Here is a 288,358-nt window from a genome sequence, read left to right as displayed (position 1 = left end):
GCTGAAGGGAATGAACTTCAACCCTACCTCACGGTTTTTTAAGTTTAGGGTATGGATTATGCTATAAATAGTAAAAACCTTTCTTGAAAACATGAAGAGAACTGAGTCCTAGAACACATTCTGTGAAAAAAATAATGATAATTCAATGTTAGGGAAGTTGTTTATGTCTAAAACATGCAAACCAGAATGAAAACTTGGAGATCCCAGAGCTCAGTGGAGACCATGGTGCTAATTGATGAAGTTCACTGACCATCTGACAAGACCTATTCCATCCTCTGCCTCTTCAGATCTGCATGTCCCTGGCTAGGCTGAAGGAACTGTCTCTTCCTCCATGATTTCCTGTAATCAAGGAAGATAGCGCTTGCTCATAAGGGCCACGTTGTAGTGCAGGTGCCAAGAGCAATATTAACCACCAGATGAACACAGTGTCGATGTCTGTCCTGCACTGTGAGGATCACGGCGTGCTGTGTCACAGTCCCCATGCACCGTGACATGCAGGCACATTTGACAGGATCTTGTGTTTAGCGTCATGTGTCTGATGGCCATCTGGGGTTGAGTGGCATACCACCCCATGGAAGTCTGACTGAGGAAAGATACCCTTCTCAGATCTCTTAGGTTTGTGTAAATTTATTTCCCTCAGGTCACAGGACCGTGGTTCCCGTTTCTCTCCTGGTGTCATGCGGGGCTGGTCTCCATCTCCAGAGGCCACAGAAAGTTCCCTGTGCTGTGCTTTCCTTCAGAGGCCATTCACAACACATCTGCTTCTTTTTCAAGACAACCTCTCCCTCCAGTCTTCAAAGACGTATAATGTACAATACAATGTCCTCCTGGTGGTGCGGATGTCGCCTAGTCACCATTTCTGCCAATCATGGATTCTGATTGTATTTAAAGGAAAGGGACTATATAAAAGTGGAGTTTATTGGGTTCACCTAAGCTGTGTGAACTACAATGACCAACCACATCACGGCCAGACCACCCTGAACACGCCCAATCATGTCTGATCTCGGAAGCTAAGCAGGGTCGGGCCTGGTTAGTACTTGGATGGGAGACGAATGCCTAAGCATTCCATCCTGAGGTTATTTCCTTCACCCCTTCTACAATAAAAGCCCCATGTTTGGGTGTAATTATTATCCTAAAGCTAGTCCTTATCCAACAAATCATGAACCAGCATGATAAACTTTCATACAACCACCAACATTTATAGCTATACCAGAAAGACTTCGCACGAAATATCTCTACGAAAAACATACTTATTGCCAAAAGGTGGTTTGAGAATGTACATATTTGGAATATACTCATGTATTCATTCAGATAGTATATGTTATGATATAATATAAATAAGACAAAATAATTATATATTAAAGTATTATATATGATATATTTGGTGTTATATGTATTATACTATATATTATATACTAAAAGCACATGTTTATATAGAAATATATGTTCACATTAAAATACATGCATAATTACATAAAATATAGATATTAAAAGGATACATATAAAATACATATTTTATAATTCTACATATTACAATAGGATTTATATTATAATCATATATATTATAAATATGGATTATGTTTATAATGAGTAATATTTTAAATAATATTTATAATATTTATAATATTTATAGATTATATGTTAAACATGTATATGTTTATATTCATATTTAATATAGCATTTATAAATATAATAGATATTACATGTTTACATATTATATTATTTATGTCTAAAATATGCAATATTTTATATTAAACATAAATATATAAGTATATGTATACATATTATTTATAAGTGAATATATATTTATAATATAAATACATTATACATGTATTATATATAGATTTATGTATAATATATTATAAATATATAAGTGTATGTGATGTATATTATTGTATATAAAAATGATATCATATACACCATGTAATAATTATATAATACATTATGTATTATATTAATAGAAATAATAAATCATATTCATTTGGAATATATATTTATTAAAAATGATATAATAAGTACAGATAATATTCTCTAAAGCTTCAAGTTCAATAGTTTTATAAGTGAACTCCAAACTTTTGTGAAGGCTTAATTGCTAACACACATATTTCCAAAATATTTAGGAAATGTTTCAAAGTAATACGTAAATTTTAAGACATGTGATTAAGGTCTCTAAATGTCTTTCTGCGGGAGACTTGTTAAAGTGCCCATTAAAATATTTGTAAGGGTAGCCAGCCTGTGGCAGAGTGGGTCAAGTCAGTGATTGCGCCACCAACCTCCTGAGTTATAGCACCAGGTCAGCTCTCTATCCTCTCCATTTTATTTCTTCTTAGCCAGCTCCTTGCTAATTTACCTCTCAAATAAAGTCTTTAAAAGTTAAAAAATATTTATGAAAAAAAGCCTCATGAGCAGTTATTTTTTTAGCAACTGAAAATACAAAGAGAACACAAACTGTCACTTATTAAGAATTAAATTTTTTAAAGTAGCCTGATATTGGCACAGAAATAAACCAATGGGTAAAGTGAAATCTCAAATTAAATATGATTAATTGATGAGTAGCAATGCTAAAAAAAAGCTGAGAAGAATGTATAATGAGAATAAAATTCTTGAAAACTAATTTAAATCATTCAAGTGTATAAAGATCAAGTCCAAAGGAAACAAAGTTCTAAGTATAGGGGAAAAAAAAAACTCTCAGAGAGACAATGGCAAGGAGGCATTCAAAAATAATTGTGATACTGAAGGTTATGGAGAAAACATAAAAATATATCAAAGGCCTACACAATTCGAGGGCAAAAACGGACACGTGAGATAATAATGGACAAAATCAGCTGGGTGAAAGACACGCTCTACAAACTGAAGACCAAAAAATATGGAGAAGATAGTGTGTTTAAAATCTTGATGACGGTATCTAGACTACAAAGGCCGTAATCCTAAAAGAAATGTGAACAAAGAAATGAACAGGTAGAAGAACAGGACAAGAGAACAGGTAAAAAAGAAGTGGTCGAATTCACCAGCAAGTGAAGAATTGCAAATAGTAATAAATTCACATCCATAAGAGAAGCAAAACAGTTCCATACTGAGGAAGATGTATATTCTCTCCTGCAATGACAAGGCATTGTCCAAAAGATATCCAGGCTCTCCTGCCACCATAACCAGGACCAAGTAAGGAGATAATCCGAGATAGGAGATAAACTAGCAGAAATCCATTTAGCTTACAGCTTTCAACATCAGAAGGTCCCGCATGATCCGATATGGTGTTCGGAATGTGCTTGCCAGCCCCAGCTTCCTGCAAAAGAGGGCTGTGCAAGCCATCCAGAAAACCCAGACCTGGGTGGGCTTTCAGAAGTTTAGAGTACTTGGAGCACCCCAGCCTCCAAGTTTCTGAGTTCCTCTACCCACTGCCACCCAAATTGGCTTCTTCCTCTGAGGTTTCACTGCCTGAAAGTCAGTCCTCAGTGGGATTTCTCTTGCTGGATCATAAACATCTCACTCCAGGTTATCTGCCTACTTCATTTATTGGAGTTGGGAAGTCACTCGCTAACAGTTTCTGAGTAAACACCACATGATGGCCTGGCCTATGGGAGGTTGTCGGGTACTGAGATGGGAACCTGCTCATGTAACACAGTGGTCGGGAAAGCCGGATTGTTGAAGCAGCTCAGCAATACCCCCTCTCGAGTGCTTTTCCAGTTCATCAATCATCATGGAGCAGTTTGTCCACTTGCATCAGTCTCACCTGCTGATGGGCTCCCGCTAAGATGCCCTTCCTTTTGACCAGGTATTCATACCACTCACAAGCACCCAACTAAATTTGAATCTCAGAGAAAGAACCAGTTTTTAGCATAAATATACCCCAGATATTGCATAGGAGTAGTTGACCACAATGTGCGTCCTCATGCCGCCTCAGCCTGACCTTAAGCAACTGGCTGCTGATATTTAGTGCTCATCCTTCCACTCACTGCTACCTGAACTCAGTCCCCTCCTTCTGGTACTTTTTCTCATTGCTCATAGAATCTAGTCTGCTGCCGTGACAAAGGAAAGAAATGTTTTTTTCTTACTTCTAACAAAATTGTAAAAATAGATATTATCCCCAATTAACAGAGGGTAAAATGGAGAATCTCTTTTCAGAACTATATTTGACATCACATCAATGAGCAGATAGAGTCAGTTAGAATCCGAGGGACCTTGAATCCATAGCAACTCCCTTTCCACTTCACTACACAGGGCAAGGTGATGGGAGACAAACACTTGTGATGAGTGACGAGACCATATGAACAATACATGACTTCAAGGAATGTCGGGTGCCAATTCTGGGGTCCTTGAGCTCCCCCAGCAATCCATGTTGGTACCTGGATTCTTGATCTGCATCTCTGAGCTCACTGGGCATTATCTGAGAGGTCAGTTTTTGGGAATCAAAAGTTAAAGGGCCACTCACAGGAGTGCATGGAGAAGAATAACCCAAAACAATGACTTGGAATTCTTCCCCCAGGAAACTAATAGGTCATCTCCAGTCATCTTTCCCGACCATGTTGAGAACTAATGAAACTGATTTATTAAGACAGAGCATCCATTAACAAAGCCAAGTTCTCTCCCTACACTGCTTCCTTGAGAAGACAGGGGGCACTAACCCTTTGGAAAAATCACCTTAATTATATGAACTAATTATTCATGTTGGTTCTCTCTTCCCCTCCTAAATTATGGCCACCTTTAAAAAAATTCGATTTCTTTCTTGCTTTTTTTTTATTAAACAAAAGACTGAACTATCTATTTGAATGTAAAAGAATGTGCTAATTGCAGTTCAAATCAAGTGAAAGGACACAGGTTAAATTTATACTTTTGCAAGCAAATTATCCTGACATTCCCATCTCCCTAGATTCAAAACAAGCAGAATGACCCCAAATCACCTTGAATCCGTTCATCCTTGTAACCTGACAATGATTGCTTTTTTTTTGTTTTGTTTTGTTTTCACTCTTTCAACTAGAAGTAACTGCTCTTAACTGAGATTATGCAGCTCTGTTTAGAAAGCTTTTGTAAGTCCCTCTGGTATAATCATTTTCCTTTAGAGAGCATATAATTTTAGGTTCTTGCATAACAGCATAGATTTTTATGGTATTACTAAAGTTTGTAATTTTATTTCCCTCTGACAATTAAGTGCACATTGATGTTATAGAATATTTTTTTTCTTCCCTTCACAGTTGGTTGGAATTGGAAAGGTGGGCTGCACCAGTCAGGACTATTCCTGTCTGGAAGTGTAAAGGCTTTTTTTTTTTAATTTCTTTGTTGAGGATCCATTTCACACATAGGCAAATTCATCACATGATTTGTTTGCTTTCAGTTACAAGCAAGCTGCAACCAAAAACATACAAGACACCAACCAAAAACAATCAGTGTGCCATTTATGCACTTCCTTTGTTTAGAAAGTAGTTCAACAGTTTACAGTACATTAACTTAGATGCTTAAGCTAACCTTTCGCAGAAAGCAAACATCTTTGAAATCAAGGCACTTCTCTCCTAGAATTCATCATTTCTCATCACTAGCCACATCTCTTTCTTGTCTGCTGCACCCAGACTAGGCAATAACACCAGGCTTCCCACAGACTCTTTACTGTGTAAATGAGACATCATTTTTCCTAGTCCAGGCATCAGAATGCAGACAAATGCTTGGGTTTGTGAACCAGACAACCCCACTTGGACATACATGATTCACTCCGTCCCTTGGACGCAAGGTGAAGGCATCTTCATTCAATGCAATAAAAAAAGAAATCTGGTTCTTGGAATTGTAACTTCGAAGATGGGTGTTCAGTAACTATTAGGAACATGACAATCTGCCTTTGACTTCTTCTAAATTGAATTTTGTAATTTACTCAAGAATCTCCAAGACTGATAATGCCCTCTTTTAATCTTCATCTGTTGCATTTAATCTATTCCCCGATGATTAGTTTTGCAGGCTTGCTAGGGTGTAATGTTGCTTCTCCCAGCAAGGCTTATTTGATCAATAATGTGATCCCAAGACAGAGGGGGATAGAAACTCTGAAATCCAGGCTGCTCATCCTGAGCTCTGTGGTCAGGTACAGCCTTTCCCCGTCAAAACAACTTTGTATATTTGGTGGATTTTGTGTCCTTCTACACCATCGCTCGGCTTTGTGAAACTAAGGCAATGAGCCATGTGTCTGACTTTCAGTCCGTTGAAGAATACTATCCGAAAATGTAGTCATCATACAGGCATTCTTCAAAATGTTCACAGAGAATGAAGTTACAAGTGTATGAGGCCAGCATGTTGGAGAAGCAGCTTGGGCCACCCCCTGCCATCCTTGCATCTCAGATCAGAATGCCAGTTGGGGTCCTAACTGCTCTTTCCAAACTAGCTCCCTGCTAATGTTCCTGGGAAAACAGCAAAAGATGGCCAGAGTACCTAGACCACTATCACGCACAAGGCAGACAAGGCTAACACTCCTGGCTTCACCTGGCCCAGGTCCCCTGTGATGCAGATGGAAAAAATTGCATCTTGACTCTGTGTGTCACTCTGTCTTTCAAATACATTTTTGGAGAAGATTAACTTATGTGTAACAAAAATTTGAAAACAATGCATAGTTTTCCCAGAACACATATTTCATGAACTTTCTCAAGAACCCTTACACATGTGATATAGAACAATCTCTTCCCATTCTGTGAAACATGGATATATCCTGTTACACACTCGGTATTTGAAGCCTTCTCCAAAATCCACATATGGAAAACCACCTGCAGGATGATGTATTTGGAAAGAGGCCCCTCGAGAAATACGTAAAGTTACATCAAGTTATCGGGGTGGAACCCTGATGTGATAAGGTTGATGTCACTGTTAACAGGTGTTAGCAGGTAAACTGCAGGCCATGAGAGGACACAGGTAAAAGGCAGCCACTGCCAGCAAGGAAAAGAATCCTCACTAGAAACTGACTGTAATGATACTGCATTTCACTTTTCCAGATTTCAGAGCTATCAGGAAATACTTATTTGTTTCTTAGGTCATCCATTCTATGGTGTTTCGTAACCATAACAGACTAACCAAAACAGACTAACACAGACTTATACAAGTTATCCCACTCATATTGCCATCAACTTTTGCCGAACAAGCTGCAGATTATTCTAGAATAATATTGCACACACAAAACCCCATCTTCAAAAATCATGCAAATGGAAAATGAACACATATCAATGTGTGGTCATGAATATAGTGAGCACCTACAAACCCTTTTGCTTACATCACCTAATAATCCTTGAAGATTTTTTTCTGTGAACTATCCTAAAAACACAGACTAACCTAAAGAGAGGGACAGCCAGATCCTCCTTGTCGTTGTGCGACATGGCCCATGAGATGCTGCCACGGAACAAAACACCTGTTCATCTCGAGCTACCTGTACACTTGAAAAACAGATCAAATGCATCAATTGCCCACGACCTTTCCAAGAGGCCTTTCCAAATTCAGGGAGTTTTCAGCAGTATGTTAATTACACAGCAGAGATCAGTGAGTGTGACTGCTTCACAGGGTGAACACACAGAACCACGGACCCTGATGATGACCAGTGCATGACTGCCCTGTCCACAGGCGCTCAATGATTCTTCAGCAAAACTGACCCATACAGAGCTCATCAATAATTTCATCCAGTCCAATAAAATGACACAAAAGCTTATCTAACATTGCATTGTTGACCCAGTATTTTTAGGGATATGTGTGTGAGGTTGGTGTGCACATGTATTTTATGTGGGCTAAGAGACTTTCATTTAAATTAGTACTCTTTAAGGATGCATTAAACAACCAAGATGCTGAAAACATGGAGATTCTAAGACCCAGAAGAGTCTTAGATCAATCATCCAGACATCAGGTGTTAGGCACTATTGGATTTTTTCTTCTTATTCCAGCTGTCGCTCCTTACCCTCATATCCAGGACTTTCCTTTACATCTCTGGAGTGTTCCCATAACTGTTTATTTCAATAGAGAATCCCCGATGGGAAATAGGCTTGGAGGAAGGGGTGGACTTAACTTCCCCCTGGCCTGAGACTCCTGGCCTGGGCTCCTGGTCTATCTTGGTGATCCCAACAACCAGACAACGGAGTCATTTGCCTCATGATTTGTGTTTCTTCCTCTCAGTCCTGACCATTGTGATCAGTGTGTCTCTTCTGACTAAGCTTGATAAGATCACCAATCCACACCCTTCCCTGGGAGTGGACACGGGGACCTCATCTCCCACTGCTGTGTGGCTGTGGCTTCCCACTGGATAGGGCTAAGAGGGCAGCCTGTGTGTAAGCTGGCCAAGTTCAAAGCAGGATTTATAGATATTGAACTGAATTTTCATGTTGTCTATGCCACCGTGAAATTATTTGCAGATTCCGCTTAGTAAGCGAGGCAGTGGCTTGAAGCTGGCTGTTCCCAAGCCCAGCAGGCGATGCAGAGTGGTAGCAGAGAGAGAGCAGGTTCACAGGACATCTGTCCTGGGATCGTGCTTGTCCCACCCAGCCTTGTCCTTCCAGAGCTTAAGTGGGAGGCAACTGAAGAAAGGCATGTTTGCCCACTGTTTCTCCACTCATTTATGCACAGCATACATTATTCAAAATAAGCAATTATCCAAAAGAAAACAAAGCTATTTGCATTTCCCAGGAGAGAATTTGCCCCTCTGAGAGAGTTGGTGTCAGGGAAAGGAAAAAACCACCAACTGGAGCAGAAATGGCATCGTGATACCTCCACAGGACAAAATCCAATGCTTCCAGCTGGCACGGCCAACCCTCTGCGCATGACACCTCAGCTCGCTCTCATCTACTTTCCACAAATGAGCCGGACAGACTTTCTCAAAATATAGACCAATGCTTCAAACAGCAATATTGAAAAATTGTGAGAAAAACTTCAAAATGAAAAAACAAACAGTTATATGGATGTTGTTCTAGTTGTTTTTCTGCAGTGTTATTTACTGGCTTTGTGACGTTTCTTGGTGATGCATTATGGCGTGGGAATGATTCATCTGCACGCATCGTTCCCAAGCCGTCCTATCAGCAATGAGTCTTTCAAATACTTCTAGAAGAGTGGTTTCCAGATTTTCATAAGCCACGACACTTTTTCAGGGTTTGTAGAAACAGAGTTTGATGGGTCCCAAGACCAGCCTCTTGTCCAATAGGTCTGATTCAGCCACCAAAGGGGTTCTAGCAGAAGTTAAAAATATAATCTTAGATAATACAGACTGGGAGTGGAAGGGAAATGAAGGAATGGGGAAGGGCTGATTGATGGGTATGATAGCAAAATACTACCAGGTAGCCCATAAACACATATACTTAGATACCTAATTTTTTTAATTAAAAAGCAAGCAATAATAATTTGCCTTTTTAAAAAATGACAAATTATGACAATCCTGCCGATCCAGGGACTGTCTTTGAAAAGCACTGTTTTTATGGTTAGCATGGAGTCACATATACCTTACTAGGTGGGACACAGAGATTAATTGCTCCTCACTGGGGTATTGAAGATTTCTTTGCACAGCCCTCCTAAAACTGTTCTGCATCTCAACTGTTGACATATGCCTTGTTAGAGTTATAAGCCAGTTTGGACTATCCTAAAATCTGCCAAGTTCAGCAAAAGTATGCTTCAACACTATAAATGGCTAAATACTAAAATGAAAATAGACACAAGACAGCTGAATAGTGCCCAATAGCCATGTTAAGGTGTATAGAAGCTGGTTGCATATAAACTAAAATTGAAATGTCAATGAAGCAGTCACAGGATGTGGTTAAGAACTTGCATTTTTTAACATATTGGTTACTCAATATCATGTCAATTAATTCCATAATGTAAATTGTTGTTGATGTTGTGTTGGGGCTTCTAATTGATCGGGATGATATTCTGCCAGCTCTGCCTTCAGAACAGAGATGGTCTCCCCAAGATACCGTTGAATTTATCTGGACAACAAGATGCTGGACTCTATGCTTGGTATATGTTTGCAAAAAAAGAATCTTGACTGAATTTAAAGTGTAATACCGCAACAAGGTGGAGGAATCTATCATGGGGGGAGGGTACGGGGAGGGGTTGGGGGAATCCTAGAGCCTATGAAACTGTGTCACATAATGCAACATAATTAATTAAAAAAAACACTGTTTTTAGGTTGTGTCATACAATGAATAGGATACTAACCACATGGCTGTTGTAAACCAGAAATGTAGCTGGGCCATATTTAGAATTACTACAAGATATGGATTGGGTTTTTAAAGTTCTGTAAAATAGAAAGCAAAATATAATATTAAAAATTTTATACGATGGCATATTGAGATATTTTCGGATATTTTAATTAAGTAAGCTATATGGCCTAACTCTCCTCAACTTTATTTTTTCCTTTTAATATGCTTATTAGTAAGATTGATATGATATAAATGATCCAAATCACATTAAATTTCCAGCAGACAAGAAACAATATAGTGGAACATTGTCGATCAAAGATCAGCTATTGCCAGCATGCAATCTTGGAACAAAACCAGATTCAAAGTATGGAACCACATGTGACTGTTTCAGCAAAGATGGATTGTTCCAGGACCCTATATATCAGAACCATGTGACAGATGGCGTATGTGAAGAAGCAGTTCACAGGGAAGGGAAGAAGGCTCAAGGGACAGAAAACTAATGAATGACACCCAAGCCAATGTCATTTCGTAGAATCTGGTCTAATTTAGAGAATCAAGATGTGTATGGTTTTTAGTTTGCCCAGAGCTCTCGATATGTCAACAGAATTCTATCCACTAAATCTTTATCTATCTATGTAAGCATATAGTTATTCTCTAGGAAGGTGTGGCTTCCTTTCTCTGCAGATGCCAGTTTTCTTCTTGATTACTGCCTACGTTGTTTTTGGCATGGTTCTGTGCAGGCACACGACACAGCTGCTTCCCTTTGGGAGGGAATATGTAGTCAGATACAGGCATTGTTTGTATTTCTTTATTTTGTTAACCTGCATTGTTATTCCGCACGCCTAGGCAGAGAGACTTCTCTGCTTATGTGGAACCTGAATGCCTTATTCTTGCAAAGTCATTTAGCAAAGAGGCTCAGGACGGGTCAAGAAGCAGTCTCCACCAGATTCATGCATTGGAGAATCCAGCTCACGCTCAATCACTTTACCTTAATTTCATAAATATTCATTTCATCGAGAGGAATTTCTCCAAGTCAAACTATGTTACTCCTGTAACTGACACATGGGACAGAGTAAATGAGCTGGGCTGGCTTCCTCAAATCCCAGGGTTGCTACCCTGTCAAGTGACAGTGTGACATTTCATTGATGTCATTTTTCCTTTCTAGAATATATGGTGGGTAGCTGGGAGAAACCAATTCGCTTAACATAAAATATTAACATTCATCATTTTTTCCCTAACACTGCGTGTGATTAAAAGCACCATGGAAGCAAATGCAGTTCCTTAAATGAAGTGTGACCATGCCAGCCCCGAGAAAAACCCTAGGCATTGAAACAGAGGGGAGAGAAAGCCAAGTAGAAATGGAAAATTTCTCTTGTTACTTTACTATAAGAATCTTAATTAGTCCCAAAGGTTTTTCTCACTCATTTCGAAGCAAAATAGGCTAGATCAGACTTTGAAATGTATGTCAGTCATTCAGTGCAGAACGGGCCGACTGTGACCGCCCTGCCTACAGGACATGACCTTCCACACTTGGACCTGTGACTTGGCTAGGTTTTTGCTCCATTCAAAATTGCAGGTATGTAAGTGGAATTGTGCCGGTAAATGAGCTTTTCTAATTGAGTTCATCCTTGTAAATTAATAAAAATTCCTGCCAATCAAACATGTGCATGTTTTCAGGAATATTATCAGTAGGTAATGGAGATAATTAATACTTCATGACATCAAGGTTTGAAATTAAAATCAAATCTGAGACTTAACTGCGATTATTAAATCTGAGGAAAATTATCTTTCAGATGACAAGTGTCACAACCTGCAGCACCTGAATTAATAACAGGGAGCAAGCCTCCAAAACACAGGGCACACTCTGTCTTTCCCCTATGTTGCAATAATTACTGCTTTATGGCATCAGGACCTGTGCCTGGCTCAAGACAATATTGCAGATCAGGAAAGTATTATTGCAGCAGAAAAATCAAATTTCAGACAACTAGCATAGTAGCAAAAATATAATTAAAGGAGCACAAGACTGAGAAATGTGTCTCATATATGCTCCTGAATCTTAGGAAACTTTGTATTTTCCTATATCACTGAGTCCAAACAATTCATTTCCTTTATCTGAACCTAAGTTATTTGATGTTATTAAATACTGTTGGTTTCTGTTCATAAGACTCATGGAACGATCATATGAGCACCTTTTAAGTAATTTAATTAATTCATTTATTCCCTAATATGTATTGAGTGTTAATCATTATGTAGAGTATTTCAATCACAGACTCCAAAAAATAATTTTTAAAAAATGGCACAGTCTCTGCTTTCAAAAAACTTCACACCCCAGTGAGAGAGAATTATCTAGAAAATGTACCAAGGCTACGATGAGTGTGGAGCCAACAGGAGTCATGAGCGATGAGGTAGGAGATAGATTATAAGTAGAGACACTTCTGAAAGTAGATGATACTGGGGGATAATCTTGGAGGACAAGTATCTTTTAGTAGATAAAGAAACACTCAACAGAACAAGGAAAGTGTTCATCAACATTTTTTTCCACCGTAACTAGATTGAAGTGGGTGATTCCCAGGAATTCATTATTAATACGTGACTATCCTGAGTACATAATGAAATACTACTTCCCAAACCACAACTGCATTCTATGTGCCTTATAATTTGTTTAATAGTTACATAAGTCTTTTTTTTTTTTGTAAATGCCAACTTGCCCAAGAATAACGAAAAATCTATAATACAGAATAATCATCCCACCTAGCAGACAACTGACACCTGTCTGAGGCCCCGGCTCAGGGGCAGCACAGTCTGGTGTAGGCCAGCCACATTCTGAGGGCCCTTCATCCAGCAACAATTCCAAAACCCGTCACATGGGATGTGCTTAATATTTAAAATATTTAATTTTAAACATTACCCTATATATATAAAAGAAAAATGAAATCCCCATTTGTCTTCAATGTTCCCGACGATGGAACAAGATTCTTGAAACTGTACATTTTAAATTACATTACATCTATGTGTCTTTTACATTTCTGGAGGCTGGGAAGTCCAGAACCAAGGCTAGCAGTGGCTTTCTTTCCATCTACCTGGTGGTGCTTTCTGGATCTGACTTCACAGATAGAATAAGCACTGTGTGCTCAAAGAATGGACGAGGAACAAAGGGCATTAAAGATCTAGTTGGGGCCCGGCGCGGTGGCGCAAGTGGTTAAGTCCTCGCCTTGCACGCCCGGGATCCCATATGGGCGCCGGTTCTAATCCCGGCAGCCCCGCTTCCCTTCCAGCTCCCTGCCTGTGGCCTGGGAAAGCAGTTGAGGACGGCCCAAAGCTTTGGGACCCTGCACCCGCGTGGGAGACCCGGAAGAGGCTCCTGGCTTCGGATCGGCATAGTATCGGCCCGTTGCGGCTCACTTGGGGAGTGAATCATCGGATGGAAGATCTTCCTCTCTCTCTCTCCTCTCTGTATATCCGCCTTTCCAATAAAAAATAATAAAAATAAATCTTTAAAAAAAAAAAAGATCTAGTTGATTCACTCACCATTTTGATAAGGTGACTAATGCCATTCACAGAGAATCTGCTCTTATGATTTAATTATATCCTAAAGGCCAGCAATTCCTATCATTGTGACATTGATATTAATTCATTTTGGAGGGACCTGGAGCCAGCGATATGGCATTAGCAGATAAAGCTCCCGCCACTGATGCTAGCAACCCATGTGAGTGCCAAATTCACACTCAGCTGCTTCACCTTCAATCCAGGTCTCTGCTAATAGTCTGAGAAAAGCAGCAAAGGATGGACCAAGAACTGAGGCTTGCTGCCCACCTGGGAAACCCAGATGAAACTGCTGACTCCTGTCTTTCACCTGGTCTAGCCATGGATGTAGACTGGTGGGTGGAAGACTCTCTCTCTCTCTCTCTCTCTCTGTCTCTCATACTGATGTTTGAAACAATGAATCTTTAAAACGAATTTCTTGGAGGGTCCTAAACATTAACCCATAATAAGTGTGCCTTGGGGAACACAATTCCCTTGCCCTGGGACATAAACACATGGCCTCTCCTTTCAAACCAGATGTAACTGATGGGAAATTGTTGAACCAAATTCTTCAAGCTCAGTGACATCATAGCCCATGCTGTTTCCCACAGTGCAGGACTATTTCTTTGTGTTGTCTCAGATGAGAATCCTCTCTAAGTTACCTTATACTTCAGATAGGGAGTGTCACATCACGTTAAGGGAAGTGCCTGTTAACTTGAAGTTTCCTTTTCACCATCCATCACAGCTTTTCACCTGGTATCTCACTCCTTCTATTCTATCAGATGCCAGAAGTACAATGTGGGACAGATCTGAGAGCTCCTGGGGATTATTCAGTTCATGATGAAGCACTGTGGTCATTCAGAAAGACTCTTTAACTCTTACACAGTTACTTAATAGATTGGTGACCTTTTTTTTTTTTTTTTTGGCTGGTTCCATACTTTCTAAAATTTATTTTTTAAAAATAATTGTTACATGGTTGATCAGGGTGGGAAAGATCAAGGTTTAGGAGAAATTGGATGAATTTGTTTCTTCCAAATCTGCTATTTCTTGTTGTTCCTGGGGGAAGAGGAAAAACAAAGGAGGCAACCACTCATGACTTTCCATACATCCCAGGACCCAGGGATGAGGAATTGCCACTTCATATCAACCCAGAGTCTCAGTGTGTACATATCCCGAGGGTTCTGTCCAGGTGGCTCGGATAGTTCTGGAATGCTGCCGATTTCACCGATCCAAGGATGACGTCACCCTCCCAGTGTCCATTGGCTCCATTCACTGAAATTATTTCCTGTCTTTGTTTGCTTGGGGTTGTTGTCCAGTTAGTTCCATTCTGCTACAGCACCAAATGCGCTGCCTTAATCTCTTTTTACATTAGGATCTGTGTACACTGCTCCACCTTTTTCATTAAGTAGGGCATGTTCTTGCAGGTGAGTCCAAGGAGCTGGGCCAGGTGTCCCAAACATTGCCGGATCCTCCACCCCTGGGGTTCACAAACCTGACACCCACCTATTATGTTGACCCTGAGACCCAGACCAGGAGACCCAGGCCCTGCCAGATTCCCTACCCTGGAGTTCACAAAACCAACATCCACCGAGAAGGTGGGTCCCAGGATCTGGGCCAAGTGACCCACAAGTTCCCCCTGTCTCTGGGGCTCAGGAACCCATCTCCCACCATACATGTGGACCCAATGACCTGAACCAATCTACCCAACCCATATAAAATCCCCTGTCCTTGGGATTCATGTCCCTGACCACCATTTGGCCCAGGCTGCCATGATCTGCATCACCTGAGCTTCTGCATTCTTATTGCGCCACCTGGCCTAATCTAGTCTGTCCCCTATTCCAGCTCCTGCTGGTGGGTGCTGCAGCCTATCCCAGCCAAGCCTGACGGCTGTCCCAGTCCTAATGTAAACTGGCTGGTGTTGAGGCCTGATCTGGCTCCTCCTGCCCCCTACACTGGTTATCATATCCGTCAGTGGGTATTATGTGCTGGCCCAGACTGGTCTGTCCCCAGTTCATTGTCTTTAACTTTCAATTTCTTGAACTGCATAATAGGAACATTAGGATTGTCTAATACATAAGGTTGCTATACGAGTTAAATGTGATAACGTACATTAGATCTATGTAAACTTTATATATATATATAAAATAGATGCTTTAGGCAGATATTGGGCTTAGCAGTTATAATGCTCCTTGCAATGCCCGCACTGCAAGTTCAAGCCTCAGTCCCTCTACTACTTACATAGCTTTCTGGGAAGCAGATCATAACAGAATTAGTTGGATACCTACCACCCACATGGAAGACCTGGAATTCGTTTTGAGCTTCAGCCTGGCTCCATCCAGGCTGCTGCAGACAATTGAAGAATGAAGGAACAGAAGGAAAATAGTTCTGTCCCTCTCCTTTTTCCTTTCACAGTCCATCCCTCCCTCACTAATAAAATGAAAACAAATGAAAATATATGCTTAATGTTAGTTGTTATCAATATTTATCATCATCATTGCTTTCTTCTTCTGTTCCTTATTCTCAATAAATATCAGTGTGGATCCTGGAGGCTCAGATACAAAGTTGTGAAATACCCTGGGCCACACTAATCAGAGTACCATCAGCTGGACAGGTAATAAGCAACAGAAACTTCTTTATCAAAGCTCTGAAAGCTACAAAGGTGAAGAAGAAGGCATCAGTAGGTTTGATGTCCTGTAAGATCCTTCCTTCTCATCAGAGATCAGTAGAAGGGATGAGGCTTCTGACATCCAGGAGGGCTCACTCACTAAATGAATCAACACTCAAAAGTCTCACCTGATAATGCCATCTATCTTCTAGGTTATAATTGCACCACACATATTTTAGAGGAACCATATACATTCAGACCATTGCAAAAGGGAATGTCAGAAATAGGGTGAGGATAGTAATGAAGTGCTACAGAAAGGGGTATTTACACTGTAGTCAGCCAATTATTATCAAGTCTAAGCTCTGGGTTTCATGAGAGCCTTACAGAGTAGATTTGGAATGTACTTGCAGAGGGGTAAACATAAGCTCGAGGTGAAAGGTAGATGAATTTCTAGATCATACGCAGTCTTTTGGGGTTTTGCTGTGTATTAGCATAACTACAAAAAAAAAAACACATTCTTTTAAGCAACCCTCCAAAGACTAGAGTTGTGGTGGAGCCCGGTTAGCTCAGGAAGCTTCGGTAAATTGCCTGTTCCCTGTGTGTGCTCCAGAGAGAGGCAGCATTAGAAGCCACCCTCCCTTAAGAACAATGTTTATTCCCTGACCTATCCTCCAAGAGAATGCATATGTTTCTTCGATTTGTTGTTTGCAGCAAGGTGCAGCTTCGAGGGGAGTTTGGATGTGCTTGTGTTTGCCATGAAATTAAATAAGAGCAGTGATACATAGCCCATGTGCACCCATAAATTTCAAGAAAGAAAATTCCAATGTGGCACAAGGCTAGAAGTAGCTGATATATTAGCAGGGAAAGGCACTGAATCTTGTGCAAAACGAGAGAAATATAATTTCCCTGCATTATCTTGTCCCTTTCTTAATTGCCTACCCAGATGCATCCATCAGCTAGCTTTCAGAGCCCCAAGTTTTCGACTTGCATACATTTTTATATAAAACTGCCTTGTGGTTTAAGTATAAAACACAGTGCTTGTGCTATCACACCAGACACATCAAATGGATAAAAATCTTGACTTGTCACTTTCTAGATACAACATACTTTGCATTTTAAGGCTGGGAAACAGGCTGTAAATGCAGAGCAAGGGATGATAAATGGGGGGGTTGCGAGCACTCACCAACTTGCATATGCTGCTGAGCAGGCTTGTGTGCACCCAGGGCTTGGTGCAGCTTTAGGAGCGGTAGCAGGAAGAAAGGATGGCGAGTTATCGCGATGATCCCCATTCCTTTGAGAAGCTCAGCTCCCTCAAGGCACATTTTATTGCTGACTCCAGTTCCTCTCACTCATGATCTAGAAGGAAAGCAGATTGAGACATTATTGCTCGTGAGTCAGATGCTTGATGAAAAAGAGGGCATGAAGGTTATGCAAGGGGATCAGACATTTAACCCGGCCTTTAATACACCAGACCCTGTATCTGGGTGCTTAGGATCGATTGCTGGCACCGACCCCTGACTCTAGCTTCCTGCCAATATGGATGCAGAGAGACAGCTGGTGAGAGACCTGGAATTATTGTGTACCTAGCTCTCACCTCTTACCCTCACCCAGTCTAAACTATCGCAGTTTGTCTCAGCCTCTCCCAGCCTTCCTTCATGACAAATAAAACCTGTTCTGAGTAGGAAACAACTGCATAAAAAGGCACACAGGAGCACCATGTTATCTCTTCCAGGCAACAGGGCTCTTTGGCACTTAACTCAGAAGAGGAGGAACACAGAGGATAATAGCTCCCAAACTTGTACACCCGACACGCAGCAGATGGCTAATTGACCACAAAAACAATGATACTTATGCTTGTGCTTTAAAACAACTTATTCCTTATTTAAGTAGCCTGTCTTGCCAGGAAGATGCTATACTTTGAGAGCTTGGTACATAAGTCTGAAACTATAAGAGTAATTCCTGGTTATATTACTCTATAATTTTAAAGTTTGATTTATTTATTGGCAAGTCAGATACAAAGAGAGGAGCAGAGGCAGAGAGGAAGATCTTCCGTCCACTGGTTCACTCCATAGGCGGCTACAATGGTCAAAGTTGAGCCAATCTGAAGCCAGAAGCCAGGTTCAGGGTCTCAAGGCTATGGCCCTTCTTCCACTGCTTTCCCAGGCCACAAGCAGGGAGCTGGATGGGAAGCAGGGCCACCAGGACATGAACTGGTGCCCATATCGGATCCCAAGTGCACAAGATGAGGACTTTAGCTGCAGTAGCCTAACTGAGCCTGACCCACTGCATACTTTTTTTTTTAAGATTTATTTATTTATTGGAAAGTCAGATATACAGAAAGGAGGAGAGACAGAGAAGATCTTCCCTCTGATGATTCACTCCCCAAGTGAGCGCAACAGCCAATGCTATGCCAATCTGAAGCCAGGATCCAGGACCCTCTTCTGGGTCTCCCACACAGGTGCAGGGTCCCAAGGCTTTGGGCCATCCTCAACTGCTCTCCCAGGCCACAAGTAGGGAGCTGGATGGGAAGTGGAGCAGCTAGGATTAGAACGGGTGCCCATATGGGATCCTGGTGCATTCAATGCGAGGACTTTAGCCACTAGGCCACGCCGCCAGGTCCATACTTTTTTTGAATATATTACATAATCTCACTTAGCCTCAATTACGTATTATGTGGTTTCGAGGTAATAACCATATCAGCTGAATAGAGTTTTGTGATTATTGAATTAGATGTTGCCAATTAGAGATCGCATCCTAAATTTGGTATTGCACATTAGTGGAGAACTGGCCATAAAAGTGACCAATAAATGCTAACTGTCATGATCAGCTTGTTCTAATGTATGTTAGCAGTTGTATATTTGTGATCAGTTTAGGTTTTTGAGGTCAGGGAAGAGGCAGTGAGTCTTCAAAATGACCCACATAGTTCTTATCTTCTTTGGTTTGTGTCATAATTTTATAGATTTCAGTATATCAGTTCATCACATATTTTGTTATATACATACATATTTTATGTTTCTCTGTAATTGTATTATTTTAAAAATTTGAATTCCAACAGTTGATTGTTAACAACCAAAAATAGAATTTGTTTTTTGGCTTCTTCTTGTACATGTATCATGCAAAATTCACATTGGATCTAGGTGGTTTCTGATTCCCTGGGACTTTCTGACTTTTATTTATTTTTCTTTCTCTATTACACTGGCTAGGACTGCAAACACAGTGATAAATGACAAGATAATGGAAATCCTTGATGGGATCCTGATGTTAGTGGGAGAAGCACTTATTATTTTATACTGTATAATGACAGCTATAGTACATGGAAGGAGATGCATTTTTGTCAAAAAAATTCTATGTGCATGAGTCTTTAAAGTCTTATCATGTATGAGTGTTGAATGTTTTCAAGCATACTACTTGTTTCTTTTAAGATTATGACTTTTCTCTATTTTTTCCTTTTGCTAAGAAAAATTATACCGTCTGCTTCTTAGAAGATAACTTAAAAATAAAATTAGAAAAAAATGTAACACTAGTGGAATGCTTCTCTTCCAGAGACACACATTCTGATTTAGAACAATTTAGTAGCAAAACTACAGAATAGCTGCTGTAATCAATGCTGAGTTTATTCAGTGGGCACCTTCTGCAGGGCCACAGGAAAGGACGCCTTGTGAAGTCACAGTATATTCTGGGCTTGTCCAAAGCGATGCACATCAAACAGCCCCACACTGTTGTTCCTTCAGAACAAACTCAAAGGCCACTTTTCCCTAACCTGGACATCACAGGCTGAGTAATCTTATCCGAGAGCTGAGCCGTGCGCTAATGGACAGCAGAGGATGCCCAGGCAGTAAGTCAGGGCTGTCAGAACCGAGGGGTAGGCAAGCACAGAGGTGACATGTACAAACACGAACAGGGCACAGGGATTTTTATGTCACCTGCTGTAAGATTCTGAGGCAGAGGAAGTGGAGAGGAAACACAAAGGGAGCTAAAATTAATCCATACAGAGTCATCTCAGAGCTTTTCAGTCACCAGGGGAAATGTGACACATGCGCCTTAATAGTAAAGTGCTGTTTCTTTTGGGCCCAGTTTTTATAAAGGAATTTCCTCCTCGTCTCCTAAAATGTTCACTGTTATCACCTAAATAATCTGTATTTGTGTCATCCATGTCCTCACACACTCACACTTCATCTTCCTTGGCCTTCATGATGTCCTTTTGGGGCTGCTGTCCTTGGTTCTTCAGTCCAATTCACATTACGCTAGTAATATCTATCCCACGAAATGAAATTTTTTTAAAAGCAACGTTTAAATTATTTTAGAAAACAAGAGTGAGCACAATATCTTTCTCCATTTAATTTCCTGCCTTGCAGTGTGGTAGAGAGAGGAATATTCACAGCCCAGGTCGGCAGCTGACTTTCCGGTTCTCATGTTCCATATGAAGGAAGTCATGTGTTAAATTGGGATGAGCGCTGGAATTCCATCACAGAAAGGGAGCGTGGGCTTGAAATGAAGGATCAGCTCATGTGGGTAGGAGCTCATGGCTGGGATCACCAACTGCTGCTCCTGGGCAAAGGACCGAATTATTAAAACCATTGTTTATGGTCCTTATCATTCATAAACAGGTGAACATAGAAAAAGGACTTTCAATTTCCCTAAATTAATTTTTAGTGGAGGGTTCTCTTGTGTTAAAAAGATAAGAAACTTGTTTAGAATTAGAGTACAAGAAGTTTACAGCTGTCTAAAGAACCTGCAAGTCTAAAGTTCTGCAGCAAATATGGATTAAATAAAATCTGTCAGAAGGACTGTTCTTTATGACATACTCAAGAAACTGAAAGGGCTTCAGGACAAACAATGCCCAGATTAATGATCCCATCTCCTAGGCAAGTCTGGTGAATATGGCTTTAGGATGTTAATTATTTGTTAAACGAGGTAATTCAGATGTTTGGATCCCGGTTAGGTCACATTGAGTGTCATTATTGTGCTTTAGTATCCACAAGCTTCTCTCAAAAACCAATACTACTGAGTAAAATTTTCTTTCTTTAACATTTAACTTAGAGAGGAGGCATTGCTAGCTGTCGTCTGATATTATCGCCCATAATCCCACTTTTATATTCACCTGTAATTCCATACTACCCTGTTTATACACATCTTCCTCCAACTCTACATTTACATTCTGTATGATAATTATGGTGTTAATATTATGATAATAACTGGTATTATATATTGTGTGTTTATAAAGCCAAGCACATTTTATACATTAGCCCATTTGCACTGGACAAAAGTTCACCTAATATGTAAAATAACCACAGCAGTTCTACCAACTACTAAATCTGGGAAACTTTCACGTACTCTCACCAATAGAACAAAGGCCCCCAAATACAACTTTGTGATTCGAGATTCCACACATTGAACTAGACCGTTCTATGATCCAATACATTAACCCACTCAGCAGCTATTTATAGAGTAACTGTACACCAAGTACTTTGTCAAATGATTTCCTAAATACTTGCATACGTGGCCCCATACACAGCCCTTGCCCTCCTCAGAGGATACCATAGTCACACAGAGTCTATGAGTCTATGAGTCCCACTTGTGGATATCAGTAACACTGGAGTAAGCCTTTTATAAAAAAAAAAAATTTTATCTATATCCTAGTCCTTGGGTTTTGTTATTTAAAGCAGTATTTATTTATCTATTTGCAACTATGCCACAGAAATTATTCCAAGACAAATCAATTCTTACCTCAGTAGGGTTTACCTCTACTATCCAAATGTAAGAAATTCCTTAGTTTGAGATGTTTCTATTTCACAAGCATCATGCCTTTTTCCCATGCCAAATGGTAACAATGCATAAAATAAGCCTTCATGCATACACACACACACACACACACAAATCCCAACTACTGGTCCACTCTGCAAAGCCTGCATTGACAAGGACTGAGCCAAATTGAGATGGAAAGTTGTCAAGTCAATTGGTCTCCTACATGGGTGACAAGAACCCAATGACCTCACTGCTACTCAGGGTCTGTATTAGCAGAAAATTGGGAGCAGAAGCCAGAGTTGGGCATGACAACCAGTTGTTTCAATAAGGAATCAAGGCATCGTACCTGGAGTTTTAACCCTGTACCAAACATCAAAGGTACTAAATTGAAGCTTGGTGAATTCCTGCTAAATGATCAATCAGGTGATCAGAAAGAACCAAGATTACATTTTAAAACAACAATGAAGACAACTGCAAATAAAGAAAGCAAGTTTTTCAAGCCTTTTGAGAGAATAGTATGGCACACTGGAGCCAATGGAAGAATTCCAGTATGAACCTAGACAATCATAAGTTTGCAGGAGAGAATATCAATACATTCACTTTTACATGAAGAAAACATCCTTAAGCAGGCAAGGAGGAAATGCCACTGAGTCCTTAGCACACAAAATGAAGTGAAACAATTCTGGTCCATGTCTGTTTCTCTGAGTTCCTAGTTGTCTAGAAGATTCCTGGAGACCACACGTAAGTCTCTAAGTCTCAAAGAATGGGTGCCCTTAGAACAGTTCAGGGACAGCGCTGTCTGGAAGCTGTGTTTGGGATCCTTTTTATACAGGACACATAATAGACATTCATTAAATACTTTCAGCAATTTTCCTCTCACTATGCACAACAAGGACTTAGGTTAGCAGGGATTAAAAAAGAATTATTCTCATGCAAGAAACTTTAGCTTCAAGGCATAAAAATAGAGCGAAACTGATGGGGCGGGGGGGAACAATGTAGGATTAGATTATGAACTTGTTCACTGAACAGTTACATGGCAATTTACGAAGGTAATTATTACCATTAATTCGAGAGCCAATAATTAACATAGCAATCCTATGATTTCATCTCTCATTCTCACTTCATGCTCATTCTCCTGGTGAAGCTCTTTTTTGAATTATTATTGTTTTGGATTTTTTTAAGGTACAAGGTTTACATGAGTGGTCTGAATCCCTCTTTTGTAATAAGTTTTATATTATTAGGCACTTTGATGATATCAGCAAACTTTTCAGGTCACTGTCTTCTGTTGAGCAAAAACAGAGCCTAAAGATTCAAGGGTTCATCTGTCTTGGTCACCCTTCCTTGTGAGCAGTCCAGCCTAGAGGTTAATAGAAAAAAGAAAAAAAGAGGCAGTGGCCACCATCTTGGATGTCATTGCGTTTCAATTTTCTGGTTGCAAACACCGTACAACATTTTCTAGCCAAGAGGGGCAAACAGGAGCGTATAATTCTCCCCTTGACACCTTTCCCTCAGGCTCTTCAGTCTTCAGAGTGCCGGACTTAGTGCTAGCTTAATTGAACTGCTGCGCTTCACTTCGTCTCTGAAAGAGCAAGATATATAGTCCCTCTGGTGACTTGTTGCAACAGATTTCAAACTCAGCTGGATTTAATTCCGTGAATTAATAATCCTGCTTGCGAATGGAAACCCAGTGAAAAGAGCCACTTCCTAAAGTGGCAGGTAAGCAAGCCCTTTCTAGAGGCAGCATGGGCACTGTAGCTTCACTCCCACACGACCTACACAAAATCACCCAGCAAAAATTCTCTTTGCTACACCTGGCTGAGGCTTGGAGGACCAGAGCGTATCTTCCTAGACCATGTAATAAGTGTGTCCCTGAGGCAATAAGATAGCAAAATCTTTGGCTCAACCAGGCACCAGCTTCGTAGCCTTGAAAGAAAACAATGACCTAAACAAAGTCTTCTGTATGACAGGTCAACATGAGCATGCCATCACTATAATGACGGTAGGAGTGAGCAGCTAGAGATAAAAGCTCTCCAAATCTGCAGCTATGTAATTCCACAAAGACAAGGTAGTTACTGGCTTAGATTAAGACACAGAGGCTCTCAGAGTTAAGTGGCTGTCCAGCTGCTTGTTTGTCAGGGAAGAGGAAACCAATATCCAAAAGCTTTTACATCTTCCATGCGCAAAGCCTGCACTCCCCCATCCCTGGCCTCAAGGCCTCAGGGGAAGTTTAGCAGCTTATTTTCCATTCATATTACAAATGAAAAAGTAGCATTAGATAGGGTTTCAGAACTTCCTATTGGGATGGAATGTAAGTTTACACCAGAAATAACAAATCCCAGCAAAGAAACACTCATGTGTCCCTTCCCATATGTGATTTCAAAGTCCAGGCTTTCCTGCTTATGTTGGGTTAATGACGGATCCATGAAGACTTGAATGGGCCACAGAACCTAAAGGACTCATGGATTTGTATCAGACAGATGGCAAGAGGATACCCCACATATAAGAGGAGCAGAGCTATCCAGGAACCAGGGAGAGCAGGTGTAGAGAAGAGCTTCATTGATTCGGGTGAGAAAAGCTATTAACTGGATCTCATTCTTAGTGTCCTTTTCTACCTAAGGACTGGTGTAGAGACACTTTGAGGCAGAATCTTCTTTTTCTTTTTTAAGGTTTTTTTTTTTTTTAACTGAAAAGCAGATCAGATTTAGAGAGAAAGAGAGAATGAGAAAAAGATCTTCAATCCACTGTTTCATTGCCCAAATGGCCACAGCCAGAGCTGAGCCAATCAAGAGCCAGGAGCCTTTTCTGGGTCTCCATCACAGGTGCAGGATCCCCTATAGCTTCTCTAGGCAATAAACAAAGAGTTAGACAGGAAGTGGGGCAGCCAGTATATAAACTGACACCCGTATGGGATTTTGATGCTTGCAAGGCAAGGATTTAGTCATCGAGCCATCGCACTGGGCCCTCAAGGTAGAATCTTAATATGATTTTTTTACCCTAGCTAGGTCATAGCAATGGAATTTAGTCACCTGTTGCACCTCCAAACGTGTGCCACACTGTGGTATTAGTAGTAGATGTACAGAAATGAATGGGCCTCATTCTCTTTCCCTGCAATAAAACCTCCCAGATAATGGAGTGGAGAGGTCCTAGCTCTCTCTGGCAGTACATGGTAGGAAACAAAGCTCAACTACCATCAGAAGAGGTCAAGTGGTCCTGATCATCTCTTTAGTCTGAGTTTAGTTTGTGCTCCATGAACTAGTGGCAAGGTGATATGGTCCTTTCCCCCCACAAAATCTATACCTCTTGTACAATGAAGGAATTATTGTAAAAGCCATTTATGTCCTGTTCTCATGGGTTGGAAGTCCATATAACTGGGGGAAAAGTGGGCATTACCCATCTGGTACATTGTTCACGTTCTTAGATCATGTTCAAATACAGGCACATTGTCTACAAAGGAAGATCTCAATTTGATAGACATTTCCTGCTGTCATGTGCTGTTGCTCTAGTTTCTCCTGGGCTTTTTCTTGGCCCATAATCCAGCCTCGGAACGATGAGTCATTGTAGGTTAAGATCATTCCTGTGTGAAGTTACAAATGACAAGCAAACCTTAATTCCACTTTTTGAACCAGGGAGACTGACTCACGCTTTGGTTCTTAGATTCTTCCTCTGAACCCATAGGAGGGTATGGCAGATGAAGTGAAATTCCTTTGAGAAAGCTATAAAGAAAGATTGGTGCAAAGGCAGCATCTATAGGATTATAAAATAGTAAGGAATCAGTCCAACATCTGAGCTGCACAATGGGCAGAAGGAAGAAAAAAGAGACCGTGAACAGGCTGTGTGTCTTCACAGTCAAGTAGAGGAGATGAGAGAAAGGCTTAGTGTGTGTCCTGTGCTTGGGGTGCACTTACACAGAAAATCATCACCATTCCCCTACTCTAAGTCTCCAAACAGAATAAATAAATGTAAGTTAATGTAAGTCTGCAAAACAGAAAGAATACCCGATCCAGGAAGTACATATCCTCATGCAAAAAGTTGTTGGCTCAGAATGCACCTGCTGTCTGACATTTCTGGTCTGATGCTGCAGGGATCCCAGTAGCTGGTTAGATCCAACATGGCTAACAAACCTAGATAATCCATTTGTTTTTCCCATTGAAACCCTCTGGCATGTCCACATTTGGGGGCCCACACTGTGGGCTCAGAAGTACCAATACGACCCTTATATTTGATCGTGGGCATCTTTCACACACAAAGAAACAGAAAACATAATGTCCAGTGTCTCAACCATGGGTTTACTCAGCATCCTTCCCAGAAACTCTGCAATACGTGTTACTATTCATGTAATGATAGCCACACAGGCCCGATGACAATGCAGGTTGCACCTTGGCAGAATCCTTCCTGCCACCCTTCTCACACCCGTTTGTTCAGCAAGGACTTTGCCCCACTACCTTCCTGCGCTTCTCTCCCTTTTCCTCACCATCTCTTCCTACCACTCCCTGCCAAACATCGCCTCCTTCCAGTTCCCTCATTTTGTTCACACGGCTCCATCTGCAATGTTGCACTTAATCTTACCCTTTATCAAAAAATCATTCCTCTCCGAATTGTTTCTTGCTACTCTCAGTCAAGCATAATTTCCCTTATGCTCTCAAACTGGAACTCCAGTTCGTGTGTCTGTTCCTAATTCTACATATAGTGAAGCAACACTGGAGTTTTGAAATAGCAATGAGGGCAGGGCTACACTATTTACGTTGTGAACATTAGCAAACACTGCAAATCAGAGCTTGTTTTTACCTCTAGCCTGGTGGAAAAAAATTATGCACAAGAAAGTATATGTAGCTTATTGAATACATTTTCAAAGCCCAAGTGCATTTCACTTTTGATTTCCCCTGCATACAAATTTTTTGTTTACTTCTATGTTTTTCATTTATTTAAAAAACAAAACATTAAGCCCTTTGATCAAAGATCCTGATAAAATAATAAAGTGATCACTAGTTCCTTAGTCTGAAGTATATAATTTAGGTGGTAGCAACATGACAGTATAAATATGTTCATCAATTATAACAAAGGTGCCACCCTGACAGGAGATGTTGAAAGACATTTTTCAAGCTATTTCCATTTCAGGAAATAAAAATGGAAAGTATGAGGTTTAAGGAGGTGGATTTGTTTACAAACATAATACACAATTTTCAATAGGGACCAAAATACTATTGCCCTCTGCAAAGCTAGCATGTTTCTTGTTTTGCAGCCAACAGATATGTCTCTTCTGCCAAGAATAGACTTAAAACTGTTGGCACAGTTACAAAATAACTGTGGCTCTTGCTCTTTGCTTAATTTTTTCCCAGAATAAGCCTGACCTTTAAAGAACTATTTGATGCAAGTTACCCAGTTTCTTAACTATGAACTATGGACTTCTTTATGATGAGCAAAGCTCTGCAGAGTTGGGAAGAGGAATGGTTTAGACCCAATCCAGAAGGCACGGAGTATGTTTCCCACAAACTAGCCATGGATCATTAGCTCCTCAAAGTATAAGAAGGAGTGACTGGATCATTCATTTTTTGGTTCTAAATACCTCAGTCTCTTATTAAGAAAGCCAAGTTAGAAAGTGTTTAGACATGCAAGTGTATAAACAGTGCCCAGCTCATTTCTGTAGTAAAGGTTATAGGATTTTTCATGAACTGCTTAACATTTTTTGAGAATCAAACTCAGAAAAGAGGGGATAGAGCAAAGGTGACGCCAGTGACAACTCAGATGACAACTGTGCTGTCCTGTGGATCATTTCTCAGCTGCCTCTGGAGATTTCTGTGGCTTCTTCCAAATTTAGTCCTTGACCATGAGGTTAACTGAGCCTGAGTCACATGTTCCTGCTCGGTCTATTAAATGGGCTTCTTCAGCTTGAATAGGACACAGTCAGTATCTCATAGTAAAGGTCCCATTTTAGGGAATGCACTGATCTGCTTGCGCTTCCATAAGAAAACATATCACATGTGTGTACTACACAGCAGAAATGTATTTTTACATAATTTGGAAGTGGAGTGTTCAAGATAAAAGAGCCAGAAAATTTGGTTTCTGGTGTAGGACTTCTCCCACATTATGAACAATGCCATTTTTTGCTATGCCCCATATGGTCTTTCCTTAGTGTCTGTAAAGAGAGAGAAAAAGACAGAAAGAGACAGTGAGGAAGAAAGATCAAGAAACAGAAAGAAAGAATTGTGTATTTATGATGTCTCTTCCTATGGGGACAGAAATCCCATCATATCAAGGCCCCTTTGATGTCTTTCGTCAACGTTAGTGGATTAGAGATCCAATTCCAAATACAGCCACACTGGAGGTTAATATGATTAATATGATTCTTAATACGTCAGTATATGAATCAAAGTGGTACATCACTCAGTCCACAAAAGACAAAGATTTTGAACAAGAAGGGTCTTGAAATCCTGTGTAATTAAATGGGGGAAATGCACAGAGATGCCAAAAGGCAACAGGGAGAAACAAGAGGGAAACTCATTGATCTGACTGTTGATTTGTATTCATAGGTTAAAAAAATGATGAACATCAGAAACAGTTCAAAAGCTGCATTAAATTAGATATGGAAGGCACCTTTTAACCAATACTAACTTAACTTTATAAATAATGTTTTCTACTCAGTTACATGTATTAGGCAAATAAAGTATGTGATCTGGCATTTGTTTACAAAAAAAATGGTAAAATACACTTTACCAAATAAAATGATTCCCTTCTCAAACTTGTAAAATGTGCTTTTGGCATTCTGAAAAGCACTAGAATTGCTCTGTTGCTTGCCCCTTGTTATTTTCTGTGGTTTTTGTCTCTACACAAAGCATGTGCCATAGCCACAAAGCCTAGTCATGGTTATCCCTGTTCCTTTTCAGGACTGGTCCTGGAGTTGGTTTAGGACGTGATGCCAGTAAGTAAGATTTGAAGACAAGGCTCTGAAGCCTTTGTGGAAGATACAGAAAGAAAAAAGGTACACTCATGCCCTTATAACATCATTGGGACCAGATGTGATTCCTGAAATTCCCACAACTGTACAAATTTCCAAGCTTGAGGTTAGAACTTAGGGAAATTACCAAGTACTGCAGAGATCCAGAACCAAGTAACACAGCATGCACGCAGGCTAATCCACTTCAAGATCATCTGCATTTGATACGCAATGAAAAACTCAGATTAAACGTAATTTTCTGTCTTGTGCCCTCAAATGTGTTCTGAGACACCTGCAAAGGTGAAGGGGCAAACCAATAGGATGGGAGAAAATATTACTAAATCGTGCAACTGATAGAGATTAACATCCAGGTCTATTGAGAGAGACAAGGAATCCAACAGCAAAACAAACAATGCATTTAAGAAAGGAAATGACGTGAACAGGTCATCTTCAAAGGAAGAACTGCAAATGGCCAACAGACACATGAAGAGATGCTCAGGACCACTAGACATAAGGGAAATGCAAATAAAAACTATAGCCTACTTAGAATGGCTGTCATCTAAACACCAAGAAATGCTAAATTCAGCAAGGGTGTGGAAAAAGGTACACCACTCCACTGTTGTTGGGAATGTAAGCTACTGCAACCAGTATGGAAATCCCTTAGAGATATGAAAATAGATCACATGACCGAGTCATCCCACTCCTGGGAATTTATCCAAATGAAATTTACCACGTTCTCTTCAATCTCTATCATAAAATATGTGAAATTTGTTCACTTTATATCAGTAATTTAAAATAGAAAACAACATAATTATAATATGAATTTTTCAATGCTTTATGTTTTATGACACAGGTAATTTCTGTGTGTATATGTGCATGTGTAAAGATATTTATGCAGGTATGCAGGTTTCTAGCATGTTCAAAATATTGAAATATCTTTATGGTACATACTGAAAACTGAATTTTGCAAAAAAAAAAGGTGTTATATTCATCTTTTAACAAAAATAAATGCAAATTTATATCATTAGGAAAAAAGAAAAATGTCTGAATTCTTTGCAGAGACAAAAAAAAATTTCTTTATGAACAACTTATGTTTCATGGGCAATCCAATGCAGTGGCACAGAGACCAGTGTATAATCTTGCTTTTAGAAAAATAAATATTAGGAGCTGGTGCGGCAACGTAGTCAGTTAAGACTCTGCCTGTAGTGCCAGCATCTCAAATGGGAGCAAGTTCAAGCCCTGACTGCTCCATTTCTGACCTAGCTTCCTGCTAACATGCCTCGGAAAGTAGTGGAAAATAACACAAAAGCTTGGGCCCCTGCACCCATATGGGAGATCCCCAAAGAAACTACTGCTTCCTGGCTTTGAAAAGGCCCAGCTGTGACCCTTGTGGCCATTTGGTGTGTGACTCAGTGGTCCCTCTCTCTCTCTCTAATGTCCATTTGTCTGTCTCCCTCATTCCCTGCCTCTCCAATAAATTAAATATTTTTTTTCTTTTTTTAAAAAGAACAAAATATAAATATGAACAATCCTCATTGCTTAGGGATAAAAGCTGGAAAAGGCTCTTCTATTTAGGGCACATGCCTCAGAAGAAGCAAAAATAATGTATCATCATTTAGCTGATCAAATAGGAATCATGCTTCCTTGGGAAATGTTTAAGGCAATATAAATACCATGACTATCTGCTAACCACATGTCTTATCTGCTTCATAAGATATCTGAAGCTTATAATCTTTAAATATCACGACTTAGATTTCATTAGGCCTGTTTCTAATGTTTAAATGTTATTTTCCATGATACAGTTTTGTAGCTATAGAGCCCCCACACCTCTTTTCCCTCCCCATTTTCACCTCCCACCAACCCCCCATATTATTACAGTAGTCCTTCAGTAACCATTACAAATATAACATTCTGCTTTCTAAGTGGGTCATGCCATTGTAGAGATAGGCAAAGGTAGAAAATCGAGTATATACTGTGAAGGTATATTTAACTGTTTCACTGGAAATCCTCTTGTTTTGGTTGACCCTTGATGACACTTCCTCTGCTGCACTGGGCATGTTTTCCAACACCAAGACTCAGGTTTCTCAGGGGGTCATCATTGTTCATCCATACATTCACTATGTCCACGTAGAGGCAGTGGCCTGTCACTGTGTGGGGACGCTGCTCTTCCAAGACTGCTTCTTTCCGTATCCTTGGGAGTACCTTATTCACAAGAACATTTTCCCCCTTGGGAAGAACGCAGTGTGTGAGTAAAACATGTGCTTGGCTTCTAGTGTATTAAGGTGCTGCATGGGGTAATATTATTTCTATGTTAATGATTCTCCTGGGGGTAGGAAGGTAATTTATTACACTTCACACCTGATACTCTGATACTTGGAAATTAAGAAGAAGAAGAAGAAGAAAAACTTTTATCAAGGTAACCTTCTCTTACCCCCTGACAATGGTCCTCATTTGTCTTCCTTCTACTCAAATAGCTCTAACTACTGTTGGGTGAGTTCAAATGTAGGTTTTTCAATAGGAGGAGATGATACTATACTTAATAAGCCATGAAGCATCTGTGCTTTCATGAAACTCTTGTAACAAACATCAGTCCGTTCAAACCAGCGTGTAAGAACACCTTCGGACCAGCTGCCCTGTTTCTGCTCTCATGGCACCAACAGGCAGAGGTGACTCATGAGTTTCATAAAAGTCAAAATTGCATGAAGTGATGGTTTCTGTATCGTCTCAAGACTGTTACGTTTCTGGGTTGCTCATCAGTGTGGGATGTGCACTTAAAGCAGAGGAGCAGGCTAGGAATATTCAAACACACAAATATACAGATCATATATGAATAAGAAAATTCCCAAAGATTCCCTAGATTGATCCAATTCAAATTCTTCTTAGCACAACTTAAGAGGAAGCATTCTACAGAGTCAGGGACAAAAATGTTTTCTCACAGAAGTTACACTCTGCTGTAAACTATAAAACTGCAGTGGGTGGCTGACACAACACTGGATGTGGTTGACGCTGATGGCAGATGAGGTTTACAAGCACCGTGTCATTTCACCTGGGAACCTCTGTTGGGGTATAGTGGGTTAAGTCACTGCCTGCAAGGCAGGAGTTCCACATGAGTGCTGGTTCAAATCCCATCTTCTCCTCTTTCCATCCAGCTCTGTGCTAAGGTGCCTGGGGAAGCAGAAGGGGATGTCTGAAGTCTTTGGGCACCTGTAATCCGCGTGGGAGAGCTGGATGGAGTTCCTGGCTCCTTGCTCTGGCCTGACTCAGCCCCAGCTCTTGCAGCCCTTTAGGGTGAATGGAAGATCTCTCTCTCTCTCTCTCTCTCTCACTAACTCTGCCTTTCAAATAAATGAAGTATTAGGTTATAAAAGTGAAGATCTGGCATTCATGAGTGAATGAAGAATCAGGAGAAGCTCCTTAAATAACATGCTTTTTTTTAAAAAAAAAAAAAACTGTGCCTGGATAAATATATAAAAATATACAATGAGTTCTTACATAAAGATGAAGAGAAAAAAATATTGGAATGAAGCAAAAGCAGGCTCTCATGGGCTCTGTCCACACAGGGATACCACAACAGTGACAGAGAAAAACGCATTCCATCCTGGATCTACCACTACCTAACATTGTGGCTGAATTCCAAGACTTAATTTTTCCTATGGAAAAGGTTACAAACAAATCAACCTTAATTGATGTGTTTCAAGTCCTAAACGATGGGGTATATGAAGTATTTTTCAATGAACACCTCATTTCTTCTGCAGTCGCCTCCACTTTTCTCTGCATAACAAACCGCTTTCAAACCACCTCTACTGAGACCATCAGATGACATGAATTTATCCTATACACTGTTATGAAGTATGTGCCACGGCAGTTACTCTCTTCTCCTAATGGCTACAACTCTACCTTTCATTATAGCAGTTACCCAGTTACCCAGTTCTGAGCATGACCGAGGTCATGGCTTAGATCTTCCTGGTGACCTACAGCTGAGACAGATACTAGTGACTGTCAAGTGCAAATGGAAGAATCAAGACAGGGAGCCTCCAGTGAGATGAGCAGGACTCTCCTGCTTAGCATGTCAGGGCTAGAAGATTCCTGACTTAACCAGCTCTGAGCTAATGTAGACAACAGACCCTGGCTGTGGAATTTAATTTCCCATTTTTTACTTGTCACTTAAAAATGCTGGCGGAATCCAGGGCTGGTTCCAGGAAGAACACACCTTGGCACAGTGTGAGAGTGTCATCAGGTGCTGGCAGCTCGGTGAGGCTATTTGGAACAGAAGGAAGAATATAAATAAAGGAAACCAAGAGCATTAGCAGCTCACATCCTCCCATATGTTAACATTATCGCAGCTTCCTCTCTCTCCCACATGGTCTTCAGACTCTGCGTTGGAACATCTCACCATTTTGTGTTTATTTTTGTTTGTTTGCTTGTGCAGAGAAAGGAACTGATAGAGCTCTTTCCAGAACACGAAGCAAAGAAAACCCCTTGAAAGGTGCAGAAAGTCAGAGGAAGAACTCTTGGGGAATTTCCTTTTTCCCTTATATGCATTAGAGGCACGGCCTGAGCTTACTCCACTAGATCAGTTGCGTCTTGGAACTAACACTGGAAATGCATACACACAGCTCATCATAAATGCCATTTCACTTTCATATCTATGGGGCAAACCCTTAGAAATGAAAAAGTGCAAATTTCACAATATCTTGGGGAGGAGAAAGTCACATTTCTCCCCACTGCAGATTCAGAGAGGAGCCTGCAGTACGGACCATTGGACTGGAGTCCACTGACAGAAGACCAACAATGTCTTTACCATGTGGCCATTCTCTTTGCCTGCAGGCCTTCCGAGAGGTCACTGCGAACGCTAACTAACTGCTCTGGTCTCAAAAGTAAATGGATAACTATCAAACCACAATCACTGGCTTAGGCAGACTCATCTCTCTGCTCCTCCTTCCCGGTGTTGCCCATTTAAGTCACTTGGGTGACATATGTAAAAGAAAAAACGATTTCAAACTCATTTATTTGTCTTATCTTCTATGTCTTCTGAACTGATCCATTGTAGCTTTATGGGTATGAGAAATATTTTCTTTGAAAGTCCAAACATTGTCAAAGAAGAAAGAACAGCCGGTACAAATATAAGTCATCAGATCGTTTCCCACATAACTCTTAAAAAGCACCCTGTGGACAGAAATTCTGAATGGTTGAAGGAAAGGCTATTGCAGTGCCTAATTTATGTTGGAGGGTTTTTTTTTCTGTTTTTTTTTTTTTTAACTCAAATGTAACATTGGAGTCTAGGATTTTAGCCAGGAAGCAAGGCAAATCAGGGGAGCTAGTACGTTGTTAGTGAAAAACAAAAGTCAGTCCGTGGAGACTGAACAGAAAAGAATGCGCGAGGTACCCAGAGCCAACTTTTCAGTCTTTCAGATGCTAGATATTCAACACTGGAAAAACATTTCCTAAGGGTGGCAGTATTCTAATCACCATGTTTCCTTTGGATGCTGCTGTTTATTATTAACAAAGCTAGTGTCTGGAAACACTTCCTAGCTAAGTAGATTCTTGGCGAGGAAAGCCTCATCCAGATTTATTGTTTGATTTTTAAAAATTATTTGTGTATGATAAAGACAGGGAGAGAAAGCTCCCATCAACTGATTTGCCTCCAAATGCTGCTGAGTCCAGAAGCTAGGAATCAATAATTTAATCTGGGTCTCCCACATTGGTGGTAGGAATCTAATCACTAGGACCATCAACTGCAGCCTCCCAGGGAATGCGTTAGCAGGAGCCTGGAGTCAGGAACCCCAAACAGGTGCCTAAGCATCGTTTTATTTTTTATTATATTTCATTTTATAACAACATTTCATAGGCTCTGATATTCCCCCATCCCCTCCCCGTGCCCTTCCCCCGTGGTGAATTGCTCCACCTTATTGCAGTATTACAGTTCAAATCTAGTCTTGTTTGTTTCACTGCAAGTCCAGTATCTTATTGCTCAGCTGAATTCAACAGTTTCTTGGGGAGACCAACTCTGAAGACATAGCTGGCAGAATTTCGTTCCAACCAATTAAAAGCCATAACATAACATCAACAACATTATGGGGTTAATTAACATTGTATTGAGTGACTGATATGTTAGACAATGCGTGTTCTTAACCACATCCTGTGACTACCTCATTAACATTTCAATTATAGTTTGTATACAACTGGTTAAATTGGCTATAGGATACTATTCAACTGTCTTATGTCTATGCATCTTAAGTGCCAAGCCAAACACCTGTACTTGAACTTTCAGTGGTTCTTATATTTTGTTTTGTCATTGTTGCTGATTGTACTTGGTTTCAAAGCCTTTTTTTTTTTCTTTTTACCACAAGGAATATTACCAGAGTTTCCTTTCTCAAAATTTTGCTCATTAGAATTGGGATACAGTTTGGTAAAAGCTGCCATCCACCCACAATGCAGTCATGTATTCTAGGTCTGAATTGTGTTTGGTATGTTCTGTCTTGCTGTTTCCCCCGAATTAACTTGAAGTTCATATATCCTTTCATTTCTGGAATGATGTGATTCTGCATATCCTTGGTAAATAAAGATTTGACAAGTTGCAGGCTTTTCTTTCCCATGTTATTGCACTCAGTGAGTTTTTTCTCCTGCTCCTTTTCCCAGTGAAATGCTTTAGACTGCAAGTTAATCCCTTCTTGTTAGATGCTTTTAGCAAGAACATCCTGATTCTGGAAGATTCATCTCTCTTTGGTTATTTTTAGTGCTCAATTGATTCAAACATCTTCCAAATTCTGAGGGAAAAAAATCACTTCAACCAAGAGATCCTATCAATCACAGCGTGGTTTGCATGCTTATTTAGCTGGTTAGTAATTAAAGGCAGCTAAAAATACCAGGCATGCATGAATGGTGTGATTTTTATATCTTAGCTCCTTTCCAAAGAAGACGCAAGACCCATCAATCAACCAGTTGGTAGCTGAAATCATTATCACTGAAATTAAGGCAATTATATACAAATGAATATTAATGATGTATCTAGACAAAATTAGGGTCAGTTCTTAGCACTTAAAATGGAATTGTAGGGAATCTAGGTTCAGTGTTAATCCATTGTAAAGTAAGTTAAAGACACACCTTCCATATTAAACTGCCTCTACAGTAACAGGGGCTCATCATACTTCTATTTCTTATTGCAGAAAGAAATAGTTTTACTTCTGTATTATACCTTTACTTCAAGATTTCAAAATTGCCCATAAACCTACATTTAATATAATGACACAATATCCCAGTGAGAAAAGGGCATATTGGTCCCAGACATTGTGATTTTACAACGAAAAAAAAAAAGTGATATTCATTGCAAGTTATAAAAAGTCTTTATTTGTAAAGTAAGGAGAATATGCCAGACAATCTCCAAGGTTTTTTTAGTCTTTGCACTCTATTGTTACAAGATTCTAACTTGGAATGTGAATATATCACTTTCAGTTCTTTGGAAAGGCAAGGGGTAGTGTATATGGTTGGCTATTTGACCCTTTTAAAAAAGCTATGAATAGGAAAAATATGAGAATGCAAGGTATATGAATTGTCTAGACATTCTTGGAGAAAATTAATAGCTCGTAGAAAGTGCTACAACAGATGTTGAAAATGGTGAACTCCATAGCGCAAGGGGAGCCATTCATGACATGGACTATATGAATGCACTCTTGGGGATGGGCAATGGGCAGCTGGCACAGGGACAGATGTTGGCTTTAATAGAGAATGGACTGAATTAATTATCACTATACAATGTTGCCCATTTTGATTACAAAATGAGAGAGAAGAAGGGGGAATTGAAGGCAAGGAAGTGAGGAGGAGAAAAGAGAGAGGTGAGGAGGGGAGAATAGGAGAAAAAGAGGGAGAGAGGTAGGTGAGAAGACAGAGGAGAGACAGGAGGGAATGGAAAGACGAGCGGGGAGGAGCGGGTAGAGGAGGCTGGGAGAGAAGGGAGGGAAAGAGGGGAGGATAGAGAGGAGGGAAAGAGGAAAGACAGAAGCAGGGAGGGGACAGGAGAAGGATAGAGGAAGCAGGGGAGGTGAAAACTCAGAAGGGGAACATTATACTTTAAGTATTGGAAGTGGAACTGCTCTGGCACCACTGAGCTTTCCTTGGGTCAACACAACCGTAGCAAGCAAACACTCTGGCCTTTCTGCTGGCCGCCACCAAGAGCAAAACCCCAGGGGCTACTCTTGCTTCAAAACATGCAGGCTTATGTCAGCCAGAAAACAGATAGGAGAACGAGGGGAACCCAGAGTGACTGCCAGAAGGATTTCAAAAGGATGATTTCATGGAACACAGACAAAGTGAAAATTATAGGGCGGCTGGTGTAAAGGCAGAACAAAAGGGAAGGCACCTGGGCTCCCTAAGGTTGTGTGGGAAGCTGTAAGATTTCTGGCGGAATCCCATGGTTTCATTCTTCAGGGTCTTGGTATTCTCTGCACAGTCCCAGCAGCATGAGAGAGACAGATTCAAGGTAGAATTGTAAGGACTAAAAGAAAAGTCACTGTCCTGGGGCTGTTGGAAAACTTGTCTCACTTAGAAGCAAGAATATGAAGTAGATGCTCTCTTATTCCCCAGGACCCTGTGCACTGCTACAGCATGATTCACAGTCTGTGAAGCAGCCTCCAATATAGCAGAAAATATGATGGTTCAGCTTGTTAAAATCACACACACACACACACACACACACACACACGCATGCGCATATTCAGTGTAACTGAAGTCAGCCTTCATTGGTCCCACATATTTCAGCACAGATTAACAACTCCTGCCAGTTCTTACTTGCTTCCTACAGCAATACATTAATTTTCTCCATTCTGGTTGAGTTTTCGATTATTCTAGGAAGGAGGAATACCGCACATTTAGTAAATTATATGGGAAGTCCCATTCCCACTCTTTTCCCTAGGTCATTATCCTAGCCCATCTTCTCACTTCCTCCTAATATCGTTCCTGATTCTTTCTCTCACTTTCTGTCCTTCCTTTGTCTCTTATACCATCTCCTTTCTTATCTTTAAATGCTTGACATGAACTGGGCATCCCTTCCTTAGAGCACCAACAGCTGTGTCTGTGGAGACTGACAATGTGCTGATGCAGAGTCATTCTCAAGGACCCCGGCCTGAATGTCTTCCCTGGAGTTGTGGGACCCGGCAGCCATGTGCAGAGGACTTCTATCAGCTTTTACTTGTCTGAGACTATGCACACTGCACAAATATACACAGACTTCTCCGAGTTTCTCAGCTCACCCTTAGGGTTGAAAACTCTCTTGAATACATGTGACTATAACATACACACTAAACTCCAGGTCCATGTTTCTTTTATTTTTTTTTTTGAACTTCAACGTGGCTTTTATTTTAATTTCCCTGATAGCTAGAGATCCTGAGCATTTTTTCATGTCTATTAGCCATTTAAATTTGTTCTTTTGAAAAATGACTGCTCATTTCATTTGTTCATTTCCTAACTCGTTTGTTTTGTTGTGTTTCTGAAGCTTTTTGTAAATCCTGGATACTAGTTCCCTATTGTCATGTAATGTGCAAAGGTTTTCTCCGATTCTACTGGTTTCCTCTTGGCTTTGTGGACAGTTTCCTTTGCCGTACAAACACTTCTTAGTTCGATGTAGTCCCATTTGTTCGTTTTGGCTTTGACTGCCTGTGCTTTTGGTGACTTTTCTAAGAAGTCTTTACCAATGCCTATTTCTTGTAGAGTGCTTCCTATGTTTTCCTCTAGTAGTCTGGTGGTTTCTGTCTACAGATTTAGGTACTGGATCCATTTAGAGCTGATTTGCTGTTGTTGTTACAGTGACAGAGGGATTTTGACTTCTTACTTCTGCAGGTGACTATCTAAGTTTCCCAAAAGCATTTGTTAAAGAGACCAATCTTTTCCTTGGATTATTTTCTATTTTCTTCTGGAAGATTAGTTGGTTGAACATGTGTGGGCTCCCTTTTGGGGTTTCTGCTCTGTGTTATTGATCTTTTCTGTTTCTGTACCAGTACTCTATAAGGGGAAGAGGTTGAGTCCCAGCTGCTCTAGCTGTGTTCTGTGTCCCTGCTAATAGCTTGGGAAAGCAGAAGAGGTTCGACTAGGGCCTTAGTCCCAGCTCATGTGGGAGACCAGGAAGAAGCTCCTGGCTTCTGCCGTGGGACCAGTCCAGCTTTGGCTGTTGTAGCTATTTGGGAGGTGAAGCAACGGAGAGAAGATCTCTTTCTCTCTCTCACACTCTCTCCTCTCTTGGTAACTCAAGTAAAATGAACAAACCTTTTAAAAACTTAAATGTAATAGTATCTTACATTGTTAGTTCTTTTTCTTTTAAATTTTTGCTCAAACTCTTAGCATAGTGTCTTTTCCTTTTCACATGTAATTTTAATACATAAAATTGACTGTGAGTGTCCATGTGTTTCTTTTGGATTCTGTATCATGTTTGTGGTTCTCACTAAACCATGATTTTTCATTTTATATCACCTCAGCTTCCTCTTTTCATTTTATATTTTCTTTAGTCTTTGTTCTCTTCTACTAACTTAAAAACTGTATGAGTATAATCATTAGTCTTTCTTTCCTGTTGTGTAGCAGGCATGCCTATCAAAATGTAAAGTTAATCACATCATTATTACCCCCTCCAAGGGAGCACAGATCTCAAGATGCTCCATCTCTGATCAAGCTCCTTCCAACTTACTTACAATCATTTGCCAGTAATGTAATTCCACTTAATTATTATATCAAAGTAAGTTAGTTTGAAACTTATTTTAAACTGTAAATACAAACGCATCAGCCGCATGTTCTCTGAATGTTCACTAATTCAGTTGCTCGTTTCTTCTTTTACTTGCATTCTACTTCATTCACCTATCTTTCAAAACTGCTCTTCTGGAATTCATTTTATTTGTCACTATTTTCATGAAAGATTGTATTTATCTGAAAACATATCCTAGTCCATATTAACCCCATCTTTATTTGTTGCAATTTATTCTGATTTTATGCATGCTGTATCCTCTTGTATCTCCTTCAAGACATTCATACTAGCACATCTTTTATTTCCTCTTTACCACTTTGTTTCCTCCAACTTACCTGTTTATCTTAATGCTATTGCTCATTGTTGCTGCAATTGCTCAATGTTATCTAATAGTAGAAAATGTAGAGAACTAAAAAATTAATCAGAAGCACAAGTCCTGGGGGACATGATGTTAATTCCGAATTCACACATATTGGTCTGAGTCATCACTCGTTAGGAATTAGCCCTGCGTCTGACCCCATGCTGTCGCCATGCCTTTCTTCCTGGGTAAGGCAGTGGATAGCCTCTTCACCCTCTAAACTTCAGGAAGCCAGTGCTGATGTAAGCCCTGAATACTCAAATTCAACATTAAGTGGGTATAAGACTCTTCTCATCCCACAACTCTTCTTCATTCCCGCATTTCAGAGGCCATTCCTTTTATTTTCCTATGGAATAAAGTATCTCATTTGGGGGGAGTTGTACATGGTTTAGTTGCCCAATGTCACGGGATAAAAGAGGGCATCTACATCCTCAGATATTTTTGTGTCTTATATAGCAGCAAAACATATTTTGAAAATGAATTTTTTTAAAAAAAATTGCTATATTTTGACAATCGTTACATAGTTGAATAGGGTGATAATGGTCAAGGGCTACAACAAAGTGGGTAAGACTATTTTTTCCACACTATTGCTTTTTTTTTCTGTATCTGGGGTAAAGGGGGAAAGCCCCACCCAGCCTGCCATCCATCACAGGTCTCCAATGTGGGGCATGCTCTGAGGGTTCTGCTCAAGTGGTTTTGATAATTCAACAGTTCTGAATTACTGTGAATCTTGCCATTCCAAGCACAATGAAATCTCTCCAGAATCCACTGGTTGACATAGCCCACATTAGAGTCTCGACCTTAGAGTCTCCGTTTACCCCGATCTTTACTGCCAACACATGACTGGGGTGGTTGATTGATTTGTTTTGTCCCCTGTCCTCTGTTGTGGTACCAGGTGTTCTCTGCAGGTTTTGATGGACTGCCATATCCTCCATGTGCACCTGGATATGCTGTCCACTGCTTGGTCTGAGCCTCTGAGGAGGTTCAGCTTTTACACTTGCACTCCACAGTCAGACCATGTAACCTGCACGTCTCTTCATGTTGGGGTTCTGAGTCCAGCAGTTCAATTGGGAAGATCCCCAAAAACTTCATCTAAGGTGATCCCAGACCAGATTCTTGTGTGTGTTTGTCAATACAGCATCTGGCACAGTCCATCGCTCCAATCAGCTGGTGGTTGCAACTGCTGGGTCAGTTTTGTTTCCATCCCTGTCTTCCACTTCAACCAATGGGTGTTGCAGTCCAGCCTGATTCTGCCCAGCACACACTTGGCCCTCACACAAACCAGTAGGAACTACAGCCTAGTCAGAGTGACACACAATAACCCCTACCAGGCCTGCCCCCTGCCCTGGTTCCCGTGCTTGCCAGTATCATCCTCAGATTTTTACTACATCTTCATTTTCTTAGCTTCTCATCATTCACTTCCAATTCCAGAAGTGTGTGATACTTCTCTTTTTTCTTATCCAGGTCCTGTTGATTCACTTTTCTATATTTTGGAGGCATGATAAGGAGATAAAGGAAAAGAAGAACAAGCCCCCATCTGCTGCCTCACTTCCCAACTGTCCTCAAGAACTAGGTCTGGGCCAGTCTGAAGCCAGGAGCCAGGGAGCCCACATGAGTCTCCAAGATGGGTGGCAGAGCACCAAGAACTTGGGTCATCACCTGCTGTATCCCAGTACTTGTTAGCAGAAATCTAGAGTAGTGGCAATGTGGGCACATGATCTTGATCCCAGGCATCCTGATTTGGAAGGCCACAAACATGCACTCAGTTCAATTTATTTTTATGCCTTTTTATAAAGAGTGAAACCAATAAGAGTCGCTGGGTCTGCAAAAGGACTTAATATAAACTTCCTATTTCATGACGATCCTGGACTTTCCATCAGGTGCTTCCAAACCAAATACCTGCCCTCACCTTCATAGGTGACAATTCCATTCCTTGACTTGAATGGTTAACCCATCGGCTATCTGTTCAATTCTCCTTACTTGTATTTCATCTTTGCTTCTGGATGGAATTATCAGCCATTTATTTTCTAAACATTCACCTCTGTACTAAACATTCCAAGAGCACTCTGGTTACATTTTATGCAGTTTTTCAGAATGTTTGATATCTTTCACAGACAGCTTGTCTATCATCTTCCAAAAGCAGTATCTCTCTATTCACCTAATACATTGGCAACCATGTAACGGGTGATAGTCGTGGGCCAGGAGCCCTTCCTCATTCTATTCTTACTGTTGAGGCTCTCCTGTTGAAATCTAGCAGATAGGAAGACAGAGATAACATGTTACTCTGAAGAACTGTGAAGAGTTGGGGATTGGAAACCAGTGGTGGCCATCTTCAAATCCATTCACAGTAAAACAAGCAACACCTTATGTTTATCAATGAAACATACAAAGAGACAAGGGAAGAACCAGCTGCCTAAAAGGACATGGAGGATGAGGTGAGGCAGATACCTCACCAAAAGTAAATGTGTGTGTGAATTGGTAAGTTTCCAAGAGAAACCACCGTATGTATAATATTGTACTTTTGTTGATGAATCACCATCGATAACGCTCATCTATAAGCCTTCCAAAGGCTAAAGCATCATCTCAAGTGTGTTTCTTGTATTCTAAGTATTTATTATGGTAGCTGAAATTAATTCACATTTATTGACCTGTAATGGTTGCTCAATGTATAACCATGAAACCATGCTAATATTGTATTCTGCATATTTTATCACATTGCCAAGTGAGTGGTGATGTCTCAGGAAATTTTTCTTCATCAGTGATCCCAAATCATCATAGACTTCAACTCTTAAAAGATCCAAGGGTTCTTTTTTCTGCTTATGTGGAATCTTCAAGGTCATGGCCTGTGCTCAGGTTCTGCCTCGTAAACCTTGGATACATTGATCAACATGCCAGTGCAGTGACTTGTGCACAGTAGGTCCACAGTATGTACATCATTAGCGGTAAGGATCGTTGTCTCTTTGGAAAACAGCATTCACACTCAGTTACAAATCTCTTGCTGTGAGCAGCTGGCCTGGCAGATGGGAAGGAAGACAGAGCCACACAGCCAGATCTCAGGAAACCCTGCAAGAATCAACCTTATATGGCCCCTCCCCAAGCTCAAGAAAGGGAAGAGAAGGAACACTCAAGACAAATACACTTCGTATTACTGCTCATTTGTCCTGTCTCAGATCAACAACACCTGCTCAGAGAAGCCAACCCTGGCAATTCTGAAAACAGCCCCAGTTTCCCCACCCACCCACCCACCCATCCACCTGCTTAGCACTTACAATACTTTATAATTGTTTTATTCTAATTAGCTTCCCATTTGGTTTCTTTCATTCTAGACTGTAAGCATCGTGAGTTTGGGGAACAAATCTTTTCTAAATAGAGCCTCAGTGTTTACTTAACGACTATGTAATCCAGTGAAATCATTATTTTTCCTTCCTGTTCTTTAACCCAGAAATGAGAATAGTTATCAAGTTGCCACAACTTCATTTCCATGCTTAACACAGGCTTCCTGGGCTGCACACCAAGGGAATCATGTTTCCGAGAGTTGAGTCTCTGTACCATTGAAACATGCTTTCCCCGTCAAAGCCTCCGGTGCGCTCTCCACTGCTCAGCAGCAGCTGAGACGCAAGCCACTTGTGCAAACTCTGAAAGACTATTGATAAAAGGCAAAGGATGACATTTGCTGCTGGCAGTTTTACTCAAAGGTGTGTGCTGTAAAGTCAGAGGAAGGAGAGATCTCTGAAGAGAATGTGGGAGGGTATTCAAGGGTAGAAATGTTATTCCACTGTGCTCGGCAAAAGAGAGCTGCTCAAAGACTGAAAGTGGAGGCAATGAGACTTGGCAGGGAGGTCAGGAGAGCCTGAAGCCAACTGACTCTCCTCGCTCAAGGGCCACGACCTTGAACTTGACTGGAACTTCAGCGTGTGTTCCAGCCCAGCAGTGAGCAGAACGAAGATGCAGGCATCAGTCACTTGTGACACTGGCATAAGAAAGAGTTAAACAAGATGTGGACAGATAAATCTCATCAGGCACATATCTAGTTTGACAAGAGACATAGAGAAATGGATAAATAAAATATTTCTAAGGGGGATATTATTTGGAGGAAGAGAAGAAAATTGCCCTAAATTTTGTTATATTTAAGCTGAGAGTTCGCAGAAAAATTCCCCTGAGAAATTAGCTGACTCCCAATCAGTGTTCTAATATGGCCATTTATAGTACTTCACACTCCTTCATTGCCCAGGTAATTACTTTTCATCAACCTAAAACTCTCCAGTACTTTCAGCTGGAAAAGCTAGTCTCCATTTCCCTGTTAGATGTCAGATGTGAAACGTCGTTGACCCAGTTCTGCCGTCATCTTCCACTTGAGAGCAGGTGCATGTGTGAGAGAGTCCTGCGGATGATTACAGTTGCTTTCATGGGTATTTAAAAAATGGTACTTAGTCATACACATGGATAAAGAGATGAATGGTTAGATAGGCGGATGTATCATAAGTGAGTAAGTAAATAAATGAGTGTTGTGCACCAAGAATAACAGCATTTATCACACTCATTCATTCATTCAACAAACATTAAAAGTAAAACACTTTTCTTTTATAAATTTTTATATGGACAATTTATCAGTTAGAGTTCAATTATAGAACTGGAACCTCTTGCAGTGATGTCGATTAAAGGATTGAGTATAACAAGTTAAAATCTGGTTAAACAATGTGTATAACTGTTGCTTTGCATAGAATTCTACATCCTGAAATACACATGGAAGTAAAGCCATACTGAAAGCTGAAGAGAAATGGAAAAGCAGGCACAGTGAGATGTGCTGGTACCTGAGTCAATGAATAGGATCTTGGGACAATTTTTCACTGCATCTAACACCTTCAACTTTGATGGTGTGGTGACTTACAGAAAATGTCGGCACTCTTTGTGCCACTGCACATACACTTGATTCAAGGGGTGGTGACACCCGAAAGAAAGGAATGTAGTGGCTGCTGGGCCAGCTGCTGGTCTGACTACTGCCTCTTGATGACAAAGTGAGCCAGTGGACCTAGACTGTGTTAACTCCAAACCACTTCAAACTATCTGCCTTCTGAGCATTAAAAAAAATGGCTTGTGGAATTTCTGCAGGTGGATAAACCTAAATACAGGACCAGAAACCAAAGATCCCGGCAAGTGAAATGGTGGCATCTACAAGAAACTTGGGAAAAAAAGAGGTGGTGGCAGGGGGCCTGGGAAGTAACTCCTGAAAGCTTTGAGTGCTTGATTCCTGATCAGCCCTGCCAGGAACATCTTTTTCATATTAATGGGGCCAACAAATCTCTGTGTATGGTTAAGCTAGCTCAGTGTGATTTCATCTACCGGTAACTGAAAGAGACCTGATCAATACAGTGGGGTTCCTAGGTTATGGATACAGAATGGAGGAAGGTAATTCATTTAGAAAAGCAGTAAGAAGCATCTGATATATTTATAATACCAAAATCGTGAATCAATAAATGAATGAATGAGCAATTAAAAATGAGAACCATCATGCTATCTATGTGCAGAAAGTACAAAGTGATCCATATTGACTTTTCCTCACAAATTGCATTTGCATTAAAAATGCTTCCAAATGGGTTGTACTTCATTGTGCCTCCAAACCAGACTCTATGGACCGATTGCCTGTCCCTTCTTATCATTACAGTAATGACACAACTTTCCAGTTGTCCCAAATACAAAGCTTCTGTGTCCGTGCAATGCTTTTGTTTTCAACACTCAGCAAAGTGCCTAACCTGCTTGTGGGCTGGTAATTATAACAAAGTCAGATGAAAATAATCGAATTAAATACTTCAGTACTTAACACTGATTCCCCTGGTGTTATTGGTTCTGGCATCAAAGATTAGTGATGCAAAGCAGAAAAAAGGAAGTCCTGGAGAGTACTGAGCTCCCATATTCATTTGTTTTCTTGAATTTAATTTCTCCAAGCCTATATTCTAGAGTTTAGCGAGGACTGCCTGTGTTCCATAACGAAAGACCAACTCCCCAGCTAACTCTGACCATTTATGCTTCACGCTGTTGATTCATTGAGAAAAAGAGAGACCCCTCATTGTATCCTGCTGAATGATTAAAAGGCAGAATCTTTCTATCTCACAGCAATTACTCCCAGTTTCAGTTTCTAGTTTGCTACTGCATGTAGTTGGAAATACAGAGAGACAAAAGACTTTGCAGTCAAGGCTTGTCTCGTGGAGATCCAGAGGTGCTGCCCTGCAGCTCAGGGAGCCCAGGGATGACACAGCTCTTCTACCTGCTCCACCTGTCTCGCTCTTCATCATGATTGAACCAGCGTGCTCAGTTAATTTTCCATGACGTATCCATCCATTAGCCACACATACTGAAGATGTGACTTAGGGGGCTTTACCAAAGAAAAGCCTATTTCCCTCACCCTTCTATTGGAAGTGTGCAGGCCAGGGACTTCTGGTGTTTACCTAGAAGCACATTTCTAGTCCTGATCTCCTGTGCTTTCGCTGGCGTCTGTCTTACATGAAGGCTTCGGGATGGCCACTGTTACTCAGAATCCAAGGCCATGTCAGGGTACATGTGGGCATGAAGAAACTATGCCAACTGCATTCATCTCCCCAGAACATCCAGAAGACTTTAACTCCATGCTGATGCAATGATGATGTCACACGGTTACACGTACGACAAGGGCTAAGGGCTATTTCTAAAAGAAATGGGTAATGAACAACCAGACTTCGGTTCTATTTTCAGAAATGGTTGTCGAGAAGCTTGGGACAGGGATTAAGTTAGCGATTTCTTTCACATCTTCTCACTTAAAATGGCTTTGCTATCCTCATTTGCTTTGCCTGGTCATAATTGGGAGAGAATTAGCCCATGACATATGATGATTCATTTAAACTAAAGATGAATCAGCGTAAGACATAAAGGTCCTCTCTCATGATGACTTGATGTTTAAAATGACAGGCAGATGAGCACGGGCTTTGCTCCATGTAAGAGCATGTGGGTAAGATGGAAATGAATGCAAGAAAGGAAGGGGGAAGGTACCCACACCTATGCAACATTGGTGAAATTATATTACAAGGACAAAAGAAAATCTCTTGATATAAATAGTTTTAAAGACTAGGGAAAAGCAAAAGATTTATCAGGGATTAAGGCAATGCCCCATAAATATGCTTTGTCTTAACACCAGCAAATATAAAATCGTAAGCTCACAAATGGAGACTTGAAACATAAAAGAAGTTACTACTACTAACAGAGCATGCCATTTTCATGAGGCAAGAGAAAAATAATAATAAAAAAAGTTTAAAAAGATAAAGGAAACTTCTTTCAAGAAACAGCAAACAAAACATCGGTTCAATTTGGACTTCCAATTTCAGTTAATTTTTCTGTCAAGAGCAACAGAAAACAAGGGACAACATACAAGAAACATCACTAGCATTAAAATATGTGGTCTGGTGCAGTAGTCTAGCAGCTAAAGTCCTCCTCTTGTACATGCTGGGATTCTATATGGGCACCGGTTCGTATTCCAGCAACCCTGCTTTCCATCCAGCTCCCTGCTTGTGGCCTGGGAAAGCACTAGAGGACGGCCCAAAGCCTTGGGACCCTGTGCCTGCATGAGAGACCATGGAGTTGAGTTTCAGTACCGAGGAGTAAACATCAAAGCTGAGGGCCTGCCTGGAGGAGGCACGCCAAAGAGCTTCCCAATGTCTCTGAGCCGGGTCCTGCAGAGACTGCACCTGGGAGCTTTCTACAGAAGGAACCCCTCAACACAGCCACACCAGCCGTCTGATGGGAACAAAGCAAGAGGACACATTCCAGTTCATTCCTAGGATAAGAATATATTAAACTGTATCTGAAAAACACATCTCTCCTCCTTGCTCCTCTGTATGTCTGAACGAGCTTCTATACATCTGCATCTATACGAATATGTATGAATGCCTCTATGCTGTGACCTTGGGCACAGCAGCGTTAATACAGTGTTATTGACTGTAACTCCGACTGGAAACAACTCAAATGTGTCCCACTGAAACCACACACTGGCTACTTGCAATACTTCCGATGAACTTATGCAAAACAGAAGAATTGAGACATAATTGATACATTATAAAATTGATATGTTTTAGAAAATACTTCACACCAAAGAACTCACTCGAACGTGGCTGCGTTAGGTAACGCCTCTTAACCTGGCTGTTAGCCACGTGCCATTCGTCCATTCTGAAACAGGTCAGCGAGACTTTCAGGATTTGTACAGTCTGCCAGAGAGTGTTTGTTGGCAGTTTTTCCCCCCAAAACAAGGAAGTTGAACAAATAAAATACACATGCATATAATTAAAATAAATGAGGCATGGATGGAGTCTTACTAAATAACTATAAATTCAACTATAATTCAAGACAGCACAGTCCTGTGGGAGAGCGCCAGATGCCAGAGCCTGGCTTACAACTCAACTAGACCCAACAACCTGCAGAGTACCAGCATCATGCCGGAAGTCCACGGAGCCAAATAGATGAAACCAAAACTTCCCAGAACAACTACAGTGCTGTTACCGCAAACAAATATTACAGATATAATAATAAACTTTCTCCATAAAGTAATAAAAACACTACTGTCAAATGATAGAAAATGAATCACCTTGGAACCAGACAAAGACTTTTATCTAATCTTTACACCAAAAGCTCTTTCAGAACCTAAAAATAAATTGAAATAGACAAATGGAAATTTTTTTTAAAAAAATAGTATGTATGAAATGCGTTCTCTTCATACAAATTAGTTAAACATTAACCAAAAGAGACTATATAAAAAATCCTGTTGCAAGTTCTTAAAATTAATTCTATCCGGTTACATATCACAGTAATTTCATTGTAGTTATTTAGTCACTTAGAGGCCTAGCTGAAGCTTTACAAGAGCAAAATTCATTTACTTAATTATATTTCTCATTGAATATGAAAGAATGAAACTAAATGAAATCAATATCCAACTGCAGGAGCTAGAAAAGTTGCATGAAAATAAACGTACTAAATGAACAAATCTTAAATTCGAAAACGGTGAAAGTTTTACACACATCGGAAATATTTTCAAATGAAACATCAAGAAGCTATTTGCAAACTTGTCAACTATAATAATGAAAGAGAAAAAATACATATAAACATATAAATGTGCAATATGATGCACGGTAAGGAGATAAAAGCTGCTTTTTCTACGAGACTGCCTGACCTTGACACTGCCAAGGAAGGAACCTTAGCAGCTCTCCCGGTCTCCCAGCATCCTTCTCGGGCCACCTCTAACTGTACAATAGAGCTTGCCATGCTAGATCACACCTTCTCATCTCGAGAGCTACAGATTTCTCTCGATCGCATGTTTATTAATTATGCCCTCAAAAAGAGTTTGGTGTTACTATGTTCGATTACTAAAACGCCTTGTTGTTTATCTATACACTTACGATTGGAAAGGTAGTGAGACAAGGAGGAAACACTCCACGCACTGTGCTCACCTCCCAAAGGCCAGCAGCCATCAGTACCAGGTTGAAGCCAGGAACCGGGAGCTCTAGCTGGGTCTGCCACATGGGTGATAGAACTCTAGCACAGGGCTCTCGCCACTGCCTTAGCTGGAAGCTGAAACCAGATGCGAAGCTCTACTTTGAACCCAGGACTTCAAAACGGAGTGCTAGCATCCGCAGAGAGCTCTTAACTGCTGAGTCCAAAGCTTGCACCTGTTTTAGACGCTTTTCGCATTTACTGTTGCAAAGCTCTTTACCCCTTGTCTTTCCAAAAGAAGTTAGAAGGCCCGGCATGATGGCCTAGCAGCTAAAGTCCTCACTGTGAACGCGCCAGAATCCCATATCAGCGCCAGTTCTAATCCCAGCTGCTCCACTTTCCATCCAGTTCCCTGCTTGTGGCCTGGGAAAGCAGTGAAGGATGGCCTAAAGCCTTGGGACCCTGCACCTGTGTGGGAGACCTGGAGGAAGTTCCTGGCTCCTGGATTTGGATCGGCACAGCACTGACTGTTGTGGTCATTTGGGGAACGAATCATCGGACAGAAGATCTTCCTCTCTGTCTCTCCTCCTCTTTCTATATCTGACTTTGCAAAAGAAGTTAGAAGCATAGGGGACAACAGCAGTTAAAATGGTCTATGTTATACAAGTTACAAGAGTGCTTCAAAAAGAATTACATGCCCATACGAAGAAATTTCATAATAGAACATTTCAACTTTTTTAAAATTATAGTTTGTGAAAAAAAATGGAATGGAAATGTAAGTTTAATAGCAGGCATTTGATTTGCCAGTTAAGATGCTTATGAGGCCAGGGTAGTAGCATAGTACATAAAAATACCAGCTGTGTTCCCTGCCTCCCCTATGGATGCCAGTGTGGATTCCAGCTCCTATACTCCTAAACCAGTCACCTGCTAATAGCTTGAGCAAAGCAACAGAAGATGACCCAAGTGTTTGGGCCCCCAGAACCCAAATGGAAGACCCCAATGAAGCTCCTGACTCATTCTAATTTTGGCCCCACTCAGTCCTGGCAGCTGCTTCAATCTGGGAAGTGAATCAGAGGATGGAAGATGAACCCATCAGTCAGCCCATCTCTCTTGCTCTCTTTTCTTTCTTTCAAATAAATAAAATCTTAAAAAAATACATGAAAGATATCTACATATTTCATGACTTGAAGAGGCAGCTTCAAGTCACACAATCTCCCTCAACCATCCTCCCTTCCCCAAAGGAATATGGCCTGAGACACAGCGGCTTCCTCAAGGTGTGAGTTACATACACACAGCAGACTGGGAAACACTGGTCACCGCATGGTTAAAGATATGGCTGTGGGTTTTCCCTTGCTGCTCCTGCGGACTTATAGGATGTGAATAATGAACCTGGTTTTGCTAACACACATAAATGGCTCCTAATGGTTGCTTAAATAAGGACAGCTCTGCTGCGAGAACGCTGTATAAAAGCACATTTCCTCGGAATAGACAGTGCCTGGAGAACAATATTTCCTCAAGTCTCAGTCTATAGCAGTGAGCAGAGCATGCTACATTTTTATATATAATGGTGGAAAACAATTAGTTCTTTTCGGTAAATGAAAAGGCAACTCCAAGGGAAATTTTTTAGAAAATAGTTCATCAACCCAGGCCTAAGGGAGTTGAAGAGAAAGTTACTGTTGTGAATGATTTAGAAATACTTTCTTTCCATCTGCAATTAGAAAAAGATTACATTGCACCTCTGATTTTTCCCACATGTCTGAGGAGATCCCTGCTCTTCTTCTCCTTTTGAATCCCCAAAGATTTGCTGGGACACCGAGAGCTGAAGTGATAAAGATGAATGGAAACCCTGAAGTGTGTCACAGACAGCTCCATAAGCACGTGTAATTCATCTTGCCATTTCTTCTACTGAGACTTTATTGCAGGGATTTAAAAATATCAGTGAGAGTTCTGGCATGCGGGATCATCCACCAGAAATAACTTTGCATCAAATTCCCAAATGGTCTTTCTGATTGGCATGTCTGCCCAAGCTGGGAGCAGCCTTTCTTTCCTCTTGCGGAGGCTCTGTTCTCCATAGAGAGGAGGCAACACAACTCACAAACACTCTCCAAGGAAATGGATCTGAAAGTGGACCCAGTTCCTGCCAACACGGATCCCCGCCCTGTGGAAAGCACGGATGGTATAAATTATCCCTGGCTCTCCATAGCTGGTCATGCTAGGATATAAAACTTTCAGGCTACACAGAGCTTCAGCAATCACTCCAATTAACAGAACGTGTTTTGCAGAAAATAAGCAAAGATTTTCAGAAATTTATTTTAGCAAGTTCACAAAGCTTTCAGTATTACTGACTCACTACATTTATTTATGTGTCCATGTTTGTATCGTCCTCGATAGGATTCTTTGACTAATTAAACATATCACCTTATTTTTCTTGATCATTACTGAAAAATCTTTGACAAGCTCTGGAGTATGGGAGATGAGCCAGAAAATATATGAATGGATTTTTTTTAGAAACAGGCAAAAGCAGAGTGTGGAAATAAGGATTTGACCGGTAAGTTATTCCTGATGGCATTCAGTATGAAAAGCCAGATCACCATGGTGAATTTTATGAAGAAAAATATCACATCATACTAAATTTATTGTCTTGTTATCCAGATGAGGATTGCTGGAGTAGGTCTATATTGGTTTTAGAAAAGCATATTAAAAGATTTTTGCTTTTTCTCATTTGTTTTTTAAATTTTTTATTTCTTTCATAATATCATTTGCATAATTGAAATGGATGTACATATTTACATAATTGAGACAGGTCAGGTATGGAGAAAGATCTTCTTTGTCTGCAGGGGAGGGGTAGGGGGGACCATTCCTTACTGGCCAACCACATCAGTACCTGGGGAGGTGGGGCGGTCCTTTGATGATGCTTCAGACCTTGATGTAAGGAAGACTGTTCCAAGCATGTTTTCACTTAAATGGTTTTGATAGTTCTCACAGCATCAGCTTTGTTGCACGAGGGTTGAGAAAATCTTTCCAAGCTGTATTGGTTGACAAAGTTTACCTTAGTGCATCCACAGAGCCAGGAACATGCTGCTAAGTTAGCTAAGAAAATGGTCCAACCTATTCTGTTTGCCATCCTTTGATGAGGCGATCAGCATCCTCTGCTGACCTAGATAAGCCTGTCATAATGTTCCCCCCGTGCACATGGGCATGCTGTCCACTGCACAGGCAACAGCAACTTAGGAGGCTCAATCCCAAGTATCCGCATTCCAGGATCAGACCACATATCCTGTCATATTTTTCAGGGGTGACCGGGCTCTGAGTCCAGCAGTGTAGTTGCAAGCTTCCCCATATGAAAAGTATACATATGTTTGTGTTCAATGCCTTTGTAGTAGAGAATAGAGATTACTAGAAATAGTGTATTAGCAGAGATTGGCAGAAACACGTTCTGATGATCTATTATTCAGTAATGTGTCTGTGGTTATCAGTAATTTGCAATTGATTTTACAAAGAGCTATGAGAGATTGTTGAATTATTTTTTATCAAAGTATAACTGAGGTGATGGATATTCTGCCACCAAGGTATAGATGTACAAAAACATTTTATTGTATCCCATAAATAAGTACATGCATTTTGTGCCAATTAAAAATAAATAAATAAACAAACAAATAAATATACACATGTGGATTCCAAATGGATCCACAATGCTTTTGGAAGCTTGTGATGTTATAAGCCCATTAAGTGAAATCTAACACTTAGAAATGTATGAAGTTCCATTACATAGGGCCAAAAGTTTAGGTGCATCAGGATAAAAAAAAAAAAAGTGAAAACATGGATTTTTAAACGGGTAAGCTTGTGAGCTCACACACTTGCAAGTACCTATTTCAACTGAACATCTAATTTACGTGAATTTATAGATCTAAGTTTACAGAAACATAGGAGTTTGGAGGATTTTTAGAGCAGTGTTTATTAAATAGCATGAAGCAGAAGGGGGTGGGGGCAGGCAGCTACATAATAGTCAAATGCATTAACAGAAACAAGTACGAGTACAGGATACACAGGAAGTCACCTAAAGAGCTTTCAAATACTAAATGCTGTCTACTGTGCAATACAACAAAATACACATGAATGAACCCCAGTTCCTCTCTTAAAGTACTCAGTCAATTACATGTAAGACGTAAATACAACTGCTTTGCACACAATCACACAACAGTACATTGAGTGCAATGGAAGGACAAAAACTGGAGTACCTTTTCCCTGGGAGACCAGCAGGCCAGGGAGTCAGGATGGTAGAAAATTGGGAACTTTTTTTTTTTCTAGGAAAATAAAGAGAAGGAAAACAGCTACATGAATGAGACAGAAGGCACCTTTGTCATCCAACTCTATGCCACATTTATTCTGTGTCTATTCCTTGACTTGTTCCGTTGTCCCTACTGGAAGGTTCTGTCTTGGAAATCATAGCAACTTTTCAAGCTACTGTTACAACCAGGGTGTTTGATCATGACAAACCACAGGGTTGTGCCTCACATGATCCCACGAGCAGGTATGTTCCTTCCGAGGAGCTGGACAGACCAATGGGCAGTTGGGTCAGGACTCTGTCATCATGAGAAAAGAGCGGAGCTTCTTTAAGAATGAACAAAGTGCCTGCGTCTTCCCAGAGGCCTCGAGCCACTCCTATCTCTACAGTGGGAGAAAGTGAGGCAGGATGATCGGTTCCAGCCCTGTGATTGGCTGTTAGCTGTTACTCTGCTCCTTCCCTGATCTGTTAGACATAGTGAGCCAGGTGTGTGTCTGAAAAAGCCAGGCTCTGCAGTCCTCCCTGAGGGACCCCTCCCTTGGAGCCCGCGGAGCCCCACTCCTGACTGTTGGAACAAATTTCTCATTTAAGTTAATCTCTCTTTGCTCTCTGCCCCTTTCAGCATGGAAATCCCTCTATGGTGGAATTACTGGGTATGCACTCGGTAACTGATCTTGGCAAGATCGAGCCAAGATCTCCTTCTGGTACTGTAAAACCTTTCCATTTGTTCCACCATTTCTAAAAATGATCAAAATGCTCTTGTTAAAACTGATTCACTGGATCGGGTATTGTCTACCCTGTAGGTTGGGAGGAACACTGCCCACTTCCTGCCTGGGCTTTGCACCAGACTGAACACATAGAGGTTCAATAAATGCTTTGGGGAACAATTAGTACATTTTAGAACAGATTCTAGGCCCCAGACAATGTAAACTGACAGAAAAAGCTTCCTTTACATCCATGCTCTCCATTGCAGACCTGAACTCCCAAGACTTCCGGGAATGAATGGGAAAGCTGTGTATATCCATGCTAAGGCTGTTAGCATGAAGGATTCCATTCCCCAAAGGTAGCCCTGGAGTCAGGAAAAGCTCTGCCCCTTTTGGAGTGATTTGGTTCCTAGAGAATACAGTCACAGGAAAAACTGGTATTTTTGGTTCCTTATATCCTGAAACTTGTCACAGCATCTTGCTTTATCTCTCTGATATTTTGTTTTCCCTCCATTACAAAATGCTAAAAGCCACAGGCAAGAGCAGTGGTTTGGCAGTCAATGTGGGTGCACGTCCCAGTGGCTCCTTCCCCTTCTGAAAATCAATCTTTTCCCTCAAACATGCCTTTGTCTCATTACAAATAGAGCCAATGGAAGGGCCCCGCCCAAGGAACCGGGAGCATACTTTGAATGCCACACTCTCCTCGCACAGTGTCTCATTAGAACACCTTAGCTAGGAGCAAGGACTTCCCCTCATCCAGATGGAGACTGAGGTGTTCATTATATGCTCAAACTGCTGCTTCTCTAGCGCATCAAATGGCCTGAAGCCAGACATCCTTACGACCTTTGTAATTGCAACAATATTATGTAAGGTTCGTTCATCTGAACCACGTGATAGATATTGCAGAGTTGTACATTTTCTATTCTTCCTAAAATGTAATTAAAATACGGGGGGAGGGGGGAAGCCACATTTTTTAGGCTATTTCAGCAATGCTACCCTATCAAGCTTAAAGGAGGGGGAGGTCCCACGGGGTATGCTGCAGGTGGCAGACTCAGAGTCTGTCTGGGATAATTTCTAGTGACTGGCTTGGAGCTTCAGGTTGCAGTGTGAGCTCATCCCGAGCTCCTGTGCCTGGCTTCAGACTCATTAAGACCATCTTGTCAGGCTAGGTATGTGATCCGTTTCTAGACTGCAAACTAAGCCCAATAAATTGCTGAACTCGGCTTAAAAAGTTAATTATCCAATCTGGTGCATGTGGCGCAGGAAAAAAAAGGAACTACAAATTAATGTGCAGACCAGCAGTTTTCTTTTGAAAAAAAAATTAACTACAAAAATATAAATATTCTACTGGTACTGCATGAACATGAACAAAGCCTGGGTATTCCTCTGAGTTCCTCTTAGTTTCTATTCGCCAACTTGATTTCTTGGCTGTTTTCATGCAGGTGTCCATGGATATCATACAGGTGTCCATGGGCGTGTGCTTCAAGATCAGACCAAACAACACAAAAGTTGCAAGTGACTTTTACAGACACATTTAAAATGCCACCTTCAAGCTCAATATGATGAGTGGTTTATTGCCCTGTGTTGCCTGGTGTTTTGTAAAAAGATTCTTTGAGAGTAGCCTTGAGAATTTTCCTAAGGGACCATCTTTATGAAGCACATGTTTAAGAAAACATTGCTAGAATTCTGAAATTTTTACTTCTTTTCAAACTTCTGATATAAAAAAATTATTGCTGAAGTGGGGATTGTGGCACAGCAGGCTCATCTACCTCTTGGGACCTCCCCAGTCCAGGTGAGAGTGCATGTTAATTGTCTCTGCTTCTGACACAGCTACAGCGCGCCGCGGAAGGCAGCAGAGGATGGCTCAAGAGCGTGGATCCCTGGCACCCACTTGGAAAACTGACTTCTGGACTTCTGGCGTTGCCCTGTTCCAATCTTGTTATTGTAGGTACTTGTAGAATGAACCATTTAATTGAAAATCTCTACTTCTCCCTCTCAAATGAATATAAATAAACATTTTGAAAAACAATTATTCCAGTATCCATGGCAGACTAACTCAAGAACCTGTGCCTTCCCCCATGGGTGCTATGACAAGATGCAAGTGGACCAAGTCCATAACGTCTCTGCAATGGAGCCAGTTTAGGAGGCTGGCAGAGGACCAGTCCTGCAAATCTCACAGTCTAACAAAAGACAGTGAGGAATTATGTCCAGATGTCCTACCTATTCCTTCTCTACTTGTCCCCTCATTTGAACACAAACACAGTTCCATCAACTAGATACGTTGGAACCATCATAGCTTTCCTAGGCTAGGATGGAATATACCTGAGAAAATAAAATTGAATTAAGAGTACTCTAAAGTCATTCAAATGGAAACTTGGGTTTCTCTTTTTGGTCCCTCTTATGTCTAACTCAATAGTGTCAATATGTAAGGCTAGAGCCACTGCTGTGGTATTAACAGTTACCGCCTACTGTGTCATCACCACATATGGGTGGGTGCTGCTTTGAGACTGAGCCGCATAAGTTCTGATCCAAATCCCTGCTAATGTGCCTGGGAAGGCACAGGTGACCCAATTGCTTACGCACCTGTAACCCACGTGGAAGACCTAGAAGAAACTCCTTGCTCCTGGCTTCAGCCGGATCAACTGTGGTCATTTTGCTCATGCAACGAGTAGACCAGTGAATAGAAGACCTCTCTTTCTTTTAATCAACTGCACATCAAAGATATTTGAAAATTTTACATCTTTACAAAACTTGTACATATGCTTATTACTATTGCCCCCCACACTGTACAGTACATCTATATAATACTTATGCTATAATGACATTATAAATAATCTGGATATAATTTATTTGGGAGGATATTTGCAGATTAGATTATATGAAAATACATTGATACTTGAAAAAGTTTGCAGGGAAAACAAAATTAAAAGATAAGCTGTTTTAATGCAAAAAAAAAAAATAGACTTAATTCCATGCATTTAAGGGGCCAAAGGCCTTCATGAAAATCATAAAAAATGAAAAATACGTATTATGGGACATGGATGCTTGCATTTCAATTTTTTTCACCTAAGCTTTCCATTTTTTATTTTTTATGAGTTTTTTAAAATTACTTTATGGATTATTTTTACTATCCCAATAGTATTAATGCATTTGACATAATTAATAAGCTACATGAAGCTTGCTAAACATTTTATCATAAATTCCCGGTCCAATCCTCCTTCTCCCAGCCTACAAAACCCACATGAGGGAGTTTCTACCGCTCTGGGATATTTATGAATGGACATTTTCCTTATTTATTTACCAGATTGTGCACATCTTGTTTAAACTGGAACCTTGGCTACTGTGAACAATCCGACAGTAACCATGATTAAGCCAACATCTCTTTGATACAATCAGCTGATGTCTATCAGGCATATTCCCAGTTGTAGAATTCCTGCATCATATGGTAAGTCTATTTCTAGTTGGTAAATAAATAACCCTTGTTTTTCATAGTGAAAACACCAATTTGCATTTCACCAACAGTTAATGCGTTCCTTTTTCCACATCCTTGCTAGTATTTATTACCTTATATTTCGTTTTATTTTGCTTTGTTTTACAGTAGTCTTTCTAATAGGGGCGAGGAAATATCTCATTCTGACTTTTCATTTGTCTTCTTTTAAGAATCAGATATTCAGATCAATTGCCCATTTCTTAACTGAATTTTTTGTGTGGTTGTAGAGATTTGTAAGTTATTGACGTGCACAAGATATTAACCTTTTGTCGAGGAAGTCGCTTGAAAGTATTTTTTCTCATTCGGTTGAATGTTCTTTCACTCTGTTGATTATTTGTTATGCAGAAGCTTCTGAATTTTAATTCCACTTTCTCCCAAAGTTTTACACTGCCATAGTATAGCATTTTGCATAAATGAAATGAGAATTCCTGGCCTTTGTATACTTGGAGCCTCTTGGAAGCAATTCCCCACGCAACACGGGATAACCCTGTGCACACTGTGCTCTGGCAGCACTGAGGCTGGAGCACCTGCAGGATATCGTGATGATCAATAACTGTTGACGAAGCACTCAGTAATTTCATCGTCTCGAACTTTTATTTCACACACAGCCCATTTCCAGAAAGCTACTTTGTTCTTTATTCTCCAGCCAAGAAGAACTAGCAGTTTCAGAGTGCTTACTGAAAAGCAGGTGCCTGCAAGGTGCTTTGATTTATTGCATATAATCTTTCTAACAAATTTGTTATGTAAATACAGTACACACAAGTATAATTATTCTGATGAAATGGGTGTAGAAATTGAGGCAAAAGAAATGTAGGTTACTACCCAAAGGCAAAGTAGTTGTAAGGAACAAATTAAGGTTCCACATCGAACTATGTTTAAGCACCAAACCCTTGATCCATCCATAGCATCACGCTTTGCAGCAGCAGCAGCAGAGCAGGAAAAAGAAAACCAAGCCTACTCTGCCAGGAATAAAACGTACACACAGTTCACCTCCTAAATTACTAATTCTTCAAGTGCTATGTTCATTATTTAGGTGCTCCTCTGTCAATTCTCACCATGACTTTTATTTGCTTTATTAAAATCTGGGGAAAACAAAGGAGAGCTTAGAAAACCACCAGTCACCACCACCTCCTCCTGTCTTCTTCAATTAATCCTGAAAAACTTTGCAGTTGGCTAATGGTTATAGCATCAACAAAATAATTTCTCTCTCTTTCCTCATTAAGCTAAAGAACAAGAAAAAATAACCTGGAAATCTGGTACACTGCATCCTTGTTGACTGGTGGCTCATTACAGAGGCTAATAAGAGAAAATACATTCTCATATACTGATCATTGGAGCTCGGAGAATTTGAGGAGAGCCACCTGCTGGGTAAGTATTCATTTTCACTCTGGCTTTGTATATATTAGACTGGTCAATTTCCCCAAGATGGCCTGATTAGGAAATTTTTATTAAAACAAATGCAGATAAGAATCAAAGTTAGTAGAGAAAAATCAGAAGTTGTGCCTGAGCCTGTCACACGTTCTTTGCCCTTGGTCAGAAGTGCTGACCACATCTGGAGGACGTGTGTGGCCCACACTGCCGTGGGCTCACTGAAACCGAAGGCGACTGCTGCTTCTTACACATTACTAGATTACATGTACCAGCCTCCCTTGCAACCAGCTACCGTCTTCTATTTCCCATCTGAGGGAAATGGCATGTGTTACCTTCACATTCACGCCATGAAACATGCCATATTCATGTCCGCTATGAGCTGATCCTCTCTACCCACCCAACTCTGTCTACATTGACCCCGCCTTTTCAATGCTGGGTCTTATAGAAAACACGGAGGAGTTTTAAACCAGGTTCCTAAACGACTATGAGCATCATTGCTTCTCATTGCCAAAGAAACTCACTGACTTGGTTATAAAGAATCAAGAAGAATGATTTTATATATTAAGCTCCTGAGGTCCCATGGATTGTCCATTGCCAAAGACAATAGTTAAATTGCTCTGTCTCATTTAATGGACTTTCACTTTTTAGGGCATGCATTTTAGAAAAAGAGCAATTACACACATTTCTGAATATCTTCATCAATATAATGAAATAAATATGCCAATCTACTTGTCTGATGTTAAAAAGATATAGACAGATATAAATACATTCCCTAACAATGAGAAATTTGATATCTGTACACAAATGTAGACCAAACCTTATCACATAATAGAATCCAAAAGAATTTTTGTGTGCCTAATTGAATTGAAATCTTAACAAAATTGAATACAGATGCCAGGAAGATTTACTTGCAAATCACTTAATATCACATCAATAAGAACTTCCAGATATAATCTAATTTATAAACCTATTATATGATAAGCTTTGTGCCAAATCCCTGTACAAAGGAACACAAAAGAGGAGATAAGTAAGATAAATAAAGGGAAGGAAAGAGGGCCACATCACTGCTACATTCCTGAAAATCTCCATGAAAAGATTTATCATGAAGATCTAAGTGCAAATCTCCTAGATTCAAGTAGTTAGGTTATAGTCCAGAAGAAAAAAACAGAATTTGATAAGAAATGCCATTATAGATTCTCAGGTCCTTGGGTAAAATAAGCCTCTTAAGAGTAAGTATATATTCAGTTCAATAAAGAACTTTTGAGCGATGTCATTGAATAAGCCATTTTGAAAAATTAAAACATGGATAACAACTCAAGTGTGACAGAAGAGCTTCACAATGCAATGAAAGATGGGCTTAGGCGAGCCAACGTTAATACTGCATAGTGAATACAGCCGTGGAAGTACAGCCAGGTGCAGCATGAACGGGGAGGTCACGGGAGTCTCACTGGAGGAAATGACAGCAAAACCAGACCTCCTGGGGCAAGACCTTAGGTTTCTACAAGCGTGAGCTGATGACAGAATATCCTAGGATGACAGTAGACTGAGCAGATTTCTCCGCAGTCCTGTTTGGTTCCAAACCCCTCACACATCAGAAACATTCACGATTCTTGCAGTACAATTGTTTTGAAGAGTCATTATGGTTTGAGTTTCTGCCTCCAAATCTAACACAGGTATGTAGTTCAAAACACTACATTAGTCATATGAAAAAGTGAACCCCAGTCATGGGGCTTACAGATGAGGCCTTTGGGGAGCGACTATTGGATTCGGCTGATGGCGCAAGGCACTAGGAATAAGCCCTGACGGTTTTATAAGCAAAGAGGGTGAAGGAAAAACCGTCCATAGACAAACCTCATCTCCTCCTGCATCTCTCCACGTGGCTCTGTAAGACCTCAAGACTCTGCCACCAGCAGAACCAAAGTAATGGGCCTTGCTTGGACTGGGAGCCTCCAAAGCCATGAGTCAGAATCAATTCTTCCCTTTAACAGGCTAGCCTAACTCAGATATTCTGTAATAAATCTACAAAAAAAACAAGAAAAAAGTTTCCCAATCTGATAAAACATGAGAAATTTCTGAAAGCTAAAACTCAGATATATAGATCATGGAAAACAGGGGCCACAAACACACGGAAAAAAGAAGACTTGTTGGAGTTGTGACAATGATTGCAGTATGCTTAGACCTGCGAATACTCAACAGAGATGGGAAAACCAAATCACAAACGTTTAAAACAGTTTCACAATGACATACTTTCATTTCACTTCACAATCACTCAATGAGCTACAGATTTCAATGTGTAGCTAGCAGGACACGGAATGCTACACTAAGGAAGGAGGAAAACGTAGGAGGAGGCACGGCAGGTGGGAGGTATCACTATGTGCCTAACTCTGCATTGTGAAATATGTGAGCATTGTTCATTCTACATAAACACGATTAAAAAATAACAAAATCACTGAACTACTGCAAAGTCCAGATGTAGACTATTCCAGGGTGGGCTCTGTGAGTGCCCGACAGCAGCTTGTGCTTCTCGATCCATCTCACTTTCCTTCTCCACAGCCACCTTCTTGGTACCAGCTACATAAAGTTTCTTGGAACTGCAAATTGCATTTGCTCCACTGGAACCTCTCGAGAAGGGAAGAGAGAGAAGCAGGTTGAAAGATTTTCCCATGCTGCTTTCTCTGTCAGAAAGAACATCGTCAAAAAGTCCTCAGCATATTGTCTAACTAATTGTTTAAAACATTTATTTGAGTTGGGAATCAGAGTTACAGAGAAGTAGAAGCAGGGAAAATAAAAGATATCCTATCAGGTGGTTTACTCCCTAAATGGCCTCAGGGGCTCATGTTGGGACAGGCTAGTGCCAGGATTCTGATAATCCATTCTGTTTTCCCATGAGAGTGGCAACCTCTGCTACTTTCCCAGACACATTAGCATGGAGATGGATAGGAAGTGGACCAGCCTAGAACTTGAATCAGTGTTCACACTGGATGTTGGAATCACAGGCAGATTCCTAACCCTCTGAACTACCAATGCCATTTCCACTTTGCCCAAATCTATGTATTTTACTGCCAACATCAGATTGCATGTTCACCTCTTGACCAAACACACACAAAACAAAAGGACCTGCCAAGATTTGATGATCTAATCACCATTCTAACCCAATCTAATAATGAAATCTCCTCCCAGATTAAGGTCTTCTTAGTAAGAAATAAAGGACACAAACTGACAGACATGCAGCTAATTGTGTCAAGCGCGGTATGCTCAAATTTGGAGCTGGATATGATCTGGCAACACTTGCCAGGAAGATCATTAGTAGAGCTGTATTGAACTAATAAAAGAGTGTATATTCCTAGCTCAAGCCTAACGGTGGCTATTGTTTGTATTTGGAGACAGATAAAAGAGAGGGATAATAAAAGACGGAAACAGAAACAGGCAACTTCAAAGTGAAAGAATAGTGTCACTAAGGGTATACCTGGATTCAGAGTAATTTGTTAATATGCTTAATACTGATATTAATCAAAAGAGTTGAAAAAGTAGCTGTTTGAAGCAGCCTGCAGCTCATGTGCATATTATTGTCCTAGATGTGAAAAGAGAATTATTCTTTAACTACATTCCCGTTTTGTCTAGGAAAAACAATATTGTAATGGTTTTTGGATATATACAACAAAAAAACTGGCCCTAAAACAATACAAGGCTGAGATAAAGAGAAGAAAGGAAATAGAAATGCAGGTGGTAAACATGAACTAGCTTCAAGAGGGTCGGGGTAGGGGAGTTGCAAAATGTGGGAGGTGGACCAGAGCAGAGGACGTTGGAATTCAGTATAAAGAGACAAGAAAGGAGCTAGAACATTAGGAAGGAGTATATTCAAGGACACCAGTATGTCAGCTGGAGAGAAATGAAATTTGAGGTCCCTGGGAAGAGGAGAGGATGACAAGCGTTAGGAGCTGTCATACATAATGACAGTTATTTTTAAGATCTTTTCTGCATTTTAATTCCCTTCTTAAAATTTTCACAAATCAGCAATTACATACAGGGAAGTACATTGTCATACCTCTCTCTGTATATTGGGACAAGGTAGAATAGGTTTTCAGAGTTACATGCAGACCTGAAGAATTCAGAGAGCAGAGATAACGTGAAACAAGAGCAAAAGGTGACAGGTGGAACTCTGGGCTCCCATCTTCTCCTCAGGGATGCCCCGAAACACTGCTGGGAAGCGGAAGCAATGCAACTGATACAACCATGCAATGATAAACAAAAAGGGAGGCGTCCATCTCCGCTGAAAGCATGTTCCCATACGATGGCTCTATTGGATTCCCTTGTCCCTGTACCCAATATGTCAGTTACAATATGAACACAACACACCGCTAAGCATTTTCCTTAGATTAAGACTCTGGGATCTGGAAAGCTCCCACGGTTGGCCAGCAAAGTAACTCTGTTCTCTGACCTTGGAGGACATCCATCTAGGGAAGAGAAAGGATGCTGGATCATTTTTCCTCAGCAACTTTCACTCCCGCGAGTCAGCTGGGGTCTACATGGGTCGACAATTCAAGCAGCTGCGCCCTTCGAGCGTTATCTTTTCTTTGATCCTAGCAATGCCATGTGGATTGATTTTAAGGTATGCCTTTTCTTCAAAGGCCTTTATCTCTTGAGTGAGGATGTGAGTTAAGTAGGGATTTTATAGGAGTTTTTTTTTTGGCTTTAGGAAATGAAGCATTAGAGACCCCCTGCCTCTTCCAGTCTTCAGTAAATCTCCATCTCTAATTGTTCCTCCCTTCAAAGCAAATTCCCCTTCAGTTCATAATGTGAAGTCTCCAGCAGGCATGCGTCTAATTACTCTCCACCATCCAGGCGCAATTCAGAATGAAATGATTAGCAGTGTTTGTTGTCGGATCGTCTCCAGGAGATGACAATTTATATCAAATCACTAAGTGTCAAAACTAGGATGGTGTGCCAAGGTGGAGATGCAATTCCACAGTTCCCAAGAGCGTACGCAATGCGCTGCTCAACATGTGACGTTAATGTGTTTGCAGCTCAGAAAGAGGGATTTGGCCTTTTCAGGCAGCCACCACCCACCACTTGATAAAGCAATGTTGCCTTTGCCCAAAGCTATTTGCTGTGATTGTTCGGAGCCCCCCTCACTTGCTTTCCACCTGCTCTTCCTTCAGTCTTGCCCCTGCCAACTCCTGGCTCAACTCTTCAAACTTAATCCTCCCTCTCACCTTCTGGGCTTTTCTGTCTACTTGGCATCTGCCTTGTAACTTTCCCTACCAAACTCCAGCTTCAATTTGGCCCCAATATATTCTTCCTATCCAACCTTAATTGATATTTTCAAAAATCAGACTCAGATACTAGCAATTTGAATAAAGCCAAGGCCACGCACCCATTGACTCTTCTGCTCCTGTGTTGAGATTCAGGATTCAGGACCTCGCTATCCTTCAGAATGGTGTCCTATTTGTTTGCAAGGTTGTCCCTTAAAATATCTTTCTTAAAATGCAGACCCCAGGTGCAATAAAAACACAACTGATTCTTACACACATTTACAGAATAAACAAATATTGTAAATGGAGCCAGCATGAACTTGTGCTACATACTGCATGTTTGTGTAATCCTTTCCTGCCTGAAATAACAAACACTTCAAATGTTGAGGTCCTAAATTGCAATGTGAAATAGGACAAGGCAGGGACTTTCGGAGGGGACTTGGTCAAGAGGATGGAGCCCCAAGCACCAGATTGCTGCTCCTACCCATGAAAGCCTGGTGAGTTCCTCAGTTTCTGGTGACCAGTTAGGAAGCAGGATCTGTACTCACACCAGACACAGCATCTCCCCACCCTTCACTTTTGTATTTCCCTGACTCTTGAGTTGCGAAGGACACGTGTCCCTTACTTACTCCCCACACTGTCCTATTTTTCTTACAGCAGCCTGAACAGACTGAGACGTCCTGATTTTAACTTGCCACACAGAACTTCGCTTCTGACATTTGTTAAAAAATGTTCATGTGGGAAGAAAGGAGGCAACTAGAATACCAGCCAAATGCAAGTCACTTTTTGTCAGCTTTAATGTATACATACATATATGCTTGCATATATATGTGTCTTCAAATGTGCAAAATATGTACCATTTTAAAATCTCATTTTTCAAATACTTTCTGAAATTCCCTTGTATGTGCATATGTGTCTGTGTGCCTGGGTATCCTGTTACTGCAAACGGAATTCTTGGTTGGAATATCAGTTTTTACTCTCTTCTTATCAATTCTAGTGATATGGAGAGAATAAATCACTCTTCCTGAGTCTCCCCTCCATTTTTTATCTCATCGATGCATCACTTGTCAAACCCTTAATCCTGCCTTCCAGTGCACATCACCAAACCAGCAAACGCCTTATCACAATAGGATGATCTGCAAGAGCAGAATGAAGAGAAAGCAGTGACACAGTTTTCATGTAGCTCTTTGACCATGAGGAAACAGGAAGATGTCATGTGAAGGCCATTTGTATCAACACCATGGAGGGTCCTGTTTGTCTATTGCAATCGCAAGTATCCCTAAGCTGGCACATTCCAAGCAGGAAAAGTATCGTGCATGTTGCTATTGTGACCAAGTAGCTACGATCAATTTATGACACAACAGATTTCTGGATTGCATTTCTAGAGAGAAACCTGAGCAGTCATTCCAGAAGGCATGCCATGTCACAGAGTCGGTGCTGATACCCCACGAGCTGCAGGGCAGTTACCCTGGACATCCTTGAGAGAGGACGTTCCGTTCCTCACGGACTAACATGCTCTTGTCTGAAAGGAGTGATTCGGTAGTCCACATAATTTACACTGCGATGTAAACATGCAAGCTCACTGGAACAATGGCACCTCTGCTTCACCACTTCACAAATCATTTTCCCCACAACTTAATCATAAAAAACATTACTCTGATCCATCTTTGAAGGTAAGAGTTGTGAGTTAACCTTGCTAATCCTTACCTATCTTCTCAGGGAACCAAAGCTAGCCGATGGACATGGAAGGCTGAAATCCTCTTGGTCTTTCCTTGCTCAGGGCATGTGCCACTCCTGATGCCAGGAAACACCAGGGGTCTTCTCCTACAGCTTCAACCTATGGACAATGCTGAGCTAAAACAGTGTAACAAACTCATCTGTTCTACTTGAGTTGTCTAAGACGTACTGAGTAAGACATACCTGTAGCTTGTGATGTACCATAAATTCACTGCTGTGAAGGAAGGGAGGGAGAAAGAAAGAAAGAAAAGAGATGGGAGAGAAGGGAAGGGGAACCGAAATGATGTGAGGAAAACACAGCATTAAACATGAAGCTCTGGCCATGTTCCTGAGGGGCACCCTCAATGCCATGCCAATTGAATCATTTAGACGACCTCTTACTGCTGGCTTCCTAAATTCAGCAATGGATATTGTCTTTTACCCTTTGTGTTTTGAGGTTATCTTCTTTCCTTTCCCAAATGCATGTCATATCTGCTCTTTTTTATGTCTTTAAAATAAATCTCTTGCCTACAGCTAAATATACAGCACTTTGAACATGGCAATGAAGCTATTTTTAATTTGTCCTTTCATTTTAATTATGCTGTTGATATTATTTTGTAGGTTCAATTTGCAGCATTCTTGCTGCCACCTACAGGCACCCCTGAGTACAACCTGTGATGTCTAGGGGTAGGTGTAGAATTACCTGTTAATCTGGAAATACAGATTTTGCTAAATTTCTAGCCATTATTTGTCAGCACAGATATCAGTGTGCTGTGATTTTAAAAAAAAAAGCATCTTTATTTACTTAATGAAAATAAAAATGTCTGCAAAATCTCCATAAAATCAGTAAATAGGACAATCTCTGCAAATCTAAACAACTCACTTGGGAATGGTATAAGGAATCCTACACAAATGTGTTCTTAATCATTTCTATAAGTAATAAAAAGCAGCATGTTTATGAAAAACCTAAATACATAATTGATCAAAGCAATTTTCATTTTAAAATATATTAGCTATGGAAATCGCTGATGTGAAAAGGAAGGTTACGAGAAACACAGAACAAAATCCCTCCGCAAGAGTCAGTCTCTCTCATCGTGACAACTTGCCAACTGCCCTGAGCCAACAGAAAGAGCAGTGCAGGAAAGTGAAGCAGCAAAGCAGAGTGGCAAGTGTCGAGGGACCATCCAGCACACACGGATGGAAGAACAGAGAAGATGAAACTCTAGTCCCAGACTTGTAATGGGCTAAGATGCAGAACGTGTGGGATGTGACCAATGTTCTCTGGGAATCTGCTCTCAAAGGGTGGGCGACTCGTGTGACGCACCACAGCTATTTAAATACCTCCATGTAAACCGCTCTTGAACTTCAACTTCCTTAAAATTTCTTGTTCCGCTGTATGTCACTTCCTGGAGTCCAAGTCGCTATCCACAATGTGATGGCGAGCTGTACGCCACATTTTCTGTCATTAAAATGTGCATTTTCTGGGGCTAACATTCCAGAGTGTGAATCTCTTTCACAGAGTCCGTAGCAACTCTGAAGACCTGAAGAAGTCTTGCATCTCTAGGGGTAATATCTGTCACCTCTCTGTGTGACCTTTGTGTTTGGTACTCATGGTGTAGCCCGTACTTTTAAAGCGCACACTCTAAGAGGGATGGCAGAAGCACCAGGTGCAGTGCAGCGTGATGAGGACCGCTCCAGAGGTGGACACGGGCACAAAGGCAGTGGCAAACAGGGAGGAAGAGCAGGGGCAAAGCCACAAGACGGGTATGCACAAAGAAGAAACAGTCCTGCATGGGCCATTCCTCCTCTCCTCTGATTTCTCATTAAAGGATTCTTAAAACCCCTTTCAAGAGCCTCCACCTACTACAGTGTTTCTCTTTATTCCTCCAAATCTTTAAGCCTTGTTGACCTGGAGGGGCACAGTTCTTCTTGTAGGACCACACCCTTAAGTCCCAAGATATACCTTGTCATCCGGGGACTTGTCCTTTATAAACACTGCTAAAATGAACAGTTATTAATTTTCCTCCATTCCAATGCTCTTCAGCTTGCCTTAAGGAAACACCCACAATTGAGAACTGAGACCTCAGCCTCCAGTCACCCATGGCACTTATACCAGAGGACAATCAATAGACTGACTTCCTGACAAAACGCGCGCGCGCACACACACACACACACACACACACACACACACACACACACACAATTTACTGTGATTCTCTTTCACTGGAAACAAATCTGGTGTCTTCCATATTTTCTCCTAATATTTCAATCATATTAAAGTTACATAAAAGTTATGTCTGATCTATATCAGATGTAGAGATCATTATTCTCATTATGTAAATTACATTGGTTCATTTTTAGATGTTTCCAAATCTGAAAAAGGCAAATGAGGGAATATGAAATAATAATATGCCAAGAAAGAGAAATAGTGGTTAAATTTGACTATGAATGTACTTATTCATGCCTGAAGCTATTTAAACTGCCTAAGTTTTATGAACATTCACAGGTAAACAAAGGGTGAAAAATAAATACGGAATATCAGGTGATTAATCCTAAGTATTATGTGCATATTAAATTTAGTTTTAGGGTCCAGTGTTGTGGCATAATGGGTAAAAGCATTGCCTACCCTGTCAGCATCCCATATAGATTCCAGTTTTAGTCCCAGACACTCCACTCTGGATCCAGCTTCCTATTAATGGCCTGGTAAAAGCACTGGAAGACAGCCGTGGAAGACAGCCTGATTGCTTGGGCCTCTGCAACCCACGTGGGAGACCTGGAAGAAGCCCTGGTCCAGTTCTGGCATTTGCAGTCATCTGGGGAGTGAATTAGTAGATGGACAATTTCTGTCTCTCCCTCTCTCTGTGACTTTACTTTTCAAATGAGTAAGCAAATCTTTAATAATAAACAAACAAACATACAAACAAAGCCTAGGTAAAACAAACCATAAAACCAGCTCCTGGAAACTTAAGTACTTTTTATTTCACACAAAATATTTTGGAAAACAACTGTTAGCTTCTAGCTTCAGGTGGTCTCAGGGCAGTCCTGGAATTTTTAACTAAATCTCCAAAAGCGAAAGACTAAAATGATACTAAAACAGCACAACAAAACCACACAAAATAAAATGAAAATTTTAGCAGTATGATCCCGATGATATCAGTAGAACTAAAGCGTTAGCACTCGGATTGTTACAGAAAACTCCCATTAATAATTTATTACCAATGCTCTGTTCCATCTCATCAGCTAAGATTAAAAACGGTCCAGAAAATGTGTAACACACTGAATCTTCTCCATCACGCTTTGCTCATAAAATCAAGAGAGAAAATGGCACCGGTGTTGGCGCTCACTCCACTGGAGGTGCCTGCACACAGGCATCCCAGATTAGAGTGCCTGGGTGTGTGTCCCTGCTGTGGTCTCGATTCCAGCTGGCACTGTGCACCCCAGGAGGCAGCCAACAGGTGATCAAAATGTTCGCTCTAGCCGCTGGGGGACCTGGGCGGAGCCTCCACCTCCCTGCTTTGCCTGGTTCAGCCTAGGCTGTCATAGGCAGATGAAAAGTAGACCCTCCCCTTTGTCTTTGTATATTTCAAATAAGTAAACAACTTAAATGGGGCCTTACCAGCTCAATGAAGTCATGAACTAAGTCTTATATACACATTGACAGTGTGAAATGCCTCAGCATTTTGCTTAAACACTACAAATTATTATTTCCAAATTCTTTTTTTTTGGTTGAAGAAAAATTCAACAAGGCTAAGACTAACTACATATATTGATGTATGTCTATACTTTTAGTTGGAAAAATTTAAACTTTCATATTATAAAATGGAATAATATTTAACCATATTGTTAGGAGCTTATTTACCTATACAATGCAGAAATATTTGCTCTATTTAATGGTTCATATGAAAAATGGATAAAAATCATATATAAAAGAAATTGGGCTTGATACTAGCTAACTTTGAAATTGTGAGTACTTGTCAATATGCCACTAATATTTTAACTTTCCTTTTTATACTCTTTGTTCTATTTATTTTCTTTCTGTATTTTTTCTTTTTCACTTTACAAGAGAGTTTCAAAATCAGTAAAGAACTATGTTGCCCAAACTTCCTAGTCTCCCTCCCTCCTCTCCTCTATTTTCAATAAAATAGAAACCTTATATACTGTAGTGCCTAAGCAATGACTACATTTTGTCTGAACAAACCAAAGAAACACTGTTCACCACTCACTGGATAAACGAGTTTTATTAGATCTCCAGAAAGGATGTGCAATTGTTGGCAAAAATCTCCAGGAGTCCTAACTTCTCCTGACTCTTTCACCGGCTGTTCTGGACGTGGGTACGAGTTGGCAGATAGCATAGAAAGCAGGGCAGATCATGCTGCCACTGACAACGTGCAGATGGTAGGGGCCATGACAGGCAGGTGCTCCTGTGCTGAAGGCCTTCCCTGCGAGCCCTCATGCCGGCTCAGAATACTCAGGTCTGAGTTGAGCTCCACTCCCATGCCAGCGTCCCGTCAGCGTACACCCAGGAAGCACGAGATAATGGCTCATGTTTGTGGTCTCAGCCTCAATCCTCAGCTTCCATCTTCAAACTGGTCCTAACCCATAAATACTTGGGAAGTGAACCAGCTGGTAGGAGATCTCTAACACTCTGCCTTTCAAATAGACAATATGAATACATTAAAAAAAAGAAGAAGAAAATACTGCAACACTAACGCATAGACATATCAATGTATCCACAAATATTCTAAGAAAATTCTTAACACAAAGAAGCATCTGAAGGGTTCTTTGAGACGGAAAATGTTTTGGACAAAGATGCTGCTAGGATGAGAAAGAGCAGCTGCAACTGGAGAGACCCAAACTCCAAGACCACACGTGCAGATGTGGGGGACACCTTGCTTCTCCAATTAAACCAGAATGCTTTTTTAATAACCTGGGGAGGTTGGGGTGACTGTCAGAATGTTATGAGTTAAACTGACTACTTTTCACACACAAACAAATTTCATTATGGCTAAATATTTTCCCGTGAAACATTTACCGAGTGTACAAAGAAAGTGTTTACTTGGTGATATTCAATCATTTTCACAACTGTCTCTATATATGGTATTTGATTTCCTAGAATACATGTAAGAACTGATTTGCCCTTAGAATTCTGAAATTCTAATCCCAAAGCAGAATTACTGCAGGAGAATTGGGGATTACTTGAAATTAATTTTGGCTTATTCAGCCACAAACAGGCAAAATAAATATGCCCAGTTTGGAACTTCCCTTAAACTCCTCAGGTCCACTGATTGCTTACTCAAATCAGTCTACACTTTGATTGGATCCTGAAAAAAATTAACCACAAATATTTCAAGTAAATTACATGTATTCCTGCAAACACATAAAATCTTAAATATGAAAACCTCATACAATTCTTTCAAATGCGTAACCATCTGTTTATTTCCATTTCTTCTTTGGTTTTGATGTGAGGATTCTGGACAATGCATTTTCCTCTGAGCTCTGTTATAGCTCTGTCTCATAGGTAGTTAAATCTTTGTCTTTTGGATATGAATTTTATCTTTTCCAAATTATTTAATCCAAGAGTACTTAATGACATGTTTTGTATTTTGTGACCATGAGTAATTTTGTTATATTTGTAATAACAAATGTATTGCTTCATCATTTTTTACCTTTATAAGTTAACAGTATTCTAATACCCAATACCAAATGGGCATTTTCTTAACTTTTAAGTAATTAGGTTCACATATATATCCTTGTGTATACTGTCAAAGAATACCATACTGTTTTTTAAAGGTGTAGTTTATCTATCTATCTATCTGAAAGGCAGAGTGACGGGGAGTGGAGAATACAGACAAAGATCTTTGACTTGCTGGTCACTCACTCCTAAGCCACAACAGCCAGGTTGGAGCCAGGCAGAAGCCACATCCCAGGAACTCCAGCCTGGATTCTAACCTGGCGGCAGGGGCCCAAGTACCCGACTCTTCCGTTGCCCTCAGGGAGTTAGCAGGAAACCAACTGGAAGTAGAGCGGCTGAGAAAAGGGTTTTAACATGTGATACCAGCAATGCAGGCAGTAGGTAAAGTCACTGTACCACACCAGCTCCAAATTCTTATTCTCTCTCTCTCTCTCTCTCTCTTTCAGAATCTCAGTCCTAAGTGGCTTTTGTTCAACTGTTCTGCCTTCAACAGCTAATTGTGTGAACATTCAGTTTTGCAGTTCTCCCTTGCCTGGAATTAAGATCACTGCTTTGTGACTACCTTCATCTGGGATAGCTTTACCCCTGACTATGTATTTTTCTTTTTTGCTTTTCTAAGTCATTGTTTTGAGGATGTTTCATACAAATCAGGTTCAAATTTTCCTTCACATTTCATTCGTTTTACGCTTTTATTTTTTTAAGCATCAGGGAGTCAGTAAGACGAGCAAGGAGACACAGAGAGATCTTCCATACTGAATTCAAGGCTGGGGATTCAGTTCAGGTCTTCCATATGTGTGGCAAGAACATGCATATTTAAACCATCCTCTGCTGTCTCCCAGGATGCACATCACCAAGAAACTCACAGGAAAAGCAGAGTCAGGACCTGAACCCTGGCACTGGGACATGGGCATCCTAAACGGTGGCCTAACGGCTCCACCAACTGCCCAACTCTGTCACACGGCTCTTTGCTGAATCCCTTTCTTCTATATCCATGAGCTATATTTATTTATATTCATTAATATAATAGCTATGCTTCCTTCAATTTCATGTTTTTGGGGGTTGTTTTGCTTGTGCTTAGGCATGTTTTCTTTACATTTATAAGGGTTGGCATCGTAGATTATAATGATTCGCGTATTCCTTTATGTCACCACCACCAGCCTTCATCGTCTTACACAGCAGCCATGATTAAAACCTCTTCTATCCGTATCCCCCTGCTTTCCTCCAGAATCCAGCTTTAAGCCACACAATTATGTCTTAGCCATATCCCTGCACTGATAAATGTGCTTAAATATTTATTATTTGATTGCTATACACCAATATTTTTTGCTATTTAGATGAGACACAGTAAATATCTTTATTATTTTTTGCATTCTTCACCATATTTTTATTTCTTTTCTATTCCTGCACTCTCAGAGCATGCAACACAGCTGATTTTGATGTTTTTGTTCAACTTAGTCACTATTATATATATTTCATGGTCATCACAGGTACCTGGGCTGAAATTTCCCCTAAAGTATTTCTTTTGGGTAAATCAGTCCTCCATTATTTTCACCAAGGTGGTTTCATCTCTTCATGGAAACCAACATTAAGTCATTGTGTTAAGGCATCAAATTATTACCTACAAGTGTGGTATGGCTGCAATGAAACCCAAAACATGTGGCATTGGCTTTGAAATTAGGCAGCAGATGGAGGCCTGAGAAGTGCAAGGGGTATTTTGGCAAAGGCTGAAGGAATGGCAAATAACACTGTTGGCAGTAGCTAGAAATGGTTTGAGGAAATTATTAGTGGCAGAAAAAAAATGGCAGCCCATATTTCATAATAGCAAAACATTTGGCAAACCTGTCACATACCACTGCATAGCATACAGAATGAAACATCAGAAACTGGTGGATCTTGCTAAAGAGATTTCCCGGCAGAATGACAGAAGAGCCAATTGGCTTATTTTAGGTACATACGGTAATGTATAGGAAGAGAAATGTAAAGCTAAGAAGACTGTTAAATTTTCAAGGTGAAAAGGCAGAAATGTGTGATTCGAAAATAAAATGATTTCACATTTCCTTTCCTTCTACTTGGCAAAATACCCTCATTATAATAAATTTGAGAAAGAGATCAAAGATGCAGATGTAAACTTCCTTTTAAATATCAGGAATTTTTCATATGATTCCTAGTAGACTTTCTCTGCTAGACAAAAGAGCAACTAAAGGTTTGGGAAACATATCCCACAGCATTCTATCCCACTTGTGGCACCACGAGGTCGACCCTAAGGGGCTACAGAGTCAACGGTGGGGCAGAGAATGAAGTCCAGTTGCAGCCACAGGAGATAAGCAGAGCTGTTAAGGCAGTTGTATCAGTTTGGACTATGATCCAAAAGTCCTTGGACCTCCGCCTCTTCACATATAGCAAAGAGGATGGCAAGAAAAGCTACTCACCTCTTCGTTAGTGAAAATGCAAACCTCTATGATGACTAAGCCAAGAACTTCAACAAAGAAGAGAGATTTATGGGCAGCAAAGAATTAGGAATCCACTCCAGGGGAACAGAACCAACCGTCACTCAAGGAGTAGTCTCTGCTCATGTGTAGGAATTCCTGCATTGGAATAGGTGATCTGCTGGACATTAGAATAGGAAAAGCCTAAAGATTACTGCCAACTTCCAGCTCTCCCCCTTTCTAAGTGGGGTGTCTGTGCTAACTGCCCTACTGCTGTTTAGCCGTGCTCTGTTGAGCATGTTACAGCAGAAGGCGCAGAGACCCCTAAGTATTTGGACCAACGGCAAAGACCGACAACCCAAGGGACTCCTTCTGGAGAAGTTCCACAGGATAAAGATCCATTACACACAATCATCACCTTTGAGCCCAAGGACACAGGAGAACAAACAGCAGACTGCTACGTCATTACACTAGTGCTGGCAGATACTCGGAACTCCTACTGGCCCCTGTGCAAGCTTCTCCCAGCTCAAGGGACATGACAATTAGTTTTTACTTTTTTTTTGTCATTGAAATACCAGAAAGTATGACATACATGGGAAAATAAACTATGTTGGCCCCCTTCATGCATAGGGAACATCTGGATAAAATTCCAGGCTCCTGACCTCAACCTGACCAGCCTACTTAGAAGCATTATTCTTGTCTTACTTGTGGTTTTTTTTTTTCATGAACTGATTTGAGAGGCAGAGAGAAGCACAATTTATAAACTCGAAAACTTGCTGTATTTTCTTCCACTCAAAAAGGAAGATTATTACTCCTACCTTTCTTAAACCTGAATTTTAAGGGATTGAAGTGTACTAAAACTTAGATTTTCCAAACACTAAAGTGTCTTGAAATGATCCGCAAAATTTCATATTACAGGGCTGGCACAGTGGTTCAACAAGTTAATCCTCCACCTCCATCACATATGGGTGCGTGTTCGTGTCCCTGCTGCTCCACTTCTGATCCAGCCAACTGCTTAGTCTGGGAAAGCTGTGATGACATGAGTTCTTGGGACCCTTCACCCCAGCGGGTAGACCTAAAAGAGGATTAGGATTAACTCCTGGTTTAGGATTAACTCAGCTCCAGCCATTATGGCCATTAGAGGAGTAAATCAGGAGAAGGAAGTTCATTCTCTTTCCTTCTCTCTATAAATCTACCTTTCATAAAAGAATAAATACATAAATGTGTTTCTAAAAATTCATATTACATTGCAAAGTCAGATACATCTAGATTTTGATCGCACTGAAGTAACACGTCATGAAAATGTTGGAGATGGTAAGAACTAGGAAGATGGAGTTAGGTGTTCTTTCATTGCTCAGAATCAGCTTATGAATGCTACCCTTGTGGGAGATGGCGGAAGAGTAAACAGTCACACTGCCTGAGACCAACACTCCGCCAGGCGAAGCTACAACGGCTCTTAGAGCAACAAGCTTCAAATTAGCAAGCATCAAGGAATCCTTCTGAAAACCACAAAGGTTGTTTAGATCTCTTGGAAAACAACCAGTGAAATCTCAACTAGCCAAAAAAACTTCCACTTCTTTAGGTAGTTGGAGAACACATTAGCTATATTTTATAGATTTACTTTATATTGATACTTTGTATTTTTAAATTAATTGAAAGGCAGAGCTCAGAGATAGAGAACAGTACAGTCAACTGTGAATGCATTTATTATTTGAAAACTTCATGTTTTCAAATTATCTATTTTAACACATATAGACTTTGACAAGGTAAAAGCTACTTTAGGATTTTTTTTAAGTTTCATTTATTTGGGTGCTGGCACAGTAGCCTCATGGCTAAAATCTTCAAATTGCATGTGCAAGGATCCCATACGGGCATTGGTTTGTAACCCAATTGGTTTTTAACCCTGCTCCACTTCCCATCCAGCTCACTGCTTGTGGCCTGGGCAAGCAGTGGAAGATGTCCCAAAGCCTTGGTACCCTGCGCCCATGCGTGAGACCCAGAAGAAGCTCCTGGTTCCCGGTTTCAAATCAGCTCAGCTCTGGCCATTGAGGCCACTTAGGGAGTGAACCAGCAGATGGAAGAGCCTTCTCTCTGTCTCTCCTTTTTTCTGTAAATCTGACATTCCAATACAGATAATAAATGAATAAACTTGAAAAGAAAATATTTATTTATTTGCAACACATAGTTACAGAAAGAGGGGCCAGAGACAATGAAAGACAGAGACTGATTCTCTGCTTGAGTCACTCCCTACATGGCCCTAACAGTCAAACCCAGGCCATCCCTGTTCCTATACAGACAGTAGGATCCCAAAATAGGATCACAAGTGGAAGCTTAACCCGCTAGCCCACACACTGGCACTTGAAAGCAATGCACTACTGTTGGGTGTTGATAGCTTCATAATTCACTTTGACATATAGCTTCATATTTCAGTTTCCTGGATCAATAAAAGCTCTGTGGAGGTTCTTGTAGAATTAGTGTTTAACATCATAAATCTGGATAACTTTCTCTAAATGAGAGCCTTAAACTAGTACCTATACAAAGTCTTGAGACTAATACTAGTACTAGTACTAATACTAACAAGGATGGACTCCATGTGATGGCTCAATTGGGTAATCCTCTGCCTCGCAAGAGCTAGGATCCCACACAGACACTGGTTCATGACCCAGCTGCTCTATTTTCCATCCAACTCCCTGCTGATGACTTGGAAAGCAGTGGAAGATGATCTAAAGAGCAGCACCCATGTGGAAGACTTGGAAGATGCTCCTGGCTCCTGGCTTTGGATTGGCTCAGGTCCGGCTGGTTGCAGCCATTTCGAGAATGAACCAGCAGATGGAAGATCTTTCTCTCTGTCTCTCCTCTATATAAATCTGCCTTTCTAATAAAAATAATCTTTTTAAAAAGAATGAAATCTATTATTGAGTTACTGTAATTATGGCAGAATTTTATTGGCTTTCTAAAAAATGAGATTATTTCATTGAACTTTAGGAAAAAGTTATAAAAATGCGTAAGCCCATTTTTACAAATTTCTGAAAGAGACTTATTCATAGAATCCTTGGATAGTGTTCTTGGCCATATGAATGAGGCAGATTTTCTGATTCAAGGTCTTAAATTAGCTATCTTCAATGATGCTAGATCTCTGTGAACCATTCTGGATAAACCTCCATTTTAGAAAAGGAATTGAGTGCAAACAGTGTGGCAATCTTTCAAACACCGAAGGAAGAATTTTTTAAAAGGCTGATCCAAATAACTGAGCGTCCAAACTGTTGCTGTCAAAAACCTGCATAGATGATTTGCAGTTCTATCTGATATGCTCTTAAATGTCGTCTATTAGTATCAGATATTGAGTAAGCCAGGAGTCAGAAGCTCACCCCTGGCCTCCCTGGGAGTGACTGCCTCCTTGATCCATCAGCTGCTGCCTCTTGGTTTGTACATTAACCCAGGCCTGGGAGGGAAGGAAAGCAAGGACTTGAATCCAGGGGTCCGATATTGGGTGGACCACACCCAGTCGCTGCTTCCCGTGGGCTTGTCAAACAACTCCTCCCCATTCCCACCACATTCGCTTCTTAGAAAGTTGATTCCAAGCATCTCCTCACTTCACTGGAGAACACTTAAGTATTCATTTTTAGATTTTTTTTTAACATTGGCAAAATGCCACAATGGCATTATCACCCCAAATCATTTTAAATAATTCCTTAACACAGTCAAATATTCAACCAGTGTATAAATCTCCCTGATTGCTCCATAAATGATTATTTTACAGCTGGTTTGTTAAATCAGCATTCAAAGTCTTACGTGGAATTTAGTTGATTTGTTTCTTAAGTCTCTCATTATCTCCCCATCCCTTTTCTATTCTCCCCTTGTCATTATTTTAAAGCAGCATTTCAAAAGGTTTCCCATATTTCACTCTACAGATATAACACACAATTAATTCGAACATTTCTCTATTTTTGAGCATTTAGCTTACTTCCCATTTTTCTTCTGTTAAACAATGTTCCAATGAATATGCATATAGATAAATCTTTGAACACACCTAGAATTATTCTATTAGGATAAATTCTTAGGAGTGGAATTGCCTCATGGGTTTTTTAAGCCTTTGATACAGCTTGTCAAATCACTCTTCAACATGATTGAGCTAATTTACACTCCTGCAGCAATGTGAGCATGTCTGTGCCCCCACACCTTCATCAACACTGCATAATATCTTTATTTTAAATATTTGCCAACTTGATAGACCAAAAGACTGTCTTGCTGTTTTAATTTGCATTTGGGGGATGAAGAGTAAGCAGGAGCATCCTGAATCCTTGTTCCCCCGATTAGCGAGACCATACAGTTCCTATCCAATCAACTGAAAAAGGCAAGTATTTAAAGGACATGACCAGGTAGAGGTAGATTTTCATTGTGAGCTTTAAATAGAGATTGTGGTCCTGTTGAATTTATGTGCTAAAAATATTATTTTTCAAAGTCTTGAGGTAAATTGAAATAATTTTTAAAACTATAGATTTTTCCCTTAACTTGTTCTAACTAGAATGGTGACATTTTTTTTTTTTTAACTGGGATTTGGTTCCAGAGAAATCATAGTGCATCCGCCACAGCATTAGAAAAATACAGGATCCTTAAATAACATCTAATCTGCTACTAAAAAAATATGCCTAAGGCTACAGCCAAATTGTTAACTAGCTATGTGCCTGTCCGGCAGCGTAGCACTTTCTTCCCTGGACAGAATTCCTGGGAAGTAAAAGCAACATAGAGTGGTGCAGAGGAGGTAAAAAACAAACAAACAAAAACGGACTTCACCTAGGATGCAAGATATGCAACAAGCAGCGAGATTCAACCTTTCTTTTTTTAACACGACTTTGGGTCATTACAAAATGTCTCTGTGTGGCACAGGAAGCACATGTCCTTTCCCTTGCTAGTCAACTAATGCTGAGCAAATGAAAGAATAAGTGATCACATTTTGGGTTCAGCTTTACAACAAGTTACAAATCAAATCGTACTGTATGTTAGACCCGTATTTTATTCTTTTATCAACTCTTTTTTTTTCCCCAAGAACTATCCACCCTGTAAGCCATCTATTTTAAAACAGCTTTTATGTCTAACTTCTTTCTCAGAATTCTTCAAAGCGACTTCAATAGTCTCAGGCTTATCTCCCTTTACCCTCTAAATGAGGCCAAGAAAGATCCTACAGACTAAAAAGCAGTGGGCCAAAGATCACAGAATTATTGATCACGGGTCTGCTTCCTTCCATGTTGTGCAGGGCAGAGACCCTCCTCTCTGAGGACGTGTCTTGCATTTTCATGCAATTCATTTTCTCCTCCTCCAGGCCTTTCTCCCGTCAGTCATCTCCTCTGCGAAGTCATAAATCTCACTCAGAGAGCTCTTTATCCCGTATTTTCACCAACTGACATAAACATGAATTTTGGGGTGGTTCTTGTAAGTGCTTAACTTGTTCACAGGCGTCGTGCTTGACAGAAAATGCAGGCTTGGAAAATTACAATGGGCTGAAAATTAATCTCTTTATATACACACACTTTGTACATTCTGAAGAGAATTTAGATGACAGATCGTTGGAAGGGTGGGGAGGAATGATTCCTCATGGTCCACAGAAGAGTGCTTCCTCCACAGTGCCCTGTGATGCTCCAGCACTGTTTGACTGTTAACACACTCAGAATTATTTGGTAGCAATATCAGTGTTCAATACGCTTCTTATATTTGTTCCCCTTAAGATTCATTATAGATATGGCTATAAATGCATAGATACAGATATATAATTTGAGTATCTAAAAGTATCTGGGGAATTTTGTATTGAAGAAATCATGCCTCATTTCTCTAGAGGTTCTCAGAATATTCAACTATAGAAATCTGATGCTTATGTTATGACAAGGCTTAGCAATTTTTTGCAAAACCCTTCGGGACACACTCTCACGCACAGAGCATATGGGAAATGATTTGGAAAGTCCTGTCAGAAAATGTTCTAGAATCAGCACAGTTTGGGGGGAATCTTTTCTTCTCCCTTTCTCTCTCCCAATCTCACTAGCTCCAGTTCTGGAATGCTACCTTCAGTAACAGCAAAGTTGTCATGCCCTCTTGAGCACAAACTATTTCATGATGCCTCCCCAAGTCTTTCCTATACAATATATTATCTCTGAAACATCTTTATCCAATTTCACTATGAAACTCTCATCCATTGACACCCGGTTCACATGGTAGCTATTCAGCAAAATATGAGAAAATTCCATTATTATGCTCTTTCCACCTTGGATATTATAAATTCTTCCCTTTGCAATATTCTATGCTCAGTACATTGTCTATATTTTCCTCTTCAGACTTCTTCTCCGTGAGGTCAGGGACCACATCTTAGCCTTGTACCCACTACCAACTGAGTGTCTGGCACATAAAAGATATGCCATGTCATTTGCTTATCCAATAATGTTATTTTCATTGAGAACTAGAAGTCATAAATATTTTATATTCTATTACTAATATGCATCTGCTTGCAGTATCTCAAGACCGTGCTTTCTTAATAATAATAATAACGAGAGTGGCTTGATTGCTCCCAATGGACATGACAGTCTTTTTTCCCTAAACATCTGGGTCATGCTGTTAATTTGGCTGTGATTGGAGCCAGAAAACTGTGAACTCTTAGGCTTGGAAAAGTCATTCAATGTCTTACATACTTTGTGAAATTCTTGTGAAATTTTCTTTTTCAACTTATCAAGAAAACTGCATACCAAGTTAAGCAGTACTGTGTTTATACAAGTATGAAATTGTCAACCAACTAAATGGTCAATCCTTAGCAAATGCATGTGACTCGGGACTCCTTAGAGTCACTGACCTTTTGTAGAAATGGCCCTCTGCCTGCACAGCGAACAAGGGTGGGGATCAAGTTCAGCTGTGTGTGTGACAGAGGACCATGCCAGATACGGCTCTAACATTTAGAGAAGGACGCCGGTGTTTCTGAAGTCACTCCTTAATCGTATGTAAAGAAGAAAAGTACCCAATCTAACATTTTCAGCTATTCTATTAGGAAGCACTAGTATATCTGACAAATCTTACACCCACACATGACACCAGCATTCTTTGATTGCACATTTGAAAAAACTAATCCTCAATTTTCAGTTAGCTTACTTATTAAGAAGACTGAGTCCCACCCTTAAAATCTCATTGTCAATGTAGCTCAGTTTATTACAAGTTCTGTACCTGCAGACATTAAATGCCATGTTTCATGTGAATCACTTCCCTTACATCTGGCTGGAATCAGAAAAAAAAATGCAACAAAACTTCATGAAGTTAGAAAGATTGACCTTCCTTCTAAAATGTTATTCATTTAATGGTTTAATTTAGAACAATGCTGACAGTCAATTTCCACATTTATCCTCATTCATTCATGGATCCACCCTGCATTCAATCAATTACACAGCTAACACAGATGCTGAATGCTCATACCATGCATGGTGGTGCGTAAGCTCACGCTGATCATAAACATATTCCTTAATGTTAACAACTTTGCTAAAGGAGGCATGTGTATAAGTAGAAAAAGCCGTTGTACTAAGCTATAATTTTAAAGAAACACAGGATCTTAGTGGAATTGATTCCTTGTATATGTGTAAGGAATATAAATGCTGGACAATTACACTTCGGTTTTGTCCAATATGGTGGCCACCAGCCCCAGGTGCTTGCTTCACTGATGAAATATGACCACTTTCACTCAAGGCCCGCTACATGTGAATAATATGATTCTGAAGATTAATTATGAAAAATGGAGAATATCATTTATAACTTTATGTTGATTATTTACTAAGATGATCATGTCTGTGACAGGCCAAATGAAACAGTGAAGTTAATGTTATATTGCTTTTTCTCATGTGGTGATCAGACACTTTAAAGTCATGTCTATTTTATACTTGAGCCATTAGCCACACAGATGATTTGTATTCACAGCAGGTAATGGGGTCTGGCTCACAGGTCATATATACATATGGTGTGAAGGCTAAATCTAAAAATTATTTCCCCAAACTTCCTTTTCTATTTCTGAGATGATGTGGTCCCGTGAGTTAGAACTTCAAGCAGGAGTTTTGAATCCAGATGAAAAAGAAAGGGTGCAGACCATGTAACATCCGTCTTTCCGATCCAGATTCTAAACTGCCTCGATAGTTCCCCAACTCAATAGTAAAATATCCTGATGTGGCAGAATAATCAATTGCGTACCTTCATGAATCAATCCTAGAATAATATTTCCTCTTTGCAAACAAAGAGAACCCCAACCAAGAATCTATAAAGCCCATTTCCTCTTTAATTATCTAAGTTGATTCTCTTCTCTGTAACTAAAAACTTCCTTTAGCTGGGAACAAGACTCAGCCTATTAAATAAATTATATATGCATCCAAGCCACTTGCTAACAGCTGCTTCTTTGTGTCTCTTACAGAATTTAATAATTTTAATGCAATTTATGAAATAAAAATACAATCAAATGACTCAAACATGTGATTTTAATTTGATTACACAGAATTTTTAACATTATAAATATGTCATAAATTAAATGTGAAATAATTACAAAATCATCATTTTTATGATGTGTAGAACAATATATTTTTCTTAAAAAGCGGGATAGCAGATGAGCAGGTTAAGTTTAGATCTTTTTTATTAAATATTTATTTTTATTGGAAAGGCAGATACACAGAGAGGAGGAAAGACAGAGAAGATCTTCCATCTGTTGATTCACCCTCACCCCCAATCAGCCACAATGGCCAGAGCTGCACCAATATGAAGCCAGGAGCCCAGAGCCTCTTCCAGGTCTCCCATGTGGGTGCAGGGTCCCAAGGATTTGGGCCATCCTTGACTGCTTTCCCAGGCCACAAGCAGGGAGCTGGATGGGAAGTGGGGCCATGGGATTTAGAACTGGCACCATATGGCATCCCGGCACATGCAAGGCATTTTAGCCACTAGGCTACTGCACCGGGCCCAAGTTTAGATCTCATAGCACTTACATTTAATATTGGATTATCTTGGATGAAGTTCTACCACTGTTTGAATCCATCTTCCTGCTGATGTACATAGCAATCAGCAAATGAGGCCCCACTTAACCCAAGCCCTACAACCCATGACACAACCTCAATGGGGTTTTGGGTCCCTGGCTTTGGCCTGGTCCAACCTTGGGTTTTGAGGGCATTTAGACAGCAAACCAGCAGTTGAAACATGTCTTTGTCTTTCTCTCACACACACACATACATACATGCATACATGATCAGCTAAATAAAATAAAAAGGAAGACACGTATTTGTTGATCTCTTTCCATCATAAGAACCGCATACATAACTTTTAATATCATGGAAAGGAGTCAAAGATTCTAGAAATTTCAGCAAAGTTCTAGGTGAGAACCTGACTCTGCCATGTCTGCTTAAGAACTTCACAGGTTGGCATGTAATGGATAGAAACAGTCGTGAAAGCTACAGATGTTCACTTCAAGGACAGAACAACAAAGTCTGGCAAGAATCAAATATCTGCAGGGTGACAAACAGGGCAAAGACATTTAGGATGCAGCTCACTCCATTTTACTCACTGGCCCAAAGTCGACCACTGTTCGAGCTGCCTCGAGACCCTGAGGGGCTCCAAATCAGAAATATCATCAACTAATAGAATAAAAAATATACACGCACTGGGAGGTTGACTAACTGCTTACTAATCTAATTTCTCCAGATAATTAGCTCCAGAAGAGAACTTCGCATTTTGTGTCTTATTCCAGCATGCAAAATTCTAAATCTGTCCCGATAACACTTGCGACTGCTTTGTGCCAATGAAAGAGACATACTTCTATATTTGCAGTCTCAAACTGGCCCAACCTTGCATAATATGCTTCTGTGTTTGGTATTATTAAAACCTAAATGCTATTACCCTACTTCTTACGTACACATTCATCTATTATCAAGAAACAGAAATGTTAGGATGAAGAATTGTAATGAATCAGTGCATGGGGTCAGCGCAATGGCACAACAGCTTAATATTGTGCCCGCAGTGCTGGCATCCCCTGTGAGCAGCAGTTTGAGTCCTGCTATTCCACATATGATACAGATCCCTGCTTATGACCTTAGGAGACAGGGGAGGATGGCCCGAGTCCTTGAGCCCTGCACCCCTGTGGGATCCACCGAAAGAATCTGCTGGCTTCTGATTGGCTCAGCTCCAGCCATTGTGGCCATTCCATTCCTCCCCACCTCCTCTCTCTCTTTGTGCCCTTCTCTCTAAAGTCTGCCTGTTAAATTTAACAGTTTTTAAGTGCATTGATTTTCTTCTAAGAAAAAATGACTTCGTAAAGGGGAAGTCAGCATACACAGTGGCTATTCAAGGATACAGCAGCACCTGAGACATGCTTGGCGTTGTGCGTGTGCATTCATAGGCGTCCATGTATGCATTTTAAGTTTGGAAATAAGTGAGTAATAAGTAGGAGTATTAAGAGAGCTCAGAAGTGAGATGCCATGAAGTTGCAATAAAGGGAAATGCGGCTTGGGGGGACAGAGTTGACCGCACTGATCCATGCTCCCATCACAGTTCCTGGGTAATTCACAGAAATAGAACCTGATGAAATGGAAATTTAGAAGTCATTTGCATCTCCAGATATCTCACTTAGCCTTCGGGCATGATTAATGCTGCAGTGGGCTTGACCCAAAGTGAAATCATTACAGTCTATGTGGCCTGTATCTTGTACAGAGTCACTTCCACAGGATACTGGAGAATAGCAAGAATTGTACAAATACAATGATCAATTGAAAAGAGGAATTGGAATGTTCGAAACACATCCTCGTCTCCCGGTGGAGGCTATCCATCGGCCCCAGCACACATAGGAATGAATTCAATTAACCTCTTCTCGCACAGCAGTGTTTCTCCCTGCGACGCCATGGATCCGGCCCCTGTCCTGATTTAGTGAAGCCATGAGGAAGCATTTCCGCATCTGTGACAGCCCTCGGAGACTAGGCTAGGAACGTCCATGCAGATAGATATTTGATGGTATCGAGAGCAATCATAGAGAGCAATCATAGCAATCGGAGAGCCTTGCAGAGCTTGCATTACTTTTTTTCAGACAGATTTTAAGAATGTACATATTTTTTTTCTTCCATTTTGTCTTAACCACTAAAAAATACCCCACTCCCTCTTTTGTGTATCGAAGACTCTTCTCCCATCTCCAAGATGCAGTGTACTGAACAAGCCACCAGTCTTCAATTGTCTCCCCAATAGGATTACATCTAGCAATCCCCTCACAAGTATTTCCTTCCTTTATAGATCAACTCCAAGTCAACACTGCAATGGATTAAAATTAATAACAGGGGGAAAGCCATTCTAAAATCTCCTTAGAATATGGCTGATTTTTGAGGAACTACATTCTGTCATTGGTAATTCTCAGATTTGAACTCTTTTTTTTTTTTTTTTATAAACGGAAGACAATAAAACCACTGACAGAGGAATGATTCCTTTTCACAAAAATCAAACGCATTCTTTGTAGAACCATGTCTATTGGGCCTGGCACAGTAGCCCAGCAGCAGCTAAAGTCTTCATCTTGCACATGTCTGGATCCCATATGGTTCCCATTTCATATTCTGGTGGCCCCATTTCCTAACCAGCTCCCTGCTTGTGGCATGGGAAAGCAATCAAGGACAGCCCAAAGCCTTGGGAGCCTGCACCTGCACGGGAGACTTGAAGTCTCTGGGCTCCTGGCTTCGGATCGGCTCAGCTCTGCTCATTGCAGCCACTTGGGGAGTGAATCAAGGGATGAAAGATCTGCCTCTCACACCGGACTCGGAGTCCTAACCAGGGAAAGACAGGACAAATCAAGCAACAACCTCAGCCATCTGATGGCAGCAGAGACTGGGCAAATGGAGACCCTAGACGGGACTGTGTCAATCAACGAACTCTTCAATGACCACATCATGATTGGGGTGGCGAGACAGGCAACGACCCATGGATAGTGAACTATTGGAACCACTTGATCGAGTATCTCGAAGCGCACCCCACTCCCGGGACTTGGGGTGGGCGGGAGATTGGGTGGGGCTTCTTCCTCTATATCCCCCTTTAGACCTTGACCCTTTTTTACCCCAATTAAATTTGTAAGGATTGTCAAAATTAAAAAAAAAAAAAAAAAAAAAAAAAAGAAAGATCTGCCTCTCTGTATATCTGACTCTCCAATAAGTAAATATTTTTTTTTAAAAAACCATACCTTTTATAGATCAATACTCTTGAAATACAAAACATTTTTCCAAAGCAGGGACAGCAGGCTACCTAAATTTTGGCAAAATTTGAAACATAGTATATAACTTGTGCTGAATTCAAGAGCCTTTGGCCTTTGGTTAATTTGACCATTCCCAATGAGCCACTGCCTCTGCATCATGTCTACAGCGTGCTTGTTCCTGGGCTCCACGGCACCATCTCTAACAGGCAAAACAACAAAATTAGAAGCCAGGCCAAACATTAGGAAAAAATATGAGCAACTGTTTCTACTTGGAATAAATACTTTGATGGTTGTTGCCATTTTTCTTCCCAAGATAAAGCTGCCATTGTGTCCATTCTTTTGGATTTAGAGACATTCAGAATGAAATTCAGAATCACTTCGAAGAAACAAACTTGACTTCAAGGATATGAGCAGCATCTAATTTTGTTAAATATGACCTCTGGAACTCTTAAAAACTTCTGTAAATTACTACACCTAAAGTTTCCCCAATCTGGTGTGTCTTTGTAGAGATTAACAACACTCAAAATACTATAGCTCCGGCAAAACCTAATGGAAGACTATCACCCAAAGCCAGTCTGGTCGTGGTTGGAAAGCTGCCCCAAATTAGTATACATGAGGGTCTCTCTGACAAATGGAGTTATTATCCACAGATGCTGCAAACATAAATCAGGAGGAGATCATCAATAATGTTGTATTCTCTTTGTCCTCATCGTGTTTACAGATCTTGCTTTGAACAGCACATAAATACTTAGAGCATATTGTGGGAAACATGCCACTCATCGTACCAGCTTCCGCTGGCTCCAAGCTCTGATGCAGATCATCCCCTGACAGTGTTTGCCAACAACAAAGGAAGACTATTGATCACATTACTTCTCCCTTTGGCAGCCTTTCTGCCCACGATTACCTTGCATGACTTGCCTTAAGTCAAATGTCACAGAACAACTTACGAGGGATGTGTCTATTTAGCAGAGCGAAACACAGGGCTAGGAGTTTAATTAGAGGAAAATCCTTTGGTATTGTGAATTGTTTACAACTTAAAATTGTATTTCTTGGCATTTATGAACAGTCAGAAATCAGAGCTTACTTTGCAAGTTCCAAATCCATAAACTTGTGCTTATTTGCAATTTATTTTTTTTTTCTGAATCATTTACAGAGTCCCAGATATCTTGGAAGCTGACCCATCAATCATTCTCAGAGCTATTCTACGTATGAACAGTTTTCTCTGCTGGCATTTTCATTCTGCAACAGAGTATCTCTTCTGAAATTTCCGGGCAATTTTTCATCTGTGTCAGAGTCCTCGTTTGTCTTTTTACTTGGTTATGGATAGAAAACTATAAAAGGGCACATTTTCTTTGGTGCATTGAAAAGAGTACTTCACAGACTGAGAATGTAGGAATACGCATAGAATATAAACACACTGTGTGGAATATAGGAATATTGGAATTGCTAAGTAAGAACACTGTGTTGGAATGCCATTGAAAAATAGGTGCTGGTAGGTAAGGACGGTCATCTCAATATTGGTCTACTTGACACTGGAGTCTCTACCTTGGAGCTTACACTGTGTAGTTTATTAGATCCTACAGAGGGTAACTGACTATGTCGGGTTTAATCAGGAGTGATTATACCTCACCGAAGCATGCCCCACACTTTACCTATTGGCATGCGTTTTCAAGTCCACATCTCAAAAAGATGCACGTGACTTCTCTAAGACCTTTTCTGATCCTTGTCATTGTTTCAACCCAGAACATCAAATCTTGGTATTTCTATTCCACGTTTGCTGACTTTACTGAATGGATTAGATTTAAGTCTAAGTAGTTGATTTCACAACGAACCATATATCCCTATATGATGGTGTCTCCGGAAAAAAAGAAACACCTAACAATGTCAAACCAAGAGAAATATTCCTGTAAGCATGGACTTTAAAACTGGAATCAGGAAATGAAGATGCTGTATTCCTCTGTTCTCTGTTTAATAACAACAACAACAACAATAATGAAAAAGCTGAACTGGGGGAAGGAATTTAGCCTAGGGGGGCTGGGAAGCCTGCATCCTGCACCATCGTACCAAAAGCCCAGACCTGGTCCAGCTCCTGATGTCAGCTTCCTGTCAAAGCATCGGGAGGCAGCAGGAGATGGGTTATCAGAGCGGGTTCCTGACACCTATATGGGAAACCTGAATTATGTTCCTGCCCTCAGTTTTGGTCCAGCCAATCCCCAATCTAGCCCTGGGAACTGTAGACACTTGACTGAAGTTGGAGGGGATTCCTAAATATGACTGAGCTGAAAATCATGCAAGAAACTACTATAACGCCTCCTGAGTGTAAGCTGGAGAAGACACTCCATGAAATACATATCTCATTGAAAGCTGTTGGTAGGTGCTCTACACCTTAAATACCAAATCATCCTTCAAAAAAGAATACATGCCCAAGTCTTCATATCGCTCATTGAGGGCCTACTATATTGAACATCTTCCAAGAAATCCTTTCAACGACACCGGCCATGAACATGAATCATGACCGCCTTCCTGATACCTGACACATCTCAGACCACTACGTTTGTTTATGGTTCACCTGTCAAAGTTTACATCTATATCTCTGACTGACTCATTAATACATTCAGCCACTCAGAAATAATTAAGAGTTAAGCGAATGCAGTACTATATTCCTAAATTCTTTTAGTCAGCAACAAAACATAATCAAGGCTATCATAATCCCTAGCTTTGTCATAGGTTGTTTTTTTCCTTTTTCCTTTGTAAACATTAATGAAGTAAGCAACCAGGGCTTTAGACCCTGAGGATTCAATGGGATCAAGACTCCAACTCCAACTGTGAAAATAATGTATGCTACCCTGGCCGCTGCAAACCTCAGCTTCTTCATCTACCTCTTATTCTTTCCTAGGGCTATTTGGTGAATAATTGAAATAATTGCACAGTTACATATTGAAAGGTTCTTTGTAAGTCCAGGGTATTATTGTTGCTATAATTAGGCCATGCACAGTATATAGAAATCTTGATGAGGGTACTGCTTTTTCAAAAACTAATTAGCTTGCACAACAATATGTTTCCTGGATGCATTTCAGAAGATTGTTTTGTTTTAGATTTTCTTTTCACTGCTGTCTCCAGAGCCAATGAATTGAAGTGTCCTCCAAGGAAGATTCAGAACCCTGAATTATAAATGCCCGTGAGTGCAGCTGATCAGGGAATACTTCCCGAAGTTGCTTTGAAAGGAGGTTTACAGCTCATGAGATCGGGTCCAAGTGAGCAAGCTGTGACACGATGAGCAAGCTAGACCCTCCATTGCAGAGGACCTCTGAGCTCTGTGGGTAGATTTGGGGAATACCTTTGGGAATCTTTCCTTCCCTCCACCCTCCCCCCCCAAAAAAAAAGCCCTTTTCGGGCCCGGCGCGGTGGCGCAAGTGGTTAAGGTCCTCGCCTAGCACGCCCGGGATCCCATATGGGCGCCGGTTCTAATCCCGGCAGCCCCGCTTCCCTTCCAGCTCCCTGCCTATGGCCTGGGAAAGCAGTCGAGGACGGCCCAAAGCTTTGGGACCCTGCACCCGTGTGGGAGACCTGGAAGAGGCTCCTGGCTTCGGATCGGCATAGTATCGGCCCGTTGGGCTCACTTGGGGAGTGAATCATCGGACGGAAGATCTTCCTCTCTGTCTCTCCTCTCTGTATATCCGCCTTTCCAATGAGAAAATAATAAAAATAAATCTTTAAAAAATAAAAAAAAAGCCCTTTTCTCTGTTCAAAACCCTGAATCTTTTATTTAACATACTGTGAATATTTGTTTGATATGTATAAATCCCATTTTCTGAAGGGATTATGTCATCTTTCTAGCTCTATGCTCCAATGAAAGAAAGTAAAATTCTTCACTCGTTCTTTAGGGAAGTGGTCCTTAAACTGTGACACGAAGGTTTCTGTGAGCCTACGGACTCTTCTGAATGAAATGCATAGATAAATGTTTATAAAGACAGGTTTACACATGAGTTTATATTAAAATATGTATAGTTCTAGTAACACTTCAGGAAATCCAATAAGTTTTTCATGCTCCTTAGACCACATATTCTTCTTACTAGAATCTTTGCACTATTTTTTTCCTTGTCCTCTTCCTTCGGGTTGGCTTTGGCTTGTTGGAATATGAAACTATTTAGAGGAAGCCATGGCCAGGCGTCTGAGTTCTGGTGAAATTCAGCAGAAACTGAATGCTTTCTGAATATCTCGGGGAATTGATGAGCCTGGTCTCAGGTCAAAAATCTTTACCTCTGAAAATCACAAGGTAGCAACACATGGGCTCCCCCAGTACATACAACCATCATGTGACCCTCATGAATGCATGCAGAAAGAAGGTTGGCAGGGCACATTCTAGCACACTTAATTTCAAATCACTTCTTCAGAAAATTCTGCTTAATGATTCGAATCGACATATTGTTAACGCACCCACAATCCACTCACACATCTGCTCTAAAAATAGAATGATTCATGGCGGAAGCTTGTAGCAATAGAACTCCAGAAGCTTTTGTCATAGCACTCTACTTCCTACTTCCACCAGAAAGGGGTTTGCAAAGCACAGGAGCTACTAAATGAAAGAATTCACTTTCTAAAGCTAAAGCAGTGTGTTGCTTTTCCATAGAGATGGACATTTGTAACTAAAATATTCCACAAACTTGCAAAAATTATTGAAAACTTTATGAGTGTGGAAGTTATTCTAAGCTCTAGTGTTAATGTGCTGAATAATGACAACAATCCTATGACATACATCTAATTGTTTCCCCATAGCTTCTCAATAAGGACACAGACTCCCAAGGTCATAGTAATATGTAAATCCAGACTGCCTAGCTCTGGGATGTGCGTTCGGAATCTTCGTGCTATCTGCATCTCAGGCAATTGTGACACCCCTACCCTACCGCTATTCCAACCAGCATAATAGAACTCTAGCTGGGAAGGGAGAAAAACACTCATGTATCCCCAAGAAACAGTCCCATCATCTGAATCTCCCAATTATCTTTCACCCTCCCTGCCCACTCTGCCACTTCCTCTAGCACTGCCCATGATTAGAAAACACGGATCCTCATTAGAGGCCAGCCCTCCATCCTATTGGCACAAATTAAAACTAGCAGTGGCCCACGATGTGAACTCAGTAGGATTCTAGCTAATCATTTTTGCAAATTGAAAAATAGGCTCTCTCTTCATCAGCACTCTCTGTATTTCGAGGGCATCCTTGTTAACACTTTGTGTCCTGAAAACAATGGAAACGAAGGCTGCAGAGACTCTGAGCTTCTGCTAAAGGGTTCCAGGCAGCCAGCAGCCTGTTCAGACATTACGACAATGTGAGGAGTTCTCTAAGACGTGTGCTACTGTTTCTAAATTACACATGACACTCCAAGGCCCACAAGAAATAGCCACATCCATTTTTTAAAATATGAGTATACAGTTGGTAGTATTCTAGGTTCTTCAGCTATAACCATGAGCAAAATAAAACCATCCTAATTTCATGCAGAATACATCATAGTGATTAAAACAGAGGACTATGACAAACGTGCTATGTGTCAGGCATTGGTGGAAGACACGCATGGGTGTGTGTTCACATAACCCAGTGGGACAGTCACTGCTGTTCTTTTCATTGCACATTTGAGGAAACAGAGAAGCAGTTTTCTTAGGTGTAGCTACTAAGAAGTAGCGCTGGCCTTAGAGCCCAGGCAAACGGGTGCCCGAGTAAATACTTTTAAGTACCTCTCTACTTTTGTACTGCTGCCAGGAAAGCAAGACACATCTCCTGGTTTTACTGTAGGTTTTCAAATAGGATTAACTTTCTGGGTCAAAAGAAAGGTACACTGAACAAACCTTCTTGACTATTTCCCAAAGGTGCTTTGTTTATTCTCCATTTACTCTTTTACTATTCAGAGATAACCAAGCAGCCAGTCTGCGGAGAGACAGACAGTCTGTTGCAAATAAAGCACAGGTCTGGAATTCCCTGGAGTTCGGGACATTCTTCAGTGCCTCTTCACACCTTGGGCCACTGTAAATATCAACCGTATCTTAAGGGAGTGGTGAGTGGCAGATCCCACCAAGGAGCCTTTCCAAAGAGCCTCTCACCTGTGAGGTCATTTACAATGGAACAAGTCATCTATTCAGAAAGCACAAAACACTCATCTTCCATACCTGATGGTGACCACTCGCTCTCTCTCTCCTCTCTCTCTGTCTCTCTCTCTGGTTTTAGACCATGCAGCCAGAAGGCCATGAGAGTCACCTCTCCCAGATCAAGTCTTAATCAGTAAAGGTTAAGAATCAATGGGTGTGCACCTTGATGCCCTGTCCTCCGGGAAGCAAGTTTTAATTTCTTTCTAAATCAGTTTCAGAGATATTTGTTTGTTATACAATCAACTGTTTGTTATTGTACCTTGGATTTTTTTCTCACCCCTTCCCTGACACCCATGTGCGTTTTTCCTAGAATTATCACTTAAAGAAAAAATTTCCAACACTCACATCCTGGCATCATCTTATGCATCCGTGCAAGCAGCCCCAACTAGGATAGGATGGGATACATACAATATTATGAATAACTGTCAATCCTTCTGGAAAAAAATAGAATAGATGTCCCTTTAACGAGCACACTTATTTTAATTTATGCCTTACCTAGCTAATAACTGATCAAGCAGCCAGTGTCAACCTAGTTGGTGGTGGCACCAAGCTCCAAGCTGTCAGCAGGCAGTGTTAAGAAATGCTAGACCTAAGGCCTGTCTGGTGGATGTCTCTAATCTGCAGGGAAAGAAAAGGTGACTCTCATGTCCCAATTAGAGAAGAAAAAGACAGCATCTAATCAGCTGAAAAGTCTAAGAGACAGCTGCTCTGCGTGCCGAAGACTTCAGAGACAGTGGGAGAGGATACAGGTTCTAAATAATGCAGATCTCTCCAGATGTGCCATGGGAGGGTTTCCAGTGTACTGTGGTTTGCAAGATGTAAATTGCCTTTCCTTATCAGTGTCCATCAACCTCGGTCACAGGAAGCGAAGTTCAGAAAATAGAAGCTTGGGAAGTCTGGAGAATATAAACGAAGCACGTCATCACTCTCCAAGCTCAAGCTCTCCTTCCACAGAAGGGAGCTGGGGCCCTCGGACAGACCTTCCCAGGACCATGCTGGTTTACAGGAGCACAGGAAGTGACACACAGCAGCAAACTAGAACAAAAGCATACTTTGCTTGTGTAACCTTTCCCATTCAATTTACACTGGATTTGGTCTCTGAAAAAAATTAATGGAAGTGCGATGTATAATGCAATTATAGAGATGAATAAATGGAGAAATTCATATCTTTAGGTCATATTAGTTAGAAGTTGGTTATGGGTCTGACGTTCTGTGCAAAAGAACCAGACACTGAGCCTGACTCATGTATAGGGTTTGGATCATTGGATCATTACTGAATCCCTAAGAGGAGCCAGGGTCAGTGTAAAATGCTTCACATTATTCCTCTAATTCTAACAATAAAATCACTAAATAATTCTTCATCTATGACTCGTATGAGAACACATGCCCAGAGTAGGCAGCAATGCTCACAGATGACAAAGCCAAGACTACAGGTATGTCTGACACCAACACCCTGCCTCTTAGCTGCTCTTCCTTCCAGCAAATACAAAACCTTGGACATCTGTGCACATCCATGTTGCTACGGATGAAGGCAGACATATGCAGATACAAAATGCATTTCACATACACGTACAATCACGTACATATCATCGTGAATATACCTAGCTGACAGAAAAGCTTGCTTTCCAATTGGCAAGCCAGCATATTAAACTTTCCAAATACCTTATCCAGTGCGTGAGACACAGTTGGCCCACTTTATTTGGGAGAAGTGAATGAATGAAAGTTTGAGAGTTGTGTTATGCTTCCATTTCCAGGTATTCCCATGTGTATGAACCAAAACACCATGCTTTTTTTTTCAAACTAATATGTTCCATATGCAAATGTGCTTCAGATTTTCACATTGTATATGCTAGCAATTTTACTAGTGTATTCCAGGTAATATTTCCATGTAAATATTGAGCAAGTAAAAGATGATAAAATTTCATAAATAAATGAAGCTTTATTTGCAGGTTCACTAAGTTTCCTTTTGTGCCACTGAAACCATCCCTTGTAAGAATGCTCCTTTGTTTAGGATTATCATTTTAAAAGTAATTTTGCACACACTTCCACAACAGTGATAAAAAGATAGTAGTAAATTATAATGCCCATTTATAGTTGAGGGAATTGGAAGTGAAAAGATTTAAAAATCCTCCAAGCACTATTTATTCAGTAGGGTAGCCCCATCTGTGCCTTTAATTGTGTGGCCAGAGGGAAGCTTATATTAGGGTGGATGTATGTATTCCAATGACAGACAGGTATCTCCTGAACACCCAAAATGTCTTGGGAAATGTGTACAAATGCATGTATCAGCAACTCGCATTCAAAAATTAAGGATGAAAGCACATAAGGTGTCACTATGGAGAGACACACATATTCTAATAGAGATGCAAATAAATTATGATAACAATATGAACAAGCTCTGGGAAATAAGACAGTTTTTCTCAAATGTCTTTTACTTAGAAGAGAACTTACACCTTAGAGAAGCAAGGATGAAACAATTCTAGGCAGAGAGTGTTTGGGAAACTGTTTCCAGGTTGCTGGAATCCAGAGTGAAAGAAGGAACTAGTGCAGAATAAAACAGGAAACAAGAGTGTAGGAATGCTGCTGGTGTCAGGTCAAGAGAGCACCAACCATACAGGCTTTATTCTACAGAAATTGGAAGTATTTCCAAATAGTGAAGAGGAACAAAAAAAACAGTTGCTGTGACAAAATTAAAAAAATAATTTCAGTAGGTTTGGGGGTTGGTGCCATGAGTGACGGGGTAATCTCTCTTCCTCTGAACCATGACTTGACTTCCTTAGGTGTGGAGAGTCCTCTGTTCACTGGGTCAACAGTATCTTGCTCATAGGCCTGTAAGAGCACATACTGTGCTTTATTTTATGCTTTCTGCATTTGAATTTGTCTCAATGGGTCTTCCCTCTTTCTCTGCTCCGTGCAAATCACACTGAAAACAACCAGCATCAGTAAGTGCCATTGTGTATACAACTGATCTTTTTAACCCAAGAATCCCTTATATTGATATGGTAACAGTAGATACCCAAATAAAAGTATACTGAATTTCATTAAATGGAAAACTGAAGAAAGGAGACATGGAAAGAAGAAAATATTGATGTCTTTCAGATACAATGAAAGTAGTTAAACAATTCATGTCTAGTGGCCATTACTTTCTCAGTGGGATAGCAAACAAAGTCATCAATTGAGAAAGACGGAAACAAATTATGCTGATTTCTCAAGGAAATCAGTAAGCATGCAGCTTAGATGATGCAAAAAAGTCTAAAAATAAATGGATGGGGAGAAAGCATTTAAAATTTTACTGTGTACATATCTTAATACAAAACATTGTTATAGAATGGAATATTTGCATCTTGATTCCAGAGAGGGTAAATATTTTAATGATACCATATTGGAGATTTGCCATATGCTTGTATTCAAGTGGCCCAAAGAACTGAAACTAACAGTTAATTTAAATATTAATTAAAATAACTAAACAAGAGTTAATTAAAATATCAAAAGTGGTTGTGGCAAAAAGGCAAGAGAACATGGAATGAAATACTTCACTGGGAATTCTAAGCAAATGATCCCAGGAGAAAACAGATTAAAATCCAAGTTCATCACATACAGAGGAAAGGTTGATTTTTACATGAATTGAAGAGGGGCCAGGATCGTGGCGTGACAGGCTAAGTTGTGTTCTATAACACTAGCATATCAGCACTGGTTCATGCCATTGTGTCATGGCTACACCACCTCTAACCCAGCTCCCTGCCAATGTACCTGGGAAAACAGTAGCTGATGGCTGAAGTTCTTGAAGCCCTGTACCCACATAGGAGATCTGGATGAATTTTCTAGCTCCTGTCTTTTGTCTGGGCCAAGATTGGCCCTTGTGGCCACTTTGAGACTGAACCAGGGGATGGAAGATATTTCGGTAACTCCGAATTTCAAATAAACAATTTTTTTTCAAAAAAAAAAAAGACAATTGAGAAAAACAGATACAGGATTAGGATCCCTCACTTCTGGCTTCTTCATTCTGTTAAATGAGGCACCAGCAGGAAACCAAGGGTGAATAAGAAAGAGAGATAAGAATATTCATGCCCCTGGTTGACTTCTTGCAAAATCCCAAGTTGCTGATGACAGTGTTTCTGTGACTAGAATTCCTAATGGGCAAAGTTTCCCATTGCCCCAACTTGTTTTTATCTATATTCCTGTGGGATAAAGACACTCTAACAAATGATGTATTTTTGATCAGTTGACTATCTTCCATACTGTTAAAGACACAATTTTAAGCATCTTTTCTCACTGCTCAAGGTATTAAAAACCACAATTTCCTAGAAACATAACCGACACAATCCATCAGATGTTTTTGTTTGTTGTATTGAATCCAATTATGTGTTTTTGTTGTTGAGGCCCTTCCCTTTGCTTGATGCTGTGAATATATTAAAAACATAAAGAGGCAATTGGTATAGGTATTATGACTTCCCTTTGAGATGCCCGTATCCCACATCAATGCTTGGAGTCAAATTCTAGGTGCACTCCCAGGTCTGCTTTCCTGCTAAAGTACGTCCTATAAAGTAGCAGTTAATGGCTCAAGTACCTTGGTCCCTGCAACCCATCCGAGAGACCAACATTGACTTCTGGGACCTGGTTTCATTCTGGACCCTCACTTGATGTCACATTCATGTGGGAATAATAATAATAGTAATACTAACAACAATAATAAAAGTAGACAATCTCCCTTTCCTTCTCTCTTTATGAAATTAACATTTTAATTAAAAAATACACAGGTAAAAAGAAAAATCCTTCCAACTCAGAGTTCTGTTTTATTCAATTCTGGATAATTGAAGCTGACCAAGAAAAAACAAAACAAAACAAACTACAAACCACGTACTTAAGAGCTAAAACAAAGTTCTGCTTAACAAACATTGCAAGAGTTCCAAACAGTGCCTGGAAAAAGCAACCTTCAGATCCTGCCAAACATTAAACATCAATTTTTCCTTGACTCTGTGGCATATTTTAGAGAAGAAAAAATCCCTGTGTGTTTTAGCTGCTATTGATGCAATTATGAGTCCCTAAAGCACAATCAACTCTGAGGATGCAGCCAGCTCAACCTGACGCTGCCTTTGTTCAAAAGACTACTGGAGTAGTGGGCCCAGCAAGCCCTTTGCAGCTCGCTTCACAGTGGCCATAATTTGTGCTGCTTAGAAGCACACAGAAAGCCTAAAAATAAAATCTGTCACCTGTAAGTATTTCTTCCCTCACCCATCCAGTCAGGTTAGTTTCTTACTGATCTCAACTTGCTCAGAACAACAGAGGCAGAGCAGTCATTAATTAGTCATTAAGAAAAGGTCTATTTAATCCTCATCACAAGTATCAAATATTCATCATCTCTATACATAGACCGAGGGTCCTTCCTGAAATCAGACAGTGATGGAGGTTAAATTTCGCTCAACCTTTTCTGAAGGGGAGAAGAACAATTATGACTACTTTCTGTTATGGCTATCTCGGACTTAGGGTGATTTTTCTAATTATAAAAAATTTATGTGGAAGAGATTGGCTGAGATCATTTTTAAAATTTTAAGTCTACCTCTACTCCAACCACACACAAATCATGTGAAATTATCAGTGCTATTAACAAACCAGAAGAGTTCGTGACATTCCAAGCATCAGATTGCCAGGAGAATTGGAAAGTAGTCAAAACAGATCCACTGGAAATTACAACCAGGCAGACATACAAATATTCCTGCAGAACCAAGAGCAATCCTGGGGAGCTTCAAGTACCTACTGACCGGCAGTACATAGGATGGACCAAGAGCAGAACATGCACCTTTGCAGGGTGATGCTTTGCATAGGATAGCTAGACAGGTGACTTCTTCGAAGGATGTGCATAGAGCTGAAGTCTTCAGAGTGAGTCCCATACTTGCCAGGACAGGGTGTGTGCTGCTGCAGAGCCGGCACTGCCCCTGATAACTCCTAGCCCCCATTAGCTGTGGGCTGCTACGACCTGAATGTAGATGACACTGTTCACATATTAGAAATGTAATCTGCGGTATGCTGAGAGAGGGGATCAGGGGCAGAATCTTCTGGAATGGATTAATGTTCTTATTACCAGAGAGGGGCTGCTACAATGGAAACCAGTTTGCTATCAAAGTGACGGGCTCCCCATCCCTCCTACACTTTTGCCCTTCCCTCTTCCACTGTGGCATACAGAACACAGTGTAACACTCCAGTTGCATTTGTTTCATGCACCTTTAACTTCCCAGCCTCCATAACTGTGAATGAAATAAACAGCACAGAATGAACTAAGACAGGGGGTCTCTATCATCTGCCTAAGGCGAGTTCCTCCTTCCTTTGGAATCACCAGGTTATCAAAATTGCCACTCAATGAATAGCCATGTGTCATAAAGGCAAAGCTGAGAGAATGATACCAGATGTAAGTATATCCCCACCTTGTGGGAATAACTATTCCATTAAAAAAGTAAATTTCTTTTGAATTCAACAATACATCAAAAAAGACCAGCTACCCTAAACAAATGGGATTTATCCAAAGGGTGCAGAGAAATTTTAACACATGCAAATCAGTGAATTACACTATCTCAGGTCAACAGATTGGAAGATAAAATTAACAATATCAATATATACTCAGAAAGTATTTGATAATGTAGAGCATCCACTCATGATTAAGAACCTCGAGCAAAATAAATTTAGTAGGAATATACATTCATACATAGGCCACCTACAACAAACCCACAGTTAAGAACAATTTTAGTGATGAAAAGCTGGAAGCAATTCAAACAAAATCTGGAACCCGAGAAGAATAACCATTCTCACCACTCTTATTCGATGTAGCTTGGGAAGTGTTAGCCAGAGAAATTAGAAGAGAGAAAGAAATAAAAGCCATACCAATGGGAAAGAAGGGAGTCGAGTTATCCCTGTTTCAGATGACATGATTCTATTTATAGCAGAGCCAAGATGCTATTAGAACTTGTAAATGACTTTAGCAAAGTTTCAGGTTGTTATTTCCAAAGCGTAGAAAGCAAGCATTCCCATTTTCAAGTCGGCAGAATTTTAAAATAATGCCGCAACATGTGCCATTAAAATTGAGGCAATTGCCTCAATCAATTTATAGCTAGTCAAATAAATGACTATAGCAATGTGTTTCCTTCGTGTTTTGTTCAAAATTTTGACCAATTAATTAACTTACATAAACTAAGCTAATATAAACTTGAGAAACCAAAACAAAATATATGACTGGAAGTTTAAGAATGTTGTCGTTTCACTTACAGCCTGGGGAAATTTAAGAAGAGTGAGTACATGAAATAGCATGACCTCACATTTTCAAAAAAAGAGTGGGATTTTAACATTATGATCTTTCTAAATAAAAGGATCATTGAATCAAGTTGTGAAATTGTGATCGTTTTAGTCAAGTCTATAATGTGACACATGATAACTATAAACCTGGGACTTCTCATTTGTGCCCCTTCTTCAAAATAAAGGTTGCTATTACGGTATGGTGGGTTAAGACACTGCATGTAATATGGAGCCAATTACAGTCCCATCTGCTTCACATTGAATCCAGCTCCCTGCTAATACACTAGGAAAGCAGCAAACGATGGCTTGAGGACTTTGGTCGCTGCCACCTACATGGCAGACCCTGGGAAGCTTCAACCTCCTTGCTTCGGCCAGGCACAGCGGGGTTGAAAGAGCTCTCTGTGTCTCCCTTGGTATCTGCAACTCTGCTCTTCAAAGAAATAATTTTTAAGAAAGCAAACCAATGGAGCCAGCACCATGGCATACTAAGTCAAGCCTTAGCGTACGGTGCCGGCATCCCATATGGGTGCCAGTTCGAGTCCTGGCTGCTCAACTTCAATTCAGCTCCCTGATAATGCACTGTGAAAGCAGTAAAAAATGACCCATGTATTTGGGTCAGTGTACCCACATGGGAGAGCCAGAAGAGGCCGCATGCTCCTGGCTACAGACCATTCCAGCTCCGGCTGTTGCAGCCATTCACAGCGTAAGTCACAGCGGAAGATGCCGCTCATTATGTCCCCTATGTTGCCTTCTCTATTTGTAAATAAGTGTTACAATGTTTAATAAAAAAAAGATGACAATTATTTTACAGTAATATATAAGACCAGTTTGGGAGTAAAGGAACTTTTTCAGGTGCTTCTGATGAAACTTAACATTGGTCAGGCTTTTAGAAGGTCAATTTGTGTCCGCAATATTCTCACTTTTTCCCTTTATTTATGTATTTGAGAGGTAGAGAGATAAGAAGAGATAAAACTTCCATCTACTTACTCACACCCCCTAGAGGGAATCCTAAAACCAAGAGCTAGAACTCAACCCACATTTCTCAAACGAGTGGCAGAAACCCAGTTGCTCCAACAGTGAAAACTATGCCACAAGGTCTGAGTCAGAGAGAACGTGAGGCCAGAAACTGGAACAGGGAAGCGGATCCATGTGCCCCAGTGTGGGGTGTGGGTACCCTAACTGGTGTCTTACCCACCAAGCCAAACAGCAGTCCCCATCAACAGCAGGTTTTAAGTGTGCCTGTGTGTAATTCTGAGCAATTACAGTAGTACTACTTTTACTAGCAAATAAAAAAGGACTATAAATCAATGGGGAAATATTTACATAATGATGTTTCAGTAATTCTATGGGAAATGAGGCCAATTTCGGTCTGTTTTCATTTCGCTTATTTAATAATGAAGTATGACTATATATTGCAATGTGAAAGTAAACCCCACACATTATTAAATGAAAAATTCAAGTTTTATGACTTCATATAATGTGAGCTCATTACTTTTAAAAGATTAATATACAGATATAGAGATATGGAGAAAAAACTTTTAAAGCTACAATAGAAAAAGCCCAGGAACATACATAGTGACAGGTGAGATTCTGAACTTTCAGACTCTAGTACGTTAAGGGGGGTCCTGGGAACACTTTAATTTCTTGACTCTGAATATCTAAGTACGCCTGTTTATAAGCCGGCAAAAATGCATTTACATGTTACTCAGAATAAAGACAATAAGGTTATTGCATTAGTCAAAAATACAAAATAGTAAGAAAAGAAAAACATTATTTCAGATTTCACGTAATTGTCCCTTGTGAAGCATGAAACACACTGCACAGATGGTTTTGTTTGGAAATAGATGAGCCAAGCCCCGCACTTCCCCTGTTTGTGTAGCATCTCCATCATTGTTTGTGCCTTATGGAGAAACCCAGGTAGCTGATATTCAAGGTAATTATGATGATCACCCAGGAGCATTCCATGCAAAGAATAAATAACCCGATTTCTTTATTAGACTCCATTTAATACATCACAGAACTGGAGTAAGATACTGAAATATACCCGTTATGTGAGCATCCCCCCTCTTCAAAACATCATTTCATCCTTTCTTCTCCTATAGCAAAGTTCTTCCCCAAGTCTCACACCTCTAATAAGTGGCTCAGAGAACACAACTCTGATTCTCCTTCATCCAGGAATAAAATACGTTTGCCTTTCACATCCAATTCAAATTCCATGCCTTCCTCCCTGAAACAAGGTGCTAAACTAGCCCTGTCTTCACCCTCTTCCTTGTAGCCATGGTCCAAGCCACGGAAAGGTCTGCCATATCTTCCCTAGCTCTACTTCCCACGCCACCAACAGATCAGTACTATCTTCTAAAACATAACTTTTAAAAAGACAGAAGTCAGATAAATTATCCCATTAACTGAAAGTGCACGTGTTCAGAATAGAAACCTGCTTCCCATCATAGCCCGTATGTCCCAGATGATTACAAGTCTGCCTGGCTCTCCCCTCTCAGCCTGGAAGTAATTCCTCTTGCCCCCAAATTCCCATGGATGTTTAAACTCTGATGTCCCTAGGTCGATGGTTAATTGATTCAGGGTGGAGACTGGATCTGAAGGCATGTAAGTGGCAGGGACTGTGAGGAGTCTTTGGGTTTTGAGAACGTGCCTCCAGAGAGTGGCTCTAGGGAGAAGCTTGACTATTTGAACTCAAGTTCAGCCTAGGTGTTCTCTGTGGTTCCTGCTTCATGCACTTGCCACTGACCAGACTATGTCCAAACATATCATCTACTCTTATTCCTGTAACTGCTTGGTCCCTGAGGGTCTTGATTCCTACAATTCTGCCTAAAAAGCCTTCATCAACATTAAGATAGGACCATCATTCTCATTATTCTCAAACATTATGTCTTCAGACCATCCAATTTAAAATGGTACCTTGGGTGGGGTGTTGGGATGTGTTTGGTGCAACAGCTAAGATGCGTGAGTCCTGTCAGACAACATGAGTTTGACACCCACATCTGGCTCTCTGAACTCCAGCTTTCTATTCAGGCATGCCAGAGAATAAATGCAGTTATGTATTCAAGGAGTACTCAAGGAAGTGCTTGCTTGAGTCCCTGTCATCCATCGTGTGATCTGGGCTAAGGTTCAGGATTCTATTTATTCTCTGCCTCAGTGCTAGCTGTTTGGGGAATTTGAAGAATGAATCAGCAAAGAAAGATATCTCCCTCCTCCTCTTTGTCAATGATTTTTCTTTCTTCTCCATTTCCAATAAATACTATTTAAAGAAAGATAGTAGAGTATAGCTTAATAATTAAGATGATAGAAGTATGTGACAGAAGATAAAGTGACTGTCCATGACACCAGATCCATTATAGATGCTACTTTGTCTCCAGCTGCTCCACTTCTGATCCAGCTCCCTGTTAATGACCTGGGAAAGGCAGTGGAGGACCCAAGCATCCCACGTTGGAGACTTAGATGAAGCTCTTTGTTTTTGCCAGGCCTGGTCTTTGTCCGGGCCATTGCAACCATCTGGGGAGCGAATCAATGGAACTTTATCCCTCTAATTTTCATGAGATTTTGTTTGTCTGTGAAAAGGAGATGTTAGCTGTTGGAACTAGTCTAGTGTGAAAGATATTTCAGAGGTAAAGTCATCAGAACTTAGTGAGAGTCAAAAAGGGTGTGAGGAAATAGAAGGAAGCAGGAATCAGGTACAAAGCCTGGATGGATCATTACACCCTGAGCTGAAATAGGAAGACTGAAATGTGCACAATTTGAGGAAGAGATGGGAAAGACACAGAAAGTTGGGGCTGTTGATAAGTTCAAGTTAGCATGTGTTGGAAAACAGCCTTGGTAACCAATTTCTGGTTCAGAAAAAGAGGGCTCAGGCTTATATTGCTCGCATCATTCCATTAAATGCCAAATAACGAACTTAGTGCCGGGATTTAAATCCGGGGCTAGGTTTTCATCGGCCAGTTGTGCTACTCGCAGATTTTATCTCATGGTAGACACTCAGGAATATTTAACTGAAATCAATGTCCCATACTGTACAGAGACAGTCCCACCTGAGTGCTGCCATATACCCAGAAACTCATACTGTGTTGAATCAATTAGTTGTTTTCCTCTAATAAAATGCCCAGAGTGTTTGTGGTGATTCCTAAATTCCGCTGGCTTTTCACTGTGTTTTCCATGGTGTTAGCTTGTCCTCTGCATTCTATGCTTGCTAGGTGTGTTCCTTCTGTCCAGCCCCCCATTGGTCTGTCACTTCATCTTCCATCCTCGTGCTTTTCTTAAACTCACTTTCTATAGTCATTTGAAATGGAGCGATACATGTACTTTTCCCAATGACTGACATCATGCTCTTTAAAATGTCCTTGATTCTACAGTCACGTAATTATCAAAATCATGAATAACAAAAGTAACTTCCTATTTCCTCCTCTGGAAGGTAACAGATTTCCCATGAAGCTTCTGATTTCTCTGTTCCTCCCTCCATCCGGGGCATTGAGCTAGAGACATGGAGACTCACCTCTTCCACTAACATGTTTGGGAATTTACCACATTCTGTCCAATTCCCCACATTCATCCTGTCTTCTCCTGCAACAACTTCCCTCTTTGTATTTCAAGTTATTATTTCTCACCTAGACACTGCAACGGCCACTCCTCTAGTTCTCGTGTCTCTGGAGCATCCTCTGACAAGCAGCTGAAGTGCTTTATGTAACAGGACAAGATGGAGGCCTGTGTGAGACCTTTGTGGTGCCTCGTGACCTCTGGAAGAGGTGCCCACCTGAGACATGGCACACGTGACCCCTCCCTTGGCCTCGAGCTTCTTCAGGCGCCACAGTAGACATTGAGCTAGAAAGAAACAACTGTATTTTCCCACAGAAGTGTTCCTTTTTCCAGGGCTAATTATTGCCACCTATTGTCCTAATGTGGTTAATAAATATCTTTTTTCATTTCCTCACAGCTAACATCTGGACATAATAAATGCTTTGATTTGAGATTATCTCAGAAACCAGATCCAATAGACTCACCGTGGAAAGCCTTAACCAGTTACGTGCCTGGCTTTAGTGCTAAAATAATCTGTGTAAGTATCCTGTGGATCACTGAATTTTCTGTAGTTTAAATCATTATGATATTTTTTTCATCTAAAAGGCTTTCAGTCCCTTGAGGGGGACAACTACATTTTGCTAGCCCTGTTATCAAAGTACTCAGCAAGTTCATACTGCATTAGGTGCTCAGTAAATGACATGGAATACTCCAAAACCTGGGAGATATTTTTAATCCAAGAATTCCAATTATTAATAGCACAGAAAGATCTTCAGCTGTTATTTTTGTGGTGCTGTTTCACCACAGAATGTGTAGGCTAGCCACCTGCTCCTGCCCTCCCATTTCCTTGTCTCTTCATAGTCATACCTGTGACCTTTAATTTACAGTCTGATTGCTGTTTATATAACATCAATTTGATTTTGTGCGAGAAAGTCCCATACTTTATGATCTTGTGAGGGCTTTCACTCTGCCGTTTCCTTCAGGATTTATCGCATCTGTTTTTTGTTAAGCTGCAACTGGAGAGGAACTACTTTGCAAGGAGCAAGATGAGTTGTGCGTGACCTCTTGTCAATAACTTGCTCGGAGTGAACGTTGGTTATCTCATCTGTAACATGAAAATAATCATACTGCCTGTCTCTGTGGCTGCTGAGACGCTGAAATGTAACAATACACACTGAGCACTCGGAGCTGGGTGCATCCTTATGTGGTGGAAAGTACACATTCCACCAGTGCTTGACCCTTGGTAATCCATCTAACAGGAATACCTCTGTCCCTCCCATCTTGTTCTGCATCTTCAAATTACCCTATGAGCTGATTACAGATCGCCATTCTCTTTCTCTCCTCTTAGTTTCCTTGCCTGTTGGCAAAGAATAGCATTTTTTTTTTTAGAAAAATAAATTTCAAAAGTAAGTTAAAGGGAGAGATACTCAACCAGAGAGAGAGGTGTAGTGGGAGGAGATCCTCTATCAGCTCATTCACTTCCCAAATGGCCGCTGTGGTTGAGTCTGGGCCAGGCAGGAGCCAGGAGCCAGAAGCTTCACCCCAACCCCCTCTCCCGCCACATGAGAGGCAGTGGCCCAGTTACTTTATTTCCTGTTCTTTCCCCAGGATCATCAGCAGGAAGTTGCATCAGGAGTGGAGCAGCAGGGATCTGAACTGAACCAGAGCTCTGACATGCAGACATGCTCTGACATTACAGGTAGCTGCGTAGCCCTCTGCACATCACCGGCCCTGTGTTCGTAATTACCCTTGTAAAAAACCTAATCTCTCATCAAAATGTGAGTATAGCTTATTTTTCAGCTTTTTTTTTCTAAAAAAAAAATAATAATGGTTCTAATTCACATAGAAAAAGGTCACATTTGGAATGGGATTTGTTGGTACAAAAGAAACACCTGTATCTAATTTTTTTAGTCTGGAAAACTTCTGAGGGACAAAAATTTGAAATGCATTCTGAGAGATGAAAATAATGTTCGAGGTCTGTGGTGCCGAGCTGGGAACAGCATCCCGAGGCAAAGGTCACGTGGGGTTTTTGAGCGTTCTCTAGGACAGCTGCTCTACTCAATGCTAAGAACAAACTATGAAAACTCCTAAAGTGTTTCATGTTTCTCCGAATGAAGATTCATGATGGGAAAAAAACTATTACTCCATGTGAGCATAACCCTCGTTTCTATCGCATGGTCAAATATTTATTGCTTTGTTGTGTTGTTTACTTGCTGACATTTGAATGACAATGAGTAAAAGTGATCTCTCTCGCAGCATACATTGTTTTTGCTGTTCTGTGGATCCAACTGGGTAATAGTAAGGAGAATGTTTTTTGAGCATGAGCTAACCCCTATGTTTTATTTATGCCTCGCTGGCTTGCAGAGGTATGGCTTAACCCATGGAGAATGCCAGCTGTTTGATAAAACAGACTCTATCAATTTGCTTTTCATGTGGCTCATCAATTTATAAGGTTTTTAGTTTTATGCTGTGGGTTTAAGCTTTTCTTCTATGTCTTTGATATAATTCACATTCCAGAAAATTCATCTTTTCAGAGTGTATAATTCAGTTGCTTTGTCTCTAAAAATTTGTGCAACTATTGGGCCCAGTGCGGTAGCCTAATGGCTAAAGTCCTAGCCTAGAATGCAACAGGATCCCATATGGGCACCAGTTCATATCCCGGCAGCCCTGCTTCCCATCCAGCTCCCTGCTTGTGGCCTAGGAAAGCAGTTGAGAAATGTCCAAAGCCTTAGGATTCTGCACACATGTGGAGGAGCCTCCTGGCCTCAGATGGGCTCAACTCCAGCTGATGCGGCCACTTGGGGAGTAAATCAATAGACAGAAGATCTTTGTCTCTGTCTCTCCTCCTCTTTGTATATCTTTCAAATAAAAAAACAAATCTTAAAGCAAAAATTGTGCAACTATCCATACTAGCTAATTCCAAGCATTTCCATCACACCCAGACAAAGAATTAGACCTGTTAGCAGCCACAGCTGTTTCCCTACGATCTCCAGTCCCAGCAACCACTAATCTACTTTCTATTGCTACGAAGATGCCATTTTGCAGTAAGGAGATTCCTCGGATATTTGAAACTAGATCTCCCATATGACCCAGCCATCCCACTCTGAAAATTGATTCAAACAAAATGAAATCAGCATATGGGAATTATCTGTGCCCCCGTGAGTATTACAGCTCAGTTCACAACAGCCAAGAAATGGGATCGACATGAAACTCATCAATGGGCGACTGAATAAAGAAATGTGGCAGCCATGCACTATGAAATACCACTTTGCCAAGAAAACAATGAAATCTTGTTGTTTGCAACTAAATAGATATGGTTGGAAACCATTATGCTTAGTGAAATGAACCAGTCCGCCCAAAGACAAATATATTTTTCTTTGTCATGGTAATCGATACACAGATTCCAGAAAATATAATCCAAATGTAGAAGATGACACTCTGGCATCTGATCATGGGTTAAAGCCTTGGTTTAGATTCCCAACCAACAGCAGTGTTTTTGTTCTTTATTATTTTCTACTTTCTACAGGTTTATCTTTGTCTAGTGGAGTGTTAAATCTGTGATTGTAAGGTGAAATGAAATAAATAAAAAATTAAACATAAGAAATTAAAAAAAAGGAAATAAGGAAGAAGCATTGGGTGGCACCGTGAGCAGGACAGAGGTTGGTGGTGGCATCACTGAGCTTCCAGATCTGGATTGGGAAATGGTTGAAATCTGTCCACTTTGTAGGAATACATTTTTAAAAAGAGTTTGTCTATTTTGGATGATTCCTATTAATAAAATCATATAATATATGGCTTTTTAGCTCTTCTTTCACTTAGCTTATTATTTTTAACATTCACCCATGTTGTTCTATTACTTTACTCTTTTCTATGACTGAATAATATTCAAATGTGTAAGTATACCACATTTTGTTTACCCATTCTTAGCTGACAGGTGTTTACGAAGATTTTTAACCTGGGTTGGTCACTGGAGATTTTTATTTAAAGATAAATTGTTGTTTCTACAGGAGCTGAACTGTAAGCACCAAATTCTAAACAGCCAGCTAACGTCTTACTTAGCAACCTTCAATGGATTCCCAGGCTCCTAACGGACACACAGCCCAGGTAGACCAGGGGCCACGTGAGTGCTGTCAAGGCTGGCGGCCTGAGCCTCAGCAGCTGTAGGGAACTTGCAGAGGTTGCCATAAGTCAAATGCCAGGTTAATTGGGACACATTTCCTTGAATCAAAGGGGGGGGAAAACACACAGCTTTTACAAAACAAACAAGTTTTTCATATGCTTCCAGGTACCAGTGAGATTCTGTGTGTTGATAGGAAACAGACTGGGTTAATAGTGCTTGGCCCACTGCCAAGCTCTATTCTATAGCCAGGGCCAAGGAAAGATCCTTGGGGGGATATTTTATAACTTTTCCAGACACTGAAAATGCAAATCCAATAGCTTGAATCAAATAGCTTTGGTGTATTTTACTATATGTGAGTTTCTGCCGTAGATAACCAAATTTCCTCAAGCCAAGAAGAATTATGCCAAAAGGCGATGGGAAAAGATTAGTGTGAGATTGATCTTAAAAATCTCTACTCGAAGGAGAATGCGGATGCTATGTCATTTGATACAGCCCTCAATTCCATACTAGCTTTCAACAGAAGAAGGAACTCAAAGGGGAAATCAACTTGCAGAAGTTCTGAATAGACTAACTTGGAAACAAATGTACCTGAAATAAGTTTTGGTGATAGGGAATATTATGTGCAAACTTATTTTACTACAAAGGCATCAATATTGCAAAAGCTGCTTTTGGAAAAAGGAGATGTTTGAGATTATGGTAAATATAGAATTCCAAATCAACTTCCACTGGAAAATTATTCCCAGTGAGTTTATTACAGAACACAGATGAGCTACAATTTGATCATCATAAATATGGATATTAGGAATTAAGAAAATTTATCTTTGGGACAGAGTAATAGTGAGCCTCTGGCAAGGAAACTTGCCTGGAAATCACTCCAGGTAGCAGTTCTTGTTAACGTGGCAGACAACTGTAGGGCAGTTGGGAAGAAGTGACCATCGTAAGCCACAAATACCTTCTTGTGAGGAAATTTCCCCAACCTTTGTACAAAGATGACAATTTTCACTCACTTTTTCTTTACAAATTATGGATGGATGGAATGAGCTATTTGACATCCTGGATAGTAGAGAATAGTGGAACGAAATGCAACATCCATTTGATTAAAAGGGATAAAAGGGATAATTATTGTAGATGGCAGGAACCATCTTGTTTTTAAAACTGTTTTTTTTTTTTTTCTTTTTTTGGTTCTGAATCATGGCAGTCGCTTCCCACAATTGAAAACTATGAAACCTAAGATTGGAACTGAGCTAATAAAAACTTGAAAGAAGTTATTCCTTCTGCTAGTCAAGAATTGGCTTAGCTTAAATTTAGCAGTGTGGGAAACTTCCAACGATATTATAACAATAACTGCTAAAAAAGAGAATCAATTTGAGACAATGTATCAATAATTTGAATTATAGCAGCAATCAAACTAAAGAGAAAATTTTTCCTCATTTTACTTAGGTGGTAGGATGAATATTAAAACCCACATATCCTGACTCAAAAGTGTCTCTTTTTCACTCTAGTGGACTCTTTCTCAAGGACATATTTCAGGTTTTAACTTAGAGACTCAAACATCATTCAGGTCTCCGATGTGGGTGGCAGGGCTCAAAGCATTAGAGCCATCATCTGCTGCCTCCCACCCCAGCATGCAGTCTCAGGAAACCAGGTCAAAAGTGGAATAGCCATGACTCAAAACAGGGATGTGGGTGTGCCAGGGATGACTCAAGTATTTAATTCCTAATAAAATGTGGGCGGTTAATATTTGCAATTTGGTGTTTGATCAGGATTTGATATTGAATAAAATTTGTTTTTAAAATTCTTTATGTTAAATTGTATTTAAATACCCTCTAGTGGGAACAGAATGGACCACTGAAAATCCCTCCCTTCTCATAGCAACTAACCAAGCTAAGGACAGCAAATATACCCAGGGGCAGCCACATGGTTGACAGGGTGCTTCTCAGTAGACAGCCATGGTCACAACCACAGCCTGCTGCTCAGGGAGCAGTCACAACTGAGTAGACATTCTTAATGGTTCCATCCATGGACATGATACGGCACGTGGGCTCTGAGGCTGCTGTCAAGGCACTGATACACACCATAGCCGACTCCCACACAACAGCCTCACAGTTATCAGCAATGTCCTTGCTTCTTTCTACCCTGTTCCACACGCCATCCTGGGCAAGCCATACCCGCAGCTTGTTGAGGATGTTTGTGGCATCAAAACCAGCATTGTCACATAATTGCCAAAGCCTGGGCATATGCCCCAATCAGCAGCTGTTGTTTTCCTGGAATAGTCCTTAAGTATTCCTGCAGGTGCTTGGAAAGCTACATCTCAACAGCCATGCCACCAGCCACTACTAGATTGTTCTTAATGGCCCTCCTAATAATCATGATGGTGTCACGTAGGGACTGCTCTGTCTCCTCTATAAACTGCTTGGCACCGCCAAGGATGAAAATACACATCTTGGCCTTGGGGAGGACAATGAAGAAATTGTATCTCTCATCTCCAAACTGCACTTCTTCAACATTTGGCCACGGCCCAACACGTCTGGTGTCAGAGCATTTACACTGGTCTGGGTGGAGCCTCCACAGGCCATCATCCTACTCAGTCATTTGCCCAGCAAAGAACATGTCCCTATCTGCAAAGTACTGGGTGGCCACATCCCCAGAGGGGAGATTGGATGCATCACCACCATACCAACCACCCTCTTAGCAAAGAAGGCTCTCTGCTGAGTGATCAGCTTGGCACTCAGGGCTGCCATGGCACACTTTTCAGCAGCTTCTTCTACTTCATTTTATCTTGCTTCTTCCAAATAACCAGGAATAGATGGCTGATAAGCAACAGGATTCTATCTGGATGCAGTTTCCAGCACGGCCAGTTTCTGATGTGGACCCTATTCCAGATTGCAGATTGCCAGTTTTTGTGGTCATTTTCATGAGGACACTGATTTCAGTCAAGAGGGTTCAGCCTCCAGATTTAATCAGCCCAAATGCCCTGTCTCCCAATGCCATCACAGTGGGGATTAGTTTCAGCCTAAAACACAAACATTCGTTCCACTGCAATATCATTTTTCTATCCTGATCATTGTCATAATTATATCACTATCATCCTCTCAGCTAGAGCTTTTCACATCAATCCTTTAGCTTTAATCTCAGCCCATTTCATCCTTGCAAACCAATGCATTGATTTCAGAAGGGCCTCACGTGTGAGAGGACTTTCAAGAGTTCATGGGGAAAAAAAAAGAGTTCATGGGAAAAACAGAATTAAAAGTTATGAAATTCCCTGAAAAGTTCTGAAGCCCTCTCAAATTGCCCACAGATTCTCATATAACCAGCTTCCAAACTCATGACATGTTCTTATCTTCAACAATAATCCACGCTAAGGGTCTCCTTTTAATTTCCAATCCTCACATTCTTCTTTTTTTTCCAATTGTATTTTATACTGTTACGGAGCCTGAACCTTGTGTGTGAATGGTGCAGGTAACCCGAACCTGCAGGTCAAAGACACATGAATAGCCCTACTGTCATTTCTATGAATCACTGTCAAGAAAACGTTCATGAGATTCAGCTGGACTTGCATGGTACCATAACTACCCTACACTGACTGCCAAAGTCCACAGTCATAAGGCTACAAGTGCAAAGCAGGCATGGAAATGTTTTTTTTAAACCATAAGAGACTTGCTGAGGATAGCAGGCAGCTCCCAAGTTGATCAGACAATACATGAGAGACAAAAAAAAAATCTCTTTTGAAGGTAGTGTAAGATGAAGGTGTCCACACAAAGGAAGGGGTCCACGTGGTTTCAACCTGCCTTTGAAGTCAAGGGTATGAGCAGCAGCAGGCTTTTTTAAAAAATTATTTTTCACATTATGGGGCAAAAGGGGAAGGGAAAGGGTAAGATGTTTGACTGCTGAAAGCTTTTAAGCCCAACAAATAACCATAATGCAAATTCTATTGCAAATGGGATTGTCCACTGTTTCCATTTGTAACTCTTACATTAAGAGGGAAAAATGTTCAGGTTGACTACTGTGTGAGAGTTTTGCTGCTTTTTTTCAGCATAATTCATACAAGGTTATACTGATGAAATTCAAAAGCACTAATCAACAAAATGAGGGTAGAACAGACAAAACGGGTAAGATGGAATTTTTGGACAAAAGTTAATTTATGTATAGGGTTGTCTGTCTTATTTGGAGAGATATTGAATAATAAAGTTCTCATTTTTAGATATACAAAAATGAAATGGTTTTGTTAGAATGCAAGAGTAGTTGTTAAAGAATAGAAATAGCATGCCTAACTTGCCAGAAGAAGGAAAATGCACAAAGTATAACCAGACAAATGGAAGTAAAGGAAGAGAAAACGCAAGAATGAAAAAATACCAGATGCATGTTTTTTAAAAAAATCCCAATGTGTGTGGATGAAGAGAACACAGTCCTCGCAGGAGAAGTTTTGTGCTCATATTGACAAGGAAACATGTCAATGTTACTGACTAGACCACTGTTTGTGATTTGTAAACATTGGGAAAAACCTCAATGCCTGTGAGCACAGAAATGGATGAGGAAATGGAGTCCTTTTTTTACCATGGGATACTGTGTGCTAAGGTTTGAACATGACAACAGCATGTTCCCTACTGTGTCGTGTATTGGAAGCTTGGTACCACCGTGGTGATAATGTTCACATGGTGGAAGCTTTAAGAAGAGAGACCCAGTGAGAGGTAATCAGGTCATGAGAGGAGTACTGTCTTCAGAAAGGATGAATGCTGGCTTCATGGGGCGAGTTCCGGGGAGAACCAATTTTACAAAGCCCTTTTAGGATACGGCCAATTCCCTTCCCACTTTTCTCCATGTTGGTGATGCAACCAGCAGAGTCCTCACCAGATCCCAAGCAAATGAAGCTACCTGATCTTAGCGTTCCATTTAAACTGCAAGCCAAATATGTCTCTCTCTTTCTCTTTTTCTCTGTACCCAACATTAGTCAGCCTTAGTTCATCTGTAGCAACAAAAAGGGAAGACCAATACACTGTGCAACAACTAAAATGAATCAAAAAGACACATGTATTTAGATTAGAGACATCCCAGAAAATGCTGAGTTAAAACTACACTTCCAGGAGAGATGCTTGGCCAAGTGCTTCAGATGCTTGTGTCCACATCAGATACCTGGGTTCTAGACCGTGTTCCGCCTCTAACCTCAGCCCCTATAGTCACAGACTCTGGAAGGCAACAGTGCTGGATCAAGTGACTGGATGCATGCCACTCGTGGGAGAGCTGGATTGAATGTCTGGCTCTAGATGTTGGTACTTGACCTGCTCTGGGACCACTGTGGGCATCTGTGGCATGAACCAACAGATGGGAGAACTCTACCCTCTTATTCCCCCTGTCCATCTCCTTCTCTGTTTCCAATACACGCTCTCTCAAATTAGCAAAAGGCAAACAAACATCTGTCAGAATGATTCACAACCACTTTTTTTTTAAATTGAGTATTAAAATTATAATATATTGAGTTCAGCAGAGTAGACTAGCAGCTAAAGTCCTCACCTTGTATGGGTCAGGATCACAGAGGGGCATCAATTTGTATCCCAGCAGCCCTGCTACTCATCCAGCTCCCTGCTTGTGGCATGGCAAAGCAGTGAAGGATTGCCCAAAGCCTTGGAACCCTGTGTCCATGTGGGAGACCTGGCACAAGCTCCTGGCTCCTAGCTCCCGGCATCAGCTCAGCTCAGCTCTGGTGGTTGCAGCCACTTGGGGAATGAACCAGCGGATGGAAGATCTTTATTTCTCCTTCTCTCTGTAAATAAAATGACTTTCCAACAAAATAAAGAAATAAATCTTTTAAAAAGACTATAAAATATTACATATAATTTTAGTGGAAAGACTATGTATTCCAGCAGAATAAACACAAAACCAGGACGAATATAATGAAAAGTCTCAGGAAAAATGCAAAAGAGAAAATGAAAAGATTAGAAAAAAAACTTCAGTTGGTTTTCTAATATTTTGTTTTCACATTTCATAATCTGAAGCAAATTTGACAACGCTTTAAAATAATTTCCATATTGATTTTTTTAGCTACAGAAAGCAGAGCATTCTTGACCTTGTATAAGTCTAAGATATTTTCTCTAACACAAGCTTCTCTTTCTAGAGGGATGGCAAGGAGCCGCTGGGAAGGAGATCACGGAAATGCAGGGAGAAGGTTCACTCTGCTCTACAGTTTGCTTCTTCAAATATGAAGAACCTCAGGCAAGGACTCAGAAGACGCGGGCCTTCATTACCATGAGTGGGACTGAGCTGAAATGGGATAAGAACAGGTGGACATGGAGCTCTGCCTCCATCAGACTAAGAGGTTTCCCATCCAGTTATTATTCTATCTATAAATCCAGAGCGCAAGTTTACAATAATAAGTGTAAGGTCATGGCAGTTAGAAATCTGAAGGTGAGAGACCGAGTGAGAAAGGTTTTCTTTGGGAAGTGGGAGGGGGCCTGGGTGAGCAAGCTAGCTCTGGAGCCAGGCCGACTTTACAAACGTGATCTTCTACCACTCTAAGTTCCATATTAACTACAGTACAATAGTACTTGAGACCCCATCAGCCACTGGAATAAACACACAGGATCACACAGCTGTATCAGTAATGAGGTCCAACACAGTTTCCACTTTGCCAAGCCAAAAGATAATCAGATATTAGTATTATAAGCTGACCAAATAATGATTAAAGAAAAGAGTCTCTTCCTTTTGCTAGGATAAGAGGAGGAAAAAGACAATAATAAAATATGGAAAAAATAAAATTGAAGCAATTATCAACTCACTGTACCCCAAAGTACCATTCCTATTTCAGCACCAGCTTCCAGCTTCAGTGCAGCAGGAAGCGGTAGGCATGTCTGCTCGGATCCCTGCCACCTGAATCCTGGCTGCCACTCTGAGTCCTGGCCCAGCCTTCGTAGGGAATGAACCTGAGGAAAGCTCAACCTGCCTCTCTCTCTCACTGCTGTTGTAACAAAATACTTAAAATTTTTAAACATAGATACAAAGATATATGCATATTCATTTTATACACAAAAATGGCATTAAATAATGGCTAACATTTTGTGCCTAGAAATTGTGTGGCTATCCCTCCAAGTCAATAAATAATCATCTAATAATTATTCAATGAATACATAACATTGAATTTTGGGGAATGGGCATATTTACATTATATTTCTTTTATTGACTGAATGGCATTAATGTTCTTAGCAAATGTTTGCTATCATTGTATGTTGTTTTAATACTCAATTTGAGGTTCATTTGTTCATATACATACAAAGTATTTTATATAGATGTCTACACATTCATTTGAAAGTCAAACTTATGGCGTGAGGAGTCAGTCAGAAAGAAATCTTCCATCTGCTAGTTCAGTCCCCATGTGGTCTTAACGACCAGGAATCAGCCAGTTGAAAGCTAGGAACCAGGAGATTGAGCAAACTCTTCCATGGGGCAGATCATGCCCCAAGCACTTGGGGTATCTTCTGCTGCTTTTCTCAGGCCATCAACAGGAAACCAGATTGGAAGTAGAAGCAGCCAGTCCTTGCACTAGCACCCACGTAGGACATCGTCACCACGGGTGGCAGCTTGGCTTGCCACATTACAATGAAGGCCCTACTAATCGCGTTTTTCAAATAAACTCCAGGATGCAGAATATTTTAAACAGAATACTTTATCCACAAAGTTTAAGAAATTGTGTGTGTATAACAAAACATTCACAAAAGTGGAATTAATAAGCCTGTGTATTTACTGCAAACAAATTAATATGATGGATTTTCAAAAGGTTCAAGAAAGTGTGTTATGGAAACACAATGTATGGATTTGAAATTTTTTTCCATTGATATAACTTTATTTTGAATTCCATTTTCTACCAGTGTTTTGAAGTGTGTGTGTGTGTGTGTGTGTGTGTGTGTGTGTGTGTGTGTGATCTGTAAAGTTACTCTCAAGTCTATCTAGGAAAGAAGGATTTATACCACCACCCCATGTCAAGCGCTAATACCCCCAAGTGCCTTTTACCACAATCTTTCAGAGACTGTAAGAGACAGACAGCACAGAGGCACAATGAACCCAATAAATTTAATTCAATTCCATATATTCTAGTCAATTAAGCATGCTGAGAGTACACACAGAAAGTAAAGATCAGTTCAAATTCCCCTCCTTGATTCAACACTTATTAATAAAATACAATATACTTCTAATAGCCAAGCTGATCACTTCACAGTTATTTTCCTTTCAGCCTGTCAACTTTTGTCAGTTTTCCCAAACACACAGGACAATCATCTTGTAAAAATCTATTGAGCAGACCATGCAACAGGCATTTCGCAAGATCTAGGAGATAGAGACACTCAATTGTACAACATGCAGATTCTCCCATCTTCAATATTCTTATACCATTTGTTACATATTTTGCTCCTTGAACTTTAAAACCCACAAGCTGTGGTAGGAGGATCAGCTTTCCCAGCCTCCAAGATGGGGATCCGTATACAATGGATGCATCAAGAATGCTGTCAGAAATCACAAACATAATCGAACTGGAAAAGAATGGGAGCAGGAAAATTAAGAGTGGTGAATCAACGCAACACAGGACCAAGCCAGGGCATGCAAGCTCTGTTGTTCCTGTACTGAAATCCTGTGGAGACTTCAAAGTCCTAGAAAGCCCGGACTTTGCCCCTTTGGATGTACCACACATTTTTTGTATGTTACCCTGGGTCAGCCCTGAGGCCAAGGGTATGTCATACATAATGATCCAATACAAGCAAAGAGCAACACACTTCAACAAGCGGTACCTCGGTACTAAAGGGACTGAATCCATGAAGTCCTGCCAGGACATTAGCACATGCTGAATTCAAATACTTAAGGGAGACACAGTTCTGGATTCACCCAAGGAAGGCATGAGTTTCCTAACTCCAAATGAAATGCAAAGTCCTGTCGATCAAACAGGGTATATGGAATTTGTTTCCACACCACTCTGAGCTAATATTTCATGAGCATCAGGTGCCCAGCTGTCCCACTTCGTGAGAGCCTCCCTCTGAAACTTACACAGCACTCATACTTGCCTCCTCGCTTGTCACCAGCATCTTACTGTTGCATTAGTAATTTCTTGCCTGAAGTGCTGCTTAAATTTTGTTTTACCTTGTTGTTAAAATCTCTCAAGTTTAACAGAAGGCGAATCATATCATGATGTTTAAATAGAGTGCGTATTGAATGTTGCACACACAATCTTACAGTACACCCATACACTAAATGCCACCATTTCATTTTGTGTTATCTACACTCTCCTGAATGTTGGAATTGTGCATCTGATGGCAAGAGTGTGTCTGCTTAACTCCAAGCATGCGGTCTTCCAGATGAGTAGTTGACAAAGTACTTCAGGTGTAGTCTCAAGTCAAAGTCTGAGAGAGACTAGTTAAAGCTGCAGCCAACAGACAGTAGAGGTAACATCTGTACAAGTTTTCAGGACCACATCTGATCAATCAGTGCAGATTTTAAGAACAGACCTCGCTGTTCCCTTTGAACATTGTATTCAGTGAAATCCCATTTCCCTTTAGCTTGTCTCACCTAGAACTGGAAGTCAAAGTAGAGAACCCAAGACAGGTCTGTACACCACCATACAACTCGAAGCACATGCAGAATCTGATGTACGCCCTGACTTGACCATCTGTAGAAATCAGATATTGCGTCCATTTCTCTATACTATCAGTACTTAAATTTGGAGACACAGTCTATATATTTTCTGTTTCTTTAAGTTCTATTCATCTTTATATTGAAAAGGCATATTGACAAAGAGAAGGAGATACATAAAAATCTTTCATTCACTTATCTACTCCTCAAGTGGACACAATGGCTGGAGCTGAGCTGATCTGAAGCCAGGAGCCTCTTTTGGACCTCCCACGTGGGTGGAGGGTCCCAAGCTTTGAGCCGTCCTCTACTGCTTTCCCTGATCAGAAGTAGGTTGCTGGATGGGAAGTGGAGCAGCCAGATCACAAACTGGAACCATATAGGCCAGCAGCATGTGCAAGGTGAGGATTTAGCTACTGAACCATTGCACCAGGCCCACAGTCCATCAATTTTCTATCCCCTGCTAACCATGCACAATGGTTATCTACACTTTCTACATTTCTGTCTTCCTCTTTCCAAATCTCTCCTTGCATTTATTTATAAATTTCTGAGTGACTGCCATAAGCCTGACATAATACCAATTGATTAGATCTATATATCCATATATCAACATACTCAATCCTAATGAAACCAATTTTTATTTGTGATTATCTCTACTGTACATTAATTGAGACTCAGATTTATTTCTCGCCATTCATCACGTTCCCAGAAAATGAAAAGTCTGCAAGTATGGAATACTCTGTTTTTCCAATGTTCCTTCCAGTTTGTCCACCAACACCTAAAAGGGAAATGTCTCATCCCTGGGGTCCAATGATAAGCCAATGAAGGATGTGTTCATTCTTGTTGTTCTAGAAGCCTGTTTTAGATCTGCCTCCTCTAGAATCTGCTTGGTCCACTCTGGCAGAATCCAGGTAAGCTAACCTCTCCTTAGGTTTGAAGATGAGGAAGCAGAACTCAGCTTTAAACAAGACAATATAATAGCAATATTGGATTGGAATTGCACTTTACATCTGTTATGTTGTACGTTATCAGCTGCAGACAATATCAGTCTCTTCTAAGTATCACAAATGTGTGAATGCTTGTACATAAAGCTCTGTGAAATTGAATGACTAATCAATAAATGTAAGCATGAGAAGAAATGAAATATATATTAGAAAATATATACTATATTAATTTAGCATAGACAGTAACATATTCCACAGACCTGCTTGCACAATATAGTGACATGCCACTGCATTATTAATGCTTTGGAAAAAATTATTTATTCTATTCCATTAGTATATTTTAACAAACATTGCTTTGGGACAGTATGCCTGCCAATTTGTGTTTATGAGACTGTCAACATAATTTACATGCAGACAAAAATATGATACAATATTGCCAATGCAGAATCGCCTTGTCAAATGATATTGTCACGAAAAAATGAAACAGTACCCCAGCTGAGGAACCAAGCATATTCATCACTGTTGGCTGCACAGAATTTGAGGTGACATGCTGAAATACACTTAATGCCTTTTTTCATGCATCAAATGAATAAAAAAGTGAATGAATGAGGTACTTCTGACTACCATATACTATGCAAAAGCAAATAGATTTCCTGTTTCCCTGGGAAAAAAAAAGAACAAATATAATGCATGGGTTCCAGAAATACTCAACAGAATTATATTTATTATTCATTTGGAAAACTGAGTATGCCACAAAAATCACAAATGATTCTAAGCATTCAGCTGCAATGAGTGAGACAGTCATGGACAGTGATGACAGCAAACTTAGAGCTCCAACTCCTCCAGGAAGGACTGGGGCAGAGTGGACAGCAGCTGTTATATGGCCTATGGAATAGTGCTGAAGAATGCAGGCAAATCCCCACTACTGTGTTTGTCTATTTGAGAAGAAGAAACAAAGAAATAAAGATTCCCCAACATCCAGTTCGCTCACCCAAATACTTGAAGTGGCTGGACCTGAGACAGTGCTGACACCAGGAGCTAGGAATGCAGTCTAGGTCTGCCCTGCAGGGCGCCAACTACTGGGATCAACAGCACTCCCTTCCAGAATCTTTGTTGACAGCAATTCAAAGTCAGGAGATAGAGTTGAGGATTGAACCCAGGTTCTCCAATGCTGGCTATAGGATTTTAACGCCCAGGCTAAACACGTGTTCCAATACAAAAGAATTTGATGAGACTTCTTCCTTTAGAAAATAAACTATTGGAAATGTGGCTCTGCTTTTTCTGCACTTTGAAAAACAAACAAACAAACGAATCCAGAGAGCGTGAATTCTGAACACTGGAGGGTTCTAACCCTGATGCAATCTGCATGTCTGAGCTTCAGCAGTATGCAAGTGCTTAAGGTTTTCTACTGCTCCCTGTGCTGGTGGTTTATGAGTTCCAGAGATTTTACTAACAAGAGAACACGCAACTAGCTCCAAGTGGGGACACGTGGTGTGAACAGCGAGCACCATCCGTCTTAAGCGCATCACTGTGCAGGCACTGCCTTCACCTCCTGCTGAGTGGACCTCTGTGCTGGAAGCTGCTTCTCGTTCTGGGCCACATAATCAAAGGCAAAGCAAGTAAGCCTAAAGCGTGTTCAGTATAAGAAGCCTATGCAGCCCTTTTGCCATAATAGCTCCTCTCATTCTTACAAACACCTCAGGAGAGAGGAACATGGCTCCAATGCATGTCCCTGTTCATACAAGTGTGCTCAGAGCTCATGTTTTCAAGGGAAGTGGGGGAAAAACTATGTCAGGAATGCAAGAATGAATCCAAGTAGCTCATCCCCAGTCTGTGGATGACTGTCTCAACAGCAAAGTGAGGACCCTGAATTCTCTCCCAGAACTCCCATTTGGCTGGACTGAAGTATGTGAGCAGCAAGCTACGGTTGTAGATGACTGGACATAGCAGCAGGACAGCGCTCTCTCTGCAGTGTCGGCACACAGTCTCCAGAAGGTCTGTCTGCACCTGTTTCTTGCCACGTGATGTTATTATGACAAGTGAACGGAAAACCATTGAATTGTGTGAAATGTCTCGTATACAATATCACAGGGTCACGCAGTACAACCCCAGATAGATGATGCGTGCTCATTGTAGGCATAGGTATCACATCTTAAAAGCTGAAGAAAGTTGGTAAAAATATTGCTGCTACTTACACTACTTCTCTCCTAGGTACCATTCCCCACTATGACACCTGAGGTGAAATTCGTCAACTGTAACACCCCAAGTCTTGAAAAGGCTATTTGGCATACGAAGGTTACATGCCATTATAGCATCTAGTTCACATCTCATTCCACTGCGATTTCAGCTTCCTGTTAACGTATACCCACAGAGAAGCAGGTGATGGGATCAAACAATTCCATTCTTCTTGCCACTGCCTACCTAGTGAGACTCCCAGGATGCTATGCTGAGTTATCTGGACCTGGCTTCAGCTTGGCACAGTCTCAGATGTTGTAGGCATTTGGGTTACAAAGCAACAGCTGGAATCTCTTTCTCTCTCTCTTCCCATTCCCCTTCCTTCCCAGCCCTCTCTTGAATTAAATATCTTCTTAGAAATTAATAATGCCCTACATCTCTCAGTATCAAGTAAAGAATGTAACAAAACACAAAATCGAACTGCCTTAACAAGTGTACAGATCATTGGATATTTATTTTATGGTTCATGGGTATACAGATTATTATGCTGAAATATTTTTACTTATATTTACCTCAAAATTCAAGCCTCTGAAAATCCTGTTAATGCCTCCTCTAGGCAGAATGGAACTTTCCAGTTTTCATATTATACCTTCAAGAGAGTGGCTGGCTTCTACAGGTCACACATGTCAGTGAGTGTTCTAAATCATGGTGGAAGATGGCATGGAAGTCCAACAAACCGAGAGAACTAGAAGGACAGACACACTTTCTGAGAGCTGCCAAGCCCGGACACATACAGAGTTCATCAGCAAAGAGGGAGAGGAAACGGGCATGCCATGATGAAGAAAGAAAAGCTAGGGGAAAATGAGGTGGTGAGATAGGCAATAGAGGAAAGAAGCCTAAATAAGGTAATGGAGAAAAATTACTGCCGAGGAAGCAGATGAGGCGTCATCAAGGGTAGTCCACATCTGCTTGTCAGAGAGATGGAAGTGTTTGCATTAAGCACCAATTGGAGGGAATTAAACAACACTTTCTCTTGGCCGGAAAAATTTCTTCCTGACCCCAGCTGGTGATCAAATGGGGCCTCGGTGAATGAAGATGAATAACTCTTGTCATTTTGATCTTTGCATTAGAAATTGCCATTACTATCTTTCTCAGAGTTAAATCCATTTTAAAGAAATTACCTCAATATTAACTGGAAGGTAGATAGAGCTGGGAAAATTTGAGGCAAAAAAAAAAAATCAAATTTAAAGTTCCCCTGCTCCAAAAGAAAAAGGGTGGGGGGGAAAGCACTTTTTTTTTTTTTTACCCACGCCACTGCTGGCATGAAAGACAAAAATAGATGCTACCCTGCTTAGCTGCAGTGAATGACATACTGTTTGATTAAGAACACTGCTTCATCTGACCAATACTTGAATCTGCGATTTTTTAGGTGAACATAAACAGATTCTGAAGATGTCCTCCTTTAAATGCATTGACACCTACATCAGAAAATGTCTAGGCTCTGCAAAGCCTGTGCATTGTGCGGCCAGACATAAGTTGACTTTGGACAATGTTCAGAGTCAGCCAACAAGTCATTAGCTACCTAAAAATGTCAATGTAAATATGTCTCAAATGAAAAAATAATAACTTTATAAATAATAACTTAATGAAAGAAACCCCAAACAACCTTCAGTCTATTAACCAATATATTCATGTTTTGATTTTCTACATCTTGCAGGGTCCTGGCCTTAGGTGTTAGCACAGAAAGTCATGCCACAAAGAAGAGAATACTTGGTCAGGAACCTGCCTGCCACTTTCTAATGGCAGGAAATGACTGTGCTTCTGACGGCTGGTACTCTACCATTGGTGAATGACACAAAGACAGTTCTATTTCACTTTGACACACAGAACCATGTCACATTTTATGTGTACCGTACATACGCGTGTGTGCATATGTTTGTGTGTGTATATGTGCATACGTACACATATTTACATACACACATATGTATCTGTATATATCATATCCATGCCATATTTCTTTTGAAAGACTAAAGATGAGTTGATTTATATAATAATATTATATTTAATATCAATACATGTGAAAATGTGAAGAGTCGTCAAAAGTATGACTTTAGTCCATGAATAATTAAAGTTTGTAAAAAGAGAGTTTACAGGAAGGCATAAGTGGCTGTTGGCCAAATCTCCAGGTGGTGCAAAGCTGACAGAGATGGAGCCAATATCTGATGAGAGGGCCTGGATGAAAGGGGAAATGCCGGGCTGGAACTAAAAGGAATAAATCAAAATAGCATAAATGTAAATTTTTATATTTCAGGTACAAAACAACATTAGAGAAAGTATAGATGATGTGCGACCTCACTTCACAGCGACTTAGGTGAAAATGTATTTTTAATTAAAAATCTTGTTCTCTTATTGGTCTTGACTGTGCACAAATTATATTCACCTATCTTTTGCCCTTCAGCTTTGATGAGTCCAACTTAATACAAACCAAGAACTTTCTAAATAACTAATTTACTGTAGGAGGGAAATAGAAGACTACAAAGGAAGGGAAGAACAATGATACTCAAACTTCAGCAACAGACACAGGAAAAGAAAATCAAGCCCTCTTCCTTCACTCATGATTTTACTGGGAGTCAAGGGGAAATGGGATGTTTTAAGCACCACATCCTTCTTTTCCTAGTTTGCTTACTTGCCTTCCTATCTCTGTCAATAGAATATAGAAATTAATAAGCTTATTTTTAAATGGTATGCAGTTTTATGATGGGAGTTAGTAAAATATTTATTCTGACTTTAGGTGAACTGTTTCACCTCTTTATAGCATATCTGTATTTGAGCTTTTACTTTTTTATTCCTTCTTTCTTTTCTTCCCAGTGGAAGTAAACACCTTCTAGAGTGTGCATGTGTACATACGAATGTTTGCATGTATCTTTTAAGTATGCACGCCTGGTAGAATATCTGAGCCTTCAGATATCCAAAAGTATTCAAGTGTCTTTCTACGTAAAATGCAAGGAAACAGAGGCTAAAATCATCTCAAGCCTCATCATTTTCTTCCAACTGCTGTAGCTTTCACCCACCATCTTTGGATACTTTCTGGTATTATAAAGCAAAACACAGAGGCCATCTTCGTGTTGGTTGTGCCTTAAAAGACACTACACTTCTAGGGAACACTCCCACCCCACCCTGTCCAGTCCCTACTGAATACTAATGAGCTATAGAAAATACATTTATAATAATTTGCTTTTATTATCAAGGTATGTTCATCAACTGGCCACACAAGCCAAGCCATGGGACACTTCAGTTCACCTGTTGTCTTTCTTCAGGTACAGAAAACATGTTTGATTTTTCCTTATCCAGATACATACCGGATGATTGTTCAGTTCTGCCCTTAATTCCGTATTTCCCATCTTTTCATTCTGATAGCTGCCTTGCTATCCTAGAACCGTGAATCTTGAAACATTTTCTTAGTGTTTTCTCAAAATCAAATTGTTACATCATTACAGTGGGTATTTAGCTAATAGGTTATAAACAAAACCCACACTGGAATGCCTGGGTTTGCTTTCCAGCCCTGGCTCCTGACTCCAGCTTGCAGTCAAAACAGGCCCTGGAAAGCAGCAGTGAGGGCTCGCTGAGAGAGACCGGAACAGCATTCTCAGACCATGGCTCGGCACAGCAGCTGTGGATACGTGTAAACTGAGCCAGTGAATGGAAGCTTTCTCTTACAGGGATCTCTCTGTCTGTCTCCTCTTATACCCACTTGACTCTCCTACCCTCCTCCTCTTTTCTCTCCTCTCCTCTTTCCCTTCCTCCTCTCCCTTGTCTCCTCCCCCTCCCTTTCTCGTCTCTCTACTCCTCGCTCCTTCCCTCCCTTCTTCTCCATCCCTTTGTTTCTCTGCATCTCAACCTAATAAACACATAAAGGTCTTCAATGCATAGCATCATCATATATCTTTCCTCTTCAACCTATTGTCTTTTTAGACTTCTTTCCTTCATCTCCTTTCTCTTCTTATTTTGCCTAATTACTTCCTCAGCACATCCTCAGGTTCCTTTGCTGTCGTGTTTATTCTTGTTTTTAGAATGCATATAGTCTCTCACTCTAAGGAGAATTTTTTTAAAGTCATAAAAAATGAGAACTTAAGAGGATGTTCTTTTGAGGGGCCGGCAATGTAAATAAAACCACTGCCTATGAGGTTGGTATGCCACATGGGTGCCAGTTTGGGCCTGAGAGCTGTCCCAATTCCCGTCCAGCCCTCTGCCTCTGGTCTGGGAAAAAACACAAGATGGGGCAAGTTGTTGGGCCCCTGCCACCCAGGAGGGAGACTCAGATGGAGCTCCCAGTTCCAGCCTGGGCCAGCCCTGGCTGGTGGGACTTTTGGGGAGTAAACCAACAGATGAAAGATTAATATTGATCCTCACCCAGCCCCTCTCAGCTCTGACTTTCAAGTAAATGAATTTAAAATCTTTTCAAAAAGAGCACTACATTTTCAGAAATGTTACTCTTGCCTCCATATAAGTCTCGAGTTTTTCTTCACTGATTCTATGGAGATTGGCTCCTATCTTCCACAATTTCTCCTCTAATTCAAAATTAATTCCCTATTACTTGACTCCTTACACCAATTTAACCTTATCTAGTCCATATTAAGTGAAAAGAAACCACTATTTTTGCAGCTATATTAAAATATACAAGTAAACCCGAACCCTTAGAAGTCATTTTTGACATTTCTTCTTCTCATATTTGGTGTATCCAGGTGCCTTATCAAGTCCTTGGGGTGTGACCTGGCAGACATTACTAACATGCTCACTCTGCATTGTCATATGCTTAGTTTAAGGTTCTAGGATCCCTGGCTTGATGGACTATTTCTCGAGTTTCCTACATCTACTCCTGTATTGCCTAAACTGAACTTCCAAAAACACAGACGCATTAGTAGATCCCCAGGGGAAAGTTCTTGAAAGACGTGCACTACTCTTAAAATTAAAAATGTATTAACTTCACAAGACCAACAAGATTCTGCAAACTCTGCACTTGCTCAGCGTGCCAGGCGTTCCCAGCACGCTGTTCTCTTTGGTTCTCATACGGAACACACTTCCTTCTGCCATAGCCTCTACATTTTCTTCTTCTCCTATCAAACAGGCTCCCTGCCCCCATTCCACACTAAACAACTCATTACTACACAAATATCTGTTCATCTTCTAAAATGATCTACTTTAGGGAAGGTTTCCTTGAGATTTAAAATAATTAGTGTCCTTCTTATTCCCAAACCATACGTTCATTTTTCTTATAAATCACAGTATATGACAATATTTCCATCAATTTTTCCATACCAGTTTGTTTTGCCTATCTAAAAACTTCAGGACATGGTAACTGTGTCTGTTTGGATCACCGATTGTTGCATTAATCATTGAAATCTCTGTGTCCTCTATTCAAATCTACTGCTGAAAAGCAGGTTGAAGTGCCCAACTTCGAATTCAATCCCACATTTCAAGTAGGCATTCAGCTAATTCTGTTATGCTCTTCTCAAGTGGCATCTGGTGATGAAAAATTGCAGATGCCAGCACCCACTACAAATAGGGTTCTTCGTTCCCACCCACAGTCGCTGTCTAAGGGCTCCACTCTCCTAAGGATGCTGGCTCCTCTTGGTTACTATCCACAACATCTTCATCAAGTTTGAGTCCAGCTGGGTTCTGGGTATTCTGGACTCATATCTAAAGCTACCTCTAATATTGATAGACTCTCCTCTTCAATCCGTTACACTGTATTTCCTGTTTTATTCTCTTCTTCATCATGAATTCAAATTATAGATTCCCTTATTATTTGTAGAAGCATCACAGAGGTACTTAGAATTCTGTTTGCTCTAGCTTTGCATTGGCGTTTTACAGTCACCAAAATAATGTCCTTGTTCAATGCAGTCGCATCACATGGCACACCATAGGCCTGTGTTAAGATATATCAATGAGACTGTGTATCAATGAGATGGCTGGACTCACGTGATGAGAGGGAAGTTTGTTGTGATGTATTCACATGTTCTTCCCTCAATGGCGCATGAACCCAGAAGAACAGAGGAAAAGACAGTAGCCAGCAGACAAGACAAAGTGGCTTCATCTGAGACAGGCTGTCCTAGGATGGGACTGTGGTTGAAGACACCAGAGCTATCAGGGAGACCTCTTGTGAACAAACTGCAGGTAGAATTTAGGAGGTGGGAGTGAGAATAAGTGACAGGTAGGAGTTTTGGTAGTAGAGTAGCAGATTCATCTACTGCTCAGGTACAGCATTCCTATGATCTGTACCTTCCTCCTCCTCCTACCAGAATAACCCCATTCCACATCCTTAGGCTTGAACATTGAATTAATGTCTCATGTGACAAAGAACAAGGTAGACCATCTAAAGCCAGAGGCTCTTGGGCCCAGTGTGGTAGCCTAGTAACTAAAGTCCTCGCCTTGCAACAGTAGATCTCATATGGGTACCAGTTCTGATTCTGGATGCTCCATTTTCTTTCCAGCTCCCTGCTTGTGGCCTGGGAAAGCAGTCAAGGACTGCCCAAAGCTTTAGGCATACAAGGCTACACACAAGTGGGGGACCCAGAAGAAGCTCCTGGTTCCTGGCTTCTGATCAGCTCAGTTCTGGCCATGAGTTCCATCTTCAGTGAATTAACAGATGGAAGATCCTTCTTTTTGTCTCTCCTTCTCTCTGTACATCTGCCTTACCAACAAAAATCAACACACACACACACACACACACACACACACATATAGATATATATATATTTTTAAAATACAGTCAGAGGCTCTTGCAGATATAAACTATGCCAGGGCTAGGTGCTTCAGCACACAGCTTGAGTTCCTAAGGTATTCTCAGAGAATGATCTGGAAGGGAAAACATAAGCTCAAGCCACTCAGGTCAACAGAATAAAGGCCTGCGCCAACACCCTTACTCATGTAGACCAAGCAGGTGAGTGCTGGCCCACATTCTTCCTGCTTTTACAATCCTAGGTGATAATTTTGAGTTGAGTTCTATCTGTATGAGAAATTTTGTTCTGAGATTGTTGCAGGGTATATGCATCCCTCCATGGCCTAGAACAAAATTTATCACTTTTCCTTCTTCAGTTTCTTCTTGTTTGTGCTTTTTTTTCTATTCTCCTGTTACTTTGGGTACCACAGAAAGATTGCCCTGTCTAAAGAAATGTGAAATATTCCTGATGGATTGCACCGTGAGTATGTGTACCACAAATCAAGTTGCCTTGGGCTTCTCTGACACACAGCCAGTGTTCTAATGTTCCCATTTATACTGATATGTAATACATCTTCATAGTGTTGGCTTAATCACAAATGACAAGGGTGGAAAATGTAATAAAGACAGAGGCACATTAATCCACTTTGTATGAAAATGTGGAAAGGTAATCCAATTTTGAATTGCTTGCTCTTAAGAAAAATATAAGTTTGGAAGATGTCTGCATCTTCTTTGGGGAGACAGCAGACAACCCTAAAGAGCCGTGTTGCAGGTAAAGAGGCCTCAGCATCTGGAGAGCGCACAGCGGCGTAACCCTGGCTGACAAATGAACCTGGGGACCTTGGGGAGCCGAGGCACCGATGACCTCCTGGAAGCTCCTTCACCAGATTAACATTCAGGCAGCATCCTCATGGGTCTCAGGCAGAGATTTCAGTGCTAAGGATGCTGTTGTGTCCCTTTCTGCACGACCCCTCATGCTAGATCATATGAAATGTTATTCCGACTCTGTTTCCTAAAGAAAGACCAAAGCACGTTTTGTGAAAAACCTATAGACATGAGATAAAAACCCAGTGAGGTTTCATATTTCTAGCAGCAGAGTTGGCGTGGATAGAGAGACTAGTACAAGGATGTTGGCTTGCCTTGTAGCACAAAGAATGTCTTTGCATATGATTGAGTATGCCTGTGTTTATGGCATACCTGATGGAGGTGATTCTTCAGTGCTCACTTGTACCATAAAAGCATAACAGAAAGTCAAGCTCGGGACTTTAAAGGCCTTCAGGAGTTTCTGTTTGTTTTTCCCTTTATGTTCATTTACTTACAGGAGAGAGAGTGCTTTCCTATTTGCTCCCAAGTCAGAGGCAAAACCCAGGATCCTAGAATTCAATTCAGTTCTTTCACATTAGTGACAGAGATCCAACTACCAGATGACTCCCAGGGAGTGTATTCACAGCAAGCTGGAATTAGGAAAATGTCTGGACCTAAACCCAGAAACTCTGATATGGGATGCCAGAATCTCAAGCATAAACCAGCTCTGGACAAAACGCCTGCCTTGGGCCTTCAGTCTCTACCTCGTGTTCTAACTGCCCCAGTGATATGGTAAGTGAGCTAACTCTTCAGAACCTCGGTGTCCTTCACAGTGAATTAGAGATTATGACACTTATTATTAGCAATACAAGACCAGCCATGCCATTCCTAGACATCTACCAAGAGGAATACAACATACAGAAAAAGATACATTCACAAATATTCAAAGCAGTTCATTCACAGGAGCCCAAAGCTGAAAACAAAATATCTATCAACTGGTTAGTATATTTCCAATATGTGATACATTTACTACAAAGGACTGTTATTCTACCATAAAACGAAATGCTGTATTGCCTCATTAGCTCAACTATGACAGGCTTCAAAAGCAATTCTAAGGCTATTAAGGATCACATATCATATGATTACTTTCATCAGACATGTCCAGAAAACGGAAATATACAATGATTAAAATTATATTAGTGGTTGCCTACATTTTTCCAAGACCTTCTTTTAGTACAAGTTAGACTTTTCTTCCTATATAAATTTTATTTTCTCTTTCTTTTGAGGTTAGAGTCAGCCTTTCTTACATTCAGTTCCTTAACAGAGGACTTCTGGCTATTCCAAGAACATATCTCCACCACATTTCTGAGCTTTCAATTATGATCCAACTCTTGCCCTAGCAGGTGACTCACAGATAATGTATACAGGGTCACAAATTCAGGTGCCATAAAAACAATTGTATGATTTCTCCACTTTTTATCCACAGGTTCCATGTGGGTAGGAATGCAAAATATTTCTTAAAATATTTTTCTAAAGAAATTCTGGATTTAATCTGCCAGCAAAAGTGATGTTACAGGCTTTTTTGGTGTATGGACACAAACCTTCACTGAAAACAGACCACTATTCAATGAAGCTGAAATTCCAGAACATCTTTAAAATCTTTAGAGGAATATGTGCATTAGGTTAGGGAAATTATAAACCTAGAATTGATTTTTTTTTAATGTAAGAATCCACTGAATAACTGGATCTCCCACAGGACACACCCTTCTCCAAACCTAAGAAAATCATGTCGATCCTTTAGTGCTGGTTTGTTGGCAAGGGTGTTCCTGAAACAGAAATAGGTACACTACAAAAATCTTATTTCGTTCATCTTGGTAAAACTCTCTATTTCTGAGCAGCAAAACTGCCCTGAATCAAAGATTTGAAAAAGAATCATCCATTGCTCTCCAGTTTTGAGCCAACGTTCAGATATACAGCCTCTTGAAGGAAGATGGTGCTACCTTGTGGAAATAACTCTAAATATCCCATTAAACTTTGCTCTGAAAGAACCCAGGGGCCTATCTATTAAAAATGCTTGTGAATCAGGAAAACTACCCACATTTTTTTTTCCCCAGAAATTACTGGCAACAATATGAACTGACTCATTCCCAGGGATCCAGAACGCTACTTCAGTCCATTAATCAAAATCGAGGCGAAGGTAGGTAGGTTGATTAATGGGATTTAGCTGACTTCTGACTCAGCAGGTCACCCATCACACTCTGTTCATCTAGGACATAATTAACATAGATGCATTTAGCATCTGGCAGAATCCCCACGTTGACTCCTTGACCTATTTAATGTGGCTGTTATCCTAAGACTATGAAAAAGGAAACTCTAAAAGTTTCCCTCTCCCCAAGTAGTGATACCATACTCCTAGAGACAGTGAAGAGATGAGCATCACCACTGAGCGCCGAGATGCAATGGCGATGCCTTACTTAACCAGCCAAGCAAGATAAGCCAATCTTGAAGAGTTCAAGCAGGCTATCAAACACTAGAGCATGTGATGACCTTTGCTGTATATGTTGTTACATTGTTGGAGCAGAGCAACACAACCACTGTTAACATGCACTTAGGAACTGATTTGGTCAATGATATTTCTCTATATACTTGTTTAATAAAAGCCATCCAAGAGTTTGATCTTGCTGGCTCTGGTGACAGCAGCCCTCTGCAGTGGTGGCGACTCACTTGTGGAGAGTACCTGTGCCAGGTCAGACTCAATGCCTGGGACTCGGCCCATGGGCACTGGTGCCACATGGTGAGACATGTGGCTTTGGGCAGCAGGCTCTGCCTGTTGGCCACCCAGCAGCGAGCTCTAAGGTTTTCAGGGTATGGAATTGCTGCCTAGGGACATCCGGGGTGCAGGTGAGGGATGAATTCTGTGTGATCCCTAGCAATGGAGTCATGGAACTTGCTTGCAAGCATGGGGACTGAGACCTATGGGTTTTGAGGGGAGAGTCCATAAGTTCTATTTGGGCCAGACTGATTCATCAAACCACATGGGAATCCTGAGATGGGCTGCTAGCATAGAGCATCACTGACTGCCACGCACCAGTTCACAGGAAAGCTATGAGCCCATGGTGTGGCATAACAGATAAAGCCATCACCTGCAACACAAGTATCCCATATAAACACCACTATGACTCCCAGTTGTTCTATATCCCATAAAGCTGCCAGTTATGCACCTGGGAAAGCAGCAGAGGATGGTTCAAGTCCTTGGGCCCTGTACCCATGTCAGAGACCCTGGTTCCAGGCTTAGATTTGGCCAAGTCCCAGGTTGCAGCCATTTCTAACGTATATCAGAATTAGCAAATTTAGCAAATTTCCCTCCCTCCTCCCTCCGTCTCCCCGCCTCCATCTCTCTGCCCCACCTCTTTCCTCTTTCTAATTCTGTTTTTTCAAATAAAAGCATACAGCTTTAAAGACAAACTTTGGGTCAAATCACAGCTTAATTAGATCGTATTTCCCCTACACACAAAGTGAATAAGTCTAAAACCCTTCCATAATGGAAGCAGAGAGAATAAGTGAGGTAGTAAATACACGGTGAGTGAAACAGAATAGTTGTTAAATAAACATTAAAGATTCATATGTGTCTGTGGATCGGAAATAAAACCCTGAAAAGCAGGTCTGCTACTTCATTGAAATTTCTAGGAGTCCAGTGGCATGGGGCGTAACAATAGATCACGTCTACACCGAAGACAATATTTTGCATCTCAATTCTCTTACTACTCATTAAGAGACACCACACCGTGAATTTCCCTGGACTTGGAGGTAATACACACTTCATTTGAGCCTGCAACAGTCTTCTGTTTGTCAGGTAGCCTACAAAGCTGCCAGAATGATCATTAAAAAGAAAAACTAAAACTAAAGCAAGAGAAAGTCTATAGCCATATCAGTCTCACTGCCACTTAGGCCATGATATTTAGCAGAGCTTACAGCACTTGAAATGCATGCAGCAGGCAAAAATAACGTGAGGGGTCTTTGTTAAATCTCCATGTGTGAATTTCAGCACAAACCCATGGGATTTTTGAGCAAAACTTTACTATCCACTTAAGATAAATTTTCTCCTTAAAAAAAAAAACAGCTTTTAAATCATTACTCATCCTTATGGAAACTGAACATCTAGCCAGGCCACTAAGGATCCATGTGTATGTGGGCACGCCATCACCAACAGGCCATTTGACCTACACAAAAGCATAAATGTGAGTGTACACAGCCCTGTTTAATCATCAAATAAAAAAGTTATCAAGAAGATTAGCCTTAACCAAGTCTTTGTTATCACTGTGGATACATTTTCCCTGCTACAATTTGCCTTATTCCTTACCTACAATGATGTGAGCAGAATCATCACTCCTTTTCACTGTAAGGCATTGTACACAGCGATGCTTTTGACTGAGTCACTCATCAGAGCAAGCAGATTGTGGCAATGGACTCCTAGTCAGCAGGTGCCTTTCTCCCAATCACCCAGAACTAACTGAAGTAGCTAGACTGAAGGGACAGTGAAACTGGCCACCTTACTCCACTGAAACTGCAGTGCATGGTGCAGTACATGGTGCTAAAGGCACTCCTGTGAGTGTGCAATGGCAGCTGTCATCCACTGCCAAAACTTGTTCTGTATTTATTAAGCAGAAATGTGCCATATCCCAAGTCTCTTGAAAACAGCAGTCTACTGTCCATCTCTGACTTTGGGAACCTAGAGTCCACATAGATCAAATGAATATAAATCAAATCGTGCAATATTTATATTTTATGATTCTTTATTTAATATGTCTCTAATATTAATCCAATGCTATAGCATACTCCAAGATTTCCTTCATTTCTAAAACTAAATGTTTCACTGCATATATACATATACCTTTACATATACATGTATATGTAAATATACATATGTGTGTGGATATATATTTATCCATTAATGAGCTCTTGGGAGTTGCTTCCAAGTTCTACCTACGAATAATTCAATTATGAACATAGATTTTAAAGTATCTCTTAGATCCCTGACCTTTTACATTATAATTTTTTTAAGTTTTATTTTTATTTGGAAAGTCAGATATACAGAGAGGAGGAGAGAGAGAGAGGAAGATCTTCCGTCCAATGATTCACTCCCCAAGCAGCTGCAATGGCTGAAGCTGAGCTGATCCGAAGCCATCAGCCTCTTCTGGGTCTCCCACAAAGGTGTAGGGTCCCAAAACTTTTGGCCATCTTCGACTGCTTTCCCAAGCCACAGGCAGGGAGCTGGATGGGAAGCAAGTCGGCCAGGATTAGAACTAGCGACCATATGGGATCCTGGCATGTTCAAGGCGAGGACCTTAACCACTACACTACTGCACCGGGCCCATAGTTTTCTTCTTTCTCTAGCTTTATAATATTGTAAAACTGGGTAATTGTTTTGAGAAGTTTCTTGGTTGTTTATATATAAGAATTTATAGCTGTAAGTTTGCTTCAGCATAGGCCTTTCTGTGTCTAATACATTATGGCATCCTGTGTTTTCTTTTCACCTGTTTCTAAGTAATGTCTAATTCTTTTGTTATTTATTTTTATCTATTGATTAACCATATATTTTAAATTCCCACCAATTTGTGCATTTTCCACTTTTACTTTCACTACTGATTTCTATCTTCATCTCTTTGCATTTGGAGAATATACTTATTTTTTAAAAGATTTCTTTATTTTTGAATTACAAAGTTATATTTACAGAAGAAATAGAAAGATCTTCCATCCACTGGTTCACTCCTCAAGCAGCCACAAAGGCCATTGCTGAGCCAATCTGAAGCCAAGAAGCAGGAGCTTCTTACGGGTCTCCCACACTGGTGCAGAGTCCCAGGGCTTTGGGCTGTCCTAGAATGCTTTCTCGGGCCACAAGCAGGGAGATCGAAGGGAAGTGGAGCAGGTGGGATACGAACTGGAGCTCATATGGGACCCTAGCACGTGTAAGGCAAGGATTTTAGCCAAGAGGCTACTGTGCCAGGCACAAGAGACAATACTTTTTATGATATCTTTTTTGAAATTAAGATTTAGTTTTGAGTCAAAATATTGTCTATCCTGGAATATTGTCTACCTTTGTATGCTTAAGAAGAACATGTATGATGTCGTTGGGTAAAATTATCAGAATATGTTGCTTAGGTCAGACAGATTCATTGTGGTGTTAAGTTCTCTAATGTTTTACTTCTTTTCTGATTTTTCAATCCGTTATTGACAAGAGGACACTTCTTATTCAATCGTTATTGACAAAGGAAGATCTCTATTTCTTCACACAATGTCTAATTACTGTCTAGCTTCAATTCACCCTTGCGAAAGTTTCCCTTGAGAAATATCGGCAGATTAAGTCTAGTTACAACAAACTTCCTCAGTTTTTATTTACCTGCAGTGTCTTGATTTCTCCATAATCTTCTAAAGCAGTCTTCTCAGACAGAAAATTTTGATTGACGGTCCTGGCTTAATTTCTTTTTTTCTTTTGGCACTTTAATTACATTATCCCACTGCCTCTGGCAACCTCCAATCTTTATGGAGATCAACCTGAGGAGAATCTTAACTGACATCTGCTATATGATTTGTCTCGCCTCTCTCTTGCTGCATTCCATTTTTGTTTTTTCTTTTTCTCTGGCTCCCGATATTTCAGTTACACTATGGCTTGTCCATCTGTTGTTTGGGGGCTGGTCTGTGGAACAGTGACTAAAACAGCTGCCTGCAACACCTGTATCTCATATTCCTGCCGATGCAAGTACCAGCTGCTACCCTTCCAGTTCTGCTTCCTGCTGGAGCAGCTGGGATGCAGAGAAAGGTCAGCTAGGTTGCCAGGCCTCTGCTGCTCATCACAGACTCAGACGAAGCTCCTGGCTTGGCCTAGCCTGCTCCTGCCACTGCACGCATCCCGGAGATGGAGATTCTCTGCCTCTCCCTTGCTAACACCACCTTTCAAATACGTATTAAAAAAAAAAAAAGACTTCCTTTAATATTTTGTCTATTTCATCTCCCAGGTCCCTTTCAGGGGTAGCAGGTCTTGCTCTAACGTTGTTTGTTTTTTGTAACTTTCATTGCTGTTATTATTTTCCATGGCGTGGTGGTGCAGGTCTAGGGAGTCTCCCTCCACCCCCACCTGCTTCCTCATCCTCCCCCAGCATTTGCCTCCATAACATTACAATTGTACAGTCCTCCAGCAACAGTCACACTTCCCACATCCTATTAAAGTGTATCATGCTATTGTAGGCACAGGCAATCACAGAAAATCTAGTGTCAGGGTATATTTAACAGTTTCATTGGAAACTTCCTTTTATTTGGGAGTAGAGATGCATACTGCAATTTTTCTTCATTTCCCAGTATGCAAGATTCCATTACACAGTGCATCTATATGACTATACGGGGTCCGGCACAGTGGCCTAGCAGCTAAAGTCCTCACCTCAAACGCATCAGGATTTCATATGGGTGCCAGTTCTAATCCCGGCTGCTCTACTTCCCACCCAGTTCCCTGCTTGAGGCCTGGGAAAGCAGTTGAGGATGGCCCAAAGCCTTGGGACCCTGCACCCGTGTGGGATACCTGGAGGAAGTTCCTGGCTCCTGGCTTCGGATCAGCACAGCACCAACCATTGCGGTCACTTGGGGAGTGATTCATCAGACGGAAGATCTTCCTCTCTGTCTCTTCTCCTCTCTGTGTATCTGACTTTGTAATAAAAATAAATCTTTTAAAAGAAAAGAATATACCTATATACTTGCTCACTTACATGTCTATCTCTTTAAGGCCTGGCAACAATGGGAGACTGATTCAGACTCTGTCTTCGTGGGTTCTAATCCATCCTAACAGGTTCCAGCTTTTCCTTGTGTTGCCCTACTTCAAACTCATCTTCCCTCCCCCAACCTTCTGTCATGTTAGTTTTGGGACCATGTGGCAACCAATGAAGAACAGCCTTTGAGATACGGTTTAACCAGTTTTCGTATGTGTGTAACATCAAAGCCCTATTTTAACTCCCTTTTATATGTTATTCTTTATGATTCTGCTTCTGTGGTTAGATTTGAACTATACTGAAGCTATCACACTAAGGAAATGGCCCACATACTTGACTCAACCTCCAGGAGCATAACAAAGAACTGGATGAATTCATGGTGAGAAAAGGTCAGGTTTTACAAGAGATTTCTTGTTAACCACAAGATCTGAAGATTGGGCTGGTAGCATAAGAAATGATACTCTGGCTAACTTTGGAACTGTTTTACCAAGATGGTCATGGCCAGTACCTAGAAATGAAGGGTGAGAGGTTCTCTTTCCTCAATCTACATATTACTCAAGCAAGCAGGGATGCACCCGGTACAAGCCCTAGGGCACCAAGGCTGACTTTCCTATTCCCTACAACCAGGCTTCAGATGGGAGGATTCTGATCACAAAACCTAAAGAGAAACCAGTGTTCTCTAGGAGTAATTTCCTGAAGTCTCATGCTAGCTCTCAACCTCTCATCCAGCCTCACCGCTGAGTCCTTTCTGGGTGAGCGGGAGGGAGGCTGCTCGTCTGAGCTTGCACTCAGTGTAGTCTTTTTGGGATCTTTTTCCATCAGTTTCCTAACAGCAACAAGTAACTGAGGAAAGCGCAGGTTTGACCAAGTCTGTGACAACCTACAAACGCTGGAGACTCACAAAGGATTTAGTCATTGTATCCCACACCATCTTTTCTAGAGTCTGTTTCCTTAAGTTGTCCCTTGGAACATCCATTGACCTACAATGGCAGGGCGTGTCTGAAAGAGTCCGCGTAAAGCCCTGTCACTTTGTTAGCCCTCCTGGATATTTAAGGAAGATGCACTGAAGATATATTTCTAAAAACCAGAGTAGGTTGTCTGGCTTGGTCCACCCTGGCATCAGGAGATCTGATTGAGAAGATCCAAAGGTTTATTGAAGCCAGGGCGTTCTAGGGCAAAATCTCCTGACTAAAGCTTGAGGGTATATACAGTTAGAATAGCCAGAAATTAACGATCATATGATGTTAGATGTGCACCAACACTTTCTATTTTGAAAGGTGCTTTAAATATTTATTGAGCCCTATTACTGGAGGCACAGGTTTATACAATAGAATGTGATAGTAATGAGAAAAGAGAAAGAATTGGCTTTTATAAACCTTGCTCCCTTGCTGTGGCAGACAGACAATAAACATACAAACAGATAATTGGTGCTATGGACTATGAAATACAGAACAAAGGGGTCTAGGGTAATGACGAGAGTCCTGTTTATGGAAGAGACACAGTGAGGTTCTCTTCATAAAGTGATATTCATGTCAGGTCCTACAGGAAGCAAGGGCACAGAGTGCAAAAGCATCCATGGGAAAAAGAGGGGGGTGCTTATAAAAAAAAAAACAAGTGACAGGGCTGAAGTTTGAAACTCAAGGCAACCATTTAGAAATGTGTTGTGTTTTTATTCTGCCTGAGAACATTCTGAATATTTTTGTTTCCTATGGTGTTAGCTTCAACCAAACCTTGAACAGATATTTCCTCCGAGAATTAGGAGATTTTAAACACTTACATTCTGACTCTGAAAATGCCGTACTGTTTGTTAATGTGGCTACCTCCTCTCCTCACCCCACCCTTGCCCACTTCTCAGGAGAATTCAAGCTCCTTCTGCAGGAATCAAGCAGCAAGCCTTTGGCTTCCCATTCCAGAGGGCCTGTTCAAGCCACAGCCTCACTTCCCACTTTCGATTTAGCTTCCCACTAATGCACATGCCCAGAGCAAAGAGGTGACACTCCCATGGGGGCACTCAAATTGAGTTTCAATTCTCTGGGCTTCTGCCTGGTCCAATGCTGGCTGCACTGGACAACTGAGAAGCTCACCAGCGGATGAAAGATTGTGTGTGTGTGTGTGTGTGTGTGTGTGTGTGTGTGTGTGAATCACTCTCTCTCCCTGTGCATGTTCTTTCAGTAAAGAAGCCAAGCAGGCCTCAACACAAGTTCCAGGATAAAATGCTATGAGATCTCCTGTAAAACTGCCTGCCTCACATTGTATTGTCTCTGGAAATGTTTCTTGCATATCTGTTGCATCTATTGTCAACCTATGGCAGCAGCATTCAAAGGAACACAGTCTTGGTAATCCAGCTGCATAAGACCGACAGTCGCTCTGAGCCGGGTGGCCTTGGGCAAACACTATTTGCAACTGCAGACTTTCTAAGCGTTTTCAAGTGGGAGGCAGCAGTCTTGTTCTGTGCTCATGGGCACTGCAGGGTGTCTCCCGGTGCCACCTTTGGCTGCCTGGTGTTCAGTAAACCCTCTCCTAAGTAGGGTTTTCATTAGCAGTGTATGTAAAGGGATAGTATGACAGCCGAATTTCAATTTATTTCTCAATTTTGTCAAAATTCACCTGCTTGGAGAGTGTACTTGTAGAAACTTACCTCCTGGGGAGGGAAGGAAGATGCTGCTGAGCACCAGGGAGCTCATTTACTTCTTCCCCCTGATTCAGGGAGCTGACTCACTGCCCTGCAATCCAAAGCAGAGGTCTAGACCTGCACCCTGTATTCTATATATCCACCCCCTCAACAGCTTTTTTTTTGTAATTTGTTTATCGAAATTCAGCCTTCAAAAAGAAAACTTTGCATATAATAAATGTTCAGATTGCTGGAGACTGGATGGGAAACAGACATCACTTTAACATGTTCATTGGCGTCCCGCCTAAATCTAACACTAAAAATGCAACACTCAAACACCATAGTTTAGTTATGTATAAACAGAACCGTAAGCTCTCTTTTGTGATTATTTATCTTCCTGTGTTCAAAATTGTTTGTGATTCATCCATATTGCTGCATATAGCTACAGTGCATTGACAATGCTGCATGATATTCCATTGTAGACACGCTTCGCCAAGTCTCAAACCAACTTTCTATGTTTTACAGATTAGCTCCTCACATAAATGTTTATGCAAAGACCTCAAACTTAATGTATCTTTGAGAATCACGAGAGACTTCTTTTGACAGACATGAAGAAATTAGGGGAAAGATTTGGATAAATCTACTGTGGTTCATCCTCAAACACGTAATGATGACTCACTGGCATGAGGCATTAATCATTCCAAAGGAATATCCCACAAAGTGCTGAATATGACTCACGAGATACCCTGGACTGAAACTTAATTTCAACTCATACAGTCAAAGTTACAGTTCCTTAGGTACTTTGAACAGAAAGAGGGAGAGAGAGGAAGAGTAGAGAGGAGAAGACAAAGAAAAGAGAAATGGAGAGGGGACAGAGGTCACTCTTAAATGCCTGTCACAAGTTGGAAATACAGCCACACAGGCAGGAGTCCCAATCTCAAACTGGGTCACTTATGTGGGTGGCAGGGATCTAAGTAGGCCAGCCACCGTTACCTGATGCCTCCCAGGAGACACCCGAGCAGATAACCAGGTCAGAATGAGGGCTGCAACTTGAATCGAAGGACTCTGCTACAGGATGCCAGTATCCCACGTCGTGATTTAAACAGTTGCCCAAGCCTTACTTTGCTTCATGGAGGCCACATAGTCCAAATCCTCTTTCACAGGATCTGCCTTTTAAATTAAATCCCTCCTATTCGTAGCTACATCATCTCCAAAAAAGTGACTGCCAAATAATACTCAGCCCCCTATCCTGGAGTGTTACACAGCCTCTCTTGAAAAGTACTTTGAATAAATACGTATGTGTGTATATATGAAGCTTATATGTGTAATTGGCTCTCTGTACTCATCAGCTTTATACTCAAAGACCCATCAAACAATGGATACAAAACAATCAAAAAATCTTCACCTTGTTGTACATACATGTGTTTCCTTGTCATGACTCCCTGAACAATACTGTGTCACAGTTTACATGGAATTTACAATGTATCAGGAAAATACAATCTAGAGATCACACATGATTCAAAGTATACAGGAGGGTGTGAGGAGGCTATGTACAAACACTAGGAAATTTATATAAAGACTAGTTTCAGCACAGTCTGGTCTCTGCAAGGAGTCACAGAATTAATCCCTATCCCCCTTAACATGCCATGAGACAGCAGTAAATGAGGTGGGATGCTTGCTCATTAGGTCCACCAAAAACCTTCTAGATTAACATTCCTTGGTATGCAAAGTTCTAAATTCAAGTTCATTAGTCTATGAGTCCATCCTAACTGAAGATCTGGCTACACTGATAGAGCTGGGACACGTGGGGAAAGGAGGATCAATAATACGGGCTATGGGACAGGTACTGCGGCTGAGCAACACTAATATCCCACGTGGGCACTAGTTTGTGTCCCAGATGATCCACTTCTAATTCAGCTCTCTACAAATGGCCTGGGAAAAGCAAGAGAAGATGCCCCACGTGTTTGGATCCCTGCCACCATCAGGGAGGGAGACCTGGATGAAGCTTCTGGCTCTGGTGTGACCCAGCTCTGCAGGTTGCAGCCATCCTGGGAATAGACTAAGCAAGAGTTTGTATTCTCTCTTTCTCTCATTTTCTCTTTCTCTCTCTTTCCCCCCTCTCTCCTCTCTCTTCTCTCCTTCTCCACTTCTCTCTGTGTGTGTGTGTGCCTATCTATGTATATATCTTTAACTCAAATAAATTGAGGTTGGTATTGTAATGCCGCCTACAAGGCTGGCAACCCTTATCAGAGTGCTGGTTTGAGTCTTGGATGCTCCGTGTCCCATCAGGCTTCCTGCTAATACACCTCGGAAAGCAGTGGAAGATGACGCAAGTATTTCAGCCTTAGCCAATGATTTGAGAGATCACCAAGGAGCACTTGAGTCCGGGATTCAATCTAGCCAAGACTGCCATTGGTAGAGTGAGGCAAAGATGTCTCTCTCTCTCTCTTTCCTTCCATCACATGCTTTCTTCTTTTAGCTCTGCCTTTCAAATAAATAAGCATATATATATACATATGTTTATACATGTATATATATTTATACATACACATACATATGCATGCATATATACATATATAGTGTGCATATATGGTTTGGAGCAAGTTGTTTTTCTCTGCATTTTAACAGTTCCGTTACCAAGGGCAAATTGGTAAGCTCCAATTAAAGTTACTTTTGTTTGTCTGTTTACATGAGAAAATTATGAATATTTTAGCTTGGTTTAGCACATGGTAAATGATTAGTATTTCTCAAAAGAGTTTTATTACTTATATTTTTGCTATTCTGGAGTGTTTATGACCTCATTGCAGCACAACAACTTGAAATTCCTTTTTACCCAAAACGGCCATTTATTCAAAGCCAAACAGGTAGCAAGAGTCAGTGCATAAAGCCAAGCTCAAACTTAAATTGACTTCGTTTAAAATTTTGTACTTTCATTACTAGGCCCAACGCCCCTTCACATGACAGGGCTAATTATCCAAGCAAACGCAATCTGATAAACTTAGGGCCTTTTCTTTCATATAGCCTGCAGAGGATTTAATTCTTATATTTCAAAAGTATTCACTGCTCAGAATGCTTTCCGATTTCTCTTTAGAAAGGTTTTCAAAAGCGGATAAACTTCAGAAAAAGAAAATTCAGTGAGAGTAAATTGTGTATTTTGTTGCTAAATTCAAATTCACCCTCACTCAGAAGCCATTCAGAGTGCAGCTTGACGAAGAAGCTGAGTGATTGAGCTTCAGGTTCATTTTGTGTCATACGTGGCAACATGCCTACAAATTGAGCTCAAGTTGTATAACTGTAAATGGGCTTCAAAAGCTATCCTCAATGGAGAATTTCCACAAAGCTTTTATTCCCCTCATTCATGTAAGTCTGTGCCTACAAGATTATTCTTTCAAGAAACATAAGACTTATTTGAAAACATAAATTCCCTCTTACTTTTTAATCATATAAGTCAATTCTGTTAATTGAACTAAAGGCATCACTTTGTAACAAGACATCCTAAAGATATTTGGTAAATTGTAAGGCTATAGAGGCAAAAATCTCATTTAACGAAAATTTTTCAGCATGCACAGGGGGAAAAAAGAGAGTAATGATGTCACATATTTTTTTTTTCATGCATTAAATATGTTGAGGACATGAAGCAAGACATTCAGTTACCGGAACTGTGTGCTGGAGTCAGTGACAAAGTAGTTGCATAGGAGGGCTCTCTCTGAGTTAATCAGCAAGAAATCGGGGATGAGGCAGAATTGGGCATTCAAGTAACCACCAGAGGCAGAGCTAGCAGGGAAAGTGTAAGGATTGTGTTACAAAACAGACTGGCAGGATCACGCAGGGGTTATATTGCAAAGATTGAATTTCAGATATTAAAAAGTTTAGCTTCAGCATTACATAAGGAAGCTAGAATAAGAAAGGATGGCTTAACAGGTTAGACAAAGGGTTTGAATAGCAGCAGGATGGGACTGGAGTGAGACTCCTCAAACTAGTCTGGCCTCTTGCAGAAATTCAGAGTCAGTATCAGCGTCAGAGGAGACAGGAGAGGTTAAGAGGGCTTGTTAACCTACAGTAAGAGAAAATGCAAAGAAACGTGTTTCACAGTTGTTTCATTCACACAGGGTCTTCCATTTCGGCAGACATTTTCCGTGGGAATATTTAGGTGCTGAAGTCTGAAAGAGCGTGAAATACATCCACACACACATAAGCTCGGCATAATGAATCCATTTCATTCTTTAGTCAATCGCGGGGCCATCACATAGAACAGAAGTGATGCGTGAGGTCAGACATAATTTTAGACCTCTGTGTTTGGCATTTATTTAAAGTTATTATCAAGAGATAATAGACTATGTGCTCCTTATAATAGATTTGTAGAGTTGCTCTTTTTTTTTTTAATAAAGTAAAGTAACAAGTAGTGAAATCCCTTGTGCATGACAGTAAGAGTTAGCTTCTTTTAGTTTTTTTTTTCTCAGACACTGGACCCAAGGTGATTTTCCACAGAGTCCTTGGAGGCAGCTCTGAGTTATCCATCGATTCCATATACACAGATGTTTCAGCTGTGCTCTAAACGATGCCTATTGTTAACCAGTTTAAAGGGGGGAAGCTTGAATGGAACAATAAAAAGCCTTTGAGTTGGATTTCAGGCTCAGGGCAACGCAACAAAGAACTGCACTCCAGCACATCTGCCACCTTACCACAGACAAACATTCACATGCAAAAAAAACAAACAAAAAGACTCTTTATTCTCAGATGTTACAGATACTTCCTTCTCACCTTTGCATTAAGAAAAAGAAGAAGAAGCCACCTCCTTTCCTATGAGAAGTATTTTATGCGGCTGGCATTGTGGAATCAGAGCTAACTCTACCCTTAAGTTGCTGGCATCCCATTGTAGCCATTGTAGGAGTGAACCAGCAGATGAAAGATCTTTGTCTCCCCTTCTCTTGGTGTACCTGCCTTTCCTTTAAAAAAAAAAAAAAACTAGAAAGATTTTATGGCATGAGAAAGAGAGATAGATAGAGAGAAGGTCTTCTTGAATCCACTAGTTCACTCCCCCAAGTGGCTGCACTGGCCAGAGCTAAGCTGACACAAAGCTGAGAGCCAGCAGTTTCTTTTGGGTCTCCCAGATTGGCACAGGATCCCCAAATCAGGCATTTTCCTGTGCTTTCCCGGGCCATAAGCAGAGACCTGGATCAGAAGTAGAGTTGCCAGGATATGAACCAGGGCCCATCTGGGAAGCCAGTGCCATGTTACAGAAGCCTAGTCTGATGTGCCACCATGCCCACCCCCATCTCTCTTGTAATAGCCTGGAAAAACAAGTGAAGATGACCCAGATGTTTAGGTCTCTGTCCCCACATAGCAGACCTAAATGGAGGTCCAGGTTACTGTCTTTGATTTGGCCCAGCTCCAGCCTTTGTGGCCACTTGAAGAGTATACCACTGCAGCACGGAACAGTTTCTCTCTCTCTCTCTCTGTCTTCTACCATCATTCTACAACCACTAGCCTTTTAAATAAGTAAAATAATTTTTTAAAAAATACTTTACAGATGGAAGATCCAAAGGAGAGTTCTGAAATGCTCTGTGAATCAGTTTAAATGGACAGGAGGTAGGATTACTGAGGTAGCCAGAGTTCAGAGCAAAGGAGGAGCCCTGCAGAAGAGCAGCCTGTGCCTGGAAAGCAAGACCTGGCTGCACACACACAGCAGCAGTGCGCATGCGGAGAACAGCCACCTAAGAGCCTCTCTCATCTACACAAGTCACACTGACCACAGGCTCTTTCAAAGTTATGACTGGCCCTGCATGACTGCATACAATTTGCCTGAGAAGCTGAGAACAAATTAATGGGAAAAGGACATGATGCTTTTCTTAGAAAATCTAAAATCTGTTAATGAAAATTGGTATAAAGTCTCACTCATTAGGACAATGCAGTCAGGGTTAAGAATCACACGATAATTTGTTATTTTGTAAAATAATTTTTAAAAAATACTTCACAGATGGGAGATCCAAAGGAGAGCTGAGTGGTGTACCGGAGTGTAGGCCTGAGAAGGTGAACATGAGTCCCACATTGCCATGTCACCTGCTTGCTGGGTACACTGTGCCACTTCCCAAACACCTGCACCCTGGCCAGCGCACCTGTGAGATATCCCACTTCCTTCTCCAACTCCCGGAGAATGTCATCTGCCTCGGCTTTGCCAAACAGGAGCATGTAATTGCAGTCTAGACCCTTGGCCTGGATGTGCTGCCAGCCCGGAGTTGCCAGGGGGGGGCTACACTGCCAGGGGGCTCTCTCCTGGGCCTCCTCTTGCTTCCTCTGTCCATGCCTGGCTCTCCTCCAGTCTGCTCCTCCTCTTCTTCCTCTTAGTCTCCTGGAAGGCTACCTGGAGCCCTCTTCACCAGGAATCTATCCATCTCATCTCCTGGGGAAACCAGGGACCCCGACTCCTGTGCAGCCTCCACGTTTCCAAAACAGCCGCCTCAATCCTTAAATATATGAAATAGTTGAGGAACACACGTTGTCCAAACACTGTATTTTATAACCCCCGTAGACTAGGATGCCTTCGGGTGGGAGTATGGGTCTCAGCTCCTCTGTGACATAGGACAGGGCTGAAGTTGTCCCATACCCCTTTTCCAAGAGGACCATTGACATGGTCTTACTGGCTCTGAGGTGTGCTATGGAAGGGTCTATTGATTGTGTGGCTGTATCCCAGTTCTTTGACACTACAGAGGTACAACAGGTATTTCTGGAGCTTTAATTTAGCATGAATATTGATGGGAAAGTAATATAAATCATTTGTATTAAAATGGTTTTATGGAGCACTTATTTCATGGCCATGTATATACTACCATATATGAATGAAGAGTTAAATTTTTATCACTTCAACAGTATGATCTAGGTGTCAACATTGGGGTATAGTGAGTTAAGGCACTATTTGCAAAGCTAGAATTCTGTATCAGAGTGGTAGCTGGAGTTTCAGATGCTCTACTTCTAACCCAGTTCCCTGAAAAATGCAATTGGGAGAGTAACAGAAGATGGTCAAAATGCTTGAGCTGCTGCCATCCATGTGGGAGACTAGGTTGGAGTAATGGGAGCTTTGCCCAACCCTGGTCACAACATTCATTTGGAAAATAAATCAATGGTTGGAAGATTAACTAAGTAACTAACTCTTCCTCTCTCTGCCTTCCAAATAAACTTTTCAAAAAAAAAATATGAACAATTGCCATGCTTGTTTTACTAAGAGACAACTCACATGAAGCTGAGTGACTGGCCCATGAGTATACAGTAGTAAGTGCTCAAATCAAATTTTTGTATGTTCTCTACTGTTATTATTTGGAAAGCACTAAAACGAAGATTAGTGGTAAATTTTCTAGGCTTGTCTCTTATGATAAGGTCCTTTCTACAAAGGTCTATAACATACAAAGTCAAGTGCCAGGCATACTAATCATATGATCGAAATGTCAGATACCACTCCTACCCACATGTTTGAGAAATAAAATGCACACATAAGCAAAAGAACAAAACAAATAGCGTGTGATTATGTTACGGTAACTGCCCCCAAGTCTTGTTGACCTTCCCAGCAAGCCAGGGGTTAGTGTGGCTCAAACTAGTCAGGGCTGATTTTCAGGCACATTAAAAAGTAGGTCACTGAGGAAAAATATAGATTTATGCAGGAGGAGGAAAAGTCCAATGGAGATGCAAGATTAAACACTGGACTGAAAGTAGAATAAGGATTTACCCTGGGAAACAGAGGTTAAAGGGCGGCAACAGGAGTGATGTCAGGCAAGGAAGATCCATGTTAGTCAGTTTGAAGAAAATGTTGTTTGAAAAGGAAAAAATTTCTAATAGAAGTATTTGAATTTTATTCAACTTATCCCTTCACTGAGATATTATGAAATGTTATATTCAGACACTGGTAATTCAGTCTAAAGTTGATCCAAACTGATAATGATGCCCCGTGTATCTATCCATCTACTGGGCTAGACAGTGTCATGCTGAAACTGGTGTTTTAATAAGGTTGAATAGGATGGAATATTAGAAGTAAAAAATAAGTGATCAGAACTAGTCAGCAGCTTATTATTTTTTTCAATATTGCCCTTTAGAGATCGTGAGAGCCAGGACGGTGAACAATGGAAGGATTACAGGAGAGAGGGAACATTTGAAAAATAAAAATAAACTCAATGTGACTTTTGCTAATACACTGAATCTGAAAGACAAACTTCAAACAGAATAGCTTAGGAATCTGGAAAATGATACTGTCTCCTGCAACGGGGGTAGGCTTGAAATACTGGCTTGAAAGTAATCCTTCCAAGATTTCCCCTTGACCCCCAAGCTACGAAAGTATCCCATTTGCGAGTGACCTTGAGTAACTGATAAACCTAGAAATTCTGATCTTGTTACTAGCACCACTGGAAAGAAAACAAAACTAGATGAACTTCCAATGTCTTCCCATGAAAGATAGCATACCCATTGGACAGCCTTTTCTTCAGAAAGAGACCAGAATTGAAACAATGGCACATGTTTGTCAAAGGACAAGGGACAGCAAGACACATACTTGGAGACCACCAGCTACACAATTTTGAAGCTGTAGATGTTGATCAGAAGTACACCACTGCAGACTGTGAAATCTTCCTAAAAGGAGGGAAAGGTCTCCATATAGGATGGCTGGAGATTAGGGTTTAAGGAGGAGGACTTGTAAGGTCCTTTTATCTGAAGAAGTTAAACCCTCTGTTCCTCTTCCCATTTCATGGAGTCTCTTCCATACCAAAGAAGCCCTAACAGTTTTCAGACTCCGGGACTGGAAGGTGAGGATAGGGATATTCAACATACCATATCCATGGAAGATGGATGGGCTCAATCAAGACTGTGAGCAGCAGGTAAGAACTAAGTTTAGCAGGGAGAACTGCATCCTTGAAATTGAGTCAAGCTCTCGATTAGGTGAGGTAGGAAAGTAGATATTTTCACACACATACGAACAGGTTAAGTACACCTAATTGGAAAATCCTAAATCTGAATTCAAAGCTTTTTGAACATGGACACAAGTCACAAGTAGAAATTTCACACCTGACCTCATGTGAAAGGTCATAGTAAAAAAAAAAAGTGTAATCATCATGAAAGAGAATATAAAATTACCTTCGGGTGACGTGTGTAAGGCATCCATGAAACACAGATGAATGTTCTGCTTAGGCTTCATTTTCATCCCCCAGGTATCTCATTATCCATACACAAAATTCCAAGTATGAAAAAATGCAAAACCTAAGCCACATCTTTTCTTAAGCATTTGAAATGAAGGACATTCAATATATACATCTACATCTAAAAGGTTCCATCCCACGTAACCTCTACGAAACAGCTCCTGAAGAATGTGCTTACACAAGAAGAAAAGTTCAGGGTTGGAATCACAGGGAAATTCCCACAGAATCACGGGGAAGATGGGTGGCAACAGGATGAATAACAAATCAACAAAAGGAAATTGAACAAATAGGCTTTGCATGAAAAAAATAAAAAGCAATGGTAGTGCTGTAATTCAGGTACATGTGGTGTTTGCATTACGGTAGTAGTGTAAGGACTACCCTTGATCTAATTTTAATGCAACCATACTGGGAGGACAAAGGAACAAAAATGGACATTTTACAGGAGGTTAAGGATGAAAGTTATCATCTGCTATCATTAGAAGACAAGGACTTGCAATAACTGGCCAAAAAAAATCAAGTTTTTATTCAGAATGCTATTTAGAAGTACTGGAGCAAATACTAAATAGTCTCTCCATGTAGGATAGTCATTCTGTAAGAGACAAAAGAATGTCCCTTTCCCTGAAACTTGGCCAAGTCTTAGATCCTGAGGCTCTCAACGTTACCTTTACATGGCAAAAGGATTTATAAATATGACTCTGTGGATGAGACCAGGCATAAAGACACTAAGACACAGTGCTTGTCCATGTGGGCTCCGTGTATTCACTCCAATTCTTTAAGTGGAACCGAAAGGCAACAGGTACTGCTGGGGAATTGGCACATTATAAAACATCAGCAGCAGTTGCTCCTGAGAGGTAGGGTACTACCTATAAACAGTTGAGCTAGTGGGGTGGGGGTGGGGGAGACCAGGGGAAGGGAGGCCTGGCCTGGAGGCCAATGATAGTACTGCAATTGCAAGGACCTGAATTTTGCCAACACAGAATAAGCCAGAAAATGGATTCTCCCCTGGAACTAGGTGAGGATCATGCCCTCTTGACTCCTTGATGGGAATAGCCTGCAACTCACAGTGGACATCTGACCTTTAGCACTCAAAGATTATACATTGGTGGTGTTCAAAGCCACCAAATTGGCAGAAATCACAACCACACACAGGAGAAACGGTAAATCACGGAGGGAGAGGAGGGACAGTGATATTCCATAAGGAACTTTGAAGAAATGTGCATGTTTATCTTTATGTCCCCTTAGTGAAGATTTTTTTTAATGAATTAGAAAATCAGCCTAAGATCATAGGAGCTGTTAAATCCACTGTCAATTTATGGCTCAAAGTTTCATAATTATAGAATGATTTTCAAAAGAAATGGCAAACAAGAAGGGAAAATTGGGGTTTAATGAGCAGTTCTCCAAAAGTTCTTAGACAATGTGTCTCATAGACATGGTTACTGGAAAAACTGTATGGCTTTCAGCAATTTCCTACACCAAAATACATTATGACCTACGCGTGAATTACAGGATTCCAATTTCAATATAACCCCAACCACTGTGGGCATTTGGGTAGGGAATGAGTAGATGAGAGCTCTCTGTACCCTTAGGCTCATTGTGTGTGTGTGTGTGTGTGCGTGTGTGTGAGAGAGAGAGAGAGAGATTGCAGGAATTATTTTTTTAAAAAACCTCAAAGGAAAGAGATTTAAAAAATTATTTTTAAAAAAACTTAAAGGACTGGCTATACAAAATTAATACATTTTTTGAAAAGACAAATAGGACATTCATTGATTTGTTTTTAGAAGACCTATATACACTTCAAAATAAACAAAAGTATCTCTCTTTTCTTGAAGGACAGAACAAGAGGGACAGAGAGAGAGAGGAAGGGAGTAAGGTGAAGAATAAAGAAAAACATAAAGTTGGATGTGGGAAAGATGCCCCCTCCCCCCGCACCCTGTCCTTTGGAGCTGCCGTGCACAAGAAAGTCCCCAGGACAGGTGGAGAGGGGCTGAAGGGGCTAGCACTGTGGATTCACGCTAAAGAGCAGTTAGTGTGTGAAGATTCATTAAGCTCCCTGCTAAGGGCTGAAGAGTCAGAAGAAATAAACAGATGCCAAACAAACACAAAAGAAAGGAGAAAGAAAAACAACATTTCGGCGATGCCACTCATATCCAGTCAAGCACAGCTAATTAATGACATCAGAAAGAACATTAGTATCTTCCTTAGTCTGGTGACTGCAAAAAGGTCATCAGGGACAATGAATTCTTTCATCCAACTGTTCATCCAACTGTGTGCTCAGCAGGTGTATCTAGAGACTGATGCTATGGACAGATTACTCATTCGTGTCAGAAACCAGGAGGGGGAGCCAGGCAAGGAGATTCCAACTCTTCTTTCTGGTTTCCAAGTGAGCCTGGTGGCAGTCCTAGGGCTTGGTGAAGGAAGACGCTGTGTGGATCCTTCTGCCCTAATAGGGGGGAGGGGGACGGGTACCTACACCATTAGCAACATCACAGCAGACTGGTCACCGCCAAAAGCGAGTGGGCATCCCCCAGATCACGCAGCTTGCAGAGTCAGCTTACTCTGAAGCCCACACAGCCCTAAAGAATCTGCTTGGACAGTTGGAATGAATTTTGTGTTCCCCAAGCTTTTTTTTTTCCTAATATTTCATGTAAAAGCCGATTAGTAGTGAAAAGCACGTGTCTCCCTTGACTCTTTTATGTTGTCTTGTAAATGTTGGGTCCTCAGAAGTTGTATTATTTTTGTCTCTGCTCTGGAGGCCTGCTGCTTCCTTAATTGATGTGGTAGCATTTGACTGCCTTTATTCCCATTGTCACATAATCATTATTTTCCATATCTCAGTTGTTGCTCCATTTCATTAACTTTTTCAGAAAATTGCTCCCTATTTATCTATTTATAGGTTTCGAATGTGTGTAGTCTTTGTCCAAAACCAGTATGATTTCCTTTATCTTTTTGCTTTTGATCTTTAATTTTTCTTTGTTCTGAATCAATCATTTCCCCCTTGATATTTCCTTTGATATTTCCCTGTTTTTAATGGCTGTCACGGCAATTGGAATTTTCCTGAATTTGTACTTTATTTGAAATATTTTGGTTGTGGATAGTCAATCGAAGGACCAAGACGTCCAAAGCTTGAAATCCACCGTCTCGGGCTCCCAGTCCTCTCAGCATCACTTCTCTCCACATGGTTCACCAAAGTGAACTCCCTGAACAGCTGCCTGGGCAGACTTCTCATCACACAGCTTGTCCCCCCATGTTGACTTTTTCCACTTTCATTCACCCATCATGCCCTCATGCCACACAATCCCCTTAATTTATCAACATGGCCCTTTCAATAGACTTATATCTGTTCATTCATTTTTAATTCATTTTTCACTTTTCTTAAGATATTAAGCCCCTGGTTGTGAGCTCTTTAGCTTTCCTTGTGTTTTCTCTGCAAGTACGTAAAAGTGCTCTTTGATTTGCTCAGTGTACTCATTCATTCAGCGTTACCTGCTTTGTCTAGACCATTAAATCCATTTTGCTTGATGGATTCTTTTGGCAACTCTTGTCTTTAGACTGAAGCTAAGAGGAAACTTTATAGTGGAATCCGATGCATGTCCACAGGATGAATGAAAGAATGAGTGCGAGCCCGTGTGCATCAGCTCAGGGGCCAATGGCAGAGTATCTAAGCATCTCCTTCCGTATCACTCTCAGTGATACATGCTGAGATCCAGTCCAGCAAGGTAAGGCTGTAGATCTCTAGTTACTCTGATTTCAACTTTTCACTAACTGTTTATGAAACCTTTTATCTAGTTAACTCAGCTGCTTGCTATTAAGATGTGTTATCTTCTTGGCTCAGAAATCAAAGTCCCAGGGTACGAAATAAAGAGGCCTGGAGTTGGCTCTTTCTGAAGCCCTGCTTGACTGTCCCCAGCTTCAGCTTCCTGGAGCGAAATTATCTATAATAGACCTTGTTTTAACACTGTGAAATGGAATAAAAGGGCATGAGCCTGAGACCAAGAAGGCAGATGTTCCAGAGAATTCTAAATGGGAAGACACAGTAAATCACACGTGGTCTTCTTTACAACTGAAGACAATGGTTGCTGAGGTGGCAAGGGCTCCATTATCCCTTCTTAGCACCTGCTGCATGCTGGCTGCACACAGGTTTCTGCCCCCACTGGATTTGCAGGCACAGGATAATGCTGGAACCACAAAGACCAGTGGCCTATGGGACCTCCCTGTTGGAAGCAACCTTAGTGTTGCCTAACTCAGTGCTCTTTGTGCTATACCAGACTTAGCCCTTTCTTCTACAAGACATAATGAGTATCCTCCCTCAGTTTCCCTGAGTATTTCTGGAGTAGTCCATGGAAAGCCTTTCCAATTACTCTGATCCATCCTCTTAGATCACATTTCTGGCCATTCTTCCAAGTCCCTACCGACTAGGTCAAAACGGCTCCATACTACACAGTGCACAGGTGCCCTCCATTCAGGGCCACCTCTTAGCTTCTTACTGTCTTCACAGAGAAGGCATAATGACTCAGTCACTATCATCAGTCCTATTGCTTCCATGTGCACATGGCATAGTTGCCGCATACTGTAACTCCAACAGCGCTATGAGCCCCTTGAGGTGACCAGATGCAATTATGTCCCCTGGAACTCACTGTGTGCCAGCTTACTCTGCAGCCTATGCTGAGGCAGGAGAAAGGCCGCTACCCCTCTCCATAGTCATGCCTGGTTGCTTGGGAAACAGCACAGGGCTGCCTCACCGCATGGAGTCTTATCAGAGACTTCAGTGCAATGATTTTCCTTTGTTCATTATTTATTCCTTGTTTTTTGTCATAACATTTACTCGCCAAGGTTCTACAGGAAAATCCTGGGGCTAGCGGTAGGTTCTGGAAAAAGCGAAAACCCACACCTGCCTAAGTAATACAATCAACCCCCGCCCCTCTCCCCCCGCCTCTCCCTTCATCCTCCAGCCACTGTTGTTGCAACGACCTTGTGTGCTCAATTCTTTGATCAGAATTACCTTCTCTTCCTATGGAACTCCTAGGTACTGTGTACACTGAGCCCTATTCCAGCCCTGACTCAAGTGCTTACTATTATTGCTTGGGTGCTTTGCATTCCTAGACCTGAGCACACTTCCAGTTCATCCCGGGATGTCATCCTATCCATGGATTCATCAGTAAATACAGCAGCACTTTTAATCCTTCTCATGTAGACTTCCAGTAACCCCTTTTATTTACTCAGAACTGTGAAATATGCAAGATACCTGACACCAATCACATCATTAGTCTCATTGTAACTGACAAACACAGCAAGGGAGTTTGCATTTCACTCCTGCAGCGACTGAAACCACGACATCACCCCTTTGTTCAGTGCCATTCATAATGACTGGGCTGTGTTCATCAGAGTTCAGCTACCTGATAGCTTTGAGACTTAAATGTATTCCTAAAACTTTTGAATTATACTTAGGGGTAATTAGATAAGGATGTTCTATATGAAACTCTAATTTATTAAGGTGTTTACAATATTAGTAAAGTTTGGCATATAAAACTTACATGTATGGGCCCGGCGGCGTGGCCTAGCAGCTAAAGTCCTCACCTTCAACCCGCTGGGATCCCATATGGGTGCCAGTTCTAATCCCGGCTGCTCCACTTCCCATCCAGCTCCCTGCTTGTGGCCTGGGAAAGCAGTCAAGGACGGGCCAAAGCTTTGGGACCCTGCACCCATGTGGGATACCCAGAAGAAGTTCCTGGATCCTGGCTTCAGAGCGCCATAGCATCAGCCGTTGCGCTCACTTGGGGAGTGAATCATCGGACGGAAGATCTTCCTCTCTGTCTCTCCTCCTCTCTGTATATCTGACTTTCCAATAAATAAATAAATCTTAAAAAAAAAATAAAATAAAACTTACATGTAAATTAAGTGGAGGTGGCTCAACAGATTTCTCCTCTGCATGCTATTATTGCTGGTATCCCCAGTGGTCACCAGTTCTAGTCCCCGATGCCCCAGCTCCAATCCAGCTCCCTATAATGGCCAGGAAAAGCTGCAGAGTGGCCCAAGTCCTTCAGACCCTGCACCCATGTGGGAGACTCAGAAGAAGCCACAGGATGCAGTCAGCTCAGTTCTGGCTACTGCAATCGTTTAGGGAGTAAATCACTGGATGGCAGATGTCTCTCACTGTCTCTCCTCTCTGCAAATCTGCTTCACAAAAATAAATAAATATAAAAAAAAATAAGTTGAAAGTCTGATAGGAGTATTTTCTGTGAATCCATTCACAGCAAGTAAAGCAAAAACTGTGAGCTAACACTGAGGGCAGGAAACAGGCAAATGTGGATTAACTGAATTCCGAGCTACTCTTTTCTTCAGAGGAATAGAGGCGTAAGAGCAGGGTTTCGATTTCGTTCACAAAGCACAACTCAGGTTGCCCCTTTGCCAGGCCCCGTGGTAAGGTGTGCAAAGGATTACAAAGATGATTACAAACTGGGCTTTAATATCAAAGTGTTCACAGTATGCTGGGAAAAATAAGCCTGCGACACGCAAATCTATGAGACAGGTTGGATGTGATAAGAAACAGATAAAAAGCCACCACCAAGGCATTCCAGGGTAGCAAGAAATATCAGCAATGCAAGTTGCCTTTAAAATGCAAATCACTTTTCTTAGCTGAGGGATAGGAACAAGGTTCATATCCACTTTATCGCTCAGTATACAGATGGGAAGTGACCTCAGTACCCTCTCCCAGCCAAGTCCGCACTCAAGCACAGCCTGGAGGAGCAGTTAGTCCCCCTGACCGGACACAGAGGAAGCTGGGCCCTCCCTCTATTGTGAAGGGATTGTTTTGTGCTGTTCTTAATCAGGGCAGGATTTAGAATCTTTAGTATGAAGCACTGGAAGTTGGGCCACTCCACTGCTCCGGTGGTCTGACTCAGCCAGTCCCTCTCTCACAATGGATGTTTTCTGATTTCATTTGGGGTTATTCCTTTCCCAGGGGGCATATGTGCAACCCCGCAAGGAGCTAACAACCCACTAATGATGATTCCCCACGAGAAAGTTCCTTGTGCATCCCCAAAGATTGAGATCACACCTTCACCCTTGGAAATTTAGTTGTGATCATATTAAAAGCACATGCCAAGCCTGTCGCCTCTCATTTCAGTCATTGTCTGTGGAAACCATGCTGGATCCCTTTATCCCCTGTAAAATCGTGAGCATTTCCTTTGGATTCAGGCATACCCTCTCTAGCACAAAACAGCAGCACACCCAACAGTCACAGTTTGGAACTGAAACAGAAACCCACATCCACTTACACAGGTTTTTATATGGTGTAATAAGCACAAATGTGCTTTCCTATGTACCCAAATAAGGATAATGAATGTGATGCCCAGACTCTGCCTTCAGTTTTCCTCTAAAAGGGTAAGGCTGAGCTAGCTTACACCTGCCCACAGCATGCTCACATCCCCTTTGCTCTACAGTGGTCCAGCACACGTTCCCCTCCACTTCACCCGCACAGATCCAGCCTTCAGCGCATTTGGGTAACAAACATTACCCGGGGCAGCCCTCTGCATGAACTTGTAAGGCCCTCTCTGAGAATCGTGATCCATTGTTTTTTTCACATTTACATGTTAAAATCCTGAGCACTTTCTACCTTGTAATATTTCCCAGAGACCCAACAGCTCCTGAGTCAGTAGGATCAGTCTCATTGCCCTCACTTTACAGAATAGCAAACAAAACCCACACATGCTCTTAAAGGGAGAGGATGGGGCAATGCAACCCAATGGCTAAGTAATAGAGCTCCAGCTCATGTGGCCAAGATACCAAGCACACCTTGTCCTAGGTAAGAAGAATGATCAGGTGAGTGGGTCATGGACTCACCCTGGAGATCTCTGTAAACAGATGGTGTGGACCTTCACACGGCAGAAACACCCCAGCCTAGGAATGGGAGAACCAGGGTTCTTATCTGACCTCTGCCACTGGAATGATGATCTTGAGCACAAATTTTAACATCTCAGAGCTAAAATAACATAGCTGATGCCTACCCCTCAATAACGAGAACAGAGTTGGGAAGGAGGAATCACCCTCAAAGGGGTCAGTCTATAGCAACAGTGGGGATATGCAGATCTGTCTGAAATCCCAATGTAGAGTGGAATACAGTACTTACAGGGCATAGGAAAGACCCCACTAACATCTGCAGCTTAAAGGGTGAATTCTTTCATCACAGATGGTGGCTCCAAATGTTTGTAAGGAGTGACTGATTCCAGTGAGTAGAGGATAAATAGCCCCTCGTCTAAATGCAGATAAACGTATATAGGCAAATTGTCCTTGTGCAAATTGGACATCCTCATATAATCAATAGGGTTCCAGATATCTGTGATTTGGGTCAGAAAACGTATTCTCTACCAGTTTGCCTTGATGATCAATATCTATGCTTATCAAGCACAAGTACCCTCCTCCTCTCTCCATCATCTCCCTCAGCCCCCTCTCCCATCCTCTCCATCGTCTCCCTCAGCCTCCTCTCCCATCCTCTCTCCATCGTCTCCCTCAGCCCCCTCTCCCATCCTCTCTCCATCGCCTCCCTCAGCCCCCTCTCCCATCCTCTCCATCGTCTCCCTCAGCCCCTCTCCCATCCTCTCTCCATGGTCTCCCTCAGCCCCTCTCCCATCCTCTCTCCATCGTCTCCCTCAGCCCCTTTCTCCATCCTCTCTCCATCGTCTCCCTCAGCCCCTCTCCCATCCTCTCCATCGTCTCCCTCAGGCCCCTCTCCCATCCTCTCTCCATCGTCTCCCTCAGCCCCCTCTCCCATCCTGCCCAGAGAGCTAGTGAGACTCAAATCACTCAGAGAACATGCTCATGTGCTGACGATTTATGTCAGCATCTCTTAGGAAGAGCAGAGGCCATGACAGGTTGCCAAAGGCTGACTAGCTGGGTACCAGCCTAATTTCCTATGCGATCATAAGAATTTTTATGAAATAAGTATCTTCTCCAAACCCTAAATTCTTAAATACTTTATAATGATCAGAATTATTCTCTAGCTCTATTCAGAATCAATTTGTAAGGTCATCAAGAAACTATGATCACTCTTGTCTGACCCAACATAACCATTTAGCTGTTCCGCAGCATCATGACAAACAGTATCCTAGCTGCCGAGTTGCCCACAGTGTTAAATCCCAAGGTCAAATGCTCTCAACTATCAAGGCTACCGGAGTTTCCTTCAGACTTGTCTGTGCGAGATGGTACAAGAAACCCGTAAGAATGAAATAAATAAAATTCAACGGCTATGCATACTTTTTGGAGGAGCAGGGAAAAGAGGAAGAGAGGCAGAGAGGGAGGGAGAGAGAGAGAGAGAGAGAGAGAAAGAGAGAGAGAGAAAGTGCCAGCCCAAATGTGAGAGCATTTCCATCCATGAGTCAATGCCCACAACGACTGGAACTGAGAGAATGGGGGTGAAGCTGAAACCCAGGTCTCCCGTGAAGCTGGCAAGAACCCAAATGATAGAATCACCTGCACATGCAGAAAGCAGGAATCAGAAGCCAGAACCAGGATCAGAACCTAAGACCTCTGATGTGGGATATGAGCATCTGGACCGGCATGTTCACCAAGCTGTAATCCCACCTCTGCCTGGCTGTTACGACCATCATAAAATGCCACTGGTTAGTTAGTAGGAACCAGGATGTAAAATATTTAAAGTAATCGATTTTTTCCTGTGTAAACAATCTCAGAGATAAGCTAAGGGTTAGCATATTATCCTTACATTTCCTTGCACATACACTGGGGAAAGAGGGGAGGGCTGTGTGGGAAGATGCAGTTAGAATCTTTCCCAGCCGATATACTTAATTACACTTGGGTCTTGAATCCTCAAGTTAGCATATTTTGCCCATTCATTGCTCAATAAATATTAATTGGTGGAGATGGGTTATAATTTAGCATGTGTATAATATATAATTTACCTGTAGCCTATAATTATCTTAAATGTTCAAATAAGGGAATTGATTGGAATGAGAAGAAAATAACTTATTTAACTTAAAAAGGCTGTTATGATCTAACTCTTCATGAAATCAAACACCTTCTGGTGGTATTTCACTTTGACTGGCCAATGACCAAGAGCCATCTCCCGTGCCCAGCAACCTAGGATGGCAGTGGAGACCATACTGAGCCCTGTGCAGGCTCTGAAGTCCCCTGATGCATTCCAATAGCTTGTGGTACCTGATAAGTAAACAATGACCACTTCCCACCAAAACTGCCACCTCTGCGCACAGAATAGGCCTCAGGAGTCTAGACTTGCTTGCCTTTTAGTTGGTTGGTCTATTATAGGTTTATCTCATCTTCTTCGCCATAAAAATTTATATAGTTAATTTTCTAAAGAGTCGTATGATTAGTGTGAGAGATGCCATTTATTTATGGCAGTAGCCATGGGGGCAAGAAGAAGGTACCATTAGTTAGCTACAAGGGAGGATTCTTGATTTAAACTAGACCCACCAGATTCCCTCTTCTAAGAAGGCAAAACTAGTCTTTTTCTGCATGCAGTAGACACACAAAAAGAATTTCTTTCCAATGTTCATCTACAGAAAGAAACACTGAAGTCAATCTCAGGTAAAGGAAGCAGGAAAATGCAGCAGAACAGCAGAGAGGTAGGACGGCGGAGCCCCCACTTGCTCCTGATGGTTCCCCTGGCCTCCAGAAGCCTGGCTATGGCCTCCAAGCTACGCCAGTGACCCAAGAACCCTACCTTCTTTCCTCGACATCATTCTAAACAATTCCGGCTTTTTTTACAATAAAAATATTCCCTGAGTGTTATAAAAACTCTTGGCTCATTCAGATAATAATTCACAACTCTTCCACCCCTCACCACATTTCCTCCAATTAGGGACACTGTCGTCTTTGCCTACTTGCTTATTCCCTAAGCTCCATTTTTTTCCTTTCCTTAAGGAAAAAGACTGGAGGATGAGGTGTAATTAAGCATGTCCTTATTGGTGAAAAAATAAACCTTTGGTCTTCACTTCAGAAAGCCAGTTACTGTTCCAGCTAGATCTAAGAGAAGGGACCACCCAGGACTGAGAGATCTGGATGTGGTGGTGGGAAGCACAGGCCAGGACAAAAGATTTCTCTGCCCTCTCACAGACACATGTGGATCTCCCTGGTCCACCTCCATGTACACATGAGCACATACACGGCACAATGAGAGAGCGAGAAGGCTCGAGGCGACCCCAGTGCTCTGTTAGAAGCATCCTACCACCACACCCCTGTGGCCTTGCCCAACTCTCGGGACACTTCTGTCCAAACCACCCTCCCATGGAGCGAGTGATGAAAGTTGCCATTCAGTTCCAATCTCAGGGCCCCTTGCTTTGCAGTTCTATTATTGTTCCATGAAACTTTAAAACTTTCCACCCTTCCTTCAGTGTAGTCAACTTTAAATAAATTCAGAGTGTCACTTGTTAAAATAAATGACATTTAAACAACCTCAGCATGGTAACTCATTCCTCATTATCATAGAGAGCTCCTTTGAAAGGTCTATAGTACATTATCTGTACGGAATGGATTTTACCTTCAATATTAACCTCATTGCTCAGAGAGGACAGGTGCTAAGCACTTTGGTGAGAGGTGGCATAGAAATGCATAGGTAGATTGATAGAACTGAGCAAGAGCTGATGAACTAAAACAAAAGCAGGGAAAGGGTTTAGGTTAAATATTAGGTAGCAAATCTGAGCAGAGAGTTGTAATGATGGAGCAAGCTGCCATGGAAGACTAAAGAACATTTTTATTATTTTACCAACTCTGAGCTCACAGTGCCTGTGCTAGCAGTGAAAGAAAAGTGCCCTGCAGGCTGGAGCTGAAACCTGGGTGCTGCGTGTCTAACATCCTCCCCTCGGCGGCGGCAAGCAGAGGGGCTAAGCAGCCATTGTCTCCATGCACAGTGCAGGGTGAGTTGAGAATGTACCCTGCATGAAAGCAGAGGTCAATAAACACACCGCCAAAGTCTCCTTGGAAACCACAGAGAACTTGCTGTGATTTTTGCTTATTTTCTCTCTGCCTCCCTAGATTTTCTTTCTTGTTTTCCACTTTTGGAGTGTGGAGCCAAACGGATTCAACTGTCACAACTTTCACCTGCTACTTTGTTTTCTTTGCCTGCATACTTCCAGAATGATAGGCACAGAAGTAGCTTAACCTTGTTTAATTTCTACTTATGTATTTGACAGAGAGCGTGAGCGAGCGAGTGAGCGAGCGAGTGAGTGAGTGAGTGAGTTCCCAACTGCTGGCTAATTTAGCAAATGCCTGTGATGGCAAAGGCTGGGTCAACGCTACAGGCAGGAGTGGCACACTCCATCCTGGTCACTCCCAGTTCATTGGGCCATCCCTATGGCTTCCCAGGATCTGCATTAGTAGAAATCTCCAGAGTAAGAAGTCAGACATAGGAATCAAGTCCAGGCACTCTCATGTGGAGGTGGGTTCTAACCTACATAACTATTGAAGTTAAATCCTTTGTTGTCTCAGGGGACTCCAAAGCCAGAGCCCAGAATGAGGTCACTGCGCGAGTACACAAATACAGAGCATCTTGGTCAGCTGCTATGGGCTTCACTGTGACCATAATAGCCAGCAGGAAGCAGAAGCTGGTTAAAGCAGAAGGCAGAGAGAAAACACAGCCTTTGACTTATTCACAAGCTTGAATTAGATAGGCAAGGAGGCAAGTCTTTCAAGTGTGACCCAAAGAAAATCTGTAACAAGACCAGCTGTCTGGCACAGTGGTTATGACACTGATTGGGATCACCAGGTTCCATAGGCAAGTCCCTGGGTTCATGTCCTGACTCAGCTGCCACTTCCAGCTTCCTGCTGATACACCTTGTTGGGGGAAGTGGGTGAATGTTCCCATGATTGAGTCCCCACTACTCACACGGGAGACCAGGGTAAGTTAGCATCTCCTGTCTTTGGTCTGGCATAATTCTAGCTGTTGCAGGCACTGCGGGAGCAAACTGGAAGAATGGTCAGACTCTCAAAATTCCATTAGTATAAACAGAAGATACTTGATATCATTTATAGCATAATTCTAAGATATTATTCCTACATCTCCCCCCCCTTCACAATCCCTCCTCCTTCATTTCCTTTTTTAAATGTCTGAAATGACATCATTTAACTTACTTTATAATCACAGGTTTATTACATAACCAGCAACAAAGTTCAACAAGAAAAAAATAGGAAGTCCACTGCTCCACAAGGCTAAGCAAAAATAAAATGGTGTCAGTTCCATTAATATTTTTTCTGCATTCTACGTTAACTACCACATAACAGAAAATGTATCTGTCTACTGTGGGGTTGCCTATTTCACTAAGCATGATGCTTGGTGGTTATATTCACTTTGCTGTAAAAAACAGGATTTCATTTTTATGACTAAGTATTTCATTATATACCACATTTCTTAATCTAGTGACTTGATGGTCATATGGGTTTATTCCAAATCTTAGCTATTGTAATTTGAGCTTCAATAAACACTGGGTGCAAATAACGCTTTTGTGTGCTGATTTTGTTTCCTTTGGGTAAATTCCCAGGAGGGAGAAGGCTGGATCAGGGGCAAGTAGGAAAGACAGCCTGGACATTCCTCAGAAATCCGAAAATAGATCAACCACGTAATTAAAAAGGAAGGCAGTATGCGGCAGTACACATAGGCTACTAACTGCAGCAAAACAGAAATGCAGAGTTGACTGTGAGCCTGGGTCACAAGAAAGTAGAAACACTAGGCATTTTTTTTTATGATATGGAATGCAAGTTGCATCTTCTAAGTCAAGTCGTCACATAGGATGAGAATTATGCTCCAGCTCCTGGTTTACTGAGAGAGTAGGGTATATTCTGGCTTGCTGGATCCTCTCACAGGTGCAGGCTGATTTCTGGATTCCCTTTCAGCAGAGGGTGGAGCCCCAACTGTGTGTCTATACCACACCCCTCGCTGTGTCACGTGGGACAACAAATGACTCCCCTGACCATGGCCATCTGCTTCTTCCCAGCTTTCCTACGGATTTGCTCTCAGATTAAAAACAGTTTCATAAAGGCCAAAAACAGTACAAAGTTTATCTTTGGAACTCATACCAATAAGTGTTTAAAATAACTATTTACTGGCAATAATGAAAATATTTGAGGTACTCTTATAAAGTTCTAGTTGTGAAATATCAATAAAATAATTGCCTAATTCCAAACCATGCACTGCTCTAATTAATTCTGCGTGAGACATTTTTCCAGCTTCAAAGATTGCTTTACTTGTATTGCATAACAAAATAATGGTATAATTAGGAATAAATTTGTCACTTTTATAAGTAATTTCTTTTTATTATGTGTTTGGAAGCAAAGCACAAGCATGATTAAAACCCCCTTTAAAAGGTTTTATTAATTATTGTGATTATTATGGATAATACGCACCCACAAGCTATAGAATGCACCCTGGGCAAGATGCACAAAGCCGCATGGCAGAAGCAGAGGCAGAGTCCAGGCCATGCTTTCCTTCTGGCCCCCGTCTACTCCTTGGCTCATCCTGTGCAATGCAAGGCAGGGGAATGCTTCCACTTGCCAGGTCCTTCAATCTCTTCTCAGGCACTCTCTCCAACGAGCCAATCAAATATCTCAGGTCCTCGGTCCCAAGCTTCTTACCCTGACTGGTAACCTTTTTATTGTACCTAGTCTTACCAGGGTGCAATCTATCCTCAAATTTCAGTTCTGAAAATCCCCATCCAGGGGCTTCCCTGGCAGCCACCCTCGGTCAGGAACCACCTCCTCAGCCCCCCAACACACACACGCCCTAAGTTAGGATTCCAGCCTTGGGCTCTGGCCAACAGACTCCTTTAGGGCAAGAGCTGTGTCACAGGTTTTTGTACGTTCCACACGTAAGCAACTGTAGGAAGTGTTCAAGAGTATTTACTAGCTAGATGAGTCCATTTCTGGCAGAAATCAAGCAAGAGTGAACACTCCTCTTCCCAATCATGATACCGTGTTGCCTGAAATGCATGGACTGGATGGACGTTGATGCTCAGCACAACAGCAGAGGCCTCAGGTATAGCCAGCTGGCCCAAAGAGGGACTGGCATAATAACTGTGTGATCCCTTACCCCCAGGATGTCTGGAGTGCCCACTGGTGGGGCCACACTCTGCCATGGAACATGAATCCCCTTTGTCCCTGTCTCAGTGACGCACTATGAAGCCACAGATTCACAGGTCACCAGTTGCCAGGCTCTGATCACTCACATCCTCAAGTCCAGTTGTTTGTGGACGTGACTGTGATGAATGATTCGAACATCCCATCCTGGACCCAGCACCACTTCCTGCTTCCCCCTTCCTACAGCTCGCGAAATTCCCACTGTTCCGGTTATCCACCAATCAGATATAACCTGGAGCCTTACGTGAGACTCTCACTCCCCAATCTCACAGCCCCTCCCCTAGTCCCCACCCACCCACCTGTGGCTCTGATAATCTCACCAGTCCCTGGGGCATACACACAGCCCATGCAGCCCCTCCCTTCTTTTCCCACTCTCTCTTCCTTTCCCTTCTTACCTGGCTCTGCCCTGTCCTCCTCCATCTTGCCCCTGCCCCTGCCCTGGCAGCCCCCATCCTGCCACCATGGCAGATGTGTCCCTTCTAGTTTTCTCCCCCTCCAGCCCCACTCCCATTCCTACCCTGCTGTAATAAAAAGATCCACGAATATCTCATCACTTCTAGTGTGTTTGGTTTAAGGTAAACGAGGACATGGCTGTGGGAATTAGCTGTGCATAACAACATGAGAATGTAACATTGTAAGAACTTTAAGTGTTTAAAACCTAACAACAGAGGCCATGGCGACATCCAGCAGGCCTTCTGCTGTTTCCGGGCTGTCTGGAGGGTTCCTTGTGTTGGCAAATAACTTGCAGGAATCTCTGGGGTTCTAGAACTGAAGGATTCCCGTTACCTTCATTTCCCAATGCAATTCCCTGCATTTGTCTCTTCCCTCCCAAGCCTCAACGAGGCCCTCACCCTCATTCAGCTGGAAGACAGTGGTGGCTGCTAATGCCTGATGCCATCCCAAAGCTGACCATCCCCCAAAAAATCAAATAAAAATGCACCTGCAGCAGAGATCACATATCATTTTTTGTTGGCCACACAATTTTCTAAACTTGCTCTGCCTGACTTCCATTCATGACCTGATTTCTCTAATTGCAAGTCCAAATGCACATTGGGAATATAGGTCAGCCCTGAAAAAGAGCTCGGGTTGAGCCTTATGAACACACACTTCTCTCTTCTGGGGGAAAAAAAAAAAAAAGATGATTGCATCAGAAATTTTTACTTGACCCAAAACTCTAAGAACTTCACCTAAAACAAGCTTGGCAGCTCTGGTTGCCAGCTGGGCAATCACCTGCCCATAACAAGTGCCAACCTCACGACGAAGAGCTCCCTAAGAACGTGCCTCTGAATGTTGCCTGGCCTCCCAAGTTATCCTCAGGGGCAATGAGGAAGGCATTTGCACATGGAAAGTAACTTTGCCCCCTTGTAGTCAGTTCTTACAAGTTTCTTTAGGCCTTCTGAAGTCCCCACCCACAAGCATCTCACCCACAGGATCCATGACAATCTGAAAGAAAGACAACAGAGGATGGTTTCTGGGTGACATTGCACTTGAGTGAGCAAGAAGGTTCACCCCTCACTGATACAGCCGAGGATACAGCTCAAGCACCATGGACCAGTTGAGGCATAGCTGAGTCCAGTGCGTGTCCGAAGAATAACACCAAGAAGCAGAGAAGAACTGCTTGTTTGGTGAGCTACGGGGCATTGACCTCCAGAAGTGGAACAGACAGGAACACGACCAGTCCTGGCCCTCAGCGGACCTCACCATGAGATGCTTGCAGCCCACATTCACATGGGAGCCCTGGGAGGAAGATCATGGGAGTTACAGCTTCTGCGGGAAAGCAGATGATGGCGTCCATGGAAATCCAGAGCTTTCTGCTGCACCTGCCTTGGCTGTTGCTCTGGCTTGTGTTTTGCTGCCACCTTCTTGGTTTCTGCATGGATGTGATTATTTCTTGACTGTGTGAGTGATGTGGGAGAGGAAAATGGATCAGAGAGTTGAGGAGGGGCCTAGAACATCAATGGGGACACTGAGGCTGACTGTTCTCAGAAGAGGGATACATCTTTCCATAACAGAATAACTCTTGTGGTTGAAAAGCATCAACTGTTCATTTTGGATAGGATTCCTGCATTTCTGATCACTGTGGAGAAGTGATCGCAGCACTGGTAGGGGAAAGTGCTCCTAGCATCCCCTAGGAAAGCACAACTGTGAGCTCCACATTCCAGACACAACTCAAAGTCTACCCTTGCTCTCCCTGGATGCTTCCTCCAGCTGCCCTGTTCTCCACCCTTCAGTACTTACCGTAACACGTAACTGGCCAACCTATTGCTGTACGTCTCCTTGCCTGACTCAGATCTTAAACGTCAGTTTCTTGAAAAGTGAGTGATGTGGCTTAATCTTTTTGTGATGTCTATTCCGTTGCCAAGGAGATGAGAGCCATCTATGCATTCATTGATTCACTGTGGCCCCCAGCATTTATTTATTTATTGAGCACCTGTCCATTGCTAAGATTTCATCTAGCTGCAAGATCCACAAAGTTGCATAAAGTACGGTCCCTGACTTTGACAGCTCTCAGTTAAGCAAGAGAATCTGCCATGTAGGCATGTGAAGCCCACATGATGCAGCACATATGCTACTGAAGTACAGGCAAAGTGAATTCTGTTAGAGCACAGAGCAGGGAAAAAGGGCAGTGGGACTGTGTGCCAAAATGGCTCCATAAATATTGGCTGATTAATTGGAGAAGGAGTACACTTCTTTAGGGATTACAGGGACAAAATGTCCTCATTAGCTGATGATGAGAGAAATATTTTCTTTAGTCAGGAAGCTCCTGGGAGTTGGCAAATCATAATCTGTATTAATGTTAACAAAAGGAACAAATGCAGGCAGAAATGAAGAGCTCAGATGCATCCTGAGCATCTGATGAGCTGATTCCTCTTCCAGGTCTAGAGTGTTCTGCAGGCAACCCCTTTCCTATTTTCTGTTCCAGTCCTAAGAGATGCTTTTTCCTAGTGAGAGCAACACACCAAAAACCCAACCCAGGAACTTGAGTGGGCTCAACTCTATAGCTGATAGACTGACTGGTAAACAGGTCTACCTTAAGCGCATGGCCATAAAAGGGGTGGGAGCCTGCATGTGGCCTGGGCTTTGCCTGCACAGTTTATTTATTCTGCAGCCAATGCTGGCTCAGCAAATTAAGGCAGCTCCAATTTTCTGTGTTCATTTTAGTTCTCCCTTAACTCTAATAAGTTGCATTTTGCAGCAATTTCACCCTTACGGTTTGCAAGGAAACCAGCTGTGATTTTTCATCCTTTGAACTCTCGAGTCAAATGGCTTACTACTACCCACTAGTTAGCCTCTCTCCTGGAGACAGGTACTGGTGATGTAATTAGCAACCAGACGCCCAGCAAGGCAGGTACAATACACGCTGCACCGTCATGGTGGCAGTATGCTCTCCGTCTGACACACTGCCTAGAACACTTTGCTCAGGTGGGAAAAGCTATATTACCACGCCTGTAATATGAGGAGTAGTTACACTCCCTTCCAGATGCATACCTGGGATTTGTAACGGATTTTCCTTCCTGGTCAACATTACAAATTTGACTATCATTCCTACTGTGTTGGCACCAGCAACCCAAGTTTTTAGCTATTCATTTTAAACAAGAAAACTAAAGTAGGTCCTACCAACCACCAGTGAGAAGAGAACTTGAAAAAAAAAAAACAATTTTATTTATATCAAAGCAATAGTGAGGATTAAGAATAGTTTTTAAATCCATATTATTAAGGCAATTTATTTCATGTAGAATAAACGGCCTCTCTCTGCCAAATCGACGACATTTTCAAACATCAAACTTTGGAGCTAAAAATCAAGTCACGTGGTGTCAATAACCCTTCAGTCTTTGGGAGTGCAAAGTTCGGAAGCAACTTTTGTCCAGCATTTTGAATCTTGTACTTGGTTTGAATGCTGAAGCTCTTTCTTGTATTTCATTTTAATACTTCATTTGTCATTCTCAAGTTTGCCCTCTGGAGGACTAAGCAACTCAGGAGATTACCTCTGAGAATTTCAGTCCTTGTTTCAAGAATCTCAACTGAGTCCTGAATGCAAAGGGAAGATAATTAACTCAAACAACAGTTTCAGAAAACAGCAACACTGGATCAGAGCACCAACTATGCTACCTTGATTTGACTTATGGTCTTTGTGGGTTTTTCATTTTCTCTTTTTTAAAGATCTCTTTACTTGAAAGACAGAGAGGAGGGAGACAGACTCAGCTGAGTGAGAGGTCTTCCATCTACTGGTTCACCGCCAATATTTTAACAAAGGCCCTGCGTGGCCCAGGCTGAAACCTGCAGGTTTGTTGGGATCACCCACCAAGTTGCAGTGGCCCAAGCACTGACGCCATCTTCTGCTGCTTTCCCAGGAACTTGATCAGACATGGGGAAACCAGGAATCAAACCAGTACTCATATAGGATGCTAGCATTACAGGTGACGGTTTAACCCACCACACCACAATATTCAAGTCCCCAGCATTTACTTGTGAATAGAAATTTTAATCTTTGGATAAGAAACTGAGTTTAACGAAAAAGCCAAGGACAGAATGGGACATGAAAAGCTTTTAGGGGAAATAGTTTGCTGGAGAGAGAAAGAAAAACACGGTCTAAGAGAGATACAGCAATTCAGAAAGGCTAAACTTGGCTCTATAAAATAAGGCTGGCTTCCCCCTCTGTGTGTGATCTAACTATGGCCCAGACTAAAGGGCAGCCCAAGGGCTTGTGGGCTGCACTGCTGCCAACAGGATTTGAGATGTAAACACATTCCCCCCATGGTATGGAGTTGGTCCTGACACGGTGAGGGGAAGCAAGTGCGACAGCCCTCAGGTGTTTGGGACCAAGAATAGTTTCACAAGCTTGATATGAACAGGGGGAGGATACCCCACATTTAGAAAAGTTCAAGCGTTAGAACTTCGTTCTATCTGCCTTTAGGAGAATCATCCAGGGGAGGGCCAGGTGCCTGCATCTCAGTGCACAATCATGCTTGGAGAAAATGCCAGCATCTTGTCTTCAAATGGCCTTGCTAATTTATATAGAACGTTTTCCATGACTTCCCACAGGCAGCACTCCTTTACTCCACAGCATCAATGTAAGTCTCCCTGCACGGGATGAGCGCTCCACGGGCTGAGTGGGGCAGAGGGTCATGTGATCTAGTGAAGCCGATCAAAGCAGGGATGTCGAGAAACCAGCCCCACTGTAAACAGCTTGGTCCTCACATATGGCCTTTACGGATAGATAACTCCTGTTGCCGTCTGCCCAGAGGCTGCAGTGAGTTCTAGGTGGAAATAATTAAACGTGGGTAGTTATTTTTCTTTAACTGAAGGCTCTTCAATATGTAACAAGCTCTTTTCTGACTCGATTAGGCCGAGGCATTTGATGCCACATCATGATTTCTGCCCACCTGTCAACAGGCAGACCAAAGACAATGAGGTTCAGAAACGCCAGAGCTAAGCCTCAACACCAAGTCTGAATCAATAATGCTGGAGGGCCCGGTGCAGTAGCCTAGTGGTTAAGGTTTTGAACATGCCGGAATCCCATATGGGCGCTGGTTCTAATCCCTGCGGTGCCAATTCCCAGCCAGCTTCCTGCTTGTGGCCTGGGAAGGTAGTTGAGAACAACCCAAAGCCTTGGGACCCTACACCCACGTGGAGGACCTAGAAGAAGCTCCTGGCGGCAGATTGGCTCAGCACCGGCCATTGCAGTCACTTGGGGAGTGAGTCATTGGATGGAAGATCTTCCAGTCTCTCTCTCCTCCTCTCTGTGTATCTGACTTTGCAATAAAAATAAATAAATCTTTTGTAAAAATCTGTTTCCCTTAGGCTTGAATATTAATACATTAAAAAGTGCAGATGGGCTAAGGACTCAGATGGGCTAAGAAGCAGTTAGGATCTCTGTCCCTGGTAGTTTATTGGGAATGAGCAGAAGTGACCCCAGTTCCCTTCCAAAGCCAAATGACACTCCCATCCAAGAACTGTTTGGAATGCTGTCTGCAAAGATGCTCAACACCCACCATGATGATCGATTCCCCACCACAAAGACACCCACCCAAGAAGCTGCTCATCCAGACCAACCCACTACGCATCCCTGGAGCCTCGGGAAAAACTCAGACCACCTTTTCAAAAGGACCTCTGTTAAGTAACCCCTCCCTCCAGTCCTGTGTCATCCACGCTCAAACCAAACTGTTAAAAGAGCTTCCTTGGCAGGGCTCCAGGCCTCTCTGGAGCTCCCCTTCCGCCCCAGCAGTCTGGGAGCCCTGACAAGAGAACACTGCACCCAAACTCAGCCCGAAGGAACCATGGAGGAGAATGATGCCCTTTTCCTTTATACACAACGAAAGGGAGCGATGCGAGGAGTGACTTAGCATCAGCCCGGAAGGCCCCCCGCAGTTTGGACTCTGTACCATTTTACATATCTGCTTCACCCCTTCCCAGAGCTGGCAGCTTTCATACCGTTCCAATTGCCCACCAATCCACTATAATCTCATAGGACCACCCCGCCCAATGCACTGTAACCTCATGTCACTGTATCTGACAGCCCTCCCCCAAACCCCTCCCCGACACCAATCCCCTGTGGTTCCAACAATCCTATGAACCAATCCCTCAGGGCCGCCCTCCCATCCAGTTCCTCTTTCTCCCTCCCTTTCTCCTCTGCCCACTAGGCACGTCCGTGACTTTCCCAGGCTGGCTCTCCTCCTTCTCTTTCACCATTTCCCTCTCCTTGTTGTCCCTCCTGGCATCGTGGCAGGAGACATTTCTCTTCTCTTTCTCCCTCCCTCTGGCCCTACTCCCTTCCCTATCCTGCTGGAATGAAGGACCTACTAAGTACCTCACTGTGTCTGGTATTTGGGTTTGAGAACTTGGCCATGGGAAATTAGCTGCATGTAACCACCTGATGGCAGGTAAGAGCTAATAAAGTTACCTTTTAAAATATAAAATCTTGCTTCTCCCCATTTCTTACCCTTCCAAGAGCACCTCTCTCCCTAGTTCATCCCCCAGTCTCCCTGAGGGAGAACAAAGAAACAGAACCGTGTCTATTTCCATCTCTTAGAGTGGTTGGCTGTGGAGACGTAGTCTAAAGCAATCCCATCTCAGGAGTCACTGTTGGGAGTGGGTGCCTGAGACTTCAGCTTATCATCAGGATGGGAGCAGGAAGCCACCAGTCATACCTTTTTGACCTGAGCAAAGCACCAGACATGACTCCCAGGACAGTAAGCTCCCCCTTTTCTTTCTCTTCAACCTGTTAGTCACCCTCTTTGGGTCTTTCAACCCCAGGAGCACCCTCCTGTCAATAGGGCAGGAGATCTCTCTTGCAGTTTCTTAAATAAATCTTGCTTTGCACACTGAAACTGTCCCCGTGAACCTTCTTTCATGCAGGAAATGACGTTGCTGTCCTCTTTCGCATCCAAATCCCTGCCTCAGTAGTTCCGCAGGAGTTGAGCCATCCCCATCCCCCTAGATGATTACTTCAATAGAATCATGGTCCTCCTCTGGGTGATCTTGTACTTCACCCAGGGGATATTTGACATTTGTTAGTCATTTTGGTTCTCACTCTTGAGAAGACATCACTAGTAAGTTAGAGGCCAAGGATGCTATGACTCATCAGGAAGCACAGAACACCCCTCCACTACCAAGAATGTTCTGGCCCAAAATATCAAGAGCATCAGACCTGCCAAGCCCTGCTTTGGAGTTACCTTAACATGCACAGCAGAGATTTTTCAAAGTGTGGTGGGAAGCATACACCTGACTATGACCCACCCCAAAAGGAAGGCCTTTCCCATCTGCCCAGTTCTCTCTCTCTTTCTCTCTCTGAAAATAAAAGTGGCCTCATCCCATCCGGGAATATGTACTGGCACTACAGGTTATTCTTTGTCTCATCAGGCCCACCACAATGTTCTTGCTGGGAGGGCAGGATGGATGGTGATACAGGAGGGTAGAGACCCAGACTTGTCATTGTAGAATTGAGAGAGGAGTTAGAGTGGGTAGTAGGCAGTTAGGGTATTCTGGGTCCCTGAGTAAAAGAGAATTTCCCCACCATGTCTTGAACTCACTCTCCCAGGGACAGGGGTGCTATTAGCATATCAATTCCCCACCTGAAGTATCGGCCATCCCCTCTGGCCATTGTGGGAGGGTCTCAGGCCGATCTCTTTATCATTGAAAGGAGAGCAGGAAGAAGTAATACACATCTGCCTAAGGCCTGGAATGTCCTAGGTCTGGCACCTCTGTGGCCTTTTGTCCCAAGGCCAGGTACCATGGAAACCAGGAATTTTCTTTGTTCATGGAGAAACATCTTTGAGGGAAACCTTTAAAAGGTGCATTCCCCACCATTAATACGGGTTTTGCTTCTTTGCCTCCTGCCACTATGGCGGAGCACTAGGGTTCTTTTTACTTTTCCTCCTGCCACTATGGCAGGAGGTAAGGGTCTTTTCTATCTCAAAACCCCCTCCCATCGCTAGGACGGGAGTCTTCTCTTCTCAACTTTTCTAATAAATCTTGCTTTAAAACTAAACTGCGTCCGCATGAAAATTCTTCTTTCCTGCGAGACAAGAATTTGAGGTTGCTGCCATACTCGGAGTCAAAATTCCTGCAACAGAATCACTGTTACAGCTTTGTCCTTGGTATGCAATTCAGCATCGGTCTCCTTTATGAAGCCTTCTGATAGCATATGTTCAGTCGCTCTTGCCATTGCTAGCCTCCTTTGGTCTCCTCCTCATTGGTTCAGACATCTTCTCAGAAAGATTAAATATACTTTTCAGGACATGCCATGGCTTAAGAGGCCAAGACTCTACCTGTGTGCTAATATCCGTTATGGACACCATTTCTAGTCCCAGCTCCTCCACTTCCTATCCAGCTCCCTGCTAACATGCTGGGTAAAATCTTGCAGAGATTTCAATGCAAAGCACACAGCAACCTCATTTCTTGTCTCACACAGAAGAATTTCATGCAGACAAGTCTAGTTTGCAAGGCCAGATTTATTTAAGAGAGAAAAAGAGGTTTCCTAAGATAGCTTCAGGAGTGGGCTCCAAGAGAGGAAAGACCCAAGGAAATAGTGGAAATGGTTGGTGTCTTTTATGTGCCATCTCAGAGAGAGGGTTCATATGAGTCACCTCAAAGGCAGAAAGAAAAACAACTCATTCACCATGGCAACAATGTTGATCCCCTCCTCCAGAGCTAAAGGCCATCAGAAGGGAGGGCCTGGTGGCTTCCTCCTCCCGTTCTGACAAGCTGTTAATTCAGGCACCATCTCTTTGATAGTAACCAGCAATGGGATTAGTATGGGTTCCATCTCCTTGCTTTTTGTTACAATGGACTTGATGTGTTGTTTCTGTCCCTATATTTTCACTCAAGGGTTGGGGGGAGGCGGGGCTGTTGATGTGCTCCTGGAAGGCTAAGAAATTGGGAGAAGCACAATTCTACCTTTTAAAAGGTAACTTTATCAGGGACCAGAGACCCTAACTATTATCCCATCTGACTCCTTCCAAGAGCTTCCGAAGATGACCCAATATCCCTATATCCAAGTGAGTGGCCTGGGAAAAGCTCCTGTCTCCTCGCTTAGCCCCATCCTTGACTGGACACTGCAGTCACTGCTGGTGGGTGTGCTGAGTGAACAAATGGATGCGAGATCTCGACCTCTTCTCTCATCCTGTCTTCCTTTCCCCATCTTTCCCTTCCTCTCTCCCTTGTGCCTCTCCCTCTCTCTGTCCCCATCTCTCTGCGTAATTCTGCCTTTTAAATAAAATAGAGATACATCTTAAAATTAAATATACTTCACCCATGAAGTACGTTCTCTGGAGTTGGCACAAGTCAGTAATCCTTTGTATTCTAAGAGGTTGCATATGCATGACCCGTCTTTGTAACTCGCTTTACAGCCAAGCCCTCCCTAACCGCTATATTTCACATTCTGACCATTCCCTGAGCGGCAGAGCACACACTCTGAGTTAGCTCATTTCTGGTTATATAACGGCCTGTGCTATACCATCTCAACTTTACAAGGAACATGCCAGTTTTTCTTCCCATTTTACTGATGAGTAAATTAAATTGGAAAACTTGAATAAGTTTCTCAAGGTTGTGCACTTTGATATTTAAGACTGTCCATCGGTTTCTGCATGCATGCATCCAAAAATCTATATTCCACCTCCCAGTCTTCCTCACGGTGTTCCAAGCCTGAGAGAAGGAGTGCGAGTACATGCTTTGGAAGCAGTAGAATCACCCCGTATGAAGTCAGGCTAATGAGCTTCTGGGTGACTCGGCATCCACAGGCCCTGGGCGGGCATCCCACTGACAACTTGCACGCATCTCTCTGAAAACCACCCTTGAGGACCTAGTCAACACATGGCTCAGCCCTGCGCAGTCTTATGAATAGTAATGAAATCCAATCACGGATGGAGGCCTGAGATTTTAATTGAGCTATCCTTTAAAGGACTGCTTTTCTCCGTGTCAAGGTCATGTTCTCCTAGCTAAAGAAGTGATTTTCTGTGCACAGCAGAGATAATGGGCACTGGAGACACATTGAGGACAAGTGGCATACGGTATGAAAGAAAGGAGGAAATATACGAAAAGCAATCATTGAAGTATACACTATAGACTTTCCCATTGATAATTGGTTTAAATTATTAAAGCACATAAGAGGTTATTAACTAGAGAGAGTATAAATTACTTTTTTTTTTGCTGAGCTTGACTTTTCAAAGTCTCCAAAACTTTCACTTGAAAAAAAGAAAAAAACCTTTACACGTAAAGTCTTCAGAAAAAAAAAATCTTTCAAAAATGATCTCCAGTGTGGATGGATAAGGAGAGAGAGCAGATACTGCATGAATTTGAGATCATGGTACCTGCCCTGAAAGGATATAATATGAAATGCTATTTAAATAACGTCGAGTGCTCAGTGGGTGGCTGGCATTGGCCAGGTCCAAAGAGTCACGAGAGTGGCAGGCCCTGGGGAGATGACATCTCTGAACAAAAAGCAGGCCCTTAGGTTTTCTGGAAAACTCCATGATGAACATCCCTATCAGGTGGGAAGATTGGGACTTTGGTAGACTGCACTGGAAGGGGACTGACCTCATCAGGTCCCCTGGCAGCCAGGAGCCCGGGAGGGAGGGAGCAGCCCAATCCTACAGCTTTTCAGAAGAGGCCAAGCCAGCGAACAATGCAGGACTCACATCTCTCTTCTCCCACTGGAGATGCTGACCATGCTGACCGATCAGCCCATTCTCCAACCCCACTGACCGTTTTTGCAGATATGTCTGAGGACTCTGTTCTCATCTAATGCTGCTCCAAACTCCTGGGGTTCTGAATTAGCATTTTTAGGATGTACTCTTCTGGCAAAAGACGCTATATCGAGTAAGACCAATTATTTTCTTAGCTTCCTAGCGCTATCTTTATTCATCAACTCTCTTTCCTCTCTAAGAAATGCATGCATCCGAACGGGCCTTTTCCTTGACTTTTTCTCCTTGTAACCTAAATCCAGGGTCTTTTTTCCTCCATCTCCCCAGGCTTCCTCCTTTGCCCTGTGGTTTTTTTTACCTCCTCCTTGGATTCATACCTGGGGTCCCCAGTGATTGAAACTGATGAACAAAACTGCTTTCCTTTGCCAAGCCACACCCTGCCTGGTCTGGTCTGAGACACTCTGAGAGCCATTCTTTTAAAGACAGTTGTGAGGGGCCAGAGCTGTGGCACAGATTAGACCTCTGTCTACGACACTGGCATCCCATATGGGTGTTGGTCCAAGTCCCAGTTGCTCCACTTCAATGTAGCTCACTGTTTTTGTTCTGGGAAAGCAGCAGAGGAAGGCTCAGGTCCTTGGGCTGGATCAGGCTGAAGCTAAGAAGTTGGAATTTCATCATCTGGATATCCCAAATGGGTAGAAAGGGCCCAAGCATTTGTGTCACCTTCTTCTGCCTCCCAGGAGTGTTAGAAGGAAATTGGCTCAGAATGAGTCTAACCGGGACTTGAACTTGTGCTCCAATATGGGAAGCCATCTTCATAAGCAGTGCTTTCACCTGCTGGAGCACAAAATCTTCTCCTCAGCTACTGTTTTATAATCAACCTGAATACTTGTTTAATTTTATTTGCATAATTATACTTGTATAATTTTATGAAGATGTACCCGTTTTTGTCACAGTAATTTGTCTATCTTTCAAAGAAAAAATCTGTAGCAAAAGTAATTGTGGAGAAATTTGGTAGTAATAAGGAATCTATTGCAATTAAGTCAGGCTTACATGTTTGTCCTCAAATACCTAACAGCACTAACACGTGTCAATGGTGCACAGGTTAGCAAGCATGGCTGCTGTGTTTGTGGAATGTGTGATCTGGGGACGGATATGGTAAATTCACGATCATTCAGATAAACATAAGCTTTCTACTGTGATGAGCTCCATGAAGGACGACAACTGAAAATGAAGAGATGTGACCTAGTTAGACGAGGTAGGGATAATTGCTGAAATAAAATCACATCTAAGATCTTGGTGAAATGCCAGAGTTAACCGAGGAAGCTAGAGGACGAAAAGAACATTCTGGAGAGTGGAAACTGAAGATCAAAGACTTCATGTTAGCAGGGAATTAGAGGGGTTGGGGAAGACAGCCAGTGTCACCAAAGTGGAAGAAGAAATTGTTCCTTTTCTTAGGAGAGTGGGGAAGCAGGTGGTAAGCGACCACAAAGCAGTTTGAGAGCTGGGTTACAGCCCAGGCCAACAAAGGGCCACTGGAAACATGTATGCTGTGTCCATTGGCATGCCTATTTGGGGAGGGAATCAGAAAGTATTTACCTTTTCCAGATGTCACATGCATTATGGCCTCAAGGGCAGATATGAGAAGGAACTTTCATGAAAAAGGCCTCTGAAATGAGCATGAGTCAGATGAGGGGCTACAATGAGTAACATCATGAAGGAAGTGCTGATAGAAAACAGGAGAAAAACTCGATATTGACACATCTGTTTTTAGAAAGTGGAATTCCATTCAGAAGCAGGACTTCCCTTGTTCCAGGACAGAGAAATCTAAATATGCGACAATGTGACATGACCAAACAAAACTGACCAAAAAAATGTATTAAGTCGGGCCCAGCACGGTGGCGCAAGTGGTTAAGGTCCTCACCTTGCACTCCCCGGATCCTATATGGGTGCTGGTTCTATCCCGGCCGACTCGCTTCCCTTCCAGCTCCCTGCCTGTGGCCCGGGAGAGCAGTCAAGGACAGCCCAAAGCTTTGGGACCCTGCACCCACATGGGAGACCCGGAAGAGGCTCCTGGCTTCGGACCGGCATAGCACCGGCCATTGTGCTCACTTGGGGAGTGAATCATCGGATGGAAGATCTTCCTCTCTGTCTCTCCTCTCTGTATATCCGCCTTTCCAATAAAAAAATAACAAAAATAAATCTTAAAAAAAATGCATTAAGTCTCATTTCTATCGGAAGTAATTAGAGGAAACTTAATAGCAGGAGCAGGGGCAGGACCCAAGCTGTGTATTGAAGAATGGGTCAGGTTTTTATGAACTTTTGAGAAAATTCCTGTAGAATTTATCAGGAAATAGGAGCCACCTTCAAATTGGATAGTTTGAGGAAAGTTAATAAAGGTACTATATATAAAGGTGTATTGATATCCCAGAAATAGGAAAACACACAGATCTGGTAATCAGGTCTAAGCTGAGAGCAGCATTGGGAGGCAGTGGTTACTTAAACCCAGAGGAAATCCACTGATGACAAAGAAATTACCTGATGACAATTAAGCATCGGAAGCCCTACAAGGAGGCAACAGAAACAAAGAAACCCCTACTGTAAAATTTACGCTTCTCTCTCTCACCGGATCTAAAAGTCATGCTTCTCATTGGCTCCTCTCTACCACGCTGGGAGGAATGAGTGTTTTCATGGTGTTCATGCATATCCGTGTCCAAGGTAAGCAACAAGACACTGAAGGGAGTTTTAGGTCGCCCCAGGGGGAAAATCAAAGGAGATCTAGCTCATGGCAAAACTTGTAAAGCAAATACAATGAATAGATACTTCATAAACATGTGCTCTATCCAGAGAACAACCCTAAGAAACTTAGTGGACACTGAATGAAATACAATCCTATAGCAAAACTATTACAACTCAGACTCCAATGGAAGGAAAACTATATAGGCACTGGAAACAAAGTAAAAATGCCAATGACCCTTCAAAGCACAAGAGAGTAACATGGAGTGACTCTTGGCAACACATTGGTCATTTTCACTAATTCACACGGTTAAGATGCACGGCTGAGTTTCAGAAGTGAGGTACTCCATGACCTAGAATGAATATAAAATATTTCATAGAATAATGGACATGATTAGAGCCTTGCAGGGTACAAGATTTTGTTACAATTAGATCAGAGAGGAAATGAGTGATTGCAAAATGGAAGAAAAGAAAAACTAATTGTGCTCAATAAATGTGATCGGGACACAGAGGTGAGCTGTACAGGAATTGTTGCTATATTCATCGATATGCTCGCCAGTGGAGTAGGTAGTGTTCATTTGCATGTCTGTGTGCACTGAGGTTAGAGCTCGTGACATGAGAGAAAATAATTTCGCAATCACAGTGACTATTTTCTAGTGAGGCCAAAAGAGTAGCACACAACCTACACACCACACACACACACACACACACACACACACACACACAGTACACATATCAGACAACTGACAATTTATGTTGAGGGACTAAATGGTAACTGCATGATATTTTCAAAGATCAACTCATCAGGAGGATTCTGAGCTCAGATTATATCCAGAAACCATGAACTTTTATTCTGTTACCATGTTCAGAGTATTTTAGCTTAAGGGAAAAATTTGTTCCAAGCTGTAAACCAGGCAATAAGTGAAAACCAGGGTGGTGGGAGCATCGTGGCACAGGTTTACATCAGGTTCCAGCTGCTTTTACTGAGGGCTGAGAACATTTTTTTGTTCTATTTTCAGGACTTTTACAATCAATAATAGTTCTGTGTTAGCTTATGATTGGCCACAGCAGGGATATTTATGCACCAGAAATTGACAAACACTAAATCAAGAGTCTGCATCCCTCCAGCACACATACCACAATTTGGAGGCTGAATTCTTGACCATTCAGAACCCCGCACACATGAGACGGGATGCTGAAACAGGACTTCTCTTCTATGGTGATATAAGCCAAAGCAAGAAAATTTGATTTTCAGAGTTACTAAGCCGTGGGTGGATGTTTAAGCAGGGATTGGCATGGCCTGATTTACATATCTAAAAAGATCATGTTGACTCATGGTAAAGTGCTCTTAAGAGAGTAAAACAATAGATTAGCAAATTACCTGGGCAGCTATTGCATTAAGCCAGGTGAAAAGCATACTTTGACTGGCAGAGAGCATTCAAAGATGAAGAAAGCAAAACTATTTCTGATTAGATTTAGAGGTATTTTCTTCAGGATTTGATTTAGACATTTACAAGAAGAGAAGAACCAAGAAACGTTTTGCATTTTCGCTTGAGAAGCTAGGCACATGTAGGGCCACGTATCGAGAGGCAGACATTGACATCAAAGCAAAGATGAAGTGGGGAATAAAGGAAAGCATACCAACCCTGCCCAAGTTGATATCTACAAGATATGCTTCCGGGAATGTGACCTGGCAGGACACCTGACCATTCAGGAAAGAGTACGAACTGAAGATACAGTTTAAGGGTCAACATCTATGAAATATTTCCCATAAGCCAAGCAAATTTCACTGCGTGCATTTTTTTTCAAGATTACTTGGGAGATAAACAAACATACAGATACATTATCCTCTGTCTAATCCCCACATGCGTGCAACAGTGAGGGCTGGAAGAGGGCTGGAGGAAGGAGCCAGGAAATCACCCCAGGTCTTCCCTACCAGTGCCATGAATCCAAGTGCTGAAATCAGATTCTCTATCCCCTCCTTTCTGTACTCACGGGAAGTTAGATTAAGAATCCAGAGCCAGTGATTGTTTATAATTACCTGAGATGGCCAATGTCCCTTTCATCACTGTTATTGGTACTACCCATAAATAACAAAGATCCTCATTGCACCTTCATGAGGGCCCTGGGATACAAGAATCAACTCACAACGAAAAGACTGTGTCCTCTATGGCTGGGAGATGCTCCAGCAGCAGCAGCATGACGGATGTGGCGAAATTCATGAAAGATGCCTATTGTGAGACTGGAGGGGAGAATAAAGGGGAGGGGAGGGAATTCGGGGAGGGGGAAGGGAGACCCCTGTGCCAACTAAACTGTATCAAAAAATAAAAGAAGCCAGAGCCAAGAACCAAATGCTGCACTCTAACATGGAACACAATCACACCAACCAGCATCTCAACTGCTCAGCTCTTTAAACACCTGTCCCACTGCACACGTTCCTAGCATCAACATCTGGATATTTTCCAATGTGTATTTCCCTGGGCAGATCCAAGCTTCATGAGGATGCAAGCCCCAGTTTGTTCCTTCTAATTTGCCAGCTCATTTTCAGGCACACAGGACAACCTAACAAAGCATTATCGACAATGTGTTGAATGACGTTACAGTTTTAAATGAGTAACATGAACAATTATTTGAGCATTTAACCACAGCCAGTGTTAAGAACACAGATATAACTCAAACAAAATAGACATCTACAATTACAGAATTACTTTTCTTACTTTGAAATGAACACAGATTGACAGAGAATAAGTTTGAGGACAGATGGATGTTGAATTAGAAAAGAGGTAGTTCTATCAAAGTGAATAACTTATTTTATGCATAACCCAGTTTATTTTAATTCTTAACAACTAATTATACATGTCACTCCAATGTCCTTATACATGTGTTTAGTACCAACTTTTTACAGCCCTGTCCCAGGGGTTTCTCCATAACAGTTTTTTACTAGGACCTCCTTCAAAACAAAATACCCTGGTCTAGGGTGACCTACAGACAGCGTGCATTTACAGTTCATTGTTCTAGAGTCTAGAAAATCCAAGAAAAAAAAGTGGTAGCAGACTCAGTGTCTGGCGAGGGCTCTCTCTACCCAACATGGCACCTTCTCTTTCTGTTCTCACGTTCACCATGTAAGTGCTTACATTAACCACATCCTCCTAAGGAGATTACTGACCTTTTTTTTTTTAACATAAAAACTACACATATTTTCAATAGTTTAAGAAGAATGATATGAAACCATACATTTTCCATAAGCTTTCTGAAGACCCCTTGTATGTGGATATGTGTGATAGTTTCCACTTTGCAAAGCTTTTCTAAATCACACACATTGAAGAATATTAAGAATAAAGTTGTTCAATCACTGTATTCCCAAATTCACATTGAGAACAAGAGCCAAAGTCACCTGCAAGCAGGAAACAGAGCAGCAGAGCTAAGCGCTGAGCTCCCAAGACTGGCTTCCAGAAGATCTAGAATGTTCTTAAGTTTGCCCACAGCTGGTGGTCTGGGGAGAGGCTCTTTGCCTTTCCAGGCCCTGGGTTTGTAAAACGAGAGGCTTTGATGAAATGATCTCTCAAGTCCTTCCAGCTCCACCAGGCTGTGATACTGAGCTTGTAAATGAGCGCTGAGCGTTCTAGCCTTTGATCAGCATCACAGAGCTACTCTCTCCTGACATGCTGCGCTTCCTGGGACATAATTGCAATAATGTGGGTGTCATCTCACTTTTGAGTCCCCAAGCATGAGCTGAAGTCATCCAACTCTCCTCATTTAACCTTTCAACAAATAGCTCTGTTTATTTCAGCCAGGGGCAGAACAAATAATTATAATACAATGTCTTAATCTAAAGATGAACAGATAATATTCAAGCCACTAAATTAGAAAATATCCATGTGTCCATATGGCACCTAGAAATCACTCCCCCATCAGTGACCAGCTTTCAGCTAGAAAAAAATGGAAAGCAATTGCCCAAATGTCATGTCCATGCTGGAAGCAGAGCCATTCTAAATTCCCCTTCAGTGGCGTCCCTTTTGCAAGGCCCATGCAGGCCGTAGGCGGCACCCCCAAGCCACGCAGAAATGGGTTTTGTTGTTAGCCAGGCAGATGCCCTCTGGCAATCCTCACAGGCGCCAGCCTTGGCAACAGAATTGGCTGCCTCTTCCTATTTGTCTCCCTGCTCCTATCGGCGTAATGTGGGTATTTGTTTTACTAAAGGGTTTGCCTCACTCACTTGGTATTAGACACAGGGATCAGACACGAAATAATGACTCAGCCTGGAGCAACGTTTTCTCTGGCGCTGCCATTTCTCAGGCAAAGGCCACTTTCTGTAGGGCTCTGCCTTACAGGAGAAAAGCCACTCACGGCCTGAATGGAGTTTCATAAAGATGCAGACAGACCTTTTCAACCCTTTATCTGCTGTTACCTTGAAAAGCCAGCTTTTCTCTGACTGCCTGAATGCCTGAAATCAAGCAAATGTTTGTCATTGGTCCCCGGAGAAACTCAGTTTACATCTTGCACCTCCGGTTGATGGTGATCTTCAAACCAAAGATTTCAAAACTCACACTCTGTCTGGGTCCTGTCTATCGACTAAGTCAGGAACTAAAATTCCAGAATGCTCTATCCCACGCCACTGAGCGTGATCTTGGGGGTGCTGTAATGGCTGGGTTTAACTCATATGCTTTTATTGCTGCTTCTAAAAGTTAAGAAGCAGCATTCGGAATTCTTCCGCAAAGCACTAAGTTCTTTCTGCTGCTGTTGTTGAGAATGCTACAAGGCGTATTATCTATTTCTGAAAAGCTTCCTCGGCAGCCCCAGTCTCAGGATTGTGCTTTAGCTCACGCAGTTCAAATGACTCATGCAGAGACAGGATTTAGCATCTGAAGATGCAGATAACCAGAGATATGCGCTTTCAATCATTGCTCAAATATTTAACCAGCAATCGTGTATTGGGTTTTATGGATAAATGATATTTGCTTTCCTAGAGATCATAGTGCAGCAAGAAAGACAAAAAAGTTGAACAGAGTTACTGTAAAATGCTTCAGGTGCGGCGAGAGGGAACAGAGAGGGGAAATGAGAGAGTGTGGGGGACCGCTCCCTGTACCTGAGGAAGCCAGTGTGGATGACACCGTCAGGCTAAGTCCAAGCCAGGCTCCATTTTCACACTGATGTCCTCCCTTTTGATGCTTCTGTTGAGTCAATGTCACCACTGCAACAGGAATAAGAATCATACATGCGTTATATATTTCACTGTAATACAGTACATCATTATACATGATCTAAATCATACTTTCATATCACAAATTATTTTATATGTGTTTTATCCATGTACTGACATAGATAAAAATATATATGTAAAATGAAATCATCCCACTGAAATGATTTAATTGGCAAATGAAGAGAAATCTGTACTGTGTAGGAGTTGATTACTTATATATGAAAATTTGATACAGAAATGATAAATATGGATTAAGATCTAGGTGATCAGAGTGTTAGGAACTGAATAAATTCTGAACACTGTTTTGTCCCTAAATATGGCCATGGATTCACACACAGGGATTCAAACAACTGTGAATCAAAATATTCCCCCCCACAGCTGTTTCCGTACTTACTATTTTCTAAGCAGTACTGTATTTACTATTAAAAATAATCTACAGATGACTGAGGTGTACAGGAGAATAAACACAGGCACTACAGAAACACAGCAACACTTTCTACAAGAGATTTAAACATCTTTAGATTTCTTTTTTTTTTTTTTAAGATTTAGTTTTATTACAAAGTCAGATGTACAGAGAGGAAGAGATAGACAGAGAGGAAGATCTTCTGTCCAATGATTCACTCCCCAAGTGGGCACAACGACCGGTACTGTGCCAATCTGAAGCCAGGAACCAGGAACCTCTTCCGGGTCTCCCATGCAGGTATAGGGTTCCAAGACTTTGGGCCATCCTCAACTGCTTTCCCAGGCCTCAAGCAGGGAGCTGGAAGGGAAGTGGAGCTGCCGGGATTAGAACTGGCGCCCATATGGTAGGCAATCCTGAAACCAATCCCTGAAGTGCAACTCTACCACTCAGGAAGATCACAGATGGCTTCACAGAGAGAGACTATTAAATCTAACCTTTCTACAGCTTCATCTCCACACCTGTTGCAGGTCCTGATCTAAAGGATAAGATGCAGAAGGACTATCCTGGGGGCAAAACGAAGTTCTAAAGAGACACAAAGAGAAGCATCTCTAATGAAGTCTTTAATTAGGCATTTTAGAAACAGATCTTTACAAGACCATCCAAGGCTGCTAAGATCTTGGCCACACCTCCACGTGTGTGGCACAAGAACTGCCCAGCCATTTCCTGACTGGTTGAGAGACCACCAATGGGGAACGCCTTCTGGGAAGATTCCCACCCAAACAAGGAGGGGCCAGGGAATGTTTAAAAATACCAGGCCATCATTCCAGAAATGTCTGGAGTCTCTCTCTCCTTTGGCAAGGCACCCCCGTCTCCTGGCCCTTTCTGGAGAGGTGCTTTTCCCTTCCCTCTCCTTTTATCCTTATCCTAGTTACTTTATAAATAAAGCTTCTCTGTCTGCAACTGATTGCTTTCTTTTTATTTCTACACCAGGCTAAGGAAAGAACCCATCCAGCAATTTACTCTGCCCTTCATTAACTATGGAACTTTGGGCAGGTATCTGTATATTATAAACCTTTGGTCTCATCTATTACGTGGGATAATTAACAATAACTACCTCAGTGTCTTCCTTTTCGACTTTAGTGTTATATTTACAACTCTTACTATAATCCTTGGCTTACATTGAGGATCAACAAATGATACTGTTCTTTTATTGAAATGAAGCATATATGCTAGCAGAGGTCCTATCTCACCTCTTCAAGGGCGGATGAGCACAGCCACATAATAGAATCTAACACGATGGGGAATTTTCCTAGCTGGTGGATATTTCTACTAGGATATTAAACCTCAAAACTGTACTCCTGCATGACTATGGAAGTAAATATATCCTAGAAATAGGTTTGCTGATTTTTCTATTTATATAGAACACGCGTATGAATGAGATGTTCCTAGAGCCAACAGCCATAGGAGCAAAGCCTACGGAAAGTGTGTTCACAGCACAGCCATCCGGCCTGAGACCTTCGGGAGTCTAACTCTTTTTCTGAGACCAAAGCTTCTATTTTTGTTGCTAACGACCATGATTTTTTTTCTTGCTTTTGCCCACACTCACTAACTGAAGGAATTCTAAGATTTTGTTCCAAAACGCTGTTTCCTAAGTGTCTTGAGGTGTTGCACGATAGTAAAGTTTTCCTTTACTCTGCCTGTACGTAGTGATGATATCCTCTACCTTGTCAGCTTCCCCAATGAAACAATTCATGAAGACAGAGAGCTCAACCCTGTGCACAAATCACTGGCAGCCAGAGAGCCCAAGCGGGAGGCAAAAGCAACACCACGGAGATGGAGAGAAGAGCGAGCCGTGGCTGGGGCTAAGCCAGGAGGAAGTGCAGTGTCTGCCCTACGGCAATCACCCGCTGAATCCAGGGGAGGACTAAAGCCAAGTCCTTGAGGGCACATTTCTGGTAGAGCGCTTCCTTCTACCCATTTTCCACAGAAAGTTCTCTAGGATCCAGTGTCCAAAAAACACAGTTTGTTTTTTTTTTTTTTTTTTTTGAGAAGTGAAAATCAGAACTGTGTGTCTGTTTCCAGCAGCAGTGGACTAGAAGACAGCTCTTAAGAGGCACACACAAGGAAGATCTGTCTTCAAAACGGCTCCAGGGCTTTTAAAGAAACCACTACTTGTAGACATTTTCTCTCTGAAAGTCAAGGTGTGTTGGGTCACCGTTCCAAGTTAGGACCTGGGCTTGGACTGTAGCAGCGGCTCCCTCTCAGTGGATTAGCTGCAGGTGTCTGAAAGGTTACGGCAGCTGGGCGGAGGTTGGCTCAAGGTTGAGCACCTGCTATGGGAGCACTGGAGCAGCAGCTGCCCAGCTACTGAGGCTCCCATTCTGGTTATCGCCACCTCTCTGAAAAAAGAATGAGGGGGTGTTCAAAAGCACACAGAAAATGTACCCAAATCCTTGGGCACCTGCACGTAAATGAGAGACACAGAAGAGTCTCCTGGCCCCTAGCTTCAGTGCAGCCGGGCTCTGGCCATCTCTGGGGTGAACCATTTGGAGAATGAACCAGCTGATGCAAGAGCTCTCTTCCCTGTCTGTCTCTCTCTTTGTAAGACTGTCTTTCAAGAAAAATAAATAAATCATTTTAAAAATAAGGAAAAAAAGCCCCTAAATGAGCACAAGACAGGGTCTATGGGCAGACTCCTTGGAGTTAACTTCCATTATCAACAACTGATATTTGTGTGACATCAAGGAATAGTTTAATCTCTCAGTCTGTTTCATCTACAAAATAGAACACAGTAAAGTAGCAATGTCATGATGTTCATCTAAGCAACAGATACTAACAATGGAAAACACTAAGAATCACATCTGACACATACACAAAGATCAGCACCACTATCAACTACTGTTCGTAGTTTCTTCCCAATTTGGACCTTGAGAGAATGACAACTGGGGCCTCTTTTCCAGCTCTTAGGCTTATCAGACGCCATCCTGGCTTCCCATGGCTACAGCAAGGTCCTTGAGGAGGCAGCCCCTCTCTGAAAGTTTTCTACTCATTTCAGGATCCTGGATCAATGTGTAAGGGAAAGGCGTGGAAACTCAGGACATCCGATCCTAGGCACTATCTGTACAGTCCCCTCATCATTGACAGTCTGCCACCTGGAAGACTAGTGCTGTGAAAGAGGCAGCTAAAAGCGAGTCAGTCCCCCTGATTGGCTGCCACAAAGGAGCCATCTTGCCAAGGGGCTCCCTTTCCATCCCACCAGCAGCACCTGTCACATCTTCTAGCATGACTCTAGCTAGGGTCTGATCTGTGCACCAGTTTTGGCCTCCCATAAAGTAGGAGAGCATGTTCTCCCCTTCACAAGTCCCAGGTTAGCATGGAGAGAAATGCCTCCTATATAAAAAATATTTAGACGCTCTCCTGGCAAGCTGTGCCAACACTCCTTTGAAGGAGTGTGTAGGCACAGGATGTGCTGCAGGGAATAAAGCTCCCTACTCTGCATCGGGAACAGCACTGAGGACTCTGCTGCCTTCAGTCTGTGATAGATGACCTACGCCTTACAGCAACAACAGTACTTTCCTTCATCATGTAGAGATCCACCTGCCGCTACTGCCTTTGCTGAAGACTATTCACTGCCTTCAGTACCTCCGCTCCAGGGGACCAGTCTACCTAGAGAAGCCTGCAACACCGGCTCAGCTTACGGATGAAAGGCATCTGTTTCTAACCACATGTAATCTACATAGTGGTCTGGAAGTCACACATCCAGGGTTTGGGCATGGCTGTCTCTGCCACAAAATTGGTATTTTGAAACCACCAATCAAGTCATTCTTTGGGTGCAGTGGAAAACAAACGTTGCAGATGCTTTCAGACTGCAAGGCTTTCTGATCGAGTGAGGTTACAATGACCTCCACCAAAGCAGCTAGAAATGAGACGTATTGGCAGGGAATTTGTCTTTCTGAATGAAGTGTAAGTTATTTGACATTTAGTGGTCACTGGATGACAGGATAACTATGGCAAACCTGTTATATTTAATGACTTAAGAAAAATTTTGTTTAAATTACACAATTATCCAAATAAAAGAAATACTGGCAGGCTATCCATTTACTAAAGTACTAATTTTGGTTAGGACAAATACATCAACATTATCTTTCCATTGGCTCCTGTCACAGAAAGTAGTAACTCAATTCTGAAAAAAAAAATTTAAGTTTTTATAACAAGTGAGCAGTAAAAATATAAATGTATGAACTGACCTTTAAAGCACTTTGACACTTCTCAAATAAAGAATTTCTTCCACCTTTCCTTAAAGATGATCGCATATTAATGTCCTTTATTTTATTTTTTTAACTTATTGATGGATGACAATGCTGCTTTGCTAAAGTGTTCCATTGTGAAACAAATGCCAAACTCCCAGCAGAAAACCAGGCTGGATGATACGGACTCATCCTGGTTTTATAAACCCAGTACATTTTGCTTCGAGCATCTCTGTGTCTGCAGAAGAGTACAGTCAGTCTTTTCCTGGACTCTTCACTCTGAGGAATTTGTACTCTTACCATCAGCTACACACCATGTGTTATTGTTAAATGGGCCATTCGAGTCTTCATAGCTATGTATCACCAACATCTAAGCTTAGACTCGGGCAATTGAGAGCTGTGTGACAGTGGATAATTATGAAAAAAGTTTCCTATTTTACATTTTAGGCTTTATTCTAAGTACTTCGTTGGGAAAGGAGAAAATCAGTTCTCAAGCAAGAAATATATAGTCGCTGAATGATGGATGGAATGCTGCCATCTCTTGGTAATCTAGCACAGAGGAAAACAGATTTGAGAAAAGTGATTTTGCATTTTATTGGCTGAAAGCAATGCAGTTAGGAAGTATAATTCTGCTCTTCTGGTGTCAGAACCATCTATAATTGCTGTTATTATTTTTAGCATTTAATGCTTACGGTGCATATTGCAGTTATTCCCTGACAATAAGACCATATTAAAACGAATCCATCACATGGTTTTCCTGCTTAGCTTTCACTAGGAAAGGTCTAAATTAGGTTGGCCCAGCTTCTCCTTTTACTCCTCTCTTTTTGGGGGGATTTTTGCTGAGCCTTCTTTATGAAGCTGACAAGATGGGCATGAGCCCTTTGACCAGCATTTAAACTTAAATTCTTCAAACATAAATGCCAGGCAGAGAGAGACACATGTCAGGTCACTCAGAATGGACTTTTATGATAGAAAGCTATGATTCAGGGCCCGGCGCGGTGGCGCAAGTGGTTAAAGGTCCTCGCCTTGCACGCCCGGGATCCCATATGGGCGCCGGTTCTAATCCCGGCAGCCCCGCTTCCCTTCCAGCTCCCTGCCTGTGGCCTGGGAAAGCAGTCGAGGACGGCCCAACGCTTTGGGAACCTGCACCCACGTGTGGGAGACCCGGAAGAGGCTCCTGGCTTCGGACCGGCATAGCATCGGCCCGTTGTGCTCACTTGGGGAGTGAATCATCGGATGGAAGATCTTCCTCTCTGTCTCTCCTCTCTGTATATCCGCCTTTCCAATAAAAAATAATAAAAATAAATCTTAAGAGAAAAAAAAAGAAAGCTATGATTCAGAAGTCGGTGGCTCTGACACCAGTACTACGATTTTCATTTAGAAAGTGATATTATCTGTTTTCCCATCTGTGAAGTGGGAACAACCTCTATTCAGCTTACCTCCCAATATTATTATGAAAGTCAAGTAGGATGACAGATGTGTAAGTGTTTTGCAAAGAAGGGGCCTGGAGGCTTGGCCTAGAGGCTAAAGTCCTCGCCTTGAATGCTCCCTTGGATCCCATATGGACGCCGGTTCTAATCCCAGCTGCTCCACTTCCCATCCAGCTCCCTGCTTGTGGCCTGGGAAAGCAGTTGAGGACGCCGCAAAGCCTTGCGACCCTCCACCCATGTGGGATACCCAGAAGAAGTTCCTGGATCCTGGCTTCAGATCGCATAAGCATAGCATCGGTCGTTGTGCTCACTTGGGGAATGAATCATCGGATGGAAGATCTTCCTCTCTGTCTCTCCTCCTCTCTGTATATCTGACTTTCCAATAAATAAATAAAATCTTAAAAAAAAAAAGTTTTGCAAAGAAGAAGGTACTATACTCTGGTCACAGGTAATCAAGAGAAGAAGTGGTATTATGCTGTTTCCTTGCAGATTTATTAGTAGGTCTAAATAATGTCCCTAATTTATCCTTGTTCAGAGTTGGCTAATATTTTTCCCAAGCCTGAATGTTTGGTGATAATGATAAAACAATACAAACAACACAAGCAACCCAGTAAACTTCTACAGGTGTCATTGTTATATAAACTGTCACATTAGGCATAACTGCCCGAACTTGATATCAACTCATGACCCTATTACACGACTTTGGCTTCTCAGAGACATAGCATAGTAGGAATAACCCAGGAAGTTGAGAAAATAGTCATGTTTCACTGTGATATATCTACAGTATAAATTTATAACAGTTGGAATTTGTCATTGTCATGGCTTTTCTTTAGAATGTTTACCTTAACAGTCACCTGTTTATTTCTACCTTTCCCACAAATATCACAATGCTTCTTTACTAATATCTCAGCAGAACTTCTCAGTACCTGAGGCTGTCTTTGCGCATAAATACTTGTTTATGGTTACATGGGAAATCGTTAAATATATTAAGCACTGTCATATTCCAAATGCCAAAGGAGGAAGAGGATTAAGTTAACAGAAAAGCCTAAACACAACATTGATGTTGGGAAAGTATAGCTATTTTGACAAAAATGAACTTTGGAAAGAAAAGATAAATACCATGAAGCAGTTTGCTGACTGAAGCTTTCCACACTCTGGAAACCTCTTCATTAGACATGTGTCAAACACTTTGGTGCAATGGCTTTATATAAACAAATGCATCCTGGCATGGCCGTTGAAACCCTAGTTTGCATCAGGAAAAACATAATTATCATTGCAGTGGCTTTTTGGCGCAGCCATCAAGACACCAATTGCAATGTTCATACCTCACATTGGCTGATCTGTATGTCAGTCTTGGCCCCAGTTACATATTCCAGCTTCCTGATAATGCAGACCTTTGGGCACATGTGCCATGGCTTCAGTAGTTCATTTTGGAGTACCCATGTGAAATACCTGGATTGAATTTCTAACTTCAACTTCAGCTCCAGTTTAGCACTGGTCATTGCATTCACTTGAGAGTGAATATGGGAATTCACTTTAGCTGTTTATCAGGGTTCATGTCCATAACAAGTGCTTTAACACTTGTTAATCATGTTAATTACCATCATTATAAATTTAGTGTTTTCACTTTAATTCTGAGGTCATACATTTTGTGTATTATAATGATATTAGCTATTCAATTAGAAGAATATTGTAAACTGCAGAGAATGGTAACTGGCAAAAAACAAAAAGATTGCTGGAGAAAATGACAAGTAGAAACAAAGAAAGAAATTGAATAGGAGTATAGAAGAGAAGACGAAACCTTCAACAAATATGTCAGGTGTATTCAGAGGTTGAGAAAACGTTCATGTGAAAAATGTTGAGAATTGGTGTGGAAGTCCAGAAGGCAAGAAGTAACACCAGTGGGAAAGTGTTAGCAAGAACTATCTTCTTTATATAAATCAAAATTAAATAGCAGCAATTAGAACTTTCTAACAGGACTTGCCAATGGCTCAACAGGCTGCCGCAGGTGGTGGCTTTGAGACAGACAGGCACAGGTAAGACAGAATGAGGCCTTCAGCGGGATAGTAACAAAGAATTCCTTCATAGGGAAGGATCTTTGCTACATGAAATGATACATTCTCACCATTTTCAGATAATTACAGAAGCTATGAAGGTAGTCTGCTTCCGATTTTGTGTTTATAAATACCGAAGGAGAGATGCACTATTAAAAACGTGACTTGACAAGGAAACAGAAAAAGAGTGAGTCCTCAGCAGTGGAAGAGTATGGCAAATTTGAAATCATCCAGGGGCCAAGATCCAAGTACCTGCTGCAGGGCCAACATTGATTCAGCAGCAGTGGGATGCCATCTGCATCTATAGGTGGCGAGTTTGCTTTCTATAGAATCACTAAATGCAGTCCTTCCTCAAGGTGAGTTTGTCTTATATTTAGATAAAGTGATTGTAAGTGTTTGCTTTTGAGATTGTAGCATCCTCTGTACCAGCTCTCCTGCCTAGCACATAATTAACCTGTCAACCCACCCTGCAGTAATAAGTGTGATAGACAGGAAATATATTGGGAAGGAACTTTTGTGTGATGTGCTTTCAAGCCCTCCTTTCTCCTTCAACTATCTTTCCTTTTAATTAGCACTTAGGTAACAGCATACTGTAATGAATTACCATATTACTGTTATCAATAAAAATTATTTTGGGTCGAGGGTAGTCATTAAGATGAAATGTGTAAGACCTGCTCTGGATAGTTCGTGGGGAGAGAGCAGTTGGAAATCATGTTCTATTTTATCTATTCATTTTAAAGGACTCATAGGAATATCATATTTTAAAGATACGAATGTATGGGAGATAAAAGGAAAAGAATTAATGCATGATGGTATATTTAGGGAACACATTTCCTTATTCTACCTAGGAACATGACTTACATGCCAAGAGGTGTACTGTCTCATCAATATGAAGGGATGGGTAAGAGAATGGTGGCCATTAACTGCTTCTGGCCAGACAGCAGAATGAATGATCCTAAATATAACACATGAGAAAACAAACAGATGAGTAACCCAAAGTCTCCTGTGAACTTAACAGTCTGTTACAACCTACAGTAGTACAGGTGAAGGTGAAAACAGAAAGAAAGTGCCCAGGTAAGAGTTCTTTAGGAAGTTATAACAGCGATTGCCTTCCTTTCTTTGGTCAGCCGGGCAACTTATCGCCCACATCATGTTTGTGTCAGAACCCCCTTGGTTTGCAGAGTAATATGTTCTCAAGTGTTCTGAGGATGCCTGAAATCATAGATAGTATTGAATTCCAAATAGGAGAGTAACTTAAGAAGTTTTTCGATAAATAGAATTAAAAGAATACTTTATAAGACCAGCATTGTTGGAATGGCAGGCAAGGCCACAAACTGTGACACTGGAATTTTCTATGGGTGCCTGTTCAAGTCCATGTCTACTCCATTTACCTTCCAGATCCCTGTTATGGTCTGGGAAAAGGCGCAGCAAAAGGCCCAAATTTTGCATTCATACCACCCACACGGGAGACCTGGATATTGTTTCTTCTTCAGTTTGGCCCTGGCCATTGCAGCCATCTGGAGAGTGAATCAGCAGATGGAAGATCACAAAAAGGCCAACAGAAAATGTACAGCATTACAAATCGTGGCATGTATTTCAGTTATTTTTGCATGAAAAAAATTTTTCTTTTATTCCCATTTTCTATAAACATTATGCAACATCCTATTATCTTAGAAGCTGATGACTAACTTAAATGTTAGACATAGAAACTTAAAATAATAAGCAATAAAGGTACATCTATAGCGCCATACTCTATTAAACATTATTTTTAAATTATGAAATTCATACTGTGTAATATTCAATATTTTGAGATTGCAGTTGACTACATATAATAAACCATAGAAAAGTGTAAGGTGGGTAATAGGGATTATTATAGATTCAAGGGTGAGGTGTCACTTACAGGATGAAAGATGGGGACATCTGACAGCAGAGAGGCAATGCTCTCGTACAAGGCTCCAAGTGTTGTTGTTCAGAATTATAACCCTTAGCCAGAGTATCTGCAATCCAAGAGGAAAAAAAAAAAATGCAAAGCTGCCAGGAAAGGTTCTAACCAGCTCCACCTTGCAATAAGTTCTACCAAAATACACAGAACTTATAATTGGGCTTTTCGTGTCATCTTCTTCAAAAAACAGATGGTTAAAAAATGCAGGAAATCTATAGCAGGTATGTGAAAGACAAAGAATAAAATAGACAAAAAGAACAACCTGAAGGAAAGGAATGCCCTATGAAATGGTGCAAATTAAAAATGTAATCCAACAATAACGCAAACATCAACACAATCCTACAGAAATGGAATAAGTAGAGAAAAGGAGTATCTGGAAATGAAGACCAAAAGGCATAAACTTAAAGCTCACTACGTCATTTCAGTTGCCACTAGGAGTTTGGGAATACAGTCTAGTAAAACCCATCACGTTTTACCAGAACGAAAATGCAATCCTTGTCCAGCACTTTAAAACTCTTATCTAACAAATTCTGCCTTAGATTTTATGGTAGGACGGGGCAGAGATGTCCATATGCAAGGGAAGCTGCCCGTCGAACTAGCTCCTCTTCCACTGATGTATCCACAGATAACACCTTCCATGGAAAACTCTGGAAATGCTGATGGGGAGTACAGCATCAAGAAGCCAGAGGGAGACACCGTAGAAAAGTAAAACTATCTGAAAGTTAGCACTTTCTGGAAAAGTGATTTGAAGAGGTGTCAGGAGGCACTCTTATCTTTCATGAGTTTTGTAGAACTGTGTCTTTATGGATCATGTGAGAAAATGGCTTTGCATGTCTGTAAAGTTCAGACCATAGCTGCAGGTCTCTGTTCAGAAGCCCGAAGCTACCCTGAGGGACAGAAGGAACTGGTTAGAAGATGCCAGAGAAAAGAACGTCTTGTGTTGAGCTCTTCTGAGGACACAAAGCCTTCTGGGAAGATCAAAAGTAGCCAGAGGAAGTAACAGAATTAGAAACGAAAGCTTAAATCCCACTCCTCATTTTTGCAAAATGAAAAATGTTCTCCTTTTCTACGCCTCATGAGAGAAAGCCACAGAAACACTTCCTGTGCTGCGAATGACCCCTGACAAAATGAGCGGAGGGCTCTGAGGGTGTTTAGCGCAGTTAGTTCTCAGAATGAGGCTTTTCCCTGCATGCTTAGGTGGTCCCCACTTGTCCAGGGATATTCATTTAAAACCACGTTTGTCCTGGATCCTGCAGATAGCTCGAAATGCTCAATCCCTGAAGAGCTGTGCATCAGCTAGGGTGTTTACTGACCATCACAAACCCACACTCTCTAATTTATCTGTATCTGTGCAAAAGTTGCTGTTCTAGCTCCTCTGGGTTCAAACTCCTGGGTAAATGAAAGTGTTTTTACTGGAAACCACCATCTTCATGAGGGGTCCCACTGAACACATACCTTCCTCAAGGCAAACCACCTACACTAACTGGCTAACACAGGAGTGCCAAGTCTCAGCTAACCTCAACCCTAGTCAATGCTGAAGGACCATTCTGGCATTCTAAATCCCAGGGGCATTCACAGAAATCTGAACTCACAATAAGCACAACATTGTTTCTTCATCAGCCAAATCTTGCATCAATCCTTCCCAATGTTGCTTGGAATTTCTTCATTCAATAAAGGTTAACACAATAATACACTTCTTGAACAGTTATCTGCATTTTCAGATCTGACTTTCAGGGGACTCAGGAACCCAGCTTTTAACAGTTAACAATGTCTACTATGTGTTACTTTTTCTCTTAAGCATTTACATATCTTAGTGTGTGTGTGTGTGTGTGTGTGTGTGAGAGAGAGAGAGAGAGAGAGAGAGAGAGAGAGAGATGAGCGATGTAACAATCATATTGTTAATTCAGGAAGAGGACACTAAATTTCAGAGAGGTTAAGTAACATCCCATGACCAAAATCACTAACAGGTGCATGCACTGATAAACTAAATGACCTATTCTGTCTGCACCTACTGTCCTAGTAACTACACTCACTCAAGCTCTCCAGTCGAATGTTGATTCCCACCACCCTACCCCTTTGAGAAGTTCACGCCAGAGATTTTTCCTCAGGTAAATTGTTATATGGCTTACATATCCTTCCTAGCAAGTAGCTAGCTTTGACCCTGGAATCAAGTCTATCTTTGATTTCTTTATAGCATCCAAAGAAGATAATCAAGACTTTGCTCACTTAACCATTGGCCCTGAGTAGCTGAATTACTGAATATTTTCATTAGGAAAGTACAACAGAATCTATGTGAATGAAGGGACATCATAGTTCCTCACTTCTCCCATCTCTACAGCCCCTTCTCCCCTTCTTAGCTTGAATTACCTCTGATACTGCCACTCAAAACTGGTGCTTTTTGAAGGAGGCTCTGCTTTGTACCTTACACAGGTGTCCATGGTCCACACCATAATCCAGTCTCTCAAAAAACAAAGCAACCACAGGCTACTGAGGCCAGAAACAAATTCAGAAGTGATTATTCCCTTATGTGAAATGATTTTGATTCCCCAGAGATTCGGGAGTAAAGAGCCACAGACTCATGATATAAGCAAACGATTTAAGTACAACTTGGGTGTTGGTTGGGGTGGAAGCAGGGCACCGGATCTGCATTTATGGACGATGCTTCAAAACCACTCTCTATTACTGCAGCTCAGTCATACCGGTGATAATTCTGAAATACCTCACAGCATTTTGACACAAATCCATCATACCATTATCCAAATCTTAATCCCCCTTTCCTAACAGACAGCTGGAGTGCATTTCATCTCTGTCCCTTTTTTCCTGTTTGCAAGAGTATGTTGAAGAAAAAAAAATAAATGTACTGTATTCTGCTGCCTAATCTGCTATCACCTTTCTATTCCCACTCCTCTTCACTTTTCAAATTCTAAATTGCTTCTATTACCAAAATCCCACTAGGCAAACAGACTCCTAGAAGCAAAATGACAAGGTAATATACTTATGACCTAGCTGATGAAGACTTACTTATAACTTTTTTTTTTTAATCTGGCTCTGTCTAGAAAGAATTGTGCAAATAAATTGTGTGGCACACATCTGTGAGTTTAGATTTTTAAGTATTCACATTCAAGTATCCAAATATAAAGAGGAATATTAAAGGAATAAATCCTTAAAAAGTATAATTTTATTTGTTAGGATTCTTGACTAGGCATGTGTTATAAAGTCTTTGTTATCTCTAATAGTTTCTCCATTCTTTTTTCCTCCATTTTTACTTAAATTTTTCAATAGCATCAAACATTTGTGTATTTTATAGGGTACCATGGAATATTTCAAGTATTGAATTTTCAAGTATCCAAATATAAAGAGGAACTTATAATTTTAATACTTGAATAGTCCTGGTATCTGTAATATTCCTTTTTACACATACAACTCCTAAGAATTAGCAATATGAATTTCCCAACCTTTTTATCATACTAGATCTTTAGTATGCATTTTGGATGCACTGATACATTCATTCAAACTAGCCACATTCAACGTGATAAACAGCACATTTTCCTCGGGGGTGCTAACCCGAAACACGCAGGTTCAGAGTTTGAAGTAAGAATACAGGTGAGATTTTTTCTTACCCAGATCTTCTAATTACACAAGGACCGTGGCCCTCACTGAACACACCAATAATGTAAATTTCTCATTAACTCCACTGGTCTTGACCTCTCTGTCTTACCATCAAAGCCTGAGTCCATCTTTGTCTTAGCCTGACCTTGAACTTTAACTTCACGAAAGTTCCTCGTTAATTAAGGTCCACAACCTGCAGTCTAAGATAATCTTGTTGGAGGCAGGGATTTTACATATTCTCCAAAGAGAAAATATTGCATCAGTCAGCTCCATAGCAGGGCGAAGCACAAAGAACAGGGCTAAACACTCCACATCCCTTTTCAATCTGGGATTTACTCTCTTAGAAGCTGCCTTAGTCTCAGAAGTTCTCTGAATCCTGTTTGCAACCTTAGAATAGCAATTTCAGTGCTGCTTCTTGCCCCAGCACCTGCTGTGATTTCTGATCCTCCCTGGCCACTTCTCAAATAACTGCCAAAACCTAAAAGCACACGTCAGATGGCCTCTAGCCTTTGAATTTTAGGAGCGGAAGAGCAAAAGCACATTTCTTTAATCATGATTCTATTTACCAGAAATAACAAAACTGAAGTATAAACAAAGTTTATACAGCCTCCTTTTTGCACTTTTTGATGGTAATACTGTTGTGTCATAACTGGATGTTTGTGTTTTTCTATATGATTGTTTTTCTTTTAGAATTTCCTCTGTGGAGCTCAGATGAGCTGAATCCATTTATCTTCTACACAGTCTGCCATTTTCCTGCCAGGCTCAACATAAAATACAGATAGATAGAGTGATGAGTTATTTTTCTATTGTTAATAGGAAATTTCTTCTTTTGTATAGATCAATTTTCTATGTCACATATGATGTTGATTTTTATTTAAAAGGCAGAAAGAGGCAAACACATTGATAGAGATCTCCTACCCACTGATTCACTCTCAAAATGCCTTCAGCCGTGACTTGGCCAGGAGAAGGCCAAGAGCCAGCATTCGCTTCAGGGCTCCCATATGGATGGCAGCCATGCAAGTGCCGGAGCCACCACCTGTGCCTCCCATGGTATGCCTAGCAGGAGACTGCAACAAGGAACAGAGCTGCTGGGACCTGAACTCTGACACTCAGATATGAGAGGAGAACATTGCAAGTAGCATCTTAACTGATGTGCCAAACATCTGTCTGTGTGTCATTTAGGGGTAGTCTGGTGGAGCCTGTGTTACAGCATAGCAAATGAAGCCACAGTCTGCATCCCCGTTGGGCACCAGTTTGTGACCTGACTGCTCCACTTACCATCTAGCTTGTTGATAGTGGCCTGGAAAAAGCAAGGGAAGATGATCCAGTGTTTGGGGCCTTATAACTTCCATTGCATCCCTGGCTCTGGCCTTGACCTGCCTGGCCTGGTTCTGGCAGTTGTAGACATGTGGAGAGTAATCAGTAAGCAGAATATCTCATCTTTCTCTTTCTTACACACCTTTTCTTTCACCCTCTCTCAATAAGCTGACTTTCAAATGAATGAATAAATCTTTAAAAAGTATAATTTTGTTAGACTAGGCATGTGTTATAAAGTCTTTTCTAATAATTCCTCCATTCTTTTCTCATCCATTTTTACTTAAATTTTTCAGTAGCATCAAACATTTGCATATTTTATAGGGTATCATGGAATATTTCAAATGATATACAACACTAACTAGTCAAGTCAGACAAACAGCATTTCCATTTCTTTAATCTTTTTTTTTATATGCTTGGGTCTTTCTTGTACTAGTCTACAGTTGTGCAAACATTATGTTACTGTAATGCATAGTTTTCCCAGGAGGCTATGGAAAGCTACAATTCATCATTGCTAACACTTTTGTGGTTATCCAACATCCTTCTGTACCCCAAGTATCCCCCCACCTTGTCAGCCTTGGTAATCGCTATTCTAACTTCCCATAAAATTTGACATACTTTTAGGTATGAGAAAGAACTCATACAGCATGTCTTCTGGGTCTGGCCAATTTCTCTTCACATGAGATGTCCAGTTACATCTTTTTAACCATTGTCAGGACTTCATTCTATCTGGTATCTAAATAGATAGATAGATGATTAGATAGATAGATAGATGATTAGATAGATAGATAGATAGATAGATGATTATCCATTCATTACCAGTGCATATTTAGCTTGATTTGATTTTGGTTCCTACTGCCATGAAACGTGAGCGTGAACGCACCTCTTCGATGTGCTACTGTGTTCCCAGAAACAAGACTGCTAGGTGCATTCGATCTAACTTTTCTCTGAGGAATTTCCACACTGGGATTTCCATCAGCAACATAAATTCTATAGCTGCACTTCTGCTTTTTGTTCAAGACAATTTTGGCTATTTTGGATTTGGATTTTTCATATAAATTTTTGGATTATTCATGTTCTGTATCCTGCAACTTTAGTAAACTTGTTTTTTAGACCTAGTATCTTTTTGATGGAGTCTTGTTGTTTTCTATATGCTTTTCTCTTTCATTCTCTCATCAAATGCCACTGACTAGAATTCCCAGAACTATATTGGATAAGAGTGATGGAGGGAGATGTCCTTGTTTCATTATAAATATTCAAGAAAATGCTTCCAGCTTTCCTTCATTCAATATGATATTGACTATGGGTTGATCAAATATGCTCTTCACCATGTTGAGCCATGCTCCCTTTTTTTGAAAAATGAGTTATTTTATCTATGTAGGGTGAATACATTTCATGTATTTCACAACGCAGATTTAAGAGCACAGTAACAGCTCGTACCCTTCCCTCCATCCTGTCCATATTCCCTACCACTCTCCACCTTGTTTCATAAACTTTTATGGTGGTATGTTTTCACTTCATTTCACAATCACAAGCCTAACTCTGTTAGGTAAAGCATTCAATAAATATCAAGTAGAAAAAAAAAAACCTTTCTCATGAGCGTCGTCATAGACCTGTTAACAAGCACCAAATCTTACCATGTCTACTTGGCTCACACACATTACATTTTTGTACTCTGTACTAGTTATCACAGATTAGGAAAAACATGATAGTAAAAAAATTGAGTTCCCCAAGACAACTAAGTGCAAACATTCCCGGTTGCATGTTTGTTTTTCCATGGCTTTCATCATAAATGGAGGCTAAAGTTTTTCAAATTCTTCTTTTGTCTTTGGGTATTCAGGGTGGGATGCATCTAACTTTGTGGGCCTATAAAACCTACGAAAGCATCTTTACTGTCCCTGCCTAGGTAACTGCAGGTGGAACTCAGAGTACAATCAATCTACAGCAGGCTAACTTGTAAGTTGATAATTGTATAAACATCCACAGGGGCCTTAGCCTTAGAAAAGGTCACCCCACCCCCGATACATGACCATATGATTTTTATACTTCTGTTTCAGCAAACGCATTACATTTGCCAATGTTTTATCATCTCTATTTCTGAGACAAACCTCAGTTGGTCTTGGTGAACAATATGTTGCAAGGTTAGATTCACTGCTCGAATACTTTTCTGAGAATCTGGATCTATATCCATCATGAATATTAACCCGTAGTTTCCTTTGTTGTTATTGTTCTTGCTTCGTCCTTACGTGGTTTGGGACTCAATGTTTGGGCTTCATAGAAAGAACTTGGAATAGCTGAAGAAGAATTAATATTCTCTGTTTAAAGTTCAGCAGAATTCAGCACTAACACCATCCAGTCCCAGGATTTTCTAAGTGGGGAGGCTTTAATTCAACCTTATTACTCTGATTTTTCTATGTTTTCATGATTTGATTTTGATAATTCAATTATATGAATGCAGGAATTTATCCATTTCTTCTAGGTTTCCTAATTTGTTGCCATATAATTACTCATAATTCCTAATGATTCTTTGTATTTCTGCAGAGTAAATTATCAAATCTTTTTTATCTGATTTGAGTCTCCTCTCTTTTATTCTTGGTTAATCTAGCTAAAACTTTTTTCAAAAAGCCAATTCTATACTTCATTGCACTTTTGTGCTTTTTAAAATGACTATTCATTTGATTCTTCTTTTTTTTTTTTTTCCTTCATTACCACTCAGCTTACTTTGTTCTTGCCCTTCTAGGTTTTCGGAATGCATTGTTGATGCTTGAGGATTTTTTTTGTTTTGTTTTGGCTTTTTTTTTCTTGCCTTGATGCTAAATGACGTACACTTGCTTATTATTTTTTCTGTGTCCTATAAGTTTTGAAAAGTTGTGTTTCTGTTTTCATTTGTTTACAGCCATCTTCAAATTTTCCTTTTAACTTTTTCCAATGATTATCCATGTTCATTCTGAAGTATGTCTTTCAATTTAGATGTTCATATAATTTCTAAAATTCATTTCCTTGTTGATTCCCAGTTTTATTCTACTATGGTCAGAAACGATACAGGATTTCAGTTGTTGAGACTTGGTTTATGGATGACGTATGGTTTATATTAGAGTTATGTCCAGGATCACCACCATGATGCAACAGGTTAATCCTCCACCCTGTGGTGCTGGCATTCCATGAGTGTCGGTTTGGTTCGTATTCCAGCCGCTCTACTACCAACTCAGATCTCTGCTTTAAGGCCTGGGTAAGCAGCAAAGGATAGCCCAAGGCCTTGGAATCCTGCATCTGTGTGGGAGACCTGGAAGAAGCTCCTGTTTCCCAGCTTCAGATCAATTCAATTCTGGCTGTAATAGCCATGTGGAAAGTAAACCAGCAGATGAAAGATTTTCTCTCTCTCTCGCCTTCTCTTTTTGTAAACACTTTCAAATAAAAATATAAATAAATCTTTTAAAATAAAGAAAAAAGTCCCATGTGTTCATAACAGATTTTGCAATTAACAGATTAAATGTTATGTGTCAGGTCCATTTGATCTATGACACAATTTAACATTTTTCCTTGTTTTTTTGTCAAGGTATTATGTCCGTTGACGACAGCAGAGTGTTAAGTTCCCTCAGTATTATTGTACTGGATAGCATCTCTGTTTTCAGATGTAATAATAAAACAGATTTACAGAGAGAAGGAGAGACAAAGATCTTCCATCCACTGGCTCACTCCCCAAATAACTGCAATGGCCAGAACTAAGCTGATCTGAAACGAGTTGCCAGGAACCTCTTCCAGGTCTCCCATGCAAGTACAGGGTTCCAAGACTTTAGGCCATCCTTGACTGCTTTCCCAGGCCACAAGCAGGGAGCTGGATGGGAAGTAGAGAAGTCAGGACATGAACAAACACTCATATGGGATCCTGGCACATGCAAAGCAAGGAGTTAGCCACTGAGTCACCATATCAGGCCCTAAAAAAATTCTGTATGTTTAGTTTAATATCTTAGTTCTTCCAGTAATGAGTTTTAGCATTTTTATGTTTTCATCACAGTATTCTTCCCTTTTCTATATATGTAACATTATATGATATTGTTTAAGAAAAGTCTGACAATGACAAATCATTCAGTTTTTACTCATAAAGTTTTTAGTTCTTCATTTATGAAGGATAAATTTGCTGGGTATCTGGTTTGTTTTTTAACTTAAAATATATCATTATTCCCTCCTGGATTTTAATGTTTCTGCTGAAATATTTGATGGTAGATTAACAGATGATCTCTTAAGTCTGAGTTGATATTTTTCAGATTCCAGAATTTTTGTGTTACACTTTTTAGAACTGAACTATAATGTGCCACAGCGAAGGTAGTTTCCTGTCCCATCTGATGTCCTGAAGGCCTTATGAACTTCTCCAAATCTTCAAGATTAAATTAGCTGAAAATTTCCCCCATGAATTTCTATGTCTTTCTTCCTTTTTGTCTTCGATACACACAACTATTAAATATTTACACAGTTTTTGATATCTCGAAGGTTTGGGAGCTTACATGTATTCTTTTTCCCATTTTGTCTGGTTTTGTCTGACTAAAGACTATCGAAGACCTTGACCTCCAGTTCAGATACTCTTTCTCATGCTTGATTTAGTCTGTGGTGGAGGCTTTTAAATATATTGCTAAATTTTACTTACTGAGTTATCCTTTTCAAAGACTTTTGCTTGGTCTTTTTTTCAAGACTTCCATTCAATTGTGAATTTCTCATTCACATTATGCTTTGTTTCCTGATCTCATTTAACATTCTGTATTTTCTTTCATCTCTTTGAACTCCCTTATTCTCGTGTTTATGAGTTGTTTATCAGGCTTTTTTTTTCAAACTCATAGTTAACAACTATCACTAAACATTATTCTGTTCCTTTAGGGCCACAATATTGCTTCTTCATACTTTCTGTGCCCCTAAGTTGACATTTGTATATTTGACAGAATAGTTGTTTCTATCACATTCAATTAAGAGTTGTCATAGCAAAGGACCGTTTCCTAAGAGATGGGCCTTTGGGTATCAATCTGATAAGCTGGTTTGGCTTTAATCTCAGTTGAGAGATGCAATACATTCTCCCTATCTATGCGACCAGTGACAGTGGTGGTGGCGTGGGACACTCCACACATATTTAAGAGGAGTGCACAGATCCTGGCAGCAGATGGAAGAACTGATCCTCCAGACACCAGCCTCACAAGGAGGCCAGCTGTCACTCTTCCCAGTGTTCTGTGGCAAGGGTCAAGGGCACACTGACCCCAAACCCAGAATGGTCATGTAAGTACATGTTGACATGGGCACAGAAATGGATGCCTGGATCCCCACAGTGCCCCACAGTTTCCCTGCAATGTCTTGGTACTCATCCATTTTTTTACTTCCCGCAAGGTGTTGGTGTAATACTGCTTGAAGTCAGAGGAGAAATGGAGTGAGCTGCTTTGTGGAGAGCTACACCCTAAAGCTAGGTCTCACTCAGCACCCACAATTTGCTAAGACCAGTGCAACACAGAGGAGTTTCAAGGTCCATTCTGCTATGGGTTTTCTGTAACTGATGTGGACTTGGCACCTGAATCTGCTGTAAGCACATGTGTTCTCACATGTGAGAACAGCTGGTTTCTATACCCAATTGTGTAGCATCATGGCTTTTTATTTCAGAGCAAGAAAAGTCCAAATTCTTAGTCTGGGTACCCTGACTTAAACATTATTATACTCCTGAAAATCATTTCACCAGTTCCAACAGACAGCCCTAGCTCACTAAGGTGTCTTTTTTCTCAGTGGATGGAGTCTTGCCCTGGTGTGTGCCCACAATTAAGTGAACCACAGTGAAAGCAGTCCCATGACCTAGCCTGATACTCTACTGGTTTGTGCTTGAGGCTCACAGCCACTGGGGCCATACCATCTCTTAGATAGGCACCAATCTCACACATTACCACATTGCCTGGGCTTTGATATATAACAACACACTTGTCTTTCCCACCAGACTGCAAGTCTCCATCTGATCCTGGGCCACTTTTAGGGACTCTGACCATTGGAAATGGTCTGCAGGAATTTTCTATCTGGTCCTGGGTCTCACTGTAACACAGGGACTAAAGACCTGATCTCCGTTTCCTGTCTTACTCTCCTATGGTTGAAGTCTTATTACATGCTGTCTGTCCATAACTGGGGAGTAGTGACAGGTGCAGTCATTTGGCTATGCAGGATCACACCTGGAAGCTCAGGATGTATGACAGTCCTGTGTAAATTACCCCAACCATCGAAGCACATTGACTTAGTGCTGGGTTGCAACACAACCAAGTCCAAGTCCTAACCCACTTTCCTTTTGTTTTTCTAGTTACAGATTCTTACTCCTCTGTCAGATGCTAGGGAGGAATGGTGTCAGTGATCCTCACGTGTTTAGCTAAAGAGGGTCCCAAGGTTCAGTCTGCAGGTGTTTACCTTGGGGAAGACAATGTGGATCCCTGGATCACACCAGGTCTCATCAGAAGAGATCTACTACTTTTTTTCAGATATAAGGACTAGAATTACTGCCTTCTCCCTTCATGTTATCCTACAGGAAACTAGAGAAGAATGGTATAGGCAGATCTTTCATCCTGCCTTCTTCAATATTTTTCCCCCAATGCTTATCATCTCTGACCTGGTGGCTGTAGCTCTTGGGAAGGCAACCTGACGTGTGAATAGCTAATCAAACTGGTATCTCCAGGAAGAAATGACCACAAAAAAACATTCTTATCTGCCGCATAAAGTACAGATTTAATAGAAACCCTACTACATATTCTCATTTCATTCAAAGTAACAGAATCCATGGTGATGAATCACATTCGGACTTGGGACTTCTACTCTTGTAGGGTGATGACTTAGACTGCAATCGTAGTATTGCCTTAGACTTTAATTACTATACTACATGGTCTGTGTATGAAAACTCATATCTCCACAACTTGGCAATGTTTTCTCCTAAGAAGTCTAACTTATTATGTTTAACATTCTCTGTTTTAAAAGGAATGTTATATGTCACCAAAGAACAAGGGGATACGGGATTTGTGGGGATTCTTCTCCTTCTTAGGAATACATTAAACCAATTTCAATGGATAAGTGTCACTGGGAAATGTGCTGATGGGAAAATGAAGAATTTTCCTTTGATTTATTCAGAATGAAAGATGGTATCAAGGCTCAGTGCTCTAATTCTCAAATCAGAGGTTAAATGTTTACCTTGTGTCATGAGTTAGCTGAAGGTTAGTAACTAGCATTAGATTATTTAACCAATATTTCCTGGATTGCCATCCTCCCAACACTATGAACACACGTATGTGTGCATAAATTTGTATACATGCATAATGTGTACTCCCTAGATTATATGTATTTATATGACGGTGTATAAATATGAGATAAGCATTCAACTGTGGAAATTTTATTCCTTTCAGAAAATACCAGGAGCTTTACTTAGCCAGACATTCATTTTCTTACTACATTCTCTGTATAACTAATAGAGCAACTTTCAGTAGTGACAAGAGCTATAGTTATGACTTCTAATATCTATGGAAAACTGCGCTGCATTCCAGGAAAATGAGATTGTACATAAACAATTGTGATTTTTTAACTTTATGTCTTCCAGATCTTATACACACCTTACGAATACACTGTCATCAATTATCAGACACCCCAATTATGACCGAAGAAGGAAAGTCCTACCTGGACATAACAGGATGTATATATTGAATCAAAACGTGTTGATTCAGCTCTTGGAGTATACAAGCTTTATGCAAGGATCGCTATTATGAAGTATCTGGATTATTGTATACATGTGTCCTCAAGGGTTACATGTAGAGAAAGTAGGAAATGATAATTGAGGAATCTGTTTGAACCACAGATGACTACTCTCCTGTATGGACAGAGTTTCCTTGCCTTTGACAATGAAGACGCAGCCTGTTACCTTGGGACAAAATGGAGGTTAAAGAAGGAACCCCAGGTCTGAGAGCCCACAATGATGATGCCTCAAGTGCTAAGGGACAGAAAACCTTGACCTTCTCTGAAATTGGAACACATATGATTATGACTTTGTAAACATGGACCACTCACTTCACTGGGAAGTTTTGATAGAAACAAAAGCAGTCCTTTCCTACCTCATGTATATATGCAGAAATATGCACATGTACAATTAAACCCAAAACAGTGATCCACTAATAATTCAACTTTGTTTTCTAAATTTTATTCTGGGTATATTTCTTTCTGCCCAGTATGTATTAATGATACCGCCTTTTCCCCCCTATTTTTTCTTTTCTTCTGATGACAAGAGTTCTAATCCATTTCAATTGATCTTGCCCGTATAGCCCTAAAATTTCTAGTGACCCAAAGACCAAATTAACACAGCACAAAGTGAGACTATAAAACTTACAACCCTGTGCCTCCTCAATTCCACCTTGTTGTAGCTGGAGTTGTACTCCTGGAACCTAGCCACTCCCTGGTGTGCAGCTGAATCCTCCACTAGAGACCACAAGGAAGAAACTCACGGAGGTCTGGCTGACAGCCCAGCTGAGCTCTACCCCATAGCCAAAAGCAAATGCCAACCGTGTAATTGAGCCGTCTTGGACGTTTTATCCTCCTGCTGCCCTCAGAATCCTCCGTCCCTAGCCAACAGCAGGTCAAGCAGAACTGCCCAGGTGAGACTAGTACTACCCAGAGCTGAGAGACTGGAGATGGCCATTGCTCTAGATTATTCAATTTGGAGAGAGGTAACCTCAAACTGGACGCTTAAGATTCTCAGTATTTTGGGAATGTGTATACAATCCCAAGAATGCGGCATACCAACACAAATAAAAAGGCTCAGATTAGTAAATATGTGTCTCTGGATGCTCAATCCACTTTATCACGTACACCTTAAAGAAAGGTACTTCAGAAAAGTAACAGGGAAATACATGTTCTTGCTTTGAAATCTTTCAGAGAACATCAGTTCTCTTACGCATAATTACAGCAACTTCAAAGAACTGTGGAAGGGCAACATGGGCGCTCAAGTCTCTCTGTGTCCCCACCGCTGACATCTCTCACAGTGCCTCACAAGCCTCTCTGGGGTCCTCAGCCTTATAAGCAGTTGATCTTGGGCTGTCAGCCCCAAGGAATGAAGTCTCCTTGCCTGTTGCTAGCTTGCCTCTCTAGCTGAAATGCCAGGATCCAGGAACAAAGGACTTGGATAATGGAGTTGGCTGAAGTCACGTACCAAGAGACTACAGAGCACATTAATCCATTTCAAACACTTATTCAACAGAAGAACAAAACAACTAGTTCAGTTTAACATCTTTCATTCAGTGCCAATTTTTTTTTTCAATTGTAGCAAACACAGTGTCTTCTTTATACCTATTAAACTACCAACAATGTTCTTAGTATTTCACAAGAAATCCTGAAGGCAATTCCTAGGGAACCATTCGGTAAACTGCTTAACTAGTCTCACATCTTAACTGCTCCTTATGAGTTTCAATGTTTTTTAAATATACTATCCCCTTTGCAGAAATCTACAAAAACAGCTCTGGTTTGGGGTCTTTTAAGGTCTCGCCCAAGGACTGTTTTGATAGCAGATGCTCACTGGCATCTCAGATGCTTCTTCAGTCCATCATCTGCTCTCACATTAAGGCAGGAAACATACAGGTGTATTTTATTCTGCAGCTAATCACTTTCCAACAATCATTTTGAGAAAGTAATGATGTCATTGCTGCTTTACAAGTATGCAAGCCCATTGGAGGAGAAGCCCTGCTGAGGCTTCCTTCTAGTGCGAAGGCACAAGGTTCACAGAGGAGTTGGGTGTCAAGTAGGTCTGAGTGAGTAATCTAACTAGAGAGCATCAACGACTCCTGGTCTATTTCTGATACCAGAAGTGGAAACTGCCCCTCCAATGTCACTTCCATGATTGAGAAATACTGCCATTATTTTGAAATTGAATCAATTGGAGTTCAAGTGTCTCAGCTTACTGTACAGTATGACTTTATCATTCTTTGCCTCCAATATCACCATTTTGTAAGCCTCCCTGTGGAGAATTTGATAAGTCACCTATTTTTTTTTTTTTAACTTACACTACTCCTACCATCACCTTTAATAGAGTGATTATGATAAAAAAAAATCTAGGGAAAAACTTAAAAAAAATCACATTGTATAACTCTGGAAAAAACTACATCACACCATCAGTTAGGCCTCTGATTTCAAATCCCAGCTCCAATATTTGCCAAATAATTTAACCATCTAACACCTCAACTTTCTCATTCAAAAGCCAGTATAATAGTATTTAATATAAAAATCTGCTATGAGGTAATATGTACGGTGTACATCTCATGTACATTTCCAACAAGATGTCATTATCCATGTTCCATTCCACAAATACTGCTCGGGTTACTGGCATGTGGCTAACTCTGCTAGTGTCAGGTGCTGACACATAGGACAGGATACAATCTGACTATGCAAGGGCATATCACCTACCTAGATGACTATTTACGTTTCCCCTGGGCTGGAAGTGCTAAGATGGTTGATAAAATAATATTTCCAAGAGTATCTGTCAGGTTATCTCCAAAAGAGACACCTTCACCAAAGCATGTGGGCATTATTCAGTCTACTAAGGACCCAGATAAAACAAAAGAGGAAAGCCAGGGAATTGACCTGAAACACCCATCTTGGCCTACCCTAAGATGTTGTTGCTCCCGGTCCTTAGGCTCTAGGACTGGCTGTGGATGACATCACCAGGACTGGCTGTGGATGACATCACCAGTTCCCCTGGTTCTGCTTGCAGATGGCACATCAGGGCCCTTCTCTGGTCCTTTAATTGCATTACCAGTTCTCATCAGACACACTGGACAGACACAGCAGCGTGAGAAGTGAATGAGGACAAAAGAGGAGTGCACATAGAGTGGAGATATTGTTAGAAAAGACGTCTTGAAGGTGGCAAAATTGGGAGACATAAAATATTTTCAATAAGGTATAGAGAATATAAGGGGCATAAATTCAGGAAAGCAAAGTTGGATAAGATGGAAAGTCTGGCTTTAACAATGATTTCAAACTTGTTTAGTGTAATTGGAAGAATATTTACCAGACCATTAGATTTTATGTACCAACAAAACAGCTCCATTGGATCCTAATATTCTCTTCCAAACTGAATGTACAAACAAGTTCAAGCAAATCCATGTGATCAATGAAACAGGAAAAACCTTTTCTTAAAGGTAAGGGATATAAAGCAAAGGGGAGCAGAGCCTGCAAAAAGGAAGTAAAAGATGAGCTTTGACATAAACAAGAGAGAAAGTTAGTCAACTCAGTGTGGGCACTTGAGTCATAAGATGAGATTTTTAGACAAGGAACTAGATGATTAATTTTAAGGATATGTAAGAGTAGGCATAAGAACATCTCACTGAACTAAATGTCTTTGTAAATTTTTCTTCTTTCATGACACCTAAAATACACTTCTTGGTGATTGTGTTTGCATTGAATTCTGGGTGGGAAGAATTCAGAATAGAATTAACTATTACACATTAATGATTTGAGTAAATACAATACTATGATAATAACAAAGACTGTCACTAAAACAAAAAAAAATTCATGTCTGTACAGACCTTAAACCAGTTAAAAGCAATATGAGTGGTTTCTTCCCATTCCAAGATGACTTCAAAGACCAATATCCTAAACACCTTACTTGATTACATACCATAACTAATGTCAGTGAGAGGACAGCAAAAAATTTAGCAACCAAAAGCAAGAAATTTACCAAAATATTAAGCATATATTTTAACAGGACATAAAATATTTCAGGGTTGCTGCAGAACAACGCCCACAACTAGGCAGAGGCATTGCTACAGAACGTCTAAGCCTGGTGTGTGCACCCAATACTCAGGAAACCCATCACTGACATCAGCGTGGTAGAAGAAAGTAAGAATTTGTAGAAGAGCATAGGGCCAGACAGCAGTCACTTAATTCCCAGGCTCTCTGAGAAGTTGGGAGTGCAGGTTCTTATCAATTGAATTTAGGACTGAGCAGTACATTTTCAGCCCCTGTCCAAACTCCTGATTGGTCAGAAGCACTTGTGATCTTCCTTGGGTTCACTAGGGTTTTTGTAGGGTGGCAAATTGACCTTCAGTAAGACCAGAGGCTACTTGTAGGTTGAATCTACATTCTACCCCTAAAATTTCCCTGTGCAGATGTGGATTCCCCCTTTTAAAAACGCATGAGACAATTCTGGTCAATAATTTTTTTTTTAAATCTACTAGAGATGGAAACGACTTCTGCTCAGCTGTACTTCTCTCTCAACTGAGTGAATTCCCTCTGAAAAGTGGTTAATCCTAAAGGACAGGCAAGGACACCTTGGACTCAGAAAAACAAACAGGCTGGGTCTTAACTTCACATTGGTTCAGTTTCAAAGCTGGGGAGAAAAGAAGTATTTTTGATAATAGACAAATGAATTTACATTTAAGTCATTTTGGCTAGATGGTGTTTATCAGGGGACTAGAAAGTGGATTGGGTGTTGGAGGGAACCAAGGGTTTCTTGCAGACAACACACCCAAGACACATTTTCTTCAACACTCTTTTGGACTTTATTCCTCCCATAAGCCTTCGAATTTCAATCACTACCCCACTGAGTCTAAGGAGAAATTGATAAAGAAAATAATATAGCAGACAATCACAAGTGAATTGAATTTGAGCACAATTGAGATGAACTGCAGTTTTTAAAAATAGAATCATTTCTGAAATGGGCTTAAGGGAGAGCTATTCTTTTTTTTTCCTCTCTCTCTCTCTTATGTGTAGCTTAAACATTTGAGACAAGAAAAAGAAGAAATCAGTAGGGTGGGCAGATGGGGTGCAAGTTGGGAACAGACAATGCACTGGGCATGGCTAACTGTTTAATTCCTCTCCACTTTTTGATATTGTGGATGTTTTAACTACCTGAGTTGCATTAGAAGGGGAAGTTGTTAAAATAAAATGATGTCAACTATAATCACAGGTGAATTGAATTTTTCCACATGGTCTGTCATGCATAAAAACATTCTTCTGAAGACTTCTACAGACAAGCATGCATGTGGATGTGTGCGTGTGTGTGTGTGTGTGAGAGAGAGAGAGAAAGAGAGAGAAAGAGAGAGACTGGGAAGGGAGAGGGAGGGAGAAAGATTCATGAACCTTACACAGGAAAAAACATAACCATAAACCCATTGAACCGTATAACTGAGAAGGAATTTGGAAATTATCTAACCCATTTCCCATACTGGATCACACCCATCACAATCCTTAAGAAAAGGCAACATTTCCCCCCCTGATTCTTCTTATTATCTACTGAATGGGACTTCCAGAATCTAAGACTCCAGAAATGGCCATTTTAAATGCTTCAACGGAAGCCAAGTGGGTGCCTGGGACTGCTGGTTTCATCCACCACTCAGGATTGGTGGAAGAAAGTAAATCTGAGAGGAGCACCTACACAGATAATCACTCCTGAATGGCAGTTGCTTTCACTTTCTACCCCGCCAAGTGAAAGTGGGGCAGGGCAGGGTGGGGGCAGCTGTGAAGGGCTCTGGAATACTTTAAAGGAGCTTGATCAACAGAGTGCCCCAGTTGCCTCTGTATGCAACTAGTGACATGCATTGGCAGGACCAGGGGAGCAGGGTCTGCTGCTTTTCAGGTTTGCAACTGTGGCTTTGACCTTTTAAAATACAGGCTCATCAGAGAGACATTTTGCTTTATTACTTGATGAGACAACACACAGGTCATAGTTATAAAATGTACTCATGCCAGCCAATATGTAGATACAGGTGCAAGCCTTGCCCAAAAGTCATTTCTAAGCTTATGCCTGTAAATATCTACAGAACAAGCCAAATCAACATTTCCTGTAAGTAGCTCTTTCTAATTTAAGAAGCTGTTCGTGCCAATAACAGATTCTCAGAATTTAGAAAGACCTTAAAATTCAGTTCAGTCCAACCTATCATCAAGACAAAAATCTTGCCTACAAAATCCAGCAAAGCACATTCAGTGAGAGAGACCTACATAGTGGGGAGAATAAGGAATCTCACTTCTTCATAAGGTAACTCATTTCTTTGCTTCAGATTTTAATTCTAGAATAAGTTACTTATTAGCAGGATAAGTCTCTTCTGTGTATTTTCAAACTTCCATGTATCATCCACAAGTTTGTTTTTTAAAAGATATCTCTTACCCCTACCCAACAGCAGATCTTAAACTATTTGTAGAAAGTTAGCAAATGCTGCCTTCTTGCCCTCCCTCAAACACATGGAAGCATTCTGCCGAATTCTGCTGCCTCCCACGTGTTGGCCTGTTGTTCCATAACAGGTGTGCCACTCCCTGCGTCACAGTCGACCATATGGGACCCCTCTCGCCCTCTGGGCAAATCTCCTTGGAGGATGGCCACCTCCAGGACTTGATTCATTCCTGTATCTCAGGATCATGTGCAATACAAACCGAGTACTTAGTTGTTGTCTACCCTAAGCTCTCTTTTCTTTGGGATTAATACATTCAAGTCCTGGAACCTTTAGGTTTTTGACATGATCACTGTAAGGGTCAGCCTTATGCCAGAACATTTCACAGAGTACACAAGTAACACTGCTAAATTAATTTCAGAATGTCTTCAAGATCTTTCATTAAATCCAATTATTGTCTTCTCCAGGAGAGAATGCATGCTTTTAAAAGGGCCTTTAAAAAATCAATACCACTCACATGGACTTTTGCTGTCCAGTTGGTTCTGGCTTCCCTCGAGTTGCACATGTATTTTGGATCTATATTAGATATACTCAAAGACAATTGGTACCTTTAGTTTGGGTTGCCCTTTTGGAAACCTGAAAGTTTTACCCTCGTGAATAGTTGCAGTGTTTTCCAAAATTACTAGTTTCACCAACACAGAGACCTCAAAAGTTAATATAACAGAATACCCATTGCTCAGATTCAAATCCTGGCTTGGCTACTTCTTAGCTTGAGCAAGTCAGGTCTGTTCTGTATATCAGTCTCATATTTTGATTCATATAAGTTTCATACCTACTTCAGTCTTTTTAAAACATAATAAATTTTGCACTACTTTTTCCTGTCCCTAGCAGATAGTAGATGCTAAATAAAAGTTCACAACTTTTATAGGTCTAGGCCTGTAATATCAGTTTTGCAAGATTATTTGAGCTCTCTATGTCAAACAGCTTATTACACTGACCCTCTTAAGTTTGGATCCAATGAAAATGCTACTGGCTTGCCTGCAATGTTTTCAGACATGGTACTGACTGAGCAAAGGTTCGAGTTCTGATCCAAGTTTTCTTAGACATATTGATTCACAATCTGTTAATGCACTTACTCCATCACTTATGTAACTGACTCTACAACATAATGCTTTATTTTCTGACTTCCTGTTACTGTCTTCTCAATGGTCCAACAAATACACCACCATGCCACTGAGCAGAGATTCAGGCTTGTTCTGCCACCAGACTTTGCCCTGTATCTTATGCTGGCTCAGCAAGAAAAAAGCTGGTTATATCCCACTCAAAAGAGGGATATATTTAAATATTCAGATTGAAAGAGCCACCTGTTGCCCTGCATGCATTTTCCAGACCATGGAGAACACAGAAAACATCCCAGCCCACGTGCTCAAGTAAATGTCACACAGTCGTAAGTGACCAAATTCAAGATCCACTGAAACGCAGAAATTCACAGCAGAAACCTCCTGGGGTCTGCAGGCTCCCCTCTCTATGTTCTAGATCAAGTAGTCCAAAATTTGTCAGAAACCTGCAAGTTGAAATCCTTACACATGCTGCGGAACTCTGGCAAGGTGTTCTTGGTCACATCTGAAAGCTTCCCATCAGCTGACACTTTACTGAGAACATAAATACTGCTTATTAAGCCATTACCGGAATCCTCATTAGGACAACAAACAATGCAACTGCTCGGTTTCCACGTTCTGCCTCAGAACTCTGTTTTCAAAGGCTTTCAGACACCCACTTCTACTGCTCGAGTCCCTCTTGGCGTACATGATGGAAAGCCATGGCAAAAAGCACATAAGAGGTTGCCACGAAGAGTATGAATTTACAACTTACCCCGCAGAAACAACAGGTTTCTTTAATTCCATTTCTCTGCAACATTTTGATGTCCTCTCATAAGTGCTGAACACTTGGGTGGTGTCTAGCCAAGTTTGCAGTATTCTGTAGACTTCAGACAGTGAAGTTTTAAAAATGACCTCACCTTTGAGGGACACCTGGAGGTCTGGCCATCACTGTCCCAACAAATCTGAGGACTGAGCACCAAAGACCACAGATGCTCCAGCACTTTGGAAACAGCAGAGAGCCAAAGGAGGGACTGGGAAAACCTGCCTGGAAGAAGGGACCGTTTAATTCACTGGCAAAAAAAAAAAGGAGTAGAACTGTACATAGACAAAGTAGCATTCTAGTTTTGTCCAATCATTAAGCCGCACTGCAGTCCACATGCGTCCCATGACTTCGACTTACCCGGAAAACAAATCTGATATGCAAAGGCCCCAGCTAATCCTGGGCCCCAGGCCTGTGCCCCTAGAGCCACCTCCTCTTTCTCTGGTGTTGCCCAGGGTATACAGCCTGGCAGCGGTCACCAGGGAAATATGAGAACACTAATTAGTTTTCTGTGCCAATTCTATAACAAGATTACTTCCTAAATTACAGGAAAATTTCCACGTACCGTGAAGGCATTTCTGCAGACAGAATTGTATTACTCACTTACATTAAAATTTTATGATTTTGAAATGCTTTTATACCATGAAAATAAAAGAAGACTTGAAAGTAGTTAGGCAATGGGATAAAATTACTCTTCAAGTGACGAAAGCTGAGATCACTGGCTTTAGCAGAAGGAAGGAAGGAAGAATTGAGAAATTTAATAGAACTAACTAAATTTCGTAGGAAATTATTCAAATAGCTGTATCATCGAGATAATTGCTAAGGTAAAAATAGCTATATGATTATGTCCCAAAATGACCAAAAGATCTAAATTGGGTTGGATTTATCTTCAGTTTTTTAGCCAAAAAAAAAAAAATCTCTGGTGAAAAGTCTCTTATCCAAGGGCCGGTGATGACATCAAGGTCCCTGAGACTGGCTATGGAATTCAGATGAAAATGTTAGCAATCAATCCAGATTCTGCAAGATCCACCTGCAGGACCCAGGGCTCAGCAAGCAGAGGAAAAGGCTGTCAGATCACCGTTCCACAAGTCTATGGACATGGGCTGTGAGCCAGTCACATCACACATCAGGGTCGGCAGTAACAGATTCAGAGCGGGGAGAGGGGTGGTGGTAGTGGTGTGAGTGTGTGTGTTTCTCACTTTTTACTCTTTTTTAAAACACTATATGTAGTTCAGAATGAAGCCTATGAGTATAAAGTAAATTGAAAGGGCTGCTGAGGGCCCGGGGAGGTGGCCTAGTGGCTAAACTCCTCGCCTTGAATGTGCCGGGATCCCATATGGGCGCCAGTTCTAATCCCGGCAGCTCCACTTCCCATCCAGCTCCCTGCTTGTGGCCTGGGAAAGCAGAAGAGCATAACCCAAAGTCTTGGAACCCTGCACCTGCATGGGAGACCTACAAGAAGCTCCTGGCTCCTGGCTTCAGATTGGCTCAGCTCTAGCCATTGTGGTCACTTGGGGAGTGAATCATCAGAGGGAAGATCTTCCTCTCTGTCTCTCCTCCTCTCTGTATATCTGACTTTCCAATAAAAATAAATAAATCTAAAAAAAGTATGCTACTGCAAATACTAAAAGATAGAAAAGGAGGGGAATAAGAAATGAGGAGAAGGGGGGATGAGCAAATTATATTTATGAAATTATTATTCATATTAATACTATTCATATTATTAAAAACAGTAAAGAGAAGTCTTTCTGAGGGGGGAAGCAAGACTTGACCAGAAACCATAGGAAGTACAAAAACCAACACATGGTGACCCTTCTTAATTCACTTCAATAATAGAAAAGAAAATGAATAGAACTTCACACTGTTTATTGAAATTGTACTTGAAGGTAGGGTATTTTCAGTTCTTTCCTGTCCATATGTGCTACATGAAAATTAGGATTTTTTTTTTACCACAGTGTTACCATTCACTATTCTTAACCAAACAATGCTAAAAACTGACTACACAGATAATCAGACCACTTATAAATATTATATGTCTAATGTCTGGCTGTTTGCACATGTCTATAGAAGGGAGCCGGTAAAAAATTCATAGAAATGTGCATTGTTAAAAAAAACTGAGGTTCAAAACACTTTGCACTAGTAAAGTAAGCTAATTTTTTATTTCATTTTCTATCAACTTTTTAAAGCACCCTCTTCTATATTTTGAATCCATGTTTCTACATATATGTATGTGTGTACAATGCTTTAATAAACATTTGCATGTTTAAATATTTTTCAATGCCATAATATGGAGTCACAAAGACTATTTAAATAGATGAAAATGAGACCAGAAAACTACTGAGAAATAAAGGCCTTTTTCCTTTTTAAAGCTGTGATTTTTATAAATACATACGTTAGTTTTATATTATATTATTATCTGCAATTATCTATAGCATAGGACACCATGATGTATTGGGTAGGTATTTTCCTTCTGAAATTGTCATGAATTTTTAAGCAATTCCAGCTTATTAGAAGGAAGCAAAACAATGGTGCACAGTACCATCCAGAAATATTCTGGAGGCACAGGAGGGGGCAAGGAGCTAAAAACCGGGTAAGAATGTTTGTGTTGTGGCTCACGTCACTCATCATCATTGGGATCATTCAGCAAATGCACGAATGTGGCAGATATCCCCTTTAAAGGCCGAGGTCAGCTGAGAAGCCCCTCTACACAGAGGCCCAGTCTGTGTAGGACCAGTCTATCCGGGAGCCTATTCCAGGAGCTGCCGTGGGGCGGGGAGGGACCACAGCAGGAACGGGTATGCCCAACTGCCTGGAAATGAGGGTTGTGTGCGCCCCCTGCCTGCCAGGCATAGTAGCATGGGTGGAGACTGCCAAAGGAGGGCCTGGAAAAAGCTAATATTCTCAGTATTTCAGCAAAGAGTAGGGGAGCCTGGATAGCTATCCTGTCAGCCCCTTTCTTCTTTAACAAAAGCAAAGAAAACCAAAAACAATGAAAGTAAATGGACTTGATTTCCCTCCGAGTGGCACAGGAGTAGTAACTGTTAATGAATACAGCCAAAGCGATTTAACTTTCCAGTTGGAAACAATTATTTTCTTTTTTTTTCTGCTCCATTGTTGGGATAAAAATTACTCTAATTTAATATTACTTCGACACCCAAAACAAGTAATGGGACAGAGAATGCAAAAGTCAAGATGTAAACTGAGAGTAAAGAATTAGTGAGGAAAGATGCGAAGGGATGTATTGATCATCTCTGATTCAGAGTCTGCCTGCCAGCAGGGGGTGCCCTGTCTTGACTTCCTTTCCATCTTGGGAACTGCAAAGCTCACCCTTTCCTGATACATAGCACCAACACTCCTTCCCGTTCCTCAGGAATTTCTCCTTCCTGTGCAAGGGGAGACCATGGACTTACTGATGGAATCATGCAAATGCTGACCCTGGAAGACCATCACATGTTACAAAAGCCAAAAGCACACCGTAAATAAAAGAAGTTGGATATTAGTCCCTGGAGAAGATAGTCAGGGCGGAGGCCCCAGGATGTGCAGTAATAGTACAAGAGCAGCACGGGACAGAGGAATGATGTGGAGGGACCATTTCCACATCAGCACACAGCATCATTGTGACTCCATGACCCACTCCATCGTCTCACATATACACATGACTCATATTCCCAACGTGAGCTAGTCAACGGCTTCCTTTACACAACCCACACTTAATGATCGGTGACCATTTGACAACCAGGGTAAGTAGCACATGTCACGACACAGGTTTAAATGGCCCAGGAGCAGTGGTTTCATGTCTGAGCATATTTGAAGTCTCAGGAAAATTCAAGAAAATAGTCACCATCCGAAGGGATGATTCCATAATGTTCTAGCTGAAGACAGTGGAGATCTTCGTGTGGGTCCCATTCACCAGGCTGCACCCACAGTGCCTCCTCTGTGCTATGGCCTGTGGCTCTGTGATCAATATACATTCCTTGTCAAACGTAGGAAAGAATCTCTTCTTAAACAGTGTGGAAAGGAAGGAACATACAGTAATCATTTATCTAGAGCTAGAAATTCAGAGTCTTTATTTTTTTAAGGATCTTCTGTCTGCTGATTCACTCCCCGAGTGGATGCAACGGCTGGAGCTGTGCCGAACTGAAGCCAGGAGAGCCCAGAGCCTCTTCTGGGTGGTTCTGGGTGGTTCTCCCACATGGGTGCAGGGTCCCAAGGCTTTGGGCTGTCTTTGCTTTCCCAGGCCACAGGCAGGGAGCTGGATGGGAAGCGGGGCTGCCTGGATTAGAACTGGCGCCAATATGGGATCCTGGCGCATTCAAGGCAAGGACTTTAGCCACTAGGTTACCGTGCTAGGGCCCAAAACTTGAAGTCGTATTAAGTATTTCTCCATGATAAATGGCAGTTATCAAGAGCCATGGAATATACAATAGCCAATATCCCCACCTACTGTCATCTTGTTGCATCTGAATGCAGTGGCATAGGATCCTTTTGGAAACTGTGCCCATGATGATATGTCAATTAGCTTTCTATCATTTGATGAGGACATATTTTTCCCTGAGTAAGGGTTCTGAGAGCAACAGGATTCAGGCCTAAGCCAGCAAACCTTCAACAGAAACCTACAGACCTACACAATCGCCTTCGTTTTGTCTGGGGTAATGCGGCAACTGGCAGGCTCCATCTGTGTGATAAGAGAAATAGAAAAGCCAAGATAACCAACAGTACCACGTTCTATTCTGCCTACACCAGAATGGGACATTTCTTTTTTTTTAACCTTGTCTAGTCAACCAGCTTTACCTTTCCAAGGTCAAGTCACCAGACAAGATCGCACCTGGCTCTGAAATCACTCATGGCTTGCAAAGGTGGATTGTAGACCATTTCTTTTTCATGATCATCGTTATATCAAGCATTATTGCTACCAATTTATACAAGAACAATAAGGAACTAGTGAAAACCCTAAGCTCACGTATTAAGAAGAGTGGGGACACAGTCAGGGGCCAGCCGGGCATGGGTGGAAAGAAGCCTTTAGAACTTCAGGACCAATCCGCTGGAAGGCAATCGGAAAATGAGGTGGAACTGCAAAACCTTTGCTCCAGAGTCAACAAAGTGGTGTGTCTGCTACCAAAGAAACGTCTTTACAAGACTTACAACATTAAACCCAGACTCAGGAGGTGAAAAGCCAACAGTCTCATGTCCCCGAATAATGTGCCAAATTCTGGACAGTATAATTCATTCATTCATTCATTAATGCCTTTCCTGAAGGGCTAAACTAAAGCATTTACCAATGCAGAGCACAATTTGACATTTAGCTGGAGGAAGAAGGTGGAGAATACAGGAAACGCATCTCAATACTTCAAAGTTATCTGTAGATATGGGCTCACTGATTTTCACTAAGAGGCCACACCACATCCGGCTGGTAAATGTTACAGGATATAAATGCTTAACTTCACAGAAGGAACCCCGCCGCCTTTGTGAAGAAGTTGCCACCTCCACATCACGGCAGCGGTGAAGGTGAGGAGCTTACAGTGCCAGGTGGAATGAACTTGGAGGCTCCTCCAGTGCAGCTCTTCCTCCCAAGCCACCACCCAGTGTCCTGCTTCTGCCTGCAGGTCACCAACCAGGGCGAGACTTCACACAGCTTTCCATTCCTTGTCCATTTTTTTCTTCATTTTCCATCAAAGGCTACAACAGCATACCTTCTCCTACCTGCTTCCTCCCTTGAGAAAGGTGCTGTCATGTGGCTAATTACATTCTGGCAGCCTAAATTACACTTGCACTGTACACTGAGTAAGGCATTTTTCTTTAATATCTATCCTAAATGGTTGCATAGTGTTTCTGGTTACCACTCAATATTCCACACCTGCCAAGGTAATAGTCAAATCCTTGGAAACAACCCACCCTATTTACAAGAGAACAAGGAAGGATTAAAACTAATTAAAATTTACTTCCATTATTCATGTTCTTTCTGTGGGTCTGGCCCTATCTTCTGGCAGTTAAGGAAATTTGGCTCCATAGAACCTGCTCTTATTACCCCGGGCTTTTCGTGTGATTTTTTTTTATCAGCTTCCATACTTTGCCAGTTCCCATTTTACCCACAGGGCACCCCCAAATAGGTCTGTGAGTGGCAGCTAAAAGTTATTGGTCAATAATGGGAGAGTAAGGTAAGCCAAGGTTTGATCCACAGCCCTTCATCATGCAGGTAATTTTTAAATATGGCTTCACAAATTTGCTTCTGATTGTGGCAGCTCAAGTCAGAGGCTAGATAACTTTTCTATGTGTTTTTCCCTTTATTCTCCTTATTGAGAACATTTATTCTGGTTACTTGTGTTGCTGAATGTACGAGTTTATTGCAAAGATCATTTCTGTCTGTTCACTCTCCTTACTGTTACACACAAACACGTGGCCTCTCACTTCGTTCTGCATGGGATTGTGGCATTTCAAAATTTCCTGTTTCTTGTTTGCAACATATTCCCATTGTCATTTTGCTGTGGGTCAGAGGTCTTGAGTGACCAGGAACTGTTGGGATTCACATGAGTTGAGTGGAGGCAATGAATTGTACTAGTGAGGTTCTCAATTCTGATCCAAAGACTTCTCACCCAAATTCCAAGAGTCAGGAGCTCTTTTCTCCAAACTGCAAGCTTTCATATTCTGTCCTCTTGCAAGACAGGCCTTCGTTTGATTATATCTGTCTTGCCCCATTTAGATTAGGTGTTTTTCTCTTGCCAGTTACTGCTCGATGAAAATGCTCATCGAATTAGCCATACATTCATTTGCCAGATAATTTGGAAAATACTCTAGGCACCAGAACTGCACTACTTTTGGGGATATAAGCACTGCATTCATGAAACATACACTTGAGAGAAGTAAACTAGGAAAAAAATGTATACAAAGATAGATTTAATTTCAGGTATATGAAAATTACAATGGCGTAAAGTGTAACAGGGAGCCAGATGCCTGTAGTCCTTACTTGAGGACAACAGGCGTGAGATGCGATCGCGGATGCTAGGCTGAGAAGTTTTCCATCAGGCACTTCCTGTCCTCAGGAGTCCCCTCACTTCCTGTCCTCAGGAGTCCCCTCACTTCATACTGAGACTACAGCTCAGAGAGACAGAGGGGGCCGTGGAGCGGGAGGGAGGTTCCCGCTCTTGCTTCGACTTTGCCAAGCACTCTTGGCTCATCGAGGAAAGGTCCTTTCCTTCCAGACCTCGCATTCCTTACAAGTGGGGGAGAACGGGATGGCATTATGTTCACTGTGGTCCTTCAGGCTCTGACATTTCATGCTTCTCCGGGCAGATGCCTCAACTTACAGTGAACAGCAGGCAAGAACGACTGTGCTGCTATTTAGGCCTAAAGTTCCTTAATTAGGCAGAGAACACTACATATATTTTATTTAATCTGAACTTTAGATCATTTTTGCTGTACAGTTTACTGTTTCCTCCCTACAATTTCCTTATCTATTTTAAAACTGATTCACAAATGGTTGCAAGAATTTCGGGGGCTTACGTTGGCTGTTTTGCAATTCAGACAAGTGATTAGAATATTCCCAGCACATACACTTAATCAAAACAAGCCCAATTAAGCTCACTACTCCAGATTCCACCTCATTAGCTTTCTGTTCCTAAAATATAACAGATGTCATTGCCGCAGGCCCGGAGGTACAGACACATTTTCAGCTAAGCACTTACAATGCAAACCTAAGTCGGAGGAAGATTTAATTATTACTTTCATTGTCCTGCTTTCCTATGGAAGCTCATTTTTCACTTAATACCAATCTCCTTCTACCTTGTTGCCCACTGCCTCCAAAATAATAGGTCTTTCTCATAAAGCAATGTGTTCGTACAAAAAAAAAAGTATCATTTTTACCCTTTTCTTTTATGGCGTGGTAAATTGATTTTGGTTATTCCTAGACTTATCTAACCCTAAGTGAGTGAAAATAAAAGTGAAATGCAATGACACCCTCATCATTTTTAGCAAAGTTTGGGTTTATTTGCTGCATACTCAGAGAAGGGCTGTTCCCCATCACACTTTGCACCCTACCACGTGGCACTTAGGGGACCCTAAAAGTCTTGTTAGATACTCTCCTTTTCAAGAGACTCTTCTAAGCCTGGTCCCTGATCTCATTTTTTTCTCATACTTTCAGCTCTAATCATAGAATTATAGACATTATCCCCTTTTCTTTACAGGACAATAAATCAAAGAAAGAGAAAGAAAATCCTGCTGCTAGTAGCAAAAGAATTTCTTGAGTGTTCTTCCCAAAGACATTAAAAATTAAGAACTTAGCCACAATCCCTAGATGCATCTCTTAAGTTTTGCTTTTCTATTCAATAGTCTTCCCTGGTAAGTAGAAAATCCTTCCAGAAATGCTGATGGAACTCAAGGCTATTCCAGAGCTTCCTTCCGGACAATTTCAAAGAGCTACATCAGACCACTGTGCCAAGAAGCAACAACACTGGCTACCGACAATCAACAGCAGAAGCCTTACTTCTCAGTTCTAGAAGTTGGGTGCCTTCAGATCCAGTACCTGGCAAGAGGTCTCTCGTGGGTTTGGAGCTGCCTTCTCACTACATGCTCATGTGGCCTCTTTTCACCTCAACCCAGAGAGGTAGGGCCAGAGTAGTCCCTGCTGTCTCATCTTTTCAGGGAGATCGTCACACCACACAGAAGCCCCACTCTCAAGGCCGTATTTAACCTCACTTCAATCAGAATCTTTCTCCAAATACAGTCACTTTGGAGCTTCAACACGTGAATTTTGAGGGGCAAAGCAAGTATTTAATCCATAGCAACCTGGTTGAAAAGTAATGACATACACTCTCAACTATAAAGACTACAAATCAGGGCCAGCGCAATAGCGTAATGGTTAAGGTCCTCTCCTTGCATGTGTCGGGATCCTATATGGGCGCCGGTTCTAATCCTAGCAGCCCCGCTTCCCATCTAGCTCCCTGCCAGTCTGTGGCCTGGGAAAACAGTTCAGAATGGCCCAAAGCTTTGGGACCCTGCACCTGTGTGGGAGACCCAGAAGAACTTCTGGCTTCTGGCTTCAGATTGGCTCAGTTCCAGCCGTTGCGGTCACTTGGGGAGTAAACCATTGGACGGAAGATCTTCCTCTCTGTCTCTCCTCAAATCAGAGACTTTGTGTTGAGAAAGCATGGCTGTTCTTGTTACTCACTCATCCTTGTTGGACATTAATATGACTCGGCTTCAGAGTTTGCAATTTCTAATACTAATTTGTTTCAGTTTTAAAATTTTTAAGTGTTACAGAAAAAGCTTACATTTTATGGTGTCATGTGAGGTCCCAATGCATATGTACATTACACAATGCTCAAATTATAGTACATATATCTATTATCTCAAAATTCTTGCTTGCAGAATCATTCAAGAGTGTCTCTTGTAGCTTCTTAAAATATTTGGTTATCAGCATATATAAAATTGTCACTGTCATTGTAGGAGACTCTACTACAAAATTTGAAGACAATTTTCAAAAAGAGTATAGTATTTATTTCCAAAGAACTCAGTCCTATCAAAATTACTGAATAGTTCTCCAGGTTGACTTTCATGGCTCATGTAACTGACTAAAACTGTGCGGTAATTTTCACAAGGCAGTCGATATCTGTATGTATAGTAACACCTTCTCCTCTCAACACAGCTATTACATATCTGTATTTGAAGAGCATCACATCATGTAAGAGACAGGAGAGAGTGGAGAGATTAAATATTGATGCTTTTTTAAAAAAATTCCTTGAAAGTGGGACAATATTTGAATTGTCCTCAACTTTATCTTCAGTGCCTGGAATAATGCTGGGCGGAGAGAGTAGGCACTTCATAGACACTGAGCTGGACTGACCCACGAACGGAACTGAAACACAGACTAATCAGCCTCTGCTAAACGTCAAGTCTGTTCGACATAAAGCAAAAACTGGCAAACCATGGCTACAAATCAAATCTGGCTCCACCAACCGTTTTTGTACGACTGGTGAGCTGGAAATGATTGTCCCATTCTTAAAAGGTTGGAAAACACGTAAAAAGACTAAAATGTATAACATATGAAAATGATATAACATTTAATTTTCAGTGGACTTTCTTGAAACATAGTAACCATGTGGTATTTATTATAATATGCTGGCCTAGTTAGGAGACTTCCTATTGAGACGGATCATGGAGGGACCACTGACCTGGGGAGAGGGACCTACTGAAACAGAACATTTTACCCAAAAAGATAAGCAAGACTCTCAAGGCATGGCCACAGAGACATTCCTTCCCGGAGAGGAGTAAGTAAGGATGGAAAAACTGCACCTGGAGTGAACAGACAGCAGATGGAAGAGTAGGATACATTTTCCTGAAATTAGCCAATCTGCCAGGGAGCAGTACTTCGGGAGGCCTGCCCACTGGCTATGGCTGATGATACTCTGAAGTTCAGGAAAAGATAAACAATCAAAATTTGTGTCCTCAAATATTTTGTGTGCAAAACTTTGACCTAACACTCAGAGAACAAACTGTGGCAAATTGGGAGATGCCAAGAGTTTATTCCTACCCTTATAATACATAATCAAGGTGAGAATCTAGGAGTCTTAGGTCATCTGGGAAACAGTGGTTCTTGCAGTAAGTCCCCTCTCACATCAGAGAGTGGAGGGTCATTAACTGTCTTTGTTTTCCAGGATCCCACGGCTCAGGCAGTATTCCGTGTCACCTGCAACATACTCATCATTTCTCTGCACTGTCTTGTTGCTTCCACATTCCATTGGCCAAGTTGTGTGGCTGCTATAGCTTATGTCCACAAGGCAGGACATTTACCATCTGCTGCATTACACAGAACGTGTGTTGACTCCTGATAGAAATGTATTAGGGGGAAAACCTGCAGTTTAACTTCAGACTTTCTGAACAATGTGATCTCTGAATAAATACAGTCCATCAAACTCTTGACCTGCAAGGTTCAGTTCAGTCTCCAGGAAGGTACTCCTCACTGACTCATGACACCACTCTGGCTGCCCATGATGCCATCCAAAGCCTCTCTCCTAGCAGGTATGTACTGAGTCTGAAAAGTCTACCTCCTCCCTGGGCACTCTGCTTCGTAAATGATGAATGAGATTCAGCTTACTTTGAAATCTGACTACCTAGAACAACACCTGAAAAACTGAAGAATGAGAAAGCAACATACAAACAAACAAGGTTTGATATTCAAAATCATTACGAGGAAGACTGTATCAAAACCAAGTCTGATTCTACGGAGAGCGTTAGGGTCATCTCAAATCTCCCCGTGCCTGTATCTACGGCTGTGGATAAAGTTCAGGGTTCCCTTTAGCAGGTTAAAGGTTGCTCTCTGCAACCATGTTCACATTCTTCCCAGGCTTAGCAAACCCTCCTTTCATCAGCCGTTAAAACGTAAACTTGATCTTCAGATTTGATGATCCTAACTCCAAAATCTGTGTGCATACATGAAGCTCTACCATTGTGGAAAAAAAAATGACTTCTCAGCAATCACATTCAATCAATTATCAGCCAACTTTTCTCTTCTTTCATAAATAAACATCTCCAGTGGGTCATCTACATTCTTTCACATGAAACTCGAACCCCCTAATCACTCTCTTGATAACAGGTCTCCTTGGAATCCTTTCTCGATGCTAGTGCTTCTCTAAGCTTCTGCCTTGGCCTCCCTCTAATACTGCAAGCTCCTCAATGAGCTCATTCACTCCCATACCATCTGTAGGATAATCACAGGCCAATCAGGGTTTCCAGCTCAAACACTGCTAGTGAATTTCAGCCTGTAATTATAGCTGTCTGCTAGACAGGGTTACTTGAGTGTCCCATAGATACTAAAAAACTTGAAAACTCAAAAACAAGACTAAAACCTTCTTCCCAAGCCCCAAGTCCTGAAACTAAATTTTCTCTCTCAAAGAATACCACCACCATCCTCCATGACCCTGAATTATTTAAAATATTCTCAGAATTAGTTACCAACACCTGCTAATTTTCCTACCGAAAACAGTTGCCTCAAAACCACATTTCTCATGCTGGCCTCTAACTTGTATCTCATATTTACCTAGTTACATTCCTATAACAACCTCTTGATTGGTTTATTGGGTTTTAATTTTGCCTGATGTATTTGCCCCTCTCTTTCACTCTAAAATTCAAACTTGATCAATATGCATACCTGATTATAAACATCTTAGGATAAATCCAAACACCACGACACACTTCAGATATTTAACCGTTCTTCAAAATCATGATTCTGAAGGCCCCCTAGGAATTCTTCACTCACCCAGGCAGTTGCTTCCTCTCTCTTTGGCCCCTGATTTTTCAAGCCTGCTTTAAAATGTGGCAAAGTTGCCTCTGAGCCATTCTCCCTAAAGACACATGCATATCACGTCCATGTTCATCTACCCCCGGAAATTCTCAAGTAAATTGGAAGAGAGCTTTTGAAGAGATACAAATCATTGTAGTCTTGGCATTACTCACATCATCCATTTCAGTTGATTCGCTATTAGTATCTATGATGATGCTTGCTGGTGGTTGCCAAACCTTGAATGTCACTGGTGTGAAATCCAGCTGATGGGGCTGGGGCCAGGGGTATGGCTGTTCAGATGGGAAAGCTGCGCGATTGTGCTTTCTTGTTAGCAGGCCTCCATGTGAGCACAAAAAGCATAAATTGCATCGCCAAATCTGTCTTAATTAGTCATAAATAGTGCCTGATGGGAAGATTGCCGCTTTCATCTCGGTTAAATAAAACACAATCACTAAATCCTTTTCTTGCTCCAGGTTTTCACAGTATTCTGCAGGTCGCCTCCTTACATATTTGAGATGCTACAAGGTCTAATCGCATCAGCGTCTTACTGATAGACTCATTAAACTGTGCCATCAAGAGCTGTTCCCAGCCCCTTCTCCACCCGCACAGCCAAGTCCCAAAGACTTAAATGGGGACACTGGAATGGCAAAAACAGTCCTACTCTTTCCGAGCAGCTAATTAAGAAGGAGGGGAAAGCACTGTGCGGAAGACTCCAGCGAGTCTGCCTCGCAGCCCTTCAAGGGTGACCTTGCAGCAAATGGTGGAGAAGCACAGAAGAGATTCACTGTTGCGTGGTAAATGATCATCAAGAAAGTTCAAATGCTACTGAATGGGTGGCTAAGGATGCTAGCGTGTGCTTGCTTTGTTCCCCGTCCCTTTGAACTCGTGAAATTCTCCTCCTGCTCAGAAACAGAAAGCAAATAATGAAGATCTTACAGCTCTACTTAAACGAACAGTGTATAATCAGCTGTGTGCAGCAATGATACAAACGCTAAGGGAAACCTGAAGGCAGAAGTGCATCATGCTGTATACACGCAACAGGAGGGCTCTAGGGCTGCATAATCACCACTCTGTCTCCTACGAGCATCTCATCATTCCAAAAGAAATGCCAAGGTTTCATGTGTGATCTTCCTAAGTGGCTTCAAGTGAAACCTTGTGACTCACTTCTGGCAGATGGAACAGGAGGAACTCGCCTGACACCACCTCTTCCCCAAGTCCTTTCTGCACCCAGTAAGATGACGTAGCAACACTTGGGACCGGGAAGTGTACATGCATGGGTTACAAGGCAGGAAGAAAGAAGGACCCTACTTTGTTGGCACCATCTTTGCTTTGACCTCAAAATGCCGAGTTGCTGAAGCCCACACCCATTAGCGATGACACGGCTTCCCAGGCTAGTAGTCAGGCCCTCTGCTTCTGAAAGCAGAACCAATCCTTGCTGATATTCAGGATGCAGGTAGATCTTGTGTTCACTTTCTGCCCTTGTTCTGAGAACTTGGTATCTCTTACTCCATCTGCATGTGCTTTAGTTGACACAGGTGAAGTGCATGTAAATAAAAGACATCAAACCTTTCTCATCCCCTCTTCTAGAAATGCAATAGGTCCTAAACAGTCAGAAGGAATCAGAAAAAAACAATTGTTCTCAGAAGTTCCCAACTACAGTCAGCCCTCCATATTGGTGGCCTCACATTTGCTAATTGAAACACATGTAGATAAAAAAAAAATGCATGCTTTGGGAGAGCAACATACTGTGCTGGAGTAAACACACACAAAGGGTTGTTTCTTTTCTCTTTCTCATGTTTCCTAAACAGTATGAGGATTTACATAGCACTGACATTGTATTATAAGTAATCTTGAGATCTTTTAATTTAAAAGGGAGATGTATGTAGTTATATGCAAGTTGCACATCATGTTACGGATGGCACTAAAGCACCTGTCCCTAGGATGTCCTGGAACCAGTGCCCGGCAAATGCCATATCTGTATCCGAGTATGTGGGTTGGAATCCCAGCCTGACCCCTGATGCCAGCCAGCTTCCTGTTAGTGAACAGCGAGGAGTGCCCCCTGCTTCAAATAATAATAATGATAACAATATGGACAGAGATATTCTTAATCTCAATTTGGGGACTTTCAATACCATCTGAATATCCAGGTTCACATCTTTATCAGATGTGTATTAGTTCTTACAACCAAGCAGGCATCCTTTCAAATGTGTGCTAAATCGTCAAGTTCTCAAAACAACCCCATGAGTTCCACACAACTATTCCATGTCCAGCTTGCAAATATGGAAACTGAAGCCCAAAGAAGTTGGTTCAAGTCGCAAGATCACACACCGAGTGGCAGAGATGGATGCAAGCCTGGTATATCTGGCTCAGCCAGCACGCTGTGTCACTGCTTTTACTCGCAGCGCTGTTGACAATGAAAATGTCTGTTTTGTTCTCACATATAATACTTGATAACAATATTTGAGCTATTATATAAGGCATAAATTTATACTAGAAATTAATATATTGTATTTAATAATACAAAATGTTATTATCTTTTCCTTGGCTTAAATCCGAGACAGAGATTTATGCAATAAACGAATTTGATGAAGTCAGAGTACACATTTTAAAATTAGGGGAAATATCTAATTATTCTTGAAGGTTGGAAATTAGTTGTAATTTAATCAGCTAAATAAAAGGGGATCTATTTCTTAAAGTCTTACAAAATATTAACTATTAAGTTCTTGTGGGTCAATTTATTTGACGTTACATCAGTTATTGCTTTTGTTCCTGTCCCTGTTATCATTTTTAATATTTCTGGAACTTTCTTGAATCTCATATATTTCCTAAATTTCTCCACATGGATCTAATATTTTGTTGCATTATCTTCCTCTATTACCTAACTCTTAGACAATCTGATGCTATAATTTACGGATTTTAATTTAGCATCTTTATTTAGAATCAACTCTGCTAGTTAGATCTTCATTTGGAATATTAAAATCAGAAACCCGTAGTTTTACTTCCTAAATTATTTATGACCTCACATTATTTCATGACTAAAACTATATCCTACTTCTCAAATGCAAAATCACCTAAAATTGGACATTTAAAAGTAAATTTTCCTCTTTCTTACCAAAATTTATAGCAATAAATCTTCCGAAAACTCCTCATTACAAGCTACTAAATGATTACAAATATCTGATCATTTTCAGTTACTCTCACAAAGACTGAGAAAGAAATGTGTCCAATTGTGATGAATTATGCTTGAAATCACAGGTCCCAGGTCCCCTATACAAGTATTTGTAGCACAGATGAATGGGAGGAGATAATTTCTAATTAGTATAGTCAACTCATTATTATTAATATTAAACATCAATATTAAATATGGGCCATCAAAGAATACCATTGTGCACATACAGCCGTTCATCCAACCTGCCAAGTCAAATAAGAAACATAGTGATGGTCGGACGATGGGCACAAATAGGTCTTCATCAGCCATCTGTGTCTGAAAAATGACTTGAAGGAACTCCTCATCCACACAAGCCATAAGACGTTACTCACACCTAGGTGCAGCAGCAGCAAGAGGACCTCTGTAGGGCTGACGCACATTCAGAAAGGTTCTCAACTTCTAACCTGTGGTTGAACTCGAGATCAGGCAGGAAATACTGTATTCCAGCCTCCTAGTCCTTCTTTTGAATCCCAAGGCAACCTTACACTTTGAGAACAACGATCCAAGCCATTGCATTACCACTTTTAGAAGATATAAAAGATTTGGAGCTGAATGAGTGAGTCCTCAGAGAACTACAGCTTTCACCCAGTAGTGGAATAGAGGAAGAAAGGGTCTAGAAGAGCCAGCGTAGGTTTTTACTGGATCTGTGTGACTATTGGAATCAGTAACAAAAATTTGACAAACCTAGAATATAAGCTCTGGGTACCTAACCAAAACCAGAGAGATTTACTCAACTCTAGATTAAACTGATTCAATCTTTTTTAAGATTTTATTTTTTTATTGGAAAAGCAGATACACAGAGAGGAGAGACAGAGAGAAAGATCTTCCGTCTGCTGGTTCACTGCCCAAGTTGCCACTACAGCCACAGCTGAGCCGATCCAAAGCCAGGAGCCAGGAAATTCCTTTGGGTCACCCACATGAGTACAACGCATCAAAGCTTTGGACCATCTTCTACTGCTTTCCCAGGCCACAGACCGGCAGTTGGAAAGGAAGTGGAACAGATGGGTACATGAACTCATGCCCATATGGGTTCCCTGGGGATGCAAGGTAAATTGGATGTCGTGCCAGGCTCAATTAAATTGATTAAGGCTTGCCCTGCCTCTAGTATGGGCCATGAGATTTCAAATTAGATTGCATTGTTCACCACCTTTCAAAGTGCTTAGGAAGTCAGTCAGTAGCATTTATACAAAGAAATCCAGAGTACATAAGGCCACTTAGGTTTAACTGCACATCTTAGAACTAAATGTGACCTACTGATCAAACATTTCCTATCTATTTATCAAAAAATTTATGCTCCAAGATACATGAAATGGTCTTGGGGAGATTGCAATGTAATGAGGCTTTAAAATATTTATTTATTTATGCATTTATTTATGTATTATTTATTTTACAAAAATAAGATAGGCCATCATGATTCAGTTTCACCCTTCGAAGTAGAGGTGGCGTGTCCTTTACAAGTTCAGAAAAGGGAATGACAGTGTAGTTTTGAAGAACCAGGAAATCTAAATTGAGATGACAAGATCTGGATGAAGTCTTTGGTCAATGTGGTTTGATTAAGCAGAATGGGATGACATGGCAAGCAAATGACATAACACCAGAAAAGATGGGAGAAAAGAGTAAGGCAAGGAATGCTTTTCTTTTAACTGCAGTGAAAAAGCACTTCCTGGCCTCTGAACCTAGCCACATGGCTTTAACAACTATCTCTGGATTCCTTAAATGACAAACAGTCCCAGAAAAAAAGGTGGAGATATAAATGAATGACAGCAGATTAGAAAGACAAAATCATCAGGTGTTGAAACTCTAAAAGGAAACAATTGCTGGGACCATATAATGGATTCAAATTTACAGCCACAGTCTGATATATGTAAAAATGTAACTTATTTTTCTATATTCAAATATAATTCCTATCATTAAGCTCCCATTTCCGCTCGGTAGCAGAAAAGTGATATCAAGTTGCTTTCAAGCAAATTTCTTCCCATTTAGGCACTTCTCAGTCAATTCAGGTTTATAATGTAGACATTCAGATTTTAAAAATCACTCTCAGATTTTACTTTCTTCTCATTTTCCTCATATGGATTCAAATCTCTATAAAACTAAAAAAAAAAATTCTATTACAAGAACAATCATGGAAAAAGAGTACTTCCGTCCGATAGTCTCTTCATGGTCATGTCCTAAGGCAGACTTATGGTCAGATGGATTCTTTCCTGCTGGCACCACTGGGGTGATCAGATTCACCTGCTGCAGGATTTGGCGGAGGTTCTGCTCCATTAGTCAAGTGTCTGAAGGCCTGAGCTTGGCTTCGATTGAAGGTCCAGTAAGGTTCATTGGAATCTTAGCCTGTGTCCTGTTGTTACAGCGGAAAACTGGACACCAGCCAATGCGTAAAGAAAAGATGCATTCACTTCACAGGCATGAGGGTTCAAAGCCTAAGATGGGGCAGCCACATCTGGCCAGGACCTCATGGTGCATCCATACAGGTCAGACAGCAAGTATCAAAAGAGAGGGACAAGTGTGGGAAGAGACAGCAGGAGGAATGAACTCCTTGGAGGGCTAAACCCATTCCCATGAAGCAAAGGGGATGGTCCCTCATGGTCTCAACAATGTCAGTAAGTCCCTCCACATCTCAACAACTGTTATGTTGGCGGCTGAGCCTCATCAAGAGTCCTAATGGAGAAAATCCACACAGAAACCATGGTACATAGCGACTCCGCTGTTCGTATCTTCAGGTCTTCTAAGCTTCATCATGCTGCTTTCACTCCTTTTATATCTTTCATTTTATAGTTTTTGTTATCGTTCAATTTAACCGATAGGCAGTGAAGAGCAGGAGAGAGGAAAGGAAGGAACAGAACAAGATGCTTCAACTACCAGTTCAATCCTCAAATGGCCCCTACCAGTCAAATAGTCACGGCCACATCAACACCAGGAGCTGAGAACTCAGTCTACACGTGTGTGTCAAGCATTTTCATTATCATATATCTCCAGGCAACTGGAACTGCTCTTGTCACTTTGATCAGAATATGGTTGTCCCAAAGCCATGTCTTAAGCACGGTGTCAACTGCCCACAACCTTCTTCATCTATTTCCTGAGAACTGGGAATGTCAGCTCTGAGTCATCAGCAGATACCTACTTCTCCCTTCAAAAAACTAAGAATCTATGTTCTAGAATTCCTACTCCATTGTGTTCAAGAGACATATGAGTTAAGGCTGACTCCGGATTGAACAGGCTGCTTATTATTTTATTGTCTTTAAGACGTCTGTATTTCGGAGCTGAGCTGACCCATAGCCAGTAACCAGGAGCATCTTCCAGGTCTCCCACATGGGTGCAGGGTCCCAAGGTTGTGGGGTAGCCTCAACTGCTTTCCCAGGCCACAAGCAGGGAGCTGGATGAGAAGTATAGCAGCCAGGACATAAACCAGTGGGATGCTGGCACATACAAGGTGAGGACTTTAGCCACTAGACTACCATGCCAGGCCTGCTCACAATTTTTCTATTACAACTTCACCCCCAGTTCCTCCAGTGGGATCACAGGACCAATGTCAGAGGCTCAATAAATGACTTCCTTGTATTTCTTGTCAGCCTGCCTGGAAGACTTTTAAGTGAATTTATTTTGAGAGCTGAATGGGAAATGGAAATTTGATCTACTGTACCTGTGATCACTTTTAATTTTTGCTGCTTTATATCTAAAAGTGTCTTTTGAGTTTTAAAACTACGAATACAGTACTTCATTGCTACTTCTTTGGATAATTAAAAGCTAAAAGTGTTCTAAGTAGTAAAACCAAAAAGCTGGGAATAGGACATACACCAAGGCTGAGTCAGCTGGGATCTGCTGCCAGGAAGTGAAAAAGGAGCAGGCAGTGTGGCTCAGCAGGTAGAGCTACTACTTGGAAGGCACGCACCCCATAGGGCTGAACAGGTCTGGAACTTGGCTACTTCGCTTGCAATTCAGCTTCCTGCATGGCATCCTGGAAGGAAGTGCAAGATGACTGAAGGACACGGGCCTCTGCCACTCACCTGTGATATCAAGGTTTATCGCTTCAGCCTGGCCTAGCGGTATTTCTTAAAAGCACACAGGAAGTGAGCCAGTGCATAGAAGATCTGTTTCCTACCTTTCAAGTAGCTACAAAAATGATAAAACAAACATTAGTGGAAGAACACAAACATTACACTGAAATGCAATCGTAACTTAAGGTCTGAAAGCAAGTTTAATTATAACTTCCGCTAGTCCAAGACAGAAATTCTACTCTTATTCATTCATCCACTTAAAAATATTATTAATTGGGCCCGGCGTGGTGGCACAAGTGGTTAAGGTCCTCACCTTGCACGCCCGGGATCCCATATGGGCGCCAGTTCTATCCCGGCAGCCCCGCTTCCCTTCCAGCTCCCTGCCTGTGGCCCGGGAAGGCAGTCGAGGACAGACCAAAGCTTTGGGACCCTGCACCCGCGTGGGAGACCCGGAAGAGGCTCCTGGTTTCGGATCGGCATAGCCTTGGCCATTGTGCTCACTTAGGGAGTGACTCATCGGATGGAAGATCTTCCTGTCTGTCTCTCCTCTATGTATATCCGCCTTTCCAATAAAAAAATAATAAAAATAAATCTTTAAAAAAAATATTATTAATTGAACACATGGAAGTGCCAAAATGCTAGGCAACTAGCAGACATGAGCCTATATGTGTAAGAGAAGCTCAAAAAAAAAGGGGGAAAATGGGAAGAAAATGGAAAGGTATTAAAGAAAATGAATTCCAGTGCAATGGAACAAAGAGACGGCCCCGAATGCCCGAATGCAGACAGCAAGAATATCTAGGGTAATGACTCTTGTCCTATAATCTAGTTACCTGGTGTTCAGCCCCCTCCCTGGGAGCACTTCAGGAACCACTCCTCCCCACCTCCAAGATCCCGGGAGCCATCAGATCTGATAACAACATTTGTAAAGATCTTGGGAGGGTTTTCCGGAATAGACATCCCGAGGCAGCAGGTTCACAATTTCCCAGAAGCCAGGGAGAGCCAGAGGATGGTATCCACTCACGTCCATTAAAAGGCAATCCAAGACAATCAGGGTGCTTAGTTCTTTCCAGGGATGCTCACCCAGTGCCTCGGGCGTCCTCTCCATCTACACCTGTTGTTTGTGTTGTTTTGTTTGTTTGTTTGTTTTTCTCATATCTGACCTACTTCTTGTCTAAAAACAAGAACCTTGTGGCAGCCCTGTCAGCCAACCAAGGTCCTATGATGTAACAGGCAAGGCTCCCAGCCCCCACTGAAGGCACCTTGCAATGTGAGAGAGACACAATAGAAAGTCGAAGAAGATCCCATTTTCAGTACAATGAAGGAATCGAGACATGGGGACCAAAATCTCTGGAAGTGAAGCCTTACTTAGATGGGTGGCTCATGTGATAATTTTCTTTTATAATTTTTAACCAAGTCTGAAGTTTTCAAAAAATAATAAAGAAGAAAAAGGAAAGAGAGGGAAGCAAAAGCTGGGGGGAAGGCTGGGGAGTACGGGGGGGGGGGGAGGGGGGGGAGGGCCAGACTGGGGGTGGGTGGAGGAGGAAGAGGGCAGTGGAGATAGAACAGGCCCTGAGAAAGCTGTGCATGCCTTACTGAGCTAGAATTGCAACAACTAATGCGAATGGGCTCTTGGAGCCCTGCAGTGCCTGAAACTGAGCTTGAAAACAAGGAGCACTACAGACTCCTGTTGTGGTGCTGCTTTTGTGAATATTTAATTGCTTTTGAATGCATATGAATGTCAATTAGAGCCTGGCTAAATATGTCTTCTTGGAGACAGAGCATTTGGTCTTTCTTTCAAGTTCTTTTGTTTGCTTGAATCAGCTTTGTAGTTTAACAGATGTTTTTGGAGGAAATGGAGACATAAGCTTTTATAATGTTGAAAATTAAATGAGAAACAATACTCTTCACCTTCCCCCAAAACATGCAACCCTACAAAACTGGCAGCCCACCTTACACTGCAAAATGTCTTCACTTTTAGGGGACACACTGCTAAAATGAAAGATAATTTTGAGCACCTGAAGTTCATTAAGTAGTGTTCCTCCTCTGGGGAGACACATGATTAAACACATAAGTGATTATCCTTTTAGCCTTGGGAAAGGATCGTGTTTTCTGGAGCCATAAAATCTCTTCCTTTTAATTAAAAGTAAAGTAAAATTACCTTAAGAAAATGAATGGGCCAAACCTACTTTACCAACCGTCTGTTCCATCACAAAATCAAATTCCTTATTCAAGTCCATGAAACGTACACACATTGTCCCCTATTTTTTTTTAATATATTTAAGAGAAGAGGAATTTTCACCTATTGGTTTACTTGCCAGTTGTCACATAGGCTGGACTTGGGCACCGCTGAAACCAGGCACTCAATTCAGGCTCTCACATAAGCATCAAGAGCTCAAGCACAGGACTCGGGTCCACTACCCCCAGAACCTGGGTTATTCAGGAAGTGGTGTGTCAAGAGCCAGGACTAAAAGCTGGCAACTGATGTGGAAGCTGTCACTTTTATTACCAAGCAAAACACCTGCTCTCATGCTCCCCTAGTTTTCTGCCACCTTTCCCAATTTGATGATTTTTCCTTACCTTAGACTGTTCTGTCTCCTCTAACAATTAATGTTACCTGTGTGATATTCCCTCTGCAACATAATTCTGTTTCATTCTAGACACAAAAAGCATCTGTTTTGCAACTAAGGAAATCCAGGCAAATTCTAACTCTATAACTTACTACCTATAATCTTGGACCAGTTCACTTCCCACAGTTTTTATTCTTCAAATTGAGGATGGTCCACATAAAAGTTTTTCTGACTTTCACATGCTTTAGTGCTATTCCACAGGGCCAGTGCAGAGACATATCAGGCTAATCCCCATCCTGCAGCATTTGCATCCCAAATGGGTGCCAGTTCAAGTCCTGGCTGCTCCACTTCTGACTCAGCTCTCTGCTTATGTCCTGGGAAAGCAGCAGTGGATGACTCAAGCGCTTGGGCCCCTGCAAACATGTGGGAGACCAAGAGGAACCTTTAGGCTCCTGGCTTTGGATTGGTTCTGTGGCTATGGTGGCCCTTTGCAGAGTTAAGCAGCTGATGAAGTACTGTCTTTCTCACTCTCTCCCTTCTCTGTAAATCTGCCTTTTAAAGAAAAAACAAACATTAAAACAAAAAAATGGAAGCCACGGGTGCTTGGTCCAACCTGTACAAAGATTGGAAATCATTACTCTTTTGCCAAAAAAAACAAGCAAACAAACAGAAAAAAAAAACCCTGAAAATAAACAACTTGTAAAATCAATTACAGGACAAACTGCTAGTCTCAAAAGCAGCTGGATGCACAGGCAGAAATGGAAAAAACACAACTTTCTATGAGCAGAGGCCTACCTTTGCCAAAGCATGGCCCTCGTAAACTGTAGCAAAATAATGAAGCCTAGGTTTAGAGGATAAAGCAAAGAGACTGTTTAATGTATCAACAGATGGAGAGGTCACACACTCATGTATCCAGAACTGCCATCCTGCTGACTCAGGGGGCCTTGGAGTTTTTGAAAGTACCCCAAGGAAGGGCGAGTGTGGAATAAGGACAATGAAAGAGAGGTCCAAAAGCTTATTGGTCTCCAGGTAGGCAACAAGTGCATGCATGGAGTCCTAATTATGACTTGGTACAATTACGTGTTCAGCTCATGCCCAATTTCTCGATCAATCCACAATACCATAGTCTTCAGGGAATTTCGATGATGACCAAGAGGACTTCAGTGATTTTTTTCACACGGCCTGATATTCCTTTCTACAAAAGCCATCAAGATGTTACCAGATATCAAGATGCTAGTTACCCTTTTGAGAAACAAATAACCTCAGAAGTCTGGAGATTATAACCCAGTAACCTGTAAAACTCCGCTGAAATATACCAGAGAAACAGTCGTGGGCCACCACTTAGTTTTTCTCTGCTGCCCAGCTGCACAGGTCAGCCTTTCTCAAAAGATCAATATTACCGATGGATCTTTGTGCACCTCATGTAGCAAACAGACCTTTTGGAAACAACTCCCCACCCCAATATAGAAGGGAATTACAGCAAAAGGAACTAACAGCCCCAGATCTGTAGGCTTATTTGTGTACCCCTAAGGACAAACAGAAAGACAAACATGGTGACATTGGAAGAAATCTGACCACTGGCAACACAGCTACAGAATACTATAACTGCAATCTAAACCTTAAAAATTTAGCCATGAAACACCACACTACAGATGTCACTCTCCACACCACCTCTAGTTTTTTTGGGTTTTTTTTTGTTTGTTTGTTTGTGTTCTTTTTTTTTATTATGAGGCATACCAAAAGACAAAAATAACCCACAATCTGCGAAGACAGAGCATCGGTACTAGACTTAGCTATGTCACCGATGCTGGGATTATAAGACTGGGTCTTTTAATTTTTAAATTTTTGCTCAAATTAAAGGCAAGAAAGGAACAGGGAGCTGGGGGAGAGAGAGAGGTCTCCCATGTGCTAGTTTACTTCTGAGATGCCTACCTTAGCAGGAGCTGGGCTTGGATGAAGCTGTGAGTTAGCAATTACATTCAGGTCCCACTCAAGGACATCAAACCCAAGGACATCACCCATCAACTGCTGCCTCCCACGCTGGTCATTAGCAGAAAGGAGGATATGGGATACGGGAATTCCAAGGGGTCATTTAGTACTAGGACAAATACCATCCCACACTGGGTATTTAAAACACCTAAAAATGTCATTGGCTTCACTACAGAAAGTAGACAGCATAAAAGACCAGATACATAATATAAAACTAGAGGTAAAGACTCCCAAAATTAATAAAAAGGAAAGGCTGGAAGTTAACAGAAGTCAAGCATGCATTTGATTGGCTTATTACTCCACTAGACAAAGAAAGAGCATTAATAATCATCAATAAAACATTTAAAAATGTGAAGAGAACAAAAGAAAATACAGAATAGAATAGACAAGATCTGTAGGACAATGACTACAGAACATCAGAAAGTGTGAAAGAAATAGAAAGTATATTTCAAGTGAGAATCATTTAGAATTTCCAAAATGCAATCACAGACAATAAACCACAGATTCATGGAATTCAATAAAGAGCAAGTAATATAAATATTGAAAACTCAGTATCTTTTCATAGTGTACTCAAACTCGAGAAAAATCAAAACTCAGGAAAGACGACACAGGAAAGACATATACATGGGGTCGACACGGTAGTCAACTACTCCGGTTCTGATCCAGCTCCTGAGAAAGCAGTGGAAGGCAACCCAAGTTCTCAGCCCTCCACCACCCACATGGGAGGTCCAGTTGGTGTTTAAGACTCCAGTCTTCATGCGGCTCCATCCCTGATGTTGCAATCATTTAGCGAGGGAAGCTGCGAATGGTGATTTTTCTGTGTTTCAAATCAATAAGTACACAGAGAAGCAAAGGTAAGGATTACGTGGAATGCCTGTCCAGAAACCACTGAAGATGTAGAATAGAATATTTGAAATATTGAAAGAAAAAGACTTAGAATTCTGCATCCAGTGAAATCACCCTTCAATGGTGAAGGAGAAATTAAAAGTTCTCAAAAAAAAAAAACAAAAACAGTATGTTTGTCTTCAGCATACCTGCTTTGCAAGACATGTTAAAGGAAGTTCTTCAAGAAAAAGGAAAATGACATGTATAAGAAACAGATCAGCACTAACAAAAAGGAATAATAGAGAAGGGATATATCAAACTTTTTCCTTCTTGTTGTCTTGAATCAGGATACCACATAATTAGATTATAACTAGATTAATAATATGTTTTACCATAAGTTCCATAAGTTTCCATAAGTTTGGACAAGTGAAACACAAGCAGAGCAATAATTTACTGGGTAGAAAGGAGAAATTGAAAATATTCTTCAAAAGTACTTTCGCCATCTGTGAAGGCAGACTATATGAAAGCTATCTCAAAGGGTTCATGGAAAAATAGAATTAGAACTCTGTTTTGATGTTCAGAAATTTAGAGAGCCATACTATTTTTTCCCATAATATGTACTTTCCATGAATTTTTTAAAGATTCCTCTGAGTTTGGAAATGCCAGTAATATATATTCTACTTCCAACTTAGTTAGATCCTTTATAACTCAAGCCAAAATGAAATAAGCGAAATTACGTAAGAGGAAAAACCAAGGCTCTAGATGATCAATTTCAGATATAGCTTGGTGTTTGATTCAATGAGGCCTATAGGGCTAATTTCCTCTGAGTCTCAGACAGGCCTGCTCGTCTTCATAAGTTAGTTTGACTTTCAAACAGGTCACTTCCTGTGGGAGTAAAATCACTAAAGCAGCCAGAAGTCTGCTATCTTGCCCACCTCAAAGTCTGGCAGAAAAGAGAGGACGTCATCAACACCCCGACAGGTGCACAAGAGGAGGCAGGCTTCATCACGCTGACATGGGCCAACACCTGTCCCCGTGCCAAGGGACACTGTGGCACTGCATGTGCTGCAGTTAAATCCAGGCGTCCCGTGGCTCCCACCAGAAGCACCAGTATCAGAGAAACGAGCGGCTCTGCAGGACAATTATTTTTTAAGACAATGGGAAATCCATACTTTGTGTAATCAAGTTAGTGATTTGTAAGCAAGCATTCTTTTAATGGGTCTCTCTTTTTTAGCAGATTGAATAGAATGTGTTACATGCAACAGAGAAAAAAAGAAAATTAACAGGGATATCACAGATAATGAAAGTAAATAATGTTACGAAATCTTTTTTTTTTACACTGTATTTACTAGGTGGCAGAACTAACCTAGTAAATTATAAGTATGCTGCACTGGGAATTTGGAATTCAGTACCATAGCATAAAATTGAAAAAGGATTATCAAATAAAATATGGAGGATAACCAAGCTGAAACATGGGAATTCACTAGATAATTAGCAAGTACTCACCTAACAAGAACATTTTTTAAAATGTGTGTGTGTGTATTTTCCACAGAGAGAAGGAAAGAGAGAAAGATCTTCCATCTGTTAAACCACTCCCCAAATGGCCTCAAAGACTGGAGCTGAACCAATCCTAATCCAAGTGACAATAGCTTTTTCCAGATCTCCCAGACAGGCGCAGGGTCCCAATGCTTTGGGCCATCCTCTACCACTTTCCCAGGCCACAAACAGGGAGCTGGATGGGAAATGGAATAACCAGGATTAGAACTGGTGCCCACATGGGATGTCCGCAATTGGAGGGGAAGGATTAGCCAGTAGAATCATCACACTGACCCTAGTAGAGACATTTGCAAAGCTTACATTTTGATTAGCATATATCTTGTCATTAGCGGGGTTTAATCAGTTCCTCCTGAAGGGGGCAGTTTGCACACCCCTATATGGTGAGACTTTATAAAGGAATTCAATGCAGGTATCTTAAGTGCCTTAGACTGAGGTTGGCAAGGTGAGTTATTCTAAAGTTACGCAGTTAAAATCTGTGCGGTGGATAGCAGATGATTGCATGTAGTAAGCTTGCCTTTGGCATCATTTGTTCCCCACAGTTTCTCAGTCTTGTTCCCTGTTAAGTAGCCCACTGTCCCTGTTAGCTTGAGCCAGCCTTCATCTGTTTCCCTAACAGATGTCTTTAGAAGAGAATTCAGAAACAAGAAAGTTCACTAAGTTTAAAGGGACGGAAAAGATGAGAAATAAAGAAAGTAGGTAGAATACTTCATAATTTTTTAAAAGATACCTAAAAAATGAACCTTGACATAAAATAATGTAATAGCATCGAACACACAACTGAAATGTTCATCTCTCAGGAAAATGCAGGCACACAGCCCAAAAGAAACAGCACAGAAGGCAACACTGGTCAAGTAGCCAATCTGGTAATGACAATACAGCCATACTAAAAAACCAAAAAGGATGAATAATTAAACCCAATGAAAACAAATCTTCAGTTTCAGAATGAATGGTGAGTGTTGGATTTCTTTTGGAGGGCACCAAAAATGACAACTAAGATCTTCAATGTGAGCAAAACCAAAAAGCATCCCAAACTGGACTAGAGGAGACCTCTCCCTCTCAGCAAGGGACACAGAGTTTGCAATTCTGGTGCAGGCAATAATTTTGTGGGGAAAATGATGCAAAATGATAACCCATCCTTTTCATTAATCATCATCATCTATACCACAACCCTTTGTGTTTATACAGTCATGAATATTTTTCATTTGATCAACTCAAACTATAGATTATCAGAACAAGAAGGGAATCTAAGAAGCATCTTGCTGAATCCAATATTTTATAAACTGAGGACCTGAACAGTTAAATAACTTGTTCAATATTATAATTAACAGAGTCAAAATTGAGGTTGATACAATTGCTGACTTGTTGAAAAGGCATTGTACATGACAATGTCCAAGAAGTGAACAGAAACACCAAAAACAAGGTTTGAGATCGTCTTACTAGCTAGCCATGGTCCGGCAACAACAGCAGAAACAGAAGGACTAAACCTAACCACAGGGGGCAGCACACTGACTCAGTTGGCTGACCCTCTACCTGAAGCACCAGCTTCCCATAGTGGCTCTGATGCATACCCCAGCTACTCCACGTCTGATCCATCTCACTGCTGATGGCCTGGGAAAGCAGAAGAGGTTGGCCCAAGGCCTTAGGACTGTGCTACCCTTGTGGGAGACCTGGAAGAAATTCCTGGCTCCTGGCTTCAGATCAGCTCAGCTCTGGCCATTGCAGCCATTTGGCGGGTGAACCAGCAGGAGGAGGATCTTTCTCTCTACCCTTCTGCCTTTCCAATAAAAACTAAATAAATTGTCCTAAAAATAAGCCTAATCACAATCATTTTGAGCATGTGTTTCAGAAAAAGTATGGAAACCCTCAATAACTCAGACGATTATGAACTGAAATGACTCCCCACTAAGTCAGACACTGGTCCTCCATCCTGTGACGAAAGCAAAGAATGTGATCCCTCGCCAGGCACCAAATAGCTTCCTTAACCTCTTCAATGCGTTTAGTTTGAGGCTCAGTAGATAAAACGGTAATCTTCAGAAGCAATAAATTTTAAAATGAAGCCATGAAAATTGCACATTATATTCAATTTGGAGAAAAATCACATTCATATAGTGCCATTAGTGTTTACCTTCCATCATGAAATACATCCTAGAGAGTTACCGTGTCTGATTTGGGAATCTAAAATTTGTGTTCTTAAAGTGCTCAGTACCTGGTCTAACACCCACAACATAGAATAAGCAGCAATCCACAGCAGGGCAGACCTCGAGGTCATTAAAACAGACTCTTGCCCACTAAGGGGCACAAGAGATATTCATAGCTACAGAGAGAGAGAAAGAGGGAGAGGGAGGGGGGAGGAGAGAGAGAGACAAAGATAGGGCGATAGGGCAATACCAAATATGCTACAAGCAAATCTTCACAATTTTTTATAAAGAAATCCCATTCATTTTACAAAAGGATCATGTCTGATGAAAATGGCAAAGGCTAACCAGGAAGCTTAACATATAACAGCCAGATTAATTTGTTAAGAGGCACTTTCTGTCTTCAGAAAAAGCAGCAGACATTAAAAATTCAAAGAATTGCCACTGAAAACGGTCTCTTTTTCTTCCGATTTTTGCTTCTTTTCAAGTTGGAAACCCAATAGTATTAAATATTTAGGGCTGACATTTCTTCTAGACATTCAAGAAACTACATTTTATGAACACAATGAAGAAGAATAATTCTTAGAAATATAAATAGATGGTCATTTTTTTGGTCTCCGTGGGTGGTGCTAAAATTATTCAAGACACAATGACTTTTCACTGAATGTCTCTCTTCATATCTCGGAAGTCTTTCAAATGCTAACTGCACATCTAAACTCTCTCACAGAGCATGACAGGATTCCTGTGAAAAACTCAGCCATCATTATCCCATCGCCTTGCTTCGGTGAGGCCCTGAGAGAGAGCGCAGACAACTCAACAGGATCCACTTTCACTGACCGCTTAGGATTTGAAACATTGGGGCAGAAGCCAGAGCTGAAGAGGTATTTCCTTTTATTTCCTCTTTGAGAAACAGATTTAGCACATTCCAGTGGTTTCATTAGAAAGCACTGGCGTTTTGTCTCTGAATCTGCATGCTGCTTAGCCTAATAAGAAGACAGGAGTGGATTCTGCGTAGTGCCCCTTCCTCCTTAGGAGTTCACCACGTCTTTACTATACGGCAGCTCCAGCAGAAGTACTTTGAAGGTAACACATATGTGTAAGGCATGTCCTCATCTCTTCCATTATGTAGAATGTAACTCAAAATGTGCCAAGTGCACAAACATAGGGACAAAGCAGGTTCAATTGTGATTCAAAGTAGCTCATTTCCAGTGGATCCAGGGTGCAGTCAATGTTGCCAACATTCAAAAAAACAAAGGCACCTAAATACAAAGAGGATATGGGGCAAGAGGAGGGGGATTGACATTTCATCTTCAAGGTTAGAGGTGCTCTGTCCTCTGGTCCCTGGGGGCTCACTGAACGTCCCTTCAGATATTCTCCCCCAAATCCAAACCTACGATCTATGTTCATGTGGCTCCAAAGGTTTATATTGGATATCACGGATATCTGATTATATTTCAAAATGTCCATGGAAAAATGAAATGGAAACAAAGCTTATTTTGGTGCAAAACGTTTTGAAAGCATATGTAATTTTTGCACATGCATGTGCATTTTCTAAAAACCCTTTGAGGGCTCATTATATATTTGCTAATTTGTACATACTAAATTACTTGCTAAATTTGATCTAGAAGTCTACTGTGTGTCCTTGATGTTTTGTACCTTTCCAACCCCTGGACATTTTTTCAGTTCAACTCAGATAGGATTAGGGGATCCTCACATAGTGAGATGTAAACAAATATTTTTCATGACAGCAAATATCGGCTTTGAAGTCCTACATATGTAAAACGCAGCCACGTAGACACTCCCTTCATTCAAAGGGAAAACAGTAATTTCTGAGTAATGTATTATGGCAGAGATAAAAGTGACAATTAGCAGAGCAAAGAAAAGGCAGCCAAGTCCAGGACAGTGAGAGCCATAGTTTAGACAGTTTCCTGACTTCCAGGTAGTACGATGGATGGGGAGAACCTCAGCGAGAAGAAAAAGGTGCGCAAAGCCTTCATGCGGATTTAAAGAATCAGTAAACCAGCTGATGAATGATGAATGGATGAGCAGGATTTGGAAGGAAAGAGATGATCTGTAGGGGAAAACCTAATTTAAGAGCTGTTAGTAGAGACACTAGCTTCACCACATTACTCACTTTAGAAGAGGTCCCTGGAAAACAAAAAAAGTGCAGATGAATCTACTGGAGCAACGTTTGGAGAGTTGTGTGCCTCTTACATAGTCTATTTCAGAAACAGTGCTGCTTCCTTCTTAATCTTGAGTATACAGCTACTGTAAGATCAGAGCTGAGCTGCTGCACCTGATCAAGCCTTCTGTCCATCTGGGCCAGTGCTCCTAGCAGAGCTCTGATTAACACCTACTCCAGAGCAGGTTTGGGGGCCAAGCTGCCATCATCCCCAAGCGGAGTGCCAGTTTGAGTCCTGACTCTTCCACTTCCAATCCAGCTTCTTGCTAATGCACCTGGGAAGGTAACAGATGGTTCCCCCACCACAGGGGCTGGGCTCCTGGACTTGGCCAGCTCTCCCTCTTTCCCTCTATCTACTTTTTTACCCTTTCCCCCTCTATTTCACTCTATCAATTTGTCTTTCAAACAAATACATCTTTAAGGGAAAAAAATAGGCCCATTAGACAAGAAGATGTTAACAACTATGGCTTAGTACTGGGAAACAGATTTGTCAGTCCTCGGCTAGAGGCATGTTGTCTACCCAGGAAGGTGCATAAACAAACACACTTACGTCAGGGCCTCCTCGCTCACGCTCACTCCCACCACGCACATACTAGATTTGACTAGAGCAGCAATGGGCCAAGGACTTCTACTTCAGGGCAGAATACACTCATGCCAGAAGGTCTAGAGAACATGGCCTTCTTTCTCATCATTTTGTCTGAAGCTAGGAAAAGAGTACTTTCAGATCTGCAGCCATCAGGAACTCCTACAAAGACTACATTCTATTGAGTTAAGATGGCATGGCAACGCATTAGACCTCCTGGGATAGTGTGATCAGCAGTTTGCTCCAGAAATTACAATGCATTTGATTTGTCAATATGTCACAGGGCTACCGGCAGAGCAGTTAGAGTCTGGCTCCTAGGATTTGGGTCTTCACCCTTATTCCCTGTGATCTGGGGGCCTGCTGCCTAACCAAGGAGCACTGTTCCAGTCATCTGATGACTCTTAAGCCCTCATCCAATGAATGTTTTTGAAGTGAAATGAACACGTTCCCCACAGCACCCAGCTTCTTTTTATCTTGTTTTTGCCCCCGTTTTCTCTCACCCTATTTTGTCTTTTATTTGTTGTATTTTGCCCGTCCACACTTTATATGCTTGCATCACCTCAGTCACCTTCTTTCCATCTCGGCAGTAACCAAGGAAACTCCCAATGTTTGTGACTTTAATGACAACTTATAAAGTGGTTAATGGGCATTTATTTCCAAGCTTGTTTAGTTCCAGACTCATATACAACTGTCCACAGAAAATCTGCATGATCATTGCAGACACAGAGTACAGAGTTTACAGTTACACCTGTACTTCCTCCACGTGTCGTTGGACCAGAGAAGCAATTAGGAGCAAAGCTAGCTGAGTGATGTCAGGTTCACACAAGACATTTGGAACACACCCTACACTGAAAGGCAGGAAATGATTGAAGAAAGCCAATACATCTGTTAAATGAATAACAAATAGGATAATAATGCAAACAGAGAGAAGCCTTTCAAATGCATCTGAATCCATGAAACTATTATATTTATTTCTAAAAACTCACAGGTAATCTTTGAAGATTGCTTATCAACTTTGTTTTTTATCAGAAACCGGTAAATAATGGGCATCAATCAAGTAGATATTGCCTTTCCAAAATGGAATATAACTGAGGGTAAAGAAAGTGCCAGAATGTCCTCTTAAAGGGAATATTCTGGCTATTGAACAAAGAAATGAGAACAATTAGTACATCATCACATCATGTGTAATACACAATAATGAAATAATGCCCCCAGATATTGACAGTCAACAGTTGCTAACAACAAAGAGACAAGCAGACCTACGTGCCTCCTCGTGGAAATCAACAACTATACATTTGAAGTTTCCTTGCTTTAAAATCAACACTCTAACTCCAAATTGTAGGAAACAGAGGGAAAATAAGAAATAGAAAATCCATAGTAAATGCTACAGTAAATATCTTGTTGTTTTTTGATCAAATACATCATAAGGGAAACAAAAAGGTGTGAATATGGAACTTAAAACAATCTAAGACATTTCAACCAAATTCAGTATAAGTTCCTTATTTGGAACCTGATGTACAAACAAAAAAGACAACAGAGAGATAATAAACATCTGATAAAGCGCTGAATAGAAATTTGGCAGCAATAAGGAATTACTTGTTTCATACATATATTATATTGGATATTTTTGAATACTTAACTCCCTTTTATGCAGTCATACTTGTGAAGGAAATGACACAATGACATTTGTTGCAAAAGAATCAGGACAAAGAATAAGAGATCCAGATAAAATAAGCTGTGAATGATTAATTATTGAATCTAGCATGGGGTATATGGAGTTTAATTAAACTATTCTATTTTTGTCTATATTTGTAAATTTCCACGGTCAAACTTTTAGAAGTATCTGGGACAGAACTATCGAGTGAGTTCCTGAAACAGACACTTGTTTCAAAATCACAGCTTGAGTAGGAACTACTAATGCATCGTGTCCCCGACACCAAAGATGGCTGCAACAAAATCAGCTCCCTAGGTACGAGTCTAGCATCATTCCCACAGTGCGATACGCATCACTACGGAGGAAGCGAAGAGATTGCCAAGGAGTAATTGAGAGTTCTCTCAGCCCCTCAAGTCAATCACACTTTATTAAACATTTTTGTAGCATGAGAATCACCTTGGGTACTGATTAAAAATACAAATTCTAGGATCCCATCAAGATGCTCCGAGGAAGAGGCTGGGAAGTTATAAGTTAAACAAGCTCTCTAAGTGACACTCATCATCACGGTCGGTGAATCAAAGTGCTTAATTTCAAGATACAATCAGACATTCAGTTGGGAAAACCGTGTAAACAGAAGGAATTTAGAGGCAGTTGGACCAGATCTAGACAAACACAATGGGAGTTATTCTCTTTTTTTTCCCAAAAAGAATTCAATAAAGACGCTCCCCAGAGGTGGGATGGAAATCGGTGCATTCAGTGGTTAAGAGACGCTATTGGCAATGCTGGATGTCCAGTCATTGTTCTTGTTCTATCCACTGATTGATGGAGAGCTGCACATATAGACACATGGAGGTAAAAGTGTCAGTGATTTCTATAGCAGGGAGTAGAACAGCGCAATTTACACCTGATACCATAGTAAGAAGTTCTAGTCCTTTCCCCATAGGATTGATGCTAATGACCTACATGTAATGGACTTACCGAATAGCTGCCTCTGCTCATCCAGTCCTTCAAGAGATTACTGACTGCTTGAGAACACTACATTAAAGCACTGGCCTCTCTGATTCATTAGTAATTTGAGTATCTCAAGAGAAAAACAGGCTGGAGCTGTTTCCTGGATTTTCAGGCACTATAAAGCCACATGTTATTAAATTGACTCAATGGACATCAGGGAGAAGAAATAATAGCAAAAGGGCAAAACACCCCCTCAAATATGTTATTCCTCCTTTAGACCAGGCAGGATTTTGAAACTATCATATTTGCTATCAGCCCTATCTATACAAAATTCTAGTTGTATCAAATTTTTCAGTCTCCAAAAATAATGTAATCAACTTCTAGCATTCTGAAAAACAAAAGTAAAGTTTATTGCAGCTTTATTTCAGTCACTCTCTAAGGTTAAGGAAAAAAGCTGCCTAAATATAACAATTTTATTGAATAAGATCAAATCAAAGTTTCATTTTCTATTCCTTGTTGGTTGAGATGATATGCTTACACATTGTATACTAAGATGTCCTGCATCAGTATTTGCTGTTCTTGACTTGAACTTGTTAAAGGATGTGTCATTTATAGCAGTGTTAGATTGACTTTGCATCATTAAATCAAAGAAATGGAACATTAATATTACTTCAAAATGCTATGTCTGCCCAGTTGATCCTAAAAATGATACAGATGTGGCTCATGCATGGTTTCAGCATAATTCAGTTTATGAACAAATAATGGAAAATGCCCAGGATTTGTAATTTTAATTAACTGTACATTTTTAACGTGCACACTTTACAGTGGTGCCTTGATTCCTCTGATGTTCAAATTCTTCATTTGTACGTCAGGTATAACGGGTCATGCAGCTATAACATAAAAATGATAATATATTCTTCTTAGTATTCTTGCAGGGGAAGCTGGGATCCTGTTTGTAGAATGTTTCGCTTTAAATGCAGTGCTTATGTAATTTTCTTGTATTTGAAAGTGCTTTTATTCATATTGTCTCTTCATTTTAACTGCCTTTTCAGGTCCAGTGGCTAAAGTAGGAAAAACTTTTATTTACATTTTACAAATGTGGAAGCCAATATTTAATGAATGAATTACTTCCTATATTCATTGCCTGCCCCCATGTAACAATATCCTCACCAGCCAAGCAGCCTGAAATAACCCATATTTGCTTTCTCCACTTCTGAAAGTCCAGAGCACATCTGGGACTGCTCATCAGAGAAGCTGCGACCCAGGTGCCAGTGGCACTACAGCCTCAACTGAAGCTCAGTGAGGACAGGTTATACTCTCACACTCCCGTGGATGCTGGGAGGACTCAACTGTTGGGTTTGTGCAACAGAGGGATTCCATCTCCTTTTGGCCCCTGGTTGGAGGCCACCATTCATTATCAGAAGTCATTCACAGTTCCTGGGCCAAGTGAGGTTCTCCAACAGAGTCACTTCACCCCAAAGTCACCAAGGGTGAAACACAAACACCAGGATGATGAACTCTACAACATTATGTGATGCAATCACGTGCTCACACGCATCTTGTCACTTCCCCAAAGTGCATTCCCACAATTCATAACCCTTCTGCACTCTGAGAAGAGTCACACAGCTGTGAGTCCCTGTCACATTCACCCAAAGGCACATTACAGGGACAGACCCAGAGCTACAAACCCACACTTCCACTCCATATCTGATGCTGTTTTCATTCACGCATTCAGTCAGTTTTCAGGAAATATGTAATCGCTATCTGCTGCTTAGAAGGCACTGCCCAGATGTAATCAAGAACATGGCACGAGTGAACATTATCCTCAAGGAGAACAGAAGCATTGCCCAACCAATTAGGGTGCAATGGTGAAAACATTAGAAAAAGAGGGAGGATAAACCGAATGGTGGGCTTACAAAAAGGCAAAGGTTAGAAGGGTAGGTATCCAAAATGAAGAAAAATGTTGAAGTTTTGCAGACTGGGAGAGATTGTAACTTTAATGAAAAGATAAAACAGTTGACTATGTTTAGCAAACAGTGACTAATAGAAGCACTTTTATATATCTTTTTGATGTTTACTTGAAGAAAGCAGGATTTTCAGTATGAGGCTTTGGTTACTCTCAAAGTAATGCTGTTGAAAATGCAATTTACAGTTAACTTGGCCACACTGTCATTCCTGCTCGTAAACATTTGTATTATGAAAATAGAATTGGGTACATGTTGGTTGTGCAGTGTTTCATGGTACTTTCCCCTCCCCCCAATGGCATGACAAACACTGACAGTCATTTCCTCTCCCACGTCTAAAAGCAGGAACGTCTTAAGCTGTTATAATGTTAAGCCTTATCAGTGGAGGTATAGAATTGAAAAGCGTTAAGCTGGGGAAAGGAAAATGATTTAAGGGTTTGGGTGAATTGCACAGGCCTGTAAAATGGTATTAAATCAGTTCTGAAAAGACTTGAAGAGGACACAACACCCTGTAAGTGTGTTACACTTTTGTATCATTAACGAATGATTGGACAACATAGAAGAGGGAAATGTGAGATGGAGTATCAGAATCACATGAGACACTTGGAGTCTTAAGAGGCATCTGAGTTATGATAGTTGACAACTGAGCCATTGCTTCTTATCACACCCAGACGGATCACTGCAAAACAGCTTGCTCTTTCAAAGTAGAAATCCCAAAGCCAGCGACTGACAGAGGCAATCAGAGGCAGCACTTTGTTTTTATGTCCTGGATTAACTCAAGAGGGTTGTGGCCATGTATAATTATGACCGTAGGAAACTGAACTGAAAGTCTCGGGAAAGCTGCCGTTATCAATACCAATATCTGGCTAATTTAGCCATGCAATTACTATTTTTATAATTAATTGAGAGGCAGAGATACAGGGAGTGAGTGCAAGTGTATTTTCATCCACTAGTTCACTCTGCAAACGCCTGTAAGTTTTCAGAGTAAGTGAGACCAGAATCAGAGGCCAGGAACTCAATCCAAGGCTGCCACTAGAGTGGCAAAACTCCAACCACTGGAGCTAGCATCACTGCTTCCCACAGCTGCATTAGCAGAAAACTGAAGTCAGGAGCCAGAGCTGGGTATGAACCCACATATTCCAATGTGAGATGGAGGCATCTCAACCAGTCTCCTCCCCATGAAGCTAAATGCCTGCTAGGCAGTCACTCTTTTGAATTCCCAGGTCCACTGTTCTTGCATAATCTCTTCATCACACAGGGTCTACCATCTATAGTGCTATCACTATCCAGAATGGTTACTGCCAATCTAGACATAATAGTTATTTTCACTCAGATAATAGATGGAATTATTTTATCCAGCAAGAAGGATCAGGGTATTTTAAATGTTGTGGCAAAATGGTATTAAAAGAGAAGTTCATTTCGCTGCAAAAAATGTTCAAGTACATGCTTTTTAAAATAGATTTTCCTTGATCTTTACAAAAATCCCTCATATACATATCAACCCTTTTAAAGGAAATGCTTACTTCCATTTTTTCCATGAGTTACAGTTGAATTTTTTAATTATTTATTAACATGTAACATTTGTACAACTCCATGTGACATAACAGATGCACACATTGCAAGCTCACCAGGCAACAAGCAGCCCCACCTCCCTACTCTTTCTCTGCGTTTGGAACATTGGCTGTGTGGCCTTTTCAGTCTCTCTGTGAACACTCTGAAGGGCCTACATATTCTCATTTTAAGAGAAGGGAATGGATGACATTACTTTTATGTTAATAATGCCATGTAAGAGGGAGCCACAAATACACCTGTTACGTCTTGGAGAATTATAAATTACTAGTTAGCACCATAATGAATAGAAACAGGTGTACAACCAGATAAGCCCTCCTAGAATAACTCCTTCCCTCTAATATAAACTTAGTTATTAATCAACTGGTCTAGAGCTCATTGCTCATAGATCCCCTTCTAGGTCGTGACGGTAACACGATGCTCATATAACCTAAATTGTTAACAACTATGGAACACCCGAAACGTTTTCCCTAAAATGTGTATCTACCTTACAAAGGACAATGCCTCCTTGTCGGCCCAAATTCTCAGTCTTGGATAGCTTCTTCACTGGAAGCAAAGTGAAAGCCAGGTTAGAGATTAGTCTAAACAATGTCATCCTAAATCATCAGATCAGTGGGATAAGGGTATGGTCAATGAAGAAAATGTAGAAGGAGTTATGGAGATGAAACAGATTCTGGTTGGAAGAGACACAACAGTTTTGCGGATCTTTCTGGTTAAGGAAATCGATTCTCAGGGTATATCAATGCTTTAGACCAAAAATCTTCAAGACTCCATATTGCATAAGAACCACCTGGACCTCCTGCTAAAATACAATTTGCTGTTGCCATTGTCCAGTAGCTTTGGGGTGGGGCCCAGTACTCTGAATTTCTAATGACTGCCCAGGGTTATCTACATTACCAGTCTGTAGTTCTTGCTTTGAGAAGCAAAGCTCTAGAGCAAATAGAAAGTGAACCTTTCAGGGCCTGGATCAGACAGTTGGAATCATGTCAGTCGTCTAACAGCAACCAGAAGGGCAAATGCCCAGCCAGGTTGTGAAGGCAGCACAGTCATAGAGCTTTATCCGCAAAGCCGAAGTACAGGATCAGCTTGTTGCATGACTAAAGGATAGTGGAGCTTTTGTAGTGAACCTAGTTACTGCCTCAGAGGAGGTATCATATCGTCAGAACAAGGGCTCTAGGGTTACATGGGCTGTGTTCATGGGAAGGATCCACTCTCTCCCAGCCCTTTGACCACAATCAAAGCTTTCTAACCTATGCGTGACTGTTCCCTTTTCAGTTACCAACCAGAGAAAGCAACAACTCTTTCGTTATACTAATGAAGGTAGACTAATTACTATGAAAGAATTGTAACAATGCAGCACTATTTCTTGCTTGCACACAGCTTAATAATGATATCTGACAAGCAGCTAATGACACTCTGGGTTTGAATTACAACTTTACTACCTCGTGTCTCCATGCTTCCATATATCCTCAGAGGTTTCCTATTGCTACCAGTAGCCAGGGAAGGCATCAGAAGCAACAAGCAGGAGGATTTATGTTAGTGAGACTGGGAAGCAGCACACGTCACACAGGTTGGCCCTACCTCTCTGCGAGTCAGACTGGAAAAGGTAGCCTAGGTTTTCGGCCAGGTCAAAGAAGAATTAAGTTCTCTGGCTTTTCTTGTCCTCCACCAGACAGCCAAGCCTTAATACTCTAAGACACCCACGGCATGTGATGAATTCACTTCTCTCCCATGGGATGTAGAATGGTGCTTGCTTTATACTCCAGAAAATGGAGGAAATCATTCCTCACAGAATTTTCCATACAGCATGGCTCATTTTTGATACAGCTGTCAATATTGAAAGTAGAAAGACAAAATGAGGAAGCATGTGAAAATATTCTTAAGCTATGTGGGGCCTTATGACTAGAAGTTGCTACAAAACAGGAAAAAGAAAGACAGCAGGGATGGGCAGTAGTGGTGGAGGAATCCAGGCACTGTTGGACGTGCTTGTGTCTGCCTGCATTTCCTTGGCAATATTTCAAACTGCTTAGTCCACCTGATGACCTCTTAATCCTTCCAGAACTCTCACTGTGAGGCTGTATCCTCCATATGATTTTACTGAACACTTTGCTCAAGCCCAACATGACAGTGATTTCTCTATAAACGCCCAGTGACATAATGTGTTCCTTAATTGGCACATTACATGTGTGCAGTTATTTATTTATATACTTGTGCCCCGCTAAGAACAGAAGTCACTTTGTATTCCTCCCTCTTCACTTGGCACGCAGTTTCAGGCATTTGATGTTTTGAAAGCTGTAGAATTTATTTTTTTTTGTCGGATGGAAAAGTACTGTTGTCTTTCTGTGCTAACTTGACGTTCCTCAAGCATTTAGATGCTGTGCGTTTCAACCAAGACACAGTCCTCCAAAACCACCGTATATGTTTCATCCCAATACAGTTCATTTGTTGGTGTCATCTTTAAACTTCTCCTTCACTACATCCTAAACTGGGCAGGGAGGAAAATCTTCCTTGAGATATTTGTCCTGGGAGAGGCAGGTACGGCAATGACAGTTTCAGAAACTAGGGCAGTTGGTGGAAACGATCACTGCGTGTTGAGAGGATTTTTCTTAACACTCTCCAAATGATGTTTCATTGGGATCCACATACCGCAGTTAATTTGGAACTAAGGTGGCTTTGATACTATGGAGGAATGCATTCTCCCATCACTCTCCCCTGTCTGTAGAATCTGTCCGGTTGTTTTCCAGAATGCTTCGGAGTGATGGTTTGTTTCTCTAAATGAGCTCTGTGGAAAGATGAAGACAGCTGATTGCTTCTTCCATCACTCACTGCCAAGGAAGAGATGAGAGATCTGTCGTGCCCAACCACCTTTCTCAATTTAGCTACACTGGAAAATCAAATGAATGTGTGTGATTTATTTACTCTCTTGAATTCTATACGAGCCTGGGCAGATAGCTGACTGAAGAGCCTTGGGAAAGCACTCCCTAATTATATATATATATCCCCATCTTACATGTACTTGACAAAAGACAGTATCTGACAGCTTTTAATTCATGTGAGTGTGAACATGCTGTGACGATTCTGGAAGAATTCTATGCCTCTTGTCCGTCTTGGGCATCTCATATCTGCATTGTAATCAACAGATAAGCCACACACTGACAGAATTGTTCATGGCAAACTCTATTCAGGACCGCAGTACTTTTTTTATTATTACTGGCACATGATAAACAGTAAAGATGCACCCCCTACCAGAAAAACAGATTTATTAATAAATAGCTAACATTTTGTACTTCTGCATAATACCAAAGCAATTAGTGACAACAGTAGAATGATTTTCAATACCTACAAAGCTAAATATCATATTGACTCAAGCACAAAGCTTTCTCTAAATAACAGCCAATGATTTGTCTACCGTATTTGGTCAATTCTTTTAAATAACAGGAAGAAGAAAGAAAACATATCAGTCCTGCTTTGAATGTCTCTCTGTTCGGATTGATTGGGTACATGAGCCAATTTGCCAATATGCAATAACTGGTAGACTAACAAGCAAAAAAAAATTTTTATCTTATGTTTTCATTGTATTCGGTCATCATAAAATGCATCATCTCTATATTTCTTATAGAATTGAGATACTCACTTGATTTAAAAGCAGAGTGTTCCCTGGGAAGCAATGGAACATTTAAATCATGAACTCTTAGAATCACAATGTCACAGGCTATGAACCAAGAGGAATCCAAAGCGAGCTAGTTTAGTTCCTACACTTGGGAAACAAAGTAAAAGTCTTACTGTGGTTCTTGTGATCTTTTGAAAGCACAGATGAGGATTTAAGCAAGTAGGGATTTTGTGTCCATGTTCTTTACTGCCTCCAGTGCCTTTAACTGTGCCCAACAGTCAGTAGTTGAATGAATGACAGGGAGGGACAAATGCTGTCTTCCATCTGCCAAATCACTCCTTACATGATCACAATGGTCATGGCTGGGGCAGGCTAAATCCAGGAGCCAGCTAAATCCTTGTACCCCACAAGAATGGCAGTGTCCCAAGTACTCAGGCCATCTTCTCCGGTCTTCCTGCGTCCATGAGTAGGAAGAGAGATTGAAAACTGAGGAGCCAGGACTCAACCCTTCACTCTTACGTGGGATGTACGTGTCACAGTTGACGACAATCCTCTGCAACATGATGCTCTCCTCAGGAAATGATACTTTAAGTGACACACACTATTTAGAAAAGAATAGGGTATACAGTAGAATGTGCAAATGGACTGATACCTTTTTGATATGATGGTTAGTGATGAAATGCTGAAATGCAGGAAACTGGTGGAACGGAAGTAGGGGGTCACGCAGCTCTCCAGAGGAAGAGCAGTATAAACAGCAACCCAAGGTGGAAGGGCACTTATTTTGCTGACAAGCGTGCCTAGCTTACTTGATCTAATTTACTTTCAAATATGCCACGATTCTTCGTTAGAGAAACAGTTTTTCTGTTGGGAACTAAGCCCCCACTAACATCACCTACTTCCGCCATGGCTTCAAGGGCAGATCTGTACCCTCTCATGCCACTCTCTCCACATTCATCCCAGCCTCTCTGTGGAACCTCCTGGCCTCCCCTGTCTATTTAGCTGGTATATTTAACCTCAGGACATTGCACTGCCTCTAGTACAGGGAAGTCTGACACATTCTCTCTTCTCATATTCAACACTAGATTCTTATTTGACCCAATTTCTCTAATCTGGAATTTAGTTCTGCCTTAAGCCTAATCTTCCCTCAGAGAAAACTGATGTCAGAAGTCTGTAGGGACACAAGTTACAAAGCCGATCTGTGCAAACTGAATCACAAATATAATGTGTCTGGGCACTTCACCATAATTAGTTATCTGTTGTGTAGGCTTCCTGCTAGATGCTGGGTACACCAGCAGCCTCTGCCATCACTGGGCCCACGGGAACATGTCATTTTGCAATAAACAGCTGCCATGCTTCTGGTGGTGCTGTGAACCACCCAGTGAGAGAGAAAGAGAGACAGAGACAGACAGACACACAGGGTCAGGGAGGCAAAGAGAAAATGTAGCCAATATTATGTTGGGTGCTATAAGGTAGAATAGGAAAAAGTCAAAAATCTTTTTAAAGAATTGAATGTGTTGTTTGTATGACACTATCTAAATGTGGATCTAAAAAGTGAAACCGCAATATAGCATGGCAACCATAACCCAAGCCACAAGACAAAGCAAACACGTCAACTTCTGTGTTCCCCCCACCTCAGCATGACATCCGCCTTCTGAAAGTCACACCACTATCACGCAGAATCAGCAACACCACCACTATCATATTATATATGGCAAAAATGTCTATGTGTTCTATTTTGGGGAATACCAAGATATGGCCACCATTTATTAGTATCGAGCCCTATACTCAGATGTATCCAAATCCATTAACCAGTTTTCATTTCCACTAATAATCCTCAGTAAATTGCTTACATATGTGTACCTTTGTTGATATTGGGTAAAAGTCATGAGAAAATGCCTAGGAAGAAGAAATTTGGCCCTTAAATTTTTTTTTTCTTAAAATACTTTGCTTCTGATCTGCTGTATCGTCTGGGAATCAGGCTCACCGTTTACAGGGCTAATATACATGAGGACATTGTCACTGGAGGCCATTCTATTTCTGCTTCCCTCCACTACCCCGAGCATCCCTCTTAGTATTCCTTGCATGTAAACTGCTTCACGGAGTTTCATTCCTGCTAAGTTTGAAGTAAATATATAGAATAATGTATTCAGATATTAGCTTTTCTGGTTGAAAAGCTCTAATGAAAAAGGAATACCTGTGCCAAAGCAGGAATATTAAAGTTAGAAATGGAGGCACAGCTCTGCCTAGATGGCGGGCCCAATTTTGCTCAGAAAGATAGAATTCAATAGGTATAGTTTTCAGGAGCCATCATTTATTTGCAGACTAACTAGCAAATGTATTATTTATTTATACTCGTGTCAAATTATTCTTTCTGATGTGATTTTGAACATCCTGGGCAACATTAAGGCAGAATTCTTATCCGCTAAAATCCAGGGTTCGATGTGCATAGCCATTATTAGTTTGTCCTTAAAGGAGAAGCTGTAATGCAGGAGCATCAGGGACAGCATTCTGTTAATGACCACAGCATGCAAGTTCCAGTGGCCCTGGAGACAGGCAGATTCTGAGCAGGTGATAACTTCCCATCAGAATGTGAAAAATCAGTAAGTTGCTTCTCACATGACTTGCAAACAGACATCACTGCTCCCACGAGGAGCCAATGAGGCTTTGGACATCGATTTAGGGGAAAATTTTTTGGTGCTTGGCAATCAGTGTTCATTAAAAGAATAAGTTACAGCCTTGTTTTCTCCCTATTATGAGCATTTTTAAAAATTCATTTTCTCTGCCATTTTCCTATGCCCTCCCCCCCCATACCTCCTGCTAGATAGAGTGCAATGCATTAGCAAATTCAGAGTACGGGTGCAGTCCACATTCTGGCGTGCATCGCCAAAAGGTGACCAAGGCGGCCTGTTTACGTGCTTGGAACCCATCTACCTGTGTCTCAAGCATTCTCGTCTGTCCCTCTACAAGTGTTTTTCTCAGCTCTGCAAAAGCAGCCAAGTGCTCCTTGATCTTTGAGAAATGGACGACAGCTACCAAATTTACAAGGCATGCATCCTTCGGGTCTGGGTGTGTCCTCCCTCCCACTGCAGTTTTCCCTATCACCTAACTTTAGTTTTGTGGGGTAGGAAAGCATGTGATTAGATAAATGGTGAATTCTCATGCCCAAAGGCAGAACTGAGGATGGAAAAATGTTCTTTACCTATCTGTAAATATGTTAATTACACTGACATACTAATTTCACATATAGTCTTAGCCATGCATTGTGCTAACCTTCATGTTTATCCTGTAATCTGTCACAGAAATATACACAGGGGGAGATGCTACATGAATTACCCACTATGAATTCACTTGTTTAGTATGTCTTCAATGCATCCACTTCATGTTTACTGCTTTTTATTTACACCATGTCTCAACTGCCATGTCTCAAATTGGATACAGAGTGCCTAAACCTAGCTAACAGAGAGGAGAGGGAAATCTGCTCATTTTAACTCTATTATTCAACCAAAAAGCATTTATTAAATATCGAGGTAAGCACGATGAGGAGGAAGCAAGGGTTCTGATGCTCTTCCTTCACTCCTGAAGTTATCAACTCCTTGTTGAGACAAAAGCAGCACACCCAGGGTACGTGCAGGTTGCTATGAGATGTACAAGAAGCCAGCAGCCAGAAAGAGCATCCAAGTAGAGACACTGGAGTGGAGGGCAGACCTGGCTTCCAGAGAGTATGGTTACATTCTTCTAAGACCTTTGAATATCCTTAGTTCCAGTTTTTTTATCTGTAAAATAAAATGTTCTCTAGAGATCACACCCGCACTATAGGATTACTTAAATGTAAGAAATAGAAAAGGCTCCTATATTAAATATTCTCAGAGATGTTTCAAATTTCCAAACTGATTCTGTGAAAAAAAAACCCTAGTACCATAAGGGTTCAGTTCTATGGTTAGAGCACACACAGAGAAAGAGAAATATGTACACACACAGAAAATTAAACACACAGAGAGAGAATTACACACACACAAAGAGGCAAGGGGAAAAAGGGAGAGAGAATTATACAGAGAGAGATAATTCTATACATACAAATTACAGAAGTACATTGTATATGTAGATATATGGAATACAAGAATGAAATTTTAAACAATCTCCAGAATCTTCCTGACAGAGACAGGAAGGCTGTGAAGGGAACTGGACAGGAAGGCACTGGAGGGAGTCGGGGCAGAGGAACTGGCCACCTCTGAGATTCCATCCTTTCCAACCTCCAAGTCCCTGAACCATGGTTCCCAATCATGGTTGCCCAATGCCCTTTCAAAAGATTTTATGTAATTTTTTATTTATTTTTATTTTTTAGTTTCCTTTGGTGAGAGAAGTCTAGACTCCTCTGTAACACACTTGTTTGCTACATCTGAAATAACTATATTCTTTGATAAACAAGGGGAAAGGCCAACTACAGTGATTTTCATAAGGGCAGAGTCACTTCCAGTACAGACTGAAAATGTAACTATCCGAGGTGAATTCATTAGAACTCTATTCACTTAGAAACAAAATGTCATTTCTCATGACCCAATAAATGAAGCGTAATTACTGAAAGTACCTAAATCATAGGACCAAAAAATGTTCTTCTCCAGATCATGCTCATGATAAGAAGCAATTTCACATATTTCAATCGCTGAGACCTGGGTAAAACACCTCAAGACACACCAACCACTTTGGACACGGAGTTGACATTAAAGAATGTGTCAAATAATGTGTCAGTCTTTTGAGAGACCTTCGACTTTTTGACAGCTGCTAAAATCCTAATGTGGGTTTTTTAGTGTCCCTCTGGAAATATTTCACTTACATTGAAATTTATCTGAAGAGGCAGAAATCCGAAAGACATAACTAAAAATGCCTACACAGGCCCTTTGTCTTTTCAACCAAGAACTCTGACCCTTTTCAACTCTACCAATGATTTCCCATCACTCCTTCTTTCACAAGTTTCAATCCCCCATGTACAAAGATAATAAATAGTCCTCTGATTGCTTATAATGAAACGTTTATACAACTCTCTCTAGGACAGTCAAGTGAAGTCAAGTGTAGGATTCAAGGCTTACCCAGGAACCACCAAGTCAGTTCTTTCTGGCTTTCTGCTTTGCACGATTGAATGCTCAATTTTTAAGCATTGTTCTTATTAGGAAAAATTATTCTGTCAAGTACTGCTCCTTGAGAAAATCTGTATAAATCACTTCTTATTCTTGAGATGACATCGCATACTTTTCTAAAACTGTATATACCACTCAATGATATATGATTAGAAATTATGAGTCCAATTTTCCAAAGGTGTATCTTCATTTGCATCAGCAAAAAAAAGAGCATTCATAATTGTCCATGCAAATCAAGGACTTTCATATGCAAATACTTGTGTGTGGATATAATTATGCCACTCACTGCATGGACTGAGGTTTTAATCCGTGATACAAGTTAAGTATGTAAATACACATTTGTATTTTTAGTCCCACTTGAAAAAAAAATTCAGTCCATATGTACAACTTTCGGTGGGGACAGAAATGAAAAGAACCAGCAATTGTCACCTACTATATTCCAAGATAATGTTATTTTCAACAGCCAAAACACTGCTAACATAATGCACTCCACTTCTCACCCCCCTTCCCTGAGGTAGAATCTCAACTCCTGAGCCAGTCTTCATCCAGTATTACAGATTCACACTCTGCATTTTAGTTCCCACTAAGTCCACTCATCCTCCAACCATCTAGACATTCATGATCTCCATTACTTTTGACTCAATTCCTCATCAATAAAGCTTTGCATCTGATGCTAGGAAGGGATGCCACTCTCCCCACCTACCAAAGTGCAATTTTAGCCCAGCTACAAGGTTTGTTAAGTAAATGTTTATGCATAATACTTCACCTATCATACACCTTCTGAGAAGTCAGCTACCCGGGGGGAATAATTTTTAAAGAGATGATCTTTTGTTCCTAAAATCTAAGCCATTCAGCCAACATACAAAATTAAGCACTTGTGCACCAAAATGAGCTAACAACTGTCACTTTGTGGGGCCTTTCTGTCTACCCTATGAAGCAGTACAATGAGACAGATCTATTTACTGGAGAAGATGCTGGTGCTAATTGACAAGGTGGCTCATGTTTTGTCTGACCCACACAGAATATTTTACTGGATGGGTAAATTATGCAGTGTTGTCAAATCCTGAGCATTTTTCCTACCTTCCCCGATTCTCCCAACGGACAGTGAAAACTAATGACTGGAATAGATTTTCCTCCTTTGACGACAAATCACATCCTATTTCACACAAAATTTGCAGAAGAGAAAGATTTACAAGTAACAGCTAGTGATGCTCTTATTAGAAACTTGATGATATAAGCTGTGACAATATTTTCAATCTGAAAGTGTAACTCATGGTCTGAATAATTATGTTTGCCTTGCTTTCAGGATAAGAAGAATCCGAGATGGTATGACCTAGATGAAAGACAGTGCCATTTCTAGAACAATTTAAATGGCTTAATGGGGGCAGGAAGACAGAATATTGAAATACTAGACATCACGAGTGCAAGCCCAAGCATGAGAGGGAAAAATTGACTAATTCCACTGAGAAAGTTAAAAACATTAACTAATCCATGGGTTCCATAAGAGATTCAAATCATTTGAGAGAAGCAGAAAAAGGACCAGGGAGTATAAAATGGTTTGTTATGGTTTAAACAATGCTGCTTTTATCTTACACTGGCGTCACTTACAGTAACAGTCTCGTCGACTTCCCCTCAACCCATACAATTAAACGTTCTGAGGCACTACCATGGACAAAACAGCAGTATTAGTTTTGCTAAAATCTGAAATTATCATTGGACATTCAAACCTGGTCCGTCCAACTTCAATCAAATTTAACCCTGGGCTACAGGACAAACAGATATAATTGCTTATTGCTGAAAATGCCACGGCATTTCATGAAACTCGGTAAATTTAAAAAAAAAGGTTCATTAAAGATATTTGAAAATTTAAAAATGCATAATTTTATCAGAGTCAAACTTTCATTGTTCTCTTATCCCTGCAGCAACAACCCAGGTCTATTATCTGAAAAATCTGAGTTGGAGGCAACAGGACCCTGCGTGAATGATAAGCAGTTTTAAATAAAGACCAGATAGTAAATGAAAAACATGTTTGTTGTTCAGAGAGGCACATGCTATACGCACAAACACAGGCTAAATCAGATCTCATTCTGCTCAGAAATGTGCATTTTCCAACCCGTGAAGAACGTTTATATTAGGTTTTTTCGTAGTCGGCATGAAATGGAAGGTGAAATCTTAGGTTCCAGGCAGTGAGATGTGCTCGCTGTCCATGGTGCTAGGGAAAAACCATCAGCTCCACTTTACTCCTTTATGATAGGGGAAGAATATGATTGTACAAACACAGAGCAAAATCTAATCCACCATGTCTGACAATGGGATATCCCCTTCTTTTCTAAAGACAGGTGTGGAGATATAATTCACCATTCTTTCTTGCCATTTGAATAGATAAAATAAGATAATTTCCCAAGATTGTTCTTAATCAAACTATTTGGGTATCAGTCAAAAAGATCACAAAATCCAATGTTAATCCCTCGTCTGATATGCTAAAAAGAGAGTTTGATCTTAATTGTTGCCAACAAGCCCTCAGCCTGGCATTGTGTTCTGCCTATGATTTCCATCATACACAATTTTATCTCTTAGAAGAGCCTGCAGTAAGATCACATTGTAATACAACAGGGGCTGTGTATACTCAAAAGCAAACCCTTCTCTCAGGGAAAAATCTCTTTTGGTCTTACATCCTACTGGGACTGGCAGGCCCACCAGCTCCTGCCACTCAGCACAAACACATCTCAGCATCCAGCACTTAATAGACACTGACACATGAAGTGCTTTGCCTTAATAGATCTGTATTTATATCTAGCTTGTTTCAAGTTCAATTTGTAATGGAACCTTATCTCGATTGCTATCAAATATGCTACTTACCCTGCCATTTCTACCTGACAGCCCCTGATGGTACAGATCTTACTGCAGTGCAGCCCACAGCTGCCATCCCCACTTGCACATGCCTTCTAGGTTACTGTTTGAGCATGTCTATATTCACACTGCCCCTCATGCTCTGCTTCTCTTCTCCCGCAGGCAAACTTATTCATCAACAATGCCACTCTCAGAGATTACCTCCTACACCTTGCCTTTTTAATTTGGAGATTCAATGTGCAATTGACCACATGCTTCTTTGGCACACTGCCTTTAAACTCTCCCAAACAGTGAATATATGTCAAGCATTGCACTCATTTTGCCTTTGTTTGTAACTTTCTCTATCTAAAAAGGCTTTAAAGTCTTTGAGAACAAGAATAATGCTTATTCCATGTTTGTTCTCCTGCCATCTAGCACTATACCTAGCTTAACATAAGAGTTCAATACATGTATGTTCAGGAATACTTCCTACAAATATATACAGTGTCATTTCAGAGTACTACTACTAAAACTATGAAGGATCTTTGCAAAAATAGGATGGCTTTGCAAAAATCAAAATTTAGGGTGTGTTTTTTATGGATATCTGATCACAGCATGGTGATGCTGCATGCTCTATTTGCATTTTTGGTTCTATCATCATTTTCATGTTTTTTAAAAAGGTTAAGCATGTTAGATGTTTCCACATAATACAGTCAATTCAGCAAAGCAAGAAGGTAAATCCAGAATCCTAGAGTTAGTTCCATCGCAAGAGCTTTACACAAAGTTACTTGGGAGTTTCGCAGTCCCTTCACCCCACGAATTATCTGAGCTGAACCCAGGATGAGTGAAATCATGGTCCTACTTCCTTCCTCCGTTGTTCCTTCACTAGGTCAGGAAGCAGCTGAGAATACAACATATGTCCTAGCATGCAAAACCTCAAGGAAACTAATTAAACAGTTCCTTTCATGAAGAGTTGCCTTAAAAAGGCATTTCATTGACATAAAAGTATGTGATATAAGCAATAAGATGTAAGGATTGGGTGAGCCAGGAATCAAGGAACAAAGGTCCACCACAGGAATCTTCCACATATAATCCCTTAAAATTTTTTCTAATACCTTGTAGGTCAACAGCAAACTTTAGCCTCCTTTTGCTCCTAAACCAATTTTTCAATGAATATGAAAAGATCTACTATTTTCACTAAGATTCTCATGGATCCTTGCAAATGATGAAATAACAAGTTTTTCTTTTTTATTGAATATCACATTTTCTTATCTTGGTTTCAGTTTGTGAGGTTTCTAGCCATGTTATTTGACACAACAGGAGAAATACAAGTACACCATTTACACTGATTGTTATGTTGGCTTGTTGTGAAGTCATATACCTGTTACTGCAATTGATTTCATTGCCAGATTGAACATGGACCAGCTCAGCTAAATGTTTAATAATCTGCTACAGTACGACTATTTGTCCAGTGTTTGGGTTAAGAATCCTAGGGATAGGGTTGCTATTGTTGTCATTCAAAGGTAAAGAGCTGACTCTGGTTAAGTGCCTGCTTCCTCAGCCAGTGATGGCAGCCTAGACTCGAATATGGAGAACATTCCCCACCGCCCCCATCAGGCACATCACCAAGGAAAATCTCATAGCTTATAGAATTGTGTTTGTGTTGAGGGGGTTAAATGAAGGAGACTTTTGGAACTAGAACCAGAGGTTTGGAGCCTTTGAAAAGAAAATAGAACCATGCTGTAAAGCACTTGAAATGAATCACCAACAGTGGCTGGGTTTTAAGTTCTCTCTGAAACTGGGACTGTGAGAAGAAAATATGGTTTAAACTGCTATGTAGGCAATTGTACTGACAGCTTCTGAAATGGTGACTCAGCTGCTGTTGCATGCCATCTTGCAATTCTTAACCATTTTTTACTTTGGAAAAGTTATATAAAATTTAAACTGCAATGTAAGATAAACCCAAATGTAACTACTTGGTATCTTCTCTTTGACCTTTTACGAGACTCAATATTTTACAACACTTTCTTTTAAATAGTCCAGATGAGTTTGAGATCTTTTTGTGAAATAAAAGATTTTTCAGTGTTCTATGGACATGCTAAATCCTCCACTCAACAACTAGCACTGAAAGCTAAAATGCAAATGGAAACTGTGCCTAAATCATTAACCAGACTTCTTTTCCTTTGGATAACAGATGGGGTCTGTCTTAAGCAAATAAGGTCCATAGATGTGTCTAGAAGCTGTCAGAAATTAGCATGTAGATGCAGCTTGTTCCACTTTATCTCTGGGGACCATTATTCTTGTTAGTTCATCATTCTGAGTTGAAGACCAATTATTTCCAGATTATGACTCTTGTACATTCTTGTAAAAACATAGCGAAGCCGTCAACTTCCATTTGGGAATCCCCAAGCTGCATGAGATAACGCTTCTTTTCTTATTTTCTTGTTTTATCTATTAATTTGATAAAATTCGGAAATTTACTGTGAGCCAGTGACAGTAACAGAAATAAACAGAAGTCCAAAATGATTACATCAAGATGGATGCTAATGAGTCTCCTCTTGAATGTACCACCATGGAGATGGGTAAGGCTATGAAACCAAATTTGGCCCTCTGAAAAACTGATCAAACATTGAGAAGCAAATGTTTATGCAAATGATGGAACTACATGTGAGCGCAACAGAAGTCTGTGCTATGCTCCGCAAGGACTGCTCCCATCCCCGTTTCCCCAAGTATGACAGTTCAACCAGGGAAGATCTTGCCATGGAAGCCATCAGTGTCTTTGGCGCTCACTCAGTTTGCAAGTGTTGTTAGCTAGACTTGTGAATTTGGTGGAAAACCAAACAAAAAGTGAGGGCCAATAATTCTACAGGTCTAAGGTGCCATTCTGCCTAAAGAAATCTTGGGCTCATGAACTAAGTCATGATGTAGTCAGGGAGTTCCAGAAGATAAAGTCACCATGGGAGGCTTGGTCCTTTTCCCACATATCCTGGGAAGATTCAAAGATACATATTCAAGTACAAGATAGCCTGAAGAGGGCCCAAACTCCTGATAAAATCCCGAAACACGAGAGCATGTCCAGAGAGAGAGAAGATTGCCTAGCAGAGATCCAAAGTAGGGAAGAGTTAAAATAAGCATAAGCTATGGATGTGGTCTCCAGTCCACATACAGATTCATAAGTAGAGAATGAAAAGTTTGAAACTATTGAGCACAATCTCACAAAATTAGCATGATCCCTATTAATCAAAAGTCAAACTAAAACAAAACAATGGAAAAAAAAAAAGATGAGGTATCGCCACCTGTACGCTGTAGGCAGAGACATGTCCTAGACTGATCCAGGCAAATTCACTTCTTGTTAGTATACAAGTAAATAAGATTCATACCAGTAATCTTCAGAGTAAGAGGTATATTTCAACAGCTCCGTGTTACAGCTCAACATTAAGAATACACAGTATTAAGTCCAGGTAAGTCTGAGCAGCACTGTGGATACCTTACTCTCCTGGCAATGTGTTTGTGGCTGGGAGAACCCATGCTGTGCCAGGCTGCCTGCTGGGGATCCTAGCTCCCTAGCTACTGCTGTTGGGTTGGGGGAGGATCCTGGGCTTGTCCAAGCCTGAGGTCCAAGAATTTCTTCCATACACAGTGACACAATGAATCCTGAGGGACACTGAATGACAAAGCCACTATACTTGCAGGTAAGCGAGGAGACAGACTTAGTGGTTTGGAAGGGAGAGACCTGAACATCTTTCTGGGTCAGACTGATAACACCAGCCCACTGGGAGTCCTGGGTTGGGCTTGTTAGTATGAAAAATGGCTGATCACCACACCAATGCACATGCAAGCTATGGCTGGGGGCCTGTCTGGCAGGGCTAGATCCCAATACATGACGGTGAGTATCGGATCAGGGAATGGGTCACATCAGCCTAGACCATGACACCAACTAGCAAGCAAGAAAACCAGGTTTGGGGGTGCATTCTGTGGGGGACAAATGGGCCCAACCCTATGGAACTACATATCCCACTGGTTAGCTTGAGAGCTGGGATGGTGATGGGCTGAGCTAGGTGTGATCATGGAACTCAATGATGCTCACCGGTGCTGGGGCTGGGAACAAATGGGGCAGGTCCAGGATGCAGCACCCACATGAGCACCCTAAAACAGTGTGTGGGGCAGGTAGTGTCACACTAACTCATACAAAGTCCAGGATGGATGGGGCAGACCATGCCATGCAAGAGCCAAGCACCTGCCAATATGCATGAGATCTGGGTCTGGCATTGGCCTGAACTGGAGAACCTCAGAAACTCCCCTAGTGGGTCATAGCTTCCACTGATGAGCACATGGTTCATGCCTGGGTGTTGGGAAGGCTGAGCAGGGTAGCTCTATCCTTCAGCAAGTGTGTGAATTGGTTTTGGAAGGGGACAGACTGGGTACATAGCCCACTGGCAAGTGCAGAAATCAGGATGGAATACACGTCATATTGGGGTAGGCTGCCACACCTACTGGTTTGCATGAGTCATGGATAAGAGCAGATAGAGTAAGGTCAGGTTGCAGCACCTGCCAGCTAGAGGTGGAACTGGGAGCCAGATGGGCTAGGCCAGGCTGCAATTTCCGAAGGCAAGGGCCAAGAGAGGGGAGGGGCTGTGCCAAGCTGAGTCAGAGCAACCACTGGGACGAGCGACCTGCTGCAGTCTCTCTCGGCATTCATGTGGACTAGGTCTGGGGTGTGCCAGGATGGGCCAGATTCCAGCAACAACTGGTGATCATGAGAACCAGGATAGGTATAGGATGGGCTGGGCTAGGTGTCTGCCCATGCTAAGCCTTGTGTGAGCTATGCCTGGGTGAGGACTAAATTTGGCTGGGCTGTAACACCCAACAGTAAGAACCAGAGTGAGGGAGTGCTGGTCAGGAAAGGCTACCGTTCCTGCTAGGATAGGAGGTGAACTGGGCAGGGGTGGCCCATGGACCCACCGTTGTTTGCAAGATCTGGTAGTAGAGGTTCTGATGGAGTGGTTTGGGAAACTCCTCTGTCAGGACACAGTCCTTTCAGGTGAGCACAAGAACCACAATAGGGAAAAGGTCCACCAGGTTAAGTTACGGTGCTCACGGGCTTACCTTTGGCTCTCGCTGGGGGCGAGACAGGCTGGGCCCGTTTATATCACCTGCTGGCAAACCCAAGAGCCAAAATAGCATGTGGGTCATGCCAGGTTGGGCCACAATACCAGCCAGTTCACATTAGGGCTAGGACTAGAGACTGGCTGAACTGGCTACTGCACCAGGCCCATGTCTATTTTTATTTTATAATTTCTAATTTAATACCTGGTCTTGTTATTTGAGAGGCAGAGAGACTCACTGGGGAAGATAAACACACAGACCTATCAGAGCTCCCATCTTTGGGTTCATTCCTTAAATGTCCACAATAACTTAGAACAGGTGTAAATAAAACATGAGCCATGAAACTCAGTCTAGTTTTCCCATGTGTGTGGCATGGACACAATCACTTGAGTTATCACCACCTTCCAGTGAGAAGATGAGCAGAGGGGAAGAATCAGGTGCAGGGCCAGGACTTGCACGCAGGCACTCTGATTCAAGTGTCCCAAGTGGTATATGAACTTGTGGGGCAACACCATTCCTTAGGCAAATATTTTAAGCTAATTTTGATAAAAGTATTCAAATCAAAATAACCAAATGAGCCTTAAGCACACTCAAAATAAATGTGAGAAGTCAACAATTAGAGACTCTCAGCAGAAAGAATTTTTTTTTTTTTAATGGAACAGGAACTCAATGGTGGGATGCTCATCCTATATCAAGCACCTGAGTTCAAGTCTTGGATCCATTTCCTGTTTCCTACCAGTGTGCATCTCGAGAGGCAAAAGGTGGGAGCTGAGGTCCTTGAGTCCCTGCCACTTTGATGAAAGACTCAGCACAACCTGCAGATGCTGGATTTGGTCTGGCCCATTCCAGGCTGCTATGAGCATGCGTGTGCACATGGGCACATGGGCATATGTGTGTATGTGTGTGTGTATGCACACTCATATCCAACCCTTCCTCTCCTGCATAAGCCAGGACATGGAAGACACTTTCTAAAATAATTTTTAAAGTATTTTTCATTTGAAGTTTTAGATATAAGAAATACATGTAAAATTTGACACTTGAGAGGGAATTAACATTTTCTATTATATAGCATAAGAAAAATTACTCATTTTTAACACAAATCAGTAAAAATAGTTCATCTTGGAGAACACAGAAGAATGCAGAAAAAGAAACACCATTGACATCAGTGAAGCAATACCGAACACACTTAGCAGGTAATTAAAGTTCTAGAATGAAAGTAAAGTTTTAAAAATGTGCAAAAACATCTAAAAATATTCTGTAAATATTCTGTATGAATAAATTAAAAATAAATAAATACCACATTGCTTTAAAAAATACAAGAAGCTCAATAAAACCCTACTGGCATAAACAGCAACATCAACACAACATGACATGAGGAAATTATTGAAAAACACACACAATGAGAAATCCTGAGTGCAGAATAAGAAGATCTTACTAGGGGCCAGCATGATGGCACAGCTGGCTAACTCTCTGCCTCCTAGTGCTAGCATCCTATAGGGCAGCCCCACTTCCAACCCAGCTCCTGGCTTCTGGCCTGGGAAGGCAGCGGAAGACGGCCCAAAGCCTTAGAACTCTGCCCAAAGCGGGAAACCTGGAAGAAGCTCCTGTCTTTGGATCAGTTTAGGTACAGCCATTGCAACCAGCTGGGGAGTGAACCAGAAGATGGAAAATATTTCTCTCTATAATCTGCCTTTCCAATAAAAATAAAATGTTTTTTTTTTAAAAAAAAAAAAAGAAAACAAAACCCAAGCCAAATGATTAAAAATAGTCTAACGCAGAGGTAAAAACAAACATGGCAATAACTGTGTTCATCAAGAATGATCTAAACAACCTAAAACAGCAGAAAATGGTCAGACTGTGAAAAAAAATAAGCAAGTCCCAATAAATCCTACTTCTAAAGAAAGCAAATAATATGCAAGGAAGATTTGAAACAAAATGATGAGAAGATACAAAATAAGCATAAAAGCTAAACTGACTATTTATACATAAGTGTTAAGAAGTCTTAACAGAGGGAAACTTCATAATTATAATACCAGCACACCAAAGACACAAAAATGTAAGTATGTATAAAGAAAACAGTCCAAAATGAGGTAAGTCAAATACTGAGAGAATTGAAGGAAAAAACATGAATAACAGCTTAAAAATGTCAATGTTCTGCTTCCTGAAATTTCTAAAAAAAAAAAAACTAGAAAGGATTTAGAAGACTGAAAGAACTCAGACAACTTAGCTCAGCAGGAACAGTAAGCACGTCAATCCTTGACCACACGCGCACGTATTATCCAAGCACACCTGATCTACATGAAGAATCTGTCAGTTTGTGGGCCCCAAAACAACTCTCAAAAAGTTGAGGAGACTGAAGGTATAGAAATTACATTCTGATTACTCAATAAATGGAAACTCCTGAATAAAATACATGGGACACCCACTATAATTAGCTACTAAAAATATACCTTATTTAATCTATGGGTCTAAGGAGAAATGATAAAACAGTTTAAAGTTTTGAAACTACAAATATGTAACACATCAAAATGTATTAAATGTAGCTTGTGACCTACATGCAAACCTATGACTTTAAATGCCCATGTAGGGAAGAAAAACGAGGCCACATACCCATATCCTATGTTTCCACCATAAAAATAGCTAAAGGAAAAGCAAATTAAACACACAAAAAAATTGAATTCAACGGAATCTAAAACTTAAGTATAAAAAAAAATTCAACCAAACCAAAGTTTATTCTTTAAAAGCAGCTACAGAATTTTCATACATTTAGAAGAAATGACCACATGAAGTTGAATACCAAAATCAGTGATGAAACGCAAGTAGTATCACCTTCCCCCACAGCAATTGCCAAGACTCTGAGCTTAACGGTACATCAGTGCATTAGACAAACTCAATCACGAGGGCACATTCCCAACAAGATGCATGCTACCCAAAGGTACTCGCAAGGAAGACGAGGGGATTCTGACTAACAACAAGGGAACTGAATTAGCAATTAAAAACTATCAGGAAATGTCATGCCTGAGTGGCTTCATTGGTGAATTCCAGCAAACCTTTAAAACACAAGTTCTTCCCTCACATAAAAAGATAACAGTGGAAAGCACTTCAGGACATTCTGTGAAACAAGTATTAGCCCAAAACGAAAATCTTATCCAAACCTTCTAATGAAATAGTTTGCTACTGACCAATAGCAATCAGAGTACAGGTGCACAAGCCTTTAACTGAATTCACCAACACGTGAGAACCGGTCCCTACGATCCAGAGACATGCATATCAGGAATACAAGATGTGTTGCACATCTAAAATATCCATTTGATGATAGAAATGGAAAATATTACAAAATCATGCCAACAGATGCAGAACAAGCATTGAGAAAGTTTCATCCCCTACCCGTAAGTTCTCATTATAAAATAAAAAAGTTGCTATCTTCCTGAGCCTTCAAAAAAAAAATGTAAAAAGCATACAGATAGCATACCTCATGGGGAAAGGTTGAATCTTTCAAGATTAGTCATAGGGCAATAACGTTCTTATCTGCTTTTTCCACTTCTTTTCATCATTGCACTGCTGACTTCAATAGTACAATGAAAGCAAAGAAGAAAAGGGACAGCGAGCGGAAGGAAGCAAAGAAACAGGGGAGGGAGGAATGAGAGGAGAAGTGGACGGATAATGAGAAGTCAAAAAGAGGAGGAAAGAGGAGGAGAGTGAAAAACAAGCTCAAGGGGAGGGAGGGTTTGGCTAAATTACAAAGGAATTTAGGCAAGAACGAAAGCTATATTTGTTTACAGGAACTGTTAACACATGTGTGCGAGCACGCACGCACAGGCACGCACGCACGCACAACACTACACCACTCAAATAGATGAGTTTAACAGATGAAATCAATATCCAAAAAGCCACTGTAATTCAATATAGTAGCAATGGGCAATCAGAAATAAGATCGTCTAGATATTCCTACTCAGAATTTCACATAAAAGAATAATATACCCAGGAATAGACTTGAGGTGTGGTGAGATTTGCAAATACTGAAAATCATCACTGACATACATTTGAGAATATTCCATGTTCATGGATTGGAAGACAGTATTTTTAAAGAATCAGTATTTCCCCAAAATTGATCTATAGATGTATTTCATTTTTTTGTCAAAATTCTAGTTGGATCACTTTTGGAGAAAATAACAAGCTGATTACAAGGGAAAAAACTGAAGCACTAGTACAATGGTAACAATGTTGCAGCTGCACAGTAACTACCAGCGACTTCCAGAACCAAGCTTTAAGTTACAGAAAAACCACCGAGTATGGCATTGGCTCAGGACAAGCAGATAGCTCCCTGGGACCAAATTAATAGTCCAAAAATAACCCCTCCTACATTTGCTCGCATGGGACAAAGGTAACGCATTTGCCTTGCGAATAAGCAGCACTGATACAATGAACTATCCGCCTGCAGAAAGGTGAACTTGAAGGATTAACATCATTCAGAAAATGAGTTCAACATCAACCACTGTTCTAAAACCAAAGGCCCAAACTACAAAACTCTTCAAGGAAAACACACCACAAAAGTTTCAAGGACTTGGAATATGCAGAGTTCTTAAACACAACTCCAAAAAACTAAAGTAGAATCGGGAGAAAACTACCTCATTAGGATGAAAAACACGTGCACTTCGGAAGGTATCATTACGGCGGAGAAAATAGGAAACCTAACTGATCAAAGACTTTCTGTCATAGTCTGTATCATACAACTGCAATACGACACAATGTGTCATATATAAATCAATAACATGATAACAGCACAGTCTGGTATCATATAAAACATGCAGTAACTCAAAACCGATTTCAGATTCATCAGAAGTTTGAATAACCAAAGAAATCATGACGAGCGACTTTACCAATACAATCCTGCAAATGACCATGGAGAAAATGAAAAGCTGTCACCCATTAGGTCATTAAGGAAACATACGCCCGAGGAGAAACACGTTGAAATCTTGCACGAATAATTGCGAACAAACTGTGGGAAGGTTTGTGGAAAAAAACAGAAGCAGCATATATTGACAGAAGAAATGCAAAGTGGTAAAAAAAACACTAACAGTCAAATAGTTTCTCACAAAACATAGCCAAAAAAAAAAAAAAAAAGAAAAAGAAAAACAATATAAACTTACCACAGGGACCCAGCAGCTCACTCAGTAGTACCCATGTAAACTATGTATGTTTTCATAAAAACATTTTTATAATAGCCCAAAATTATGCAATCGTCCAAGCGGCCTGTAGACATCACCAAAAGGTGGAATATACCCACACAGTAAAATATTGAGCAATGAAACAGGATCAGATATTGATACATGCACTTATGCGTTAAGAAATGTCCCCCTCAGCTGCATTTCTCCAATAGGTGGAAAGTGGGAGAGTTATAGCCTGGAAGCTCTAACAATTATGATTTTTTTTTCCTGAAAGTTGCAACTGAATGCTGGCCTCATTATAGGAATTTGGAAAAAATAAATAAATAAATAACAGCTGTTCTTTGAACAGAAGCCTCCAAGTACCCAAAAGGGTAAAAGGAATGAGTCACAATTGAGGTGACTTCTTACCTTGGAGCTGCGCTGTGGCTTTCTGCCTTTGAAGCTCTGTTTCTGAGGAGAGGCGCAAAGAGCAGGTCAAGGAGCTGCTTTCACCGGAAGCCCCAAAGCTGTGTGGGTTGCCAGAAGTTCCCGAAGTTTCCAGGGTAGAGTCCGAGCCCAAAGTAGGCCCATCTGAGTAAGAAGTGCAGCTCCTGGGAAGACAAAAGGAAACAGGTGGCAAGGCAATGAAGGCAATATACAAACCCGGAGACTGCAGGCGCTCAGGTGAGCCCAGGACAGGAAGCACGTTCCAGAAGCCTTTAGGGCGTTCACAGATGCAGGGAGGATCCACGTATTCACAAGAAAGTGCACGGCTGAAAAATTCATTGGAATAACCATGTCTGCTTTCCCCATTCAATCTTTACAAATACTAACAAACAAAATGGATGTGTATGCATCAAGGGACATCATTCAGACCTTGAAATCTGACAAAACTTTAGGACTGGTTTAGCAATACATTTTCTGAGGGCAATTTTTCTGATCTCATCCAGGACTTTTTTTTTTAACTGAAAGCATTATGAAAATTAAATCCAAATAAATTTAGCAAATAGATGTGCTTTGAGACGAGTCGGGCTATAGCCGGGCCTCAGAAAAACCATGTGACTGTACAATCTCAAAGATCACCCAGACCTTTTCTCCTTCCTTCTAGATTTTCTCTGATGTAATCATTCCATTTAGAACACCTTAGGCTTTCCCACATGAGCTGCCTCACGCAATGGAAATCATGCCTAATGGCATTTCCAACGTTTGTAGGATTCAAGCTCTTCTCGTCAGCTTGGTTCACCATCTGGAGACCCATCAGCGCAATTGGAGGGGGCTGGCCATGCCTGGACTGCAGCGGACTGCGGCCCGCAGCGTGGAAGGTCATTAAGAACATTAACTCCCCGTACCAGCACTGGTTGACTTCTGAAAGAAGTTTTCACAGAAAAGAGGTATTTTTCCCAGAAAAAAAAAAAGGGCCAACTTTGTACAAGCAGGAAAAGGAAAAAGCTTTTTCTACGACATTGCTTTGGTTTCATTTCTGATCGATTTCTTTCATTTTTACATTTGCTTGACTCTTGGCTACCATGCTCTCAGAGTCTCCTCTTCACTCCTAGGACGTAAAACTGCTTCGCACAGACCAGGCGTTAGAAGCAGTCGGCGACAGTTACTCTACACTCTGCATATTTGAAAGTGTTTATTAAGGAGCAGATTCCCAAGAGATGAATCGCCCGTGGAGTGGAGATAATACCGCAGCAGGTAGTCAAATGAGGAGGGGATGGAGGAAAATGACATTCTATAATTAGAGAAGCATTTTAATTGATCTGTAGAACACAAAACTCTCTTGACATATTTTGAGTAATAAACTTTCTTAACCAAGTATAGGCTCTGAGTACTTCAGATAATATATTATATCTAATCACTTTCCCTTTTCCACATAATGGCATATTAACCACAAACAAAGAATAGTAGTAATTATGTTCCCAATGAAATATGGAGTGAAACCATTTTTGCAATCCCAATGCCTTGTTTATCTATAATAAGATGAGCTCATGTGGATGCATGCATGTTGAGGAGGGGCAACGGGCAATGTCAATCAATTGTATTCATAAACACAGCTTAGAGGCAGACCTTGCATAATTTACACTCTCCCCTGGCTTGCTATTTCTGCAAGCAGGCATGCTTTATGTTGCATTACCATTTTGATTGAATGAACAGGGTCAATAACGTCACTTTTTCTCATCCAAAGAAAGAAAATTATTCTCAATCCAATCATCAATCAATGCATGTAATCAGTCTGCTTAAAATACCTCGGGCTCTCTCACACAACTGGCCATTCCTAGGAACAAACTGAAAAAAGCCACAGCTTGGGCTGCTTTGTTAATCCTACTATGTCCCCCACTAAACTGCTAAAAGTTCAGCTAGGGCTCAACAGGAATGCTGCTATTAACAAGATTATGGCAAGGGAATCATTTGAGAAGTTAGGATGCACTCTGAGACCTCTAGTATCTGCATTCATTTGCATATAATTGTTTATCCATTACTTTGCCATACCATACAGCCACTCTATTTTTCTATAATTTCTGGAGGTTAATGGCTTTTTTCCCCTTCTAAATTCAAAGTCAACACAAACTGACACTAAAGTCAAGAAAATGTGCTTTTCGGAGCACTGTAACAACAGTTGGCAGTCTGTATATCGTGAAAAATGTATTTGATCAAGGAACTTTTGCTAGCAGCATGCCAATGGTTCCATGCTGATTTACTCGCGAAATAAAGGAATGAATCCTCATCTTCCAGTTAGGCATAGAAAACAGTCTGAAACATCTCGCACCACACAAATCTCTGACTTAGCCTTCATTCAGCCTTGTGCAGAAGCAAATATAATTACTGAGCCCAAAAGAGGAACAAAGGAGCAGATTTCGAGTCTTACCCAGAATGGCCAGAACCATCGGCAGGCAGCTTAAAGCAATTCTTGGAGCCTTGGACCAGGCACAAGTGTTGGTGATAGGCTTGGGGTAGGATTGAATGATGGGACTCAGTCAATGCACCTGACATTACTGGCATTTTTCTCCTGGTGTAAGCAATAGGTATCATTTCTTCCTTTGCTTGCAACCTTCATATAAGGGGATGCTTCAAAACTGTGCGAAGAGATGCTTACTTTCGTGTATTTTTTTTTTCAAAATCCGTATATAATCTTTTTCATAACGTGCCTTTATATGAACCTTTGAAAACCTTTCATATAGGCGCTTCACATTTTATACATTTTTTTCCTCTGGGGAAATACTATTTCTAATGTAGCACTTTAGTACCAGAGAGGACATGTACTAAAACTCCTTCTTAACTACTGTTAAGGCAGAAGTGGGTGAAAGGCAAAAGTCAGAAGCTGGAAATGCAGACAGCTGTGGGATAAGCTAGCCGAAGAGCCAGAGGCACCTCAGCGGACACCTGTTAGTATGTTAGGGCTGGGCTGCAACTTTATTTAAACATTCTTAATTGCCAGTAAGTACATACACCATAAAATGTGCCGTTTGGAGCATTTTATATTTATGATTCTGTGGCATTAATTATATTCGCACTGTTAATCAATTATCTTTACTTCCAAATCATCCAGAAACTCTGTGAAGCAACAACTCCCCACTTCCCTCCTGGCTGGCTGGGTGCTGAGCATCTCTGATTGTCGCCAAGAACCTGCTTATTTGGATGCCTTGTATTCTTTTGTGCCTGGCTTATTTTACTCAGCACAATCTATTCAAGGCTCATCCACATTACAGCATGTACCAGAACTGCCTTCTATTTTCTGAGACTAAATAGCATCACACTGCCTGTATGAACTACAGTTTGCTTATCTATTCCTGTATCAGTGGACTCCGAGCTTGTTTCTACCTTACGGCTTTTGTGAATATTGTCCCCCAAGAGCAGTAACGCACACCTATCTGTCCAAGTCCCTGCTTTCATTTCTTTTGGATACGTATCTATAATACAGCCAGGAGTTTAATGGTTTACATCAAAATTAAAGAAAAATGGAGGTGGACTAGGGTCTCTGCATCTGAAGGGAACCTGGATTAGGGAATCTAAAATCAACACACAAATACAAAGAGGCGCTTTGCCGCAATGGCTAAAATAAGTAGGAAAAACATCCCTCCCCTGCCCCCAGTGCTTGTGCCTACATCTTGAATGTGAGCATGTAGAACAGAGGGATGGAAGGAGCAAACATCTGGCAGGATGGTTAAGGTGCAGCTTGTCATGCCAAAATCCCTAGGAATGCCTAGGCTCAAGATCTGGCTCCATTCACAATTCCAGCTTCCTGTTATCACATGTTTGCATGTGACCCAGCGGATGGAAGATCTTTCCCCCTGTCTCTCCTTCTCTTTGTAGATCTGCCTTTCCAATAGAATAAATATATAAATTTTTGAAAAAGAAGAAAGGAAGAAATAGGTTGGGGCCAGCATGGTGGCATTGCAAGCTAATCAGCCATCTGCAAGCACTATTACATCTTATGGGCACTGGGTCATATCTTGGCTACTGCACTTCTGATCCTCCTCTTTGATTATGACCTGGAAAAGCACTGAAATATAACTCAAGTTTTTGAGACTCTGCATCTGTATGGAAGACACAGAAGAAGCCCCTGGTTTTGTATTGGTTCAACTCCGGTTCTTGCAGCCATTTGGGGACTGAACAAGCAAATGGAAATTCTGTCTCTCCTTCTATATGGAACCATCTGCTTTCCACATACAAATAAAACAACTCTTTTTTAAAATTTTTTAAAAAAGAAACACACAAGCTACTTTTAAACAGAATGCCATTAGACTAACAAAAGTCAATTTTCGTATAGTAAAAGCAGGCAAATTAAACAAGGTCAGAATTGTTGTGAAAAAAAATAACAGAATATTAAAAGTCAACTGATCCATGCTTACATTCCATAATAAAGTATCCAGGGTATAATTCCACAAGCTCATGTCTGTGGTACTATTTAGATCATTTTCAGATTGACAAGAGACCACTAGCACCATCCCTCACTAGTGAGTAGAGAAGGGCCAATGAAAGAAACATGATGATTCCAGAAGCAGGAACTAAGATGCAAGAAGCCATTTTAAACAATAAATATCCTTTGTCAGAGGTATATCTAAATATTATTTCCTTCAGAATTCAATGACTTCTAATTTGCATATGAAAAAAGTAAGACAGAACTAAAGTCTTAAATGATAATTGCATATAAGAAATTTAGGCATAAAAGTTTCTAGACCTTACGCGTCTTGTTCTATTTGAAAGGCAGGTAGAATCCTTGCATTTGTGGAGCCAAATATGCATCTCAAACTTTTTAGAGTCATGGTCATAACAAAACAATGATGTTTCAAATATATTCCTGTCCCAACCCCAGAATCTTGGTATGAGCTACGTTGCATAAAAAAGGGGCATTGAGGCAACAAACAGTTTTAAGATTGTAGACAAGCCAAGTACAATATAGGTAAATTATCCTGAATTAGCAAGCAGAGAACAGTGTCATCACAAGCCTGCTTTAATGTGGAAGAGGTAAATAGAAGAGATGGTATCAAAGTGATGCCTTATGGGAAAAATTCTACCTGCCATTGTTCTCTTGAAAGAGGGAAGAGGCTGTGCACCAAGGCATCCAGCAGCCGCTGAGAGCCAGAGAGGGCAAGAACAGACTTCCCCTGCCAGCCTCCCAAAGGGAGCACAGCCCAGCCTGCACACCAGTTAGATTTAGCGCAGACTCATTCACACTCTCACCTTCAGAACCTAAGGAACTAAACCTTTGCTGTGTTCATTCACTAAGTTTGTGATAGTTGGTTACAGTAGTAATAGGAAGTTAGATCAACCACCATTTGAAAAAGCATAAATGTACTATTAATCCAAAATTGGTAGAGGATAAAGACTTCAATCAGAGTCATAGTGGTGGCCTAGTGGTTAAATCCTCGCCTTGCATGTGCCAGGATCCCATATGGGTGCTGATTCCTATCCTGGCTGCTCTACTTGCCACCCAGCTCTCTGCTTGTGGCCTGGGAAAGCAGTGGAGGACGTCCCAAAGCCTTGGGACTCTAAAACCACATGGGAGACCAGGAAAAGGTTCCTAGCGCCTGGCTTCAGATCAGTACAGCTCCAAACCACTGCAGCTGCTTGGGGAGTGAATCATCGGACTAAAGATCTTCCTCTCTGTCTCTCCTTCTCTCTGTATATATGACTTTCCAGTAAAAAAATAAAATATATCTTTAAAGCTGATGAACCTCTGACATAACTGCTCTTGGAGCAAAAGAAGGTAAGTTCTACAAATTATTAATATCAGGATTCAAAACAGAGATAAAACCAGATAATATAGCATGTGATAGTCAAGTATTTTTCAACAAATGATACCATCAAGCCTCCATGGATTTAGGAAGAATTTCTAACAGTAATTTAAGTAACAGATAAAAGTAATGTTAGATTTTCAGTACGTTAACATATCTTCAAGGAATGCCTAGGGAAGGAAGGTAACTTCTTTTGGCTTCCAGTTTAGGAAGGTCACAGTCCAACAAGGCCACTCCCTTTGGTCTGTTGTCTCACAAAGATGGGAAGAAGGAAGAAGCATGATCCGGAGGGAGACAATGCATTCCCTATTTCTAGTAACGTGCTTGTGAGAACTAACAGTATGCCCCAGTGACCCAAATACATCTCTGTGGTTGTGCCTCCCAGACACTGTCATGTACTCTACCCTGAATTTATCAAGCTAAGATTTTAATCCATTAATTACCAACATAAAGCTCTGGGGTTTTACATGTTCCCATGAGTTTGTAAAGTGAAATCTTGTTCAAATGAGAACAAACAAGAAAGACACTTAGTATCTTTATATGTGGTTCAGACACTAAAAGACTACGCCTCAACTCTGCTTATGGGAATGGGAAAGCCTAGCATCAAAGCCAAGCAAAAAAAGAGAAGAAACAAAACTTGCAGGCCAATCTCATTGACCAATGAAGAACCAGTCTTACCTGAGCAAAATACACACACACACACACACACACACACACACACACACACACACACACACACAATCAGCAGGATTAAGTACCAGCATCCCATATCAGAGCACCCAGATTGGGGCCCCAGCTCTGCCCTCTGACTATAGCTTCCTGCCAAGGCAAACCCTCAGCACAGCGGCCAGGGCTCACATCGTTAACCTTCTGCCACTCACGTGGAGAACTGAATTGAGTTCCCACCTCCTGCCTCAGCCTCAGCCCAGGAATAACTTATTGGAAATAAATGATTATTAATATAAATCAATTGATGTTTAAAAAAACAAATATGAAAGCTAATGTATGTTCAGGGTTGGCAGAATAGCTCACTCAACAGGCTACTCTCCAATCTGCAAGCACCAGTTGCTTTGTGTCCTGGATGCTCCACTTCCCATCCAGCTTCCCTGCTTCCTTCTTGGCAAAGCACTGGAGGATAACCCAAATCCTTGGGGTCCTGCACCCCCATGGGAGACCTAGAAGAAGTTCCTGGTTCCTGGCTTTGTAGCTTAACTCCAGCCATCAAAGCCATTTGAGAACTGAATCAGTGAATGGATCTTTGTCACTACTTCTCCACGTAAATTTGCCTTGCCAATAAAAATAAATAAAAACTTTAAAAAAAAAAGATCTGTGCATGTTTCTACATTAGCAACAAACCTAATATGTAAAATTTCAGAAGATCCCATTTAAAACACTAACAATTAGGTAAGTAAAAACAGTTGCATTAAGAGATGAATAAAGGCTTTATGTAGAAAAATAACAAAATTTAACTCCAAAACTACAAAAGACCTATACAAGAAGACACATGAATCTCGCATGAAGAGTAAATCTAAATAGTACAATAATTATCCAAGGAGATTAATACCTTCATTACAATTCTAATGATATCCGCAAGGGACATCCCAGAAATGGAATATATGCAGAAATGAAAAAGTAATCTATTAACAAATAGGTAGAATGTGATTTTCAATCAATTTTGCTGGGGAAAAATGCATGACATATGGAAAGCAAAAAAAAAAAAAAACTGAGTATTTTTTGTCACACTTTTCAGACTCTCTCTCTTTCACACACACACATACACACATGCACAAATACCTGACAGATTAAAAACTTATAATGTAACATGGACTTTAAAATATGAGTATCTAGAAGGAAATCAGTAAGAAAATCCTTATGCTTCCAGGCTGAGGAAAATCATTTAGAATAGTTTTATAACTTCAGATTAATACACGGAAAGTATTAGCCCAAAAGCAAATGACAGAGTAAGTAAAGTAGTCACATTAAAACTAGTGATCCATGATTGCAAGTTAAATCCACAGAAGGACCCAAGTCAAGCCCTTCTCAGTACCTTCAAATACAACCTGTGCATGTGTGATGGGCACATACTGACAGCACCTTGCTATGTCTAACACCAATTTAGGAAGATGTTGGTAAATGAGGGATTGCTCAATGTTACCACAAAATGCAAAAATATTCTCTAACGTTGTTTATCATATGTCATCACATTAGCTTTCATGCAAGAGTGCTCAACTCTGATTCTCACTAATTAATATTTTCTGATGTATAGAATGCTAACTATTATCCATCACCAGGATCAGCCATTAAAAAAATGAAAGGCATGCAGATTGGTCTTCTATTTCTACTTTGGGTTATTGGTGGCCTTACCCTCTTCCTCATACAATCCGGGTCTTTCAGGTACTTGGTTCGTGGATAAGTATATCCTCTTCTTTTATGTCTTAGAATGTGTTAGCAATCACGTGTGTGCTTCCAGGTCTTTGGACAACAAAGCAACTCTAAGCCCAAATGCTTTACTCTCCGGTCCAATGCAGAAAGATGATGCCGAGACACTAGGTCTGTTCCTAAAGCAACTCCCACACGCCAAAGGAAGAGTTACTCAAAACGAGTTCAGGAAAGGATTCCCAGCTGGACTCTGAATCCACGTACAAAATGGATGAAAGAACAGGGTGTTTTTCTTCACTTTTGATTGGGCCAGAATTTCCATTTGACAATACACTTATATACACAGAGCAGGAAAATTCTAGATTCCAGAAGTCGGCTGTTGGTATTAGTTCTTGGTGTTTCTGTCATGTCTCTTTTGGTGTATTCCTTCTTGCACAATCTGGTGTGAACCCGAAACTCTGCCTACTCCTTGATAAAGTTGAACTGTAATCTCAATTCCTGGGCCACACAAATTAATCCGAGTCCTAACAATGGGATTTGGGAAGGGCAGAGCTTCAGGGCTGACCGCCAGCCTGCCCGTTCCCTTGTGGCCATTGGTAACCACATGATGTTATTTGCTTGGCCTGCTCCTGAGGGCTGACAGCAGCCTTCACACTCTGGGGAACTTTACATGTGTGACAGACATGGATAAACAGAGCACCCTGCTCTGTTTTCCTCATCCGATGAATACCAAAACCCTTGTCAAGGTGACAGAGCTATTAAGTGTCTATTCACACAGCAATCAGAAATTTGAGCATCAATCAGTAATCATAAAGTCAGGGGCATTTTCTCACAAAGTCAGGAATTCAGAGGGCTTTCATAAGCTAATCAGCAGGCATCAAATAGACAATCAATCTAATTAGCTGTTCACATTCGAATGGCAATCAAAGCAACACAGTGAGCTTCATTAGTAATGATATTGAGAGTCGTGATGCGCTCAGTATTCAGCTAGAAAATGAATATCCATTTTTGTAAATAGGTAAGGGATGTGGCTGTGTGGTATATATTATATGCCAGCTCAGAGATGCAAGCACTAGGATCCCCTTTGATGTCTGATCTTTTTTGCTTTTCTGTTGAGTGAGACGTGCAGAAGAGGCATGGAATGGTTTCTTGGAAATCGGACAACAGCACACAGTAAATGTGGCCAATGTGACTCTCCTTAAAGGAAAAGCAAGACAAAGGGGGTTGAAGGATAGATGAATAATTCCGGGAATTTACTCATTTTCATGAAGAAAACATTGTTAAGCACAGAACGCAATACTTCTACCTCTCAAAAATCTACAATGTTTCTAATATGAATCTCTTGCTGGAAAAAATTTTCCACCACTGCTGTTCCCAGTGAGCATCATGTGAAAGCACCCGACCTCAGAGCTGGATGCCTCTTCTACCACCAATGCGACCACCGCCAGAAGGTCACTGGCCGTGTTTGTGGGGGGCGAGGAGGAAACATCTTCTCAGGCGGACATTGGATCCTTCCTCAAAACCCTGACTGACAAATGTGAATTCTTGTGTCGCCCCAGACATCTGGAAGGTCATTTGGGGGATAGGCATGCTCACTGTTTCCCTGAGAACTTATTTTGAGTAACTGAGGAAAAACTGCTCACAGGGAAAAACAGCATGCAATTAAGAGCTAAATGCTGTGTTAGAAATCTGTCATAGGTTTTGAAAATTGAACAGAGGGAAAAACATTGGCATATCAAATGTCAGAAGAAACTTGTGGAAAACGCTAGAGATCACTTTCAAAGTGTTTGCTTTCTAAACTGCCAGTGTTTCAAGAGAACTGATAGCCACGCTCAGTGAAGGTCCAAATGTGCTTCAGAGAGCTGGCACAAAATCATCACGTAAGATGAACTGAAAAAATGACAAACTCTCAGATATTTTGCTTAGCTTAGTCCACTTTGAAGAGCCCACTTTCTCTCTATGCCAAACCTTTATGAGTTGGTATATGTTCATGCTCCTAAGAATATTTTTTAGTAATTTCAAATCTATGATGTCATAATCTATGGCTTTCTGGGTTATGAGTACTCTCCTTACATGGCAAGCATGCTGTTCTGCATGTCCTCATATGTCCACACTACGGGTAAATCTTCAGCAAGTTCATGGTAAATGCATGCCAAGGAAACAACGGGGAATGGATTGCAAAAATTATTTTGCACTAACATTAACTTATCATGGTTGCATTTTTCCACAAACCCATCAAAGCCCCTCAGATATTTGGGGCTTAAAGTGGAGTTTTGAGAATGCAGGAATCTTTCATTAAATATCCCTGTTCTCCAAGAGTCTATTGCGGGTCATTCCTTCTAAGAAGCTCTGTTGACCATTATCCCAAACACCTGTCATCTTCCAGCTGCTTCTCCTGAGCTGCTAGCTTCTTCTCACTCTACCCACACTTCAAACACATTGCTAGACACATTTATTTATACTTTTGAATGCCTCGGTTAGATTGAAAACCCCCTCAGAATAAATAATGGTTCTAATACGGCTTTGTAACCTTCTCAACTAATATGTGTCCAATGAATAAATGAGTGAATGACGATTTTTCAATTATGAGCTAAGGGAAAACTTGTTGAGTTCTGTGGAATGAAAACGCTTTTGATGCCAAGGAAGCCATTACTTGGATTTATTAAGAACACTAGTGCCCAGAAGGCTAATGCATGAGACATAAAACTGTGTCTGTGTCTCCCAGGGCTTCCCGTGCTTATGTATGACAAATCACAGATCCACACTGCAGGAAGTTTAATATGAGGGCTGGCGAGAACAAGCATTCAAAGAGTGAAAAATCCGGTTTATGATAAAAAAAAACTCCTAAGAGGTGTTCAAGGGGCTTGTTATACAGGAAGAAAAGTTAAAAAGGCCCAGAAATAAATGAGGACATGATATCTTAAGGGAAAGAGCAAGAGAAGGTCTAACTTTATACAAAGAACACTGGAGTCTTAGAAAATGTATAGTAATTCCATTGAAGATGTTTAAACTTCTATGTTTCAAGGTAAAATTTTCAGATGAAAAGTGCCATAAATGAACTAGGAAATCAAACCCCATGAGGGAGGTAATCTGTGAATTTCATTTGTTTCCTTCCATTTTGATGTCTCGCTGCATAGAGCACTTGATTATATAAAACCAGGCAGAGGCAGCACTTGACAATGGCATTGAACAGTGGGAGGTCAGAACCTGAAGCCCACAGCACAGAGGCTGCCAACCCTATGAGATCCCCACCAGGGCAAACACTAAAGGAGTGTTCAGGGCCTGTAGCTGGTTAGGTTTGCTTGCTAGAAACCTGTCATTACAATATTCCTTTGAGATGAAGAAGAGCCAGCACAGCTTTGCAAAAACTGGGGTGTTGTGTTGATAGAGAGGCAGGAAGACCAGGAGGCACACTGGCAGGCAGGGGAGCACTGGTGTGGACAGAGGTCCCTCTGTCTGCTTGGGTTGTCATCATCAAGTACCAGAGGTACACAACTTGAAAAATTTTGACATACGTATAGGTGTTAGCTCAAAACAGCTCATGCAAATGGAATTAAGAGATGAATTTACTTGAGCATATTTCTTCATATTATGCATTTTCCACGAAGTTTTTGAAGACCACGCATACAGCCCATGCATCCATAGGTGTAACATCCAGCGAAGTTTACTCATGCCCTTTGTATACTGTTCTTATGTCTTCCCCAACCTGCCCATCCTGCCCTCAGGCACCCATGTGTGTTTTTTTTTTAACACTATACAGTGGCTTGTGGCTTGTATAATTTAAACTGAATGGAATTTGCAGTGCATGGTTTGGGTCTGACTTCTTTGCCTCAACATAATTAATTTTAAATTCAAACATATTCTGGGGTGTCTGAATATGAGAATGTGTGGCATTCCATTGTGTGGGTGTATCCCTACTAATCATTCACCTACGGATAAGTAGTTGGGCTACATACAAGTACAAATGCTACAAACATTTATGCATAAGTCTTTGCATGTAGAGATGCTTAAATTACTCACGAAAGCACAATGGAGAGACTGTCACACAGACACCATGTGTTACTTAAAAAAATGAGCCCACTGCAATGGTTGAACGGCTAAATCCTTACCTTGCATTTGCTGTTACATATCCTGGTGGCCCTACTTCCATCCGGCTCCCTACTTGTGACCTGGGAAAGCAGTAGGGGGTGACCCAAAGCCTTGGGACTCTGTACCCCCAAAGGAGACCTGGAAGAGGCTCCTGGCTTCTTGCTTTGGATCAGCTCAGCTCAGGCCCCTGCAGCCATTTGGCAGGCATTTCTCTCTGTCTTACCTCTCTGTAAACCTAATCTGCTTTTCCACTATTTTTAATCCTTTCTTATAAAGCAATTTTATATTTTCACCACTCATATATGAGAGCTCCAGTTACTCCACTCCCTTACCAAAATCGGCATTGTCTATCTTTTCTATTACAGTGGGAAAATGCTATTAAACAACACTTTCACAATTTCCTCATGATTGGGTTATTTTTTATTCTCTTTCCTTTACTTCTTTGGTGAAATGCCTGTTTTGATTCATTTCTTCAATACTATTGAGTGTTATATTCTGCGTGAGAGATCTTAACCAAATTTGTGACTTGCAGATTACTTTTCCAAATCTTGTCTCTTCATTGTCTTGAAAGTGTCTCTCCAAGACAAGGTTTTTAATTTTTATGAGGTCTTATTTTTCAGTTTGATTTTTCAAGTGTTTTTTTCTCCTGGTGTCAAATCTTAGAAATTAGGTTCCTAACATATGAACATGTCAATTTTCTGCTGTGTTAATTTGTAACACTGCTAAAGTTTTTGTTTCACAATTATGTCTATCACCAAGTTTTTGTTAGTTGACTTTTGTGTAAAATGTATTGATTCTTGTTTTAGAGTGTGTGTGTGTGTGTGAGTGTGTGTACGTTTGACATGCAATATTTAATTGTTTTAGCGCTGTTTCAACAGTTGTTGAAAAGACTATATCCTGCTTCCACTGGAACAGTTCTGTGCTTTTGTCAAAAACAGCTGCTTGGAGTGGACATTTTTCCCAAGAGTTAAAATGCCTACATCCCATATCCGCGTGGCTGGGTTTGATTCCTAACTCCAGCTTTTGCATTTCTGCCACCCACACGTGTCCTTAAAGTTTCATTCTTAGCTACTGGCTCCAGCCCTGGCCCAAGCACAGCAATAGCATCGCACCCTCTCTGCATCTCAATATTCCGAAATCAGGTTCATATACAGATTTACACAACACATATGCACTGACACACACATGCATATTTATCTATTACTTTATACTTTACATGCTGTCAAATCATATATTGCAGGTTAGAATTTGTTTTCTTTGATTTTCAAAGCCACATACCAACTCTCGAAGCCATGCATTTCTGGTGGTGTGTGATGGCATTCCACCCTGCGAGCAGAGAGCCTTCCAGCCTCTGTGACTGGCTGCCTCAGTGAAAGCATGCCTGCCTTCACTCGGGGAGGCTTCGCTGCAGTCAGACCCCGCTGCCCCTCCAAACTTAATGGCACAGAATTCTCATCCTAACCTGAAGAAGTCTCCTCTGATTTTGTTTGAGATCCATTCTATTGACGCTGCAATTCTTAGCTCATTGTCTCCTTAGAAATCGTAAAGAGCTGTTTCATGTTCCCAATAATAACACCACAAATCAAAAATCATTTGGTCTATGCCTGATAGTTAACATAGCAACCAGTAACATGGACAGCAGCTACATTTGTTGCTGGGAAAAGGTGCATTTTCTCTTTCCCAATACCATAAATGAGTATGAAGCTAAAACATTTGGCACAGGGTTTCACATCTATACATCCTTACTAACGGCAAGAGCCTAAGCTACTTACCTCTCTTCTCTCAATTAAAATAGCTGTTCGTTTTTCTTTCTGTGTGCAGTGTAATTTAACCTCCCACTTGAAGATAGAGCATAATTCAATTGAGAGGTATGTTTATATCACAAGAAAACACAATAAAGCATGATGAAGTATTTCCTAACTTGTTTGCAAATGAATGGCTGCGATGATCCCAGGCTGCTCCTTGCTCTCCTGAAAGCAACGCTGGCTGCCTATTGATCTATAAAGCCCCAAAGACCTCTTGAGACTTCGTACTGGCTGAGATGTATGTGACCTGATGGAAAATCACAGGGAAAGATACAGAACGGAAGATGTAAGTGGAGACTAGAGGGAGTGACAGATAGCAAACAACAGAGGAATAAGCTATCAGGGGATGCTATGATATGGACTACGTAACAACCAGGTAAAGTGGGAAGATCTTAGCTGGACACCTCAAAAGTGATCAGTGCCATGGCCAGAGTCGGGGCCACGAATCATACCCGACTCCAACAGCCGTGCTGAAGTGAAAGGTGAAAGAGAAATCCAACCCTGGACATGCGGTCTCCAGGTGAACCTCCCACGAGAACACTTGACCTCCCACGCTAGCTACTACAGGGACACCCCACTGATCTCCCCAGTTGCTTCATTTTACTAGAATGGCCAAGTGACTTTTGGCAAGATTTCTATATACAAGACCAATAAAAATCATTTTATGTCAATAATTAAATTGTCAAGACACTATAAGTAATATCACAATAGTGTAAAATAGCAAATTATAATTCTATGACAATTGTGCAAGATTGATACAACGAAGACGTAAAATTTTACTAACACGCATTAAAGGGGACTTAGGCAAAGGACTTATATTTGCATAGCTGAATGATTTTCTATTTAAGAAAACCTGGATTTTCTTAAATACCAGAATTTCTCAAATAAATTC

At 41.1% G+C, this 288,358-nt stretch overlaps 1 pseudogene; it reads right to left on the bottom strand.

The window, feature by feature from the left end:
* Positions 1-110,497: 110,497 nt before the first annotated feature.
* Positions 110,498-255,645, bottom strand: LOC121164603 (annotated as a pseudogene).
* Positions 255,646-288,358: the final 32,713 nt, after the last annotated feature.

Source organism: Ochotona curzoniae, unplaced genomic scaffold (genome assembly GCF_017591425.1).
Source record: "Ochotona curzoniae isolate NIBS_2020 unplaced genomic scaffold, NIBS_Ocur_1.0 contig_883, whole genome shotgun sequence".
Classification (NCBI taxonomy): domain Eukaryota; kingdom Metazoa; phylum Chordata; class Mammalia; order Lagomorpha; family Ochotonidae; genus Ochotona; species Ochotona curzoniae.
This window is presented reverse-complemented; position numbering and strand designations above follow the sequence as displayed.